This window comes from Eschscholzia californica, unplaced genomic scaffold, assembly GCF_041429995.1.
Source record: "Eschscholzia californica isolate CP2 unplaced genomic scaffold, dmEscCali1.0.p SCAF_1, whole genome shotgun sequence".
Classification (NCBI taxonomy): domain Eukaryota; kingdom Viridiplantae; phylum Streptophyta; class Magnoliopsida; order Ranunculales; family Papaveraceae; genus Eschscholzia; species Eschscholzia californica.
In genome coordinates this window covers 18,835,307-19,104,184 of record NW_028238198.1, presented here as the reverse complement: position 1 = coordinate 19,104,184, position 268,878 = coordinate 18,835,307, and the positions used below count along the sequence as shown (strand labels likewise).

At 37.7% G+C, this 268,878-nt stretch overlaps 10 protein-coding genes, 2 long non-coding RNA genes, 1 other non-coding gene and 5 pseudogenes across 18 annotated transcripts; 8 read left to right on the top strand and 10 right to left on the bottom strand.

Annotated features, from left to right (window-relative positions):
* Positions 1–15,843: 15,843 nt before the first annotated feature.
* LOC147564876 (uncharacterized) lies at positions 15,844–16,395 on the bottom strand. Its single transcript, XM_086641507.1, has one exon. It carries the CDS (start codon positions 16,393–16,395, stop codon positions 15,844–15,846), a length of 552 nt encoding a protein of 183 aa, XP_086497633.1.
* A 7,510-nt stretch (positions 16,396–23,905) lies between these two features.
* LOC147564875 (wall-associated receptor kinase 2-like) lies at positions 23,906–29,507 on the top strand. Its single transcript, XM_086650674.1, has 3 exons — positions 23,906–24,922; positions 25,014–25,205; positions 28,016–29,507. Exons 1-3 carry the CDS (start codon positions 24,061–24,063, stop codon positions 29,269–29,271), a joined length of 2,310 nt encoding a protein of 769 aa, XP_086506800.1. The 5' UTR covers positions 23,906–24,060; the 3' UTR covers positions 29,272–29,507.
* A 20,115-nt stretch (positions 29,508–49,622) lies between these two features.
* LOC147564872 (uncharacterized) lies at positions 49,623–59,450 on the top strand. The gene is made up of 3 exons (XR_015228335.1): positions 49,623–49,787; positions 51,509–51,564; positions 59,381–59,450. It is a non-coding gene; the product is annotated as an uncharacterized LOC147564872 (long non-coding RNA).
* Positions 53,495–54,925, top strand: LOC147564874 (uncharacterized). Its single transcript, XM_086650680.1, has 2 exons — positions 53,495–54,554; positions 54,640–54,925. The coding sequence occupies exons 1-2, from the start codon at positions 53,500–53,502 to the stop codon at positions 54,902–54,904; spliced, it is 1,320 nt and encodes a 439-aa protein (XP_086506806.1). The 5' UTR covers positions 53,495–53,499; the 3' UTR covers positions 54,905–54,925.
* On the top strand, positions 55,111–58,893 carry LOC147564873 (uncharacterized). The gene is made up of 6 exons (XM_086651447.1): positions 55,111–55,381; positions 55,434–55,636; positions 55,717–55,806; positions 55,923–56,033; positions 58,317–58,360; positions 58,599–58,893. The coding sequence occupies exons 1-6, from the start codon at positions 55,111–55,113 to the stop codon at positions 58,891–58,893; spliced, it is 1,014 nt and encodes a 337-aa protein (XP_086507573.1).
* Positions 59,451–60,609: 1,159 nt separating the features above from the next.
* On the bottom strand, positions 60,610–65,115 carry LOC147564870 (uncharacterized). The gene is made up of 4 exons (XR_015228336.1): positions 64,560–65,115; positions 62,194–64,217; positions 60,875–61,234; positions 60,610–60,793 (listed from the first exon to the last, which is right to left on the bottom strand). It is a non-coding gene; the product is annotated as an uncharacterized LOC147564870 (long non-coding RNA).
* On the top strand, positions 62,488–62,577 carry LOC147564871 (small nucleolar RNA Z101). The gene has a single exon (XR_015231647.1). It is a non-coding gene; the product is annotated as a small nucleolar RNA Z101 (small nucleolar RNA).
* A 556-nt stretch (positions 65,116–65,671) lies between the features above and the next one.
* On the bottom strand, positions 65,672–66,783 carry LOC147564869 (uncharacterized; annotated as a pseudogene).
* Positions 66,784–76,070: 9,287 nt separating this feature from the next.
* On the bottom strand, positions 76,071–78,631 carry LOC147564868 (uncharacterized; annotated as a pseudogene).
* A 33,409-nt stretch (positions 78,632–112,040) lies between these two features.
* LOC147564864 (wall-associated receptor kinase 2-like) lies at positions 112,041–197,871 on the top strand. 2 transcript variants are annotated; one of them, XM_086650706.1, is made up of 5 exons: positions 112,041–112,086; positions 189,215–190,087; positions 190,179–190,385; positions 190,738–191,261; positions 196,906–197,871. In XM_086650706.1, the coding sequence occupies exons 2-4, from the start codon at positions 189,265–189,267 to the stop codon at positions 191,253–191,255; spliced, it is 1,548 nt and encodes a 515-aa protein (XP_086506832.1). In that variant the 5' UTR covers positions 112,041–112,086; positions 189,215–189,264; the 3' UTR covers positions 191,256–191,261; positions 196,906–197,871. The 2 variants fall into 2 exon arrangements, with proteins under 2 accessions (XP_086506832.1, XP_086506838.1); XM_086650712.1 differs by lacking the exon at positions 190,179–190,385.
* Positions 117,684–118,064, bottom strand: LOC147564867 (uncharacterized). The gene has a single exon (XM_086641299.1). It carries the CDS (start codon positions 118,062–118,064, stop codon positions 117,684–117,686), a length of 381 nt encoding a protein of 126 aa, XP_086497425.1.
* LOC147564859 (uncharacterized) lies at positions 139,593–241,452 on the bottom strand. 2 transcript variants are annotated; one of them, XM_086650695.1, is made up of 3 exons: positions 241,418–241,452; positions 154,689–155,021; positions 139,593–141,705 (listed from the first exon to the last, which is right to left on the bottom strand). In XM_086650695.1, exons 2-3 carry the CDS (start codon positions 154,982–154,984, stop codon positions 140,601–140,603), a joined length of 1,401 nt encoding a protein of 466 aa, XP_086506821.1. In that variant the 5' UTR covers positions 154,985–155,021; positions 241,418–241,452; the 3' UTR covers positions 139,593–140,600. The 2 variants fall into 2 exon arrangements, with proteins under 2 accessions (XP_086506821.1, XP_086506815.1); XM_086650689.1 differs by lacking the exon at positions 241,418–241,452 and having other exon boundaries at positions 154,689–155,268.
* On the bottom strand, positions 166,182–175,198 carry LOC147564866 (O-fucosyltransferase 39-like; annotated as a pseudogene). The gene is made up of 9 exons (XR_015225418.1): positions 175,088–175,198; positions 174,905–174,986; positions 174,712–174,780; positions 174,195–174,283; positions 168,773–168,968; positions 168,075–168,318; positions 167,434–167,669; positions 166,924–167,121; positions 166,182–166,391 (listed from the first exon to the last, which is right to left on the bottom strand). The product of XR_015225418.1 is annotated as an O-fucosyltransferase 39-like (transcript).
* Positions 179,299–217,266, bottom strand: LOC147564862 (uncharacterized). Of its 3 annotated transcripts, none has more exons than XR_015228334.1 (5): positions 217,053–217,266; positions 215,604–215,775; positions 215,239–215,355; positions 214,891–215,160; positions 179,299–179,351 (listed from the first exon to the last, which is right to left on the bottom strand). XR_015228334.1 is itself a non-coding variant. In XM_086650763.1 (5 exons), exons 1-5 carry the CDS (start codon positions 217,163–217,165, stop codon positions 179,487–179,489), a joined length of 555 nt encoding a protein of 184 aa, XP_086506889.1. In that variant the 5' UTR covers positions 217,166–217,203; the 3' UTR covers positions 179,299–179,486. The 3 variants fall into 3 exon arrangements, 2 of the variants coding, with proteins under 2 accessions (XP_086506889.1, XP_086506901.1); XM_086650763.1 differs by having other exon boundaries at positions 179,299–179,533; positions 215,055–215,160; positions 217,053–217,203; XM_086650775.1 differs by having other exon boundaries at positions 179,299–179,533; positions 215,055–215,160; positions 215,604–216,675; positions 217,053–217,163.
* LOC147564865 (uncharacterized) lies at positions 194,296–195,167 on the bottom strand. The gene has a single exon (XM_086650747.1). It carries the CDS (start codon positions 195,150–195,152, stop codon positions 194,316–194,318), a length of 837 nt encoding a protein of 278 aa, XP_086506873.1. The 5' UTR covers positions 195,153–195,167; the 3' UTR covers positions 194,296–194,315.
* Positions 200,881–203,686, top strand: LOC147564863 (uncharacterized). The gene is made up of 2 exons (XM_086650731.1): positions 200,881–203,141; positions 203,444–203,686. Exons 1-2 carry the CDS (start codon positions 202,058–202,060, stop codon positions 203,476–203,478), a joined length of 1,119 nt encoding a protein of 372 aa, XP_086506857.1. The 5' UTR covers positions 200,881–202,057; the 3' UTR covers positions 203,479–203,686.
* Positions 224,175–226,920, top strand: LOC147564861 (wall-associated receptor kinase 2 pseudogene; annotated as a pseudogene).
* On the bottom strand, positions 229,951–230,789 carry LOC147564860 (O-fucosyltransferase 39 pseudogene; annotated as a pseudogene).
* Positions 241,453–268,878: the final 27,426 nt, after the last annotated feature.

Here is a 268,878-nt window from a genome sequence, read left to right as displayed (position 1 = left end):
ATTTCTACTTCATCTTCAACAAGGTTTGATTCTTCCTTAACTTCATTTTTATACCAACATTCATTACTATAATGCCCGAGCTTGTGACAATTATAGCATTCAATATCCCTTTTGTCTCTACCTTGGCTATTATAAGGTCTAGTAAAGTTTCCTCTACCTCTTCCTCTCGGTTCATTTGTTCTTCCTCTATTAAAAAATTTTCTTCCTCTTTGGTTTCCAAAGCCTCTTCTACCATTATCATAACCTCTACCATAACTCTCATAGCCTCTTTCTTTTTGGGGTGTATATTGTTTTTCTTCTAAAGTGTTGCTTGAAGTACTTGATCAACCGAACAATTTGAAGAGGTTGCGACATTTCTATTCGCCCTTTGTTCATGGATTTGCAATGTTCCCATCAATTCATCTACCGTCATGGATTCCAAATCTTTTGATTCTTCAACAACAATAACCACATTATCAAATTTAGGCGTCAAAGACCGTAAAATCTTCTCCATCACCCGAACATCATCACATTTTTCACCACACCTTTTCATTTCGTTAACATTAGACAATACTCTTGAAACATAATCGGAGACAAGTTCTCCTTCATTCATACTCAATCTTTCAAATTCACCACGCAAAAGTTGGAGACGAACCTTTACCACTTTATCAACTCCTCTAAATGAATTCTTGAGAATATTCCAAGCCTCTTTCGATGATTTTGCTTCAGACACTTTTTCAAATGTAGGACCATCAATTCCTTGATAGATAAGAAATAAGGCTTTTTTATCCATCTTTCTTGAGTTTTTAAGAACACACTTTTGTACATCATTCATAAAACTCTCTTCTTCTTGAGTTGGTTCTACATAACCATTTTGAACAATATCCCACAAATCTTGAGATCCCAATAATACACTCATTTGAATACACCAATGTTCATAGTTCTCTTTAGTTAACCTAGGTATTTGAGGTTGTATCATATTTGACATTTTCTTAAAAGATCCCCAAAAATTTCACAAACCCTAGATCTCAAAAATGTTGAAAAAGCTTGAATTGATAAACTAATATGACTCTGATACCAATTTGTTGGAGATTAGAGGTATAGATACTTCAATACACTCAAATAAACTCAAAAGATTCACATCAACACATATAATAAAGCTTCTTTAGATCTACACAAACTCATAAAACAAGAGACACAAAGTTTTGTCACAATATTAAACTAGATATTGAAGTTAGTTCTTACCTTAAACACAATATTCATACTAGATCTATGTCTTCTTCTTCAAATTTCTTGTATACTATTCTCCTTTTACTTTCTCTCTCTAGATTGTTCTTGAACTTGACTAAGAAAAGAACTCTCTACACCCTTTTAATTAATTTCATGAGGCTTTTACTTTTTTACCCCTTCTAGTTTGGTAAACCATTTACTCAAACCCACACTTTTATATTGGGCCCAAACCCAAATTTGGTTTAAAAGCCCCCCTTTCAACAATTTTAGGGTTTAGTGGTTTAACACTATTGTTATGTGGAGTGAAATTGTTTATGGAAAAACTGGAATTGTTTGGTCCTAGTATTGTTGGGTGAATGGGCAGTTGATTAGGGTGATGTGTTTTGTGGGTAGGACCAATGTAGGATGGACGGTTGGTGTGTCCTAATGGATTAAATTCAGTTTGGCTAGGGTGGAGGAAAAAGTTTCCTTGATTTTCTGAAATAAGAGGAGACGGTGGTGGTGTAAAAATTTTATGATTTGAAACAAGGATGTCTTCTCTTCAAATGGCATATGCATCAAATAATTCGTCCGAACATGGTTTCTTCACATCACGAATAGAAGTTAGGTTTGATGAAGAAAATTTACTTCTTTCTCCTTCCTCGGTCATTAAGAGAATTTTGTTCATCTTGTCAAGAACTTCTTCTTCAATGTCATTGATCACGGAGATAGAATTAACTTCGGAGTACTGCCTTCTCGATTCAATCTTTGTTTATAGATAAGATAAATATTCATCCAAAGGAAGAAAAATATACCTGAAGACAAGTTTCAATTTTCTGCTATAGAAAGAGTGAACCCGTCCTGATACAAGTCACCCAAAGTAATATGTTAACGGATGCTTTTTTCACTAGCTCTTCGGAGATCAGGTAAGTTAGGTCTACTACTGCTTGACTGGAGTTAGCGAAGCCGTAAAAGGTGGCAGTAGGGGAACCTGCTGCTGGAACAAATCCTGCTTTTAAAAATTCAGAACTAAAATGAGGCGACTACTCTTTTACTATGGTTTCAGAGTCATCCCTCAACAGACTGACCCAGTCGGCCCTCAACTCGAGATATTCCCAACTGGCGACACGTTGGTCGATGAATTTTTTCCCTTCGTCAATGAGTCTCCATTGCATTGCATTGAATTGTTCATAAATATTTTTGGACATATGTTGTTCCACGACAAAAACCTCATCTTCGACATGTATTTCTTGATTGATGAACCAATCCTCCATCTGTTGAATCCAAAAATCTATATGATATTGACCGTCGAATAGAGGGATTTTGGAAACGGTATTGATTTTTCCTTGATCGTTTCGATCAACATAAAATTGAGTTGTATCTCGAATAGGATCCCAACATAAACGTGGAAAAATTTTCCAACATTCAAGAGGAGATGTATCCATAGATATTTTTGTTTTTGTGAGAAAAAAAATTCCAGAATTTTGATGGCTCTGAATACCACTTGATGTAGACGCAGCGGAATTAAAAGAAAACAATAAAATAGAACGAAGAACGAATAAAGAACTGTAAATAACTGAATAAAACTATAAACTTGAATAACTTTAATGGGGGTTTTCTCTTCAATATGAATCTATAAAGACAGACTGGACATCCTTTTATAGGATATTAGACTTTCCTAGATAGACTCAAACTGGACTTTCCTAAATAATAGAAATACTAAAATAATGAAACTTCTTAAACCTAGATTCATTATGAATCCTTCTAAACTAGGACTCTCCTAAACTTCTAGAATGGCCGACTAGGCCATGGGCGCGCGGATACGCGGGCCCGACCCGGATGCTCCTGCATCAGCCTGCGTGAGAATATTTTATAGATTTACCCATTGTTTTTCACTTTTATCGTTATTGTTTTTCTCTAATTAGAAGAAACTGCATATTCACATGATTTATCTTTTTCCCTTTTCAAGTCTATGTAACCCGTTATTTTGGTCCATCAACATTAACGTCGTGGGACACGATTGTCCCCACTTTCACTTTATCCTGAAAGTGAGAGAGATGATGTGAATTTTGGTTCGGCATGAAACTTTTTTTTTTTTTGTTGAGAAAGAAAGAAAAAGCGAAACTACAACAGGACCTCCTCCAGCGAAGTTGACGACGACCATGTGGATCGTACCATCTTCCTTCTACCCCATTTTGCGAGCTTATCTGCCTCTTTGTTGTTGTCCCTCGAGATGTGCCGGAAGGCTATGTAGTCGAAATTCTTCTTGAGTTTGCCAATTTCATCGAGGTGTTTCTCCGACTGCCAGTGAATCGTAGCTTTTTTGCTGTTAATTATGTTGATGAGGTTTTGGTTGTCACTTTGTATGAGTATCCTTTTAACTTGAATTTGATCCGTCCATTGTAATGCTTTGAGTATGGCTAGGCATTTACATTCCTCCGAATTCTGTCCTCGTATATGGTCCGCCAGTGCTATCACGAAGTTGGAGTGTTCATCAGTCAAGACGCAACCATAACCTGCCGGTTCCTGAGCCGTTGTGAAAGATGCATCTACTGTGACTGTCATATAAGGGCCTTCCGATGCTGTTTCCGTCTGTTCTGTGTCCTTGTACGTTGTGAGTGAATGAGGCTTCATCGTTGCTATTGTGTTCTTTATCACTGTTACAGTCTGTAATGGGGTTTGATCCTTTCCTGCAAAAATCTTTTCACATCTTGCCTTCCAGATAAAGTAGATAATTTTCGCAAATAATATTATTTGTCCTTCATCTAAGTCTTTCCATTGAATGATCCATTCACCTAAGTGGTCAATCTTATCGGAATGTATATGAAATTGAAGCCATATTTGTCTAGCATAATCACATTTCAGGAGTATGTGAGCAATCGTTTCTACATCATTACAGTAGGTACATTTAGTGATATTGCCTATATATTTCCCAATTCTATCTCTTACCGGTAGACTGTTTGTGCAGCATTTCCATAAGAATAATTTAATTCGGGGAATAGTTTTAAGATCCCAAATGAAGTTCCATTTTATCAGTTCCATTTCCTGGTTGTTTTGATTTTTTTGTCGTATAAAGTGGTACATAGATCGTATAGAGAAATTACCTGTTTTTGTCAGTGTCCATCTCATCTTGTCCTCGTGTGATTCCTGTAAGTTAATACTGAGAATAGCATTACATATAGTAGGTTCAAATATTTGCGTAATAGTTCTTTTGTTCCACTGGTTGTTAGTGATCAGTTGTGATACCCACTCCAACTTGCTATTTTGGTGATTCGCTATAGGCGGGGCATAGTTTGGAATCCAGAAGTCATTCCAAATGTTAACCTTAGTACCTTTATGGACCTCCCAGAAGATCAGCTTTGACACCTGATCATAATGTTTGAACATAGATTTCCACAACCAGGAGTGGGTTTGATTGGCTGCTCTTGGTTTAGGCTGTTTTGGAAAGTACTTACTCTTCAGAAGCCTAGCCCACGGGGTCTCTGGATTTTTCAGTGCCCGCCACACTAATTTGCTGAGGAAGGCTTGGTTATCAATAGTAGGAAGGCGGAAGCCCAGTCCACCTTCTTTTTTAGGCTTGCAGATTTGAGACCACTTGATAGTATGAATGGATTTAGCTTTTCCCCACCAGAAAGACCTTTGCAGGGTCTCGATGCGGTTGCTTATACCCTTTGGAATGGCAAAGCATTGCATTTGGTATCGGGGAACGGCCGCCGCTATGGTGGAGACCACAACCGCACGGCCTGCTTGGGAGAGGAGGTTGGTGTGCCACTTCGAAAGTTTACTCTGTATTTGAGAAATCAGGGAGGAGAAGATTTGTTTTTTATTGGCTCCGATGAATAGGTGAGTACCTAAATACTTATCCAAGTTGGAGGCTTGGTGTACTTTTAGATTGCGAATGATCATGCGTTTGAATTTTGGATGGGTGTTTTTTGAGAAAAAGATGGTAGACTTGGAGTAGTTGATAACCTGGCCCGAGTTCTTTCCAAAGATCTCAAGGATGTTCATCAAGGTGTTGATGTTGTCGAGAGAGTTCCTCCCAAAAATGATGCAGTCGTCCGCGAACAATAAATGTTTAATGGAAAGAGTGGAGTTTGGGATAGGGAAACCGCAGAATTCAGGGAGATTGCTAGAGCTCTCAAGGAGTCTGCTCAAACCTTCCATGGCCAGGGTGAAGAGGAAAGGTGATAGGGGATCCCCTTGTCTAATGCCTCTAGAGACATTGAACGAAGGACCCGGCCGGCCATTGATAAGGACCGCCATCGAGGAGGTAGCAATACACGAATGAATCATATTAATCCATTTCTCCGCGAAACCCAGCCTAGCCATGACCAGCTCTAGATATGACCATTCTACACGATCAAAGGCTTTTGACATGTCTAGTTTGAGCCCAAAATAGCTTTTGGCTCCTCGCGTCTTTTTAAAAGAGTGTGCCAGTTCCTGGCTGATGATGATGTTATCTGTGATTTGTCTTCCCGGGACATACGCCGCTTGAAAAGGAGATATCAGGGAAGGCAGAATGCTTTTGAGTCGGTTGGCTAGGACTTTGGCAATTATTTTGTAGGTGGTGTTCAGCAGGCTGATTGGTCTGTAATCCGAGGTGTGTTGCGGTGTTTTAGTCTTGGGGATCAGACAGATGTGAGTATGATTGGCCCTCTCCGGGAGGAAATTGTACTGAAAGAAATTCTTGACTACTTCTTCTATATCCCTGCCTACCGTGGCCCAATTGGCTTGATAGAAGTACGGGGGATAACCGTCGGGTCCCGGAGCTGCATGCGGTTTCAGAGAGAAGACTGCGTTTTTTATTTCCTCTTTGTTTGGCGTCGCAGTTATTGTCGTATTTTGAGCTTCGGTGATTTGGGTGGAGAAAAGGTTTAGGAAGGTGATCTCCGCCTCATGACCATTAGTGGTAGATATTTGCTTAAGATTAGTTTGAAAGATACTCGCTATTTCGCTATGTTCATTGGTCCAAGAGTTGTCTTCCTTTTTGATTGCCATGATTTGGTTTTTCCGTCCCCTGTGAATCGCTTTCGAATGAAAATACTTCGTATTTCTGTCTCCTAGTTGAATGTTATCGATTCTCGACTTTTCACGCCACAGGCTTTCTTGTTGATTATACGCCTCTTCCAGCTCTTTGTTGATTCTGTGAACGGAATCTTTGTCTCTGAGCCTCTGAAGTTGATTCGTCAGACTTTTGATCTTGCTATCTAGATGTCCAAACACTTCTTTGTTCCACCTCGAAAGATGTCCCGCCAGCCGATTTAGCGACATATGGATTTGAGCGGGATTGAAGGTCCATTTTTCCTGAATGAACTGGCTGCACTCTGGATGAGACATCCATGTGCGAATAAATTTGAACGGTTTGGGGCCCAGCTTAGGCCTGGGGTTCGTTGTCAGCAGAATGGGGTTGTGATCAGATCCAACCCCTGGGAGATGAATGAGATTAGTATCGGGGAATTCAATTAACCAGTTGTCATTTGTGAGCGCTCGATCCAGCCGCTCTTGGATCAAGTTGCCATTGAATTGCCTGTTCGACCAGGTGTAAGGATAACCACTAAATCCCACATCCCGAACCCCTAAATTATTTATCAAGCTATTAATACCTCGAACATGGGTCGGAACGTTCCGGCTACCTCCTATTTTCTCATCCGGATGAAGGATTGTGTTTAGGTCCCCTATTATTACCCAAGGAAGGCTATTATTTGGTGCTAAGCGAACTAACGTCTGCCAAGGGTCCATACGGTTATGTTTGTAGGGACTCCCGTAGAAACAAGATAGAATAAATTTAGAGTTATCAGGCGTGAAAGAGGCTCGAGCCTGAATAATGTTCCTATCCGCGTACATTATTTCCATATTGATTTCTTTGGTCCAGAATAAACCCAATCCCCCCGCTTTATTATTGGGCTCCACCGTGTAACTGGTATAGTCCATGCCCAAATTCAGTAGCTTGTTTATGTTGGTGTTCATGCATTTGATTTCTGAGAGAAAAATAACTTCCGGTTCGGCATGAAACTTGGGGAGATAAAAATCTAAACTTCCTTTTTTTTTTTTTTGAGAATTTAAACTTCCTTTTCATGTGGCGTATGTAAATTGTAACCACAATACCTTAAAGCTCTACGGATGAAAATAATGTTCTAGATTCTCACAAGTGAAACCTTCTAAATTAACTGTAAAGTTCTCAATGGTATTTTGTAGTGTTTAATTTGCTCGAACACATTTCGAATTTGAGCACTCAAGAATGTTGAAGATTTTAAAGGACAAAGACAACGACACGAAGAAAGTATATTTGTAGTGGGACCAGTATATATTAGTGAGAACCAACTTATATATCATAGTTCCTCGTAGATAAGGTCTCGTGGCCCAAACTACATAAACTTGTTGTATTATATTTATCGTTATTGTTTTTCTTAATTTATTTGTTTTCCGTCATGACAATAGCACAAAATTAGGATATTTAAGAGCTTATACAGTATTTTGAAAAGATTCTATGACCCCATTATACGTCAAGTAGGTCAAGCAAAAAAAAAAACAAGTCAAGCAAAAAAAAGAGTTAATTCCTATTTGGTCTCCTCCTTTGTGACCAGTTCCTTCTTGGCCCCCTATTTCTTGTAAATTCAATTTTGGCTCCGTTTTTTGAGATAAATTCCTTAACTACCCTTCCTATATATTATATGTTTTAAAAAAAACCCTCCACCTTACCTCAATCTCTCTCCGCCTCACCTTTCTCTCTCCCCACCTCTCTCTCTCTCTCTATCTTCTCCGACCGGCGACCTGGAAAGATAAGGCGAATGGTAAGGGAAGCTAAGGATTGTTGTTGGGGAACTATTATGGTTGGGGAGCTGCCATGATTAGTAAAGGGAGATGTAAGTTTTGAGTTATTATTTTAAAGACCTTCTAAGATTCACAATTTAAGGGACTCAAGTGTAATATATGGAAATATACCAGAATTAAAGAAAAAAAAAAACGATGCCTTTTTCTTTCACTCGATCTCTCTTCAAATCGTCTCTCCCAATCTCTGTCCGACTTCTCTTTAATCTTTTCCGGTCATCAACTACAAAATTCCAGCTAAATCTACCCAAGTATTTTCTTTAATGAAGAAGACATCAATCAAAATCTTGTGAGGTTTTCTTCCCCTTTTAATTTCTAGGGTTTTTCTAAGTTCTATATCTAGGGTTTTAGTGAGTTTTACATCTAGGGTTTTGCTGAGAATTTGTCATAAGATGATATTAGTTGCTTATTTGTTTTCCCCCTTTTGTTATAATTAAGATTGTTGTGTTAGCTTTAAAACTATATCTAGGATTTTGGGGGAAATTTATCACAACTTCTATCAGGCAATTTATGTATAATTTGTAGGTTCTTTGATTATCTTCACCTTCATCACTTGTTATTGCAAATGTCCTATGATTTGGCTCTGGTACTTGCGCGTTTGGTAAGCTAAATCTTTTATCAACTACTGTAAACAAATCTAGAGTACTATAACATGTTATGCACTTAGAATTTTTATGTTTGTTTTTGCAGAACAAGCGAATTGGTAAACTTTTAGATAACATGAAAGCTTGTGGTGTCGGAGACACAAACAAAACGATAAGTCCGAAACCGAAGAAGAAAATGCAAGACACCCTCGAAAGCATATATCAAAATCCCGCTGAAAAGGAAAATCAAGTCTCAGACGAAGAAGATGAGGGTGATTCAATCGATGGTGGCGATTCAAGCGATGGGGATGAAGATTATGAGTAAAATCGGCAATAGTATAATTTGATGAATCTTTTTGTGACTATTTTGTAAAGAGAATTGATATGTTATATCTATAATGTAATCATACTATTCACCAAATTTTAGAAATGGAAAGAAACTTTAGTATTGTACCTTGTTTTTTCATTTTTTGAGGTTTTGTCATTGCTATGACGAAATCATGAATATGTGGTTTCCTAGGTTATTTTCACCTTTTTTTTGTCTAATTTCCCTCAACTGGTGGGAAATTTGTTAAAGAAAATATTATGAATCTGTGGTTCCCTAGGGAAAACTTACTGTTTTCACCTTTGTTTGCCTAATTTCCCTTAGCTGGGGGGAAATGTTTCAACAATTTCCCCAGAGAAATATCTGAACGAACCGAACGGTTTTGCCTCTTTTTGGACAAATTTTTAAAGTTGAAGGAAGAAAGAAAAATAAAATTTAACCGAAAATATTTGTTTTGGGAATTTCTTAAATCTTGAGATAGATCTTCATCTAACATAACACTTTTTATTGAGTTGGTGGTTGTTGGTTCAATTGAAAAATATGTTCTTCCTCCATTAAAGAAACAACATCATAAATATCGTGAGACATAATAAACGTTAGTATCCAATAGAGAAGAGAGTGAGAATCAATAAACTAGTTGCTTATCAGTAATGGTTATTGTGTAACTTTATTGTGGAGAAGAAAGAGAGGTATTGTTATTGAGATATTTAAGGTTTAAAGAAGAATAGAAAAGAGAAATTACTATCAAAATTTTTAATATTTTAAATTATATAATTATTTTTTCTAATCCATCTATATTTCATTATTTGATTTCAGATCCAAAAAAATAGTTCCAAATACCAAATTGGTATTGGGAGCTGTAGTACAAAAAAATGATTTTGTACTACAGCTCCCCTTACCAATCGCCAAAGATAAAAAAAAAAATATCACTCTCTGTCTCTCTGAAAATTACATTCTAACGAGGATCTAACCTAACCTAGCCATAGGCAAAAATTTCACCTAATACAAGAGAGAGAAAGTAGAAAACTGGTCATTCAAAATCAGCAGAGAAAATCCTCATTTGATCTAATAGATCTTGATCAAATTGAAAAAGATCAACAAGTAAGAAACCCTAATAGAAGTTGTATAAATGAAATTGAAACAGTTTTGAATGGAAATCCTCTATTTTAGAACTAAAAGAAACACTAGAACTTACTCCGATCCTCTCCCATTATTACTTACTATTTTCCTTCTCCAATGAAAACCCTATATTTGAGACTTTGATGGATTTTTTATCTTTTCATTTTTTAACAGAGAGCAAGAGGTAGAGAGAGAGAGAGAGAGATGAGGGTATCTGAGGGTTTACAAGGACCAGGAGTAGAAATTGACAGTAGTGTTGGTATCTTTTCATCAGATTCTCATCTAATGTCACCCAGATCAGGAACACCTGTCAAACTTCTTGGTAGAGAAGATGCAAGCGTGTAAGAGACGTTTATTTTACTTTATTAGGATTTCCGTTTTTGATTCTCCATTACTTGATCTTTGATGCATGTTCATTTCTCTGTGATACCGAGTTCATTACTTATAGTTTTACTGTATAATCTGTATTAGATCAAACTCTTACGAGTTCATTCTTTTAGGGTTTTCCACTGAATTTTGCTTTGTATTAAAATCAAAAGAGAATTAATTTGTTCTGACAAAAATGAGTCGAGTGGTCTGGCTTCTTCTATTTATACAAGTTTGATTACAAAGAAGATAAGTGCAGATCTAAGTTGTTACAAAGAGAAAAGATAAATACAAACAAATAACTTTAACTATTCAAATATCTAATCTGTTTTACATAGAAGACTTGGTCCATCTTTGACTCATTCTTCACATATATGTCCTCACTTGATGGAAATTGAATTGTTGTACACCTCAGCTATGCTGTTGATTTCATGCTCACGTATGCATGAGTTTCTTCAGTTAATACCCCCCCTTAAGGTGGAGCAGGAGGAGAGACTTGACACACGCCCAACTTGCTAAGTAGACGTTGAAATTGTTCGGACCCAAGAGGTTTCGTAAAAATGTCAGCCACTTGGTCGGCTGATCGAATATAAGTTGGAGAAATTAGTCGAGATGCAATTTTCTCCCGTACAAAATGACAATCTAGCTGTTGCTGCTAGTGCTCTTGAATTGCCATATTTCTTAAAGTAGTTAGGTGTGTAACCAATGATCTTGAAACACTTTTCAGTCCAATGACCGTGGATCTTACAATTATCACAAAAGGGACGAGATCTTTTGGTTCCCGATTGTGATTGACGGAATCCTTGATTATTTGATCGAGGATGACGATACTCACGACGATTCATATGGAGGGTAGCGGCTTCAATGTGAACACCTGTGGTCATAGTATTACTTTGTTGTTGTTCTTCTTGTTTAACAAGGTTGTGCATCCTCGTAAGTGGAGGTAACGGATCCATCAATAAAATTTGACTCCGGATAGTAGAATACTTATAATGAAGTCCCTGTAAAAATTCCATTGCTCTTATTTGTTGAGCAAACTCAAGTGTAACTTTTCTCGCACCACATATGCAAGCTTGGGACACATTAATTGAATCTAGTTCATCCCATAGAGTTTTCAACTTTGTGAAATAAAGAGATACACTATCACCTTCTTGCTTCGAATGACTAATAGCTTGGCGTAGTTGGTAAATTTTTGGGGAATTAGATTGAGCAAATCACTCTTTTAAATCCATCCAAATGGTATGCGAAGAATCTGCATACATAATGCTACTTCGTATTTCAAAAGAAACTGAATTCATAATCCAACTACTAACGAGCGTATCACAACGTTTCCAAGTGTGAAGAGTAGCCGGATTGATGGGCTTGGGAATGTTGCCAGTGACAAAACCAATTTGTGTTTGGCAGTGAGAGCCATTGTCATACCCCTTTCCCATGGACCGTAATTATCACCGGTCAAGGCTACGCTAAAAAAAATCATTGACGGACTGTCAGATGGATGTATTGCATAAGGATCGTCAGATCAAGCCATGACATTAAGCTGACTAGAAGTCTCAGTTGCAGAAGCAGTGTTTGAATCACTTGCCATTAAAAAAAATGAATTGTAAATAAGAGAGAAGAAAATATGAAGATCGAGTTATCAAAAACAAACTTATAACCTTGTTGCTCTAGATACCATATTAAAATCAAAAGAGAATTAATTTGTTCTGTGAAACTCAACCAATGAGTCGAGTGGTCTGGCTTCTTCTATTTATACAAGTTTGATTACAAAGAAGATAAGTGCAGATCTAAGTTGTTACAAAGAGAAAAGATAAATACAAACAAATAACTTTAACTATTCAAATATCTAATCTGTTTTACATAGAAGACTTGGTCCATCTTTGACTCATTCTTCACATGTATGTCCTCACTTGATGGAAATTGAATTGTTGTACACCTCAGCTATGCTGTTGATTTCATGCTCACGTATGCATGAGTTTCTTCAGTTAATACCCCCCCTCAAGGTGGAGCAGGAGGAGAGACTTGACACACGCCCAACTTGCTAAGTAGACGTTGAAATTGTTCGGACCCAAGAGGTTTCGTAAAAATGTCAGCCACTTGGTCGGCTGATCGAATATAAGTTGGAGAAATTAGTCGAGATGCAATTTTCTCCCGTACAAAATGACAATCTAACTCGATATGTTTTGTACGCTCATGAAAAACAGGATATTCTGCAATGTGAATAGCAGCCATGTTGTCACAATATACCATGAATGGTTGACTAATTGGAATATGAAGATCAATGAATAAATATTGAAGCCATTGCAGTTCAACAGTTAGGTGAGCGAGGGCCCTATATTCAGCCTCAACAGACGAACGAGATACAGTAGGTTGTTTCTTAGACTTCCAGGATAGAGGACCTTGTCTTAACATAGTAAAGTATCCAGTAGTCGACCGATGAGTAATAGGAGAACTAGCCCAATCAGAGTCGGTAAAACCAGAGAGGGAGAGAGAGCTAGTGGAAGAAAGAAAGATACCGTGACCTATGGTACCTTTGAGATATCGAAGAACGCGGGTAGCTGCGTCCATGTGAGAGGTACGCGAGTTTTGTATAAACTGACGTAAGTAATTGATAGAAAATGCAAGATCCGGTCGAGTCACTGTAACATATAATAAACGGCCAATGAGATGTCGGTATCGTTGTGGATCCTTGAGATGATCACCATCTGTTGGAAGAAGCTTCAGATGTTGATCCATTGGAAATGAACATGGCTTTGCTCCTGTGAGGCCAGAATCTTTTAATATATCCAATGTATACTTTCGTTGGCAGAGAAATATTCTTTTGTGAGAGCGTGAGACTTCAATACCAAGAAAATATTGAAGTTTCCTAAATTTTTAATAGAAAAACGGTTTTCTAGACGAGATTTGAGATGATCAATTGCGGAAATATCATTCCTAGTAATAATAATACCATCCACATATACAAGTATGTAGATGAATGTGTTATCCTTCTGGTATGCAAAAAGAGAATGATCAGAACGAGATTGTCGAAATCCCTCAACTTCTAGTCCCGAAGAGAATTTCGCAAGCCATTGACGAGAAGCCTGTTTTAGTCCGTATAGAGATTTATTTAATCGACATACGACATTCTTATTTTTAGTTTTATTAAAACCAGGAGGTATAGTCATATAGACTTCTTCATCTAAATCACCTTGAAGAAACGCATTATTTACATCAAGTTGATGAAGCGACCAACCACGAATAGCGGCGAGAGAAAGTAACACATGAACTGTAACCATCTTCGCAATCGAGGCGAATGTGTTATGATAGTCAATTCCTTCAATCTGGTTGTAGCCTTTCGCTACCAAACGAGCTTTATGACGTTCGACTGAACCATCAGAACAATATTTTATTTTGTATACCCACTTACAACCAATGGGTGTTTTTCCATGGGGTAATTGGGTTAATGACCACGTATTATTATGTTCAAGGGCTGATATCTCCTTTTCCATAGCCTCCCGCAATTCTCGAAATTTAATAGCCTGTGTGAAAGATGATGGTTCACCGATTGAAATAATCTTCGTTAAGAAGGATTTATGAGATGATGAAAATTTATCCATAGAAAGATAATTAATGAGGGGATATTTAGATGTTGAATTGTCGTCACTTGGACCAACAGAACATGAACATATGTAATCTCGTAAATAAGTTGGTTGTCGCTTATCTCTCACGGGACGAGTTAGAATATTAGTACCTGTGGTAGTTGGTGAGTTTGAATCATGTGGTGTATCAATGAATTGTTCTGATGCTTCAGAAGAAGTTGCCATTGGATGATGGTCAGGTGGGAGATTGAATTTGGTAAGTAATCATCCAAGTTAGCAAAATTGAATGTGGACAAAGGTGAAGAAGAATTATATATAGAATCTAGGACATCATATGAGTTATACAGAAAGCGGTCCTCGAAAAACTTGACATCTCGTGAATGATAAACTTGAGTAGATTCCAAGTCAAAAATAGAGTATCCCTTTTTACCAAACTGTTAACCTACGAAAATTCCCGGTTTGGCACGGGGATCAAATTTATTTGATATTTTTGTGTTACGTCCAAAACACAGACAACCAAAGACTTTAAGAGATGAGTAATCTGGTGATTTTTCTAGCAACATCTCATGTTGAGATTTGTTAGATAAGATTGGTGTTGGCATTTCATTTATTAAGTATGTGGCAGTTAATATACATTCACCCCAAAACTTAATTGGTAGATTCGCTTGGAAGCGCAATGCTCGTGCCACATTTAGAAGATGACGGTGTTTACGTTCTACAACTCCCTTTTGTTGAGGAGTAGAGACGCAACTTGTCTGATGAATAATACCATTGGAGGCAAACCAAGATTGGAGATTTTTTGATAAGAATTCACTTCCGTTATCAGAACGGAAAACTTGAATTGGAGATAATATAGTTGATTTAGATTTATAAGAAATTGTTTTGATAGATTTCTGGTATTGATTCTTCACAAAATTAAAGAAATAGTCTAAGTACTTCATGGTATCTAATTTTGCTTGCATGAGAAAAACCCATGTACATCGTGTGTAGTCATCCACGATTGTAAGAAAATAACGTGCATTGGTGAGAGAGGGAACTGTGAACGGCCCCCATATATCGACATGCAATAATTGCAAGGAAAAAGAAGAACTAGAATCACTTTTATTCAAAGGAAGTTTGCTTTGTTTTGCCAGTGGACAGACAATACAATCTTGACTACTGGAAGAAATATAACTAAATTGCTTTTCTAATAAATTCAAACGATCTAGACTAGGGTGTCCGAGGCGCCAGTGCCAAACATCAAAGGACTTATTCATGCTAAGAAGTACGGGAGACCTGCGAAGATAATATAGACCATCTATCTGTTCAGCCTGACCAATCAAAACCTTTGTCGATAGGTCCTGAAAAATGCAATTAAGAGGTGAGAATAATGATGTGCAATTTAATAATTTGCATAATTGACTTACGGAAAGTAAATTGAATTTGAAATCGGAATATGATATACCCGATCAATAAATAAAGTGTTAGAGAATACAACTTTACCGATGTGTTTAACTAAAAAATTAAATCCATCTGGAATTTGAACATAAGTTGATGGAGGAGCTAATCATATGAAGTAAAACAATCAAGGGAAAAACATACATGATTCGATGCACCGCTATCAACTATCCAAGATGAAGTGTGGGTTAAAAAAATCTTACCAGCTAGATTAGCGGATGCATGAGATGTTGTTGCATCATTGTCCTTCTTTATGAGAGACAAAATGTTAGTGTACTCTTCCAGGGTGAGAATAGGAGCAGCTACTTGAGAATCAGAGTGAAAGTTGGAAGGAGAGGCATTAGGAGTGCCCACTTGTTGCTCGATTGGGGCCGAGTAATTAGCTGTTGCTGCTAGTGCTCTTGAATTGCCATATTTCTTAAAGTAGTTTAGGTGTGTAACCAATGATCTTGAAACACTTTTCAGTCCAATGACCGTGGATCTTACAATTATCACAAAAGGGACGAGATCTTTTGGTTCCTGATTGTGATTGACGGAATCCTTGATTATTTGATTGAGGATGACGATACTCACGACGATTCATATGGAGGGTAGCGGCTTCAATGTGAACACCTGAGGTCATAGTAATACTTTGTTGTTGTTCTTCTTGTTTAACAAGGTTGTGCATCCTCGTGAGTGGAGGTAACGGATCCATCAATAAAATTTGACTCCGGATAGTAGAATACTTATAATGAAGTCCCTGTAAAAATTCCATTGCTCTTATTTGTTGAGCAAACTCAAGTGTAACTTTTCCTGCACCACATATGCAAGCTTGGGACACATTAATTGAATCCAGTTCACCCCATAGAGTTTTCAACTTTGTGAAATAAAGAGATACACTATCACCTTCTTGCTTCGAATGACTAATAGCTTGGCGTAGTTGGTAAATTTTTTGGGAATTAGATTGAGCAAATCGCTCTTTTAAATCCATCCAAATGGTATGCGAAGAATCTGTTGGAATCGGAGCCGATTTTGGCCCGACCCGACTCGTCAAACTCAGAAACAGAACGTGCCATTGCGTTCGTCTCGTCGAGCTCTTCAACTTAGAGCCAAGAATCACCAAATCCGATTCCGGATGAATGAGAAATTCAAGTTTGTAGTTTGGATGAAAAATCAGTTAAATTAGGGTCTGAAACGTCAAACGGGACGAAGTTAGATGGGGGCTATCTGGGCAAAGCGCGCACGTCCTGATCTGGACGGGTGGCGTTCCCTCCGCGAGATTTGAAGAAATCTGACGGTAGGGCGATGATGGTCTCGGGACAGAGTTGGGATGAAGCCAGGCGCGTTGGATCAACGAGATCCAACGGCGCGCGCCTACCCCGCTTCGGTACGGATTCGGCATTTCATCCGATCCCTCATCTAACGGTCACTACTATAATCTGTTGGGTACATTTCGGGACAACTCCATCTCAATCTAACGGATGGCGTTCTGTCCGCGACTTTGAGTCAGATCCAACGCCCCAAGATTGAACCGACTCCAATTTCAGTTATTATCCCAGTTTAGTCCACCCTTTCGAATGGATACATCTTTTAACCCAACAGATACTATGCACCCATTCAACTCCTATATAAACAACCCAAAATCATTCCAATTCTCATCAATTCAATTCATTCTCTTCTTCTCTTCCCTTCTAACAATTAGAAGTTCTGGTTTGCCTAGAATATCTAATTAGGAAGTATTTCTAGAAGTTCTGGTTAGACTAGAATATCTAGAAAAAGGAAGAAAGAAGTTTCGAGTGAAATTTGAATTTCCGAAGCATCTAGAAGATCATCTGCATTAGTCAAAGAGCTCATAATACTTACAAAGGTTCGTCCGCTTTCAGAATAAAGAAGTACCATCTTAAAACTCTGAAAGGAAAGTCGTTGTATCCCGAAGGCATACACCCTAACGTTTGGTACTGTTACGGGGGTGTAAAATGTCTTAAGGAAAGAGAATTTATTCTTGCCTCGACTACATTAACACCTATCTCGGTTAGCCCGAAAGAAGGAATATTGATAAATCATTATTCTTTAATAGTTTATCTCTCTATAAGTTAGAGAAAGGAAACTCTGTCTAAATCAAGCCAAGACAGAGAGAAATCGACTTCTCGATTGATAACCAGAGAAACAACAATCTTAAGACATTTTACATAACGATTATTTCTCTGGTTATAAGATCTTGATCTGGGTTATTTTCTGTGTGTTTCAGAAAAAAAATGGCAAGAACAAGAACAACCCTACGGGTTCTTCAGCCTAACACCACATACGTGGAAAACCCAGAGATGTTCAAGGGAACTGACTTCGCTCTGAAGCGGAAGCGTCCATCTCAAAACAGAGGCAAGTCGAGGAAAAGGCAAAGGCTTGTCGAATGCTACAAATGTAGAAAGTGAGGCCACCTAGCCAAAGATTGTCGCTCCACATATGACAGTCAAAGGGAAAAAGCCGGAGGCCCAATTTTATGTTTTGCTTTGTCAAAAAGACAAATCAACTTTTTGTCCTTTTAGGCCCCAAATATAGTTTGGAAATAGTTTTGAAGGACAATTCTAAAAGCACTCCTATTTCTAATGCCGAAATTGCCCTTAGAATCTTAGCTTGCGAAGCTTTGCAAACTAGTTTGCACTGCTTTGCAATCTGGTTTACAAAGCTTTGCAAACTGGTTTGCAGAGCTTTGCATTCCCGTTTGCAGATCTTTGTATTCCCGTTTGCATTACTTTGCAATGCCTTGCAATGACTTTGCAACACTTTGCAAACACTTTGCAATCTGGTTTGCAGAGCTTTGCAAATTGGTTTGCACTACTTTGTAATTTGGTTTGTCTTGCAAAGCTTTGCAATCTGGTTTGCAAACTGGTTTGCAATAAGGTCTGTTTCGTCTTTTTCCTACATTAGATAATTTACAAAAATGCCACAGGGCGCTGAAGCCTATAAAAAGTTGATAAATCCTTTTTAAACAAGACTCAAATTTTTTAGAGAGTTTTGGCCAAATTTCTCCTTTTGTTATTAGTAGTTTATTTTTTATATTAGAAATGGGGTTAATTATTTTAATGATGTAAGATTTAATGATGTTGATGATATGTAACTTATTCTTTTTTTTTTCTTTATATTAGAAACATACATGTTAATTTTTTTTTTTAATAAAATTACCCGACCCCGTCTGGCCCGAGACCGAAGGAGCCCGCTCGGGCAGGCGAGCTCGGGCGGGGGACGAGGTCGGGTAATTGGTTGAATTTGTCCGGCCCGATCCGCCCGACAACTAATAGCGAGTTAAGTAATGTAGTGCCCGATCCGCCTGAGTCCGACTCTATTATGCCTGAGCCCGACCGAACCCGCTCGATTCCCACCCCTAGTCTTGACTCCATCAAACGTCAAGCAAGTCAGACAAAAAAAAGTCAAGTTAAAAAACAAGTTAAACGAAAGGACAAGATATGTGAAAAGAAATTTGGGTTATTTTCCAAATAGCCCCCAACTTTATGACCAGCTTCTTGCCTAGTCTCCTACTTTATCGAAAATACTCAGATGGTCCTTTTTTTCGGTTACCGTTATAAGTTCGTTAACTAGTCATCAACTCTCTCTCTTCCATATCATCACCTCTCTCTGCCACCTCATCCTCTCGCCACCTCGTCGTCTTCACCGGCGAAGGTCGCCCACCGGCCAATCAATCCCCCAAAGTTGTTGGATGTTTTATCAATATGGGTCAATATCTAATTCAATTTGCAATCCGAAAGATAGTTTTCAAAATTCTGACTCGTAGCATTAATTAGTGTTTGTCTTAGTCTTATAAAGATTGTTATCGATGTAACTCGGTATCTATTTTTTTATTTTAGAGAGAGTGAGAACCAGAGGTGACTGAGTGTGAGGATTTTAATAAATTTACACAGTAATTTTGTTTTTTCACTTGTAATGAAGTTCATAGAATCATTGTCCCTTGTAGAAAAGGTGTGGTCAATCAAACTACCTAAATTTGTTGTATTATATTTATTTATTTACCTTCATTGTTACTTTCTTTAATTTATTTGTTGTTCGTCGTACCATGAACAGTTGAAATTGATCAAAGAAATTGTTTTATTCCTTAATGGATTACAAAAGAAATATAAGACTCTATTTATAGAGTTACAATACTACTAGTTTCTAACTTTACTAGTTTCTAATATTTTACTAGTTTCTTAATTGTTTATACTAATATATTTACTAGTTCCTAATTCTTACTAGTTTCTAATATTTGATATTTCCTAATATCTATTATATGGGATATCTTAATATATAGAAAGATATTTCAACACTCCCCCTCAAGTTGGTGCATAGATATCGCACATGCCCAACTTGTCTACCATTTTCGAAAATATTCGACTTGAAACTGCTTTGGTAAGAACATCAACCGACTGATCTTCAGATCGGACCTTTGGTAACTCTACAATGTTGTCTTCTAACTTTTCTTTAATAAAACATCGATCCACCTCAACATGCTTTGTGCGGTCGTGCTGGACTGGATTGTGAGCAATATCACATGCTGCTTTATTGTCACAATATAATTGAATTGGTCTTTCAGAAGGATATCCTAAATCATCCAACAGGAGTCTTAACCATAACGCTTCACATATGCCATCAGCCATTCCTCTAAATTCAGACTCTGCACTTGAACGTGCAACAACATTATGTTTTTTTTACTTCTCCATGTAACAAGATTTCCACCAACAAAGGTAAAATATCCTGTAGTTGATCGCCTACCATTTACTTCACCGGCCCAATCTGCATCAGTATATACATCAATAGTTCGACAACTCGAATTTTTAGTAAACAAAATACCTTTTCCAGGAGCCGCCTTCAAATATCTCAAAATGCGTAAAACAGCATTCATGTGTTTTTCACCGGGATTGTCTTAAATTGACTAACAATACTTAACGCATATGCAAGATCTGGTCTCGTGTGCGCCAAGTACATCAACCTTCCAACCAGTCGTTGATATCTTCCTTTATCAACCGGTATCTGATTAGGCTCCACTGACAACTTTAATCCTTCTTCGACAGGTGTATCAATCGGCTCACACGCTGACATACCCACCTCATGTAACAAATCTAAAGTATACTTTCTTTGGGATAAGAAAATTCCATTACTAGATCGAGATACTTCAATTCCAAGAAAGTATTTCAATGGACCAAGGTCTTTCATCTCAAACTCTTTAGATAAGTAATTCTGTAAAGCCTTTCGTTCTTCAGGATCATCCCCAGTAACCACCATGTCATCAACATATACAATAAGTGCTGTGAGTTTTCCTTTCTGCCTTTTTGTAAATAAGGTATGGTCAGAATTGCTTTGGTGATAACCGAATTCCTTCATAGCCTTTGTAAACCTTCCAAACCACGCTTTTGGTGATTGTTTTAATCCATACAATGACTTTTTCAATCTACATACCTTCTGGCTATGTATTTGTGGTATCTTGCATCCCGGTGGAAGGTCCATATAGACTTCTTCTAATAGTTCCCCATGCAAAAAAGCATTCTTTACATCAAATTGTTGTAGTGGCCAATCTAAATTTGCTGCTAATGATAACAAGACGCGAACAGTGTTGATTTTTGCAACTGGAGCGAATGTCTCTGTGTAATCGGCTCCATAAGTTTGAGTGTAGCCTTTTGCCACTAGTCTCGCTTTGTAATGTTCAATTGTACCATCTGCTTTATACTTCACTGAATAAATCCACCGACATCCCACTGGATTTTTATCTTCTGGACGATCAACTAGCTCCCAAGTGTCATTCTTTTGTAAGGATTTCATCTCCTCATTCATAGCTGCTTTCCCTTTTGAATTAGATAAGGCTTTCTGTACATTGTTAGGAATATATACAGTAGATAATTGATTTACAAACGACTTATTTGATTCTGACAACCGATGATCTGACACATACTGACTCATAGGATATTTGACTCTACTAGACAGCTCAGGTTCATATGTCGGTTTAGGAATACCTCTGGTTTGACGCGACGGTAATATTTTCGTAGGTGGTTCGGAAGGTGCTTCAGGAACATCGTCGACAACTGATTGGTTTGGTGTATTACTAACCCTTGGTTCAACGGCTTCAGTTGGAGGTGAATCCACAATTTTTTCAACGATTTCATTAACACTTTCTTCCATTACCGATTTAGGTGTTGGTAATTCTGGAATTTCAATTTCAGCTCTACTTATTTCTTCAGGAATCAAATTTACTTCAATATTAGATCCAATTTTGTTCTCTTCTACATGATTATCCGTTTCTTCATAATCAAGAGTCAGAACTTCCTGCTTAGTTTTCTCCCCCTGAAGTTCAGACTCAGGTGAAAAATACTTAGAATCTTCATGAAAGATAACATCCGATGTAACAAACATTCGTTTAGTTGGAGGATGATAACATCTGTACCCTTTCTGATTTGCACCGTACCCTACAAATACACATCTTAATGCCCTTGGAGTTAATTTTGTACGTTGGTTCTCATGAAGACGAACAAATGCTACACACCCAAAGACACGGGGAGGTAAATTTGAAACTGTCGGAGAAGTTGTAGCATCCGATAGAGTTTGAAAAGTAGTCTTAAAATCAATAGTACTAGATGGTACTCTATTAATTAAATAGGTTGCAGCAAGAAGTGCTTCTCCCCAATAAGATAATGGCATATGTGCTTCGATCAACATAGCCCTGATAACTTCTAGCAAGTGACGATTCTTTCTTTCAGCGACCCCATTTTGTTGAGGGGTATTTGGCAAGTAGTTTGGTGAACAATACCATGAGAAACCAAATAAGTTTGAAGTTCATGATCCATATACTCTCCTCCGTTGTCACTACGAAGTATCTGAACATTTGCGTTGTACTGAGTACTAAACAGTTTATGAACCTTCTGAAACAATAACTTTACCTCACTTTTAGATTTCATCAAACACACCCAAGTCATCCTAGTACAATCATCAATAAAGGTAACAAACCACCGAGCCCCACCCAAAGTAGGAACCTTAAATGGACCCCAGACATCGGAATGTAAGATCATAAAAGGAGTTGGACTTTTATTTAAATTTAACGGAAACGATGCACGATGACTTTTTACAAGTGCACAAACATCACATTGAAAACTTGAAACATCGCATTTAATAAATAGCGATGGAAATAACTTCTTAAGGTAACCAAAGGAGGCGTGCCCCAGACGGCGATGCCATAACCATATTTCATCTTTATTTTTTATTTCAGAATTGTTCACTACTAATGCCTGACGCAATTTATTAGAGCTTTCAGATACTAAATCCAAGTAATACAACTTTCCTCGCCTAACACCATAACCAATTGTTTGCCTTGTCCGGATGTCCTTAAAGACACAAAATTCAGGCCAAAAGATGACAACACAAAATAGAGTGGTGGTTATTTGAGACACTGATAATAAATTATGATCTAAAGATGGGACAACCAAAACAGAGTCTAAGTTCAATGTGTTCGTTAGAGTTATAGGTCCTTCCCCTACAATAGGGGCTGAGGTGTCATTGGCAGTAGAGACATATTTATGTGAAGATTTGTTTATGGTTGAGACCTGTCTAGAATCAAAAGTCATATGATCTGTAGCACCAGAATCAATTATCCAAGTACTATTCGAAAATTGTGTAGACATATTTAAAGTCTTGCCTACATTACCTGTAGTGGCTATCGTCGATGAAGCTTGCTTAACAGTTGGATCTACAAGGGTCTTCTTAGAGTTTTTCTTTCGATTATGATCCCACCATTCTGGATAGCCTAATAGTTCATAACAATGACTTTTGGTATGACCAATTTTGTTGCAGTGTGTACACTTATAAGTAATTTTGTCAGATTGACCAACAACTTTAGCAAAATTTGAATTTGCCTTATTGAGAGTCATTATTGCGGAAGCATCAGTTGCCCTTCACTTTAGTTAAACCGGAAAAACAAGATGAAGATGAAAGGCTCTTCTCTTTCAATCAATATAAATTCCCAAACACAAATTTAAGACTTTTGGCTCTGGTACCAAGTTGAAATTGATCAAAGAAATTGTTTTATTCCTTGGTGGATTACAAAAGAAATATAAGACTCTATTTATAGAGTTACAATACTACTAGTTTCTAACTTTACTAGTTTCTAATATTTTACTAGTTTCTTAATAATTTATACTAATATATTTACTAGTTCCTAATTCTTACTAGTTTCTAATATTTGATATTTCCTAATATCTATTATATGGGATATCTTAATATATAGAAAGATATTTCAACATGAACACAAAATTAAGATATTTAAGAGCTTATAGAGTGAGTGATTTGAAAAGACTCAACAACACCCCCTTTTAAACGTCAAGTAGGTCAACTAAAAAAACAAGTCAAGTAAAAGAATAAGTCAAGCGAAAAGACAAAAAATGTGGGACTGAAATTTATTCTAATCAATACGCATCATAAAGTTGTGGACATAAATATAGTAAGCGGGTCAATAAAGAATTTTCAAAATTAACAAAGAAATAAATCTAAAAAGAATCTCAAGAAGAATTGTCTTCAAACTAGAATCCTCTTTCTCTCTCTATAAATATATAGGTTAAGGATTCTGACAGTAGGAGCATAAACAAAATTGAGTCCATTAAGTATAGTTGCAGTAGAGCACTCATCAATGTTGCTTCTACCCATCTTAATATTACTACTAGTAGTACCAACGACAAAGGTGGCGACCATGATGATCTCAAAGCCTGGGTGCATAGAAGAATGCGGCGGTATTAGCATTCCCTACCCATTTGGCATCGGCAAAGGTTGTTACCACTATGAACCTCAGTCCCCTGATAGGGAGGACTACCAACCGTTCGGGTTAATCTGCAATGTCTCTTTCAATCCCCCAAGGCTGTTGTACGGTAATATAACAGTCACAAACGTATCAATGGACGGGCAATTAACAATACAACTACTCGCGGGCAATGGTTGTGCCAGTTTGGTTGGATCATCCTCAGCTGAACTTGTCAAATTTACATTCTCAGATACTAAAAACGAGTTTTTTGGTATCGGTTGCAACACCACGAACATTGTCCAACTTGAGGGAAGATTAGGAGGTATATTTGAAACAAAATGTCTGTCTACTTGTAAGAGTACAATTGATGCACCGAATAGAAATTGCTCGGGCAACGGTTGTTGCAGCATCCCCATTCCGAATGGCATCCACAGTTATAGTGTCACCTTCGAAAAACTTGCTGATACGAATTTGAGTATATGTAATACGGCATTTATAGCCGAAAAAAGTTGGTTTGAATTTGAAAAACCATATCTAAAAGGATTTGATAAAGACGTTTATCCGCTTGTTCCTGCAATAATGGATTGGACCATTGGGGAAGAGACGTGTGATAAAGCTATAAAAAAATTAACTAGCTATGCGTGTGGGCCGAATACCGTTTGCTACGAGCCAGGAGGTGCTCCTGGTTATCATTGCAAGTGCAATAGTGGGTTTGAAGGTAATCCGTACCTTAGTACTCCTGGTAGTTGTCAAGGTAATCGTGGTATTCATCTCTGCTATCAACTTAATTTTGAGAATAATTTTGATTATGAGGAGATCCTAATTATCACAATTTTTCGCCTCAGATATTGATGAATGCAAAGATAATTGTAAAGGAGAATTGAAAATCTGTTCAAACACAGTGGGTAACTACACATGTTCGTGCCAAGTTGGTTATGTCCAGGAGAACGTGTTAAACAAAGATACATTTAATTGCTCCCGCCCAGCCATTACAAAAAAAACGGGGTCTCCAACTCCAACTACTCCAATAATTATAGGTAAGTGATTTTGTAATATTAAAAAGGAGAATTTGGCCAAAACTCCCTAAGAAATTATGATTTTGGTTAAAAAGGATTCATCAAAGTTTTTTAGACTTCACCTCCCTGATGGCAATTATGTAATTTTCAATTTCAGTAAAAAGACCAACCTAACCCTAGTCTAAGAAAATACCTTGCAAACGCCTTGCACTGCCTTGCAAAGCCTTGCAAAGCCTTGCAAAGACCTTGCAGAGCCTTGCAAACACTTTGCATGGTTTTTGCAAACACCTTGGATAGCCTTGCAAACAAATTGTAGAGCCTTGCGAACACCTTGCAGAGCCTTGCAAAAACTTTGCAGAGCCTTGCGAACACCTTGCATGACTTCTGCAAATACCTTGCACAACCTTGCAAACACCTTGCAGAGCCTTGCAAAGCCTTGCAAACACCTTCCGGAGCCTTGCAAACATCTTGCAGAGCCTTGCAAACACCTTGCAATGTCATGCAAATAGTTTGCAAATTAGTTGTTGAATTGATTTAACATGAAATTTGTTACAAATTATTATATTTTGTCTAATAGAATGTTGTATCGAAAAACTAGCTGAAACCCCTACAAATTCATAATAGTCATTTTATAAGCTCTAGCACCATGATTTTACTTTTCTTCGAAAAACTTCCAAAGCTTTCATGAAATTCTCAATTTGAACATAAATACCAATCATAATTGTCCAAGAAAAAAATATTTCTCACATGCATTTCATCTAACAACTTTATAGCTATTTCAACCAACCTACGTCTTGTATAACCAACTAACGTTGCATTCCAAGCAACAACATCTCTTTCAAGCATTTTATCAAACACATTGCTTGCATCAACTATACTTTCACAACTTTCATATAAATCCAACAAATAAGTTTGAACATAAACATCAAAACTAACAAATTGTCATCCATCATTCATAACTCAATGAAAATAAAGCAATGAAGAAGTTGGATTATACCTTGAAACACTATCAAATTCTCCTTCCATTGAAAGTATATAAAACTTTATCTCTCTAGAATTTAGAACCAAAAACTAAATCAAACCCCTTAAAAGCCTCTTCAAACAACAAACAAATAGATTTAATCACCAAAACCTAAAAACATCAACCTATCTTATAGCCAAAATCGATTCAAACCCCAAAAATTTTAGACAATCCAACTCGGTTCGTTCACGAGAAAAACTCAAGTTCCTGATTTATTAGTTAGATTATTACTAGGTATTTCTAATTGAATGAAGAGTACTTTTGACTCTTAAAAAATTGGTGCCTTTAAAAATGTCCTTCAAGCCTATTTTTATAACTTACTTGGGGCCTAGCTAGTTAAAAAGATGGGTTGTCTTCGAAACAAAAATATACAAGAAATTGGGCCTCCGGCCCAATTTAGTTTTGGCCAAAACTCCCTAAGAAATTATGACTTTAGTTAAAAAGGATTCATCAAAGTTTTTTAGGCTTCACCTCCCTGATGGCAATTATGTAATTTTCAATTTCAGTAAAAAGACCAACCTAACCCTAGTCTAAGAAAATACCTTGCAAACACCTTGCAAACACTTTGCACTGCCTTGCAAAGCCTTGCAAACACCTTTCAGAGCCTTGCAAATACCTTGCATGATTTTTGCAAACACCTTAGATAGCCTTGCATACAAATTGCAGAGCCTTACGAACACCTTGCAGAGCCTTGCAAAAACTTTGCAGAGCCTTGCGAACACCTTGCATAACTTTTGGAAATACCTTGCACAACCTTGCGAACACCTTGCAGAGCCTTGCAAAGCTTTACACATACCTTGCAGAGCCTTGCAAACACCTTGCAATGCCATGCAAATGGTTTGCAAATTAGTTTTTGAATTGATTTAACATGAAATTTGTTACAAATTATTAAATATTGTCTAATAAAATGTTGTATCGAAAAACTAGCTAAAACCCCTACAAATTCATAATAGTCATTTTATAAGCTCTAGCACCATCATTTTACATTTCTTTGAAAAACTTCCAAAGCTTTCATGAAATTCTCAATTTGAACATAAATACCAATCATGATTATTCAAGAAAAAATATTTCTCACAGGCATTTCATCTAACAACTTTATTGCTATTTCAATCAACCTAAGTCTTGTATAACCAACTAACGTTGCATTCCAAGCAACAACATCTCTTTCAAGTATTTTATCAAACACATTGCTTGCATCAACTATACTTTCACAACTTCCATATAAACCCAACAAATAAGTTTGAACATGAACATCAAAACAAAAAAAATTGTCATCCATCATTCATAACTCAATGAAAATAAAGCAATGAAGAAGTTGGATTACACCTTGAAACACTATCAAATTCTCCTTCCATTGAAAGTATATAAAACTTTCTCTCTCTAGAATTTATAATCAAAAACTAAATCAAACCCCTTAAAAGCCTCTTCAAAAGCAAATAGATTAAATCACCAAAACCTAAAAACATCAACCTATCTTATAGCCAAGTCGATTCAAACCCCAGAAATTCTAATCGGCATCGACAATCCAACTCGGTCCGTTCATGAGAAAAACTCAAGAAGTACTCTGAAGTAGGAGGAAGTTTCCTACTTCCAAAAACACTTTATCGTTTGTGTTATTGGTGCCTCTACACCTCTTAGATTGTGGTAAATATATTTGACCACTTAGGTTACTATAGACTCCAAATAAACCAACATAAAAAAACAACACTATATGTCGTTGTTAAGATAAACATGAATTACTCCTAAAAATTGTGGTTTGGTTGTTGAATTCAAATGTTGATTGATAAACATGAATTACCATTCTATGCAGGTAGTTGTGTAGGCTTGATAGTCTTACTTGTGCTCTTTTGGTCATATTTGTGGTATATGAGGATAAAATTACTCAAGGTTAGAGAGAAATTTTTTATGCAAAATGGAGGTTTGATGTTGCAACAACTCCTTCATGAACGAGAAGAAGTATTCGAAGATAATAGGGGTGGCACAAATGGTAGAAGTAGCAAGTCAATTGCGAAAATATTTACAACCGAAGAACTAAACAAAGCAACCAACAATTACGACGAGACTCAAATTCTTGGTCAAGGAGGATATGGTACTGTTTATAAAGGAGTCTTGTCTAACAGAGAAGTCGTCGCTATTAAGAAATCAAAAGTGATTGACAGGACTCAAATTGACCAATTTATAAATGAAGTGGTTGTTTTATCACAAATCAATCATAGAAATGTGGTTCGTCTTTTGGGTTGTTGTCTAGAATCTGAAGTTCCCTTACTAGTTTATGAGTTTATTACGAATGGAACTCTTTTTGAACATTTACACGACAATAATGAGAAAAAAGTACCAAATCTTTTATGGAATGACCGCTTGAGGATAGCGGCAGAGGTGGCAGGATCGCTTGCATACTTACATTCGGATGCTTCCGTACCTATAATTCATAGGGACATTAAGTCAAGTAACATACTCTTAGACGATGATTATAAAGCAAAAGTATCGGATTTCGGAGCTTCAAGACTAGTCCCTTTCGATCAAACACTATTGAATACGGCAGTTCAAGGAACTTTTGGATACATGGACCCAGAATACTTTCTTACAGGACAATTAACAGAGAAAAGTGATGTTTACAGTTTCGGAGTTCTACTTGCAGAACTACTCACAGGGGAAATGGCAGTTTCTTTTGCTAGACACCAAGATCACCGCAACTTAGCTAATTATTTCCTCTCTTCGATGAGAGAAAATCGGTTATTTCATATCCTTGACCTTAAGTTTGCGAGTAATGAAAATGATGAGCAACGATACCAAGTGGAACAAGTTGCAGAACTAACAAAGAGATGTTTAAGAATAAAAGGAGAAAGTAGACCTAAAATGAAAGAAGCATTTATGGTATTGGATGGACTGATGAAAAGGTCTTTCAATCATAAGTGGGTTTTCGACGAGTTTGTAGGAAATGATGATGAAGAACAGAAGATTTACTTGTTAGAAGAAGGAAGATCTGAATTATCTTACGTTGGTAGTACTAGTAATACCATTAGCGACAATAAAGCAATGGTTCCTTTAGAAATTGGGGGCCGTTAGTGTTTCGTTTTAATGTATAACTAATTTGTCATTCTTACATTGGTGTGACACTATAGTAATGGTGAAGAAGAAGAAGGCGTTTCTTCTTTTCTTACATAATTTTGTGTTTTTGTTTTAATTTTAAAATTATTAATATTTGTTTTTGTTAAAATTTTTTTTTTTATCTTTTTTGAGTCCTTATAATTGTTTACCCTAATTAAATAAAAGCCAAATAAATCAATTATGTTTGAAGGCTCCATAGTTTTCGTTTATATAAGATTTTTCTTTGTCATATATTACAACCCTCTCAAACTTAAACAAATCTTTCTTTTTTCTTTGTGGAATTTTCATATTCTAGTTTACTTTTGAGACATGTGAGGTATCCATATAGTAAGGAATCAATCTCTTATTTCAGGAATTCTTTCATATTCATCAAAGAAGAAGCATCTGTAAACTCAAAGAAATCAATTTCGTAATTAGATTTTTTTGTTTCTGTAAAAACATGGAGAGAAGTTATGAATCTCCCTCAAAAAAATTGAAGTTTCAGAGAAATAGATGGCTTATTCAACTTGGGTCCCTATCATCTTGATGGAGTTCTCTGATCTTGACGGGGTTCCATCTCTCTCAATGTGAATGGGATTTAGTCCACATTGGCAGGCCAAGTTAGCCATGGGGTCCGAGACGATCGACCAACTTTTTTTTTTTGAGACGGTCGACCAACTTGGGCCAAACAAAATTTCTCAAAGAGATAATCCAGATGGCTTTAAATTATAATTTCAGGCTTATGACCAAAAAATCTACCCCTAATAACATATTTAATCCACTCTAAACTTCAAATGGTTTTAAAAACCAAAATATTAAAACAAATGGATATCTAGTCCATTTGTATCCATCTCGAGAGAAAACCCAAATCTCTAGGATGCTTATAATTTCATAATACCTAATCTAACCTTATATATATATATATATATATATATATATCCATTTTTATCTCTCTCTTTCTCTCTCCAATCACGATCTTAATAACCGAAACCATTATGTTCATTTCTAATCAAAATCGGAAAGCAGAATTTTTTCTCTTCCTAAAACCGAAACCTATATTCATTCTCTTTTTTGAAGACGCTTCAGATCTCGTTCCAATCCAATAAACTAGATGAAAACTCCATTGTTTATTTTCGATTTCCATAAAAAAGAATCAGGTTCGTACCTTTGTTAAGATCTACAGTTGCTTATGAGGTTAAAGTAACAAATTTAATATTTTTTTTCTAATGTTTTTAATCATCATTTTTAAAGATATTTATGATTTTCCTTATAATCGATTTCATCTCTGTATCATCTTCTCAAATATTCATCATTATTTCATGATTTTCTCTCTTTAAGATCTTCATAAACGAATTATGATGTTAATGTTAAATCTTTGTTTACTAATTAATTATCTTCGATTATGTTATATTTGTATCCATGTATTATTTTATTTTTCATTAGATATAGATTACAGATCTTGATGTTTAGAACATTTCTTTATATCTGATCCGGTAACGATACCATTTCTGATCCAGAGAAGATTTTCTACGTTTTTTTGTAACAGAATGTAAACGATGTGTAATTTATACGAAATTATGTGTACTTTATTTAACATGACACATAACAGTAGGTAAACAGTGTGTAATATTCAAAAATTATATGTAATTTATTGCACTTTACATATATTTTCTTTTACATAACAACAACCTTGTTATTCAAACTAAAGTTCTGTTGTCTCCAACACATGATGAATTTTATAAAACATTATACATAATTTATTGTATTATACATGTCGTTTCTGGTAAATTATATGTTTTGTTGACTAATGTATATGTTTTTATTTTGTAGTTTTGCTGTTACTAGTGGAATTTCCTACATAAGCATCCAACTTAAGTAAGACTGCGAAACTAAAATCTGATGGTTGGGATAAAATATTTACTGAAATTGGTCAGTTGTTTCGATTTCCATCAGAGAAGATTTGGTTCGTTTGTCAAGAATGATTTAAAGCGTGTGACTGTTGTTTGTTGAATGACTCAGATAGTTGAGAAGATACTGCACTGTACCTGTGTAAAAAAAAAAGTTCTGGCATAAATAATGTGAAATATTGGATAAATTACATTGTATACATGACAAATGATGGTTTCCTCGTAATAAACAACACATAATTTACGAACTTGTTTCATAATTTGTATTTGCTGTATGGTTATGTATGAGTAAAAATGAAAACAAATACTGCTGTAATGTTCGTAAATTGTACATAATTTATGAACATGTTTCATAATTTGTAAGCGATGTTTGGTTATTTTTAAGTAAAAACGAAAACTAAATGAAAGAAATATATGTTATGTATATTAACCCCAAATCACGCTAAATTGATCCAAGAAAAATATACTCTTTCCAAATCTGAAAAATAAGCGAGAGAAAGTAATATATACGTTTTGTATATTAATCCCAAAAAATATATTCTTTCCAAATCTGAAAGTTAAGTGTGAGAAAATAGATTTGAATCGAAAAAGAATTACATAGTAAGAGAGAGAAAATTGATTTGGTTTCCAAATCTGTAATGAAGAGAGATAAAATTGATTTGGAAATATCCATTTGGGGAAATTTTTTATTCGGTTTCAAAATAGATGATAGATGAGAGAGAAAATCTTGCTTAAATTATATATCATTTTTCTTTTTTTAAACCCTAAATCACGGTACAATATGCCGATTGAATTTCGGTCTGACCCCACTTCAAAAAATCCCGCGAAATTTATTTAGGGACATAGAAGGTATTTTGTCTAATATACGAAGAGTTTTTAGTCGCAAGAGCAAAAAGACTAAAAACCCATTTTTTGAGAAGATTTAGCCGTAAACTCTTTTTAAACATTATTTTGGTCTACATATCCATGGACAATTATTATTTTATATGGTGGCTTTTTAATTTTTTTTCGTTTAATTGCTTCTTCAACTTGCCTTTAAATATCCGTCAATATCTTCTTTCTCATGCTCATCCAAAACACATAGTTGATGACCAAACACAAAACCAAGTCAATTGAACTTACAGGCTTAGCTTTATAATATTATTGGCTACTATGTGGCGTAGCTGTGCCCGGTGTGAAATTTTATCTGGGGTTCTTCTTATGATGATGTAAGAACTAAAAAAAATACATGTGATATAATAGATAGGTCTAAGGTGTTGTTTGTTATTTTTTCTTCGTCTGAATCTGAATTGGCTGAACTGAATTGGCTGAATCAGTTTACAAGTTAGAACATTTGTTTTTTATCTGAATTTGGTGGGTCTGAATTTTAATTATGACATTTACACCCTTTTTACATATAACTAAGGTACCAAAATAACTCTAAAAATCATAACCCTAAGTCCCTGACTCTAACTATCTTTGCTCCTGTCTGCCGCCTCCCCTCCATTTTCTTAACACCCAAACCCTAGCTATCTCTTTCTTCCTTCTTCCCCTCTCTATTGCCTCTTCCATCTTCCAGTACTTGAGTTTCAATAGTGGAACTTATGGTGGAGTAGATAGAGAAAGTGGGATTATCAAACTTTACTATGGTAGATCTGGTTCAGAAGGTCATACGATTTTCAAGCTTGTTGCGTATTCCTTGTAATCCTCTTAGAGTAAGTAATGGAAGCTATGGTGTAGTAGAGAGAGAGAGAGAGGAATTATCCAGTTTTACAATAGAGGTGTTGGTTCTGAAGATCTCTTTCAACCTTCAATCATGTCTAATTTCTAAATCTCTTCATATGTTTTAAATTTTATTTTGTGGTGGTGGTCGGTGGTGGTGTTATGGTGGTCGGCGGTTGGAGGTCGACGGTGGTGTTATGGTGGTCGGTGAGATGAAGATGGAGATTGGAAAGTATTTCTTTACTTTTAGGCCAGCGCTTTGGGGAAAGCTAAATATTTTCCGGGGTGTGAAATTTTAAAGAGAATAACTAGAATTTCAGAAATTTTCTGGGGAAATAAATTTTAAAGGGAAATAAAAAAAAACCCTCCACCTCACCTCACTCTCTCTCCACCTCACCTCTCTCTCCACCTCACCTCTCTCTCTTCTGCGACAGGTCGCCGGCCGAAAAATTTTCCGGTCGGCGACCATGAAAAAAAAAAAAATTCACGCTCTTTCTAGAAACTCCGGTGAAGGGGTTTCCCTTCGCCAGAGTTCCGGTCTGTTCTTCAACAGACCAGATCGGTCTGATCTGGTCTGTTCTTCAGCAGACCAGATCCGGTCTGTTCTTCAACAGACCGAAACTCCGGCGAAGGGAAACCCCTCCGCCAGAGTTTCTAAAGAGAGAGAGTGAATTTTTTTTTTCATGGTCGCCGACCGGAAAATTTTCCGGCCGGCGACCTGTCGGAAAAGAGAGAGAGAGTGGTGGGGAGAGAGTGGTGGGGAGAGAGAAGATGAGGTGGAGAGAGAGAAGTGAGGTGGAGAGAGAGAGAGCTGAGGTGGAGAGTTTTTTATTTTTATTTCCCTCTAACAACTTACAAAATAAAATTGTCAAACAAAATTGACCAAGCCTTCACACCCCGAAAACTATATTGCTTTCCCCATAGCGCTGGCCTACTTTTATGGGGGTGTATTTGTCTTTTGAGTACTTTTCAGCTGGTGGGCTTATATTTCAGCCTTGTTTTAAAGTCTGAAAAAGTGGATCTTTTTTCAGTCAATTCAGACTTCTAACTTTTTCAGATAAAGTTTCAAATTTTGCAAAATAAAAAAACAAACATCTGAAATCTGAATTGGATCTGAAAAATTAAAAAAATAAACAACAGCTAAGTAATTTGTCTAAAGGATTTTTTTTTATAAAATATCATGAAATACATATGTTTGTGTAAAAATAAAAATACTAATACCTCAATACTTGCGTAACTTCAAAAATATTTAAACTATATTGAATGTAATTATATAACAAGTCTAACAAGATAAACTAATTTTTTTTGTTGCAAGACTCACTATTAAAAGCTGCAAATTTATAAATTATAGTAAATATGCACATGTAACATCCCAAGTGCTAAAAGTTAGTTGAGGGACTATTTAATATTTTGGTCAAGTCAAAACAGGAGTTAAATCAACAAATAGTCCAAACTGGGGGGTATTTTGCAATCAGAACAAAACTAGGGACTAAAACTGAATTTAGGCTATTTTAGGGAAATATGAATTACCATTCTATGCCGCTAGTTTTGTAGCCTTGATAGTCTTACTTGTGAGCAGCTTTTGGTCATATGTGTGGTATATGAAGATAAAATTTCTAAGGCTAGAGAGAAAATTTTTATGCAAAATGGAGGTTTGATGTTGCAACAACTCCTTCGTGAACGAGAAGAAGAAATCGAAGATAATAGGAGTGACACAAATGGTAGAAGTAGTAAGTCAATTGCAAACATATTTTCTACCGAAGAACTAAACAAAGCCACCAACATTTACGACGAGACTCAAATTCTTGGTCAAGGAGGATATGGTACCGTTTATAAAGGAGTCTTGTCTAACAGAGAAGTCGTTGCTATTAAGAAATGAAAAGTGATTGATAGGACTCAAATTGACTAATTTATAAACGAAGTGGTTGTTTTATCATAAATGCACCAAAGCATGGTCATAATTCTGCCTTCCTAAGAATCTTAGAGGACAAGGGAGTCACTTGCCAGAACTAGAGAACACTGCTCTGCTGCCTAAGCTGGCTTGGAGACTTAAAACTGAACCGAACGCGCTCTGGGCTAAATTCCTTAAAGCCAAATACTTTCCACACTCTGATAAACCAAGCCCAGCGAAATCGCACCACTCATGTGTAGGGTTTTATGTGTATCTAGTACACTAACCAGTGTTGATAGCGGAATCTCAAACATCTAATGTTTAACACTAAGTTATGTCCAGGATCTATACATGAACTATTAAGAAATAGAATCGAAAAACTAACCTTTATCACAGTTTTTCCCTCGAACCTTTCCAATCGCGTGAGAAGATCCAGACCTCCAATTTTCGCTCCTCTACTTGAGACACCGAGTAGTATAACTTGATCTACCTTCCTTAATATCTACTAGAACTTTAATGGATGGTTGAGAAGAACCTTTCTTCTTGACTAGAAAGATAGAATGGAAACTTTTTCTCTTTTATCTTTTCTCTCCTTTATGTGTGAGAGAATTGATTATGTCAGAGAAAATTCCACACCTTTTCTGAACTCTAATGAGCCTTTTTATATGCATTATCTTAGTAGAGTCCTACTCAAATAAGGAATCCGAGTCTCTTTCGGAAAAGATAAGCACAAGTTAGTGGTTTAACTAACTTGGACTTTTTTATAAGGAAAACCCTAACTAGGGTTTCCCCATGGTATGGTCGCCCAGAGCAGCCCTTAATGGGCTTGCTCTGTCCGGCCCATCCCTCTTAATAGGCCGGCCAGGGATCTCCCCTTAAGGGAATCCCTGGTTGCCCCTAAAAAGTGGATTTTTACATTTTTCAGACTTCTGTTTCAAACCCGATTCGTTCTATCTTTTGAGCATCTTTAGACTGGATCATATCCATCTATATCTCAGCTCCCACTAGTCAAATTTCTCCGATCAAGTTACCTCTCTTATGTGTAACCCGTTGTAGGATCCGGTCTATTTTAGCTGCGAATTACCGAAGTGATTCGACGATCATAAGCGGCTTCTAGTAAAGCATTACGACCCCTAATTGGATCGGACTAGATGATCTTCATGATTAGTTCATCGTTATCCTAGCTGAGAAATTTTGTTACCTTGGTCGAAGGACACTCCTTCAGAAGGACATCTCCTTCAGACTGAACGGATATATCCTTCAGTCTCTCACATGTCCTTAGAACAAGTGTAATGCTTGATTCCCATGTCTCGTTGTATCTCATCTGATACGTCATACCATTCAGATTTTCTTGATCTGGAGAACAACTGACCTAGCGAATGATTTTTTTAGTCCATTCGAGTGTAACCACACATTTTCAGTTGCTTCTCCTCAAGTGGCCCGAAGATATCAGTCCTAACTTTGTTAGGAGGACATAATCCAGTCTTGTACTCCCACTTAACTGTATGTTTATCATGTCATTCCCGGTAACTCCGCTTTTATACCCTCCTTTTACGGCGCGACGTTTGGCGGTACCAAAGTTTGACAATCCTTACATAAGATGAGTGCAACACTCATGTTTTAAGGAATCTTCTCAATCTTGCCTAAGAGAGTTCATGACGTATTTCATTACTCATTGGACAATTTTCTTTGTTGGGTTTGTCCAGTGTATATTCCTGAAGGAGTTGAAGGAGATGTCCTTCGACCAAGGTGACAATGCGAACAATTTTTCGGATAGGGCAATTGATGTGGAAGATCATCAAGTCCGATTGATTTAGGGATCGTAGAGTTGTAGCTAGAGACCAACTACGATCGTCGAATTACGAAGTAATTCGCGGCTAACTTCGATCGGATCCTACAACGGGTTACACATAAGAGTGACAAATTGATCTAGGATATGACTAGTGGGAGTGAGATATAATCATGGGAGTGTCCCATAAACATATCTCATAGGCCTAAAAAGGAATTAGGCAAAGATAGTACAAAAAGGCCAAAAACAGGGTTTTTGGGCCTAGGCCGATTCGGGCACTTTTAGGGCTCGGATTGGGCTGATTTTTGGAGGGACGTTTCCTTATGTTATGAACATTAAATCTGCCAATTTTGGCTGGGTTTGGACGTCATCTCCTTAGGGAATTGAGAAAATACCAATAGTTGCTATTTTCGACTATTTCCCTAAATCTTATTCTAAAGGGTGTTTTAGGAAACCTAAAAGGAGGTGGATTCTTATTAGGGTTCTATATAAACACTCTTAGGGCAGAGAATAAGGTGTGGAATTTCTCTCTAAGCTTTCTTACTCTACCACATCAAGTAGAGAGGAGAAAGTGAGCTAATTCCCATTACTATCAATCTAGTCAAAGAAGAAGGTGTTCTTCTTTCCAACCACCATTGGTGTGCTAGCTATACAACAAGGTGGGAGATCAAATTGATTGCTCGTGTCCCAAGTAGAGGAGCTACACTTGAAGCTCTTGGTCTTCTTCAATCAATTCAACTAGTTCGAGGGAAAAGCGATTAAGGTAATCTACTATCTCCATTAGATTAATTACTAGTTTTGCATGTGATCTTGGGGATACTAGTGTAGACATTAGATGTCTTATTTCCGCTATAAACACTAGTATAAGGGTATAAATCCCTACAGTGGTATCAGAGCCTCTTGCAATGAACTAGTTTTTGCTAAGAATCGAACTAGTTCATATTGGATATGATTAATAGTTTGATAAATTGAATTTATAAAAGTATTTTAAAAGTGTTTTAAAATTATTTAAACTCACAATTTGATATTATTGAATGGGACTCAATGAATTTCAAATTGAGAATCAAATTGATGATTAAAAGTCTTTTAAAAGTCTCAATTTGATTGAATTTCAAACTAATCCATGCTTGATTAAATTGATAGTTATGTTTACAGAGATTTTAAACATAAAATTTGATTAATTTTGAATTGGATTCAAAGATTTTTCAAAATTGATTTCAAAATTGTTCTTTGAAAAATTTCAAAAACCTAGACTTTGATCCAAAATTGGTTTGATTAAGAGTTGTTTTTAAGTTTTGGAAACTTTTGAAAAACAAAAATTTGGAATTTTAGAAGTGCTCTAAAAGAAGTGTTTTGAGTTTTAGGAAACTCTCAAAACAAAAAATTTGGAAATTTTTAAAAAGTTTCTACAAGTTTTGTAAAATTTTAGAAGTGTTCTAAAAGATTTCAAAATTTAGAAAGAGTTTTAAAATTGGAAGTTACCAAATAAGATTTGCACAACAAAAAAAAAAAAAAAAAAATTTTGGAAACTAGGGTTTTGGAAACCCTAGTGTCCGGCCAGGAAGCTTCCTGGCCGGACAGAAGCTGCTGGTCGCGTCCACTGGACGCGTCCAGAGCAGCTGCTGAGACACGTCTAGGAGACGCGTCCAGCAGCTGCAACCAGATTGCCACTGGTCGCGTCTAGGACGCGTCTTGGAGACGCGTCCAGGTCGAGTCTACGACTCGACCACCAGCTGTAATGGAAGCATCTGGACGCGTCTTGGAGACGCGTCCAGAGCAGCTCGGAAGCGTCTAGGACGGGACCAGAAGCTGCACTGGTAGCTTCCTGGACGCGTCTGAGACGCGCCCGGAGCTCTCGACCAGACGCGTCTTAGAGACGCGTCCAGAGCAGCTCGGAAGCGTCTAGGACGGGACCAGAAGCTGCACTGGTAGCTTCCTGGACGCGTCTGAGACGCGCCCAGAGCTCTCGACCAGACGCGTCTTAGAGACGCGTCTGGGAGGTTCTGGGTGTCTCGGACTAGTCCGAGACACCTAATGCTGGTCCGGTCCAGCACCAGACACGTCTAGGACGCGTCTGGTACATGGACTAGCGTCCTGGCTCCGGCCAGGACGAGACCAGGCCTTGATAGGCCTCGGCCAGGACATGCCGGCCCTATGGGTCGTGCTATGTCCGGACCTTGTCCGAGCCCTTTTGTGGGCTTGGGCCGGGACTTGTCTAGGACTTGTCCCGGGCTTTTTTCGAGGCTTTTCGGACCACAAAAAGGGACCATCATTCGAGTGGGAGTTTTTGCCAAAATTTCTTCCGATTCCAACCAAATAATTCCAAAATCAATCCGGGCCATCCAAGGGCCCAAAAAGGATTTCTCTTTAAATTGATTTATGAAATCATTAAGAATCGAACCAATATTTTTTCCGAAATTGACCCGGGCTTTCTCGAGCCCAAAATGAAGTTTTTCTTAAAAGTTGATTTTAGAAATCATAAAAGATAAAATCTGAACGCACCATTAGTTGAATTCTTCGAATTTAGACTTAAGGTCCGTAATGTGACGTATGATGTCAACAAAAGTATCTCCCAAGATAATCATGCATATATAATTCTTAGCCTTGATATATTATATGATTGCATGTGATGAGAATGCGGGAAACTAGTATGGCCATAGATTTATTTCTTTATTCTTGTTTTAAGCACGGATGGGTGCATGCTTTGTAATTAATTTTAATTTCAAGTTTATACGATCTGCGAATCGTTAGAGTCTTGTAATTAGAGTTTAAGGGTCTATAAGTCCATTGAAGAAACTCGAGGATGAAATTCAAAGTCGAGTGGGAGAAATCAATGGAGGTTCAAAGATGGCGATCTAAGACGAACCAAAAGGCGAAACAAGAAGAAAACCAAAGGAGATTAGATCTTCTAGGTTAGGGGCCAAACTAGGATCCATATCTGCTTGATTTACTTTCTCGCGCGCATTTACTTACTTTTTACGCTTTATGTCGTGGGTGTTAGTTAGGCTAAATAGTTCACTATAACAAACGCCAGACTAGCGTAAAAGTCCCCAAAACGTAATCTTGAGTAATCGCCTATCCAGATTAAGACACTCGTTGCGCCCTTGTTCGAGGAAGGTGGGTCGGCCTTCGCAGAGTACCTCCTCTACCTTGGGACAATGCGGGTAGGTCTATAGAAGAGGCCTACACGTCTAAATGGTTCTACTCAACGAGATCAGCAAGAGAGTCTTGGATACTCGAGGCAAAGGGATAGATTAATCATTCATTAATGAAATCTATCAACCAAGAGTCATAAGGTATGATCAGTGAAGTAGTTCACTCACCCGGAACGATGGAGTCAAAGGGTAGGGCCTTCGTCCGCTTTACTCCGAAGAACTGGGGTCTTGGAATCACTTATTCAATCGGGGACGATTTTTATTGAATAATGTGGGAAAAGTAAGTTTTTCAAAAACGATAACGAGTTTTAAAACTTTGCCATTTCTTTTATGTAGTTCAAAGATGACAAAAGATATTTTCAACTTCCGCTCACTTCTCGACAAGGAGAAGCTGAATGAGCACAACTTCCTTGACTGGGAAAAGAACCTGGGAATAGTTCTCAGGATGGAAGGAAAGCAACATGTACTAGAAACTCCAATTCCTGTATTGGATGATAATTCGACTAAAGAAGAGATAGATGAAGAAAGGAGTGTGCGGAAAAAGGCAGAGCCTGTAACTTGCTTAATGCTAGCAACCATGGAACCGACTCTGCAAGAGCAGTTCATAGACATGGATGCTTACTCCATGATCCGACAACTTCGGGAAATGTTCCTGAAACAGTCGAGATTGGAGAGGTTTGAAACCTCTAAAGCAATTATGGACATGCGCCTTGAAAAGGGAAAACCAGTTGGGCCTCATGTTCGTCAAATGATCAGGCTCATGGGCAAGCTGGCTAAACTAGGTTTCCCTTATAGCCAACAGACGGCTACCGACACTATCCTTCACTCCCTCCATTATGGTTTTAATCAGTTTAAGATGAACTACAACATGAATGAATGGGATAAAACGTTGGAGGAACTTCATTCTATGCTTCTAACAGCCGAAAAGGACGTCGCTATAGTGGAGACTAAGAAGGACGTTCTTATGGTACAAAAGGACAAAGGGTTCAAGAAAGGTGGAAAACAGAAGAAGAAAACCGCGTCAAAAGGTAAGAGCAAACGAGTTGCCAAACCTAAAGACAAAGGTCCTCCTCCTGACACCAAATGTTTCTACTGTGATGACAAGGGCCACTGGAAAAGAAACTGCCCTAAGTTCTTGGAGGACAGGAAGAATGGAACAGTGGCTTCCAATTCAGGTATAAACAGTTAACTTATCAAATACTGTAAAATTCCCAAACCTTGGTATATGATACCTAAAATTTCCCTATCATTGTGAATGTACAGGCGCAGCTGGGAACTGAGTATTTGGCTAAGGAAGACAAGATCCAAGAGGGAGCAGAAGCCTCGACTGCTAAGGATGCTGAAAGGGATCGAAGTCTACTTTAGGCACTATTCTAGATTAATCGTTTTTCTAGTTTTTCAACATCATCTCTGTACTAAGTATTATGGAGAATCAATAAAGAACTTTATTTCTAGATTGAGATGTTAATAAGTGCTAAATTTAACAAACTATACCAAAAGATTCTAAACTTGGTCAAAAACCTATAAGATAGGTTCATCCCAATCGGAAAGGGATGAGGACAACAAGTCCACTATAACCAAAACATGAATCAAACTGACAAGTAAGAAAGCCTTGAGTTGGAAACAGAGATTGATCTTCAAACGTACTTCTAACCTATCCATATTTGGAGTGTCCAAAAGGATTAAGATGAAGAACACGAATCAAACTCTATCCTCCAAATCCATTAGTCTAGACACAGCTTCTCACAAAACTACCAAAATTCCGTCTAAAGCTAAATTTGTAAAAGCGTTACAAAACTGGCTAATATCTGACGCAATTTCTTTTTGAAAGAAATTTGGGCTTCTTCCATAACCAATCAAGAGAACAAAGTGTTTGTTGCTCATGATAATATTCTTCTAATAATTAGCGCACCTATTAGTCTGGGAGAAAAACACTAATTATTACAAGAATAAGTGGGAGAAAAGTACAAGTCGATTTAATTCGATCATGAGAAAAATCATGGAGGGTCATGAAGAACAATCATGAAACTTGTACAAGACGATTAAATTCGACCAAGAGCAACAAACTGCGACTCCTTGGAAAAGGAAAGGTTAAAGATATGATCTTGTAAACCCACCGCACAAAAGCGAATGTCATTCGCAGGAGAACTCTCAAAGCGAGTGAAAGTGTCTCTAAAGGTATATCTCAAAGTAGTTGAGATAAACTCCAAGTTGTTGTTCAAAAGCCCTGAAAGGTCAAAATAAAATCTCAAAGACACAGAAAATAAAGGTTATTTCTGAAGAGATAAAAGACCTGCGCAGAAACGGAAACTGACTCTAGATTTTGGCTAGAAGCCAAAATCATCGTGGAATCCATATCTCGTCAAGACATGAAGCTTGATAATTTAAGTCAATAGAAGACCTAAATTGGTTTTCCAAAATAGAAAACTGAGAAGGATGGAAACATTCATGTTTCCCGAAACGAGACAAGAAGAATAAAGATCCTTCCAATCAAGTTATGTCCACAAGCATGCTTCAGAAATCTATCGACGGATTAAAAGCACGCAAGAGTTAGAATCTTTGATTCAAAAGGCAATCAAAGAAGTTTGATTCCTGAGGAATGAAGAAAATCTTGAATCACGAAATTTCAAGAAGGTAAGTGGGAGTAAACAAACCTTCTGGGTCCGTATGCAGAGTACATACAAAAGATTGAGTACGACATAAGGTGTTGTATAACAGTAACGAACTGACTCAATAAAGAACCACACACAAAAGGATAAAATGCCATTTTGGGCATCTGAAGATCTATAAGCATAGATCAAAAGGATGATAGGATTAGAGAGACTCAGTACGCTGAGATGCTTGAGATCCGAAACAGAAAATCTAAGACCCGGAAAGTCTAAAAGAATTTCGACCCAAAAACTCATGACAGAGGGCGTTGCAAAACTCGGAGTCTGAAAAGACACCGATGAGCTAGCACGCATGAGAGAGACATTTATGTTCGAAAACATAAAGTCAATCATGTTGGACATGATTAGCATTTAAACATCCGAATTCGGATTGGAAAACCGAAACACTACTTAGTACATCCTAGAAGGCTAAAGGATGAAGTAGTACAAAAATTGAACATGTCATCGTAGCAAACTTTCAGACATGGAAGGAAAGTAGGCTAAAAGTGTTTAAGCCGGAAACTGTTGCAAATACTACACAAAGAATTAAAGGCCTTAACTCTAGTAAAAATTACTAGATATTATCAAAGTTGAAGATAGCAATCTTCAAATTAATTGATAATAAGCAAAGTTTAAAACCGACTACCACGGTAGTCAAACTGAACTGTCACCTAAGACATAATATGAGATTCATACACAGTCTAAGGCATGAGGTATAATTTTAAACCTCGACAAGTAAAACTGAGTGGGTAAAAAGAGTTTTACGGAAGAGGCTCAGATTTACAACTCTCGTTATCAGAAATAATAGAGTTATTTCACCAGTCGTCTAAATTTGGTTTAGTATTTAAACGACAATCCATCGATAATAAAACGTTCTGAATAGGTTTGCCAGATACGTGATCTGATGAATGAAACCCTATTAAGTGAACTTGGAATATTTATTATCAAAAACCCTGGTCCAGGTCATTGCATGGACAACAATGACTCACGAAGACTAGCACGGGAGTCGATGGGATAGCGCAGTTTCATGGGCTATAGGAATAGTATATTCTATTCGACTACGTGGGTGTGTAAAAGGTTTATACACTGGATAACCCTCAAATGAGAAGTACATCACTCGTGATGAACGTCAATACTTCTCATAAAGACAATTGGAGAGATTCTTCAAAACATGAGTGCTCCACTCATCTTATGAAAGGAATGTCCGACTTTGGTTCCGTCAAACGCCGCGCCGTAAAAGGAGGTTATAAAGACGGATACTGGGAAGGACAAGATAGACATGAAGTTAAGTGGGAGCGCAAGAATGGATTGTGTCATCCTAAATCACATTAGGTACAAAGTGTCTCAAGGCCACTTGATGAGTAGCAACTGAAAATGTGTGGCCGCGCTCAAACGGATTAAAAGTTAATCGTTTGTCTTTTACAGTTGTACTCGAATATCAAGAAAGTCTGAATGACGTGACATATCAGATGGGATACTAAATTGACACGGGAATCGAGGCATTGCACTTGTTCTAAGTCCAAGTGGGAGTCTGAAGGAGTTGAAGGAGATGTCCTTCGACCAAGGTGACAATGCGAACAATTTGTCGGATAGGACAATTGATGTGGAAGATCATCAAGTCCGATTGATTTAGGGATCGTGGAGTTGTAGTTAGAGACCAACTACGATCGTCGAATTACGAAGTAATTCGCGGCTAACTTCGATCGGATCCTACAACGGATTACACATAAGAGTGACAAATTGATCTAGGATATGACTAGTGGGAGTGAGATATAATCATGGGAGTGTCCCATAAACATATCTCATAGGCCTAAAAAGGAATTAGGCAAAGATAGTACAAAAAGGCCAAAAACAGGGTTTTTGGGCCTAGGCCGATTCGGGCACTTTTAGGGCTCGGATTGGGCTGATTTTTGGAGATACGTTTCCTTATGTTATGAACATTAAATCTGCTAATTTTGGCTGGGTTTGGACGTTATCTCCTTAGGGAATTGAGAAAATACCAATAGTTGCTATTTTCGACTATTTCCCTAAATCTTATTCTAAAGGGTGTTTTAGGAAACCTAAAAGGAGGTGGATTCTTATTAGGGTTCTATATAAACACTCTTAGGGAAGAGAATAAGGTGTGGAATTTCTCTCTAAGCTTTCTTACTCTACCACATCAAGTAGAGAGGAGAAAGTGAGCTAATTCCCATTACTATCAATCTAGTCAAAGAAGAAGGTGTTCTTCTTTCCAACCACCATTGGTGTGCTAGCTATACAACAAGGTGGGAGATCAAATTGATTGCTCGTGTCCCAAGTAGAGGAGCTACACTTGAAGCTCTTGGTCTTCTTCAATCAATTCAACTAGTTCGAGGGAAAAGCGATTAAGGTAATCTACTATCTCCATTAGATTAATTACTAGTTTTGCATGTGATCCTGGGGATACTAGTGTAGACATTAGATGTCTTATTTCCGCTATAAACACTAGTATAAGGGTATAAATCCCTACAATTCCCAATCATACACCCATGTAATTGACTAGAACTCCCAGTTCTCATAGCCCATGAAACTGCGCTATCGATCAATCTCACATGCTAGTCTTTTTGAGTCGTTGTTGTCCATTTCAACGACTTGGACTAGGAACTTTTTATGACAAGTCTATTCTAAATTCACTTAGTAGGGTTTCATTCATCAGATCACGTATCTGACAAGCCTTACTTAGAATATCTCATCATTTTGGACTGTTGTTTTAAATACTAAACCTTTATTTAAACAACGAAATAATTAATTTATTTCATATATTGAATGTAGGTAATTAATTACATAAACTCTTCTATTAATTTAATTGCACACTAAAGCCATTCTCCGATGCGCTTTATACCAATGCCCCTCATATGACTCTCATGTTTAAGCTGAGGTAGTGGTTTAGCTAAAGGATCTACTACGTTTTGATCCGTGTGAACTTTGCAAATGACCACATCTTTTTGCTCTGTGATCTCCTTTATCACGTGGTACTTCCTTTGGATGTGTTTGGATTTTTGGTGTGATCTTGGTTCCTTAGCTTGGGCGATAGCTCTATTGTTGTCACAATATAGAGTTATTCCGTTTTGAACGCTATGAACAACACCAAGTTCCATGATGAACTTCTTTATCCAAACTTCTTCCTTGGCTGCTTCTGAAGCGGCTAAGTATTTTGCTTCTGTGGTAGAGTCTGCTACAGTGCTCTGTTTTGAGCTCTTCCAGCTCACTACTCCTCCGTTTAGACAATCAACATAACCGGATTGTGATCGGTAATCATCTTTGTCTGTCTTGCATCCACATGGCCTTCCACGATTAGTTCTTCCTTTCCGCCATACACCAAGAAATGATCCTTTGTTCTTCTCAAGTACTTCAGGACATTCTTGGCTGCGATCCTGTGTGCTTTACCTAGATTAGATTGGTAACGACTACACATGCTCAAGGCATATGAGACGTCCGGGCGAGTGCAGATCATGGCGTACATGATAGATCCTATAGCCGAGGCATAAGGTACCTTATTCATGTGTGCTTGCTCATCTAAGTTTTGAGGACTTTGAGTCTTGCTAAGCACTGTACCATGTATCATGGGTAGAAAGCCTCTCTTAGAGTCTTTCATTTGGAATCTTCCAAGAATCTTATCTATATAAGTTTCTGTAGGGATTTATACCCTTCTACTAGTGTTTATAGCGGAAATATGACATCTAATGTCTACACTAGTATTCCCAGGATCACATGCAAAACTAGTAATTAGTCTAATGGAGATAGTAGATTACCTTAATCGCTTTTCCCTCGAACTAGTTGAATTGATTGAAGAAGACCAAGAGCTTCAAGTGTAGCTCCTATACTTGGGACACGAGCAATCAATTTGATCTCCCACCTTGTTGTATAGCTAGCACACCAATGGTGGTTGGATAATAAGAAGACCTTCTTCTTGCTTGACTAGAAGATAGCTTGGGAATTAGCTCACTTTCTCCTCTCTACTTGATGTGGTAGAGTAAGAAAGCTTAGAGAGAAATTCCACACCTTATTCTCTGCCCTAAGAGTGTTTATATAGAACCCTAATAAGAATCCACCTCCTTTTAGGTTTCCTAAAACACCCTTTAGAATAAGATTTAGGGAAATAGTCGAAAATAGCAACTATTGGTATTTTCTCAATTCCCTAAGGAGGAGGTGCCCAAACACCACGAAAATTGGCAGATATAATGTTTATTATATCAGCAACTAACCCTCCAAAATTCAGCCCAATCCGAGTCCTAGAAGTACCCGAACCGGTCTAGGCCCAAAAACCCTGTTTTTGGCCTTTTTGTACTATCTTTGCCTAATTCCTTTTTAGGCCTATGAGATATGTTTATGGGACACTCCCATGATTATATCTCACTCCCACTAGTCATATCCTAGATCAATTTGTCACTCTTATGTGTAACCCGTTGTAGGATCCGATCGAAGTTAGCCGCGAATTACTTCGTAATTCGACGATCGTAGTTGGTCTCTAGCTACAACTCTACGATCCCTAAATCAATCGGACTTGATGATCTTCCACATCAATTGTCCTATCTGACAATTTGTTCGCATTGTCACCTTGGTCGAAGGACATCTCCTTCAACTCCTTCAGTTTCTTGATTGAGTCCAATCATCCTTCTCGATCTATCTCTATAGATCTTGATGGCCAATATATATTCTGCATTTCCAAGGTCTTTCATTGAGAAACACTTTCTTAGTCATTCCTTTACGGATTCTAGCATAAGAATGTTGTTTCCAATGAGCAGTATGTCATCTACATACAGGACCAAGAAAACTAGGTCGCTCCCACTAACCTTCTTGTATACACAAGATTCTTCTTCGTTCTTAAGAAAACCAAACTCTTTGATTCTCACGTCGAACCGAAGATTCCAGCTCTTACTTACCTGCTTCAGTCCATAAATGGATCTTTGAAGCTTGCAAGCCTTTGCAGCATTTTTTAATGTCTTCAAAACCTTCAGGTTGTGTCATGTACACATCCTCTTCCAAATTTCCATTGAGGAAGGCGGTTTTGACATCCATTTGCCAAATCTCATAATCATAATGAGCGGCAATTGCTAGAATAATCCTTATGGATTTAAGCATCGCGACAGGGGAAAAGGTTTCATCATAGTCTATACAATGAACTTTTTTGTAACCTTTTGCCACAAGTCTAGCTTTGAAAACGCTGACGTTTCCATCTTTTTCTGTTTTCAGTTTGAAAATCCATTTGCATCCTATGGGTGTTACTCCATCGGGCAAATCCACCAAGTCCCAAACTTGATTCTCAGGCATGGATTCCATTTTGGATTTCATGGCTCCTAGCCACTTTTTGGAGTCCGGGCTCGTCATAGCTTCTTTGTAGGTGCTAAGTTCATTATCTTCAATTAATAACAAGTCTGTTCTTTGAGATAATTCAATTAGCCTTTGTGACCTACCCGGGGTTTGAACAACGGGTGAGATGATGGGCCTAGAAAGTTTCCTAAATAGGTCACCACCCGCAAGTATACGGGCGTCAAGTGATAATTCCGGTAACACTGGGTCGATCCGCAGGGACTAAGTGAAACCCGTTCTAGAACTTGAAAGTAACACGGTTTTGGAAATAGGTTTTAAAGATTAAAACAATAAAACATTAAAATGATAAAAGAGATGAACTCAAATGGGGAGAGGACCTAGGGTTTCGAATCCAGTCTAAACATACATAAGGATCGACTTAAATCTTGTAACATTTTATCGCTCCACATGATCGATTTTCTAACAACTTTAACTATTACCTATCAACTAACAAGTATCCACCATTAAAGAATCTAACCTAAACATGGTGGATCAAGCTTCAAGAAGCAAAAGTAATGAAAGATGGTACCCGTCTGAATCGACTATTACCTAAGAAGTATTGGCCATTAAAGAGACTATTCTAAATATGGCGAATCAACTCGGAAATGTAATAGACGAAGGAATCACGAGTATTGTCGAACATCAATGCATATCAGATGCTTAACAAACTAATGAGATCATAAATCAACATCTCATGCAAAATTGTAACTTCATCAAAACCCTAGACTACAAAAATTAGTTACTCATGCTTATCAAAGATGTCATAAATATTTTCATGAAATAAAAATCAAATAAGAGGCAAAGCAAATCACCAAATCTGAAGCTTTTTTATGTTGTTTGATGAAGAAGATGAGTTGAAGAAATGGATTCTTTCTCTGTGTCTGCCTCTCTCTCTTCAAAGAGAATAAGAATTTATTTCCAACAGAGAAAAAAAAGGAAAAGAAACTACAGGATTCAACAGAAACAAATAACATTCGATCAACTCTCTGAAATTGTACTAACAAAGAACACCTTTCTCTTCAACTCTCTCTCACAAAGAAATGAATAAGATGAGAACTCTCTGAAATTTCAATAACAGCAAAAGAGAAGAAGACAATCTCCTCTCATCTCTCTACAATCTTTGCTAACAAAACAGTAAGAAAAAAGAAGAATAAAAACTTCTCTCTCTCACTACAATCCTCTCCGTCTCTCTGATTTAAGCTCTCTCTTTCTCCCCCTCTCTCTCTCTATAGATTGTATCATGAAGCTCAAGAGGAGATGAAGAAGAACAGAGAGAGAATGTCAGTTCAAATTGAGCTTAACCCCCCCAAAAGATGAGATAATTCTATGAACTCATGCCTCCTTTGCTTATATAGAAAGAAGAAGAAGAATTAATACTGTCTTCTCTCTAAATGGAGCAATAGAGATAAAAATCTCTTTCTGTCTCTCTGTAAAAGATCAAAGACAACTCATCCTTTCTCTAGAATCGGTTTTCAAGAGAAGATAAGAAATTTCTTGATCTTCAATCTTTTGTAAAATCTCTTAACAAGTCCCCAACTATCTCTTCTTCTCTCACTACAAAATGACGTGTTATTTGTGACGGACCATTTCCGACGGATAATGGAAAGTGGTCGGTAATAGACCTAATTTTCTGACGGCGGAGTTAAATTCCGTCGGAAGTAGAGATTGTTCCGACGAACAGTGCTGCCTCCGTCGAAAATGGTTATTATTTGTGACGATTTATTACCGACAAATCGACGTAAATGCGGAAGCTGCTAATTGAAAATTATATTTTTTTTCGGCGGCTCCCGTGCCCTCGGAAAAAGCCCTTATTATGACGGTGGAAATGTTTTCTCCGTCGGAATAGGACATGATTTATGGCGCTAAAATATTCCGCGAAAATATTTTCCGAGAAAACTATTTTCGTCGACTGTGGTCGTCGAAAATAGTTGCCCTAAAACCGCTCCCACAGAAAAACCGTTCGAACTCCACAGCTCCCTCGCCATCTCTCTCAGTTTTCCATCTCTCTGAGTTCTCCATCTCTCTCGGTTCTCCATCTCTCTCAGTTCTCCATCTCTCTAGATCTTCATCTCTCAGGTAAACGATTACTCTATCTTTCTCTCACTTGTTCTATTAGGTTTTAGGGCTCTAGAAATTTGTGTTTATATTTTTAGGGTTTTGGTTTCTTGTTAGTTGTGTAGAAAATGAGTGTTCGAGTTCGAGCTTAAACTTGCTAATTTCTCACCGAGATTGAAGAAGAAATCAAGTGAAACTCACAGGTGTGCTCAATCTTCTTCTTCAACCGAACCCTCACTTTTCAATCTCCTAGTACTTCTCAATTCTAACCACAGTACCCAAACTTGTTCTCTTTCCATTCTCTTAGTTTTCGAGTTTGTTGTTTAAATGGTTTGATGGGTATTTCAATTCTGTTACTTTGAAATACGTAACAGAGAGAATAGAAGCTTCATTCATTCTCTCTGTGTTACTTTTTGGATATAATTTTATCTTCTAAAGTTGATTTTATCTTTTTAGTTGGTAATGTGCTACATTATGACATCCAATTTAGGATTAGGGCTTTTGATTAAAATAAATGTGCTACGTTATGACATTCAATTTAGGGTTAGGGTTTTCGAGTTTGTTGTTTAAATGGTTTAATGGGTCTTCTTTGTCTCCAACTGCTCTAGGATTAACCCTAAAAAGGTAGCTTAAAAGGTGAGGTCCTTCTACAGACTTATATGTGACAACCATCATTGTCTACCGCCAATTTAACAATTTTTTCCTTTAAACCTTGAGACTTGGAAGACTAGCACCGACTCTTCATGAGGATTTAAAGAGGTCGATAAATATGTTTTTGCCATCTGTATTGTGTGCATTGAGCTTCTTGGTCTGGTTGTATTACATGATCAGCTTATTCGATGCGGGGAATTGGTAAAGTTCAATCTGAACATGAAATCATACTTCTTGTCTGTTCTCGTTCTCATTTTCCTTTGTGTTACTTGTGTTATTGTAGTCTGTTCATGTTAAAGACATAAACGCACACGATTGTTGAAATGTGACTCACGTCCAAGCCCTGAGAATTGAGGCGTAAGGGTTCGATTCCCTTCCTATCAAGGTTGCTGGTACATACATTGCAGTTAGGCATTACCATATTCTATTTCTATTTAGAAAAGAAAAGACCTTCAATAGCTATTTACATTCTGTAGGGAAGTCTTGTAAACCAAGTAAAGGGATATACTGCTTTTTACTTTTTAGTGGTTAAATTTCTGAAGCTATTTTTATATGTTTAAGAATTCTAGGTCTTGCTCTTCTTAATGGTATAAATATGTCATACCAATTCGTTTTGTATGAATGAGAACCAATTACAACAACCGATGTTTTGTTCTATTTAACTAACGATTGTGGCACTTTTAAAAAATGGACATGTAAGTCATTTGAGCTAATTGAACATATATAGCTAAGGGCCTCCGAAACGAGGGTTGGCAATTGAAGACGAGTAGAGGTGTTACTTGTTGGTAAGTACTCGTCTCTCTCAGAAAAGCTAACTATCCCCAAACTTCTTGAGTTTGTGGATCTACATTTCATATTCGATAAAGTCCAACACCGAATAGGTATTTCCCAATTAGAACCGATAAGATCTCAAAGACACAGTAGGTGATATTGGGCAGGTACACAATGTGTATCCTATGCTCAATTCTAATAAGTACTTTATTACATCACTACTCAAAAGACCCTCTTATTTTGTCATCTGCTTCATGATCTTGCGTTCATATAAATCATGCTATTATTGGTCTCAAATTGTCATTTTTTCTACTATTTAGAAAGGAGGTAGGCAGAAGCAGCTCGGATCAGGAAGACGTATCCCGATCTAATTTCAGTAAGTTCTTCTACTTATTCAACCTCTGACTTTTTGTTTCTATTAGTCTTTTAGTTTGATCATTTCTGTTGTTATCTTTCTATCTTCTATTCTCTTGGATCTTAACAATACCAACTGCATAAGCTGATCCACTTTCAAAAGCAAAACCAGCATTAGCAAATATAGATATAAGGACATGTTCTTCATATTAAATGGTCCTGGATTAAGAGAAATTTCCAAAACAGAATTTTAGCCATGAAATTTCCAATGGGAAGGATTTTAGCCATGAAATTTCCAATGAATAGATAGATGATGACGAACATATTTCTTAAACTTCAAAGTATATGCACCTATGGGCAGTCTCTGGGTTTAGGACAACTTTGTGAAGTGAATAGATAGATGATGATGAACATTCCAAATCCACATAGCTAAGCTTTTTGAAGTGAAGCGTTCTGCTCTCACTTTATTAGGAGAGACACTTCAACAATTTTTTTCTTTTCTTAATCCTTTAAGTTGTATGTTAGATGGAACTGCATATACCTAAAGATTAATTTTTTTCTTTTCTTAGTTCTTTAAGTTGTACTATTTATAATTTGTTGGTTTCTATGTTTTATTTGAACATGTGATTTTAGAATGTTTATGTTATATCTATCATCTTAAAGATATTCAACCCTCTTTAATTTGATTTTAGTTTTCATTCTTTGAATCTTTGAAGTATTTTGCGTAGAACATGGACAAGTCTTGGATGAGAGCTAATAGCATTACAAAAGAGTACGAAGATGGTGTAAATGCATTCTTAGATTTTGCATTCGCTCACGGGTTTGTCACCGAAGAAAATAAGATAAAATGTCCATGTGCCAAATGCTTAAATACTAAGTATTATGATAGAGACACAATTGAAGGACATTTGGTATGGGATGGGATGATGAGAAGTTATGTAACTTGGTATTTTCATGGGGAACCTAGACCGACAAGTACTCATATGAATGCACCAATGGAAGCTACAAATGAACAAGCCTCCTCCGACGAGGTAGAAAATGACGAAGATTTAGAGGGTATGGTGCGAGACATATGTGGAGTTCATGGCGTCGGAGTAGATATAGATGGTTCAACCGAAGGAGTACAAAATGATGGTTCTTTTGAGTCGAATAAGTTCTATAGATTGTTAGAACAATGGAAGAAAGAGTTATATCCTGGTTGTGATAAGATGACTATGCTATCTTTTTTATCAAACTCTGGAATTATAAGTGCATTGGTGGATGGAGCGATAACTCTTTCAAATTACTACTTCAATTACTGAGAGATGCTTTACCAGATGGGTGTACCTTACCGGAAAACTTTACCCAATGCAAGAAGTTGCTTTCAGATTTGGGATTGAACTATGTAAAGATCGATGCATGCCCAAACGACTGTATGTTGTATTACAAAGAAACATCTCAGCTTCTAAATTGTACTCGTTGTGGCATGGCTCGCTACAAGATGAGGAAAAAAAGACACCTGCAAACTTCGTTACTTCCCCTTGAAACCAAGATTACAACGACTATTCATGTCATCAAAGAGTGCAACTGACATGAGATGGCATGATGAGGAACGTATAAAGACGGAGTATTAAGGCATCCCGCAAATTCTGAAGCTTGGAAAGATTTTGATGCTAGGAATCCGACATTTGCTGCGGATTCAAGAAATGTGAGATTGGGTTTGGCAAGTGATGGGTTTAATCCTTTTCGAACAATGAGTATTTTTCATAGCACGTGGCCAGTTGTACTTTTGCCATATAATTTACCACCATGGTTGTGCATGAAACAACCTAACATTATATTGTCTTTGTTAATACCTGGACCTCGCAGTCCAGGAAATGACACTGACGTATATTTGAGACCGTTGATTGATGAACTCAAAGAATTATGGGAAGAAGGGATACATACTTACGATTCTTCTAGGAATGAAACATTTAAAATGCATGCATCTTTATTGTGGACCATTAGTGATTATCCCGGACTTGCTATGTTATCTGGTTGGAGCACTAAAGGTAAAATGGCATGTTCAACTTGCTATGAGCAAACAAGTCATTTATACTTGCCTAATTGGCGGAAGACATGTTATATGAATCATAGACGCTTCTTGCCTATGGATCATAGATTTCGCAAAATGAGGAAGGAATTTGATGGTGAAGTTGATAAGAGAGCACCTCCTAACCCTCTTTTGGGTACTGATATCTTGGAAAAGTTAAGAGACTTACCATATGTGTTTGGTAAGAAATTTGAGGAGAGTTTGAGAGGGGATACTAGTCACAAAAGAAGAAGGGTTACAAAGGACACAGAAGATATGCCCGATAACTGGAAAAAGTTGAGTATTTTTTATGAATTACCATATTGGAAACATAACATTCTTAAGCACAATTTAGATGTTATGCATATCGAGAAAAATATTTGTGATAATATTTTGGGTACTATTATGGACATTGAAGGAAAAACAAAGGACAATCTGAAGGCAAGATTAGACCTTGTTAGAATGGGAATTAGATATGAGTTGCACCCTATACAAAAGGAAAATGGAAAATTTTACATTCCAGCGGCATGTTATACTATGGACAAGTCTCGTAAAGCGTTGTTTTGTAATGTTTTGAAAAATCTCAAGTGTCCAGATGGTTATTCTTCGGATATTGCTCGTTGTGTCAATGTGAAACAACAAAAGATACTTGGGTTGAAGAGTCACGATTGCCATGTAATAATGCAACAATTGTTACCTTTGCTGATTCGAAAATCGTTATCGAAGAAAGTTTGCTCTACTTTAATCGAATTCAGCATGTTCTTTCGTAATTTGTGTTCAAAAGTGGGTCGAGTTGAGGATTATCAACGACTCGAAGATAAAATTTCCTTGATTCTGTGCAATTTGGAGATGATATTTCCACCAACTTTTTTTGACATAATGATCCACTTGTCTATCCATTTGGCATCAGAAGCACGTATAGGTGGTCCAGTCAATTATAGATGGATGTATCCAATCGAAAGGTATATAACATGTTATTTCGTTCATTAATTATTAATCTTCTTATTTTTGTTTACTTCTCTAATGATTATTCACTTGTGTGAATAGATACTTGTGTACTTTAAAGAAATACGTTCGCAACAGAGCCCAACCGGAAGGATCAATTGCCGAAGGATATATTGCCGATGAGTGTGTCTCATTTGTGACAAGATATATGGAGAATGTTGAAACGCGGTCGAATAAACCAGCAAGATACAAAGACAACACTTCGATTCGTGGCGGGGTCAAATTTATATTAGATCAAGCGGAGATTAATCGGGTGCATTATTATATCTCGTCAAATGACAACGATGTCTCTTACTATATTGAGTAAGAAATATTTTTAGAAATGATATATAACTTTCATGTTAATTTTCAAAAGTTGTTGAAAATAACAAATCGTTTCAATTTGCAGCCATCACAAAGCAATGTTACTACATTAGTCAAATCATCTCTTTGCTTTCAATCTTACTACATTAGTCGTATCTGTTTAATCATTCCTCTGACGACAATTGAAATTTTGTTTGCAGTTTATAAGAAATGGTTGATGAACAACATCAAAAAAAGAGAGGAAGGGGAAATGGAAAGAATGGGTGGTTGAAAAAATTGAAGTCAAACGAGAAAACAGTAATTGAACTCAATGCAAAGAACTTACCAATAGGACAAAATGCTTTAGAATTGGTGCACTATATTTCCTTGCTCGCGAAAGACAGAAATAGGTTCTCACTCGCGAAAGAGTGGGACGAGTTAGGAGAACAGATCGATGATGCCGTAGAAACGATAAAGGTAAATGTGTCATTTAATTACATGTGTTTTTCTTTCTTTGTCTTCTTACATCTAATAATCTTTCTTTTTTATTTAAGTTTTGTTTGAATTTCCTAGTAATTGCGATAACTTTTTAAGAAAGAGATTAAATTCACGATGGAAAGATCACAAAAATTATTTGAAAACTAAATACTACAAGAACGAAGAAGACAAAAACCGATGTCGCGAGTTTGTACCTGAAGGAGTTGTTCCAACTCAGTGGTTATCTTTGATTGAGCTTTGGGGAACTGATGATTCAAAGGTACAAACATTTTATTTTCTTACACATTTAGGTAAAAGTTTGATGTGTTCTCTAAAGTATTATTATTTTTTTTAATATAGGTAGTTTCCGAAAGAAATGCCAGAAATAGAGCTGCCTTGAAGTGTCTTCATACTACGGGTTCTAAATCCTTTTCACGAGTCATATCAGAGGTAAAGCTTCATCTTTCACTTAACACAAGTTTGTTAAAATGCTTTGGCAAACTTACATTATTGTTATGTTGTAACGTTATTACTTGTGAAGTATTGTCGCTTTTTAATTTTTGTAGGTCGAAATAGAAGAAGGCATCACAATCGAGAGGGGAGCAAAAATTTTTAAAGTCACTCGAACTCCTAAAGGTGCTAAAGAGATTTTAAATGAGGATTCTGCGGAAAAAGTAGTAAGTTTCTTTTCATATTAACATTTGATATGTTTAATATCTTATTATGTATATGAAATACGTGGACGGTAATAAACTTTGTATTGCTTGGCAGAGACAAATGGATGAATTAGAGGCAAGTAAAATTCCACAGAGTACTTGATGGACCTAGAAGGTTACCCTAAATAGGTCATCACCCGCAAGTGCACGGGCGTCAAGTAATAATTCCGGTAAGACCGGTTATTTCCTCAGAGACTAAGTGAAACCTATTCTAAGACTTGGAAGTAACTTGGTTTTTCTTTGAAAATTGTTTTGGTGATGATAAAATCAAATAATGAAACAAAAATAAATAACGATGAACTCAAATGGGGGAGGAGTCTAGGGGGTTTCGGAATCTACCACATAAAATCATCTTTAGAACAAATAGTTAACTAGTAAATTCTCCCTTTTTTATAACTCGGAATTTCAGATAATGAACTATCTTAATCCCGGAAGATGTTTTCGTTTAAACCCAATAATCTATAACAATGTAATTGTTTATTTCAAAAAACAAATCTCTAAACTATTGTTTATCAATCAATAAGCATATATCATCAAAGAATCTAATCTAAGCATGATATATCAAATTTAAAAGTATAAACAATGAAAAGAAAATCAATTCTACAAATTAAAACAATTTCAACTTTGAATCACAATCAAGAGAATTAACAAACTAAAAATATGTCTCTAAAGGTTCAAGTATGTGTTTCATCCTAAAACCCTAGATGGAGAGTCTTAGCTAATCATGATCGAGATTTAAATAAATATGAAGAATAAAAGAGAATGGAAGAAAACTAAACTTTTTCTCGCTGGAAATTGTTTTTCCTGTCTGGCAGCCAAACGCACCCTAAGGAGCAGTTTTCCTTTTGTTTTTACTGTTTTCCAGACAAACAGACCCTTAGAGAAAACGATTTTCTCATCTTCTCGGAAACAATTTCTCTGTAGGAAAATTATTTTCCCACAGATTTTCTCATCTTCCTCACTGTTTTTCTTTTCTCTCTCTAATGTTTCTCTCTCTGTTATCAATTCAATTCCAACTCAAAATATCAACCAATTGAAAGAAGAGTTGTTATATAATATAAAAAACTTCAAAATACAAACAATCTCTCTCTCTGTACATATTTCTCTCTCACTTTTCTCTCTGTTTCTCCATTTCTCTCACAAAAACAAAATAAAACAGAGGAAGAAGAAGATGATAATGGTCACTGTTTCTAACTCTCTCTATCCTTTTTCTCTCTCGGATTTCTGTTTAAGCTGTCTCCTTCTCTCTATTCTTCTCCTCTCTCTCTAAAATAATTCCTTGAAGTTCATGAGAAGAAGATGGACTCAAAGAACAATGGAGTACTCTGTTTTGTCTGCCCAATCGAGATGCCTCTTTAGTTTTGTGATATCTATATATATAGAGAAGAGGGCAGCAGAATCTAAACGCAGTCCTATTTTCTCTCAAATCATCACTGAAGATCCTTTTCAACCGAGAATATCTTTCAAAGATAGTCTCTCTCGGATTTATTTCTTTCTTAAGTCCAACCGAATGAATTTGTTCTTCTGTTTTGAAGAGAAATAAATTTCTCTATAGATATATTATTTTCACATCTTTCCTTCTTGATCAAATCTCTTTGGTTGCTCTCTGTTTCTATCTTTCCTAATCGAAAGTCTCGGCTCATCTTCTTTCCCTCTCTACAAAATTTCTTCCTTCTTTAACAGTACAGAGAGAGAGAAAATCGATATAGAATGGAGATAAGATCTCCCCAAATTTCTTCTCCAACTCCTTCGAATCTAAGTCTTCACAACTCAGCTCTATATCTCACTCAATCTCTCGGTCTTATCTTTGTCTTGAATTCCCTCTCTATGATATTTTTGTTTCCATTTCTCTCTCTCTAAATTTCTCTAACCAGTAAAGAGAGAGAGACGAGATGGAAGGGAAAGTTATTCCCACAAATTTTGGAACCAGTCAACGTTGCTGGGGTTACAAAGAAGAATGATTTGGTGTGTTGCAGAGCACAGGGACGGGATACGATGTACTTGAGATTGACGCCACGTGGACCGGGACAACTTCATCCGTTAGATCTCATATGATACGCGATATTATTTTGGTCACGGGTGCATCAGATCATACACTTCAAGAGATTTCGCAGTACCACCGAGCATACCCGAACATAGCCCTAAGCTCATCTGACCCTATAGATTCGCTTCCCTCTTGTGCGCCACGTGTCGCTTGGAGATCTATATTGACTTGATTTTGACTTAAACTTTGACCGATTCTAGTTTGTTCATCCGGACTCCAATTCGACTTCTGCTTTCGCCATTGGGTTTGTCTTGGACTCCAAATTTCATTCGAGCACCAAGGTTGACCAAAGTTATCATAACCAATAAATGACCAAAATGCCCTTAGCATGCCTTTCTCTCGATTCTTGGCAGTTTTTCACATCGAACTCCGTAAAATACACCTGGGAAAGAGAAACACATAATTTATCAGAATAACTGCCCGAAATGGACTAACTAACCCGAGTTAAGAGATTCAGATGGGACATTTTCATGTCTTATCAGTACTCTAGAAGATTTTGACGACTCGCCAAGCCCGAATGACGTATTTGGCACCGTAATGGGGCGTGAGAAAGGTGGCCGTATTCGGTGTCTTCCAATGGTAAAACCAAAAGACATATGGGGTCGACAGTCATCTTTGGGCGTCATTAAGGATTTAACGGAGAAAAACAAAACAATAACGGCAGAAGTTGAGGCTATGAAAGTGAAGATGGATGCATTTGAGGCTTTGAAAGAAGAGATGGAGTTATTTATGAGATTCATGCAGTCACACACTGCAAGTTCATCGTCGCTAGTATAATTAACTTATATTTTTATTACGTTAATTACTATTACACCCAACCAATTTGCAAAAGTATCTCCTTTTATGATATAAAATAACACCAAAACACACCCAAAAGAAACGGTTCCACTCGAATCACTTCTTTGACAAGATAGCGGAAACTTAGTACAAAACAGTTCATACCATTAAACTATACATATTCGATCCTAGTTGAAAGCGATCGGCCTTTCGATCCTATTTGAAAGTGATTCTATCTATTTGTGTCCGTTAAAAGTATGAGAACCTCTTCATCACTTAAAGATGAATCTGCTGCATACTGCAAAGCAGTTTTACCATCTATATCTACTTAGTTTGCCTTGGTCGAATTTCAGAGTCTCATGTTTAGTTCAGGTTTAGTAAAGATACTTATATAAGGATTTAGTTTGCCTTGGTCGAATTTCACATAATTGCTAGTTTCAAATCATAACACACTTACTAACTTCATTTTGTATGTATGTTAATGCAGTTACCATGATATCTCGAGTCGTTTGTGGTGTTGAATGGAATATCAATTGGATTTTTGAATCTCAGCCTCGATTTTGACTCGGTTGGTTTTATCGTTTACATTACTTAGCGACTTTGTTATTTTACGGTATATATGCTTGTATGAAACCAATAGTTTTATTGGTTTTCGACTTCATTACTTTTTATGTATATGACTTCGTTAATGAAATATCCAATACTTTTAATTTGTTATTCTTGTGAATGTTTGGTTTATGTTATTTTTTTCAGCAGGTTTATGTAATTGATAATGCTGCTGCTGCAGCAGCGGAAAAAACCAAAATTAAATTTAAAAAAAAATTGAGTATTTTCGTCGGAAAGGAGCCGTCGGGAATAGTTTGCCACTATTTTCCGGCGGATTATCAAAAACAAACCATCGGGAATAAGCCGAGGCAGGTTGACATTTACGAGAATGTTTTCCGACGCCTTTCTTTAAGTTATTCGTCGGAAAAGAATCTATTTTCGACGACGGCCGTCGTCGGAAATACTATTTCCGTCGCCCCCATTTCCGACCACTTTGCGACGGTCTTGTCTCGTCGGAAGAAGTCTTTTCCGACAGCTTTTCCTTTATTTTCGACGGACCCTTTCCGTCATAAATGGTCTTCGTTTTTGTAGTGACTGTTATTTCCATAATCTTCCAAAGAAAACATTCCTTCTCTTCTGTATCAAAATATCTCCAAGATTCTCCACTTCAATCTTCAGTCTCAAATCTCTTCTAACAATATATCACCATTATCATTGTAAAGATCTCATAGCTCAACCGAATATCTTTCTTTCCTTCCAACTCTGTTCCATCTTTGATTTCATCTAAAAAATTCTCACCCCAATCTTTTTCTCTCTCTACTGTTATGAATTCTTCTTCTAATTTCTCTCTCTCTAGATAAGTGAATATCTCTTCATCTTTATATAACTTTTCTTTCTTTCAAAAGGTCTCTAGTAATCTTTTCTTTCATGGGTGTAGAGAGAAGATACTGTAGTATATAGTATCCATATCTATTATACAAAACAGATCCTTGTGACTAGGACATAATTAATTACATTAATATGACTTGGCAATTTGACTGGAATAAAATATATACACATGGACATGACACATTGATCCTACCCTCTAATCTAACGTGGATCCACCCATTGATGTAACGATTGTAATCTAACGACCCACCCACATACTGCCCCTCTCTCTTTCTCTCTTCCAAAACAGAAACGCCAAAACACCTCATCTCTCTTCCTACACCCTCAATGTCTGATGTCTCTTTGATTGAATCTCCAAATTAGTTCAACCCTTTCTGTCCGATGGTGTTCCTGACTGTTCCTTCGTGAACCTTGCTTCATTATTCATTCCCTCTTTTATATTAATGGTCTCATTTATGTCTGAAGGCTGAAGACTGTGGTGAAGCTTTCAACTACAAGTTCCTAAGTAAATTCCTCATTTACTCTTCTTCATCTATTAGTCTCCTACGAAACATCTTTCTACTCCATAGATGTTGCACGGGAGAAAGAAAAATCTGTCGAAATCGTCATGAGCGATTCAAAAAATCTGCATTTTAATCTTTAAGAGGATCTCAGTGAACTGGAATCAACAAAGAAGATAACAGTAAAAAACTCATAAGATGATTTAAGTTTTTATTTTCCGATTTTCCATTTTAATATTATTTTCCTATTTGCATTTTGCCCATTTAATTAGATCAGAGTTTCACTAGATATTTTTAGAGATGATCTTGTAAATTGGAAATTGTTGCCAATGTGTTTGATAAAATACCTCAACTAGAACGTGGGAAAGAAGAAGACGTTTGAAGGGAATAAAATTAAGAGTTAATTCCTATATGGCCCCCTACTTTGTGACCAGCTTCCTTTATGGCCCCCTTTTTTTCGTAAATTCAAATATGACCCCTTATTTTCAGGTAAATGTCATTACTACCCTTTCTAATTCTAAATTTAAAACATTAAAACAAAATTATTTCCACCTCACCCCTCCCTCCCTCCATCTCATCTCACCCTACACCTCACCCTACACCTCACCCTACACCTCACCCTTCTCTCTCTCTCTCCAATTCACCTCTCTCTCTCCAACTCACCTCTCTCTCTCTCCAACTCACCCCTTTCTTCTCCGGTGAGGTGGCCGACCGGAATATTTTCCGGCCGGCCACCTTCAAAATTTTTTAAAAAAAAAAAAATTCTCTCTCCTCTCTCTCTCTCTCATTTTTTTTTTAATCTCTCACCTCTCTCTCTCTCTAAAACTCCGGCGAAGGGGGTTTCCCTTCGCCGGAGGATCTGTTCGTGAACAGAGAACAACTCTCTGTTCACGAACAGATCTGTTCGTGAACAGATCCTTCGGCGAAGGGAAAGCCCTTCGCCGGAGTTTTAGAGAGAGAGAGAGGTGAGAGATTAAAAAAAAAAAAATTAGAGAGAGAGAGGAGAGCGAATTTTTTTTTTTTTTTAAATTTTGAAGGTGGCCGGCCGGAAAATATTCCGGCCGGCCACCTCACCGGAGAAGAAAGGGGTGAGTTGGAGAGAGAGAGAGGTGAGTTGGAGAGAGAGAGGTGAATTGGAGAGAGAGAGAGAAGGGTGAGGTGTAGGGTGAGATGGGGTGGAGGGAGAGAGGGGTGAGGTGGAAATAATTTTGTTTTAATGTTTTAAATTTAGAATTAGGAAGGGTAGTAATGACATTTACCTGAAAATAGGGGGTCATATTTGAATTTACGAAAAAAAGGAGGCCATAAAGGAAGCTGGTCACAAAGTAGGGGGCCATATAGGAATTAACTCTAAAATTAATGGTACCGTAGTTATTTATACTTAATTAACAACTTGCTTATTTTGTTTTGTGGTTCATCCAATATTTTGTTCTACTTCCAAAAATCTATATGTTTTTTGATACGAACTTTTAATTGAAGAGATTTTCGTACAAACTTTTTTTTTTCCAGAGTTACCTCCCTGTAGTAACAACTTGATACAATCCATTTGTTTTCATAGAGATTTTAAAACAAGTAATTATAGAGGTGATCTTTCATCTAATCCCGAAGTACGCTTTCGCCCTGTGATCTGCTATATGTTTAAGATGTTGATTGTATGATTTTAGGGCAGATGAGGAAATCTAACTTCTTAATGGGTAATTTGCGGCTGATATTTCATTTATGCTAACACATTGGCGATATGATTCCTCTTTTTCATCTTCACTTTTCTTTGTTCTTTTTCTGTTTTTGCATGTGGATTTGAGTTGGAATAGAGAATGAAAACATGATTTGATCGCCGAAAATATGCCTACTTTGTATTACCTCTACTTGGTCTTTCTCTATATCCCACTCTCTTTTTCTGGTCATCCTTTGCTCCTATTTTCCATGAAGATAATTCATATTAGGGATATAGTGAGAATGTGAGACTGGGAGGTGACTGAGGTCAACCATTGAAACTTGACCAACATGGTCAGTCATATGTTGTATTACACGTCCAATCCTCGGACTATTAGCTTGCATCATTTTGTGCTTAATATATTCATCTATGTTCTCTCTTCATTCCCTGAAATTTCATTTTGTTAGGGTTGAATATCAGCCAAGACACAATAGTGGCGCATCTTCATTTAAGCAGCTGATTGCAAGGCTAACACCTCGTGTGCAATCTGTCTACTATCGAGATGGGATAGGGAACATCTTGTCATCGCACTTACGTACTAATAACCAAAAGGTTCTTATAACATCATTTTACTTGAAACCCTTACTGACCATTCACACACATGTATTTTTTTTCTTAGTTCCGCTCAATCTTAGAATTATGAAACTCAATACCTAATGCATTTACTGTGCAACAGCTGTTGGATATATGCCCCTTAGAATCTTAACTGATAAAAGTATCTTCAATTTTGTTCTCTCCCACTAGGGTTAGTTCATCTATCACCTGACTAGGTGTGCTTTTACAATGTCTGAGATTCTTATTGGTTCATGTTATTTATGTCTTGAAAAGATGAGCTTGTATGCACTCATTGTGGATTGGCATATAATTCCCTAAACTTCACAAATAGATGGCTTGAGGATTTCTTTTATTGAGAAAAAGTTACTTCCGTGTTCAGCATCTATAAATTTTGTCGTTTATAAAATAGGTTATAGTTGATCAATTCGTTAAATTTAATTTGAACAGAGCGACGTTATAAGTGTACAAGCAACGCACTTTGAAGCAATGTCGACATCAGGTGCACACCCTTTCCCTCAATATGTATGTAACTATATAAGTATATGCAAACTGTTTGATCCATTTCCTACTGTACATTTTATGCAAGTATAATATTGACAAATCTTAAAAAATACATTATTGTAATCATGAATCTCCAGAGATGGTTTCAACTTGTTATGTATCAGATTATACCTACTCTAAATATCTGGTCGTGTATAGTCTGATCTTGAAATTGAGCCACATTATCTTTGTTCGATGGATGGAAGGCCACATTTGTGATTGGCTATAGGCTACCATTGCAAGACTTCCTATTTGAATCATCTGATGGGGGGGTTACCTAAAATTTACTTTTGGATGTCCTCTTGCTGATATAGTGGTAGAACTGAAGGTATTGCAAATCTAATAACTTATCTGTTGAGTTTGGTGTCACATTCATAACTAAATCTTATACGTTACCTTTTATTTATGCTCTTATGATACACATGGATCGAAAGCTGCAATGTGTTACCATTATTTATTTACATAATATTGTACTTTGCTATGGTTCAGGTGGTGTTGCCGGGGGGATCAAAAGACTCATCAAACCGTAAAATGATTGATTATTGAAGCAATACTAATTATATGGGTATTTATTTATTATTCTTTGTGATGCAGGCGCATAACATGTGGGCCCACGTCCACGCGTGCATCCTATTCGGCCATAATAGTAGTCCTAGTTAGTATAGGATTAGGAAGTTACTTTAAATTGGTATTTCTTTATTTTAAAGTTTCTATGTTTTAAGTATTTTATTATTTAGGAATCCTAGTTTGAGTCTATCTAGGAAAGTCTTATATCCTATAAAAGGAGGTCTAGTCTATTTTATTATTCACCTTGAGAAGAAAATCAATTGAAGTTATTAATATTTTAAGTTTAGTTTATCGTTTTCTTTAATTGTTCTTAGTTATTTCATTGTTCTTTAATTACTCCGCTGCGTCTACATCACTTTGCTAGGGTTTCGAGTGGAATACAACACATTGAGAACTAATATGTTCAGCATGATGAATATATTTCTTCTATTTCAGTAGTTTATAGTGGAAGGTGCAACTATCAATTTAGGTTTTTAACTTCCACTGAAATTTGACCAATGAGAGGGGCTAGATTCTATATCTATGTTGATTTCAATTGTGTAGTTGGATTGATCAATGAGAGGGGCTAGATTCTACATCTATGTTAGTGCAATTATGTTGATATTTTTGGTTATCTTGCTTTGATCCAGATCCATATTCTCACAAGTTCTCTCAACAACAAAAAAAAAAAAAAAATTTCTCACAAGTTATATTTGGATAATCGGTTCGCGGTGGAAAAGTTATGTGGTTCTTTTGGTTGTGTAAAGATATTCCGTGTGGTTTTTGTTTTGATTTCATGGATCTCATAATTTTCCAGTGTTTTTGGATTTTTGTATTAAACTTGGGTTTGGTTCAATTCTGTGTCACTTTCTTTGTTTCGTACTAATCATTTATCTTCTTTTTTAATCAACTGAATAAATTGATTTCATATTCTTTTAGGCGTGCTATTTTCGTGAAGCATATTTGAAGCGTAATTAAGCAAGGGTAAAAAAACATATATATATATATATATATATATATATATATATATATATATATATATGGAGTCATTGTAACAGTAGAAACCAACCTTGAGCAGTAAGTCACAAGTTACAAGATTGTCTCATAGGAAGGATAAAGGATAAAGTCATTTTCAAAAGAAACAAAAATAACTGAAGTTGTATCTCGCCCTGATGTTAGAGCAAGTCCAGCCGGCTGAGGCCATAATTTTGAAATTATGGCCTCAGCCACCCGCTCCAAGCCCAGCCGCTTGGAGCGGAGGCTGGGGCTCTTCCTTCAGTCGCCCCTAACATTAGGGGCGACTGAAGGGGGTCCCCATGTGACCGTTGGGGACCCCAACGGTCACATTGGGGACAGATCTCCTTTTTTTTTTTTAAAAAAAAAATAAACTAAAAACATTAAATAATTAAAATAAAATTAAAAAAAAGCTAAAAAATAACAAAAATCAAAACAACTTTTAATAATGAAATTATATTAATACAAACCGACTTTTGCATTAATAATCCGACGATCCAAAACACAAAACTAATAATCCGACGATAGAAAACACATTACTAATAATCCAACGACCAAAAGTTATTCATTGTCATCGTTTGATCTCGTATTCCATAAGTGTTCGATAAGATCTGCCTTCAACCGAGAATGAATATCTTGGCTTCTAATTCGACCTACACGTTGAAGCACTTCGTCCGATAAGTCTTCTCCACGCTCTATCGGACCCATTTCACATCCCTCAATATTGGTTGTAGCATTTGGACCTTCGTCTTCAACAATCATGTTATGCATTATGATACATGCCTTCATAATGTCACTCATGGTCTTTACGTCCCACTAACGTGACGGTCCCCGAATAATTCCCCAACGAGCTTGCAGTACACCAAAAGCTCGTTCAACGTCTTTTCGAACCGACTCTTGTCTTTTGGCATAATATGCTTCTTTTGGACCATGTGGATTAGCAATAGTTTTAACTAAAGTACCCCATGGAGGGTATATCCCATCAGCAAGATAATAACCCATATTATATTGTGTGCCATTAACTACATAATTAACTGGGGGACTCTCATTGCTTAACAGTTGATTAAAAATCGGTGAATGTTCAAGAACATTAATGTCATTGCAGGATCCGGCCATCCCAAAAAATGCATGCCATATATGGAGGTCTGACGATGCAACTGCTTCTAGGATGATAGTTGGGGCTTTGACATGGCCAGTGTAGGATCCGTGCCATGAGGCGGGACATTTACTCCATTCCCAATGCATACAATCAATACTCCCTAGCATTCCAGGAAATCCTTGCGATTCACCAAGTGCTAGGAGTCTAGATATATCTAACTCATTCGGATCTCTCAAGTATCTAGGGCCGAACATGTGGATGACTCCGATTAGAAATTCTCTTAAAGATTCAATGACAGTAGACTTACCAATCCGACAATATTCGTCTTGTGAGTCGGCCGCACATCCATATGCTAGCATCCTCATTACAGCTGTTATTTTTTGATGAGGTGAGCATCCCTTTTGCCCAAATGCATCAACTCTTTCAGTAAATCTGGGGTTGTACCCCCCAACAGCATTGAGAATACGCAAAAATAAAGCACGATTCATCCTGTAGCGTTTGCAAAATAATGTGTCATCATAAGTTCGAGTTTCATTGAAATAGTCTCTCATGATGTTTTCATAACCGAGTTGTCTATTAAGATCTATAGTTTGGCGACCAATAATAAAACCAACATGACGAGAACGTTTTCATGTAGTGTTATTTTCCATTTCTTCTAACATTCTACGATCATCGTCATCTCTTTGTCGAGCCCATTCATCTTCTTCAAACATCAACATTAATAAAGTAAAATTGGAATTCATGGGATTCAAAGGATTTATGGGACTCATAATATTCATAGGATCCATGGTAGAGAAAGAAGAAGATGAAGTTTGATGAGAAAGAAGAAGATGAAGTTTGTAGAGAAAGAAGAAGATGAAGTTTGATGAGTTTGTAGAGAAAGGGAGATGTATTTATAGAGAAATATGAGATATTTAATATGGTGGTTGGATAGTTAATAATATTTAATATGGTAGAAAAGAGGGAAATTCAAATTTCAAATTCAAATTTTCGGCCTCAAGAGAGGCTGGGGCTGGAGCTGAATTTTAGAGGCTGAGCTGAGGCCAATAATTTTAGGTGAAAAAGTGGTTTTTTCGTCCTAAGACAGGCTGGGATTGGACTTGCTCTCAGTATTCTCCTCACGCATGTTTTTAGCATTCCTATATCTCTTGCTCTAATGGTTGACAACTTCGTGGGTTCAAGGCACTAAAACATCCTCTAGATGTTACTCCAATAATTTCCTTCTCATGGCTTGAAACATTATCCCCTATGCAATAACGTTATTAGGTTAAGTAAATGTAGTGAAATGTGGATTTACATACTTAGACCCTTATTTATGTTCAAGGCATTCTTTTTGTTGAAAAAGGCATTTTTTGTGTACTCTATAAGATGGTGAAGAGAGATGTCTACCAGCAAATTGCTGTTATATATCTTGGTTTGGTTACCGTCAATATCGAATTTGTTAGTAGATGCCTTCCAATCGTTTTGTTAATATTTTCTCATTAGCTCCTCTGTTATGTTTCTAATTTTTTTTTATTTGAATTGTTAGCGGGTTGAAGGGACCCTACCTTAAACAAAAAACTAAATAACAAAATAAACAAATGCTCTAAACGAAATAGAACAAAAACCGGACTATGACTGTCTAACTCTAATTACACCTCTTTTATCATCGTTCACAATCTTCTTAAGTTCCTCTGGTAGTTCAGCCCGTAACATTTCTAAATACCCTCCAGTTGGCCGCATCTGTGATAGGAAGTCTGCAAGTTGATTAATCTCTCTAAATACATGTTTGATCGAACATTCTTCAAACTGTCCCCATAAAGTTCGAATCTCTTTAACTAACCGTGTAGTCTGCAATGGAGGTGGTTTCACGCTATTGGTCAAGATAGAAACAGTCAGTGCCGAGTCAGTCGCCAACTGGACTCGTTTCCGGCCATATTCATGGGCTAGCTAGAGACCTAATCGGATTCCTTGAAGTTCATGAGTTAGCACCGATATCCGGTTCGTCGTAAAGGCAGCAACAACAACTATTACGTCACCTTGGGCATCTCTGGTGATAGCTCCAAACCCAGCAAAGGAAGAATCATAAGCTCAATCAGTGTTAATAATAACTTCATTGGCTTCTTGTCCCTGTCATTTACATGCTTTGGATCTCTTTTGAGACAATGGAATTACTAGGTTAAACCGATCTAATATTTGTGTAGCATCACTCGTTGCGACTGATTTGCGTTTCCAGGCCATGGCCTTCATTTGCACATTTCTGATCACCTCTCTCAATACCACAGTTGTTGGTCTGTTCTCGCCTCTGAAAACTCGATTATTTCGTTCCTACCAAATGTGAGACATAAGCTGTGAAGGTTAGACTCCCCAACCGACCAAGGATCGAGTTTCCTCGAAATTCAAATGTTATGTTTCTAATGTATCAGCTCTCACCTTTTCTTTAAACACAACTACTATGAGAACAAATGGATATTAATAGACGGTGTACGGTGTTGATAGGCTTTCAGGTGCCCTAAAATCTTTTCCATTAAAAGTTAGAGTGAACCACAAAACAAAATAAGCAAGTTTTAAATTAAAAGTAAAGCGTACAACTAAAGCTAGAGTGACGCAAAAGCCCATCTGCTAGAGAATCAGGGTAAATATTTCCCTTTAATGTTCTTGCTTCTAAAGGGGATGAAGTTGGTGTAACGTGTTTTAGTGACGTTGCATAACAATTCTATAGTCAGGTTGAATCTGGCAAGATATGTTTAATTTTTAATGGAAGCTTAAAACCAGCCTCGAAGAACTTCAATCATCTTTCCAATTATCACGAGATCTATCTCCAACCCACTTCAACAGTTGAGCATTGCCTGGAGGATGATGATACCACTATACCAAATCAACAATTTCGTTTCCGACCCATAGCTAAACCCTGAACTTGAAAGCATGGACATAACTCTTTAGTGGATGTACTTGGTGTGACTTTAAGTATAACGATCACAAAACTATGCTGAAGAAGGACGACAGAAACGCTAAAAAGAAGTTAAAAGATATGTATATAGTTGCAGTGTGTGGGTGACAGTATGGGAAAAGTACTCCGCATTGTGTGTTGTTCTAGCTATCAAAGCTTGAAGAATTACTAAGTTCAACGGGAAATAAGTATGAACCATTCCCTCTAGCAAAATTATTGTCGAAATGTTTTTGATATTTCTTTCTTCATTTTATAATTTCTTATTTTCGTATCCCTTTGATTTATAAAAAAGACGCAATGTAGTTGGATAAAACTATATCTGTACTAATGTGTGTCTTTGAGTTACATTATTTTGCTGGTCAAACATCAATCTCTTTAATAATTCTATTCTTTTTTGACTAATTGAATCGGATGTTCACGCCCAATGACGGGGATGGCTGAAAATTAAATTGCACAAAAAACTGGTAGTAAATTTCAGCATTGCAACATTTTTATATGGCGAGTGAAAACTTTGACAAGTGTAATTTATAACAAAAGTACCTGTAGTGTTGCGTAAAAGGCATTCCCCCGCCCGTAGGGCGGGGGTTATGGCTAGTATATATATATGTAATATATAATGGCAATATGTGGAGTCAGGAGTTGAGAGACAAAAAAACGGAAAGAAGCTACCTACCAAATGTTCTGCCTCTTTTGTTGGAAATAAGAGTTGATATGGTGATTCTCAAAGTAGCCAAATAATGTGCCAAAATAACTCATATACACGGGATCAAACAAGAGTGAGTTTCAGCCGTTAGATTCCCTTGGACCCACTGTGATATATTGCGCTTTGTTGCGTGGAATTAAGAACTCCTGAAATCCCTCACGTACAACACTGTGCAACCGAAAAAAGCCCACACTCCATCCGATGCATGTCACGTGTCATCATCTAGCTGATTATTGCCAACATCTTTGACCTTCTCTATCTTTCTCATCCGGAGTCCGATTTGGCTACCATTTTCGCCTATGGACTCATCATGGACTCCACTTATCATCCGAGTACTAAAATTTCCAGAATACCCTAACCTCCAAATGGCCAAATGCCCTCAAGTGTGTCTTTATCCAGATATTATCCGTTTTTCGCGTTCAATTCTGTAAAAAGACTCATGGAGAAAAGAAATACACAATTCATCAGAGTAACTGCTCGATTGGACTTACTAACCCGAGTTAAGAGATTCAGATGAGACATTTTCATGTCTCATCAAACATCCCCAAACTTAGATTTTGCTAGTCCTCGAGCAAAGCAGAGAAATACCAGTAAACCCATTTCACCACTTTCGTAGGGAATCACGATTGCACTTAGCCCGTGCAACAAACCGTTAAACCTCTAGGTTGCCCTAAAGGACGAGTTTTGTCTCGTGAGGGTTTGCAGTGAATATACCCACAAAATTCAAAAATTTCAAAAATCCAGAAGTGTCTAAATACGATATGGACTAAAAATGTTAAGCCGATAGAAATTTTCGAAAGCTAATAGAAACAAAATCCAAGTCAACAAGACCATACAAATGCTAAAAATCTCTTCACTAGTAATCAAGACCCGAAGTGCACATGACTAGCCAATATGAATGTCATTTCGGTTCCGAAAAGACAAGACTTTGATTACCCTCTCAATACATTTCGCTTCGACTACTGCCTTACGGTCATACACTCAAAAATTAAAGTCACTCAGAAATGGCTCACTCAATGTGCGAGTATGAATATGAAAGAAAACTCAACACATTACAAAAGATGGACTAAATTTTTCGTAAAATTTTTTCATTTTTCTATATCTATTATTGTTTTTTTCTCTGTTTTTTTTTCAGTAACTGGTACTATACTCATAATACAAATACTACTTTCTTGAGATTATTCTTTCCTTGGTAATATTCTGTTCCTTTTGCTTCATGTCGTATTCTCAGGGTTCTAAATGATGGATGAAATTTTCTATCTTCCTCTAGTTGACACTTTTTTCAAGTTTCCCAGACCACAAGAGTAAAGTTCGCTTCCTGATGACATCCCTAGTGGTTGGAGAATTTGAACTCAAGAGATCAAATGAGTTCTTCTTTCGAAATTGCGAGGTTGAGTAGCTCTTCACTCTACTCGGAGTTAGCTCAGAAGAGATCACTCAAAACAACAAGAAAGGCTCAGAATCTCACATAGGTTAAATCTCCCTAATGATCGATAAAGCTCTCTCAGAAAAGTCAACTCTTCACCTATCTAACACTCACATGGCTAGTGCACAGACAACCTCAAGACTCGAAATTCGTGAAACAACCTTTAGTAAAAGCACAGTACAACCAACTAGACTCTATGACCATTAACAAACAAAAACAACTAGACTCACTTTTTCAGTCCAAAAATATAGAAGTTTTGAAAAATTTTAAACCCTTTTGAATTTTTGAAATAAGGACTTAGCAAAAATTTCAATCCCCTATCCCCAAACTTAAACCGAACATTGTCCTCAATGTTCTGAAGACTATGCAAAAAATAATAGGGTGAAGGGAAAGATATTACCTGATTCCAATGTCCTAACCGTGGGTTGCCTCCCAGAAAGCGCTAATTTTAACGTCTTCAGCCAGACAAAACAGATGACTCGAAAAATAGAAAGAATTCTACCTACTGGATTACAGATGTGTAACTAACTATAAACCAATAATCGATACATTTGTGGGTCCACCCAAAACACAAAGTTTTCAGTGAACGATAGTCTCACACTTTAACAATTTGGTGATAGTGTAAGTGAGACTATCAAGAAATAAGGGCAATCCCCAAACTTAGACAATAATAAGGTCGTTAAGTTTTGTACTGCACCAGCGAGTGTACAGACCTGATAGAAAGGGTCTTCATATGGATGGTAGACAGAGGGAACGAGTGTTTCAAAATCTACACATGATTTCGAGGGACAAAATACAAAGCAATCTAGAGGACTATCAATGACACCCGGATTTAAACTAGGGTTCTCTAAAACAGGTACTTCGGGTTCCTTCAATACAGAAACCCTACTATCAGACTCATAGTCCCTAGAAGTTGGGTTAGGAGTCATTCTATAATTTCTTTTATCATGTTATCATCGGTGTCCCTAAAGAATTCTAAATCTTTGCCTAAGTCAGGCGAGTCAATGCTCTCATTTAACAAATTGGTCAACCATGATTCATCATCCTCAGTTGAGTCAAACGACTTCAAATCATCTTCAACTCTAGTGAACTCTTCATTATGGTCTGAATGGATTTCAAGTTCGGTACAATGAGAGGATATCTCAATATCGGGCTCCATCGTTTCTGAGATTTTAGTCTCAATAACGATGTTGTCGGGATAACTGTACTCCTCTAAACTTGTATCCTCGTCATCATCGTACACAGGGTACTGTGAACCGTATTCTACATTCTCATGGTGATCTTCTTCTAGAATACTAGTTGTTATTTCTTGTAGAGTTCTACAGATATTTTCAGTCTTTTCTTCTAAAGTCTGACAAAAATCGAAAGTACTCTTTTGAAGATCACTAACAGTTTGGGCCAATGAAGGTGATGCTAAAGATGGAGAGTCAATAGTTTCAACGTTATCCCATTGATGTTGACACACATTTAAAGCATAAGAATCTTCATTAATCCTCCTTAACATACTCCTAGTTTCGGCCAACGAAGATGATGCTAAAGATGGAAAGTCAACAATTTCACCGTTATCCCATTGATGTTGAGATACGCGTGGCGTATAAGACTCTCCATTACTCCTAGCTAGCATACTCATAGTTTCGTGCAATAAAGAGGAAGAGTTAACAGTTTTACCGTTATCCCATTGAAGTTGAGATACGTGTGAAGCATAAAACTCTTCGTTATAATGCATGTAAGAGTCATTAGTTTCAATGTTATCCCATTGAGGTTGGAACACATTTGGAGCATAAGACTCTCTACTATAATGCATGTAAGATGATCTGTCAGGATATCTATAATATGGTTCATAACCTTCTTAAGGTTGATAATAATCCCTACGACCATCATTATGCACATTGTCTCTAGGATGACTAATACTATTCTGACCATTTGCTAAGTACCACACATTTTATGTTTTTCAAGGATTTTTTTTTTTTTTGAAGCTCAAAATAAACAATACAAACAATGCAATACCACAATACCAACACTAGTATTCTCAACAATCGACTTTTCTATTTTTCGCACTTTGCTTTCACATTCTTCTTTCTTTACTTTTCATGCCTTCATTCTCGGGAATCATATGATGAATGGATGGTGGAGTATCCGTCTTCCTAAAGTTGACACTATTATCGGGTTTTATGGACTACAAGAGTAAGGTTTATTCGCTATCCTGATGTCACTCCTAGTGGCTATGGAAGTTGAGCACACGAGATCAAATGAGCTCTTTTTACAAATTTGCGAGGTTGAGTAGCTCTTCACTCTACTCGGAATCAGCGCAGAAGAGTACACTCAAAGGTAATAGAAAGGCTCAGAAATCTCACAAGGGTTAAGTCTCCACTAATGATTAATCTAGTTCTCTCAGAACCGTCTACCCTTCACTTCCATAATACTCACATGGCTAGCACACAGACGACCTCAAGACTCGAAATTCATGAAAAAACCTTTAACAACCGGATAGTACGATCAACTCGACTCTATAACTATTAACAAGCCAAAAACAACCATTAGAATCACATTTCCGGTCAAAATTGAAAAATTTTGAACCCTCTCGAATTTTCGAAATGAAGGACTTAGCAAAAAGTTCTTCCCTATCCCCAAACTTAAACCGAACATTGTCCTCAATGTTCTGAAGACCATGCCAAAATAAAAAGATGAGAGGAAAGATATTACCATACGCTACCGTCCTATATCAGAACCATGGGTTGCCTCCCAAGAAGCGCTAAGTTTAAAGTCTTCAGCCAGACTAAGCTGATCATCGGGAATCACTTCTGATAGACTGGATTTTCAATAAAAACATCCACGATTTTGGGCGATATTTCTAAAAATGGTTTTAAACGTTGACCATTGACTTTAAAACAAACACCATTTTTATCCTCAATATCGACCGCACCATGAGGATAGAGAAAGAAAGGTGGAGAGAGAGAGAAAGAAAAGTGGTGAGAGAAAGAAAAGTGGAGAGAGAGAGAGAAAAAAAAAGTGGAGAGAGAGAGAAAAAAAGTGGAGAGAGAGAGAAAGAAAAGTGGAGAGAGAAAGAAAAGTGGAGAGGGAGAGAAAGAAAGGTGGAGAGAGAGAGGTGAGGTGGAGAGAGATGTGAGGTAGAGATAGAGGTGAGGTGGAAATGAGGTGGAATGTATTTAATTTCATTTTGAAAAATTATGAATAGGAAGGACAATTAGGACATTTACTTGAAAATAGGGGGCCATATTTGAATTTACGAAAAAAAGGGGGCCATAAAGGAATCTGGTCACAAAGTAGGGGGCCATATAGGAATTAACTCATTTTATTACTTTCATTGATGATTACAGCAAAAAAATTAGGGTTTATTTTTTGAAGCAGAAGTCAGAGGCATTTGAAGTATTCAAGGAATTCAAAATCTTTGTTGGGAAGCAAAGTGGATATTTTTTTAAGGTACTCAAAAGGGTTTTTTAGACAATGACCCCCATTTATTTAGCAATATTAGGGGGACACCCCTAAAATGATTTCCGTTTAGGCGTTAACCCCCAAAGTCCCTTTTCCGTTGAAACAACCGTGAAGTAGTCGTCGTGCGAACCGCACGCTCGCCCACTGACCAAAATACCCTTATCCTAATCCGACGGTCAGAAATAGCGTTTTCGATGGAGGGTCCAGATCTATTCCATGTTTGATATAGCTGTTGGAACATCATTCCAGCTTTACCCCTATCCATCTCGAACGGTCATAACCCTCTTTCTATATAAACCCGAACCCAAACCATTCACCTTCACCTTGCCAAATCTCTGTATATCTTGGGAAGCAAAGTTTAGTCGAAGTACTCTTGCTGAAAACAATGGGAGGAGGGACAAAATCAGGTTCTGCTAGTGAGGTATTCATATTCTGTTCGATTTCAATTGGGGGGCCTTCACTAATTACTTTATTAACAGTGGGGTGTTTTACCAAACTCTAGTTGCTACATGTTTTTGTAGGAAACACAATGCCAGGTATGCCTTTTGAAGGGTCATGAGGCGTTAGATTGTCCCTTCATGTATTCATCATGCACAAATGGAAGTTGCGATGGTATTCGTAAAGTAATGGTGTCGAATACGTCAAAAAACCCAGGAAGAAAATATTTGAGGTGTCAATACCTCAAATGTGATAGTTTTCAGTGGCTCGACGATGCGATCAAAGGAGGTGCAACAAAGCCTATTAGGCAACATAGAATTCAAGGATGTTATGGATGCGGTGAGGTGGGTCATTGGAAGAAAGATTGTCCCATGGGTATGCCAGTTAAAGACAAGGATAATAGCTCGTCTAGCTCGTCTCAAACTCAAATTGTAATCACAACTACTCTCGAAGAGTTTTGTAACAAATTTAACAAGAAATTCCAAATGTGAAGTAATGTTATGGTTATAAGACATAACTGTCTTTTGCTTTATGTTCCTGCCATGAGACACAAATTTATCAAGAAATTCAAAATCAAACCTATGCAAATGAAACACTCATGTAATAAAACCAAAATATCATTTCAGAGCCAATCCAAATTGAAACAGTATCCAATGTATTCTGTTTACAAACCATGAAAGCACAAGAACAATCTGAAATCAACCATGTTTTGAAGGTAACTATATATACCCATACCAAAATACTATACCATATACCAAAATACTATACCATATACCAAAATAACATATACCATATACCCTGTAACTCAAAATAGATGTTCAACTACTTAAACTTCATATAGATGTTTAAGAAACACAAAAGAGATGGCAATAAACCTTACTTCTTCTTCCTTGGAATCATCTTGGATGGCCTAAACACCTGAGCACTTGGTCTAGTTGGTTTCCTCCCAAAGTAGGTTAGAGGACCTTCCCTCTGTACTGCAGATTGTGAAGTTGATGGCTGAGAGGAAGAAGCTACTTGAGAAACAGGAAGTTGTGAAGCTCCAAGTGGTTGAGAAACTCCAAGTGTTTGTGAAGTAGGTTGCTGTCTTGTTGTGGTTGTAGGTCTTTGTGGTACTGCTTTTGGACCTTTGCATGTCCTGCTATTGTGACCTAACCCTTTGCACTTATTGCACCTTTTCTGAGTTTTAGGATTTGGAGGTCCCTCATCTATGTCTCTTCTCCTTTGTTTCTTTGGTCTACCAGCAGGCCTTAGTAACAATGGTGGGAGTACCTCATATGCAGACTATTGAATAGTTTTAGTAAGTATTCAAATATGAAAGACAATTCAAAACAATTATAACTAATGAATAAAAGAGACACTTACTTCTCCCCAATCCTTCATTTGCCTCATGGGTGTGATAAATCCATCATATGCTTCTAAATATGTTTTCACTCTATGAAAAGGAGAGCAAAATCTGTCATAGCAAAGTACAATACATTAAAACCTTACCAAAACAGAATAGATATAAAACAAGTACACAAGTACACAAGTAATGAATGGAATAGACACTTACTCTGCCCATGCAATCCTAGTCTGCAAGATAATAGGGACAGCATGTTGGCAAGGGATGCCAGTAAGATCCCATACACAACAAGTACAAGTGAGAGAAGTTAAATTGACTGTCCATCTATTAGGAGTGTTAACCTCATAGACATTAAAAAGATGATCACTTGAACCTTGGATTCTAAACCTGTTTATGTTCTTCTTGAAGTTATCTATCACTCTCTGTGCTCTTGGAACAATTCCATTTGGATCCCATTTCCTAGCTATCTTCCTTCTTTCATATAAAAGAGACATCATCATCAAATGGAATTTATCTACCATTGATGACAGGGGTAAATCTCTAAGATCTCCTATCCAACTATTCAAACTCTCTGAGAAGTTGTTTGTGATATGTTCACATTTAGTTCTTTCATCAAAGAATGCCCTGACCCATGAACTAACATCTAGCCTATGCAGCCACTGGTATGCTCTTTCATCATCTTTCTTCAGTTCATCAGCCCATTTTTTATAATCTTCTTTCTTGTATGCTTTGGCTGCTGACCATGACAAGTTCTTAAGGTGATCACCAGCAAATGACTTCTTAAAGTTCTTGTACAAGTGTCTGAAACAAAATCTGTGTGGACTATTTGGAAAGATTTGACTAACAACTTCAATCAAACCCTTCTGCCTATCAGAGATGATTGTGAGAAGGTTTGGGTGTTTCTTTACATGGTCACTGATTTATCTAAGAAATTCATACCAATTCTCAAAGTTTTCTGAGCTGCAAATAAAGATTCCTAAAGGGTATAAACCATTGTTCCCATCTAGAGCAGTGGCAGCTAAGCAAACACCACCATACTTACCCTTTAAGAAGCATCCATCTAAGCCAATTACAGGTCTACAACCCTTCACAAAACCATCTAAGAATGGTTTGAATGAAATACATAAGTTTTTAAACCTATGGTCAGAATCATACCTTGCACATGTTGCCATACTTCCTGGGTTTGAAGTCAACAGATTCATACACATTGCTGGTGCCATTTTATAACCATCTTCATAGTTCCCATAAATCTTCTCAAGAGCAATAGCTCTTGCTCTCCAAGCTGTCCAATAACTAATATTGACAGTGAACTTTTGCCAAACAGCATCTATGATGTTCTTGGGGTTGAAGTTGTTTCTTTTCTGTGCTCTGATAATCTCCTCCAACTCTTCAGCCACAAAAGAACAATGAGCCATCCTGTTATGCAAAACAGAATTATGCTCACATGTATGTGTGTTAACTATCTGCTTCAAGACAATTGAGAAATTATCTTTTGGACTCTTTCTTGCATAGAAAAACCATGGACAACCATCACCTGCATTAACACACTTAACTCTCAACCTGTAGTCTTCATTCTTAACAAACTTGTACTCAAATCTATTGAGCACAGCAAACCTCCTTAAAAACTTCCTAGCTTCATGCACATTATCCCACTTCATACCTTCAGAAATCACATCATTTGCCAACTCAACCCTGTTATGCTCTAAGGACTCTTCATTTGTATACAAGTTCTCTGATTCATTAACAAATTCTCTAAACTCTACAGATGGTGGTATAGGATGATCAGTTGGATCTACATCAGAATCTGACCCATGAGTCTCATTATCTTTAGTTGGATCATAATCATCATCACTTTCTGAGTTGTAACTATAATAATCCTCTTCAACAGGAAGGTCATCTATGCCAACAGGCAATCCATCAGTTTCAGGTTGTTGAGATTCAACTGGGACTTCATTATGAATTGCATTGAAATCATAATGCACCACATTAGGTTCAATTGGAACATCATTTGAGGTGGGATCAATCCCATCTAGATTGGGCATGTCATCTAACTCTTCATCACCCAACTCCTCAGACTCTGCTTCTATCTCATAACCTTTTGCTTTCCTTTCTTACTTTGCCTGGACTTGCTGCTGCTGCCTATTACTTCTTCAACTTCACCATCTTCATATAACTTCTTCCTAACAGTAGGACTCCTTAGGAGACATGGGGTCCTCCTGTTGACTGTGACTATTCCTTGCCCTATAGGTGTATTATGGCTCTGTTCAGTCACTATCTCCTTAGTAGGTGTACCCTTATGAATATTTCTGATCTTATTCAATGTAGGGTTGTGATCTAAGAACAAATTAGCCCTTCCCCAAGAATCAAGATCTCCTTCTGCCCACCATTTTAACAAATCAGCCTCTTTATGAATTGTTATCATTTTGCCCTTCTTCAAGTACAAGAACACCATATTGTGTCCTACCAAATCCATGTCCCTAGACCCCATACCTTTAATCAAATCCAGCATGTTTAGCTCATCCCCATCAATACCTTCAAAAATAGCAATCTTCCCACACAAATAGTCCTCATATCTCCATTTTCCCTTCTTTTGGGAAGTTCTCCAATTTCCATCATAGTTAACAACAAGAGTTTTACTACCAAGTTCTGCCCTAGGCCTGAAAGATAGAAGGAAGGCAACCACATGTAAGAAACTTAATTATAACATGTAAGAAACATTAACCTAACAAGAATGTGGCATTATAAAGTTAACACAACAGCAGGAACAATATCACATGGCATTGTAATGTTAAAAAAACAGAACAACATCACTAACAGGCATAACATTTGATAATCACTATATTATTCACAAAATTGAGTTAATAACTTAATCATAACATGTAAGAAACATTAACCTAACAAGAATGTGGCATTATAAAGTTAACACAACAGCATGAACAATATCACATGGCATTGTAATGTTAAAAAAACAGAACAACATCACTAACAGGCATAACATTTGATAATCACTATATTATTCACAAAATTGAGTTAATAACTTAATCATAACATGTAAGAAACATTAACCTAACAAGAATATGGCATTATAAGGCTAACACAACAGTAGGAACAATAGAACAGGCCATTGTAATATTAAAACAACAGAGCAACATCACTATCAGGCATAACATTTGATAATCACTATATTATTCACAAAATTGAGTTAATAACTTAATCATAACATGTAAGAAACATTAACCTAACAAGAATATGGCATTATAAGGCTAACACAACAGTAGGAACAATAGAACATGCCATTGTAATGTTAATACAACAGAGCAACATCACTATCAGGCATAACATTTGATAATCACTATCTTATACATTGCACAAGATCACAAACCATAAATCCTATCATAACAACATCACTAACACGAACCTAAATCCCAGACTAAAAGTTAAAGACATAAGTATGAACAAAACCCTAAATTCCAGACTACAAGTATCAAATATCGAGTGTATATGAAGTAAATGACTCAAATGACAAGTAAACAGATGATAAAGCTTGGTTTAGAGCTACTTACAAACCACGAAGAGAAGCCATTACTCGCTGAACAATTTAGGGCGTTCAAGACAACCCACTAATGCTAATCGAAGGTTTTGAAGCTTAACCGACAACCTTAGAGAGAGAAACAGAGATGAACATCAATTTAAACCTTGCTGCTCAAAACCCACCTTCGATTTTGCCCTAATCCAAGCTCGAACAGTTGGAAAGATTTCTAGGGTTTCGTTGGTTTTGTTAGATAGAAATCGAGAAAGAAAAGCAAGGCATTAACTCCCGCGTTTTCTCATTTGCTGAGGAGTGGGATGGGACGGTTTAAAACATGGAATAGATCTGGACCCTCCATCGAAAACGCTATTTCTGACCGTCGGATTAGGATAAGGGTATTTTGGTCAGTGGGCGAGCGTGCGGTTCGCACGACGACTACTTCACGGCTGTTTCAACGGAAAAGGGACTTTGGGGGTTAACGCCTAAACGGAAATCATTTTAGGGGTGTCCCCCTAATATTGCTAAATAAATGGGGGTCATTGTCTAAAAAACCCTACTCAAAACAGATAGAGGTGGTGAATATACCTCTAACCAATTTTCTGATTTTTGTAAGGAACAGGGAGTTAAACATCAGCTTACTGTAAGTTACTTACCTCAACAAAATGGAATTTCAGAAAGGAAAAATAGGGCAATTTTTGAGATGGCAAGGAGTATGATTAAAGGTAAAACTTACCCAAATTTTTTTGGGCAGAAGCTGTTGCTAGTTCTGTTTATGTTTTGAACAATTCTCCTACCAAAAGTGTTTTGCCTAAAACACCTGAAGAGGCATGTAGTGGTTTTAAACCAAATGTGGAAGCGTTAAGAGTATTTGGGTGTATTTCATATGCCCATGTAACAGATCAGAGAAGAAAGAAATTTGTTCGTGCCAAGGGCGTTTTAAAGGGCTGGTTTCCTCTAACCGACCTCCCAGTTAGGGGAATATGTGGTGGACCATCAAGGACTCGACTGTTTGCTACCTTAAGTCGGGTTGACCCAATGGACTTCAGGTCTGATTATTTACAGATTCGCCACTGAAACACTTAATGTAATTTTTTACCCTTTTTTAATTAAAAAGATGCAAATCTTGACTCTTCAGACGTTAGTCAACGTCTTGACATTTTATGCATCATCACTAGCGTCCTGGCCTAGGGTCAAGACGCGTCTGACATATGCCTAGAAGCGGCTGGCCTCGGCCAAACCGAGCATAGGCTCGTCCCAAGTTGTTGGCCTAGGGCCGAACCATGTTTGAACCGGACCTATGCAAACCCTAAGCCTCGATTGGTCCGGACCATCTTGTTGGATCTTGACTTTAGGGTCTTGGGCCTGGACCAAGAATATTCCCGGACCATTCCGAGTGTGAATAAGGTCCATGGGCCGAGATTTTACGGGCCTTGACCTGAGTGGGAGGATGACGTGATTCCATATTTCGTTCTCCCAACATTGGAAGAATTCAGAATGTTTTCCCTACAGATCTATCTGACGGTTTACCACCACTAAAAGATATTCCATATCAAATAAATCAATTTTCCAGTGAGACTTTACCGAATATAGTTCATTATAGGGTGAGCATAGAGGAACACGTGGAGTATGAAGAGGGTGAGTATGTTTGGGTCGTTTTAACCAAAGATAGATTCCAAGTGGGCGAATATAACATGTTATCAACAATAAAACTCAGACCACTAGAGATACTTGAAAAAATTAATCTAAATGTTTATCGTCTGAAATTGTTAAGTCATGTTCACTCCTCGGATGTTTTCAATGTGAAGGACTTATTACCATATTCTGGAGATGATTCGGACGAAGACGATTCAAATTCGAAGTCGAATTATGTCCAACCCGGGGAGGATGATGCAGCTGACAAAATAACATTAGATTTTATGTCAAGTGGGACCGTGACAAGTCTGGGATTGGATGACTTACATGAAGATTTTCTATTTTTAGTAGTTTCCGAATTATATATTTTCTTAGTTTGAGTAGTTTCAGAATATTAGTTGTTTTAAGGAAGATTTCCTAGTTTTTAACAGTTTCCCAATTTTGATAATTTTCCTAGTTTTTACCAGTTTTCTAGATTTTAGTTATTTTAAAGTTTTAGTAATTTTAAGTTTCTATTATTTTAGGGTTTCAAGCCTATAAATAGGTCTTTTATTTTCATTGTTAAGAAAGCTATCTCTATTAAATAAGTAAATTGAAACCATTAGGTTCTATCTAATAATGTCAACCGTGTGCATTCGAAATGGGCTATTAGGTTCTACCTCTAATTACAACATTGGATGCTCTTATTGGAATATCATTTGTTTTGATTTTTGTTAATATTTGGTTAAATTTTTAGCTTAACGTTCAATTTTTTTTTTTTTTTTTTTTATAAACAATTAATTGTAGCAATTTTGACTAAAAGATAAAATTGGACCCAAAATTATTTAGAGGACAAATTCGGTTATGTTTGATTTTTTTGCTTTTAGTGTTGGTTTAGAAATTTAAAATATCTAATTAATTAGTTTCAATTATTTTTGTCCAGTAAACTTTTTGAGTAAAACGGAGTTGTGTATAACATGGAACAAAAACTCGATTATACTTGATTTTTACTTTTGGTGTTGCTTAGCAATTTAGGACATTATTTTTGCCCTATAGTGGTCTTTAGTAAAACCATAGTCGCATATAGACTATAGTAGCATTCTTAGATATTGAGCTACTCAGTAGATATGTTAAATCTGCCAATAGTTTCTAAAGTTTTGGCTTGCAAAGTTTACTTATTTTTGTCCTAGCTTATAAAGACTTGGTTTTTTGTTGCAAAGCTTATAAAGAGTTGTTACCAATGCAAAAGAGTTTCTAAGTTTTTTTTTATTTTGGAGAGAGAGAGAGGGAGAGTAAGAGCCGCTAAGATTTACTAAGCTACATAGTAATCTTGTTCTTCATTTATAGTGAAAATGATTGCATCATTGTTTTTCGTAAAGAAGGTTTCATCAATCAAACTACGTAAATATCTCTTATTGTATTATTTATTTATTTTCGTTATTACTTTTCTCAACTTATTTGTTCTTCATCATAAGTATGACCTAAAACTTGGGATATTTAAGAGCTTATATATAGTGATTGATTTGAACTTCTAGCTGTCTTGACTCCATAAAACGTCAAGCAAGTCAAGCAAAAATATACAAGTCAAGCAAAAGGACGAGATATGTGATAAGATATTTCTATTTTAATCCCCCAAAGTTGTCGAATCAGCTATGAATATAGGTCAATATCTAATTCAATTTGCAATCCAAAAGATAGTTTTCAAAATTTTGGCTCGCAGCGTTAATTAATGCTTGTCCTAGTCTTATAAAGAATTGTTACCAATGTAAATGGGTATCAAGTTTTCGATTTGAGAGAGAGTCAGAATCGACTGAGTGCGAGGATTTTACTAAATTTATCCAATAATCTTGTTTTTTCATTTGTAATGAAGATCATGGCATCATTGTTGGTTGTAAATAATGTCTCGTCAACTAAACTACGTAAATCTCTTTTTTTTTTACAGTTACTACGTAAATCTCTTGTATCACATTTACTTACTTTCATTATTACTTTTCTTAACTTATTTCTTCTTCGCCAGAAATATGACCAAAAAAAATTGGGATATTTAAGAGCTTAGATATAGCGACTGATTTGAACTTCACACTGTCTTGACTCTATTAAAAACTAAGCAAGTCGGGCAAACAAGAACAAATGAAGCAAAAAAAAAACAAGTTAAGCGAAAGGACAAGATATAAGAGAAGAAATCTCTATTCTAATCTCCCAAAGTTGTTCAATCAACTATGAATATGGGTCAACATCTAATTCAATTTGCAATTTGGTTGTACCTTAATTTTCTTTTTATTATTAAATTTTATGTTATTTTCTTTTATTTTTCTTCATTTCATCTTTCCTGGTCTAGATTTCGTATTTTTTTCTTTCTGTTCGTCTTTCTCAAGTTCGCTCTGTTCTTTTAGTTGTTGTAGTGAAGGGAAGAGTCTCTTTTCTCCGAACTTTTTTTCTTCGTACACGAAAACTTAATATTGTATCATATTTTGTTTAATTTACTTGGTAAGACGAAAGAGTTTATGTCCTCTTTTGTGTTTTATTCTGAAATAGTTATTATATAAAATCGCTTCTCAAATCTTAGGCATGATTATTAGTAAAAAAATAATTATCGTAAAAATTAAACGTATGAATCAACTGTAATTGAATACAAAAATGTTATTTTTCTTTTGCAAGCACTAATAATGCTTTCCGACTACAAGGACTACAAATTTAATACACATAAATATCTTTATCTTTTGCAAGTAGTGAAATCCTTTTCTCTCAACTCTTCCTCTTTTTTTCCCTTTTTCGTCTTTCCTCTTTTTTCATCTTTTTTTTTTTTTTTCATTACCTCTTCAACTATTTCCATATGCTTCTCCTCAACTTTTTTTAGCGAAGTTGATGCCTTCAATTTTTGTGTTTTTGTCACAAATCTAACTTCGAAATTTTTCTTCGCTTCACAAATTTTGGGTATATAAAGGTAGATAATAGAAAATAAAACAATAAAAGAATTAATGAATCAATTACAATAAAAAAAATGTCATCATCTTTTGGAAGTAGTAATGTCTTAAAACTCCATACACGAAACCTTACGTAAGTCAGTCCTGCCTAAAATAAAATCCTGACTTCGCTCTTGTGACCACCAGGGCCGTGAGGTGCCCGGTGCGGGCAAAGCGCCCGCACTGGGCCCCCACTGACGTGGGCCCAATATCATGGTTTCCATGTTTAAAAGTCAGTAAAAAAAGGCACTTTTACGCTAAAACAGTTAGAAACTTAGAGTAATCTCGTAGGTACACTAATCGTACATATGTTAGACACTTCTGTATTTCTATCAGATTAATAATAAAAGGCATTCATCTAAACTTTCCCTTCGACCCCGGTCGGCACTCTACGTCGTATATAAATATTCACTTTCAACGTGCAGTTTATGTTACTTATCTTCCAGCTCACTTTTTGTTGATTATATTGGCTTTTGGCGGTATAATAGATTTAACTCTTATTCCAAGTTCTGTAACATGTTTACCTCCACCCCTTTACGCGATTGAATTGCGGTCTTTTGTCGGATTAGCAGGGTATTTATACTTGGGGTATGACGGCGATCTCATTTACCAGGTGTCTGAACTGCTTCTACATTGTAGAACTCGATCGGATATGGTCTCCGTATATGGAGAATACTGGCGGGATACCCCGGAATCATCCTTTGATTCCATCTTGCAGACACCCTCGTCTCTTCCGGAGATTTTGGGTGTATGTTTAATCCATCTCAAGTGTTACAAGAAGTTAGATATGAGGTTCGTCTTAATAGCTACCAGAAGGACTCTTAAGATTAATTATGGTACATTTCTCATGAAGAGCTGCAAGCCTTGCAAGCGACACAATGAAGACTGGTCTGCAAACCGACGTAATACTATGCACTTCTTCAGTTGTGATATTTTGTTGTACTTCTTTAATTTTGGTATTTATGTTTTTCGTCTTAAATTATTGTAATAGACTCTTTATATAAATGTATCCCTTTCAACAAAAAAAAAAAGAGTAATCTCATGTGGGCCCCCGGTTTACAACTACGTATGGCAGCTCCTTTCCATTGTTTTCTCTCTGCTTTGCACGTAGGATAAGGCAATTAGATTAAGGGTGCTTCTAAAGGCACCCGGCCGAAAGGCTATTAGCATCCATCTCTTTTAGCACCAGACTCAACCGCTCTTTTCTCTATTAGCACCGTCCAACTATGTAGGCACCATTCAAGTGGACTTAACCCTAACCCCTCCATCCATCTCACAAAAATCTCTCTTCCTCCATTTAGACTTTCTCTGACGTGATTTAATTAGCCAGCAAAAGCTTCTTCCTCATCTTCTTCTCCAAGCTGAGGCAAAACCCTAAGTCGTCCAAAAAGCAACAACGACAATGGTGTCGGATCTCTCACCAACGGTGGCAATACCGAAACAACCTTGAGATACGTCAATAGCCGGAGAATTCGTCTGAGCTGTTGAAGGAGGTGTGGTTTGAGGCTGAACGATAGAATTAGATGTTTCGGGTGTTTGAACATTTTTAAGTTTTTGGGAATGTTGGGTGTGACGCTCAAAGAAGTGTTGGATACCAAACTTGGATGGTTGGGATTGTTGTTGGTTCTGATTCGATTTCTTTGTTGAAGATGACCTTGATTTTTTCATGGGTGCCATTGGAAAATTAGACGTCTCAGAGTTTGTGGTCTAGGGCTCTCAAGCTATTACTTGCATTTTAGTGTGAGAGAGAGAAGGTATTCGGATGTGAAAACCATGACATACTTTTGACTTCATTTTCGTGAAGAGTGGGAAGATACAACCTGCTTGCAACATGTAGTCGAGGCAAATCTGTTTGGATTTGGGAACTACAACCTGGGAATGAGTTTGACTATGTTTCAGTTTTGCAAGGACACTCACACGATGTGAAGATGGTTCAATGGCATCAACATATGGATATTTTATTTTCTTGCAGCTATGATAACACCATTAAGGTATGTTGGAAGGTCCACTCCACTCGGCCAAACCGAGTGGACTTGGTCCAAATAGGATTCCTACTACAACTAGGATTCCTTAGATATTAGGATTATAGTTTAGATTAGTATAAATTAGTTTAGATTAGTTTTGATAATTTAAAACTCTATCATGTAAAACCTATATATACTCATACCAAGACATATTGTAATACAAGTTGTAGTGTTAATAAACAAGGTATTTACCTATCTCTCTCTCTCTCTCTCACACGATCAACAGCTCACCAATCTTCATCTCTCGGTTTCACCCGAGATCATCATCAATCATCCTCGGTTATAACCGAGAGCTCCATCCTTCTCTCTCGGTTATACCCGAGTATCCATATCATCACTCTCGGCTTCACCCGAGAGTTGTCACCTATCCTCTCGGTTATAGCCGAGACCAACATCCTTTCTCCCTCTCTCTCGGTTATCAACCGAGACGATCATCTTCTTCACCTCCACTCGGTTATACTCGAGTGTGTTCATCATTCAAAGGTTTAACCTTTTCACATGGTATAAGAGCCTTCAAATTTTTTTTCTCTTGAATCATGACTACTCCCGAAACTTCGGAAACTTCTCAAATTCACACTAATCTCAATAGTGGGTCGTTTGATGTTCACCATTCGGATTCTCCTACTACTATTCTTATTACACCACTTCTAACCGGTGATAATTACTCCTCATGGTCTCGAGGAATGTCAAAAGCTTTAAGTGCAAAAGGCAAACTAGGTTTCGTAGACGGAAGCATCGATAAACCCACCGATCCTAATGAATTAGAACAATGGGGACGATGCAACGATCTCGTTTCTAGTTGGCTTATTAATTCGGTAGACCCACCTCTTCGATCATCTATCTTATATGATGAGACGGCATCCGATATCTGGAAGAATCTCTTTGATCGATTCCATCAAACCAATGCTCCTAAAATCTTTCAATTAAAGAGAGCTATTTCTTGTCTCAAACAAGAGAATTTAGACGTTTCTACGTATTTTACACATCTCAAGGCTCTTCAAGATGAACTCAATTCCTTGCTAATCACCGAGCCTTGTATATGTGGACATGGTCGCTCTTTGGTTGAAAGAACCAACCAAGATAGAGCTATGGAATTTCTTCAAGGTCTTAATGACCGGTTCTCATCAATTCGGAGTCAAATCTTGTTAATTGAAACCTTCCCTTCAATTCTTCGAATACATTCACTTATCAAGCAAGAAGAGGTTCAACAAAATCTCGTTACTCCCATGAATGTTGACTCCAATACTGCTGCCCTTGCCGTTGGTTCCAACGATTACTCACATAACCGATTCAACGGTTCCGATAGACAACGTACTAAACGTCCTTGACCCTTTTGCGAAAATTGCAAAATTCATGGACACGATGTTTCCTCATGCTACAAATTACATGGGTATCCACCCAATTATGGTCAACGTGGTAGGAACCGAACACGACAAGATGCCGTGACTGCCTCGGTTATGGACAGCAATGGTTCGGCCATGAACCATAACGGTTCGGGGGTGCCTGCAGCGTCATCTTTCACTAATGAGCAATATCAAGGTATTTTAGCATTATTGGACCGAAATAGGCAATCCACCGAACACTCTAACGGCACCAACAAGGATCCCCTCATCAATCTCACAGGTAAGTACTCTTCTTCTTTTCATCCTTCATGGGTTATTGATTCGGGAGCCGCTAAACATATTTGTTCAAATCTTTCAAGATTTTCTTCTTATTCCCTTGCACCACCGGATTTATATGTCCGATTACCGGACGACTCCCGAGTCAAGGTTGATCATATTGGTACCATCTATTTTACGAATAGATTTTATTTACAGGATGTTCTTCACATCCCTTCTTTTCAATTTAATCTCATATCTATATCTCAGATTTCTAAATCACTTCGTTGTACCGTCCTATTTGACCGTGATTTGTGTCTTTTTCAGGACCGAACAACAAGGACGGAGATTGGGCATGGTAGTCTTCATGACGACCTTTACTTCCTTCGCACGGAGCGTCCCATCCTTTCAGTTTCAAATTTAGTTCGAGATAATTCTAGTCATGAGTCTTTTGTTTTATGGCATTGCCGTCTTGGCCACCCATCTTTTTCACGTTTTCAATATTTTAATTCTAGACTTCCATGTATGAAATTTAATTTTTTATCAAATAAAGTACCGTGCGAATTATGTCCTCTTTCAAAACAAAGTCGCTTACCTTTTCCAAATTGTACTACTACTTCTTCAAGTATTTTTGACATAGTACATATGGATTTATGGGGTGCCTTTCCGGTTCCCTCCACCTCCGGGTGTCGTTATTTTTTAACCCTTGTTGACAATTTTTCCCGTTGTACTTGGATATTTCTCATGAGTTCCAAATCGGACTCAAATACGTTAATTATGAATTTCTCTAATTACGTTCACACACAATTCAATTGCAACATTAAAACAATTCGATCGGATAACGGATCCGAATTTATGAATAATTCTCTACAACGTTGGTTCCTTGAAAAAGGAATTTCCCACCAACGTAGTTGTACCTATACACCTCAACAAAACGGAGTTGTTGAGCGCAAACACCGTCACATTCTTGAAGTGGCACGATCTTTACGTCTTCAAGCTCATCTCCCTCTTTCCTTTTGGGGAGAATGCGTTCTAACCGCCGTCTATCTCATTAACAAGTTACCTACACCTATCCTTGATGGAAAATCACCTCATGAAGTCCTCATGGGTTCTCCTCCGAATCTTTCACACTTACGCGTATTCGGATGTCTTTGTTATGCCCGAATCCCTTTGGTCAAAACTAAGATGGATGCTCGCTCCTCCGCCGGCATCTTCCTTGGTTATCCAAATGGACAAAAGGGTTATCGAATTTATGATATCTCCACACGACGTATATATATTTCGCGTGATGTGACTTTCATTGAAAACCGATTCCCGATGTCATCTACACCGACGGTAAAACCCTCTATCTCACGTCCGCCACCCTTCATCTCCATCGACGACGACGACACATTTGTCTTTCCGGCAAACGACAACATTAAATCCATCTCACCGCCGGACAGCAGCAGATTCACTGATGAATCTGTTGTTCCTGTTCCCGCGGGTCTGGATCCAGCGACAGGGGTGCCTTCAGACACCCCTGATGGACCGTCTTCCCCATCAGGGGTGCCTTCAGCAGACCGTGATGGACACCCCGGTTCTGGTGTGCCTCCAGAACCGTCTGTCCCACCACCGAGCAATGACTCCTCGTTGCCGAATCCTTCACCCGACGACCGGAGCTCTGACTCTGTCGTCGCCGATTCCGGCCGACCGGTTCGGTCTCGCCGCCCACCTAGTCATCTAGATGACTATGTGTGTTCCAATACAAACACTATAAAATATCCTCTTGAAAAATATTTTTCCATAAATTCGTTTTCCAATTCTCATCAGTAATTTCTCTCTTCGGTTTTATCAACTACCGAACCAACCTCTTTCACTCAAGCAATGAAGTCTCCTCATTGGAAAGAGGCCATGGCCAAGGAAATCTCAGCCTTGGAAGAAAACAAAACCTGGACAATCACTGGTTTACCACCCGGCAAAAAGCCCATCGGTTGCAAATGGGTGTATAAAATTAAATTCAAATCCGATGGATCTATAGAGCGAAATAAAGCCCGCCTAGTAGCCAAAGGCTACACCCAAATCGAGGGGTTGGACTATAATGACACTTTTGCTCCAATTGCTAAATTAGTAACCGTTCGTGTCCTTCTTTCTCTTGCCGCCATTAAAGGGTGGAGTCTCCATCAATTGGATGTAAATAACGCCTTCCTTCAAGGCGACCTTAATGAAGAAGTTTACATGAAATTACCCCCCGGTTTTTCATCTCAGGGGGAGTCTAAAGTATGTCGTCTTCATAAATCTCTTTATGGTCTCAAACAGGCCTCTCGACAATGGTTTTCAAAATTTTCCTCCGTTCTCATCGAACGTGGCTTTTCTCAGTCTAAAAGTGACTATTCTCTTTTCACCTTTCGATCTCACTCCACTCAAATCTATGTCCTTGTCTACGTAGACGATATAATTATCACGGGAAATAATGATCATGCTATCTCCCAGTTAAAAATATTTCTAAATAAAGCCTTTTCACTAAAAGATCTGGACCGTCTACAGTACTTCCTTGGTATCGAAGTATCTCGCTCATCACAAGGCATTTTTCTATGTCAAAGGAAATATGCTCTTGATATTTTGAAAGATTCTGGACTCACCGTTGCACGTCCTTCTGAGTTTCCCATGGAACAAAAACTCCGTCTCAGTCCCACCGACGGTACTCCTTTACCAGATCCGTCAGTTTACCGTCGTCTCATCGGCAGATTACTTTACTTAACGGTTACACGGCCGGACATCACCTTCGCCGTAAACAACCTCAGTCAATTCATGCAAACACCTAGCCAAGTACACTTAGACGCAGCTCATCGCATACTACGATACTTGAAGGGTACTGTTGATAAATGAGTCTTCTTATCCGCAGACAGCTCTCTCCATATTACAGGATACTGTGATTCAGATTGGGCTGGCTGCCCTTCAACCCGTAGATCCACTACTGGATACTTCATAATGTTAGGATCCAGCCCTCTCTCCTGGAAATCAAAGAAGCAACCCACAGTTGCCAAATCTTCGGCAGAAGCAGAATATCGAGCTTTAGCCATCCTCACATGCGAATTACAATGGCTCAAGTATTTACTACTTGATTTTGGAATCGACCACTCTGACCCGATGACAGTTTACTGTGACAATCGGGCCGCTCTCCACATTGCTGATAATACCGTCTTCCACGAACGTACAAAACACATTGAGATAGATTGCCACATCGTTCGTGAAAAGATTAAAGACAACGTCATTGCCACACGCTTCACCAGTACAGAAAATCAGTTAGCGGATATCTTCACAAAGCCACTTGGGGCAGAACCGTTCAAGAACATAATTGGCAAGTTAGGCGTTACTTCCATTCCCGCTCTAACTTGAGGGGGAGTGTTGGAAGGTCCACTCCACTTGGCCAAACCGAGTGGACTTGGTCCAAATAGGAATCCTACTACAACTAGGATTCCTTAGATATTAGGATTATAGTTTAGATTAGTATAGATTAGTTTTGATAATTTAAAACTCTATCATGTAAAACCTATATATACTCATACCAAGACATATTGTAATACAAGTTGTAGTGTTAATAAACAAGGTATTTACCTATCTCTCTCTCTCTCTCACACGATCAACAGCTCACCAATCTTCATCTCTCGGTTTCACCCGAGATCATCATCAATCATCCTCGGTTATAACCGAGAGCTCCATCCTTCTCTCTCGGTTATACCCGAGTATCCATATCATCACTCTCGGCTTCACCCGAGAGTTGTCACCTATCCTCTCGGTTATAGCCGAGACCAACATCCTTTCTCCCTCTCTCTCGGTTATCAACCGAGACGATCATCTTCTTCACCTCCACTCGGTTATACTCGAGTGTGTTCATCATTCAAAGGTTTAACCTTTTCACAAGGTACAAGAAGTTCAAAAGCATTTCATTTGGTTCCTTTTCAGATGAAAAACTCAATTAAAATGGTTGGCCTTTAGGTTTTATTATTTGAATGGTGAGAACGTCTTCTTAATGTAATTGAAGAAAATAAATTTTGTTTTGAAGAAAAATGAGTTGGGATTCATTTCATTTTGAAGAAAAATGAGGTGGGATTCATTTTGTTTTGGAAGAAGAAGATGCAAGAAGCAAATGAATTTGGGTCAATGACTTTTGACCCGAGTCAATAAAATTTCCGGATGCTAACAGCCTTTTGCCCCGGTGCCTTTAGAAGACCCTTAGATTAAACTCACGTGAACTATTTTTCTCTCTATACTTTTCTTTGGTTATTAAATTTCTCTCTCCATTTTCTTTTGGCACTATATATTCTCTCTAGTTTCTTTTTGAGGGGTTGGGCAAAAGGTCCGTTTCTTTCTCCAAAACAAGAAGCAGGCCCACTGCCCATAAAGAATGAGGGGCAGGTCCACTAGTCACATCATTGGGGGAAATTACAACAATAACCAAATTTGTATTCCTATTTACATAGATTGCCACCCGAAATTACAGAAATGCCATTAATAAATCCCGTGTTTTCAGTTTCTCCCTCTACACTATGTTCTCCACTTTCTCTCTCTACATTAATGCCGTCCTCTCCATCTCTCTCTCTCTCTCTCAAATCTAAACTAATTTTTTTCTCTTTCTACAAATATTTTTTCTTCCTGTTCAAATACTTTATATCTTTGTGATTTTTTTTCTTTTGTTTTAAGTATAGTTTTTTCTTAAAATCTAAAAGTTCTCTTCTTTTTTGGAAATATGTAATAGATATTACTTCTAAATTTTTTTCTAGTTTAGTAACAATTACGTTTTGATAACAGACTGTATAAAGAGAAATTTTTCTCATTCTTGGTAGTTTTTCATTAGTTTGTTTTCATATATTTTTGGTAGTTTCCCATTGATTTGATTCTATCTCTATATATTTTTTTAAATATATTTTCTTTCTCCAATCTTAACTTCTTTCTTTCTCTCAAATATTTTCTCCTTATATGATGGAGAGCTTATAGGACATTCCTTCCAAAACGTAAGTTACTTTCAAAGCAAATTTTTGGGACATTTTTCTTTGTACTGTACATTTTTTTATTTACTGGACACTTTTGTACTAGGAATTGTCTTTTGTACCGGGAATTTTCTTGTTTAGTACTAATATGGTTATGTACTAGACACTTTGTATTGAGATTTTTCTTGTGTACCCGGAATTTTTTTCTGTACTAGGCATTTGGTTATGTAGGAGAAAGTTTTGTTCTAGGAATATTTTTGTGCTCCAGGAATTGTTTTATGTACCACTCATTTAGTTATGTATTAGACACTTTTTGTACGAGGAATTTTCTTGTGTACCGGAAATTATTTTATGTACTGGGCATAGTATAACTTTTTATGTACTCTGCCTTCTTAACATGAATCAGGAATTTTTAAATGTACATGACATTTGTGAATGTACTGGACAGTTCGAATGTACGGGTCATTTGGTTATGTACTAGACATTAGAAAAATATTCGAAGGAAACTTTAAGATGTTAGGTACCGGGAATTTTCTTGTGTACCAGATATTTTCTTGTGCACCGGAAATTTCTAGTAAAAAAATAAAATAGTCAAAGCAAATCAAATTAAGGATACCCCCATATGTAGTGTTTTCTTGTGCACCGGGAAACTGTAAGTATAGTTTTTTCTTAAAATCTTAAAGTTCTTTTCTTTTTTGGAAATATGTAATAGATATTACTTCTAAATTTTTTTCTGGTTTAGCAACAATTACGTTTTGATAACAAACTGTACAAAGAGAAATTTTTCTCATTCTTGGTAGTTTTTCATTAGTTTGTTTCCATATATTTTTTGGTAGTTTCCCATTTATTTGATTCTATCTCTATATTTTTTCTAAATATATTTTCTCTCTCCAATCTTAACTTCTTTCCTTCTCTCAAACATTTTCTCCTTATATGATAGAGAGTTTATAGGACATTCCTTCCAAAACGTAAATTACTTTCAAAGAAAATTTATGAGACATTTTTCTTTGTACTGTACATTAAATTTATTTTTATGTACTGGCATAGTATAACTTTTTATGTACTTTGCCTTCTTAACATGAACCAGGAATTTTTAAATGTACAAGACATTTGTGAATGTACGGGACATGTTCGAATGTACGGGACATTTTCGAATGTATGGGACATTTGGTTATGTACTAGACACTAGAAAAATATTCGAAGGAAACTTTAAGATATTAGGTACCGGGAATTTTTCTTGTGTATCGGAAATTTTCTTATGTATCGGAAATTTTCTTGTGCACCGGGAATTTCTTGTAAAAAACTAAAATAGTCAAAGAAAATCAAATTAAGGATGACCCCATATGTAGCCGGAACTGAGGAATGTACACTACTTTAGATCCAGATTTGTTGCTTTAGATCTCGTCAAATCTGCATATAATTTCCCATGTAGACCAAACTAACAGATCTTGGATCTGATTTAAAAATACATGATTTTTTGAATCTAGAAAAATCACAGGACAAATATGTGAAGTAAAAAACAAAAAAATAGTAAAAGCAGATTAAGTTAAGGATAACTCAAGATCTGATTTCTTCACCATGAATCTCTGTTGAAGAAAAAGATTTATTCCCTATTAAATTTCACTGAATCTGATTTTTCCAAAAAAATCATGGTTAGTATTTTTTAATATCTCCTCACCATTAAACTTTCACCAAACCTATCCAAGAAATCAAACTATTCCAAAAACAATAACTTTAGGTATTTTAAACCATGTCCTTGTAAACAGAGAGCCAACATTTGGTATTTTAAACCCTAAATCCGAATTTGTTGCTTCAAGATATCTGCAAATTTGAATTTAAGGTTTCTATCAAGAGAAAAAAGAGTGTAGAAATGTTTTAGAGAGAGAAAGAATATAGAACTGTAGAAATTTCTAGTATAATGAATCTCATGTGGTGATTGTTGAGAATGAAAAATATAGAGAGAGAAAAAAATGTTGCAGAGTTGAAAAAGGTGAAAGTTTTTAGAGAGAGAAAGGCAAATGGGAATGAGGATATCCGTGAAAGTCAGGTACGAAGGGCAGAGAGGGTATTTAAAAAATCTGGCACATTTTTTATTGCACTTTTTTAATTCGGGCCCACCAGTCGATGACTGATTGGACCTCATCCTTATTTAATATCCACCCTTGTTCTTAACCACAATAGGGAGGTCCTTTTTGGACCTTTGACTCAAAAAGGCTTTCTTTTTTACACTTTTTTTACTGATCATATTTTATTTTATGTTTTTGTTGAACTAGATCATAGTTTATTCTCTATCTATCTTTTTATTGTTACACATTACAACACTGCTTTTTCTTCTCTCTTTTATTTATTACAAATTATTTATTTCCCTGAAGACTAAATTTCTTATCAAATCGACTAGTCCGTTAGAGTTCGTTGGTCAATTTTTTCTTTATAAATTGTGAGTGCAACAATTTTTCATTAATTTTGCAGCATTGAAAGTAGGTTCTTAGACAAGATTGATTACGAACCGTTAATTGATAATTTCGCTTCAAAGAATACAAAGAGAAAAAAGTTCAAGTAAATATTTCGCTTTGGATGCCTTTTAAATACATTTTGAGTTGATAAATAAACAATCAATTATCTTTTTATAGTCAAATTATTTTTGAACGTGTTTATTATTTTGTGTAATTTGTTTATATTTTGATTATGGAGAGGCCCCAAACTAAATTTTGGCACCGGACCCTCAAATTCTCAGGCACGGAACCACGACTCCTGTTAAACGTCAAGTAAAAAATAAGACAAGTCAAGCGAAAAAAGTAAGTCAAGCGAGATGACAAGAAATGTCGAAAAGAAATTTCTTCGAATCAATAGCCTCCGTAAAGTTGCGGACGTAAATATACTAAAGAAGGAATGGATGAAAGGCCCAAAGTTAAGCCCAAAATAAGGGCCCAATCCAAAGTTGGGAAAAAATGTAAAAGAGGTCCTCTGTGTCAGATCTGAATTTGGAGAAATCAAATACCCTTACTTTTTTAACAAAATTACGATTCGTGCCACTAAAAAATTACGAATCATGCCACTCAATATTTACGATTCTTGCCACTCAAATTGCCCGGGAAACGTGAAAAAATCTGAAAAATTCGGCCCGATGTGACAGTTGCAGGTGGAGGCGTCCCATATCCATCACTCTCTCTCTCCCACGCCTTTACTCCAGCAAAACGTTCACTCTTCTTCAATTAACTTCACTCAGAAACAGTTCCTCTCTCAAAAACCACCAGCCATTAAAGAACCAGAAGCCATAAAATCCCTCTAAAATCAGCCCTCTTTCACCAGATTTCAGTTCATAAACAGAAGCCAAGAAGGAACGGTTTTCTCTCTCTCGTCTCAGACCTCTTTCACCCGATTTAAGTTCAGCCCTCTTTCACCTGATTTCATTTCAAAGGTAGGTTTTTTCTCTCTCTCTCCGTCTCTCTCACTCTATATCATGAACATACGTTTTTGTTATTTTCTCTGGTAATTTTTCATTCAAAAAGCCCTAATGTTCTAATTTTTTTTTCTCTCTCTCTATCTATCTCTATATTATGAACAACTAAGAGATTTCGTTACAGTGTGATATTACTTTTTTTGGAAAGATGGTAAAGCCTACTTCATCAAAACAATCAAGTAAGAAAGTATCCATTGATGAACTTCGGTCTAGCAGATCGAAGACAGTTATTGAAGAACAAGTAAGTAGAAGAATGAGCCCTAGAAAAAAGGTATGTAACTGAAAACTTTAACTATTTTCTGTTTCATAAACTTATTCCGAGTACATAATAATGTTTCCTGTAGATTGATCTGTTTCATAAAGTTGTGTACTGGTACAACCAAATAGTTCTAGTAAACCAGTTGATTTCTTTTACACAGTTGAAAGTAACATATCCAAAATTGACCTGTTTCATGGACCCAGTTGAAAGTAACATATCCAAAATTGACAAGCAGGCAGAAGGAGTTGCTTGCAGAGTCTCCCTTCAACAACTTGGTGAACGCGTTTATAAATGACAAGATTGGCCTAGACAGCACAAGTCGACCAAACAAGGCGATTTTTGAACTCCTCTGCTTGTATTCCTCTTCCACAGAAACCTTCAACCTAGCTGGCAAAATGTTAAAGCTGAAGCCTCAGGATGTTTCTTTGATTCTTGGCATGCCATTGAGAGGGGAGGTAACAGAGGTTTTCCCAACCACCAAAGTACTCAAGAAACCACAAGTAGATTTTTGTGAAAAGTACTTCGGAGAGGTGCCTCCAAAAGTGACATGCATTAAAATAGCTAATGCACTGAGAAAGGCGGTTGGGGAAGAGGATGAGATGGATGCCATCAGGTTGATAATCATGTTCATTGCTGCGAATGTTTTATTTCCTTCAACTACAGGGTACTCGATTCCAGCACAGATTCTGCTCTACCTGGAATCAATGGAAACAATTCACAGTTATAATTGGCCAGTGGTGGTGCACCAATACATGATAAACCACATGAATAAGCACCCGAACGACCCAATTAGAGCTTCAGGCTGCCTACTACTCCTGCCTGTGAGTATGTTTAAGTTTATTTCAATTATATATTATAATTGAAGTGCCTTATTGAATTTACAAATGTGTTTGTCTTATTTAAAGCTATGGTTCTGTGAGCATACTCTATGCTATGAAAGAGAGGAGAGGTATAAAGATGAAATCCCAAGGATTGTAAGGTGGTCTCTGTTGAAAATAACTGAAACGTTTGACAAGAAACTAGCCAGTCTGACATCTGAACAGGTATAAAATAACATTTACGTACCAGTAAACTTGTGGGTTTAATGTAAACTAACTTATGTACTGGAAACTTATTGGTTTACTGGAAACTTTTTGGTTTACTGGGAACTTATTGGTTTACTGATATGGTTATTACTGAAATGTTTTTCATTTTCTTTCAGGTAAGTGAAGGTTTTGTTTTCCCCCTCAATGAAGAAGAAACCAAGTTGGTGCAAACAATAGAGACCAAGTCCAACGTAAGTGACTTCATTCTTGAGATTGACCAACTTAAGCTAAGAAATGACCAGCTAAAGAAAGAGAATGAAAAGCTTAGGAAAGAAAATGAAGAACTTCAGGCAGAACCGGCAGAAGCTATTGAAGAGAGGGACGATGCATTCAAAGGATATTCAAATCTACTGGCAGAGGGAATGATTCCAGTAGCCACTTATGTTCGATCAGCGGAAGGCATTTTAGTGCCTGTAATGGAAATGAATACAGAGAAAGCACCAGACAACAACAGGAGGCTCAGGAGAAAGAGAAAAAAGAGGAGAAAGTAAAGGAAAAGGGTAAAGAGAGTAAGGAAGTTTCAGGAAAAGAAGTTGCAGCAAAAGGTAAAGAAGTTGAAGGAAAGGAAGATAAGGGAAAAGGTAAAGAAGTTGCATGAAAGGAAGTAAAGAAATTGTAGGAAAGGAAGATAAGAAAAAGGTAAAGTGAGTAATGAGGAAAATTCCGAAAGTGGAGAAGAAGATACGGATGATGAAGAAGGTGAGGAAGAAGAGGCTGAAGAAGATGATGCTGAAGAAGATGATGGTGAAGAAGATGATGATGAGAACAGTAAGGAAGATGATTCAGAAGGCAGTAAAGAAGAAAAAGAAGAAGATGAAGCGAGTGAGGAAGAACAGGATGAAGATGAGGAGACTGTTAGGAAAAATAACCTAATTAACTTGTTCAGGAATATGAAGATAAACGATGCGAAAGTAAAAGTAGAGACACCAAGATTATTTAACGTGGCAAAAAACCCCTCCAAACTAGAAGGTAAAAAACCACGGGACCTAGTCCAAAAATCTTCCACTATAATTAAATAATGGGTTACACAACTCTTCACCAAACCTATGGTGGATAAACTGAACAAATAAACAAAGAAATAAAATCTCTTACTCCTTAGGATTTGAACAAATCCTAGATTACTAAAGGTTGAAGAAGATAACCACAAACTAAATTGCTTCACAAGATTAATAATCTTCTTTTCTTCAAACCAATATTCTGCTCTTTCAATCTCTCTTGAAAGAACCACTTCAGAAATCTCTCTTTCTCTGGCTTCTCTTTGTTCTGGAAGTTGTTGTCATCTCTCATATCTCTCTCTAACCTGAGAAGATATATCTGAGAGGATTCTCTTCTAACTCTCCCAACTGAGAGCTCCCAACTGGGAGGATACTCTCTAACCTGAAAGTATGAATAATTTCTTCCCTTTCATTCCCTATTTATAATGATAAATAAGGAGGTATTCTACTAGAAATAGGATTCCTTTTTAGGCTAGAAATAGAAACTTCTATTTCTCCCTAAATAAGGAATAAGGGAAATCCTATTCTAACTAGGAATCCTTTTTATATAAGGAGGGACCCCAACAAACTCCCCCTCCCGACTTATGAAAAGGACCCACCATTCCAAAGACAACAATACTACTATTTAGCTCATGCTTCCCGTTGAACAATCTTTTTGCCATCATATCTGAAGTATTGTCTTCTATATGGATTTTCTTGATATCCAACACTTTTTTCTTCAATACGTCTTGAGTCTGCTAATCAATCACATTCTAACTGCATTCAACTCTTATTCACGAATTCGCTTGAATCATGTGTAAAGTGCACTACTGTTTCTCTTCCATATTTCTGAACGATAAATCTAACCTTAGCTCTGATACCACTTGATCCTTCATGAATGATTCAAACTTTTTGTACCACTGTCTTGGTGCTTGTTTCAGCCCATATAAACTCTTCTCTAACTTACAAACCAAGTGTTCCTTACCTTTAACTTCAAACCCTGTTGGTTGTTCCATATACACATCTTCCTCCAAGTCACCATGAAGGAAAGCGGTCTTGACATCTAGTTGTTCAATTTCTAGGTTCATACTTGCAGCCAATCCCAATACTAACCGTATAGAGGACATCTTCACCACTGGAGAGAAAATCTCATCAAAATCAATACCCTTTGTCTGCCCAAATCCTTTCACCACTAGGCGTGCCTTATACCGTGGTTGTGAATTTCTTTCTTCGATCTTGATTTTGAAAACCCACTTATTTTTAAGAATTTTCCTATTCTTAGGTTTTTCAACCAACTTAAAAGTGTTGTTCTTATGCAATGATTCAATCTCATCTTGCATAGCTTTCAACCACTCCTTCTTGTGTTCATCATCTATGGCTTCTTCATAACACTGTGGTTCTCCACTATCTGTAACCATCACATACTCGTGTGGAGGATACTTGGTAGATGGTGCTCTATCTCTAGTCGATCTTCTCAATTCAGCTGGTGGTTCATGTTGAACTTCCATTCCTTGCTCAACATCATCACCCATAGGAACATCTTCATGAGCTTCATCTTCATGATTTTGTTCTTCACCTGCATTATCATGCATAACCTTAAAAGAGATATGTGGATCTAGATCAATGAGATCATTACTATGATTCTCATGCTTCTCAACTTTCCCGAAGTCCTCAATAGTTTGGTTTTCAAGAAAGACCACATCTCTACTTCTAATAATCTTCTTATCCACTGGATCCCATAACCTGTATTCGAATTTCTCATCTGCATACCCTAAAAAGATGCATTGCTTGGCTTTATCATCAAGCTTTGCTCTTTGATCTTTAGGTATATGCACAAAAGCCCTGCAACCAAACACCCTTAAGTGTTCATAACTGACTTCTTTCCCAGCCCACACTCTCTCAGCTACATCTCCATCTAATGGTGCTGAAGGTGATAAATTAATCAGATAACATGCAGTACGCATTGCTTCACCCCAGAAACTTTTAGGCAGCTTTGCTTCTGAGAGCATACATCTGATCCTCTCCACAATAGTGCGGTTCATGCGTTCTGCTACACCATTTTGTTGTGGAGTTTTGGGAACTGTCTGTTCATGTCGAATACCATGGGTTTTGCAATACTCTTCAAACGACCTGATGTATTCTCCTCCATTGTCAGTGCGAATGCACTTCAATGATTTTCCTGTCTCCCGTTCTACCATGTTGTGGAAATTCTTGAAAACTGCAAGTACCTGATCTTTGGTCTTTATGGCATATGCCCAAACTTTCCTGGAAGCATCATCTATAAAAGTAACAAAATACAAAGCACTACCAAGTGTTTTGACCTTTAAAGGTCCACAAACGTAAGAATAAACAAGCTCAAAAACACTGGATTTTCTTTCAGATGCATTCCTTTGAAAAGAAACTCTATGTTGCTTTCCTACTAAACAATGAGAACAAGTGTTTAAATTTATACCTTTTACGTTCGGTAAGTCTTGTCGTTTAGCAAGGATTTGAAGTCCTTTCTCGCTCATGTGCCCGAGTCTTCTATGCCAAAGATCAGTGGAAGAATCTTTTTCAACTGCATTCAATTCTCCTTTACACAGTTTTACTTGAGTTCTGTATAAAGTACAACACTTCTTCCCTCTTGCTATCACCATTGACCCTTTTGTGAGCTTCCACTTTCCATCACCAAAGTGACTGTGGTACCCTTCATCATCTAATACTTCGGTAGAGATTAGGTTATATCGAAGATCTGGTATATGCCTCACATTCTTAAGAATCAATGTACTCCCTATGCTCGTCTCGATTTTCACTTCTCCAATTCCTACGATTTTTGAGAAACCTAAGTTTCCCATCCTGACTTTGCCAAGTTCACCAGTTCTGTAAGATCTAAAGAAATCCTTACATGGAGTAGAATGATACGAAGCACCTGAGTCAACCAACCATGTTGTTTCTAGTTCTGACTCAGTCATACTTAAGCAAGTCTCTCCACAACCTGAGAGTAAGATAATGTCATTACCTGAGGCAACTGCCGCAACATTATCTTGTTTTTCATCATCCTTTTTATTTTCCTTCTTTGGTTTCCTGCAATCACTCTTGTAATGACCCATTTTTCCACAACCAAAACATCTAACTTCTTTCTTTGGTTTTGATCTCCCCATTGACTTATCACGGTTATGAGGTTTTCTACTTTTACCTCTCCCCCGTCTTTCTGTAACAAGTGCCTCTGAATGAGACTCGTCTGACGATGATTTCCTTCTTGTTTCTTCATTCAACAAACTACCTGTCACGTGATTCATACGCATTATGCCATCAGGAGCAGAATTGCTAAGAGACACCACCAATGTCTCCCAACTATCTGGTAAAGAATTTAGAAGAAGTAAGGCCTGCAACTCATCATCCAAAACTAACTTCATTGCAGAAAGCTGGTTTACTAGACTTTTCATCTCATTCAAGTGTTGAGCAATTGAGGTTCCTTCTTTATATTGTAATTTTCCTAGCTTTCTGAACAAGTAAGCCTTTTTGGCAGCTGTCTTCTGATCATACAATTCTTCTAATTTCCTCCATAGACTATAAGCGGAAGTCTCCGTCGATACATGATGAAAAACACTGGGTTCTACCCATTGTCGAATAAATCCAACAACTTTACGATCTAATACCTTCCAGTCTTCTTCATCTATCTTCATCGGTTTTGTACCGTGATTTTCAATGGGTGCAGCTAGGTCTTTGCAGTATAACAAATCTTCCATTTTTGCTTTCCACATCAAGTAGTTTTCTCCATCTAAACTAATCATGCGATTAGTATTCACTTCCATATTTCTGAACGATAAATCTAACCTTAGCTCTGATACCACTTGTTAGGAAAAATAACCTAATTAACTTGTTCAGGAATATGAAGATAAACGATGCGAAAGTAAAAGTAGAGACACCAAGATTATTTAACGTGGCAAAAAACCCCTCCAAACTAGAAGGTAAAAAACCACGGGACCTAGTCCAAAAATCTTCCACTGTAATTAAATAATGGGTTACACAACTCTTCACCAAACCTATGGTGGATAAACTGAACAAAGAAACAAAGAAATAAAATCTCTTACTCCTTAGGATTTGAACAAATCCTAGATTACTAAAGGTTGAAGAAGATAACCACAAACTAAATTGCTTCACAAGATTAATAATCTTCTTTTCTTCAAACCAATATTCTGCTCTTTCAATCTCTCTTGAAAGAACCACTTCAGAAATCTCTCTTTCTCTGGCTTCTCTTTGTTCTGGAAGTTGTTGTCATCTCTCATATCTCTCTCTAACCTGAGAAGATATATCTGAGAGGATTCTCTTCTAACTCTCCCAACTGAGAGCTCCCAACTGGGAGGATACTCTCTAACCTGAAAGTATGAATAATTTCTTCCCTTTCATTCCCTATTTATAATGATAAATAAGGAGGTATTCTACTAGAAATAGGATTCCTTTTTAGGCTAGAAATAGAAACTTCTATTTCTCCCTAAATAAGGAATAAGGGAAATCCTATTCTAACTAGGAATCCTTTTTATATAAGGAGGGACCCCAACAGAGACAAATGATGAAAAAAAGGAAAAAAGCAAGGGTGCAAGAAAGCTGCGAAAAAAGGCAAACTCTAATTTCAGATTAAGAATTTATTTTGGTTTAATCTAATATTGTTCTCTACATTTAGTATTCAGTTAGTTTGAAGTGTTTTTATTCTTATTCCAAAAATAGTAAACATCTGGCAGGTTTTAAGTATTGAAATTCTAATTACGCTCATTAGATCCTCTATAGGAAACTTTTTGATTCACAGTAAATTATTCTATGTCTCGGAAATGACTTAGTGTTGTTTACACTGAACTTATATCAGACAATAGCGAGGAAAGCGATGAAAGCAAGGAAAGAGATGCTGAGAGTAAACAAGGCAAACAATTATCTTAACCCACAAATTTGTACGTAACTTTACTAAATGGTCCTCAAAATCAAGTTTAAAATTCTTCTTTTATATCCATTTATAACTGAAATAAGTAAAGAGGAGTCTGATGAAGAGGAGATCCAAATAAATTTGTCAAGTGAGGAGGGGGGCTGGGTTGAAGATACAATGGAAAAGGAGTTGCCAAAAGAAAGAGGTAACGTTCTGATATTAAGTTGTCCCCACCATTAAGTTTTGTTCGGAATTTAGAAATTTAATACTCCACATGTAATTTATTTACAGATTATAATGTAAAGAGGATGGTGGATCCAAACAATGATTATCCTAGTTTTGACCTCAACATGGAACTCCAGACTCAACTAATTGAGTGGACTCCACCAAAGAAGTCTCCCGTGCAGATTGAAGAAGATGAAGAGTGTACACCCAAGGCCCAAAATTTCGACTCTATCGCTGAAATGGTAAGACAACCAGTGGAAGAAGTGTCCGCAAACATGAGACAGTTTCAATCACCCCATGTAAGCCCTCCCAAAAGAGTAGCATCCAGAAAAGGGAAAGGGTCTTCGCCAGTACCAACATCACTTGTGAAGAGGGTTAAGAATAATCCAAGGGTGAGGAGGAAAACGGAAAAAGGAACAAGTGAAGTCCCGGTTATTGATTTGGAGATGATTAAACTGAAGAAAGAACCCCGTGTGAAATTGAGTAACTGGAGAATAGGGGGGATATGGCCATATGTGAAAGACAATGAAAAACCATTGATGGAAGAGTTCATGAAAAGTGGATGGACAAGATATTATCTATTCCTTCATAATTTTTTGAGTTAATTCCTATATGGCCCCCTACTTTGTGACCAGCTTCCTTTATGGCCCCCTTTTTTTCGTAAATTCAAATATGGCCCCCTATTTTCATGGAAATGTCCTAACTACCCTTCCTTTAAATCTTTTTTCAAAATAAAATAAAAAAAACAAACATAATTCCACCTCACTTCCCTCTCCACCACTTATCTCTCTCCGCCTCACCTCTCTTCCCAACTCATCTTTCTCTCTCTCCAACTCACCTTTTTCTCTCTCCACCTCACCTCTCTCTCTCTCTCCACCTCACTCTATCTTCTCCGATGAAGGTCGCCGGCCGGAAATTTTCCGGCCGGCGGCCTTCAACCTAAAAAAAAAAAAAAAAAAATTTTTTTTTTTACTCTCATCTCTCTCTCTCTCTAAAAACTCCGGCGAAGGGGGTTCCCTTCGCCGGAGTTTTTAGAGAGAGATGAGAGTAAAAAAAATTTTTTTACTCTTCCTCACTATCACTGTCCTCTTCCTCCCAATCATCCTCTCTTTTAGAACCTCGATTAGATTCTTCTTCTTCTACTTCCTCCACCATATTCTCAGGAACCCTAGAATAATTTGATACAGGAGGTGCAGAAGGAGAAGAAGATAACCCAGGAATTACTGGATTTTCATCTAATTCAACCTCTTCCATCTTAACCTCACCAGTAAAGTTGTCACCTTTTTCCATAAAAACCCCATCTCGATCATCAATTTGCTCCTCAACTTTGATATCAGGACTTCCACAAGGTTCTGATTTCACCCTAGTTATCTCTTCCACCTCCATCTTAGGCGAAACCCTAATTTCAGCTTCTTCCTCAACCTTGTTTCCATCATTATTTCGATTCTCAGCCGACAGATCGATGCTTAACCCAGAGAGTGTTGATTGCCCAAGACCAGAACTTAGGGTTTCAGAAGGAAAAGAGGAGGATTTGGGATTGGAAGGACCGGATAAGATATCACCAGCCTCTATTTGGGGGTTATTGAGATCGGATTGAGATGGAAGTTTTGATGGTGTGGGTAGAGAAATTGATGACGGTGGTGGTTGTGAAGATACAGTAGAAGTAGGGTTAAATTGAAGTAGGGTTAAAATTTTTATTTATTTTTTTAGGTTGAAGGTCGCCGGCCGGAAAATTTTCCGGCCGGCGACCTTCATCGGAGAAGATAGAGTGAGGTGGAGAGAGAGAGAGAGGTGAGGTGGAGAGAGAAAAAGGTGAGTTGGAGAGAGAGAAAGATGATTTGGGAAGAGAGGTGAGGTGGAGAGAGATAAGTGGTGGAGAGGGAAGTGAGGTGGAATTATGTTTGTTTTTTTGGTTTTATTTTAAAAAAAGATTTAAAGGAAGGGTAGTTAGGACATTTTCATGAAAATAGGGGGCCATATTTGAATTTACGAAAAAAAGGGGGCCATAAAGGAAGCTGGTCACAAAGTAGGGGGCCATATAGGAATTAACTCTAATTTTTTTGGTTCATAATTTTTTTTCAGACAGAAAATTAGTGTGTGTCTGGTACACAGGAAGGTTCCGGGTAAACTGGTTTGTGGTTAGTAAACAAGCCAGTTTCTAGTTAATTATTCTGAGTGACTAATGAATTCTACTTTGTCTTGTACAGCCTCGATGTCTGGAACAAGGAACAGCATCACTGTCTAACAGCAAAAGATTTAGACGAGCTGATGATGAATAGAGGCTGTGACTCTCAAATAATTGATTGGTTTGCAGACAACTTAATGTTGGAAGATTCGAACATCGACCGTGAAGTGTTGTTCCTATCATCGTTGCTATTTGTAAGTTTCTTAGCCATTACTATAATAAATTTGAAGAGGATTTTGTGAATTCACTAGTAAACTAAAAATGACACAATGCAGACAATGATAAGGCAGAAGCGCAGTGAAAGAACAATCAAAGCTAATTTAGATGATCGGATTAAGAAGCACTTCATCAAAGATCATACAGCAATGTTGTGCGTTCCACTTAATTCAGCATCCAGTGATGACTCTTTGGAGGGCCATCACTGGACTTTGTTGGTGTATGATTTTGAGGAGAACGAATGGACGCACTTCAACTCCTTACTTCGTGACATCGACCTGGGAAACAGATGTAACTACAATGCAAAAGAATTAGCAGAAATCCTGGCAGCAAAGATGATAAAGATGAAGTGCGGAAGGAAAAAAATTGCCTCAAAAATCCCATTCATTAAAGATGTTGAATGCCCCCAACAAGGGGACAGGTGAGCCCAGATTTTGGACCATTACAGTACTATGTTATTCCGTACATGAAACTAAATGTGTGTTCCTCAAATTTTAAAAACAAACAATCCTGATTGCGGTCTCTACGTAATGATAAAGATGGAAGAAATATTTCTCGAAAGCATCAAGCATAATTACCCGCCAAAGTGCTCGCAAAAGGAACAATATGAAGACAGAGCAAGGAGAAAGAGGGCAGAAGTAACCTAGCAAATTTTGGAGGAGTCAAAGGACGGATGGAGGAGGAGTATTGCAGAAGAAAACTAAAAGTTTAAATATCTAAAAGTTTATGTGTTGTTTTGTTAAGTTTACTTAGGAACGGATTATATGGTGAAATATTAATGGTTTGTCACTTAGAACATTGACATATTTTGGATCATTGTTTTGTTAAGTTCATTAATCGAAGTTCAAAAGTGTCTAACTACAACATGTTCTCGGAAACAATTCAATGTCCAATACATTACTAAATTTACTTTAAACATAAATTGGAAACTCAAAACATAGAGACAGTAAATTTACAAGCTTCACTTTAGTACACAAATAATGTTCAATGTCCAACACATTAGCAGATTCATTGGAAACAAAGATAGAATCCTGCAAAACACAGGCATAGGTTGCAATGTTTACAAAAACACAGACATAGGTTGTAGAAGGAAACATAGAAACATAGAGACAGTACATTTACAAAATTTCAGGAAACAGTTCAATGTCCAACACATTACTAAAATTACTGGAAACAAGATAGAATCCTAAAAAACATAGGTTGGTGGAACTAAATAACTAACTTATATGACCACATTATTTACGCAAGAAAGGGAGAGCAAAATGTTAACAAAAACACAGGCATAGATTGGAAACTCAAAACATAGAGACAGTACATTTACAAGCTTCACTTTAGTACATTTACCAGATTCACTAGAAACAATGAAGGAAACATAGAGACAGTACATTTACAAAATTCCAGGAAACAGTTCAATGTCCAACATATTACTAAATTTACTGGAAACAAGATAGCATCCTGAAAACATAGGTTGGTGGCACTAAATAACTAACTTATGTGCCACATAAGTTACACAAAAAAAGAACAACAGAATGTTAACAAAAACACAGACTCTCTTCATAATCTGAAAAACTTCAACACTGTAGAAGTTATTCAAAATTGTAGAATGCCCGGTGCACACTCTTCCCCTGCTCAAATGAAGAACATTTACAACCACTAAATAGGTTGGTTGCACGAAGCACTGTTGTGATAACATAGTTGTTTACATCGACCACATACCCTCTGTCTTTTTCGAAAGTTCTCGGAACTTTCAATCCTAACCGTTCGCGGCCTCCCGGGACGCTTCTTGGTTAAGGGAGGAAGTATCATGTTGGCTTTATCGAAAGACTTTGGTGCATCAAAAGTAGGGACAGGGTTGATGGAAAGACTGTAGGTCTTACAATAAGCGCCCGTTGTGACATCAGGATCAAAAAACTTTGAGGAATCACCTCCATGCACTTTAATACACAAGATAGCATGTTCACATGGAATACCTTGAACTTGCCACTTACGACATGAGCAAGTCAGATTAGCAAGATCAACGGAGTGGCTGGGGTTCGACATAACTTCATATTTGAATTCAGAAGACTGAAGACATTTCCAACTGCAGGCAACATTAAATCTGGACTTCATTGTCTCATTGACTTTTGGGCATAGGAATGAGTTCCAGGAGGCCGATTCAATCCTTCGATCATTCATCATGTTCATTATTTTTACCCGCAACATATCGAGCATGAGTGCATGACCGAAATGGGAAGAACTCTCTCGTCCTTTACCCAAGAATTGAAAGACTCCGATAGAGAAGAACAAATCAAACCATACCTATTACTTGGAAAATATACATCGGCCCAGTTTTTAGGATTGACAGAGTACAAAAATGACTCCACTCCATTGCCGCCCATGACAACAAGTTCAATAGTGTACTTTTGAAAGTCCGGAACAGTTAGCGCCCGAGCCGCTTTAAATATTAGTGACTGGAAGTAGTCAGAAATCTTGGCACCATTTTTGACACGTAAATTCATATTGTTGCGTAAATGCCATACACAATATGAATGGTGGGCCTCTGGGAATATGTTGGAAACTGCATTTATAATACCATGGTGCCGATCAGACATAAACGTCAACTCTGGACTACTAGCGACAACTCGTCCCAAATTGCAAAAAAACCAAGTCTATTTTGGATCGTTCTCTACATCAACAACAGCGTAGGCAACAACAAACAATCCTGCAATGAATCAGTAATGAATCAGCGTAGGCAACAAACATTTATTTTATTTTCTTACCAGAAAGTTTTCAAAAAACTGGGTAGTGGTCAGAAAATGAGGTACTTTTTAGAAAACTATACTAGGACGTACGTACCATCGTTTTCATTCTTTGCTACCGCTGCAAGTATGCATCCATTGTATTTGGTTTTGGCAAAGGTATCATCAACAAATATTAACGGTCGGCAGTGCTTGTAGCCTTCGATACTCGCTCCAAGAGCAATAAAAAATCTAACAAAACGATGAGAAACTGGATCGACTTGAAGATCAATATGACTATTTGGGTTAAATCGAGATAGTGCATCCACATACCACTGGAGCTTCGCATATGAATCCTCTTCTTCACCATATGTTAAAGAAATAGCAGCATTCCGAGCTTTATATGAATAGTAGTAGCTAAGAGCTATACCATAATCCTTTTTAAATGATGTTATAATGTCTTTCGTACTCTTTGTAGGATTCTCTCGGAAGTCATCAGCTATTAACTGGCTGACAGCTTCTGTAGACAGCCTAGGCTTACGAGAAGACAATACAAAATCATCACACGTATGGACAGGGTTGAAAGCTTTAAGAACAAACATGAAACGGGACTTCAGAGGAGCAACAGCATGAATGGTCCAACCACAGCTGGGGGTTTTGCATATACAAGTTATCCGGGATAGATCATTCTTAAGGAATTTATAATTGTATCCATGTTTTATGGAATATCGACTAAGAGCTTGTCGAAACGCAGGAGCACCCCCGGGAAATTCCTGCCCAATGGATGTAAAAACTTCTGGTCAACTATCTGATCATAGAGGTTCACTCCTAACGAGCGCAGTAGATGCCTCAGCATGAGTTGTTGAAGAGGGAGATATAAAATCTTGTGGGAAACTGTTAGAAACATAACAATTGTCAATTGCCAGAAAATCTAGTTGACATAAAATCTTTCTGGTTTCCAGAAACCTGTTAGTGCACCGGAAACCAATAAGTTTATTGTAAACAAGACTACGAACATATATGAATAGGGTAATTCTTATTTTACAAGAAACTGAGTTTATTGTAAACAACCATTAGGTGTCCAGTGAAAAGTGGATAAGTTTTAATCTAATGGGAAATAATATGAATAGAAACTATCAAGTTTACTAGAAACCAGGTAGTTTACCCGAAAAAGACTAGTTTTACGGGAAACATCGACTTTACGAAAACAAACACAGTTTACGCACGTATATGGTTAGAGAACTATCTAGTTGACAGATTATCATCTTGTTTACCAGAAACCAGTTGGTTTACTGAAAATCAAAGAGTTAACTGTAAATAAGACAATTTACGCACTTATCTAAATAGGGTAATTACTACTTTATAGGAAACCAGATTGTACAATGGAAATCAATGAGTTTACTATGAATTATTTTGAAATATGAGGAGTATTAAAGTAGACTACCGCTGTAGTTCCTGTTGAGCATATCTAGCGTGTGCTACAGCTACAGGAGGAGGGGTAGAACAGAAAAAGTCGCGCTCCACCCTGAGTAGTTCAAGTAAACATTGATTCAAGTTATCATAGTAAAAGCAAAAGAGAAGTATTAAAGAAAGTAACATAAACATCCATTCACCAGAGAGGACCGGTTGATCCAACGTTCAAAAGCATTTGCCGAAAGGAAAACAGAAAAGAAAATGAGAATACGAATCTTGTTATCAACAAGGATTCAGTAATAATATAACAATATCAATTTACTTCCGTACGTGAATGAACCTGTGTTTGACAGGTTGGTCATTTCTTCAAGGCCATCCGTTATGTAACGCCAACAAATAAACCTGGAATATAAGAAAGTTTGAAAAAAATCAGAAACATTCAGGGTGAAACCTTCAGGTTAAATATTCAGGAAAAATATGAGGAATTGGAATGAAGGTAATGGTTTAGGAGAGCATTAATGTTTAGTTAAGAAAGTCAGAAATATTCAGGTGAAATATTTAGGATAGCATTGAAGACAAAGAAGATAATGGTCTCATGGTTTCGGGTAAGCATTGAAGACAAAGGAATAACAAATCAGAAAGTTTCACTTGAAAGAAGAAAACAAAGTCAGAGGAAGATAAGAGGTTGGGAAGATAATGACCGATGTAGTTAACTTCCCAAAATCTCTGTATAAATAAGCTTCTCAGATGAAATCTTTCTAACTTATGGGCGGGCTTTCAAACTTTAGCTGAAAATTTGAACTTTGAATGAAATAGAGAGAGATGAAACTGTTTTGAGAAGGATTTAGAGAGAGAAAGAAGCAGAAAATAAAGAGATTTGGAGATATTTAGGTGTGATTGCCAGGGATTTAGAGAGATTTTTGGAGCAATTAACGTCAAATCTCCATCCCTCATTAAATGGTATTAATTGCTCCCTCTCCATCACGCTGACAAAGGCGTCAGGAAGTAAGAGTGTTTTCAATGGAAGGGTAAAAGAGGGATTTTTAAAAATCTGTCACAGAAAAGTGTGAGCTGTCACAGAAACGTGAGCTGTCATAAGGTTTGGACTGGAAATGCATATTTGGCTGAGGAGGGACAAAACGCCAATTTCCCCCCAAAAATTTGGACCAAATGCTCATTTTTTGTATACTAAACGGGTCAAGCGGAGAAAAACGAATTTTGAAAATTAACATAAAAAAAATCTGAAAAGGATCTCAAGAAGAATTGTCTTCTAATGAGAATCCTCTCTTTCTCTCTCTATAAATATATAGATTAAGGATTCTGACAATAGGAGCATAAACAAGATTGAGTCCCATTAAGTATGGTTGCAGCAGAGCACTCGTCAATGTTGCTTTTACCCTTCTTAATATTACTACTAGTAGTACCAATGACACGACCTTGATGATCTCAAAGCCTGCGTTCAAAGAAGAATGCGGGGGTATTAGCATTCCCTACCCATTTGGCATCGGCAAAGGTTGTTACCATTATGAACTTCAGTTGGAGTACCAACCGTTTATGATAAACTGCAGTCCTTCTTACGATCCCCCAAGGCTGTTGAAGGGTAATATAAACGTCTTAAACGTATCATTGGACGGGGAATTAAGAGTAAAACTATTCATGGGCACCGATTGTAACGGTTCTGATGGAAACAGCTGGGCCAGACTTGTCAAATTCACATTCTCGGATACTAAAAACGAGTTTTTTGGTATCGGTTGCAACAACTTAAACCCTATTTGGGGGGAAGATCAGAAAGTAATGTTGCCACAGGATGCATGTCTGTTTGTGAGAGTATAGATGATGTAGTGAATGATACTTGCTCGGGCATCGGTTGTTGCAAGACCTTCACTCCGGAAGGAATCAACAGATATAATATCAGCATTAGAAAACTTACAAGTATTGGTGTGAATGTGAGTATATGTAATACGGCAGTTATAGCTGAAAAAAATTGGTTTACTTTTACAACATCATATCTAAAGGGATTTGATAATCAGTATGCTCCTGCAATATTGAGGTGGACTATTGGGTACCAGACATGTGAGTATGCTAAAAAAAACATTAAGCTATGCATGTGGGACGAATACCCAATGCTACGACCAAAGAGGTGCTCTTGGTTATCGTTGCGAGTGCAAGAACGGATATGAAGGTGATCCGTACCTCAGGAATACTCCAGGTAGTTGTCAAGGTAATCACCGTATCAACTTAATTTTGAGAATAACTTTCATTATGAGGAGATGGTAATTATCACAAATTTTCTACTCAGATATGGATGAATGTAAAGATAATTGCAAAGGAGAATCGGAAATATGCATAACCAAAGAGGGTGGCTACACATGTTCCTGCTGTAACACCCCAAATCCAGATTTCCACGTCGGCCGCCATAAAAACCTAAACTTAAAGCACTTCTCCGCAGAACAGTAAACATATACGATATACTCATGAAGGAACAAATAGTATCAAACATGAAGCTCCAAAAAGTAACAATAAATCAACTAATGAAACTTTACCAAGTTTCTCAAAACTCACAGGATGTCTCTAAATCATACAAGATCAAACAAAAATAACACCAAGTGTTTAGGAGATATAACTCCAAATAACTACCTAAAGAAAGAAAGAAAACCACTAAAGAAACTTCTCCAAGGCTAACTATGACTCAAGCAGGTGGCACTTTCCGATTTCCTTGTCTTGAAAAATAAAAGGTTGGGTCAGACCCCAACAAGTAGATTTCAAAACCTCTAAAGCCTCAATAGACAATTTCAAGAGCTACCAAAACAAATAGACAACCCCATATCATGTAAAAATGTCCAAGTATAGTATCCGAGTTGTGACCATAAGAATGTGTACCACATATGTAACAAACAACAAAAAGCGACATGCCGAGTTGGTGTCCACCTTATGTAAGAGTATGGTCCACAAGATCATCCATTGTGTTAGCGCCGACCCCATACGCTCCATATCTATATCACATCCGGTAGAGAGGGTCGAACCAACCACAAAACTCTTACAACCCTTCACCAACTCCATCACATCACACATACATAATACAACACCATTTGTAATAAACAACCAAAAGCAATATGACAAGTTGGTATCCACGTTGTATGAGAGACTGGTCCACAAGGTCATCCATTGTGTTAGCGCCGACCCCATACGCTCCATACCCATATCACATCTGGCAGAGAGGGTCGAACCAACCACAAAACTCTCACAACTCTCCACCAACTCCATCACATCATACCACAACATACATAAATCAAAATCATATTCGTTAGCATACATAAATCAAAATCATATTCGTTAGCATATTACGACATACGATTTCATATTTTATAATGTTTTCAAGTAATGAATCAATGATGATAATAGCCTAAAATTCTCATATCATGTTGAGTTCTAGCACATGTTCATGTATCTGTATAAAGAGTATTGTCCAATAGTGAGAGGCATCTAATTATAAGACTTATATACTAAAATCATGGTAAATAAAGAGGTTTAGCCTTAAATATCATTGTAATACATGAATCTAGCATGAAAATGTAAATGAAGATTGTATGGTTCATCAAGTAGGTCATTATAGCAAATATCCTCAAAATCTAACACATAGATGAGATTCAAAGTGACCTAAAAATAAGTTTGTAGGAATATAAATCTACTACTTCTAGTATATATATTTGTGTCAAGAACCCTAATCTATGTTCAAGTAATACTAAAATCTAGGGTTTGTAGTTTCATTTAATTTGTCTAGGTTTATCTATAAAAATGTCTATTCAAGCCCTAGAGAGATAGAAATCTACCTTAGATCCAAAGCAAACCAAGCTCCACACCAAGAACAACAAAGAAAAATCACCAAGCTTGATCCTTTCTTCCTTAGACCTTCTCTTGCCCTAGTTTATCTTACAAGAACCAAACTCCTTCTCTCTAACACTAATGGCTACAAAAGAAGTAAATGAAGAGATGAAGAAAGTGGAAACTTCCAAAGTGGCTGTAGGGGTTAAAATGGTTTAACGGAGTTGTAATGGAAGGGAAGGGTACCACCTTCCCACTTTATCACTCTAGGAAAGCCAAAACTCCCTATTCCTCACTAACTCACGGCTGGAAAAGAATGGTGGGGATAAGATGAGGGCAATAGGGTTTTTGGGGGTAAAAAAATGTGGGTTACAAGGGTTGATTCTATAGGCAACCCAAAAATTAATAGGGACACTACAATCTCCCATCCTAAAAGAAAATTTCGTCCTCGAAATTGAACGTACCTGAAGAGAGAATAAGGTGAGGATAACGAAGTTTCATATCATCCTTGCGCTCCCAAGTAACTTCTTTATCATTGTGATGATTCCACTGAACTTTGACCATGGGAATAGTCTTTCGGCGAAGTACATGCTCTCTACGATCCACGATGCGAACTGGTTCCTCCTCATATGATGCGTTTGGTTGGAGCTCTAAATCATGGTAGTCAACCAGCGAATGTTGATCCTCATCGCTCATATGCTTCTGAAGAATAGATACATGAAATACGTTGTGCACCCCTGTCAAACTTGCAGGCAAGTCAAGACGATAAGCTACTTTGCCCACCTTTGCCACTATCCTGAAAGGTCCAATGTATCTAGGAGCCAACTTTCCTTTCTTACCGAACCGTAAAACACCTTTCATAGGTGACACCTTCAACAAAACCTCCTCTCCGACAATAAAATCCAAATCCCTACGTCGCTTGTCAGCATAACTCTTCTGACGGCTTTGAGCTGCTCGGAGCCTACTCCGAATTAACACAATCTTTTCAGAAGTGTCCCGAACCACCTCTGGTCCTTCTAGTTTAGCATCTCCTGCCTCTGTCCAACATAATGGTGATCGACAAGGTCTCCCATATAATGCCAATGCTAGATTGGTAACTATTATTATATGCGAACTCTACCAAAGGCAAGTGATCTTGCCAACTACCACCAATATCTAGTATCCAGCACCGTAACATATCCTCGAGTACTTTGTTGACTCTCTCTGTCTGCCCATCGGTCTGAGGGTGAAAGGTTGTACTAAAGTGTAATAATGTTCCCATAGAAGCTTGGAAACTCTTCCAGAACCGAGAAGTAAAGGATGAATCTCTATCTGACACAATAGACACTGGAATTCCATGCAGCCTGACAATCTCCTTAATGTAAAATTGTGTCAGTCGATCTTCACTATTTGTCGTCTTCACTGGTAAGAAGTGAGCTGACTTAGTCAGCCTATCAACTATCACCCAAATTGCGTCAAAGCCTCGACTCGAACGCGGTAAACTTGTGATGAAGTCCATCGATATGTTCTCCCATTTCCACTCTGGAATAGGCAATGGTTCTAGAAGTCCCAACGGTTGTCGATTTTCTGCTTTCACCATCTGACACACCTCACACTTCCTTACATGTTCAGCAACATCTTTCTTCATTCCGGACCACCAATATTGCCTCTTCAAGTCTTTGTACATCTTGTTACCACCAGGATGAACAGTGTACTTACTCCGATGTGCCTCGTTTAATATATCCCGTCTCAAGACCGGATCTGTCGGTACAAATAACCTCCCTAGGAATCTCAATCCTCCGTCTTGTCCTGTACTGAACTCAGTTTCAGTTCCTTCCATTAACGAAACCTGTTTCTGGCACCACGCATCGTTAACTTGTGCATCCACAATACGGTTCAGCAAGGATGGCCTAACAACCATACTACCCAGAAATAACGAGTCAACTCCTGACCCAACCATGTCAATGTCATATGTTGCCACATCCTCCAACATCTTCCACTGATTCATCATCAATGCGGCTATGATACCCCTCGGTTGTCGACTTAATGCATCAGCTACTACATTAGCCTTACCCGGGTGGTATTGCAATGTGACGTCATAATCTTTCATTAGCTCTAACCACCGACGTTGGCACATATTCAATTCCTTCTGGGAAAATAGATACTTGAGGCTCTTATAGTCGGTAAAGAGATCACATTTTTCACCGTATAAATAATGTCTCCAAATCTTCAAAGCAAACACTATAGCTGCCAACTCTAAGTCATGAGCTGGATAATTCCGCTCATGTGGTCTCAACTGCCTCGAAGCATAGGAAACCACCTTATCACTCTGCATAAGAACACAACCCAAACCCTGAATGGAAGCATCAGTATAAATCACTAACCGAGCACCACTCTCAGGAATGGTCAAAACTGGGGCAGTAGTTAACCTCGTCTTCAGTTCTTGGAATGCATGGTCACACTCTTTAGACCATCGAAATGGAAGTTCCTTCTTAGTTAGGTTTGTCAAAGACCCTGCAATACTCGAGAACCCCTTGATAAACCGTCTATAATATCCAGCCAAACCCAGAAAACTACGAACCTCCGTCGCAGATGTGGGTTGCTTCCAATTAAGTACTGCCTCGACCTTAGAAGGGTCGACTGATACTCCAATGCTAGATATAACATGACCCAAGAACTTCACTTCTTCTTGCCAAAATTCACACTTCTCAAACTTAGCATACAATTGATGTTCCATCAATCTCTTTAGTACCTGTCGTAAGTGATCCTAGTGATCTTCCTTAGTTTTGGAGTAGATAAGGATATCATCGATAAATACGATGACAAACTTATCCAAGAAATCCTGAAACACCCGGTTCATCAAATCCATGAAAACTGTTGGGGCATTAGTCAAACCGAAAGGCATAACCAAAAACTCATAAGAACCATATCGTGTCACAAATGCAATCTTAGGAATGTCTTCCTCTCTAACCCGTAACTAGTGATACCCTGAACTCTAGTCAATCTTCGAAAACCACTTGGATCCTTTCAGTTGATCGAATAAGTCATCGATCCTCGGTAAAGGGTACTTATTCCTCACAGTAACCTTATTCAACTCCCTATAATCAATACACAACCTCATCGACCCGTCTTTCTTTTTAACAAAAAGAACAAGCGCACCCCACGGGGAGCTACTCTGGCGTATGAAACCCCAAGTCAAGTAACTGTTGAATCTGGTCCTTGAGCTCACGTAGTTCAACTAGAGCCATTCGGTAATGAGTTCTAGCTATCGGTGCAGTACCCGGTTCCAACGCTATGCAGAAGTCAACTTCTCTGCGTGGTGGCAACCCTGATATATCGTTGAACACCCCATGGTACTCACATACCACATCAATCATCTCTAGCGTCTTACCCATCACCGAATGCTCTATCAGTTCCACGTTACCCCAGTGCATCTCCCTCATCTGTCTCGTAAGTCCAGACACAACCAACACCTTTTCACTCGGAAGAGAAAATGTGACCGTCTTGGCAAAACAGTCCACAAGTGCATGATATGAAGCAAGCCAATCCATGCCTAGGATGACATCATAGTAAACTAACTGAAGTACAAAAAGGTCCGAAGCAAACTCTCGTTCACCTAATGATGGGCCTAGAAAGTTTCCTAAATAGGTCTCCACCTGCAAGTATACGGGCGTCAAGTAATGACCTGGTAAGACCGGGATCGATCCACGAAGATAGGAAGGTGATCCAGATACCGAAAGAGTCTGGCCCACCGGTCTAGGTGTCACTGACTAACTGAGACTAGAAACAGAAGAAAAAGATAATTGGGTTTTTGATTGGTTTATAAGAAATAAAGAAAACAAATACAAATACTAAACTAAAGGTGAGAGAGGTTTAGGAGGATAGTCGAGCAAGAATAGAGTGAGGAGGATACTTCGATCCACAAGATCGATAATGACAATAATTAAATATCTAGAGCATGAAAGTTTAGCTAACTTCACCCACATTGACAATTCTAAGCATAATGTGTAAAACTAAGCATAGTCGATCAAAGGTCACTAAGCATCGACTATCAAACTAATGACACACTATCAAATAAGTTGACAATGAATAAATATGACACTAATAAGTATAGTACATCAAACTAAGTATAACCGATCAAAAGTTACTAAGCATCGAATATCAAACTAAGCACGTATTATCAAACTATATGTCAATAGAAGATAAAGATCAAGGCTTCTAATTTATAACATTAGACAAAGTTAATCAAACTAACATTTAATAAACAAAGAGTTATTTATCACATATCGAATCATGTTTCACGAGTACCCGAATAAAGAATTAGCTAGACATGGTGAAACAATTAATACACAGAAAGCAGATAAAGAAAAACACGAGTTAAGGTAGAAATCTCCCTTTTCCGATGAGGCGCGAAGTTAGGATCGTCGGATAATATAAGTCTTTAAGGGCTGCCGATCTCCCCGTAACAGAATGCAAGAGTCCCCTTAACAGTGTACAATCGGTATCCTCTCAGCAGAACCAGAGTTCCCCTTAGTAGTCAGCCTTCTTCTTCCTCAAATCATAAAACCACCATGAAAAGCTCACTTAAGCTTTCTCTCTCTAGAAATTGGCAACCAAATAACAAGCAAATAGCAAGGGAATCAAATAGATATCAAGGCAAGATCATTCTCATCAACAACTCTAACTTTTCCGGCCATAAAAATGGAGATTCCGGCTAAGAACAAGTGTAAAAATCTGGCCATATGTCTGCCCGAGCTTCTGTGCCGTTCTTCTTGTAACCCCGAGCAGATCCAATGGATCCCCGAGACACTGCAAGTGCGCCCGAGCTGCTGTTAAAGAAAAACCCGAGCTTCTGTGCCGTTCTTCTTGTAACCCCGAGCAGATCCAATGGATCCCCGAGACACTGCAAGTGCGCCCGAGCTGCTGTTAAAGAAAAACCCGAGTTGCTGTTTTGCTCGTTTTGAAATCCCGAGTTGTAGCAAGATCCGAGCTGCTGTCGAATGGAGATTTTCGAAATATCGGGCAGCCCGAGCTGCTGTTGTTGTTGCTGACTTCCTTCTCTCAAGCTGCGGCCGACTCTTTCAAAACCCGAGTTACAATGAAGAACGAGCTGTGCTTGCTCCCACCGTGAAGACCCGAGCTCTTCCAGTTCCCAGTAGCAACCTTGCCGGCCAAGCTTTGGCCGGCCTTAAGAGTTAGCCGGCCTAACTTGGCCGGCTCCTTCCTCCCTTCTCTCTCTAGATCGAGCTCCCCTTCAAGCTCCCAAACCGTAGCTCTTGATTGTAGAAGATGAAGTCCCCCTAAGTCTGACTTCTCCTTTGTTTTTAATCAAAACCCAATAAGACTAAACCCCTTGACTTAGTGTACCCCTTAAGACCATCTTGACTAGTTTAAAGGGTTGCCTACAAATCTCTTCTTTGTTATTCTTCTTTCTAACTCTTGAGCTTTGGGACTTCTGGGCTTTGCTTCTTATAACAAACCAAGGGGTGCCTTTAACTTTTGCCTTTACTTCTTCTAATTTGCAAAAATGACAAAAATGACCCTCCGCTTCGTTCTTCCATAACTTCTCCGTCCGAACTCCGACTCGACTTCCGTTTTCGCCGTCGGAATCACCATTGACTCCAATTTTCATCTAACCTCTGAGTTTCACAAAACTATCAAAATATCTCTGGTGCTCTTTCCCTCCGGTCTCTTCCACATGAGATGAAACTGTGATAAATGCTTCGTTTTATTACGAATTAAGATCACACTCCAAGTAAGGTACCTACCAAGAAAACACACATAAATAATTAGAAATAAAACCGGAAACGAACTAACTCATCGAAGTTAAGCGATCCCGAAAAAAGAGAGTCGTCCCCCAATTACCATGGAAGGACCTGAACCTCATTCTTTTCGGTACCCTAGCATGCAGCTATTTCATCTGGTTTTGGAAAATTATTTAGTCTCTCGAAAGTAGAAGTAATATTTTTTCTTGTGAAAACATCATTCACCCGCAATCTCAGTCGATTCGGAACTCGCCTGTTACGTCCTCAACTGGGACAGGCTTTTTAAAACGTTACTTATATTATCACACAGAAGTGGCACAACAAAGAGTCATAACAAACGTGCAGAGGGATCCCAATCACCAAACCAGTCGGGCGGTCTGAGGTGTACAGCCTCTGTGCCCCGAGGGTAAGAACAAACAGGCTTACAGTCCAATCGAGCGGTCAAGGATAGCAAGTCCCTGAGCCCGGAGAGTCCAACCTAAACGAGAATCCTGGCCAGAGAGTGGAGCACTACAACTGCCAAGACCCTCATGACTCGTCTCAGTCCACTTCACCAATCACACACAGCATACGATATCTCTATGTTTTTCAAAACATTGATTATCACAACCCATTTCAAAACTATCAGAATGGAAATCATTTGCAAGTAAAATCGTCAAAAAAACTCATTGATAATCACAATAAAAATATAACTTCATCGCAAAACCACTTTCTGAAATAGTCATAATCAACATTATAAACCTCATGGAAATCAGTCGTACAAATCACGCATTATGATCAACTATTCATCTACGTGTAGTGATGCATGCATATCTCCTACTCCTAGCATGAATCTAGATGATAATATACAAGAAACCAAGAGATCTCCCCTACCTAATGATGCCAAGCTCCGCCCTGAGGTGCGACGTCTCGAGCAGTATCACGCTCCTCGCGAGTCGGCTCTCCCTCTGACAAGGAAGAACAACAACAACTTAGATTCTTCTACAAGAATCTAGAGAACATAAGATAATTACCACGAAAAGAAAACAAGAAAACGTAAACAAACGTGTCCGAGTTCGACTCATCTTGCACTATCTCGACTTCGGGTGACGGACTACCAACCATTTCCAAGCGAATAACCTCAAAATGAACAAAATAAACGCAGCAGTGCGTCAATCTTTCCCGAATGCGCACTATTCACTCTAACAGCCATAACTCCCTCATCCGAACTCGAAAAATATTACCACCATACCATTCTGGAATCGTATCGAAATGAGCTACAAGTCTGTAGAAGACCATAAAAGCTTCTGAACTACCAATACTGTGCTACAGGCCCAACAGTACACTATTACGGGTATATAGTCTATACAACTCGCTAATTCCGAACTCATTTGACCTCTAGGTTCCACCATTGCAATTTCCTCACTTATGAACCTCACAAGACATGGGATTTTCAGACATGCAACCCTTAAAGTCAGAAATTCTCCAATTGTCAAACCCTTTTAACCTTAAAATTCATATAACTCAACTTTAGTTCAAGAATTATAAACTTACCTTGATTTGATGGTTAATATCTTTGATTCTCCTCTGATTTCCTCTTTAAATTCCAAGTTCCTACACATTCCAACAAAAATTCTCCATTAAAGCTAACTCCAAAGAACTCCTAAAATTCTAGAGAGAGAACGAAATTATTTAACCACAAATCACTCAAAACCTAGTTGGGTTTTTCTCAATTAAGCTTGCCACTTCAATCTACCCAATTCCTTCTTATCTCCTCATCTTTCTCTCTGAAATCTCAACCCCAAAAATGAAAAGGGTTTCTACCCTTAGGGCAAAGCTAATGTGGGGCTCGGGCTCCCAATTTTGGGAGCCCCTGAATTTTGGGAGCTCCGGGGCTTTGTCTCAATTCCAACGTCAGGCTCCCAACAGAGGCTCCCAACAGAGGCTCCCAAATCCAAATAATGTACGTGCGCGAAGTACGTGTGCGAAATTTTGATTTTAGATTTCGACTATAAATTATTAGATTTCGACTATAAATTAAAATGTGATGTTGTCCGAGATAGATAATTTCAAAAAGATAAACGCACAAAAAAAAAGAGAAAAAATAAGATTCAAAACTAGCTCAAAACATTTAAGAAGATTAAAAAAAAACAATTGAAAAAAAAAATTAAAAAAAAAAATTTAAGTGGGGCGGATCCCCTAAAACTATTTGTTACCGTTGGGAAACCCCAATGGTAACATTTTGGGGCTGGGACCCCCCAGCCCGGGCTCCCAGCCCCGGGGCTCCCGGGTTGGGCGCCATAGTATGGGGGCTGGGCTCCCAAAATTTGAATTTTGGGAGCCCAAATGTCCCATCAGAATCTCTTAACCCGAATTTTGGGAGCCCGAATGTCCCATCTGAATCTCTTAACTCGGGTTAGTTAGTCTATTTCGAGGAGTTACTCTGATAAATTGAGTGTTTCTCTTACTCAGGTGTCTTTTACGGAGTTCGGCGTGAAAAATAGCTAAAATCGGGAGAAAGACACAATTGGGGGCATTCTGGTCATTTCGATATTATGATAGTATTACGAGTTGGCCAATGTTGATACTCGGATGAAACTAGAGTTCAAGTCGAACTCGTGGGCGAAAACGGAAGTCGAAACGGAGTCCGGATGAGCAAAATAGAGCATGTCAAAGTTGGGGTCAAACAAAGTCGATTGACCAAGTAGTTCAAAGACATGTGGCAATCAACCTTTGGAGGGATATAAATTCTCGGTATTGTGGTTGGTGCAATGGTTATTTTCGGGACCCACTATAGGCTTTGATTTCATGTGACGCAAAACAAGATATTACCATGTCCCTGTACGTGAATTAACAACATCCAACGGCCACCATAATTCAGCAACATGTGGCTTCTTTTGAACGTGCGCTACACCATTTTTCAGCTACCTGCGATGCACCATAGTAGCTTCCATTGGCAGCCAATGACCAATTCAATTTCCTCATACACGGTTTAAATCCAATCTGTTGGGATTTGGGTTTAAATTCAATATCCTTTTATTATTTCCATTTACTTCTTATTCTTTCCACTTTTTCCTCCCTTATCTCTATTCTCTAATTAACAACAACATATTTCCTTCCTCTTTAAACAGTACTGAGACAAGGTGAATATTTCAAACCATGGAAATATTTTAGAGGGAGATTGTAGAAGAAAACAGGAAATAAAAGGAGGAAAAGATAGGAAGGGATATTTGAATCCCATATTTTTGGGAAGTCTTTTTATCTCTCTTCTCTCGTATCTATTTACAGTAAAGAGAAGATTGGATTTTTGAATAGCAACCTCCCTTGATTGCCAACAATGAAATACCAAGATAGGATTCGGTTGCTAGCTGGATATTAAATTCGTGAAATTGAAATCACGGAGAGAACAGAGTGAGCCTTAGGAATTATTCAAAGAAGAAAAGAAGAAGATATATCAGAGATTAAGAGGGATGAAGATTTTGTTCAAAGAAGGAAGTAAACATTAATGGAGAGATTAATTTCAGAGGATCAGTGATTGCTATGGAATTCTTTTTCTTTTTCTGTTATTCTTGAAGATCTGATGCAACTAAAGAAGAAAGTAATGGTGTTAGAATATTATTTCTAGAGAGAGAGATTTTTTTAGTGATTGAATACAAAAAATTTATCATAAATATATTCTATTGATTGATTCTACATAGATTGAAAAATGAAAGATGGGATTGTTAAGTTTGTGGCCATCCAACTCAAAACCAATTGGCTATGAGTGGAGAGGACCTATACTTTATATTCTTGGTTGCTAGTTACCCATTCTCTCATGTGGAACTATTCTCACACGCCCCCTCACGTGTGGCGTTCTTTGAGCCTAACACGTGTGTTTTTTTTTCTTTACGGGTGACGTGGAACACGTGTGCCTTTTAAGCCTATCACGTGTGGGCCTAGCTCTGATACCATGTTAAGTTTGTGGTCATCCAACTCAAAACCAATTGGCTATGAGTGGAGATGACCTATACTTTATATTCTTGGTTGCTAGTTACCCATTCTCTCATGTGGGACTATTCTCACACTCAAGAAATATTTCAGAGGGAGTTTTTGGTACCTAATTGGCTGGACTTTTGACAGAGAAATTGATGGGGACAGAAGTGATTGGATTTTCTATAAAGAGAGAAGTAGAGATAACAAATCATCTCATCTTTGGGGAGCTGAACTTGGAGTGATTTAAGAGTTCTTCTTCTTCTCTGGGCATTTAAAGAAATATTAGAGAGAGAGAGAGAAGGAAAAGAACAGAGATAAATAAAGAGAATACTGTAAAAGAGAGAGAGAGGAAGCAATTCTGTTGTCTTTTTATTTCTTCTTTTATAAAGAGGAGAGAACTGTAGAGAGAATCTCTGTTTTTTTTCTATTATAGAGAGAAGTGTAGAGAGTGAGCAATTGAGAAGAGAAGAAACAATTTGTCCTTCATCATATTTTCTTCTTCCCTCTTTTCTGTATTGTTAAAAAAATTTCATTCAGTTGGACTTCCTCTTCGTTTCTGAGATAGAAGAAACAGAAACAAAGAGAGAGAGAGAGAGAGTTGTTGAAAAGTTTGTTAACCCATCTCCTTCATCAATGGTCATCATCTTCTTTATCAAGGAATCTCTTATTTGGTCATCTCTCTTTCAATTATGGTTCTCTTAATTTTACTAATGAAACTATTTATGAAATCTCTAATGAGCATGAGTAGTTAAATCTCCATCTAGGGTATAGATGAAACCTTCATCCTGTTTAGTAGGTATAACTTTTTGATCATAATATCATTGTTTAAACTCTTATCGTGATCGTAGTGATTTTCTTTCATTGTTTATGCTTCTAGGCTTGATCTACCATCATTAGATTAGGTTCTTTTATGGTTGATGCTTGATAAGTTGATAGACAATAGTTAGTATTCATAATGTGGTGTGAGTTCGATCTTGTCGATGACATTGTTTTCATTGTTTATGCTTACGATTTGATCCATCATTATTAGATTAAATTCTTTTATGGTGGATACTTATTAGTTGTAACTCAATAGTTGACCCGTCATCGTTCGAGAGAATCCCGTTATGTAATGTCAGTGATGAATAAGTTGTTATTTGACCATGATTAAATGGATTTGAAACCCAAGTTGTTATTTGACCATGATTAGGTGGATTCGAAACCCTAGACTTTTCCCCCATTTGAGTTCATTTTTATTTATTTTTGTTTCAGTATTTGATTTTATCATCACCAAAATAATTTTCAAAGAAAAAAATCTTATTACTTCCTAGTTTTAGAATAGATTTCACTTAGTCTCTGAGGAACGAACCGGTCTTACCGGACTTTATTATAACTTGACACCCGTGCACTTGCGGGTGTAGACCTATTTAGGAAACTTTCTAGGGCCATCAAGCCCCCATACACTGGATTTGCCCTTACTGTTCCACGGTTTGAGAAGAGGTGTGTTGAGATGGTGCCTGCTAGACAGCATTCTCCATCTTACTCTATACCACCCTTAGTCCTTTTTCTTTTTTTTTTCTCTTATTTCTTTATTCCTTTCTAATTTGGATCATTACACTACCACTTGTCCGATTATCAAAGGACGCTTTCTTTTAATAGGACGCCATCGAGAGCAACAATCTAATTGTGTTTCAATGATTTGTGGAAAAACCCCGTTATTCTTCGCTTGAAGAATCTATGTATTAAAGGTCTTTAGACTTGGAATAAAAGATCATTTTAGAACTTTTCTGGAATCCATATTCGTATGGAATCCTTTTATTCACTATAGCTTTCTAGGTCAGATTTGATCCTTACTTGATTCAGGTTTAGTCTCCAAGACTTCCTTAAATCTAATATTTAGTATATTCCAGTCACATTAATCACTTTCTTATGTCTAACATAAGTTTTTAGTGAGTAATTGACTCTTGAGATCTTGTCAAGTACATTTGTTTGAATCATGATTAACTATCGTTGAGGGATACGAGATCACTCAACTTTTAGCTTCATCCATGTTCTTTCAAATTTGTTTGACTAGATTGGAATAACTAAATTGGATTCTTTGATATAATTCTTTAAAAGTTGAGTAGGCATCTTTGAAGAACATCATAAAATACTGAATATTTTATTTATCTCCATAATCTCATTACAGAGTCAATGTTCGAAAAAGAAAAAGGAAAACTAAAACTAATTTAGAGTTATCCTTATGGAGTCCAAGATCCTTCTCTAGCTTTATGCAGCAACTATTGCTCCTTTTAGCTTTTGACAGGTTCATCTCCTTACTCATTAAATACTCAGCTTCCACTTGTTCCTGTCATTCATAATGAAAAGAACAATTTCAGGTATCCAATACCTTTTGTGGAATTGTATTTAATTGAATCAACTTTTAATACATTTTACCTTATTTGGAGTTTCCATCTCCGTTTCAGCTCTTCTTGGTAGCGTGCACAATCTCTTAACCATATATGAGATCTGCTACCACAGAATATACAGCTGTTGTTAGGAAGGATTGTCCTAGGTCTTCGGACTCTCCCGCCCCTTCTTGTTCTTGGGCGTCTCCTTCTCCTAACTTCTTCCGTTCCCGAGTTGGTACCTTCTTGAACAATAAGAACTTCTTCTGTATTTTCAGGTACAATGAATCTGCTTTCAGCCACTTCCAGAATGGCGAGCAATCTTTCCAGTGACACTAATCCAAATTTTCTTTCAAAATCGTTCCTTACTTTCTCAAATCCATCATGTAAGGTGATGCACCCAAAAAGGTTACACACCCAAGCGGAGGTATCAAGTAGTAACCGGTAAAACCGGAGTCGATCCAAGGATAGGTTGGTAGTTTGGATAACGAAGGGTCTTATCCCTCGGTTTTAGTATTATTAGCTAACTTAGACAAAACGGAAAGAAAAACAAAGATAACGGGCGGTTTTAAGATTGATTGAGGAACAAATGAAATAAAGAAAACAAATAAAACTACTAAACGATCAAAGTAAAACGGGCGAGAGAGATTCGAGAGAAGAGTCGGAGGAACAAGAGTCGGGAGACGGTAAGAGTTGATTCGGGTGAAAGTTAATTGAGACGGATACTTCGATCCACAAGATCGAAAATGAAAAAATACTATGTATCTATTCACATGAAAGTGTAATTAACTTCACCCACATTGACAATCCTAAGCATCATGTGTCTAACTAAGCATAACCGATCAAACGTCACTAAGCATCGACTATCAAACTTACACACACCATCTAATGAATTGAGAATGAACAAGTATGACACTAATAAGCATAATACGTCAAACTAAGTATAATCGATCAAACGTCACTAAGCATCGATTATCAAACTAAGTACGCATTATCAAAGTTCGTGTCCATAGACGATTACGATCAAGGCTTCTAGTTTATAAAACTAGACGAAGACAATTAAACTCACATGTAACAAATAATAAGCCAATCATCACATTCAAATCATGCTTCAAGAGTATCCGAATACGAGAGTTCATGTATCGAAGTCCGGGAATTTATAATGATAATCTACAACTATGTATTGTCCGATTTAATGTGTCAAATACAATCGATGTTCGACTCCTAAGGTGGTGTCTATAAGGACTACGTATATCCGGAGGTCATACGTAGTCAAACAAACGTCCTAAATCGGTTAATCCCGAGTCGTCGAAAGTATCACACATGAAATACGATTAAAACGATAATCGAATCAAATGAACATCAATTCATAATCGAAACATGAAATCATATTAAACATAATCACGAATTCATCACATTTCATCTCATATAATCGACACACTTGATTTAGCTAAACATGGTGAATAAGTAATAAATGAAAAGAAGATGATGAGAAATCCCCCTTTTTCGATGTGGTTCGAGGCTAGGTTCGTCGAGAAAAATGAGTCTCTAAGTGTAGTCGATCTCCCCGTAGCAATTTTCTGGATTTCCCTTTAATAGTGAACTTTGGGTGTCCCCGAATAAAAATCAGATTTCCCCATAGCACCCATCATCATCTTCTCCATCTCAAGAACATCCACCATTAAAGCTTCATCAAGCTTTCTCTCTCTAGAGATTTTTCCACCAAAATCAAATCAAACTACATGGGAAGATAGATCAAGACATGGGGAGTAAAAGCCCTAAGGTTTTGAATCAAGAAAGTTGCCGGAACACCACGAAAATCCGATCAAAGAAAGTTAGGTTTCCGGCCAAAATCAAGATTTCCGGCCAAAGGAAGCTTAGATCCGGCCATAACACCTTGGTCCGAGCCATCCCTAGTAGTCCGAGTTGCAGCCGCGACCTTGGACAAGCTTCCCGTGAAGAACCGAGCACATCCGAGCATGGAAGCTTCCACCCGAGTTGCTTTCAAGCAGGAGCAGCTGCTGGTCGCTGCTGTCACATGCTGCTGCCGGTCCGAGAAAGCTGCACGACGCGTCCGTGCTGTCCCGTGTGCTAGCAGCTGCAGCTCCCGCGTCCCGAGCATCCTTCCCGAGCAGCCCGAGCTGCTGCTCGGCCGGCCAAAGCTAGGCCGGCCTAGTGTGCTGGCCGGCCTATGCTTTGGCCGGATCCTCCTTCTTCTCCTCTTTTGTCTTTCTCTTTCAAAGCTCTCTTTCTAGCTCTCAAGAACACCAAACCCTAGCCTCTTGCCTCTCTCCTTTCTTCTCTCTCCTCTTGGTTGTTCAATGATAGAATGAGGAAGAAGATGAATAGTGTATTTGACTCAAACCCTAGACTTAGTCAACCTTGACTTTGACTCAAACTTGGGTCCATTGAGTGCCTCCAAAATCTCTTCCTTCTTTCATCTTCTTTGGGCTTGGGTTTTATTCCTTCATATCTAGGCTCTTGGGTTTTAGACTTAGGCTTTAATCTACACTTGCAAATCAAGGGGGGTGCTGTAACATCCCACGATTTGAAGTTAGATGAGGGACCATTCTGGATTCAGACTAAGTGAAATCAGGGACTAAACATGCAATCGGGTAAGAATCAGGGGTCATTTCGCAATCCGTACTAAATCAGGGACTAAAAATGAAATTCGGCTGTTTAATGGGAAAAACATCAGAACCGGGTTTTCTTTCATCTTACAACCGAGTTCAAGAGTGGTGTTGGGTTTTTGGAGTAGGAAAAATTGGTCAAAGAGAAGATTGGGGTAGAATTTCAAGGGGGAAATGCTTAAATTGTTGATTCAAGGATGGAAGATGGGATTTGAGCTAGGTTTTATGGAAGCTTTGGTAAGAATTCTTACTTTCTCTCTCTAGGTGATAATTGTGAGATGAATTAACTAGTTTTAATGGATGTTTATTGTTGCATGTGTAGAGATAAAGAAGTGATGAAAGAAATCAAAGGGACAACATCAAAGAGAAGGTAAATGATGTTAATTTCACCCAAATTGATTTAATTGATCATGTTCTAAAGTCTAGGGTTTATGAGTATGAAATTTAGGGATTTTTCATAGTCAATGGAATTTTAAGGTTAATATGGAAGGGAATTAGTTAATTATGAGATTTAAATGATGTTGGAGAGGTTAATGGTGTTTGATTATCGATCAAACGACTGTGTGAGGGACTGTTACGAGCAGTCCACTGTTTTAGTATTTCTGGCCTCGTAGATTGTTCGGACGGATTTTTCGGAAACACGAGACTCGTAGATAAGGATGTTATCTTTCCGAAATGGTGTGGTACATGTTATTTCGAGTTTGGATGAGAAAGATATGACCGTTAGAACACGCAGCGTACGATCAGTGAAACTGATGCACTGTTGCGTACAGTTTGTGGTTTTCGGAGATGTTTGAGGGGGAATTAAGAGAAACCACCTGAGAACAAAACATTGTAGATGAAATAAAATTTCCGAAGACGAAAGAATGGACTGAAACCGATCAGCGATGAGAGATTTATGACTGTTATAGCGCGCAACGCGCTGTTAGGAAATTCAGATTTGCTGCTGTTTGTATTTTGCTATTTCGAGGACCGTACACTTTAAGGTTGACCGAGATACTAAGTAATGAAATGTTAGATATTGAATTAGCTTTCCATGTATATATGGTATGACCGAAACCGATCAGAGTTAAAATGGGAATGAAGCTAAGACGTGATAGAGTCACTCGGGTTCTTCCGACGTTAGTGCGAGTCAAGTCTTATTTGTATTTCTTTTTCTTATGGTTCTTTCGGGGTTATTTGTGTTATGTTAGGATTCTTCTCGAAGAATCTAAGGTTTATCTTTGTCTAAGGTGTCAGAAGGAAAGCCGAAATGAGTTGAGGCCGAGATGCTCGAAGCAAAGCGGATGAGGACGGAGTCCTGAATCGCTAGGTAGGGTTGATCTCTTGATTTCTTTTATATTATTGTCTAGATTCATGCTAGAAGTAGGAGATATGCATGCATCACTATCTGTAGACGGTAGGCGAACATATATGCATGATTTAAACCCTTGATTTCAATGATGGTTGTATGTTGGTTTTATTACTGATTATTGATGGTGTTAATGATTTAGACTCTGATTTCGATGAGATTTGTATCGTGAACGTTACTTTATTGATACGATGGTTTTATATATGCAAACATGTCTTACGAATGAGTTCTAGAGAAATGGTTTTTGAAACGGATTGTAGAATCGATGTTTTGAAAACATATTGGTTTCGTATGTTGTGTGTGATTGGTGAAGTGGACTGAAACGAGTCATGAGGGTCTTGGCAGTTGTAGTGCTCCACTCTCTGGCCAGGATTCTCGTTTAGGTTGGACTCTCGGGGCTCAGGGATTTGCTACCCTTGACCGCTCGATTGGACTGTAAGCCTGTTTGTTCTTACCCTCGGGGCTCAGAGGCTGTACACCTCTGACCGCCCGACTGATTTGGTGATTGGGATCCCTCTGCACGTTATGATATGACTCTTGGTTGTGCCACTTCTGTGTGTGATAAGATAAGTAATGTTTTAAAAAGTCTATCTCAGTCGAGGGCGTAATGGGTGAATCTGCTGAGATTGTGGGTGAAGGATGTTTTCACAAGAAAAGATTATTATTTCGGCGGTTGACACAATAAATGCTTTTCCAAAACCAGAAGAAATAGTTGCATGCTAGGGTACCGATGAGAATATGCTTTTCGTCCCAACACGAATATTGAAGGGACGACCTGACTATTCGACTTCGGTGAAGCTAAAACGTATCTAGTTAAGCTAGGTGTATATATTTATCACGAGGTTAGCTTTTCAATGACTGTGGAGTCGCCTAGTGGGAGAGGGGCTTACCTACCTAGGGGTAAGCCACTTTCTCGAGAGAATTTGAGTACCTTGGTTAGTGCCGGAAATGGGACGGTACTAGCCAAAGTACTATAGAATTCTCTGGGTAACTCTCTGTTAATTGAGAGGCATACCAAGGGTGGGCAGTTAAGTCTGCTATTGTATGCTAGTATTAGGATTGATATATATTTATATGTGTGCATGTTTTACTCGAGAAAAGACTTATCGTAGTTTTGTTTTGGGACTCCTCTACCAGTTTAACTCGTGTCGGTGAGTTACTGACCCCCTACCAGTTCTTAGTGTGCAGGTTCTTAGTTAGAATCATCTGCAGTGGCTGGGTTAGCAGATGGATTGCAGTGGTTGTGGCGGGGTGCCACTTTGGGTGTTATCTCTTTTCACTTTGGTTTTCTTTAGCTTCAAGTTATATTTTATTTCACGAAGAACCATATAACATATATATGTATCACATAAGTTGTATAAGGATGTATGGATTTATGCAGGATGAGTTAAGTGAGTTCTGGTGGTTCGGTTTTGAACCAGAGTCTGTTAGTTTAATTTTAGTTTCATTTTAGCTTTCGTTGTGTTTGTGTATGCGAATGTATGGTTTGCATGACAGGTTCTACAGGTGCGACCGGTTCGATTTACAGAGGAGATGCTGCCGAATTTTCGGTTCGTCTGTGAATTGCCGGGGCGTGCTCGTGCCTAGTTATGGGGCACGGGGCGTCACAAGTGGTATCAGAGCATGAGTTCTGGTGACCGATAAGCCGTGGGGAGTGTAGAGCATAGATTGCTCTGAGTTTTAGGGAAAGATAAAAATGATCAAGATTAGGTGTCTAAATGCTTCAAGATTAAAAACAATCAAGAGTAAAAGATGTTATATAGTATTTGATTTGTTTTTTATTTCTTGTGATTTTTGTTTCTTGCTTCGTTTTACTCGCAAAAGGAAGAACCGATTGATGGGTGATAATCGTAAGTTAATTCCTTCAGTGTGGTTTAATGTGGGGTTGGAGTCTTAGAGATGACTACGATTCGTCAAGAAGACAGACTTGCTTTGAGTTGGATGATAGTTACCAATGATGAAGGAAAGTTGAGTATCGAGGGAATTAAGATTAGTGAAGAAAAGACAACCTGGTCATAAGAGTTGGGAGGAAGATCAAGATGATGCTAGTGTCCACAGAGTTTCGTACCCACAACTAGTAAGACTGGGAAGGCAGTCAGGGTTGATTAGAAGCTTTAGTGGTCTTTGGGTGTGAACATCGCATCTAGGTCGTGGAAGGACCAGATATAGACAAGTTGGAGACAACAAAGGAAAATTGGTACATGGTATTATACAAGTTGACAGAGTTCGCTACAAGTGTAGAGAAAACAAAGAAGTAAAAAGAAAGTTCGGAATAGAGAGACATAGTGGTTATGGAAGGATCGATTAGTGGCTTATGGGCGAGATGCATTTCAGAAGTAGGAGGAAACAAAGGTGGTTTAGAAAAGTTATCTTTCAAAGGAGGTCAAAAGGAAAGGAAGAAAACAAAGAGTTCATAAGTTGAGAGCGAGAAGTGTGGTGACTAGACGTTCATATAAGAACCAGGCGACGTAAACGAATGGTTAAAAGTTTTAACAGGGGTAAAGGTACATATGAGTTCAGTCGGAACAAGGATAGAGAAATCATTAAAGTAATCCTAGAAGAAGGGGACTAAGAGATTTTCAGCAAGTTAAGGAAAACCAAGGTAACAACGGGTGTTGACAATCTGGACAAAGATGGTGAATATCTAGAGAGACAACATCACAGACGCATGGGTGCGGTTAACTTGGTTAGTAGTGATGGAGTTGTGGAAAACTCTTGGGAGCCTAAGTCACTCGAGCTGGTGATTCTCATATGAAGGCATTGCCAGGAGTAGCTAACCTAGGCGAATTGATAATATGGGAAATGCCCTCGAGTAGCAAATAAGCTACAGATTGAACCACATAAAAAGTTTAATGACCAAATGACTTGTTGAAGGATCATACAACCTGGAAGATGATATAATAAAAGGACTTACAAGATAAGTAGTTGAAAGAGCTCAGAGATTCGGGTAAATTTTAAACTATAAGGATGACAAGAGATAAGATGTTGTGAGATTATATGTCCAAGCAGTAGAGGCTACTCAAGGAAGTTATCAGACCATGTAAATTGGTTGGGACAACAAAAGAACATGCTAGAGAATCTTATCGGATCTTCAGTTATTCGATGGTACAGTATCGAGAGAAAAAGATATTTGACGACGAGTTGGGTTGGGAATAACTCGACAAATACGAGACGAGATCAGAGATGATTATTTTGGAGAAGCGAGTAAGTATTGTGATGTTGATTTTGAGTGCAACAAAGTCAGGAATTGGTATGTTGAGGGTTCATCTAGCCTAGTAATTCTCCATGAGGAGCACCCGTAGTATTTGGGAAGAAAAAAGTTGAAGTACTTATGTTCGCAAAAAGAGTGGAGTATGAAACAAAGAAGGCGGTTGGAATTCTTGAGGGACTGTGACATTGGCTTGCTTCATCACACAAGCAAGGTAAATGTGGTAGCGGATGCCTTGGGTCGAAAGAAATAAGAAGTTGTCATACAGGATACAACCAAGTTATTCTCTATGCCAAGTATGGGTGGTGAGTGTAATTTTGACTATCAAGAGATTGAAACCTCAGAGAAGATGAATCAAATACCGGTACAATATTCTCATATCACACCTTGATTCATTGAGCAGTGGTTAGCCAGTACATTTCTGATCATCAGTACTCACAGATTTAAAAGGCAAGCAAGGATAGTGAGAACCTGGACTGGCAGATACAAACATATGGCAGTTTAGATTAAAGGAAGACTATGGGTACCGAGTGACAGGAAAATTGGTAAAGAAGTTTGAGACAGCTGAAGAGACTTGACATACAGTACATCCAAGGACTACAAAGATGTACAAGGATTTGTAACGAAGTTTTTGGTGGCCAGGAACGAATACAACTAGTCCGGAGTAGACAAAGGTGTGATGCTAACAAATGACGGCGACTGTTAGAATTTGATGTAAATGGCATGTTTATTTAAAGGTGTTGCTAATGAAAGGAGTAAAGAGATTTGGACTTCAGGGCAAACTAGCGCAGGATTCGTTTGTCCTTTTGCGATCCTTGAGGGAGTTGGTGTGGTAGCTTATCGAGTATAGTTGCGACCAAAGTTACTGAAAGCTAAGAATATATTTCATGTCTCAGAACTGAGGAAGTATCAACTATCCCACCTCATGGGTTAGTTGGTACGAGTTAGATATTAATGAAGATGCGTTATATGAGGTCAACCAAATTATAATTTAACACAAACTGCTAAAGGTGCCAAGGAACAAGGAAATCCCGTTGGTGATAGTTCTATGGAGGCACAACAACATCACAGAACCACTATGGGATAGGAAGCGGAAATGTGAGAACTTCCAATACTCTTAGTAGATTATGATGCACGAGGAATGGAAGGGTGGTGAAAGATATGGTGTTTAAAGATCTGAGGTCTTAAGATGGTAAAGGAGAATTGTGTATGTTATTTGAATAAGTTGACAAGCACGACAACAAGAGACGCTCTTGGAAGATCGGTAGATATAGTCAGAAGTTGACGATTCGAGTGTAGAGTGATAAAGAAGACTTGTGACATGATTTAGTTAAAGAATGAGCCGATTCAAGAGATTCATTGCGAGAAAGTCCGAGTTAATCCAAATTTCGAGGACGAAATTTCTTTTAAGGGGGGAAGATTGTAACATCCCACGATTTGAAGTTAGATGAGGGACCATTCTGGATTCAGACTAAGTGAAATCAGGGACTAAACATGCAATCGGGTAAGAATCAGGGGTCATTTCGCAATCCGTACTAAATCAGGGACTAAAAATGAAATTCGGCTGTTTAATGGGAAAAACATCAGAACCGGGTTTTCTTTCATCTTACAACCGAGTTCAAGAGTGGTGTTGGGTTTTTGGAGTAGGAAAAATTGGTCAAAGAGAAGATTGGGGTAGAATTTCAAGGGGGAAATGCTTAAATTGTTGATTCAAGGATGGAAGATGGGATTTGAGCTAGGTTTTATGGAAGCTTTGGTAAGAATTCTTACTTTCTCTCTCTAGGTGATAATTGTGAGATGAATTAACTAGTTTTAATGGATGTTTATTGTTGCATGTGTAGAGATAAAGAAGTGATGAAAGAAATCAAAGGGACAACATCAAAGAGAAGGTAAATGATGTTAATTTCACCCAAATTGATTTAATTGATCATGTTCTAAAATCTAGGGTTTATGAGTATGAAATTTAGGGATTTTTCATAGTCAATGGAATTTTAAGGTTAATATGGAAGGGAATTAGTTAATTATGAGATTTAAATGATGTTGGAGAGGTTAATGGTGTTTGATTATCGATCAAACGACTGTGTGAGGGACTGTTACGAGCAGTCCACTGTTTTAGTATTTCTGGCCTCGTAGATTGTTCGGACGGATTTTTCGGAAACACGAGACTCGTAGATAAGGATGTTATCTTTCCGAAATGGTGTGGTACATGTTATTTCGAGTTTGGATGAGAAAGATATGACCGTTAGAACACGCAGCGTACGATCAGTGAAACTGATGCACTGTTGCGTACAGTTTGTGGTTTTCGGAGATGTTTGAGGGGGAATTAAGAGAAACCACCTGAGAACAAAACATTGTAGATGAAATAAAATTTCCGAAGACGAAAGAATGGACTGAAACCGATCAGCGATGAGAGATTTATGACTGTTATAGCGCGCAACGCGCTGTTAGGAAATTCAGATTTGCTGCTGTTTGTATTTTGCTATTTCGAGGACCGTACACTTTAAGGTTGACCGAGATACTAAGTAATGAAATGTTAGATATTGAATTAGCTTTCCATGTATATATGGTATGACCGAAACCGATCAGAGTTAAAATGGGAATGAAGCTAAGACGTGATAGAGTCACTCGGGTTCTTCCGACGTTAGTGCGAGTCAAGTCTTATTTGTATTTCTTTTTCTTATGGTTCTTTCGGGGTTATTTGTGTTATGTTAGGATTCTTCTCGAAGAATCTAAGGTTTATCTTTGTCTAAGGTGTCAGAAGGAAAGCCGAAATGAGTTGAGGCCGAGATGCTCGAAGCAAAGCGGATGAGGACGGAGTCCTGAATCGCTAGGTAGGGTTGATCTCTTGATTTCTTTTATATTATTGTCTAGATTCATGCTAGAAGTAGGAGATATGCATGCATCACTATCTGTAGACGGTAGGCGAACATATATGCATGATTTAAACCCTTGATTTCAATGATGGTTGTATGTTGGTTTTATTACTGATTATTGATGGTGTTAATGATTTAGACTCTGATTTCGATGAGATTTGTATCGTGAACGTTACTTTATTGATACGATGGTTTTATATATGCAAACATGTCTTACGAATGAGTTCTAGAGAAATGGTTTTTGAAACGGATTGTAGAATCGATGTTTTGAAAACATATTGGTTTCGTATGTTGTGTGTGATTGGTGAAGTGGACTGAAACGAGTCATGAGGGTCTTGGCAGTTGTAGTGCTCCACTCTCTGGCCAGGATTCTCGTTTAGGTTGGACTCTCGGGGCTCAGGGATTTGCTACCCTTGACCGCTCGATTGGACTGTAAGCCTGTTTGTTCTTACCCTCGGGGCTCAGAGGCTGTACACCTCTGACCGCCCGACTGATTTGGTGATTGGGATCCCTCTGCACGTTATGATATGACTCTTGGTTGTGCCACTTCTGTGTGTGATAAGATAAGTAATGTTTTAAAAAGTCTATCTCAGTCGAGGGCGTAATGGGTGAATCTGCTGAGATTGTGGGTGAAGGATGTTTTCACAAGAAAAGATTATTATTTCGGCGGTTGACACAATAAATGCTTTTCCAAAACCAGAAGAAATAGTTGCATGCTAGGGTACCGATGAGAATATGCTTTTCGTCCCAACACGAATATTGAAGGGACGACCTGACTATTCGACTTCGGTGAAGCTAAAACGTATCTAGTTAAGCTAGGTGTATATATTTATCACGAGGTTAGCTTTTCAATGACTGTGGAGTCGCCTAGTGGGAGAGGGGCTTACCTACCTAGGGGTAAGCCACTTTCTCGAGAGAATTTGAGTACCTTGGTTAGTGCCGGAAATGGGACGGTACTAGCCAAAGTACTATAGAATTCTCTGGGTAACTCTCTGTTAATTGAGAGGCATACCAAGGGTGGGCAGTTAAGTCTGCTATTGTATGCTAGTATTAGGATTGATATATATTTATATGTGTGCATGTTTTACTCGAGAAAAGACTTATCGTAGTTTTGTTTTGGGACTCCTCTACCAGTTTAACTCGTGTCGGTGAGTTACTGACCCCCTACCAGTTCTTAGTGTGCAGGTTCTTAGTTAGAATCATCTGCAGTGGCTGGGTTAGCAGATGGATTGCAGTGGTTGTGGCGGGGTGCCACTTTGGGTGTTATCTCTTTTCACTTTGGTTTTCTTTAGCTTCAAGTTATATTTTATTTCACGAAGAACCATATAACATATATATGTATCACATAAGTTGTATAAGGATGTATGGATTTATGCAGGATGAGTTAAGTGAGTTCTGGTGGTTCGGTTTTGAACCAGAGTCTGTTAGTTTAATTTTAGTTTCATTTTAGCTTCCGTTGTGTTTGTGTATGCGAATGTATGGTTTGCATGACAGGTTCTACAGGTGCGACCGGTTCGATTTACAGAGGAGATGCTGCCGAATTTTCGGTTCGTCTGTGAATTGCCGGGGCGTGCTCGTGCTAGTTATGGGGCACGGGGCGTCACAGGTGCCTTCATAGAATCTTTGTTTTAAGACCGAACCTCGACTTCTTTCTTTCACAACTTCCCCGTCCGAACTCGGAATGGACTTCCGTTTTCACCGTTGGACTCGTCTTTGACTCTTCTTGTCATTTGATTTGGTTGAAGTCTTTTTCTTTCGTTTTCGACACATGAAATGATAGTGACAATTCGTTTCCTTTATTCCGATTTACATGTTTAACTCCAAAATAGGTACCTAGCATGAAAAACACATAAAATATTATTGTTAGCACTTGAAAAGGGACTAATTAGTCTAAGTTAGGCTCTCCAAATGTGACATTTTCGTGTCACATCAAGATCCCCAAACTTAAACATTGCTAGTCCTCGAGCAAATAAAACAAAATAAAAGCCTAACTCACTTTCGGAGGCATCCCGGTTGCATTTAGCGTATGCAACAAGCCGTTAAACCCCTAGGTTGCCCCTAGTGGACGAGTGTGGTCTCGTGAGGGTTTCCATTGATGATGCCCACAAACATCGAGTTTCAAATGCATAAGGGTCCAACAACCACATCATAGATAAGCATGATTCATATAATGAAAGGTTTAAGCATGTCAAAACATAATGAATCAAGTAAACAAGTTCATGTGAAAGCTAAAGACCTCTTCACTAATGATCTTACCCTAAAGTGTAAGTGTCAACCCATGATAAGCAACATCTATGTTCCGAAGTCACAATGCCTTGATCCCTAGTTTAGTACATTTCGCCTCGACTTCGGCCTCACGGACATACACTCCAAATATGAAATCACTCAAGAATGGTTCGCTCGTATGTGTGAGTGTGATCACTAACATGGACTCAACACATAAAAAGGGGTGAGGACAACATTTTGGAACGAATGATCTTCGAAAAAGAATTAACCACTAAATAGAGTGGGGAAGCTCACTCGCCCTTCTCACCCATTCTACCCTCTAAGAATGCCTTCCAAAGGTTAGCGGATACTAAAGATGGATGACGATGGAGGATTCCCGAGAATGTCGAACTCTTCATGATAGAACCTCTTAAGCATTTCCACATTCGTTTCTTTCTTCGAATACTTATTCATGAACATACACACAAACACACATATATACAATCACGTCACTCACACAAAAGAGCTAACACGCTCAAACATAACATAAACAACTTTATTCATCATTCATTTTTTTTCTTTTTGTCTTTCTTTCTTTTTTTTCACTTTTTCACTTTTTTTTTTTCTTTTTTTTTTCATAACACAATATCACATAAAACAAACATAACTCACACAATACTATATTCTTGCAATCAACTTTTTCCATTTCATACTTGCTTTGACATTCTTCTTTCTTTCTTTCTTTTCATGTCTTCATTCTCGGGATATAAGATGATGATGGTAATGGAGTATCCGCCTCCCTCTAGTTGACACTCTTATTGGGTTTCATGGACTACAAGGGCAAGGTTAATTCGCTATCCTAATGTCACTCCTAATGGCTAAGAAAGTTGAGCACACGAGATCAAATGAGCTCTTTTAATAGTTACGAGGTTGAGTAGCTCTTCATTCTACTCGGAGTTAGCGCGGAAGAGTACACTCGAAGGACAATTTAGGCTTTGAGCTCTCACATGGGTTAAGTCTCCACTAATGACTACTCTAGGTTTCTTAGAGATGTTTCTTCTTCACTAAGATGTTACTCCCATAGTATAACACAAACACTCAAAGACTCGACTTTCATGCAATGACCATTAGCAATCACAAAACCCATCAACTCGACCCATATGCATCAACATTCTTAAAACTATCACTATAATCACATGCAAATCTACTCAAAATGTTTAAAAAATTTCAAATTTTGGCTAATTTGAACCCTTTTGTCTTTGAAACCCATGGTCATGCATTGGTTATGGTCATATCCCGCATCCCCAAACTTAAAACTAACATTGTCCTCAATGTTCTAAGCATACACTCACCAAAAGATAAAGAGGCACATCAATTTAAAGAGAAGAGTGGAAAGATATTACCATAACCGAAGGAGATAAAAGATGATACTACCAAGACTCATGTATAACGAGGTTCCAAGTTGATGCCAAGCTCACGCCATCCCCAAACTTGGAACAAACCACGCCTTAGAAGTAAAACATACAAGAAATTCTCCTAAAATATCCAAAAATATAATGAGAATGAAGCCCATAAAAAGCAAGACCATATAAAATGACCACTCACGCGGGATCACTCGATTGCATTTCGCTATGCAATTAGCCTTTGATTCTCTTGTTTTCACACAAGAGCACGAGTTATGTCTCGCGGAGGGTTTCCAGAGATGCTACCCACAAACATCAAGACCCATCTTAATCGGCTAACGATCATATAGCAAAAGACGGAAGATTTGGGGGTCAACCCAAAGAAAACTATATACACATGCTAAAAGTCTCACAATAATATCGAAGCATATAAGTGCAAGTGAGACGAAAACCGAAAAGAGGCCATCCCCAAACTTAGTGGATGCACGGTCCACTAAGTTAGCATGAATGCTAGGGGCGACGACTAAGAAGTCGTCAAAAGGGTCGACATATAAGTGAAGTGGGGGGAGGTCAGCCGAAGGCAAGAAGTCAAACTCAAGCTTAGTGGATAAAACATCCACTAAGTCCCTAGACATGCTAGGGAAGACGTCTGAAGTGTCCCAAAAGGGGTCAACAACCGAGTCTGAGATCAGGTGGAAGGTCGAACTAGATTCTAAGGATAAGGCAATAGGCTCGGGGACCAAGTCAAGGTCCATAAGTTCCTTAGGTAAGTAATCCAACAAGCTATCCGCTATCTCTTCAACTACTATGTTATCGACATACTCAAAGGCATCGGGAGCCTCAAAGTTAGGCATAACACCTTGCATTCTACATAACTCATCCAAGTAATCACAAGTGCTAAAAATTGGAAAGTTCAACATCGTGTGATCCCCAAACTTGCTCATAGAGCTATCATCCTGAACATTCAAATCTAATGTAGTCGGATTATGGTGAGATGACAATGGTCGAGGGATTGAGCAATAAGGTTCATCGGTCAGTTCATGCTCTAAGGGTCTATCAAGAGCTTCTTCGACATTTAACTTAAGACTAGAGTTAGGTGTATTACCCTCACCATCATTCATAGTCTCTTCCTGAGTTTGGGGTGCGCAAACCCCTTCCTCGTCGACGATAGGCTGTGACTCAAGTCTATCAACAATTTTGAGAAGTCGTTCCGTGATCTCTTTTATATCTCGATTGAATCTAGTTTGGTACTCTAAAATTGCTTGGAGAGTGTCTTCAGACATCTCCTCGTAATAAGGCACATGAGTATAACTAGACGAAGACTCTCGCGGAACACGGATCATGGGACAATACTCGGTCAAATGGTCTAAGCTCGCACAAATAGCACAAACCGGGTTAATGGTCTCCATGGTCCTTTCTTCACTATCTTCATGTAGATACCTAGACTCGACTCTTTGAGTGGAATCATCGAGTCGGGAATTGTCATCACTAAATGAACCGTTCATATATGCTTGTCGATAGTCACGAAGACTTCGACGTGGTCGATCAATACTAATGGAACTACGGTTATCATCAAATGACAAATCCATACATGAAGGTGTGGTCATCCCAAATTCTTGTCGATAGTCTCGAAGACTCTTACAAGGTTGATTACCCTCATGCTCATAATCCCTAGAACCATGTTCATGACGAGTCTGACCGACTCCATACATCCGTCGATATTCACCCATGGTCATCCTAGGTCGGTCAGACTCAACTCGCCTATTCCTATCACTAGTCGGACCATTCCTATGTAAGTTTGAGTAGTCCTGATGACTTGTAGATGGTCGACTAGTGTTGGAAAGGGTTCGCATAAGGTCATTCTCATCAAATGACCAACTTGCCATGATCTCACAATGTTCAAGGATACTACCACACAATCGCAAAAATGAGAACAAACACTTATAGAACTAAACAATCACAGACAAGTAAAAAGGATGAGATAGAATGCGATACTATCGAGTGCTCCTCTCGTTTCGTTCGTCTTTCTTCTTAAGCTTCTCGAATCCTTCCTTTTCCTTCGTCTTTATGTCACTTTTGGCTCTTTTCTCGAAATCGGTACCTAAAAAAAAATGAAATTAAGAAAGTACAAAATAAAATAAAGACGTCTGAGAAGCAAATAACACTAAACTAATGAACAAAACAACTAACGTTATCCAAACTACTAAACCTATCCCCGGCAGCGGCGCCAAAAACTTGATGCACCCAAAAAGGTTACACACCCAAGCGGAGGTATCAAGTAGTAACCGGTAAAACCGGAGTCGATCCAAGGATAGGTTGGTAGTTTGGATAACGAAGGGTCTTATCCCTCGGTTTTAGTATTATTAGCTAACTTAGACAAAACGGAAAGAAAAACAAAGATAACGGGGGGTTTTAAGATTATTTGAGGAACAAATGAAATAAAGAAAACAAATAAAACTACTAAACGATCAAAGTAAAACGGGCGAGAGAGATTCGAGAGAAGAGTCGGAGGAACAAGAGTCGGGAGACGGTAAGAGTTGATTCAGGTGAAAGTTAATTGAGACGGATACTTCGATCCACAAGATCGACAGTGACAAAATACTATGTATCTATTCACATGAAAGTGTAATTAACTTCACCCACATTGACAATGCTAAGCATCATGTGTCTAACTAAGCATAACCGATCAAACGTCACTAAGCATCGACTATCAAACTTACACACACCATCTAATGAATTGAGAATGAACAAGTATGACACTAATAAGCATAATACGTCAAACTAAGTATAATCGATCAAACGTCACTAAGCATCGATTATCAAACTAAGTACGCATTATCAAAGTTCGTGTCCATAGACGATTACGATCAAGGCTTCTAGTTTATAAAACTAGACGAAGACAATTAAACTCACATGTAACAAATAATAAGCCAATCATCACATTCAAATCATGCTTCAAGAGTATCCGAATACGAGAGTTCATGTATCGAAGTCCGGGAATCTATAATGATAATCTACAACTATGTATTGTCCGATTTAATGTGTCAAATACAATCGATGTTCGACTCCTAAGGTGGTGTCTATAAGGACTACGTATATCCGGAGGTCATACGTAGTCAAACAAACGTCCTAAATCGGTTAATCCCGAGTCGTCGAAAGTATCACACATGAAATACGATTAAAACGATAATCGAATCAAATGAACATCAATTCATAATCGAAACATGAAATCATATTAAACATAATCACGAATTCATCACATTTCATCTCATATAATCGACACACTTGATTTAGCTAAACATGGTGAATAAGTAATAAATGAAAAGAAGATGATGAGAAATCCCCCTTTTTCGATGTGGTTCGAGGCTAGGTTCGTCGAGAAAAATGAGTCTCTAAGTGTAGTCGATCTCCCCGTAGCAATTTTCTGGATTTCCCTTTAATAGTGAACTTTGGGTGTCCCCGAATAAAAATCAGATTTCCCCATAGCACCCATCATCATCTTCTCCATCTCAAGAACATCCACCATTAAAGCTTCATCAAGCTTTCTCTCTCTAGAGATTTTTCCACCAAAATCAAATCAAACTACATGGGAAGATAGATCAAGACATGGGGAGTAAAAGCCCTAAGGTTTTGAATCAAGAAAGTTGCCGGAACACCACGAAAATCCGATCAAAGAAAGTTAGGTTTCCGACCAAAATCAAGATTTCCGGCCAAAGGAAGCTTAGATCCGGCCATAACACCTTGGTCCGAGCCATCCCTAGTAGTCCGAGTTGCAGCCGCGACCTTGGACAAGCTTCCCGTGAAGAACCGAGCACATCCGAGCATGGAAGCTTCCACCCGAGTTGCTTTCAAGCAGGAGCAGCTGCTGGTCGCTGCTGTCACATGCTGCTGCCGGTCCGAGAAAGCTGCACGACGCGTCCGTGCTGTCCCGTGTGCTAGCAGCTGCAGCTCCCGCGTCCCGAGCATCCTTCCCGAGCAGCCCGAGCTGCTGCTCGGCCGGCCAAAGCTAGGCCGGCCTAGTGTGCTGGCCGGCCTATGCTTTGGCCGGATCCTCCTTCTTCTCCTCTTTTGTCTTTCTCTTTCAAAGCTCTCTTTCTAGCTCTCAAGAACACCAAACCCTAGCCTCTTGCCTCTCTCCTTTCTTCTCTCTCCTCTTGGTTGTTCAATGATAGAATGAGGAAGAAGATGAATAGTGTATTTGACTCAAACCCTAGACTTAGTCAACCTTGACTTTGACTCAAACTTGGGTCCATTGAGTGCCTCCAAAATCTCTTCCTTCTTTAATCTTCTTTGGGCTTGGGTTTTATTCCTTCATATCTAGGCTCTTGGGTTTTAGACTTAGGCTTTAATCTACACTTGGAAATCAAGGGGGGTGCCTTCATAGAATCTTTGTTTTAAGACCGAACCTCGACTTCTTTCTTTCACAACTTCCCCGTCCGAACTCGGAATGGACTTCCGTTTTCACCGTTGGACTCGTCTTTGACTCTTCTTGTCATTTGATTTGGTTGAAGTCTTTTTCTTTCGTTTTCGACACATGAAATGATAGTGACAATTCGTTTCCTTTATTCCGATTTACATGTTTAACTCCAAAATAGGTACCTAGCATGAAAAACACATAAAATATTATTGTTAGCACTTGAAAAGGGACTAATTAGTCTAAGTTAGGCTCTCCAAATTAGACATTTTCGTGTCACATCAAGATCCCCAAACTTGGAACAAACCACGCCTTAGAAGTAAAACATACAAGAAATTCTCCTAAAATATCCAAAAATATAATGAGAATGAAGACCATAAAAAGCAAGACCATATAAAATGACCACTCACGCGGGATCACTCGATTGCATTTCGCTATGCAATTAGCCTTTGATTCTCTTGTTTTCACACAAGAGCACGAGTTATGTCTCGCGGAGGGTTTCCAGAGATGCTACCCACAAACATCAAGACCCATCTTAATCGGCTAACGATCATATAGCAAAAGACGGAAGATTTGGGGGTCAACCCAAAGAAAACTATATACACATGCTAAAAGTCTCACAATAATATCGAAGCATATAAGTGCAAGTGAGACGAAAACCGAAAAGAGGCCATCCCCAAACTTAGTGGATGCACGGTCCACTAAGTTAGCATGAATGCTAGGGGCGACGACTAAGAAGTCGTCAAAAGGGTCGACATATAAGTGAAGTGGGGGGAGGTCAGCCGAAGGCAAGAAGTCAAACTCAAGCTTAGTGGATAAAACATCCACTAAGTCCCTAGACATGCTAGGGAAGACGTCTGAAGTGTCCCAAAAGGGGTCAACAACCGAGTCTGAGATCAGGTGGAAGGTCGAACTAGATTCTAAGGATAAGGCAATAGGCTCGGGGACCAAGTCAAGGTCCATAAGTTCCTTAGGTAAGTAATCCAACAAGCTATCCGCTATCTCTTCAACTACTATGTTATCGACATCCTCAAAGGCATCGGGAGCCTCAAAGTTAGGCATAACACCTTGCATTCTACATAACTCATCCAAGTAATCACAAGTGCTAAAAATTGGAAAGTTCAACATCGTGTGATCCCCAAACTTGCTCATAGAGCTATCATCCTGAACATTCAAATCTAATGTAGTCGGATTATGGTGAGATGACAATGGTCGAGGGATTGAGCAATAAGGTTCATCGGTCAGTTCATGCTCTAAGGGTCTATCAAGAGCTTCTTCGACATTTAACTTAAGACTAGAGTTAGGTGTATTACCCTCACCATCATTCATAGTCTCTTCCTGAGTTTGGGGTGCGCAAACCCCTTCCTCGTCGACGATAGGCTGTGACTCAAGTCTATCAACAATTTTGAGAAGTCGTTCCGTGATCTCTTTTATATCTCGATTGAATCTAGTTTGGTACTCTAAAATTGCTTGGAGAGTGTCTTCAGACATCTCCTCGTAATAAGGCACATGAGTATAACTAGACGAAGACTCTCGCGGAACACGGATCATGGGACAATACTCGGTCAAATGGTCTAAGCTCGCACAAATAGCACAAACCGGGTTAATGGTCTCCATGGTCCTTTCTTCACTATCTTCATGTAGATACCTAGACTCGACTCTTTGAGTGGAATCATCGAGTCGGGAATTGTCATCACTAAATGAACCGTTCATATATGCTTGTCGATAGTCACGAAGACTTCGACGTGGTCGATCAATACTAATGGAACTACGGTTATCATCAAATGACAAATCCATACATGAAGGTGTGGTCATCCCAAATTCTTGTCGATAGTCTCGAAGACTCTTACGAGGTTGATTACCCTCATGCTCATAATCCCTAGAACCATGTTCATGACGAGTCTGACCGACTCCATACATCCGTCGATATTCACCCATGGTCATCCTAGGTCGGTCAGACTCAACTCGCCTATTCCTATCACTAGTCGGACCATTCCTATGTAAGTTTGAGTAGTCCTGATGACTTGTAGATGGTCGACATAATTCCATACATCCCTCGGACACCATGATTAAACTACATGTAAGAAACGCGAAGTGATTTAAACTTGTTATCCTGACATAATTCCTGTATGCCTATATTATTCTACATTGGTTGCCCCCTAAGAATAATATAATTCCAAGATCCCATTCCTCTGGAATTAAGCGTACTAAGGCACTGCCCTTAATCCATCGTCCTGGGTGAGTAACTCCTTACTGATCATACTCCTATGGTTCTAGGTTGACAAATTTCACACTTGTGTGTCAAATTGTCCTTTTGCCTCGAAATCCAAAACCTTTTTGTTGACTCGTTGAGAATAACCATTTAGACATGTATATCTCTGCTATAGATCTACCCGTATTGTCCCGAGGTAAAAGATGGCACTCTGAGAAGGTCAACCCACCATCGATGAACAAGGGACAACAGGTGTCTTAATCTGGGTAGGCATTTACTCAAAATTCTTTTTGGGACTTTTTACGTAATTTATCAAGTTGTGTTACTGTGAACTCTGGCATAACCAATTATGATTTATTACGTAATGTTTATGTGGGTTTCGTAAAGATTTCTTACATCTTTTAGTATTACCCCTAAAAGATCTCATCTTTTAGGTTATTTCTTGTTCTCATGCAGTTCGTACGGATTCTTATCCTTGAACCACCATTGAGTACTTCCACTCGAATCATGATCTCATCATTCGATTCGTTAATAGCTACTTAAGACCCTATACTCAAAGTATTATTCGGCAGTTCACTTGGGCTTAGGAACAAGAAACGTTTACTTAACTAAAGGTATACTAAGCTACGCAATCACATAAAATATACATATATCCAGAAATATGACAATCATATAAGACAAAGTATGTATCCTAGATTCGTTTCTAGGTTCGCTATGTCTCGTATAGCTAATTGTGGGAAATTGTGACATTCCTATGTCTAACGTGAGTTCTAAGTCTATTTTCGTAAAATACGGACTTATAACATGTTATGTTTCTTCCTTAATGATTTCCAAAATCGATTCTATGAAAAACTCTGTTTGGGTCATCCGATGCCCGGGCCAATTTCGGAAAAATAAGTTTGAAATTCGGAGAAAAAGTTTGAAGAACTCCCACTCGGGTCAAGATCCAAAATCTTCGAGTCAAACTCAAAAATGGACCCAAGTCAACTTTGGTAAAACCCTGGACAGACCCTGGTCAAATCCTTGGTCAAAGTCCTGGTCAAACCCTAGTCAAACTCGATCAAGGGACCTTTGACCAATCAAGGATGAACCAAGGTCGGTCAAAGTCAAGGTCCGGACCCGGCTCGGCTCGTTCCGAGCCGTGCCGTGTCCCTCTGGTGGACGCGTCCTTTGGTCACAGACGCGTCTGTCCGAATTCGTAGCATCTCCGATCGCATCCGAGATGCTAAGGATACGTCGGATACGTCGGACGCGTCCTTGGGACGCGTCTGGAGTCGGCCAAGAAAATCGCATCTCAGACTAATCCGAGACGCGTCCGAAGATATCGCAGGTCGCGTCTGGAAGACGCGACCTTTCTGAGATATACTCGGATATCCCAGTCCGTGCCGGACTGGGATGCGTACTGGCGCACGCGACATTTGATACGAGTTCTGGGCTACATTACCTATCGGGTTTCAGTCGGCCAACCAACTTGGGCCAAACGACATTTCTCAAAGAAACCAGTTGGCTTTAAAATTTAAGGTGACCGATATATGGACAATCAAATATCTTGTATGGACACATTTTAGAAGAATAAATAAAAAAATAGAAATCTTATATGGACAACAAATGTACAAGGGACACTAATCTAATATGTTTCGTTGATGATTGCATTATTTTTTGTCAAAATACTCTGGAGAACGTTTTCAATCTGATCAAATTCTCAAGGAATTTAGCGAAACTTCTGGCCAAATGATCAATAACGCTAAATCCAACATCTTCTTCTCCAAAAATTCACATCCCAAATTCAAAAGAATGATCATCCATAACCTCAAAGTTCATCAATCTTCGTCTGGTGACAAATACTTAGGTACTAATTTGTTCATTGGTAGGAACAAAAAACAAGCCTTTAATTCTCTTCTCACTCAGATTCAGAACAAACTCTCCAAGTGGCAATCTAATCTTCTTTCCCAAGCTGGTCGCTCGATAATGATTTCTACTATAACAGCAACCGTTCTTAGATACCAAATGCAATGTTTTGCCTTTCCAAAAGGCATCAGTAACAACATCGAGTCTTTAGAAAGGACTTTCTGGTGGGGAAAAACCAAGACATTCCATACCATCAACTTGTCATCCACTTGTCGTCCTCGCAAATTAGGAGGACTGGGATTCCGGCTTCCTCATCTTGATAATCAAGCCTTCCTTAGCAAACTGAATTGGCGTCTCAATAAAAACCCAAATTCAATTTGGGTTCAATTGTTCAAAGCTAAATACTTTCCGAAAGAGGTCAAACCTACAACCCCTAAACCCAATCAATCCTGGCCATAGAAAGCTATTAGTAAACAATATAATCAGGTGCCCAGTTTAGTCTTTTGGGATGTCAACAGAGGTACTCGCATCAACATCTGACACGATTTTTGGATCCCAAACCCACCCCCCCAATCCCTAACCTTAGTAACACAAACCTTATCTGGGTGGCCCAACTCATAACAAATAACACTTAGAATATAAATTTGATACACAATATTTTAATAGTGATATTTGTAATGCGATTTTAAGTAATAACCTGCAGAACGACAAGAAGGACACAGCGCAATGGACCCTTACAAAATCAGGTAATTTCACAATCAGCTCCATGTACAAATATCTGAGAACCAGTAATAATGGACCAATGAACGACACTCCTGAATGGTCTTTATATGGAATTTAAAAACTGATGCACCCGAAAAGGTTGCACACCCAAGCGGAGGTATCAAGTAGTAACCGGTAAAACCGGAGTCGATCCAAAGATAAGTTGGTAGTTTCGATAACGAAGGGTCTTATCCCCCGGTCTATGTATCAAATGCTAACTTAGACTAAATAGGAAAGGAAATAAAGATAAATGGGGGTTTTAGATTGAATAAGTAATAAGAGAAGAAATAAACTAATTAAATGATAAAAGTAAACGGGCGAGAGAGGTTCGAGAGAAGAGTCGGAGGAACAAGAGTCGGGAGACGGTAAGACTCGATTCGGGCAACAAATAAGTGAGAGAGGTGTCGAAGTCCGGGAATCCATAATGATAAACCTACGACTATATATAGTCCGATTTAATGTGTCGAAGTATAATCGATATTCGACTCCTAAAGTAGATGTCTCTAAGTACTACGTATACCCGGAGATCATACTTAGTCAAACAAACGTCTAAATCGGTTAATCCCGAGTCATCGAAAGTGTCGTCTATCAAATGAACATCAATTCATAATCAAAACATCAATTCATATCAAACATTATCACAAATTCATCACATTTCATCTCATATAATCGACACACTTGATTTAGCTAACATGGTGAATAAGTAATAAATGAAAAGAAGATGATGAGAAATCCCCCTTTTTCGATGTGGCTCGAGGCTAGGTTCGTCGAAAAGAATGAGTCTCTAAGTGTAGTCGATCTCCCCGTAGCAATTTTCTGGATTTCCCTTTAAGAGTGCACTTTGGGTGTCCCCGAGCAAAAATCAGATCTCCCCATAGCGACCACCATCATCTTCTCCATTTAGAACACAACCTCCATTAAAGCTTCATCAAGCTTTCTCTCTCTAAAGATTTTTTACCCAAAGTCAAAATCAAACACATAGGAAGCAAGCTCATGATGCGGGAAACAAAAGCCCTATGGTTTTCGGCCAAGAAGGTGGCCGGAAAACCTAGGAATCTGGCAAGAAAGAAATCTAGGGTTCGGCCAAACCCTAGATCCGACCAAACTTAGCAAATCCGAGCATCCCGCGTGAAGTCCGAGCTGTCTAGAGGTGCAGCCGAGCTGCTGTTCGTGCTGTGGAGAAGTTGGTGGTCGTTGATGCTCTGTGCCGTGAAGAATAAGCTGCTGTCCCGTGAAGAACAACCATCCCAGGTCGCGTCCCGTGAAGAAGCCTGCAGCTGCGTGCGATCCGAGCAAGAGCAGCAGCTTGAAGCTTGCTGGAGCTGCTGCTGCCGCGAGTTCCATGGCCGTGCGAGCTGGTTTGAGTGCTGGCCGCGACTTCCATGCCCGTGCTCTATGGTTCCGGCCAAGTTGGCCGGCACCCCTCCTTCTTCTCTCTTTCAACCCTCTCTCAAACTTTCAAACTTTCAAACTTCCAAACTCAAGAACCCTAGAACACCTTTAGCCCCTTTCTCTCTCTTGTCTCTTGCCCAAGCTAAAAGATGATGAATAGTCCCCTTGGCCCTCTCTTTTTACTCAAACCCTAGACTTAGTCAAGACTTGACTTTAACTCAAACTTGAGTCCATAAAGAGGGTGCCTCCAAAATCTTCTTTCATCTTCTTTGGGCTTGGGTCTTGTTCCTTCATATCTAGGCTCTTGGGTTTTAGACTTGGGCTTTAATCTTCACTTCGAAATCAAGGGGGGTGCCTTCATAGAATCTTTGTTTTAAGACCGAACCTCGACTTCTTTCTTCCACAACTTCCCCATCCGAACTCGGAATTGACTTCCGTTTTCATCGTTAGACTCGTCTTTGACTCCTCTTGTCATATGATTTGCTTGAAATCTTTTTCTCTCGTTTTCGGCACATGAAATGATAGTGACAATTCGTTTCCTTTATTCCGATTTACATGTTTAACTCCAAAATAGGTACCTAACATGAAAAACACATAAAATATTATTGATAACACTTGAAAAGGGACTAATTAGTCTAAGTTAGGCTCTCCAAATGTGACATTTTCGTGTCACATCAAGATCCCCAAACTTAAACTTTGCTAGTCCTCGAGCAAATAAAACAAAATAAAAGCCTAACTCACTTTCGGAGGCATCCCGGTTGCATTTAGCGTATGCAACAAGCCTTTAAACCTCTAGGTTACCCCTAGAGGACGAGTTTTGTCTCGTGAGGGTTTCCATAGATGACACCCACAAACATCGTGGTTTCAAATACACAAGGGTCCAAAATCCAAATCATAGATAAACATGGTTCATATAGTAAAGGCTTTAAGCATGTCAATGCATAATGAATCAAGTACATGAGCTCTTGTAAAAGCTAAAGGCCCCTTCACTAATGATCTTACCCTAAAGTGCTAGTGTCATACCATAATGAGCAACATCTATGTTCCGAAGTCACAAAACTTTGATTCCTAAGTTAGTACATTTCGCCTCGACTTCGGCCTCACGGACATACACCCCAAATATGAAATCGCTCAAGAATGGTTTGCTCGTATGTGTGAGTGTGATCACTAACATGGACTCAACACATAAAAAGGGGTGAGGACAACATTTTGGAACGAATGATCTTCGAAAAAGAATTAACCACTAAATAGAGTGGGGAAGCTCACTCGCCCTTCTCACCCATTCTACCCTCTAAGAATGCCTTCCAAAGGTTAACGGATACTAGAGATGGATGACGGTGGAGGATTCCCGAGAATGTCGACTACTTCATTATAGAACTTCTCAAGCACTTCCACATTTGTTTCTTGCTTCGAATACTTATTCATGAACATGAACACAAACACATATATACAATCACATTACTCACACAAAAGAGCTAACATGCTCTAACATAACATAACAACTTTATTTCATTCTTTTTTTCTTTATTTTTTTTCATTTTGTCTTTCTTTCTTTCTTTTTTCACTTTTTCACTTTTTTTTTCTTTTCTTTTTTTCATAACACACATCACATAAAACAAACATAACTCACACAATACTATATTCTTGCAATCAACTTTTTCCATTTCATACTTGCTTGACATTCTTCTTTCTTTCTTCTCATGTCTTCATTCTCGGGATATAAGATGATGATGGTAATGGAGTATCCGCCTCCCTCTAGTTGACACACTTATTGGGTTTCATAGACTACAAGGGCAAGGTTAATTCGCTATCCTAATGTTACTCCTAGTGGCTAAGAAAGTTGAGCACACGAGATCAGATGAGCTCTTTTAATAGTTACGAGGTTGAGTAGCTCTTCATTCTACTCGGAGTTAGCGCGGAAGAGTACACTCGAAGGACAATTTAGGCTTTGAGCTCTCACATAGGTTAAGTCTCCACTAATGACTACTCTAGGTCTCTTAGAGATGTTTCTTCTTCACTAAGATGTTACTCCCATAGCATAACACAAACACTCAAAGACTCGACTTTCATGCAAAGGTCACTAGCAATCACAAAACTCATCAACTCGACACATATGCATCAACATTCTTAAAACCATCACTACAATCACATGCTAATCTACTCAAAATGTTCAAAATTTTCAAATTTTGGCTAATTTGAACCCTTTTGTCTTTGAAACTCATGGTCATGCATTGGTTATGGTCATATCCCGCATCCCCAAACTTAAAACTAACATTGTCCTCAATGTTCTAAGCATACACTCCCCCAAAGTTAAAGAGGCATATCAATTTAAAGAGAAAAGTGGAGAGATATTACCATAACCGAAGGAGATAAAGGATGATACTACCAAGGCTCATGTATAAAGAGGTTCCAAGTTAATGTTAAGCTCGCGCCATCCCCAAACTTGGAACAAACCACGCCTTAGAAGTAAAACATATAAGAAATGCTCCTAAAATATCTAAAAATATAATGAGAATGAAGCACATAAAAAGCAAGATCATATAAAATGACCACTCACGCGGGATCACTCGATTGCATTTAGCTATGCAATTAGCCTTTGATTCTCTTGTTTTCACACAAGAGCACGAGCTATGTCTCGCGGAGGGTTTCCAGAGATGCTACCCACAAACATCAAGACCCATCTTAATCGGCTAACGATCATATAGCAAAAGACGGAAGATTTGGGGGTCAACCCAAAGAAAGCTATATACAAATGCTAAAAGTCTCACAATAATATCGAACCATATAAGTGTACGTGAGACTAAAAGCGAAAAGAGACCATCCACAAACTTAGTGGATGCACGGTCCACTAAGTACGCATAAATGCTAGGGGCGACGACTAAAAAATCGTCAAAAGGGTCGACATATAAGGGAAGTGGGAGGAGGTCAATCCGAGGCAAATAATCAAACTCAAGCTTAGTGGATAAAACATCCACTAAGTCCCTAGACATGCTAGGAAAGACATCCGAAGTGTCCCATAAGGGGTCAACAACCGAGTCTGAGATCACGTGGAAGGTCGAACTAGACTCTAAGGGTAAGGCAATAGGCTTGGGGACCAAGTCAAGGTCCATAAGTTCCTTAGGTAAGTAATCCAACAAGCTATCTGCTATCTCTTTAACTACTATGTTATCGACATCCTTAAAGGCATCGGGAGCCTCAAAGTTAGGCATAACACCTTGCATTCTACATAATTCATCCAAGTAATCACAAGTGCTAAAAATTGGAAAGTTCAACATCGTGTGATCCCCAAACTTGCTCATAGAGCTATCATCCTGAACATCAAAATCTAGTGTAGGTCGATCATGGTGAGATAACAATGGTCGAGAGACTGAGCAACAAGGGTCATCGGTCAATTCCATCTCAAAAGGTCTATCAGGAGCTTCTTCGACATTTAACTTAAGACTAGAGTTAGGTGTATTACCCTCACCATCATTCATAGTCTCCTCTTGAGTTTGGGGTGCGCAAACCCCTTCCTCGTCGATGATAGGCTCCGACTCAATTCTATCAACAATATTGAGAATCCATTCCGTGATCTCTTTGATTTCTCGATTGAATCTAGTTTGGTACTCTAAAATTGCTTGGAGAGTATCTTCTGACATCTCCTCGTAATAAGGCACATGAGTATAACTAGACGACGACTCTCGCGGAACACGGATCATGGGACAATACTCGGTCAGATGATCTAAGCTTGCACAAATAGCACAAACCGGGCTAATGGTCTCCATGGTCCTTTCTTCACTACCTTCATGTAGATACCTAGACTCGACTCTTTGAGTGGAATCATCGAGTCGGGAATTGTCATCACTAAATGAACCGTTCATATATGTTTGTCGATAGTCGCGAAGACTTCGACGTGGTCGATCAATATTAATAGAACTACGATCCTCATCAAATGACAAATTCATACATGAAGGTGTGGTCCTCCCAAATTCTTGTCGATAGTCTCGAAGACTCTTACGGGGTTGATTACCCTCATGCTCATAATCCCTAAAACCATGTTCATGACGAGTCTGACCGACTCCATACATCCGTCGATATTCACCCATGGTCATCCTAGGTCGGTCAGGCTCAACTCGCCTATTCCTATCACTAGTTGGACCATTCCTATATAAGTTTGAGTAGTCTTGACGACTTGTAGATGGTCGACTAGTGTTGGAAAGGGTTCGCATAAGGTCATTCTCATCAAATGACCAACTTGCCATGATCGCACAATGTTCAAAGATGCTAACACACAATCACAAAATGGAGACTAACACTAATAGAACTAAACAATCACGCACAAGTAAAAAGGAAGAGTTAAAATGCGATACTAGCAAATGCTCCTCTCGTTTCGTTTGTTTTTCCTCTTTAGCTTCTTGATTCCTTCCTCGTACTTCGCCTTTATGTCACTTTTGGCTCTTTTCCTATAAAACGGTACCTAAAAAAAGAAATGAAATTAAGAAAGTACAAAATAAAATAAAGACGTCTAAGAAGCAAATAACACTAAACTAATGAACAAAACAACAAACTATATCCAAACTACTAAACCTATCCCCGGCAGCGGCGCCAAAAACTTGATGCACCCGAAAAGGTTGCACACCCAAGCGGAGGTATCAAGTAGTAACCGGTAAAATCGGAGTCGATCCAAAGATAAGTTGGTAGTTTTGATAACGAAGGGTCTTATCCCCCGGTCTATGTATCAAATGCTAACTTAGACTAAATAGGAAAGGAAATAAAGATAAATGGGGGTTTTAGATTGAATAAGTAATAAGAGAAGAAATAAACTAATTAAATGATAAAAGTAAACGGGCGAGAGAGGTTCGAGAGAAGAGTCGGAGGAACAAGAGTCGGGAGACGGTAAGACTCGATTCGGGCAACAAATAAGTGAGAGAGGTGTCGAAGTCCGGGAATCCATAATGATAAACCTACGACTATATATAGTCCGATTTAATGTGTCGAAGTATAATCGATATTCGACTCCTAAAGTAGATGTCTCTAAGTACTACGTATACCCGGAGATCATACTTAGTCAAACAAACGTCTAAATCGGTTAATCCCGAGTCATCGAAAGTGTCGTCTATCAAATGAACATCAATTCATAATCAAAACATCAATTCATATCAAACATTATCACAAATTCATCACATTTCATCTCATATAATCGACACACTTGATTTAGCTAACATGGTGAATAAGTAATAAATGAAAAGAAGATGATGAGAAATCCCCCTTTTTCGATGTGGCTCGAGGCTAGGTTCGTCGAAAAGAATGAGTCTCTAAGTGTAGTCGATCTCCCCGTAGCAATTTTCTGGATTTCCCTTTAAGAGTGCACTTTGGGTGTCCCCGAGCAAAAATCAGATCTCCCCATAGCGACCACCATCATCTTCTCCATTTAGAACACAACCTCCATTAAAGCTTCATCAAGCTTTCTCTCTCTAAAGATTTTTTACCCAAAGTCAAAATCAAACACATAGGAAGCAAGCTCATGATGCGGGAAACAAAAGCCCTATGGTTTCCGGCCAAGAAGGTGGCCGGAAAACCTAGGAATCCGGCAAGAAAGAAATCTAGGGTTCGGCCAAACCCTAGATCCGACCAAACTTAGCAAATCCGAGCATCCCGCGTGAAGTCCGAGCTGTCTAGAGGTGCAGCCGAGCTGCTGTTCGTGCTGTGGAGAAGTTGGTGGTCGTTGATGCTCTGTGCCGTGAAGAATAAGCTGCTGTCCCGTGAAGAACAACCATCCCTGGTCGCGTCCCGTGAAGAAGCCTGCAGCTGCGTGCGATCCGAGCAAGAGCAGCAGCTTGAAGCTTGCTGGAGCTGCTGCTGCCGCGAGTTCCATGGCCGTGCGAGCTGGTTTGAGTGCTGGCCGCGACTTCCATGCCCGTGCTCTATGGTGCCGGCCAAGTTGGCCGGCACCCCTCCTTCTTCTCTCTTTCAACCCTCTCTCAAACTTTCAAACTTTCAAACTTCCAAACTCAAGAACCCTAGAACACCTTTAGCCCCTTTCTCTCTCTTGTCTCTTGCCCAAGCTAGAAGATGATGAATAGTCCCCTTGACCCTCTCTTTTTACTCAAACCCTAGACTTAGTCAAGACTTGACTTTGACTCAAACTTGAGTCCATAAAGAGGGTGCCTCCAAAATCTTCTTTCATCTTCTTTGGGCTTGGGTCTTGTTCCTTCATATCTAGGCTCTTGGGTTTTGGACTTGGGCTTTAATCTTCACTTCGAAATCAAGGGGGGTGCCTTCATAGAATCTTTGTTTTAAGACCGAACCTCGACTTCTTTCTTCCACAACTTCCCCATCCGAACTCGGAATTGACTTCCGTTTTCATCGTTAGACTCGTCTTTGACTCCTCTTGTCATATGATTTGCTTGAAATCTTTTTCTCTCATTTTCGGCACATGAAATGATAGTGACAATTTGTTTCCTTTATTCCGATTTACATGTTTAACTCCAAAATAGGTACCTAACATGAAAAACACATAAAATATTATTGATAACACTTGAAAAGGGACTAATTAGTCTAAGTCAGGCTCTCCAAATGTGACATTTTCGTGTCACATCAAAAACCATACTCCGCAAAAAGCTTTTCTTATGGAAATGTTGTACGAACAGTCTACCAGTAAGGGACAAAATCGGCAGATATATCGGTAACACTTATACATGTATCAACTGTGACGATAAGGAAACATTAAACCATCCTTTGATACACTGCACTTACGCTAAAGCTATTTGGTTTCACTTCCAAGTTAGAACAGAACATTTAACCACGACAAGGCAATGGATACAACAATGGAAGAATTAGACGAGGAAATAACAACTTTGTATGCTAAAATTTTATGGTTCATTTGGAAAGCCAGGTGCGAAAATTATTTCACCACTCAGAAACAATCGCCAATACAAATGATTAACAGAATCAACATGACGTCAGCCACACCACTCAAAGTCGAATCCATAATTTCAAATATAAGCAGGAGAAAATCAAAGCAACAACAATGGGGACCTCCATCGACACCATTTCTCAAGATCAATGTGGACGCCTCTTTCAGGACACTCAAGGAACCGGCAGGGATAAGATGCGTTATACATGACGAAGAGGCACAATTCATAATAGCAGTAGCAGACACAGTAAGAGGGCGGAATGCAGAGGAATGTGAATGCATAGGTATACACTATGGCATCTTATGGGCCATGATCAAACTCCATATACCGCATCTACATATCAAAAGCGACAATCAAAACATCATAAAACACATCACCAATCAAATTGAAGCGATACATTGGCAGTCCAGACAGATAATATCAAAGATTCTGAAACTCAAACATCATTTCAAAGCCATCAACTTCACATTTGCTCCTAGAGAGTGCAACTCAAAAGAAGACGCTCTAGCTAAATGAGGACGGAAAAACCTTCAGGGAAAGATCTGGAATGTAACCCCACCATTTATTTCTGCATTTAATTAAGGAGTGCCTCCCTGTATGAATATTGTAGTGTGTAGCTTCCTTTATATATCTCATAAAAAAAAGTAGCAGAACTAACAAAGAAATGCTAAAGATTAAAGACCTAAAATAATGAAAGAGCGTTTACGGTGTTGGACAGACTAATGAAAAGGTCTTTCAATCATAAGTGGGTTTTCGACAAGTTTGTAGGAAATGATGACGAAGAAGAGAAGAATTACTTGTTAGAAGAAGGAAGATCTGAACTATCTTAAGTTAGTAGAACTAGTAATACAATTGTCGACAATAAAGCAATGGTTCCTTTGGAAATTGGGAGCCGTTAGTGTTTCGTTGCAATGTATAAATAGCGTGTCGTTCTTGCGTTACTGTGTCTTTATAGTAATGGTGAAGAAGGTGTTTTTTTTTATAGATTTAGTATGTTAATTTTAATTTTTATATTATATTTTGTTATAATTTGAGTCCTTACAATTGATTACCCCAATTAAATAAAAGCCAAATAAGTTAATTATCAATATGTTATAAATATTAGATTTATGTTGGATGACCACCACCAATTGTAACTCCCACCACCATAGGTTTTCCACCATTACTTTGTATTCAAGCTCCATTATTGTGTGCCTATTGGATGTGTAACTCATCAAGCTAAATGCCTATATAAAGAGGTTACTTGCTAATGAAGAACATGGATCAAACCAATGTATCATAGCACTCAATATACCAATGTACCAAAGTAGAGAAATTCTCTACAAACATAAGAATACAATCTATTTCATCTTGTCTCTATCTCTTAGTCTATATTTCCATTGTCTTTCTTCTTCCCTCCTTTATATCAGCATGAATTGCTCTATCATCAATGATCAAATGGAAGAAGAAATTTTCCACTTATTGATCAAGATACAAACAAATCAAACATGGGTAAGTTTGGTCAATTGTAATTGGTAAATCAAAAGGTATTTGCACATTTCTTTGTTGAATTTTTAAGCTTATTATTCTTATTTATCTCTAACCATTGATTTTGTGATTGTTGAGGCATAGTGAATCATATCAAAAGGATATTAGAGTTACATAGCTGATAATGGAAAATGGTTGGTATTTCAAACTAATATGAATGTAGTGCAATCTATTCTATGGTAAGGTCAAGGTAAGTTATGCTTCAAAAAAAATGGTATGAGTCTCATAACTAATGTTTATTTTTGTATGAATAGATCATAAGTGCATATTTTGATTTGTTAAAAAAGATTTCTCCAAAGACGAAACTTAACCACCAGAATTTGATTAAGATCAAATTGAAGCATATATTGTACATGAGATAATCAAACCTGAAGTTTGGTGTGTCTGAAACAAGTCTTCAAATCTCAAAATTTCTACAAGAGTTTGAAGTATAAAATTTCTACGAGGTGATAAAAATCAAATCTCTAAAGGGTGAAATTATATACCACTATAAGTTGGTTAATTATCACAAAAAAAAAAGATAAACCCTTGCAAAACAAAATTTGTTTGCTCATTCCTGAAGAATGGGAAATATTGATGTTTTAGTATTAAAAATATCCATTGATTCTTAAGAGATTACAACTAAATTTGTGGTAAAAAAATACTACAGAAATTCAGAATATCTATTCACGTGGTGATAATATCTTCTTTCAGGTGATTAATTCTAAATTCTTGAAAAAATAGAATTTGTTCAATATCCGCTTTCATATTACACCTGAAGTTGTAATAACCAAAGAGAAAGAGATGATGGATTTAATAAATAAAATAAAATCAAATCACATGAAGATGATATATCTCCCATGTAATTAATCTCACCCGAAGTTGTGATATTATAACAAATTGCTCACACCTGAAGCTGTGATCAGATAGTAATTTTTGTCTAACGAAAAATTTGATATGAAAATAAAAATCAAATTTGCCTAAAGCAATTGATTTTTCCTTCGTCTTTGTCACATCCTTGAAGTATGTGCTCATAAATAAGACGGAAATCTATCGACATTAGGGGGAGGAAGTCTTATATTAAATGTCGTCAAATACTTGATATTGATCGAGACCCCTCATTTGGAATCAATATACGGAGATTTTTACCTCCAAATTTTAATATTTTCCAAAGCTTAATATTCTCATACACGGATGGATAAAGGTCATGGAAAATGATCAAAGCTAGTCAAAGTGGCATATACTCCTGGAGGAACCTGAAGAGGCTATAAAATTAGAAATGAATGTGATTTATATTCCTAATAAAATCTCCTGAAGAGGATATGTGTAAAAAGAGACACCGACCTTTTACAAAGGCACATATATGAGATCACTGAACTATGTATGCTGTGAAAAATTGAAAAATCAAATAAATCATTTCAGACGATGTATTTCTGAATATAGTAGCTACTATGAGCATATTGATCCAGAATTACTCTAAGTAATATTGGTCAACTTTTGACGAGATACTTCATTACTTGTGGATTTTCTTACAAAATAATTAAGTCTTCAGACATGAAGTCGAAGCACCAATTAAGAGTTACCTCGAAGGTAATAAAGTTGACATGCGTAAGAAATGTCCTTTAGTCTATAAAGGATTTAACGTCCACTTATAAAATTTCAATATGAATTACAAATCTCCGAATTATATTATGAAGTATTTATAAATCCTATTGTGACTCCTGAAGAGTTTATCAAAGTTTGACAGTAGAGTATTGAAAAAGATTATTCGAGTAAAGAAAATCTTGAAAATGAACATATTCTGAAATACTAAACGGTTATAAGCTTCAATGTAACTCATATTGTCTTAACTTATCATATGTCATGAAAATTCAGGTCTTGAAGTACCTAATATAGTACAGACAATACATTCTGTGTGTTGTAATGTGGTTTTAGAAAACAACCATCATTCATATATAAAATGTCAATCGCGTTGTACTCTTTTTCCTTCATCAAGGTTTTGTCCCATCGGGTTTTCCTTGTCAAGGTTTTAACGAGGCAACTATGCGTATTGAAAATCGTTATAATTTGTTTAAAAGTTGTAGTTTTTTTTCCTTCGTTCAGGTTGTGTCCCGTTGGATTTTCCTGACAAGGTTTTGGTGAGACAACTATATTTTAAAACAATAGTCATCGAATGATGAATTTAACACCTCTTATGCGTGTCAAGTGGATTGTACAACGAAATGTGATAAGTACATCAATTTCAAAAGATGTTATAGTTATCTTACTGATATACATGATATACAAATACGAATCACTAAATAGTGACTTCCATTGATATCCCGGTAGGATTTAACAAGCTTCAATTTAAAGTATACATGAACTTTGAGATATTATATAAATGCAACTTGAAATGTCAAATGTTACTCATTATATTTTGTCTATATATACCAAAAGGAAGCTGACGATAAAAAGTTGAACAATGCCCTCAACCTTCGTGAGGGGGAGCAAGTTATTGAAAACACTGCATATTATATTTTCACATTGTACTCTTTTTCCTTCGTTAAGATTTTTTTCCCACAGGGTTTTTCTTAACAAGGTTTTAATGAGGCAGATTATGTACATAAAAGATGTACATGAATAAAGAATTTGTACTCTTTTTCCTTCACTATGGTTTTGTCCCATTGGGTTTTCCTAGTAAGGTTTTAATGAGACAATTTCTGATGTGGTGGACATCCAGGGGGAGTGTTATAAATATTAGATTTATGGTGGATGACCACCACCAATTGTAACTCCCACCACCATAGGTTTTCCACCATTACTTTGTATTCAAACTCCATTATTGTGTGCCTATTGAATGTGTAACTCATCAAGCTAAATGCCTATATAAAGAGGTTACTTGCTAATGAAGAACATGGATCAAACCAATGTATCATAGCACTCAATATACCAATGTACCTAAGTAGAGAAATTCTCTACAAACATAAGAATACAATCTAGTTCATCTTGTCTCTATCTCTTAGTCTATATTTCCATTGTCTTTCTTCTTCCCTCTTTTATTTTTCACAACACAATAATCTTTTTCCATATAAGATTTGGATTTTTGAGTGAGAGGCCCAAACAATGGAGGGTAAATAAGCATTATCCCCGGCCCAAAAAAAAATGAGAACCCAGTCTAAATTGTCAGGACAACTCACACTTTTCTGGTTTTTATTTTATTTATCCCTCTTTTACCCTTTCACGGGAAATTTCCGTGTTTTCTGACAATCTGACGGATGACAGCGAAGCAATTAATTCTCCGTACATGACGTAATGTCAGAGAAACATTCAGATTTTTTGAAAATTCAAAAATGGCGCCATTTTTTGACGAAATTTCAGGCAATTTATTTGGATCTCATCCATTATATTTTGTTTCAACTCCTTCTTTCTTCTTATTTATACATCCAAAAATCTTCTTCATCATTCTTATTTTGTTTCACATTTTATCTTCTTCATCTCTTTCAATCTCTAAGAACATAAATTTTCTGTTCTTTCTTTCTCTAAAAGTTTTATGTTCTTATTTTTTGGATTTTCATCATTCTTATTTTGTTTTACATTTTATCTTCTTCATCTCTTTCAATCTCTAAAAACATCAAAGTTTTCTGTCTTTCTCTCTCTAAAAGTTTTATGTTCTTACTTTTCTTCTTCATCATTCTTATTTGTTTCACATTTTATCTTCTTCATCTCTAAAAACATCAAAGTACATAACCAAATGGCCAGTGCACAGAACCATTCTTGGTATAACAGAAAATTCTCAGTTCAAAAGTGTCCAGTACTGAACCAAATGGCCAGTACACGGAACAATTCCCGGTACACAAGAAAATTCCCAGTGCAAAAATGTCTAGTACATAGCCAAATGGCGAGTACACAGAACAATTCCCGGTAGACAAGAAAATTCCCACTACAAAAATGTCTAGTACATAATCAAATGGCTTTTACACAGAACAATTCCCTGTACACAAGAAAATTCCCAGAATAGAAATGTCTAGTACATAACCAAATGGCCAGCACACAGGACAGTTCCCGGTACACAAGAAAATGCCCAGTACAAAAATGTGTAGTACATATCCAAAAAATGGCCTGTACACTAAATAATTCTCGGTACACAAGAAAATTTCTTTGTACAAATTCAAGAAAAACTACCAAAAATGAAGAAATTTGTTGAGATTGGAAAGAGATAAGAAATAAATCTGGAAAAAAGAACGAAATATGTTGAGATTGGAGAGAGAAATTTAAAAAGATTGGAGAGAGAAATATCTGTGGGAGAAAATAAAAAAGAAATAAGAAATAAATCTGGAAAAAAGAATGAAAACGGCAAGTTGGTAAATTTTGTAATGGCAATTCTGTAAATTCGTGGACAGTACAAGGTTTAATGTCAGGTGCGTCAGACTATTTTTCAAAAAATTTCGCATTTCCCGGAAATTTTTTGGTGCCAATTTTGTAAATTTATGGAAAGTACACAGTATGATGGGAGGCGTGTCAGATTATTTCTCAGAAATTTTCGAGTTTCCCGGGAATTTTTCGATGACCGTTTCGTAAATTTCGAAAAGAAGAAGGGTGTTTCGGAAATTCCACCCCCCTCCTGACCATTGGACCTGCCCCTTATTCTTTTCCTGCAGTGGACCTGCTTGTTGTTTTGGGTCAAGGATTGGGCCTTTTGCCCAACCCCTCTTAAGATTTTTGTTTGTCATATATTAGCCATCTTAAACTTAAACTGATCTTTTTCTTTTTTGATGGAATTTTTATATCCATATAATGAGAAATCAATCTCTTATTTCAGAAATTCTCCCATAATCCAAAGAACAAGCATCTGCAAACAATAAACTCAGAGAAATCAATCTCCTAATTAAATCTGAAGAGAAATCAATCTCCTAATTAAATCTAAAGAGAAATCAATTCTCCCATAATCCAAAGAAGTATCTGTAAAACCCTCAAGAGAAGTTATGAATCTCTCTCTTAAAACATGATCAATGAGTTTAAGAGACCAAACCACATTTCTTAATTAATTTTTTTATTTCTAACGGGGGATGTGTTTTAAGTCCAAAATCGCATGATCAATGAGTCTAGAGACCAAAGATAATCTGAAATAGAAAATAAATCCACTCAAAGTAAATTACATGTCTATCCTCTCATTCTCTTTTACTACCTAACTTATCCTAAGTTAAAAAAAATAACCTAAAATAAAATATACCATAATATTTAGAGATTCATTAAATGATTTCCTCAAAAACAAACTTTCCTTCCGGAAAAATAGTTGCCTTTACCGTTTAGCAGAATACTTTCTTTTATATTTCTATTAGAATTGGGCAAAAGCAAACCGAAGAGAGAGAGGGAGCATCGTCACTTTCTAATATATGAACTAGGTTTTGATTTCATTCATCATCGACGCCCAAATTAAACCGAGTGAAAAAGGTGAAAGCATCGAGTGGGAGAGAGAGAGAATCGATTGATGGTTTCATTCATCATCTACAGTAGTGAAGAGTAAGAAAAAACAAACGTTAAAATAAAATGTTAAAAATGTTGTTAGACTCGATAAGATTCTACCAGCATAGAATTTTATTAGAATCAACCTATTGTAACAAATTCATATCAGATGGTAATAGAATCAAGAAAATGCTAGTAAAATACTGAAAATGTAACAAAAACAATTTCACACAATATATTTTAATTACTAAAAAGTATTTGTTAACCTATTGTATCAAATTCATAAGATGCTAGCAAAATATTCTTGCTTTTTAAACTACTGTATTCAAATTTATTCAACCGATGCTAATAGAATGTAAAAATTGCTATTAGAATCAATAAGATGCTAGCTATATAGTATTTGCTTTTTAAACTACTTTATCAAATTCATTCATCAGATGCTAGTAGAATGTAAAATATGCTAGTAGAATCAGTAAGATGCTAGCAAAATAGTTTGCTTTTTAACCTCACAAAAGAATTTGTAGATGTTTAATTGGATCCAGGTAGAGATAAAAAGTAAATCACAAATTCATACTTTCTTGAAGTTCAAAGAACATAGAGTTACAGAGAGAGAAAATCGTTTTTGGGAGAGAGCATCTCGTTTTAGGTAAATATTCATTGAATTGGTAGGTTAATTTAGACAAATATCAGTTTTGGAAATAATATATATTCTTGAATTCAAAGAACATATAGTTACAGAAAGAGAAACTCGGGAGAGAGAAACTAGTTTTAGGTAAATAACCATTGATTTGGTAAGTTACTTTAGAAAAATACTCCAATAAGTTTTGGAAATAAAAATTAACATTAAATATCCACCATAAATATTCTTTCATAAAATTTATGGAAAGAATAATTGTATTAACTCAACCATTATAAACCTTTGGTTTACCAATGGTTAAAAAATATTTATGAAAGGGCAAAATTGAGAGATTGATGCATGGGGCCCACCAAATAGTGAATTTTTGGACTTATTTTACATTTTCGGTTTATTTTGATTTTATTTTATTTATTGATTTATGAGTGGATATATGACTAATTACCCCCCTATTTTTGGACCTTAAACTCAAAAATCCTTATTTTTAATTGCTTCTTCTACTTCTCTCTAAATATCCATGTCAACCTTTCTCTCTAATTTTACCTGTTCTTCCTCGGGCTCATTCAAAAGTCAAAACACATATTTGATGATTAATAAAGATGACAAAAAACAAAACCAGGTCAACTGAACTTATAGGCTTAGCTTTATAAAATCATTGGCAACTCCAATTGATTTATTTAGTATACACCTCTCTCTGTCTCACATATATATGGTATAGATATCCTTGCTTATTGATGACTTCCCAAGATGTGACAAAAAATTATAGTTAATTCACAAACAAAAGTGGAAGATAACCTTCTTCTGTACTTGCTAACCAAGGCACATGCAATCAGGAGCAGGATATGTATAGATGGATTGTTTCTTCTTCCTCAACCTGATTTGCCCTTGCCTATTTCTATGCCCATCTTGTACTGCCTGCTGAAACTCAGACCATTCCATACTCTTATTCAAGAACAGCTGCCCTAACAATCCCATGCTTGGCCTAATAGTTTTCAAGTTCTCGTACGTCCCATGTCCCACCTGATATCATCACCCAAAAATTTAATCAAGAACAATATTTAAATGTTCAAGTATACTTTGACTTTTCAGATATTGAGTGGTATGTGATTTTCATTGTTCTTAGCTGGTCGCAGAAGAGAGATTTGATCCCCCACTCAGATGACGATAGCGCGTAAGCTTCATTGTCAAGAAGGAAATTATATCTAAATGATGTCTCGATCAAAAGGATGAGTGAACTATCCCACCTCGCCTGGTAGAAGCAACTTGAGACTGGGCTACATGTGCCAACTCGAGCTTTATAAGCATGAGGTTTCTTGGTGCGCTCGTCTGACAAAAACAAAACCTTTCAGTCTGTACCATTGGAAATGAGACTAGGTGGCAAAAGTGGGGACAGCACCGATAATTGTTGTCGTTTGGATTGTTATAAAGGAGGTATGACTTATGAGTGTCTGAGTGTGAGGTTTTCGCAGTTATGATGACCAAACATTAGAATCCTCCGAAAACTTTTTTGTAGACAAATGAATTCGATATTTGACGAAAGATCAGGGTTGACCAACGCATTGTGCATATTTCCAGGTGATGCAGAAATGAAGATGTCACTCTTCATGCTCACATAGTAATCAACCGCATCTAGTAAAGAAGCCTTGCCTTCAGTTTTAGCCCGTGCTGCTTTTGAAGCAAGGCTTTTCTTGTCCTCCATTAATGGAAATAACTTTCGCAAGGTTGAGATCCTTGCTTCACCACCGTAGACCTAGAAGATGAACCAACCTAGGTTAAGTAATCTGAAAGATGAACCACATGGGTATCTTAAAATTAAATATGGAACAAAGCTATTATTATCTGCCTCTTCCTGTGTGGCATTTTTTGAGCCTAACATGTATCGGTTTTTGTTGGGTGACGTGGGTGAACGTCTAATTGTTGGGCCTAGCTTTGATACCATATTAAGTTTATAGGCGTCCAACTCAAAACCAATTGAGCAGAGAGGCCTATTATACTCTTGATCAAGATATGCCCTCGTCTATATGGGATTATTCTCAGAATTATGCTAGGGTACAAAATAAACCTTGTGGGAAGCAAGATATAGGCGAGAGGAGTTGTCGAAGCCCAGAGCTGCAAGCAGTAATCCAATTTCTTCCGGGGTTGACGGGCATCGGCCCTGATTTCTCAATTCCTCATCAGTAAACTGAGAGTTTAATACTCTTCCTTGCCAAATCACTTGCCGATACTTTGCCAAGGACAATTTTTCAGCTTTACCCCCACCAAAGTCACATGCTGAATGCCTGAATGAGCAGCCATATCCTGTACATCAACCAAGATTAAACAAAAATATAATGATTCACAAATCCAACCTTGACACAGATTATTCAAGTGGCCCACGGAAATGCCTTTTCAGCACACAAATTAGGTAGTGTTTATTTTCTTGATACATCTGAATCTGATTATTATTTACGTCTATTTTACATATTCTACAGAAGTTAATGCATAAGTTTATCATTTTTACAAAATCAGATCTTAAAACAAGTCATGTTTCAAATTCATATAGTTCAAAGCTGAAAATTTGTGCTTCTGAGGTGGAGATTTGTTGAAGATCTGACTCAAACAGATGGATAAAATTATACAAACGCTACCTTAAAATGATAATCCAAAAGCAAATATTCAGTATTTGATACACTCCACAACAAGATGAAAGGTGGCAATTTATACCTTATCAAACCGAAGATGAAGCACGGCAAACTTCCTAGGTCCCTGTCTGTATGTCTCGGGTGAAGCGCCCCTTCTTTCAGACGGATACCGCAGACGACCAACAAGAGCGTCTCCCAGTGTGTTGATGTGAGGAACAAAAGTCAATGCTTGAAAGTTGACTTTACATCGTAGACGTTGAATGTCCATAGGCATCTCATCAAATGCCAATCGGTGGGAGAAAGGAGCACTAGCAGCAACTCCATAACTGCAAAAAATTCCACGTATCCAGCAATTTAAGTTCGAAAAACTTTTGCAACTAGAAATTCACACTAGTAATCAAGAAGTGATTCTTCATATGTCATTAACACATCTACTGATTTTCCAAAAATATAAAACCATTGCACTGGTCCAGATGTCAGACACGATGAGTAAAAAAAGACTAAAATAAGGAACATCATTATACACAAAAGATGTAAACATAAAGTGACAATCTGGTATATTGAGATTTCTAAGACGACTCTAGTCAAGTAGGATTAACAAACAAGATATTATATCTCACAACACTATACCCACTAGAGTGATAACAAGAATCCATCAAGAATATCTATCAGACACGAGTATTCGACATGGCAAAAGAGACTACTGAAAGGTCAAAGGAGTATACATGTTGCATAAATTGTGATGATTCCAGACAGAGAAAAACTTATCCTCGTACTAACCTCTGTAACACAGGCAAAACTTTATTCAAGTACCAATTAGCTGAAGCCTGAACAGGTGCAGTTTTTATTCTAGTATCTCGGATTGCTACGGAATAATATTCTCTCGTGCTCCAAGAGTATTCTTGTGGAAGCTCCTTAACTATAGAAATTTCATCTTTTAGGGAAATGGTCCACATCAACTATATCCGTGAAGGAGCTGAAAAGCCGAAAAGTATGAGATCCCAATATTTTAGTCAACATGCCAATAGCACGTAAGTGAGATACAATAGTATTAAGGGCACCCACATGAGATACCCAGCTGCCCAAACCGAGAAGCCCACAAGGAGAACCGAACAGCCCTATCTCACTCACTCAACTCGGTCAACCCTAGTATCTCTACTTGATAAGTTTTGTTATGATTTTATGTAAACCAAATGTATCCCTACTTACCCTAATTGTAAACCTATATATACTTGTTAGATATGAATACAAAGTACAGAGAAAATCTAACTCTAATCTTCTTCTTCTTCTTCATTCATTTTGATTGTTACTTAGTTTATTTTGATTATCACTTAAAGGCTTATTGCCTTTCACATGGTATAAGAGCCTGGTATTTCAATTTTTTTTTTTTTCAACTATGTCTTCTACTACCGATACCACCACTCAATCCGCTGTCCAAAACAATCAAGTATTCGATGTTCATCATTCGGATTCACCCACGACTGTTTTGATCACACCACCTCTCACCGGAGATAACTATGCCTCCTGGTCTCGTGGTATGACTAAAGCGCTTCGAGCCAAGGATAAACTTGGTTTCGTCGATGGAACCATTGTCAAATCAACTTCTCCTGCAGAATTACATTCGTGGGAACGATGCAACGATCTCGTTGCAAGTTGGATTGTCAACTCAGTGGCTCCAGATATTCAATCATCCATCCTTTATGACGAGTCTGCAGCCGAGACTTGGAAAAACCTTTATGAGCGTTTTTTTCAGACTAACGCTCCTAAAGTTTTTCAACTCAAAAGAGCAATCTCGTCCTTGAAACAAGAAGGACTCGACGTGTCTACCTATTTTACTCAATTGAAGTCTCTTCAAGACGAACTTCAATCCCTCACAACCGTCGAACCATGCATTTGTACACATGGTAAGTCCCTTCTTGATCGGCTAAACCAAGATCGCGCCATGGAGTTCCTTCAAGGACTCCATGATCGATTTTCTGCGATTCGGAGTCAAATTCTCCTAATGGATCCGTTCCTGTCTACATTACGTATACACTCTCTTGTCAAACAAGAGGAAGTTCAACAGAATATTGTGAACGTGAACTCCGTTAACAGTGAGGCAGCAACTCTTGCCGTTAGTAATGGTCCCCGATCGGATTCTTCACGTCCAAAGAGATCACGTCCTTATTGTGATTACTGTCATCAACTTGGACATGTTAAAGCTACATGTTACCAACTCAATGGGTATCCTTCTCGGTCCACACCAAATTCTCGTCCTCGAGGGCGCCCAAATAACCGAGAAGCTCACCAAACTAATCCATTTGCTGCTGCCTCCATAGTTCCTGACTTGGAACAGATTCAAACTCATCAGGGAGCGCCCCTAGCAACATCTCTCACCAAAGAACAGTACCAGGGCCTCATCTCACTACTGGACCAGTCCCGACCTGCTGCAGGCACCCCCCAAACAGCAGCTCCATCAACCGAACCGATCAACTTAACAGGTACGTCTTTTACTAATTATTCTTGGGTAGTCGACTCCGGGGCAGCGAAACATATTTGTTCATCTCTATCTCGTTTTGATTCTTATATTAAAGCCCCTACCGACTACTTTGTACGCCTTCCGGATGGGACTCGTATTCAAGTTCTTCATGTTGGATCAATTTCTTTTTCCAATTCTTTTATTCTTCACAATGTATTACGTGTACCGGATTTCAAAATCAACTTAATATCGGTTTCTCAAATTACTACTTCTTTAAATTGTGAAGTAACGTTTAATTCTACCTCGTGTGTCTTTCAGGACCTCTCGACGGAAACAACGATTGGACTTGGTGATCGATCGGATGGACTCTATTTCCTTCGCACGGACCCTAGGATTTGCTCGCTTTCTTGTTTTTCTAGTTTAGGAAGTAACGTTTCTTTCAATGTTTGGCATTGGCGATTGGGTCATCCATCGCTTTCTAGATTTAAATATTTAATTTCTACTATTCCTTGTATGAAATTTGTTTCAGTTATTAATAAACCGTGCGATGTTTGTCCTATGTCTAAATTTAAACGATTACCATTTCCAACTAGTACTTCTATCTCCTCTCGTCCTTTTCAACTTCTCCACGCCGATCTATGGGGACCCTTTTCCGTTCTTTCCAATTCCGGATGTCGATATTTTTTGACGATAGTTGACGACTATTCAAGGTGTACATGGTTGTTTTTACTTCCTAATAAATCGGATACAACTAAATACATCACAAACTTCACTAAATATGTTTCCACTCAATTCAACACAACCATCTCTACTTTCAAATCCGGAAACGGTTCTATTTTGATTCCAAAAATTCAAACATTCCGTTCCGATAACGGTACGGAATTTATGAATCACGAATTGCAAAAATGGTTTCAAACAAACGGTATTCATCACCAAACTAGTTGCGCCTACACTCCTCAACAAAATGGAGTTGTAGAACGCAAACATAGACATATTTTGGAAGTAGCACGGTCCCTTCGATTAAAAGCCCATCTCCCTCTCTCTTTTTGGGAAGAATGTGTTCTCACGGCCGTCTACCTTATAAACAAATTACCGACTCCGGTATTACAAGGGAAATCCCCACATGAAAAATTATTAGGATGTCCTCCTACTTTTACCAACCTTAGAGTGTTCGGTTGTTTATGTTATTTTCGTCATACCACCGTTAAAACTAAATTGGACTCACGAGCTTCACCCGGAATTTTCGTGGGATACCCTCATGGTCAAAAGGGCTTTCGTGTATACGACCTCACCACTCGAAAAATTATCACATCTCGAGACGTCTTATTCCATGAAGACCGATTTCCGATGTCCACAATCCCGCCTACTCAAAGGCGTCAGTTCTTGTCAATAGTGGACAATGGAACCTTTGCCTTTCCACAAAGTTCCCAACCTAACGTCTCTTCCTGGACTAACCCGAACTCCCTAACTTCGGCCAGGAACATTTTAGATCAGTCCGCTACAGGCACCTCCTGGACTAACCCGAACTCCCTGACTTCGGCCAGGAACACTTTAGATCAGTCCGCTACAGGCACCCCTGTGTCTTTGGACGAACCGGTTCCATTCAGTGGGCCGGAACGTTCTGTTCTCACTCCAGTCGAGGAGTGCCCTGAAAGTCCAACAGACTTGGACACCCTTCCTGATCCGACAGTACCCACTGCCCGACCATCACGCTCTAGGCGACCACCAGCCCACCTTTCCGATTACGTATGTCACTCCTCTCCTTTTATGGACCCGTCACCCAATGTCCCTTATCCTCTCACTAATTTCATGTCTTTCGATGCTTTCTCTACTTCACATCAAGTCTTCCTTACATCCGTTCTTTCAAATAAAGAACCTTCTTCTTTTTCCCAAGCCATGCAATCCCCTCAATGGAGAGAGGCAATGTCTAAAGAAATATCGGATTTGGAATCTAACAACACTTGGTCCATTGTTGACCTACCTTCTGGTAAGCGACCCATTGGATGCAAATGGGTTTACAAAATTAAGTTTCGGTCTGACGGGTCAATCGAGCGATATAAAGCTCGACTAGTTGCCAAAGGATATACCCAAATTGAAGGTCTTGATTATCACGACACCTTTGCTCCCGTCGCTAAATTAGTCACAGTTCGAATTCTTCTCTCTATTGCCGCAATTCAAGGTTGGACCCTTCACCAACTTGATGTCAATAATGCGTTCCTTCAAGGAGACCTCGATGAAGAGGTTTTTATAAAACTTCCACCTGGTTTTTCAAAACAGGGGGAGTCTAAGGTCTGCCGCCTAAACAAATCTCTTTATGGTCTCAAACAGGCCTCCAGACAATGGTTCTCAAAATTCTCGTCCGTCCTTCTCAAGAAAGGTTTCACACAATCTCTTTCTGATTATTCTCTCTTTTCCTTCCATTCTTCTTCCACTTCTCTTTACGTCCTAGTCTATGTCGACGATATCATTATTACCGGTAACAACGATTCCGCCATTTCCGACCTAAAATCTTTTCTCGACAATACCTTTTCCCTCAAAGATCTCAGTCGACTTCAATATTTCCTGGGTATTGAAGTTTCTAGATCTTCGAAAGGCATATTTTTGTGCCAACGAAAATACACCTTAGATATTCTTTCTGATTCTGGGCTAACCGCTTCTCGACCATCTTCCTTCCCGATGGAGCAGAAACTCCGCCTTAGCCCCACAGATGGAGAACCTATCCCTGATCCATCCACATATCGACGACTGATTGGACGCTTACTTTATTTAACTGTCACTCGTCCCGATATTTACTTTGCAGTAAATAATCTGAGCCAATTTTTACAAAATCCCACAAATATTCACTTAGAAGCTGCCCATAGAATCCTTCGATATCTCAAAGGGTCACTCAATCATGGAATTTTTCTTTCTGCAACTAGTTCCTTACATATCTCGGGTTTCTGTGACTCTGATTGGGCTGGTTGCCCCACTACTCGACGATCCACAACTGGATACTTTACCATGCTTGGTTCAAGTCCATTATCATGGAAATCTAAGAAACAACCCACGGTTGCTAAGTCATCTGCCGAAACCGAGTACAGAGCTCTGGCCAATCTTACCTGTGAACTTCAATGGATCAAATCACTTCTTCGTGATCTAGGTATAAATCATTCTTCCCCAATGTCTGTTTATTGTGATAATCGTGCAGCACTTCATATTGCTGACAACCCAGTTTTTCACGAACGAACAAATCACATTGAAATCGACTGCCATTTTGTTCGTGAAAAGATTAAAGACAATACCATAGCTCTCCGCTTCACACCAACAGCTGACCAACTAGCAGATATCTTTACAAAGCCGCTTGGTGGTGATGCCTTCAAGAAGACGATTGGCAAGTTGGGCATCATTTCTATTTCAGCTCCAACTTGAGGGGGAGTATTAAGGGCACCCACATGAGATACCCAGCTGCCCAAACCGAGAAGCTCACAAGGAGAACCGAACAGCCCTATCTCACTCACTCAACTCGGTCAACCCTAGTATCTCTACTTGATAAGTTTTGTTATGATTTTATGTAAACCAAATGTATCCCTACTTACCCTAATTGTAAACCTATATATACTTGTTAGATATGAATACAAAGTACAGAGAAAATCTAACTCTAATCTTCTTCTTCTTCTTCATTCATTTTGATTGTTACTTAGTTTATTTTGATTATCACTTAAAGGCTTATTGCCTTTCACAAATAGCTTAAGAAAAAGGAAATACCTTGAATCTTGCCATACAGGATTTACTTCAAGATATGGGATCACAAGTGTTGCATTTAAAATTTTAGCAACAGCAACTGCATCACAAATCTAAAAAAACGATGTTTATTAGTAGGTACATAAGGTTTTTCAAACAACTGTAAGTCATTAACTAAAGACAAGTAAGAAGCTGAGCAGTTGGGAGTAAGACCAACTCGGGATTAGACGTCGATCCACAACCTGCCTATCCAGCCAAGTAACACGGCCGGGTTCCAGTCTAGTTTTCATGGACTATTGTATACATGCACCTCCGTATATTGTGTTGTGTGTACAAAGGTAGAAACTCTCTTCTACTAATTCAAATTAAACAGCAACAATACATAGATTCTTACATAACAACTAACTCGGCGTTTGGCATGGCACTAACTCAGGCTATCCCCATCCGGACCCTATCCACGACTTGCCCACGCGGACGGTCCAGTCCAAACTACCTAGACTAGAAGCAATTTGAGGTGCAAATTCAAAATCATAATGCTTACCCCCATTCTCTGCTGGTTCAACCCTCCATCAAGGAATACCTGGATGTATCCCTCGGATTTCCGGCAAGACTACAACATAAAGAATCAGAGATCAATATTGTTGCCAACACTTAAATCTGATTGATAATACAACAATTTTCTGCCTCAATTTGATATCATAAATTACAATAACAGCGTATTCTGTATGACTTACCAGGAGTACTTGGAGTTCCAATACATGGTTTATGTCCTTGATGAGTCAACGGAGACCAGAGATCAGAAAATTGTCCAAGTTTCTGAGACCAAAAAAATATCTAAGCCAAATAGTTTTTGTTAAAGAAAAAGTTCTTGGTAAGAATATTTCTTGAGAAAAGTAAAGCCTTGTCAAATCTCTTACGGTTTGGCGTTGTAAAGCCCCCTTCAGTAAATGCAAGTGTCTGGGTTTAGGAGTGTTCCTATCCTGAAAGATGAAATTTTCTTGATTAAGGTAACTACCAAGCACAAACATAGTTCATGATTCTTTATTCTTAACTATCGAGTATCTAAAAACGATAATTAGATAACTACCATCTTTTGCATTTCAATATCACCATTTACGCATTCTTTAGCCTAACTATTAATATTTCGCAAAAAGAAAATCCATGATCATGTTTAATTGTATTAGAAGTCATGGATTCTGATAACTGAGATGCGTCTTAGAAGGAAGATTTTTTGCACTATCTTGCTCTATACCCCTTAACTTCCAACTGTGATCAATGCTAAAACTTACCACTTTCAACATAATTACCTTCTAAATGAGTAGCACTTAGCCAAAATCTCCTAATTAAACAACTAGATTTTCTTTGGATCAGCTCATATCTTCCGATGGCGAAACACCTTATAACCTTGCAAGGTTATATATGTTTAAGAATATAATGTGAAGGTCATTTGATTGCTCATATGCAAAGTAGGTAACAATTTCGTGAAATGCAAAGTAGATAACAAATTTTGTTATTTCACTATGTTTGGACTAAACGACCATTTTAAAATGCCAGTGGATTTTCTTGTTGCCATTCAATTTGTATTTTTGGATTAACCTGTTGAAAGTATCACCATCAAACTCTCCTTCATTTTCTAGAAGGTTCTTTCTAGAGAATTCTTTCTCTAGAATTATCTTTAACTATAAAAATATCTAGTATCTAGATTATTCTCTTTTAGTGTATTCTAGAAAACTACTTCTAGAATAATGGTTCTACAACTTTCTAGAGAAGCTTTCTAGAAAGTATCTTACATACTCTAGAAATATCATAGGACTAGTATAAATACCTATGTAACCCTTCTCATTTGGTCATCACAAGATCAAGCAACTTGAGAGGTTGTGTATAAGTGAGAGTATATAAAGAGTGAGTGTGGGTGTAGTTAAAAAGAGTGTTTGAGTTGTGAGTCATAAGTATATAAAGCAAAGTGTTTGTAATTATCTTTGAGAAATAAAAGTATACACTTCAAAGATAAAGTTCTCATCCCAAAGACATTATTTTTTCAACATAACCTGCCATCAACCTAATATTACCAAACACTGCTAGACAATACAACAATTTTCTGCCTCCATCAACCTAATTCTCCCATCAACAATCTGCCTAAGTTTTGTTGTTGCCATTTAATATGTAGGCACTTCTAGTTGGCAATGCGCACCTTGAGTGGTTTTTATTTTGATAATAATAATTTGCTAATGGGAGATTTTATAGGCCCCCTCATATTTGTTAAAAGGGTGCCCCTCAATGATAATTTACCAAGTGAAATGGTTCATGGAGAGGCTTTTTAACAAAATTGGGGAGGCCCTATAAAACTTCCCATAAATTTGGATAGTCAGGGCTTGATTTCAGCTGGGTAAAGTAGGCCTCAACCTCGGATGGGTGCCTCCGGCGTCTGTATAGTCAAGTCATCCTGTGCGTCATCATGTTGCTTCGAGAATTTCCCTAAGGCACTCTAGATGATCTTAGCCATCAAGTTTTTTTTTTCTTGTTACAACATCTTAGCCATAAAGTTTGTGCCATTTAAAGTTTCTGTTAAAGGTTGCTTATGAGAAAGGAAGAAAAAAAATATTATGTATATAGTATTTTCGAAGATAAACACACAAGTTTACAGGAATTAATCTCAATCACAATCATTGAGAAAGAGGTAGAGAACTTTGTCCTTGGACTTTAACTCTATGAGTCTATGTCCCTCCCCACTTAGAGGGAAAAATGTAGTTTAAACAAACAACAACAAAAACAAAAATAAATGATCGAATGGGTATCTTCTCCTTCACTATAAATCTATCTAAATTAGTAAATCCAAAGTATGTCAAATTAATTTTACTTTTCAATATGCTCCATGAACTATATTGTTTTTCAGGTACTTAATTTTCCATGAAAGATTAGGAAATGCAATCTCCATTCTTAAGGTCCAGTTAAGGTCCAGCCCGATAAAGGCCACTATACCTATATATCTACTACTATCTCCTAGAAAACCTCTGAACTTATATTATGGATGTATGTTATGGATGTATGTGAGGGTAAAAGTATGATGCAGGCGCATAGGCGTGTGGGCCCACGTCCACGCGTGCCCACACCCAATTAAGTCATAATAGTAGTTTATTTAGTAGAAAAGAAGTTACTATAATTTGATATTTCTTTATTTTAAAGTTTCTATGTTTGAGTAGTTTATTATTTTAGGAATCCTAGTTTGAGTCTATCTAGGAAGGTTTATTATCTTATAAAAGGGGATCTAGTCTATGTTATTATTCACCTTGAAGAGAAAAACAATTGAGTTATTAAGAATTTAAGTTTAGTTTATCGTTTCTTACAGTTTTCTTTAATTGTTCCTAGTTTATTTTATTGTTCTTTAATTATTCCGCTGCGTCTACATCAAGTGGTATTCAGAGCCATTTTTTAACCAATCACAATGGTTAATTCTACCTTTCCTACTCCAACAATCAAAGAGAAGACACCAACTTTTGCCTCCGAATGGGACAACATCAACAAGAAGTTATCCTCGGTTACAAAATTGGAAGAAGCTTTCGAAAAGTACAAGAAGGAAACTATGGAAAAATTCGAAAATCACAAGAAGGAAACTATGGAAAAATTCGATCAAGTCAATGATTCGATCATGAAGCTATCTAAACAACTCGAAGGCATATGTAAGTCTCCCTCTTTTACCACTACTCCTTCTTCTACTACTTCCACTCAAGCATCATTATCACTTCCAACCATAACACCAACTTCAAATTCCCTACTTGGACAACCTAACACAACTCCGATTCACATCAACCCTACATCACCACTATCACCGGTTTTCCCACTAACATACATAAACCCTTCAACCTCCATGGTCGATACTGTTGAAAGAAATTTTCTTCATAAAATAAATACTAGTTTTTCAATGAGGGATGAAGAGAAATTCGTAGAGACAAATAAAGAAGAACAGGTCCAATTAAATAACACAAGCTCCGGCAATTTATTTGATCCGTATATAATTTCGAGAGAAGAATTAGTTGTTCTTCCACATCAAATTGTGTCGTCATTGGTGTTACCTCCTCATTATCATGAACTTATTACAACTTTTAGGTTGTCTTCATGGAACCAATTGGAATATACCGATCACGTCTTCGATACAATGTCCCTTGATGGGGTTTCACCTACTCGATTCTTTCCATTCAAGGAAGAAATTAATAGGACACCGGTTCTTGCTTCACAAAATACTTCTACTACAAAATTGAATTTTTGTGATATACTGGCTAAGGTGGTTCCAAACGTGACAATTTGTGATGAAGTTTTGGTTTATAAGCTTCACGAAGATGAACGTGGGAAAATATCTAAAGTTTTGGTCCATTTTTGTCTTCTTCGAATTTTCAGGAACTTTCGTGAAAACTGGGAATTAAGGATCGGTATGGCGAAATTCATCGTATGCGGTTGCATCAAATTGTTTTCTTCATCGAAAAGGTTCGGGACGAACCTTCTGGGGAACAGGGTGCTGATAGGCGCATAGGCGTGTGGGCCCACGTCCACGCGTGCCCACACCCAATTAAGTCATAATAGTAGTTTATTTAGTAGAAAAGAAGTTACTATAATTTGATATTTCTTTATTTTAAAGTTTCTATGTTTGAGTAGTTTATTATTTTAGGAATCCTAGTTTGAGTCTATCTAGGAAGGTTTATTATCTTATAAAAGGGGATCTAGTCTATGTTATTATACACCTTGAAGAGAAAATCAATTGAAGTTAATAAGAATTTAAGTTTAGTTTATCGTTTTCTTTAATTGTTCTTAGTTTATTTTATTATTCCGCTGCGTCTACATCAAGACGATTAAACTAAACTTAAATTCTTAATAACTCAATTGTTTTTCTCTTCAAGGTGAATAATAACATAGACTAGATCCCCTTTTATAAGATAATAAACCTTCCTAGATAGACTCAAACTAGGATTCCTAAAATAATAAACTACTCAAACATAGAAACTTTAAAATAAAGAAATATCAAATTATAGTAACTTCTTTTCTACTAAATAAACTACTATTATGACTTAATTGGGTGTGGGCACGCGTGGACGTGGGCCCACACGCCTATGCGCCTGCATCAAAGTAGAAGATCATCACTAAATAATCTGACGGTTTATGATCTGTTATAACAGTTATTGCATCATTAATCTCAATCACAGTCATTGATTAAACTGTTCAAAAATATTGATGTTGTAGATTAGCAATATATTGAGGACATCAATTCCAGATAAGGGTATAATATTTGTATATTTAAAAATCCAAGAGAAAAACCTTGTTCTAGTTTTACAACAAAGGAGGAGGAAAATCATTTTGATTTGCTTCTGGTACTGCTAGATGAATCTCAATTCTGAGTGAAGCAAGTCAGTCCCTGTCTCAAAGCTCCAAGGCTTACCCCATCACCCACCAAAATGGTTGTTACTCCCATTTTTGATACCTGTAAAATACTGACAACTTAAGGAAACTTGAAAAAATAGTCAAACAAAGCAGGATTGAGTAAACAGTCATCTTTACCGAGTCAACATTTCGATCTTCATCGTCAAAGAAAAGCATAGAGTTGAAAGGAACCCCTGTTTTCTTAAGGATTCTTTGGGAATGCTCCGTTTTATGGGTCCAACTTGAAAAAATTTCCTGCACCATCAACAGAAAAACCGAAAAGTGAGCAGAGAACAAAACAAGAAAAACGAGAAAACTGAACATCAAGATGAACGAGGAAACAGAATGAAAATATAAACTGAAAAATAAGTCGCATAGATGATGTAGATCAGTTTTCCGTCTCCCAAATATCCCAGGCTGAAAATGGTTTCATGATGAGAAATATGACTATACTAAGCTTATCACCCACAAATTGACGCGTCTTATTCTTTATTTCTATAATATCATTACTAAAACTTTCATCGGAGAAAATAAAATTGTTGGAAACGGAGCCGATTTCGGATCGGTTCAAATCGTCAAACTCAGAAATGAAGGAAGTCATTGCGTTCGTCTCGTCGAGCTCTTAAGTTTAGAGTCAAGAATGACTCAAATCCGATTCCGGATGAATGAGATATTCAAGTCTGAAATTTGGACGGAAAGTGGTCAAGTTAGGGACCAAAAGGCAATACGGAAAAGTTTGTCTGGGGCCATTCGCGCAAAAGGAACACGTCCAGATCTGACAGTTGGCGTTCTCTCCGTGCTAAAGGCCACATCCAATGGATGGTGTTAGGTCCGTGTCGGGCACGGAGTGGGATAACCCGAAACTCCATCCAACGACTGATCTCCTTAGATTTCAGGCTAGTTTCAGGATACAACCATCAATCTAATGGAGGGCGTTTCCTCCACGCTTTTGAGCGTGATCCAACTGTCCAAATTCCAGCCGACATGATCTGTTGCTAAAGAAATGACCAGTCACTTTACTTTCTCAAACAGATGCGTCCCTTAACCAACAGAAACGTCCCAAATGCATGTGTCTATTCGAAAGTTATTTATAGGACCCAAATGAACTCCAAATTTAATTCCGTTTTTTCCCGAGTATCCAGCATTGTTAGAAGATCATATTAGACCGTGTAATAGAAAGATTTAGCAAAGTCTTGAAGGAGTTTCGTAAGCAAGAAGTTTGACCCATTTGCATTAAGTCAGAGGTTAGTATACTTTCAAGTTCGACTGCTTTCTGATTCGAAGTACTATTGAATCGGAAGGTAATTGTTGTATCCTGGGAGACAAACGCCGGTAACAGTTTGGTACTATACAGGGCGTCAATTGTCTTAAGGAAAGAGGAATATCTCGTCTCGATTAATAATCTTATCCTCCGGTTTTTTCTTTTTCTTTTTAGTCTATCTGATTTCTTAATCAAAGACATTCTGATTTTTTCAAATCAGAAGTGTGTTGATTGAAAGTCAAAAAATCAGTAAACACAGAAGGAATACAATTCCTCTTTCCGATCTTATATCGATAATGAGATTCGACTACGAATCATCTGTTCTGGATAACAAACATTATCGGTTAGAAATACGAAAGATATTAAGTTTTTCTATTCCTTAGTTTTTCTCCATTAATTTGGAAAGAAAGTGTTTTTGATTGATTTACAAATTAAATCAAAGTAGTAACCAGTTTCGGTTATAGACTCGCTGAGTCAACTCGTTGAATCAGTACACCGAAACCAACAATCTTAAGACAATTAAAATTACATCGATATTCAGAACTTATTTTCTGTGTGAGACAGAAATAGAGATGGCAACAACTGGTGAAGCCACAATGAAAAATGTTGGTCTTGCCCATGCCGAAAAAAAGAGAAGTTTAAGGGCATCGATTTTAAGCGATGGGCACAGAAGATGATGTTTTACCTAACCACTCTAGGATTAGCAAAATATCTGACTGAAGACCAACCGGTCCTTCGAGAAGATTAAGATATCCAACATACTTCGGTCGTAGAGGCCAGGAAACATAGTAATTTTTCATGAAAGAATTACATTCTGAATTCGTTGGATGGTGGGCTTTATAATGTGTATTATGTTATTGATAGTGGAAAAGAATTATGGGACACACTACACAATAAATATAAAGCCGAAACTGCAGGAGTGAAGAAATTTGTCATTGGAAGGTTTTTGGACTTTAAAATGGTTGACTCTAAACCAGTCATCGCCCAAGTTCAAGAATTCCAAGTAATTCTTCAAGAACTAAAGGCCGAATCGTTGGTAACAAATGAAGCCTTTCAAGTCCGAGCAATAATTGAAAAATTGCCTCCGGGTTGAAAAGACTTCAAGAATTACATTCGTAGTAAAAATAAAGATATGAGCCTTGAAGAACTCATCCTCAAGCTTCGAATAGAAGAGGATAGTCGTACTGCAGAGAATAAGACAGAGAAGTCTTCGAATGCTCCAAAAGTAAATGTCATCGAAGGGGGACCAAAACCAAAGCGGAAACGCTCAGGCCGTGAAGTGGGCTTTCTCAGGAAAGCCGACAAAGAAGAGTTTCGACGAGAACTGCTTCAACTGTGGCAAGAAGGGCCATCTTGCCAAAGATTGTCGTTTTAAAAATTACAAGATCAAGAAGAGAAAGAAAGCTAAGTATCAAGCTTCTCTTGTTGAAGATGAAAATGTCTAGAACCTGTGTTCAATGGTTACTGGAATCGAAGATGTGGCTGAAAAATTTCAGAATATGAACTTATGTGCGGTTATTTATGAAGTTAACCTAGTTGGAAATCCGAAAGAAGAAGGCGAGACACTGTTTATGGGAAACGCCGCAACAAATCAAGTTCAGGGAAAAGGGAAAGTGATCCTGAAATTCACTTCAGGAAGAAGTAACCCTAAATGACGTCCTGAATGCACTAGACATTCGAAAGAATCTCGTGTCTGGATCTCTCCTTAGCAAGATTGGATTCAAACTTGTATTTGTTTCCGATAATTTTGTTTTATCCAAAAATGGGATGTATGTGGGAAAAGGGTACTGATGTGGGGGTTTTTTAAATTGAATGTTGCAACTATAACTCCAAATATTATTAATAAAGAAAAAGCATTAGCTAACGTTGTTGATTCTGGTAATATTTGGCATGAGAGACTAGGTCATGTTCATTATAACTCTTTGAGAAAGTTAATGCACATGGACTTAATCCCACAGTTTGATGTTAATTCTTCGTAAAAATGTCAAACCTGTGTAGAGTCTAAATTGACAAAGACTCCTTTTCATTCTGTGGAAAGAAATACATAACCATTAGAGTTAATTCACAATGACATGTGATTTAAAAATGGTTCAGACTGGAGGAGGTAAAAAGTATTTTATCACCTTCATAGACGAGTAAAAGATACTGTCACGTTTACTTGCTAAGAAGTAAAGATAAAGCAGTAGAGAAATTTAAAATCTATAAGAATGAAGTTGAAAATCAACTTAATCGAAAAATTAAGATTTTGAGAAGCGATAGAGGCGGAGAGTATGAATACCCTTTCGCTGAAATTTGTGCCAAAAGTGGCATTATTCATCAGACTACTGCTCCTTATACACCTCAACAAAATGGTGTAGCAGAGCGAAAGAATCGAACTCTGAAAGAGATGATGAAGGCTTTATAACTCAGTTCTGGATTACCACAGAACTTGTGGCGGGAGGCATTATTGTCGGCCAACTACTTATTGAATAAGTTACCTTAAAGAAAACAGGTAAGATCCCTTATGAGGTGTGGAACAGCAGAAAACCATCCTTTAAATTCATTAAAGTGTGGCGGTGTCTAGCCAAGGTCCTGGTGCCTTTACCAAAACGGGTCAAAATAGGACCAAGGACAATAGACTGTATTTTCGTTGGATATGCAGAAAACAGTAGTGCATATAGGTTTCTGGTTCACAAGTCTGATATAGAACATATACATATAAATACAATCTTAGAATGACAAGATGTCGAATACTTTGAATATATATTTTCATGTAAATCTAGATCAGAGGAAAAATCTCTAAAAAAAAGTCAGAAACGAAAAAAATACAGAAATCTCTGAAAGAGATAAAAATCTAGTAGAGGACAAGTCGGAATAGCCTCGAAAAGTAAAAGGGCAAGGGTAGAAAAGACCTTTGGTCCCGATTTTCTAACTTATTTGTTAGAAAATGAGCCTCAGACATACAGATTAGCTATGTCAACTCAAGAAGCTCTTGTCTGGAAAGAGGCAGTGAACAGTGAGACTGAGTCCATCATGAATAACCACACATGGGAAATAGTAGATCTTCCAATAGGTTGCAAACCATTAGGTTGCAAATGCATCTTCAAAAGGAAATTGAAGACATATATATCAATCGACAAGTACAAAACCAGACTTGTGGCTCAAGGATTCAGACAGAGAGAAGGTCTAATTATTCCGACACTTACTCTCCTGTTACTCGAATCACGTCAATAAGATTGCTAATTGCGATAGCATCTATCCACAATATAGAAATACATCAGATAGATGTGACAACCTTCTTAAATGGACAATTGGAAGAAGAAATCTATATGACTCAACTAGAAGGGTTTGTGGCGCCCGACCAAGAGAAGAAAGTTTGTAAGTTAGTAAAGTCGCTTTATGGTTTATAGCAGGCTCCTAAACAGTGGCACTTCAAATTTGATCAAGCAATGTTATCAAATGGGTTCAAAATAAATGAGTGTGACAAGTGCGTTAAGTTTACTGCTAAAGGATGTGTAATCCTATGTTTGTACGTAGATGCCATGCTTATTATGGGAGATAACATATATGTCATAAAAACAACTAAGCAAATGTTGTCGAAGAATTTCAACATGAAAGACTTAGATAGGGCTGAAGTCATTCTCGGAATAAAAATATCTAGAAGCTCTTCTGGGATAAAATTATCTCAGACTCCCTACGCTGAGAAAATTCTAGAAAAATTCAACAAGAAATATATGAGTTTAGCTCGGACGCCGATAGATCCGACTGCGCATTTGATGAAAAATCGTGATCAAGTACTCACAGATTATCGGAAGTCTAGTGTACTTGATGAATTGTACACGTCCAAACATAACCTATTCTGTTAGCAAATTGAGTAGGTTTACTAGCAATCCAAGTAAAGAACATTGGACGGTTATAGTAAGGATATTTAAGCATTTGAGACAGACTAAAGAGTATGGGCTATTATATACCAAATAACCAGAAGTATTAGAGGGATATGCGGATGCCAACTGGATCTCAGATACTGATGATACTAAGTCAACCAGTGGATATATATTCACACTAGGTGGGGCTGACATATCATGGAAATCCTCAAAGCAAACATGCATAGCTCGATTGACAATGGATTCAGAATTCATTGCTCTGGATAAAGCAGGAGAATAGGCATAGTGGTTGCGACACCTCCTGGAGGATATTCCTATATGGACTAAGCCGGTGCCTGCAATAAAAATACACCGTGATAATAAGGCAGCTATTGCAAGAGCACATAGTAAAATGTATAACGGTAAGTCACGACATATTCGTCCACGACATAACACCGTAAAGCAATTACTCTCAGAAGGAGTCATAACAGTAGATTATGTCAAATCTAAGGATAACCTAGCGGATCCATATACAAAACGGTTACCTAGAAAGTTAAAACTTGCTTCATCAAGGGGAATGGAACTTTTGCTTAAAGTAAATGAGTAAAGTCATAATGGAAACCCAACCTATGTGACTGGAGATCCCAAGATGTAGGTTCAACGGGAAAACTGAAGTTATATACTGACTCGATCAGAACACTGAAAGAGATTTATCTCTTATCCATTCCTAGGATGAAATCAGTGTTGTCTGCAATGAGAGGTTAAGCGTTAAGCTTTTAATAAATCCGAAAACTTAGAACTTGATTCTAACATGAGGTATAGCAGGATATCTTATTACGGATAACCTATATCTGTGCGAACAGATGCCGGTTCTATGAGAAGGTCGTAATGGTCGACTTCTCTAGAGCACACATGAAAACCAGGTTGTTCAGGGCCGAAATGAACACAATCGAGAACTTTTGAAAGTAAGGAACTAACTGTATGATAGTTACTCGTTGGTTTACAACTCATGGGACCCAGTTCAAGACATAGTTCACTAAGGTCTTTGTAAACCCGATGGCTATTCACTACGGAGGATTCAAAGTCGCAAGTTATCTATCCTGATGCAGCGAAATTCCGCCTCTAGTCTCTGTCAGTGTCAGTCTGTCAGTCTAGTAAGTCTACATGATAGAAAATTCATTCACGTGGGGGATTGTTGGGATTGGAGTCAATTTCGGATCGGTTCAAATCGTCAAACTCAGAAATGAAGGACGCCATTGCGTTCGTCTCGTCGAGCTCTTAAGTTTAGAGTCAAGAATGACTCAAATCCAATTCCGGATGAATGAGATTCAAGTCTGAAGTTTGGACAGAAAGTGGTTAAGTTAGGGACCAAAAGACAATACGGAAAAGTTTGTCTGGGCCATTCGCGCAAAGAGAACACGTTCAGATCTAACGGTTGATGTTCTCTCCGCGCTAAAGGCCAGATCCAATGGATGGCGTTAGGTCTATGTCGGGCACGGAGTGGGATAACCCGAAACTCCATCCAATGGTTGATCTCCTTAGATTTCGGTATACGACCATCAATCTAATGGAGGGCGTTTCCTCCACGCTTTTGAGCGTGATCCAACGGTCCAAATTCCATCCGACATGATATGATTCTAAAGAAGTGACCCGTCATTTTACTTTCTCAACATATGCGTCCCTAACCAACGGAAATGTCCTAAATGCATGTGTCTATTCGAAAGCTTTTTATAGGACCCAAATGAACTCCAAATTTAATTCCATTTTTTCTAGAGTATCCAGCTTTGTAGAAGATCATATTAGAGTGTCTAAGAGAAAGATTTAGGAGAGTTTTCAATGAGTTTCATAAGCAAGAAGTTTGGTCCATTCGCATTAAGTCAGAGGTTAGTAAACTTTCAAGTTCGACTGCCTTCTGATTCGAAGTACCATTGAATCGAAAGGTAATCGTTGTATCCTGGGAGACAAACGCCTGTAACTGTTTGGTACTATACAGGGCGTCAATTGTCCTAAGGAAAGAGGAATAACTCGCCTCGATTAAAAATCTTCTTCTTCCTATCCTCTAATTTTTTCTTTTTCTTTTTAGTCTATCTGATTTCTTAATCAAAGACATTCTTATTTTTTCAAATCAGATGTGCGTTGATTTAAAGTAATAAATCAGTAAACACCGAAGGAATACAATTCCTCTTTCCAATCTCAAATCGATAGTGAGATTCGACTATGAATCATCTGTTCTGGTTATTGTAATAACGTTTATTCTAATTAATGAATTGCTAGTTTAACAAAAAAAAAATTTGTGAAAGAAAATTCAAGCGAGAGTAAAGGTTGGGCTACATTTTCTTTTAGACCTATTAACAAATTTATTTTTCGAATTTAAAAATTCAAGGCTCTCGAAATTTCTCAAACTCCCACAATAGGACAAAGCCTATTCCGTGGGAGCCCCCATTGTGTGTGCTCTTGCCATCCTAGTTGAAGGAAAGGCCGATTAACACATGTTTCTCATTAGATATTGAGATACTCAGTAGATATTTTGAACCTACTCTAAATATGGGTTGACATCTAATCCAAGTTGCAACCCGGGAGATATTTCTAAAATTTTTGGCTAGCGAGTTGCGACGTTTACTTATGTGTGTCCTAGATTATAAAGGGTTGTTATCAATGCAAATGATTTTCTAATTTTTATTTTGGAGAGAGAGAGAGAGAGAGAGAGAAAGAGAGAGTTAGAGGTGGCTGAGTGTGGAGATTTTAGTAAGTTACACAGTAATCTTGTTCTCCATTTATAGTGAAAATTATTGCATCATTGTTGTTCGTAAAGAAGGTCTCACCAACCAAACTACGTAAATCTCTTTTATTAAACTATTTAGTTACTTTCGCTATGACTTTTCTAAACTGATTTGTTCTTCGTCGTAAATATGACCAAAAAGTTGAGATATTTAAGAGCTTATACATAGTGATTGATTTGAACTTTACAGTTGTCTTGACTCCATTAAACGTCAAGCAAGTCAAGCAAAAAAAAAAGTCAAGCAAAAAAACAAGTTAAGTGAAAAGACAAGAGTAAAAAGAAATTTCTATTTTAATGTCCTAAAGTTGTTGAATCTTCTATGAATACGGCTCAATATCTAATCCAATTTGCAATCCGAAAGATAGTTTAAATATTTAAGCTCGGAGCATTAATTGATGTTTGTCCTAGTCTTATAAAGAATTGTTATCATTATAACTCCGGTATCTAGTTTTTGATTTTAAAGAGAGATAATTAGAGCTGATTAAGTGTGAGGATTTTAATAAATTTACACAGTGATATTGTTTTTTCATTTGTAATGAAAATCATAGCATCATTGTACCTTGTAGAGAGAAGGTCTCGACAACCAAACTACGTGAATTTTTATTGTATATGGTAAAAGTAGAAGGTCATCACTAAACTCTCCCTGTTTATTCTGTTATAATAGTTATTAAAACATTAATTTCAATCACAATTATTGATTCAACTGTTCATGTTGGGAAAAACGGGCACTTAGGCGCAGCGGAAACAAGAGTTTTTCCCTTTGTGTTAGTTACGAGGATAATATAGAAGAATATGTGGGAGCAATAAACAAAGAACTGAAAGTAAATAAGACAACGATTTTTAACGTGGAAAACCTCCTCAACGTGAGAAGTAAAAACCACGGGACTCGTAGTCCAACCAAATCAACTATGATAGCAAAGTAGTTACAGACTACGTCCAACCGAGACTCAGACCCTTCCCAAAAGAATCAATCTCAAACACGAAGAAACACAGAGAAACCCTCACAAGAAAGAACAAAACAGCCCAGAAATCTGCAGTCCAAAACGACCCTAATTCACTAGGATTCCGGCGACCAATCAACGATCCCTCCGTACAAATACTAGATGAATATGTCAAGAACAGTTCTGCCAAATTTCAGCTTAATCGGAGAAGAACTCACCGTCGGATTTTCCGAACAACGAAGACTGCGCGTGCTGAAAAAGTTCTGCCCCGCTCTTCTCGGCAACCTCCTTCTCTCCCTTCTTCTCTTGTGCGTTTCTAATTGTGTTCTCCCCTTTGGTGCTTCACACACACATCTAAATTAGGTTAAGGTAGTATTTATAGACTCCCCCTTAATCCTAATTCCACCGTCATAAGTAACCGACCCAAAGAAACTCGACTCGGGTCCGGGTTTGGTTTCCTAATCCAAACCCAACTAGGTTTCCCCACTAGGAGGAAAACCCAACAGTTCAAAAATGTTGATGTTGTAAAAAGAACAAGTCAAACAAAAAAAAAGTCAAGCCAAAGGACAAGAAATGTCGAAAAGAAATTTCTTCTAATCAATATGGTCCGTAAAGTTGTGGACGAAAATGTAGTAAGCGGGTCAAGCCGAGAAAAGCGAATTTTCAGAATTAACAAAAGAAAAATCTAAAAGAATCACAAGAAGAATGGTCTTCTAACGAGAATCCGCTCTCTCTCTCTATATAAATATATAGGTTAAGGATTCTTGAGAACAGGAGCATAACAAAAATGAGTCCAGTAAATATGGTTGCTGTAGAGCACTCATCAACGTTGCTTCTACCCATCTTAATATTACTACTAGTACTGATGATGATCACCACCACAGAGCCTGGGTGCATAAAAGAATGCAACAATATTAGCATTCCCTACCCATTTGGCATGGGCGAAGATTGTTATCATCATGAACCTAATTATGGTTTCCAACCGTTTAACTTAAGTTGCAATTACTCTTACTTTCCCCCAAGGCTGTTGTCTGGTAATATAGAGGTCACAAACATATCAGTGGACGGGGACTTAAGAGTAAAACTACCCATAGGCACTACTTGTAATCGTCGTGTTGGAGAGACCTGGGCCAGAATTGTCAAATTCACATTCTCCGATACTAAAAACGAGTTCTATGGTATCGGTTGCAACAATACTGCCAAATATACAGTTGAGGGAGGAAGTTTAGTAGGTAATAGTGTCACAGGATGTGTGCCTACTTGTAAGAATATAGATGATATAGTGGATGATGGAACTTGCTCGGGCATTGGTTGTTGCAAGACCTCCATTCCGAAAGGCATCCAGAGATATGATGTCACCATTATTCAAGGCGATGGAAGTAAGGATAAGAATTCGGGTATACGTAATACGGCATTTATAGTTGAAAAAAATTGGTTCCATTTTACAAAATCATATATGAAGGGATTTAATGAAGACGGTGATACGTATGCTCCTGTCATATTGAGTTGGACTATTGGGAACGAGACATGCGATCAAGTTATAAAAAACTTATCTAGCTATGCGTGTGGGACGAATACCTTTTGCGATGAGCTAGACGATCTAGGAGGTGCTCCTAGTTATCGCTGCAAGTGCACGAGCGGATATGAAGGTAATCCATACCTTATGAGTTCTCCAGATAGTTGTCAAGGTAATCGTCATATTCATCTCTAATATCAACTTAATTTTGAGAATAATTACGATTATGAGGAGATTGTAATTATCACAATTTTTCTCCTCAGATATTAATGAATGCAAATATATATGTAAAGAAGAATGGAAAATCTGCTCAAACACAGTGGGTAACTACACATGTTCCTGCCGAGATGGTTATCTCAAGGAGAACGTGTTAAACCAATTTACATTTAATTGCTCTCTCCCACCGACGCCTCCAATTCCAACTAGTTTTACAAACAAAACGAGGTCTCCAACTACTCCAATAATTATAGGTAAGTGATTGTGTAATATGGAGTATATTAGAAAGAAAGTCGTTTTATGACACAAAACAAAAGAATTATCCCTCTTTATAGGGTTTCACTGAAGAAGTACTCTGAAGTTGGAGGAAGTTTCCTACTTCCAAAAACACTTTGTATCATTTGTGTTATTGGTGCCTCTACGCTTCTTTGACTGTGGTAAATATATTTTGACCACTTCGGTTACTATAGACTCCAAATAAACCAAAATAAAAAACAACCCTAGATATCGTTCTGTTAAGATAAACATGAATTAGTCCCAAAAAGTTGTGGTTTGGTTGTTGAATGCAAATGTTGATTGATAAACATGAATTACCATTCGATGCAGGTAGTTGTGTAGCCTTGATAGTCTTACTTGTGTGCAGCTTTTGGTCATATTTGTGGTATATGAAGATAAAATTACTCAAGGTTAGAGAGAAATTTTTTATGCAAAATGGAGGTTTGATGTTGCAACAACTCCTTCATGAACGAGAAGAAGTATTCGAAGATAATAGGAGTGGCACAAATGGTAGAAGTAGTAAGTCAATTGCGAAAATATTTTCTACTGAAGAACTAAACAAAGCCACCAACAATTACGACGAGACTCAAATTCTTGGTCAAGGAGGATATGGTACCGTTTATAAAGGAGTCTTGTCTAACAGAGAAGTTGTGGCTATTAAGAAATCAAAAGTGATTGACAGAACTCAAATTGACCAATTTATAAACGAAGTGGTTGTTTTATCACAAATCAACCATAGAAATGTGGTTCGTCTATTGGGTTGTTGTCTAGAATCTGAAGTTCCCTTACTAGTTTATGAGTTTATTACAAATGGAACTCTGTTTGAACATCTACACGACAATAATTAGAAAAAAGTGTTAGTAAATATATTTAACCTTACATGCTTAAACTAATCATGTTATAAGATGATTATGATGAAATCAAATAACATGAACAAGCATACTTACATAAACTCCAAAAGATTCATAGAGATGAAATAATCACGGAAGCGTACCTTGATCCATAGCTAAAAGATGGTTGGGTAGGGTTGATCTTCCACTTGGTTCTTCTTCTCCTTAGAATCTCTCTTGTGATGAAGGGATTTCACACTTAACCAAAATGTTGAGATTCGGGAAGAAGCCCAAATGGGGACCATAACCCCTATTTATAGACTTTTATTTCTAATTTGGCCCCTCATCAAATTAGAAATCACTTAATGGTCTCTACACGTTTATTCCATGACACTTTGATACCTACTAGTCAAGTCAATCCATATTAGACCACTTTACGACTTGATAATTTACTGAGATAGCCATACACATGTCTATACATATGTGAGCCCACATATATTGGAATTTCTTCCAACAATCTCCCACTTGGGCCACATATGCTATCTAGAAATGTGTACATCCTTATGAGCTCAAAATGTGCTATCAAATATTAGGTATCCCAAACAATCTGGTCCATCAGTTGTGCTAGTATGGGATTAAAGGGACTTTCGTAACATTCAATCGTCACTAAATTCATCAGTAGTCACACATACCAACATAACCAAATGACATAGATCAATCATGGACGCGTAGCATGGAAATTACATGCAATGTGATCTTACCATGTCTATTTCCAACTGGTCCTACCGAAACTTTATTGAGATCGACCTTAACATAATATCACAGAGTGTAAAATAACTGAATACCTTATTTCTGCAGAAAATATCCAAAACATAGAGCAATGTCTAAATAACACCAAACCATATGTGTACAAACTCCCACTAAACCTTATTACCATATAGTGATATAACACCAATGAGAACAATGTTCTCATTAAACACCTTCGGTGTTAATCCCTCAGTTAGCGGATCCGCAATAATGGAGTTTGTCTTAATATGCTCTATAAGAAACCCACTCTATGTTCTTTTATTCACAACCGAGACTTTATATTTTAGTTCTCATTGTTCTTAATATGAAACAGATGCAAAATAATTGTCACAATATGACTTCAACGGTATTTTAATACCCTTAGAATGACATTTTTAGTGACAAAATACTGCAATCCTAATCCAAAATTGGATGTCTTAAAATTGCTACAAGTTCTATTACATGATCCAAAAGAAGCTATGAGTGTTTAATTAACACTCTTCCTAACATAGCTCTTTCAGTAAATAGACGAATGTAGCCTTATACTGATTTTGTAATTATTTGCATCCACTATAGTCGGAATCAAATGCTTTATGATCTCCCAGAGGATCCGACTTCTTGTATGTGAGCATATAATCTTTATTTCTCTGTTAGTATCTGAAAACCCTTTTGGCTGCTTTCCAGTGATCCTTTCCAGGATCACTTACATATTTGCCTAACATAACGACAATGAATGCTATATCTGAATGTGTACAAACTTGAGCATACATCAGAGTCCCAACTGCTGAAGCATAAGGAATCTGTTGCATTTCTTTAATTTCCAAATTAGTTTGAGGGCACTGGTTTAGACTAAATTTGTCGGGTCTCCTGGTTTCGACATATAAAACCAAGAATACCAAGTTACTCCCACTGAACTTGTGATACACACAATCCTCAACAATATTTGTCTCAAAACCAAATGAGACTACAACTTGTTGAAATTTGTAATACCACTGACGGGGAGCCTGTTTGAGCCCATAGATGGATTTCTTTAATTTGCAAACCATATATATTGTTTCATCAATGTCTCCATTGAGAAACGCCGTTTTGACATCCATTTGATGTAGCTCAAGATCAAAATGTGCAACAAGTGTCATAATTATCCTAAAAGAGTCTTTCAAAGAAACCGGAGAGAAAGTCTTTTTATAATCTACGCCTTCCTTTTGAGTGAAGCCTTTAGCCACAAGACGAGCCTTATATCTTTCCACATTACCTTTCGAATCCCTTTTGGTTTTAAAAATCCATTTGCAACCAATGGGTTTCTTACCTTCAGGTAATGGGACAAGATCCCAAACTTGATTGTCTTGCATTGATTTGTATTCTTCATTCATGGCGTCGATCCATTTTTCAGAGTTAGAGTCCTGCATGGCTTGACGAAAGTTGATTGGATCATCTTCTGTCAATCCACCAGTGTCCTCATGTTCTTGGAGATATACTACGTAATCATCCGAAATAGCACTTCTCCTCTCTCTGTTGGATCTCCTTAATGGCACTTCCTCTTGAGGTTGTTGAGTTTGTCCTTCAGGAACAACTTCCTGAATTGGAGTGGGGAGTTGTTCAACATTGTCTTTTAAGGGTTCCAAATCTCCTTCTTCGACAATCGTACGCAGGAAAATTGGTACATTGTCAGAAGTAGTAGTAGGAATCATAACTGATTCCTCCTCAAAGACAATGTCTCTAACCTTATTTCTCCCCCCAAACTCAACATCCTCAAAAAATACTGCAGTTCCCGTCTCAAAAATAGACTTTCTTGTGGGATCATAAAATTTGTAGCCCCCAGATCGCTCCGAGTATCAAATAAAGTAGCTGCTTATTGTTTTTGGAGTCCAACTTCTTTTCATTCGGCCTATAAAGCCTTGCCTCAGACGAACATCCCCAAATATGTAAATGCTTTAGACTTGGCTTTCGCCCAGTCCAAAGTTCATAAGGTGTTTTAGCAACTGCTTTAGATGGTACTCTATTAAGGATGTAAGCTGTTGTCTTTAAGGATGTATAGCTTATCATAAGCACTTAGGGAACCAGTACCACACTTATTTGAATTTAAAAAAAGACTAAACTGATTGTTTCCAAATGAACAATGATAACCAAATTTGTCCAAAAACAGAAACTGAAACCAAATTCCGTCTGAATGACGGTACAACAAAAGTGTCTTTCAAATCCAAATAAAATCCAGTTCCTAATAACATCCTGAAATGACCTATTGCCTCGACCTCTAACGCCTGCCCGTCTCCCACATAGATGTATCTTTCACCATCAATTGGCTTTCGGTAGCTCAGACAACCCCTTCTTGGCACGCCAAGTGGCATACTCGGTACATTCTTTCTTCATATGCCCAGGTTTTCCACAAAGGAAACAACCGTTTTGTTCCTTAGGTTTCTTTTGCTCTGGACCCTTAGCAGCTTCATTATCCTTATTCCTTTTCTTGCCCTTCCCTTTTGAGGTACTGGCCAAATGAGCACTTTCAGATTTCTCATGCTTCACTCTTTCCTCTTCTTGCGCACAATTTGAAATGAGCTCATTAAGAGTCCACTTCTCCTTCTGGCAGTTGTAACTGACCTTAAATTGACCAAATTGTGCAGGAAGAGAGTTCATTACCAAATGCACGAGTAAGTCCTCAGACAGCTCGGGCTTCAGTGCCTTAAGTTTGGAAGCTATATGAGACATCTTCATGATGTACTCCCTTATGTTTCCCTTGCCTTTATACCTCATAGAAGTCAGGTTCGCCAAAAGCGTTCCTGTTTCTGCCTTATCGTTCTTTTCATACCTTTTTTCGATTTCGGCAAGGAAATCAATGGCCTTAGTTACCTCAGCAGAGATTGCGCCTCGAAAAGCTTCTGGAATGCCGCGCTTAATGATCATGAGACTCATGCGATTGGAGCGATCCCACCTCTCATAGTGTCTCCTTTCATCAGGAGAACTATCATCCGTAAGAGGGGCAGGTTGCTCCACCCTAAGTGCAAGATCCAGATCCATGCAGCCCAGAACGATCAGAACGCTCTCTTTCCAGTCCTTAAAGTTGTTCCCATTGAGAATGGGAATGTTGTTAGCATTCATTGGTATATTTGCAGCAACTACACAAAGAATAGACATAATAAATTTACATGTTCACATCATAACTAAAGTGAGATTTAAAATTTAAACAATAATTAGATACAAAGCAGAATACCGAGCACAACATTAGCATCAAGTCTTTGGACAGTAATACTAATTTGTAAGTGGTATCTCTGTTGCAGTAATCAAACATAGACGATAAATCCTGTCAAACAATAAGTCTATCTTTGGACCGACTCATTATTCACATGGACACCTTACAATCATCTCACATTTATCACCGCATGTGTATATGTAGTTCGGCCAAATATTAAACTACCTTTGGGTCGACTTAATACCCGCATGAATTTACATACACACGACCTACTCCAACATTGTCATTGAACTAATCTACATAAAAGAGGTCACTTTGGCGACATTTTACTTCAATTAGTTCTATCGAATGTCAGATATTGTTTTAGGGATGTATCAGTTATTAGTTGTTTAAATTTTACAAAATAAATGTTCAAAAACAACTTTTAATTTGGTCTGTAATTGACCCAGTCAGATCGGTCTGACTCAGACCGGTCTAACACACTGACATGACACCTGACTCGGCCCGAGTCAGATCTGTCTGACTCGATCCGGGTCAGATCTGAGTCAGATCTGTCTGACTCGGGCCGAGTCAGACCTGAGTCAGATCTGTCTGACTCGGGCCGAGTCAGACCTGAGTCAGATCTGTCTGACTCGGTCCGAGTCAGACCTGAGTCAGATCTGTCTGACTCGGTCCGAGTCAGATCTGTCTGACTCAGTCCGTTGGACTGCCCACGTTCCATATTGGAACGTGGGCACTACTTACCCCACTTTAATGTGGGTAACGCCCCACATTAAAGTGGGGCAGTAACTCCTCCCACTTTAAAGTGGGGGTGTCGTTTAATTCCCCACTTTAAAGTGGGGAATTAAACCACCCTGTTTGTTTTTTTTTTTTTTATTACAAATAAAAAAAAAAAAAAAAAACACAGGAACTTAATTCATTGAAAAAAAAAAAAAACTTAACACCAAATTTTCATAAATAATTTGTTTGAATCAATAGGTTTCCACAAAACTTTGATAACTTAAGTTTATACTTAATTCAAAAACTAATTTTACCTAAGATCAATATGACTTAATTTATATCAAAACTTTGATTCTTAAACATTGAAATGAAACCAAATCACATGATATAAATATTTATATGTCTAGATAACCTATCTACAAACTATCCGAACTTAATTTTCATGGAAGATCATGATAACCTTAATTTTTTATACATAACAAAACCTTGATATATGTACATAAGATAAATCAAATACCATAAACTCCTAAATCTCTCAATGAACCTTAAAAGTGGAGTGGCTCTAGATACCAATTGTTAGTAATATATTTAACCTTACATGCTTAAACTAATCATGTTATAAGATGATTATGATGAAATCAAATAACATGAACAAGCATACTCCACTTGGTTCTTCTTCTCCTTAGAATCTCTCTTGTGATGAAGGGATTTCACACTTAACCAAAATGTTGAGATTCGGGAAGAAGCCCAAATGGGGACCATAACCCCTATTTATAGACTTTTATTTCTAATTTGGCCCCTCATCAAATTAGAAATCACTTAATGGTCTCTACACGTTTATTCCATGACACTTTGATACCTACTAGTCAAGTCAATCCATATTAGATCACTTTACGACTTGATAATTTACTGAGATAGCCGTACACATGTCTATACATATGTGAGCCCACATATATTGGAATTTCTTCCAACAAAAAGTACCAAATCTTTTATGGAATGACCGCTTAAGGGTAGCGGCAGAGGTGGCAGGAGCACTTGCATGCTTACATTCGGATGCTTCCGTACCTATAATTCATAGAGACATTAAGTCAAGTAATATACTCTTAGACGATGATTATAAAGCTAAAGTATCAGATTTCGGAGCATCAAGATTAGTCCCTTTCGATCAAACATTATTGAATACGGCAGTTCAAGGAACTTTTGGGTACATGGACCCAGAATACTTTCTTACGGGACAACTAACAGAGAAAAGTGATGTTTATAGTTTCGGAATTCTACTTGCAGAACTACTCACTGGGGAAAAGGCAGTTTCTCTTGCTAGACATCACGATCACCGTAGCTTAGCTAATTATTTCCTGTCTTCGATGAGAGAAAGTCGGTTGTTTCATATCGCCGATCATAAGTTTGCGAGTAATGAAAATGATGAGCAACGATATCAAGTGGAACAAGTTGCAGAACTAACAAAGAGATGCTTAAGTATAAAAGGAGAAAGTAGACCTAAAATGAAAGAAGCATTTATTGTGTTGGATGGACTGATGAAAAGGTCTTTCAATCATAAGAGGGCTTTCGACGAGCTCGTAGGAAATGATGATGAAGAAGAGAAGATTTACTTGTTAGAAGAAGGAAGATCCGAATTATCTTACGTTGGTAGTACTAGTAATACAGTTGGTGACGCTGAAGCAATGGTTTCTTTAGAAATTGGCGGCCGTTATTATTTCATTGTAATGTATTACTAGCGTGGCATTCTTACCTTATCCCCCTTAATCTTAAACTGATCTTTTCTTTTTGGTTGAATTTTCAAATTCTAGTTTGCTTTCCATATCTGTGAGTGGTCCATCTCATGAGAAATCAATCTTATATTTTAGAAATTCTTCCATATTCATTCAAGAAGAGAGGTATCTGTAAACTCAGAGGAATCAATTTCTTAACTAGATCTTTTTAGATTTTTCTTTTGTTTCTCTAAAAACCGGAAGAGAACTTCTTAATCTCTCTAAAAAAAATGAAGTTTCTGTAAAATAGATGGCTTATTCAACTTGGGTCCCACTCATCTTGATCGAGTTATGTTTTTTTTTGTTGAACTAGCTTTCATAGATTATATAACAACGTTATTACAATATTTATTAACTAAAATACAAGGCACATTCTTCCACTCTTTACTCGCGTTTTTCTTCCTTGCCCATTTAGCTAAACTGTCTGCGCTGGAATTGAGTTCTCTTTTCGTATACTTGAATTTCACCACTTCGAATTCTTTTCTACTTTCTCGAATTCTCCGGATGTGGATTAAAGAATGGCAGTGTAACGTGTGATGTTTATTGTGAAGATGTTTGATGAGATTGATATTGTCGCTTTCTACAATTATATTCTTGAGTTGATTAGCTTTCGCCCATTCGAGGCCGAATAAGATTGCCATCGCCTCTCCTTCTTCACTGTTTCTGGCTCTAGTGGATTTTACTTTCGCTTTTATGAATTTCGATTCTGATTTGTGAATAATCAAGCTAATTCCCACATTGGATGTTATATTAGTAAAAGATGCATCAACATTCACCTTAATAAAATTCTGGGGCGGGGGTTGCCATTTCTCACTAGAAGTATGTTTGATTTTCTCCTGTTTCATATTGATTTTTGGGAAGTTTTCGATCATTCTGATTATTTTATTCAGGTCATTGATTTCATATTGAAAACAGTGGTCACACCTCACTTTCCATAAAATCCATAAAATGGTCGAAAAGTGAATATTATCTCTGGTGTAGCAAAGATGAATATGATTTTCCCAAGAGAAGATCCAGTCAGATATGGACGTAATATTTTCAGATATGATATTGTAGTTAAACCAGATGTTTTTAGCCAAAGCGCAGTGTAAAAGAGCATGTTCAATGGATTCTATACTAGTGCAGTTGGGACAAGTAGTATTATTGTCGATGTATTTTCCGATTCTTTCCCTAACAGGGATAGCTTTGGTGCAGATTTTCCAGATGAACATTTTGATGCGCGGAACGGTCGGGAGAGACCAGATGAAATTCCAGTTCTGGTTGTTAGGGTTGTGAGTATTGTTATTATTGCTGAGGTGCTGATACATGGAAGCAACCGTGAATTTACCCGATTTGGTAAGTTTCCATTTGAGCTGGTCCTTACCTTTGCTGTTCACCGGGATAGTTTTGATAAGATTCTGAGTATTAACGTCGAAGTTGGCTCTGAGCACTTCATTATTCCAGTTGTTGTTCGAGATAAGTTGAGCTACTTTGGTAAGATCGGATTGATTGTTGTTCTAAATAGTTCCATTGATTTCAGGGATCCAATTGTCAGTCCAGATGTTAATGTCATTACCCGATTGCACTTCCCAAGTTGATAGATCATCAAGAAGGCTATAGTGCTTTCTGATTGTGATCTTGAAGGAGTTCCATCTCTCCACGGGAATGGGATTTGGTCCTAGTTGGCAGGCCACGTTAGCTATCGGGTCTAATTCAACCGGCCAACTCGGGTCAAACAACATTTCCCAAAAAGATAGCTTTAATTTATTGTTTTATATAGTGGCTAAAAGTTATTTTATTTTTATTTTTTCATTTAATTGCTTCTTCTACTTCTCTCTTAGTATCCAAGTCAACCTTTCTCTCTAATTTTACCTCTTCTTCCTCATCCTCACCCAAACGACATATTTGATGATAAATAAAGATGAACAACTGTGTTGAAAGGTGACTTATAAACCAAATTTGGGTTTGGGTCCAATATAAAATGTGGGCTTGAGTAAATGGGTTTATCAAACTACAAGGAGTAAATAAGTAAAATTGCCTCATGAAATTAATTAAAAGGGTGTAGAGTCATTTGTTTGACTAGTTCAAGAACAATCTAGAGAGAGAAAGTAAAAAAGAGATTAGTATAGAAGTAAATTGAAGAAGAAATGGATCTAGTATGAATATTGTGTATGAGGTAAGAACTAACTTCAAATCTAGTTAAATATTGTGACAAAACTTTGTGTATTATGGTTATGAGATTGTGTAGATCTAAAGAAACTTTATTATATGAGAGTATGTTGATGTGAATCTTTTGAGTTTATTGAAGTATCTATACATCTAATCTCCAACAAACTAAACTTATTGGCTTAGCTTTATAAAATCATTGGACACTGCAGAACTCCAATTGGTTTATCTAGTATACACCTCTCTCTGTCTCACATATGTAGGTATAGATCTCCTTTTTTATTGATGACTTCCCAAGATGTCACAAAAAATATAGTTAATTCACAAACAAAAGTGGAAGATAACCTTCTTGTGTACTTTACTAACCATGGCACATGCAATCAGGAGCAGGATATGTATAGATGGATTGTTTCTTCTTCCTCAACCTGATTTGCCCTTGCCTATTTCTGTGCCCATCTTGTACTGCCTGCTGAAACTCAGACCATTCCATGCTCTTATTCAAGAACAGCTGCCCTAACAATCCCATGCTTGGCCTAACAGTTTTCAAGTTCTCGTACGTGTGATGTCCCACTTGATATGATCGCCTAAAAATTTAATCAAGAACTATATTCAAATACCCAAGTATAGTTTGACTTGTCAGATGTTGAGTCGTATGTGATTTTCATGGTTCTTAGCTGGTCGCAGAAGAGAGATTTGATCCCCACTCAGATGACGATAGCGCTTAAGCTTCACTATCAAGAAGGAAATATATCTAAATGATGTCTCAATCAGAAAGGATGAGTGAACTATCCAACCTCGCCTGGGAGAAGCGACTTGAGACTGGGCTATACCCTTTAGTCTGTACAATTGGGCAGGAGACTAAGTGGCAAAAGTTGGGCAACACCGATAATTGTTGACGTTGGGGTCGTTATAGAGGAGGTATGACTTATCACTTATGAGTGCAGAGAGTATGAGGTTTTCACAGTTTAAGTTATGATGACAAAATATTTGATATTTGATGAAAGATCAGGGTTTACCAACGCATTGTGCATATTTCCAGGTGATGCAGAAATGAAGATGTCACTCTTCATGCTCACATAGTAATCAACCGCATCTAGTAAAGAAGCCTTGCCTTCAGTTTTAGCCTGTTCTGCCTTCGAAGCAAGGCTTTTCTTGTCCTCCATTAATGGAAATAACTTTCGCAAAGTTGAGATCCTTGCTACACTATCGTAGACCTAGAAGATGAACCAACCTGGGTTAAGTTATCTGAAACATGAACCACATGGGTGGCTTAAAATTCAATATGGAACAAAGCTATTAATCTATTATTATCTGCCCCTTCCTTGTGGCATTTTTTGAGCCTAACATGTATCGGTTTTTGTTGGGTGACGTAGGGGAACGTCTGATCATTGGGCCTAGCTCTGATATCATATTAAGTTTATAGGCGTCCAACCCAAAACCAATTGAGCGGAAAGGCCCATTATATTCTTGATCAAGAGATGCCCTCGTCTATATGGGATTATTCTCGGAATTATGCTAGGGAACAAAATAAACCTTGTGGGAAGGAAGATATAGACGAGTGGAGTTGTCCAAGCCTAAAACTGCAAGCAGTAATCCAAATTCTTCTGGCGTTATCGGGCACCACCCCTGATTCTCAATTCCTGGTTAGTGAACTGAGAGTTTAATACTCTACTGTTGGAAGGTCCACTCCACTCGGCCAAACCGAGTGGACTTGGTCCAAATAGGAATCCTACTATAACTAGGATTCCTTAGATATTAGGATTAGTTTAGATTAGTTTTGTTATTTTCAAACTCTATCATGTAAACCTATATAAAGAGATCCATACACAATGTAATATACAAGTTGTAGTGTTAATAAAACCAAGGTATTTACCTATCTCTCTCTCTCTCTCACACGATCAACAAGCTTACCAATCTTCATCACTCGGTCTCACCCGAGTTCATCAACTATCACCCTCGGTTATAACCGAGAGCACCATTCTTCTCTCTCAATTATACCCGAGTACACTCATCATCACTCTCGGCTTCAACCGAGAGTTGTCATATACCTTCTCGGTTATACCCGAGACTAGTTCCTTCTCTTCCTCTCTCTCGGTTATCAACCGAGACAATCGTCTTCTTCGTCTCCACTCGATCATACTCGAGTGTGTCCATCACTCAAAGGTTTAACCTTTTCACATGGTATAAGAGCCTTCAATTTTTTTTTCTCTTGAATCATGACTACTCCCGAAACTTCGGAAACTTCTCAAATTCACACTAATCTCAATAGTGGGCCGTTTGATGTTCACCATTCGGATTCCCCTACTACTATTCTTATTACACCGCTTCTAACGGGTGATAATTACTCCTCATGGTCTCGAGGTATGTCAAAAGCTTTACGAGCAAAAGGCAAACTAGGTTTCGTAGATGGAAGCATCGATAAACCCACCGATCCTAATGAATTAGAACAATGGGGACGATGTAACGATCTCGTTTCTAGTTGGCTTATTAATTCGGTAGATCCACCTCTTCGATCATCTATACTATATGATGAGACGGCATCCGATATATGGAAGAATCTTTTTGATCGATTCCATCAAACCAATGCTCCTAAAATCTTTCAATTAAAGAGAGCTATTTCTTGTCTCAAACAAGGGAATAACGTTTCTACGTATTTTACACACCTCAAGGCTCTTCAAGATGAACTCAATTCCTTGCTAATCACCGAGCCTTGTATATGTGGACATGGTCGCTCTTTGGTTGAAAGAACCAACCAAGATAGAGCTATGGAATTTCTTCAAGGTCTTAATGACCGGTTCTCATCAATTAGGAGTCAAATCTTATTAATTGAACCCTTCCCTTCAATTCTTCGAATACATTCACTTATCAAGCAAGAAGAGGTTCAACAAAATCTCGTTACTCCTATGAATGATGACTCCAATAGTGCTGCCCTTGCCGTTGGTTCCAACGATTACTCAAATAACCGATTCAACGGTTCCGATAGACAACATACTAAACGTCCTCGACCTTTTTGCGAAAATTGCAAAATTCATGGACATGATGTTTCCTCATGCTACAAATTACATGGGTATCCACCCAACTATGGTCAACGTGGAAGGAACCGAACACGACAAGATGCCGTGACTGCCTCGGTCATAGACAACAATGGTTCGGCCATGAACCATAACGGTTCGGGGGTGCCTGCAGCGTCATCTTTTACTAATGAGCAATATCAAGGTATTTTAGCATTATTGGACCGAAATAAGCAACCAACCGACACCTCTACCGGCACCAACAAAGATCCCTTCATCAATCTCACAGGTAAGTACTCTTCTTCTTCTCATCCTCCATGGGTTATTGATTCGGGAGCGGCTAAACATATTTGTTCCAATCTTTCAAGATTCTCTTCTTATTCCCTTGCACCACCGGATTTATACGTCCGATTACCGGACGACTCCCGAGTCAAGGTTGATCATATTAGTACCATCTATTTTACGAATAGATTTTATTTAAAGGATGTTCTTCACATCCCTTCTTTTCAATTCAATCTCATATCTATATCTCAGATTTCTAAATCACTTCGTTGTACCGTCCTATTTGACCGTGATTTGTGTCTTTTTCAGGACCGAAAAACGAAGACGGAGATTGGGCATGGTAGTCTTCATGACGACCTTTACTTCCTTCGCACGGAGCGTCCCATCCTTTCAGTTTCAAATCTAGTTCGAGATAATTCTAGTCATGAGTCTTTTGTTTTATGGCATTGCCGTCTTGGCCACCCATCTTTTTCACGTTTTCAATATTTTAATTCTAGACTTCCATGTATGAATTTTAATTTTTATCAAATAAAGTACCGTGCGAATTGTGTCCTCTTTCAAAACAAAGTCGCTTACCTTTTCCAAATAGTACTACTACTTCTTCACGTATTTTTGACATAGTACATATGGATTTATGGGGTCCCTTTCCGGTTCCCTCCACCTCCGGGTGTCGTTATTTTTTAACCCTTGTTGATGATTTTTCACGTTGTACTTGGATATTTCTCATAAGTTCCAAATCGGACTCAAATACGTTAATTATGAATTTCTCTAATTACGTAAACACACAATTCAATTGCAACATTAAGACAATTCGTTCGGATAACGGATCCGAATTTATGAATAATTCTTTACAACGTTGGTTTCTTGACAAAGGAATTTCCCACCAACGTAGTTGTACCTATACACCTCAACAAAACGAAGTTGTTGAGCGGAAACACCGTCACATTCTTGAACTGGCACGTTCTTTACGTCTTCAAGCTCATCTCCCTCTTTCCTTTTGGGGAGAATGCGTTCTAACCGTCGTCTATCTCATTAACAAGTTACCTACACCTATCCTTGATGGAAAATCACCTCATGAAGTCCTCATGGGTTCTCCTCCAAATCTTTCACACTTACGTGTATTCGGATGTCTTTGTTATGCCCGAATCCCTTTGGTCAAAACCAAGATGGACGCTCGTTCCTCCGCCGGCATATTCCTTGGTTATCCAAATGGACAAAAGGGTTATCGAATTTATGATATCTCCACACGACGTATATATATTTCGCGTGATGTAACCTTTTTTGAAAATCGTTTCCCGATGACATCCGAACCTACGCTCAATCCCTCTAGCTCGCGTCCGACACCCTTCATCTCCATTGATGACGACGACACGTTCGTCTTTCCTGCAAACGATAAAACTCATTCCATCTCACCGCCGGACAGCAGCAGATTCACTGACGAATCTGCTGTTGCTGTTCCCGCGAGCTTGAATCTAGGACCGGGGGTGCCTTCAGACACCCCCGGTGACCCGCCTACAGGCCCTGTTCGCACAGGACCGTCTTCCCCATCAGGGGTGCCTTCAGCAGACCGTGATGGGGATCCCGATTCTGGTGTGCCTCCAGAACAGTCTGCCCCACCAACGAGCAATGACTCCGCATTGCCGAACCCCTCTTCCGACGACCGGAGCTCCGACTCTGTCGTTGCCGATTCCGGCCGACCAGTTCGGTCTCGCCGCCCACCTAGTCACCTTGATGACTATGTATGTTCCAATACAAACACTATAAAATTTCCTCTTGAGAACTATTTTTCCATAAACTCGTTTTCAAATTCTCATCAACAATTTCTCTCTTCGGTATTATCAACTACCGAACCAACCTCTTTCACTCAAGCAATGAAGTCCCCTCATTGGAAAGAGGCCATGGCCAAGGAAATCTCAGCCTTGGAAGAAAATAAAACCTGGACAATCACTGGTTTACCACTTGGCAAAAAGCCCATCGGTTGCAAATGGGTGTATAAAATTAAATTCAAATCCGATGGATCCATAGAACGATATAAAGCCCGCTTGGTAGCAAAAGGCTACACCCAAATCGAAGGGTTAGATTATAATGACACTTTTGCTCCGGTTGCTAAATTAGTAACCGTTCGTGTTCTTCTTTCGCTTGCCGCCATTAAAGGTTGGAATTTCCATCAATTGGATGTCAATAACGCCTTTCTTCAAGGCGATCTTGATGAAGAAGTTTACATGTAATTACCCCCCGGTTTTTCATCTCAGGGGGAGTCTAAAGTATGTCGTCTCCATAAATCTCTTTATGGTCTCAAACAGGCCTCCCGACAATGGTTTTCAAAATTTTCCTCCGTTCTCATCGAACATGGCTTTTCTCAGTCTAAAAGTGACTATTCTCTTTTCACCTTTAGATCTCACTCCACTCAAATTTATGTCCTTGTCTATGTCGACGATATAATCATCACGGGAAATAATGATCATGCTATCTCCCAGTTAAAAATATTTCTAAATAAAGCTTTTTCACTAAAAGATCTGGGCCGTCTACAGTACTTCCTTGGTATCAAAGTATCTCGCTCATCACAAGGCATTTTTCTATGTCAAAGGAAATATGCTCTTGATATTTTGAAAGATTCTGGACTCACTGCTGCACGTCCTTCTGAGTTTCCTATGGAACAAAAACTCCGTCTCAGTCCCACCGACGGTACACCTTTACCAGATCCGTCAGTTTACCGTCGTCTCATAGGAAGATTACTTTACCTAATGGTTACACGGCCAGACATCACCTTCGCTGTAAACAACCTCAGTCAATTCATGCAAACACCTAGCCAAGTACACTTAGACGCAGCTCACCGCGTTCTACGATACTTGAAGGGTACTCTTGATAAAGGAGTTTTCTTATCCGCAGATAGCTCTCTCCATATTACAGGATACTGTGATTCAGATTAGGCTGGCTGCCCTTCCACCCGTAGATCCACTACTGGATACTTCACAATGTTGGGATCCAGCCCTCTCTCCTGGAAATCAAAAAAGCAACCCACAGTTGCCAAATCTTCGGCAGAAGCAGAATATCGAGCTTTAGCCATCCTCACATGCGAATTACAATGGCTCAAGTATTTACTACTTGATTTTGGAATCGACCACTCTGACCCGATGACAGTTTACTGTGACAATCGGGCCGCTCTTCACATTGCTGATAATCCCGTCTTCCACGAACGTACAAAACACATTGAGATAGATTGCCACATCGTTCGTGAAAAGATTAAAGACAACGTCATTGCCACACGCTTCACCAGTACAGAAAATCAGTTAGCGGATATCTTCACAAAGCCACTTGGGGCAGAACCGTTCAAGAACATAATTGGCAAGTTAGGCGTTACTTCCATTCCCGCTCTAACTTGAGGGGGAGTGTTGGAAGGTCCACTCCACTCGGCCAAACCGAGTGGACTTGGTCCAAATAGGAATCCTACTATAACTAGGATTCCTTAGATATTAGGATTAGTTTAGATTAGTTTTGTTATTTTCAAACTCTATCATGTAAACTTATATAAAGAGATCCATACAATGTAATATACAAGTTGTAGTGTTAATAAAACCAAGGTATTTACCTATCTCTCTCTCTCTCTCTCTCTCTCACGATCAACAAGCTTACCAATCTTCATCACTCGGTCTCACCCGAGTTCATCAACTATCACCCTCGGTTATAACCGAGAGCACCATTCTTCTCTCTCGGTTATACCCGAGTACACTCATCATCACTCTCGGCTTCAACCGAGAGTTGTCATATACCTTCTCGGTTATACCCGAGACTAGTTCCTTCTCTTCCTCTCTCTCGGTTATCAACCGAGACAATCGTCTTCTTCGTCTCCACTCCATCATACTCGAGTGTGTCCATCACTCAAAGGTTTAACCTTTTCACATCTACCTTACCAATTACTTGCCGATACTTTGCCAAGGACAATTTTTCAGCTTTACCCCCACCAAAGTCACATGCTGAATGGGCAACCATATCCTGTACATCAACCATGATTAAACAAGAGAATATAATGATTCACAAATCCAAACTTGACACAGATTATTCAAGTGGCCCGGGGGAAATGCCTTTTTAGAACAAAACTTAGGCAGTGCTCATTTTCTTGATACATATGCATCTGAATATCTGATTATTATTTACGTCAACACATATTCTACATAAGTTGAACCATAATTTTAGCCAGGTTTGGCTAGCGGTCGAGAGAAATGTGATAAGAATAACAATCACTTAATTCATAGCATTTCTAAAATTTTACTTCTAAATGGTAGATATTGATTTTACCTGTAGACGATGTTATTTATGTTTCTATGGACAAAACTTTATTTTTCTAGAAATGTGATTCCTGATGAATTCTTATACATGTATTACACATCACTTCATAACGTGATTTATGAATTTAGGTAGGATAACTTTGAGGATTTCGAATAAAATATACAGGTTGAAAAGAAGTAGGATGGGTGGTAGATATTGTGGTTAAGCTCTTAGAGTAGATATTAGGGGTGAGTATCGGTCGGTTTTTTTCAGTTTTGGCTCGAGCCGAAGCCGAACCAATAAGTGAAGGTTTGACTAAATCGTCGGCCGAAGTCGAACCGATCATTCGGCTGACCGACGTGGTTCGATTCGGTTTGGTTCGGCTCGGTTGAGTTCGATTGATCGGTTTAGTCGAACACAATGTAGAGAAAATTGTAAACTAATGTTATTCATTTCATTGCATATGTCGAAAATAAAAATTAAGAACCCATCATACTTTTCCGCCATTACATATGTCGAGAATGAAAATTAAAAATTCATCGTGCTTTTCCACCATTACAAAAAAAAAGTTGAAGTGTAAATACAAAATTTATAATTTTAAGTTACTAACTAAGAATGGGTTGTGGTAAATAGCAAATCAGTGAAGACTTACCTTTAAAACCTTTCAATTAAGTTGAATAGGTGGTTGATGAAGGCGACAACAACAACTGGGAAGGAGGATGGATAACAGTATGGAAGACTTAGATTAGGGTTTTTTTTTAATTTTTTTTTCCTTTTTACTTTAACACTTTCTAACTGTACAAAATTTTTATTTCATTTTTACTTAGAGTTCGGTCGGTTCGGTTTGGGCGGTTTCTAGAAACTCAAGTCGAGGCCAAACCAGACCGATTTTGGGTTGTTCGGTTTTTCGGCCGAACCGAGTCGAACGGTAATCGGTTCGGCCTAAAAATCGAACGGTGCGGTTCGACTTGGTTTGGTTCGGCCAATTGGTTCGGTTTTTGCTCACCCCTAGTAGATATACAATTTGGCTATTTTTATTTCCATATAACCATGGCTTAAAAGGGAATAACACAACCATCTTATGTCTGTCTTTATTCCCTACATTATGATTTTATTGTGAGATATCTAAGCTTTGTTGGAGTTGGACATTATAATGATGTGATATGTTATATTACTAGGTATAACCCGTGCCCTAAGGGCACGGGCAGTTGTGTGGCGAATATGTACTATTCTGATTGTTTAACCGATATTTTTCTTCAGTGTTGAGCCATGCACTATAAACAATGTCTCTTCATCTTAACATTTGTTTCTCAGCGTGAAAAAATTACATCACAAAGAAAATAAAGAGAAGACTTTTCTAGTTCTTTCACTAATATGGAATTAAATTGGGTTAGAAATAGTGCGTCCATCGATTTCACCAAAAGTTCTCAACCGTATTCATGTTGTTTGTGCACAAACGCAACTACAAACTTGTTTAAAATCTTCAGAAAAAAAATGTCATGAAGAACGAGGGTTAAAAAAGTTGAAAACAAATTATTTGTTGTAAATTGGTCGTACCAAATTTTTTGAAATTTCAAAACTTGCAGAAAGAACAATGTCATAACAAAATTTGCAGAATATTTAACAACTAAAATAAACAACAAAAACAACAATGAAATTCCTGGTCTTTAAATTCGTAGATCATTTAGTTACGTTAGTGTCAATAGTAACTTGGTTTATACACAACTCTTCTCCTATATATGAGCTTTTCTTCTCCTGCTTTTCACCATAAACACCTTTCATCGAACACTTCTCGGTTTGGCGAGGTTTGAAACTTTCTGCCAAGCACTTTTGTATTTCATTTTGTTTTGAGTTCTGCTCAAGAGTGGGCGAAACCTTTCAACATGTATTTGTTATATTCTTCATGTGTTTTCTCCTGTGAACATTGGATGAGAATTACCTGTAAGTATATTGAACAAAGACCACATAAACAACAAATTCTACTGGATAAGTTTCATGTCTTCAAGAAGGTTTGAATTTTTTATTAATATTTCACATTTTTCTAAAGGGACTTGTATGTGTATTCAAATTGTAATGATTAATTTCACTCATTTGCTAATAGTATTTCAGATCTAATGAAAAATGGTCATTACACACTTAACATTAAAGCTTCAGTTGTATAAAGTTTTCCTTTCGTTTTTTATTAATTTATGGTGGAGAGCTTTTGCCATATGTTAGTTAACATATGATAAGGTGATCAATCAAATTGATTCAGAAGAAAATCCTGAACTCCTAACTTGTCAGTGTCATAGCATACTCCCTGGTGCTCCACTATTTTACTATCACCAGCAAATTCGTCTGTTTGAATCTCTTCAGAACTAATGTATGTTGATATCAACATTTCCTTAACCGAATAGGAGTCCATTAGTTCAACAAGAAAAGAATAGGAGTCCATTAGTCAATACATTTGGTTGGTTTTTATAATTTTCGTAGAAACCTTAGTTCATATCAGGTAAGGGTAAAGTACATACCTCTTTGTTCGGCTGATTTTGCTTTCGGTTTCTACCTTAAGATTATTTGGCAAATCGTGTGCCTTTGAAATCGAGGATTGTGTGGTGTATAAAGTTCAAGCTTTTGACCTGGTCATCTTTGAGAATGCTTAAGAAGTTATAGATAGCTACTACTTTTTTCGACAAATGCATTGCAAATATATTTTCTTCAACATTGACCTTGACAGAAACATTTAACTTGTTTGAGCATTTACCTTCAATGGTGATAGTTCTTGGACACGATTGGTGAAAAACGAAGAACTGAGCGTGTGATATTGACGATTAGAAGGAAAAAGTGTCGCGTTGTAAAGCATCTTCATCATAGTCACCCTACAGAAGACGGTGTTTAGCTGAAGCCATCGCCAACAGTCGAGCATAATCAAGTCTAAAGAAGTTGAAGATATCATCCAACCTCCACTGATTGACCAAAACCTGCTTATAAGAAGATCCAACTTACACTAACCAGGTTGGTATTCGACGACATAGATGAACAAAATATTCTCCTTACGGTTCAACTCATAAATATTATCAAGAGACAATGCCTACGCTCTGGCAGTATTAAACAATATTATCTTTCTATGTTGATGCATGTTCTTTCTTCCTTTTCAGCATATAGAAGGTCCTTAAGTATGCACCTGTTGCAACATAACATAAAATTAGTCATAACATACATTTCAAACAAAGATGAAAGAAACCTGCATAAACATTATAAAGAATAAATAACCAAACCTGCATATAAATGATGGTATACTTTCATCTTTGCAACAATCAACCATATATGAATATATCAAAATTGAATATGAAAAAATCCACCACGACAAATTACTCACTAAAATCATAACTAATTTATAAAAATTGAATATGAACAACCCACCATGACAAATTACTAATAGAAAGAAAGCAAAATTGAAAAAGAAAATCAGAACCTGACGTTTTTTATTAATAACTTGAGACAATTTGGTCGATGTAAACCATGAAGCGTATGAGTTTTATATAGAGGTAGAGTAATTAGTATCTCCATCTCACAGAGTTTGAATAAGAAGACCAACGAAAATCGTAACTTGCCTCTCTTTGGTCGGAGTGATAGGAATAGCTTCATTCGACTTTGGACCTAAAATTCTTAAAAATCATTTCAACTGAAATGTATAATAAAGTTGAAAAGGTGGGACTACCAATAATTTCTGCAGTATGAGGTTGACTTGGACGAAACAAGGTTTGAATTGGCAGCAAATGAGGTACCTTTATTTATTCTTCTTGTTCTTCTTCTTTCGTTGTTCTTCTCTACATATGATCGGTCGAATTGAGATCATTGGAATGAAATTCAAATTGATTACAAACTGGTTGATAGTGTAAATGTAATAATGGAGTACAGGATTTGATGTTGATACCTAATTTTCTTTTAGCTTTGGATTTGGCGAAAGACTCCAGTCCTTCTTCTCGGGTTACAAACATAAATTGCTTATTCTTCTACCCCATCTTCTTCTTTTGTGAGCTCTTCCTGTAACTGTTTATTAAAAGAGAGAAGAAAACAGAAAGTCATCTTATAAGGTCAAATTTAATCCAAGTGAGTTATCAAAACAAACCCTAAATCCTACTTAGTAGTCATCTTATCCTGCCACTATTCCAGCACCTATGAAAGCAGAATTGAGAGGAAAAATCTCGAAACTTCAGGCATTGTAGGCTATGATAACGTTAGAAACGATTCCTAATTCCAGGAAAAAATTATCATAGGCGAAAGCTGCACGCTGCAGAGTAGGGAAAACAAAATGGAAGCCATTAGAGGCTTTCCAAATGCATATTTCGCGAAACTTTTGCCCACCTTAAACGCTTGTGAGAGGTCTTAGCCTCTTAGGCATATAATAGATGTGAATATTAAGTTGAGTAAAATTAATAACTAACATGTCTCAAACAATAGAAAATATCAGACATCAGGGTCATACTGAAATACTAACCTTAGAATGGCAGCTCGTTTCTCCTCTAACAATCGACATAATTCCACCTTCAACCAAACCACCTAGATAAAAGTTGTTTCTCCATTAAAAGTAAGAGAAGTAAAACATCCAAGTAGCTTGTCAACTGATTACGCAAGAGAAGTAAAACATCCATGTAGCTTGTCAACTGATTACGCACCATGCGGGCATGCAACATGAAACGTGCATTTAATGAATATGTACTCAAGAAGAATGTCTCAAAATAACAATTACTTATAATGCCGGCTGCATAAAAGATCGCATGCAAAAAAGATGTCGTTTTCACCAAGCATCAAAGATAATAAATAAGTACTAACAGTAGGAAGGATAAACTTTAAATGATATGGCAAAATAAGAGAACTTCACTATATTCTTTAGGCCAAATAATAACCCAAAGTTCAAGTTACCAAGAAACAGCCTAAATTGACCTTTCGTGAATATTTCCTTGATCAACTTCTCGAGTACACAAGTTCCTCGAAGAGCACTCTATCCCTGCTTGTGTAAGCCATGAACCTAGAGTCCTCGTTATGCTCTTGCATGCTAGTTCAAGGGAAACCGTATGATTGTTTGCGGTTTAAAAAGACTGCAAACGTCACGGCGTCACGAAAATTATGTGGGCGCCATATGCACCTAAAGTAGCCAACAGCAGATGTAGCTTCAGCAAGACCTCTGAGGTGTGAAAAGTATTCGCAAATATTCACATCGTACAAGTTAAGCCCTATAGACGCATCAGAAGGCTATTTTTCATATACAGAAACTAAAATATGTGAATATTATAGGAAATAGATTTACCTGTTCTTGAAGATCTGGAACAGAATCTGCAGCCAAATCCCTGTTGAACCACTAAGAAAATCCTCCACATTATTAGATCCAGATCCCAAACCACCATTTGTTTGTGTATCACCTAATCCTTCTGTTGTACCACCATTTCATAGTTCATTCACATGAACATGAAACACGTGAATTCAGAAAAATTTGTATTATGGACAAAAAAGATCAAATCCTTTTACTTTTGATTTGCCTTCGGTGGAACAGCGTTCATAAACCCAAGCATTCGCATTTTACAAAATCAACTTTAGGTACATAAGGGTTCATAAACCCTAGCTTCCACAAAATTGAACTGCTCCTAATCCTAGCCTGCTCTCTCTCACTGTCACTCTCTTATCCTATACACACTCTCTCTAACCGGAATCAGTGGAGGTTGAGTGAGACCGAAAAGATGGAGTAATGAAAAATGATTTAATCAATACTAATAATTCAAAGTCAATAACCTAAATGCAAAACAATCAAATTTGAAGCTTTAAAAAGAATAGAAAAGAAGAGGGAAGAAATACCTACATGTTAGATAACAAATCCCAAATACGAAAGTTCCATAAACATCTGATGAATCTCTCATTGAAGAAACCGATGTAGAGATAGAGAGAAAAATCGAAGAGAATTTGTAATGCTGATGGAATGGAAGAGTCACTCCTCTTCCAGTGGAGACACAACCGACGGTATAATGAGAGAAGGTGGAGGGTTGTCTTCTTCTCAACGTTTTTGGATCAGAAAGTGAGAGAGGGAGAGAATGAGAATGAAATCTCATTAAGAGGTTTAGGCGTTGCAGACAGATTGATGGGAAAAACTTAAACTGAAAGAGAGAATGAGAATGAAATCTCATTAAGGGGTCTGGGCGTTTGAGAGAGAGAGAGTGAAGGGGTTTGGGCGTTGCAGGTACTTGGTGGAGAGAGAGAGAGTTATTTTAATCTGAACGTTGAACCAGCCCGGGGAATTTCGACGGTCTAGATTCAGAGTCTAATTTACTTTCTTGCTTGTAGTGGGTGAATAAATTTGGGAGGGTAACGGATCAAAGGGTGTGGATTGCATCAAAAACGCAACGGACGACTGGATTTGTGTTTCGGCTTGTCCCAGTCAGCACAAAACATTGTGTTTTGTTATATAGATATGAATTCTCTCGTCATTTGTAAACTTTTTGACTAAACTCTGTTATGGTCCCAAATTTGTTCTTTCACAATCTTTGGACTAAACAATCATTTTAAAATGTCAGCGGATTTAATTATTGCCATTTAATTTGTTATTTTTTTGGACTAACCTCCCATCAACCTAAGATTACCAAACACTGTGAGTATATTACGGAAGATAATTATGCATTTTTGAGAAGGAAACTAAAAATCCTGTTATTTTTTGTTGAAAAACTAAAATTTTGTTGACTTTCATCGTGGGAATTCATTTTCTCAAAGGGTGGGTGAACTAAAGATGGGAGAATCTATAGGCATTCTAGTTGGCTATACGCACCTTGAGTGGTTTCTATTTCGATAATAATTTGCTAATTTGGACAGTCAGGGCTTAACCTCAGCTGGCTGAAGTAGGTGTCTACCTCGCAGATGGGTGCCTCCGGCATCCCTGTATTCAAGTGGTCGTGTGCGCCTTATCATGTTGCTTCAAGAATTTCCCTAAGGCACTCTGGATGATCTTACCCATAAAGTTGTTGCCTATTAAAGTTCCTGTTAAAGGTTGCTTATGAGTCTATGTCCCTCCCCACTTAGAGAAGGAAAGAAAAAATGTAGTATAAGCAAACAACAACAACATCTTCAACAAAAAAAAAAAAAAAGCAATCAACAACAAAAACCAAATAAATGATTGAATGGGTACCTTCTCCTTCACTACGATTCTAGCTAAATCCAAGTATGTGAAACTAATTTTACCTTTCCAATATGCTCCATGAGCTATACTATTTTCTCCGGTACTTAATTATCCATGAAAGATTAGGAAATGCAACCTCCATCCTTAAAGGCCGTATAAGGTCCAACCCTATAAACACCAGTAAACCTATGTATCTACTACTATCTCCTAAAAAATCTCTGAACTTAAATAATGGATGTATGTTAAGTAGAAGGAAAATGGTAAAAGTAGGAGATCATCACTAAACAATTTGACGGTTTATTCTGTTATAACAGTTATCACAACATTAATCTCAATCATAATCATTGACTCAATTGTTAAAAAATATCGATGTTGTAGATTAGCAACATATTGAGTACATCAATTGCACATAAGGGTATATATATATATATATATATATAAATCCAAGAGACAATCTTGTTCTAGTTTGCACCAAAAAGAGGAGGAAATATCATTTTGATTTGCTTCTGCTACTGCTAGATGAACCTGAATTCTGAGTGAAGCAAGTCAGTCCCTGTCTCAAAGCTCCAAGGTTTACCCCATCACCCACCAAAATGCTTGTTACTCCCATTTTTGATACCTATAAATTATCAACAACTTCAAGAAAACTTGAAAAAATAGTCGAACAAAGCAGGATTGAGTAAACAGTGATCTTTACCGAGTCAATATTTCGATCTTCATCGTCAAAGAAAAGCATAGAGTTGAAAGGAACCCCAGTTTTCTTATGGATTCTTTGGAAATGCTCCGTCTTATGGGTCCAACTTGAAAAAATTTCCTGCACCATCAACAGAATAACTGAAAAGTGAGCAGGGAACAGAACAAGAAAAGCTTCTCCCAAGTTATAACTTCCTAGAAGTAGAAGTGTTTGTCTTTATATATCTAGCAGGCAAACACTCTATTCTCTGACAGTCCAGACTCAACTTAACACGAACCTGGTGAAAGACAAGCAAAATATGACGCTTATGCGAGTGTGTGGGAATTTATAGATAAAAACAAGAAGAGAAAAAAAAGAGATCTATTAACCTGTGCAACAAACATGGACTGAATATCCAATTTTCCGAGGAATGTCTTTGCTATATCAGGAGTTGGTGATCTGGAAGCAATAGCCATATTGATGCCCTTGTCCTTGAGTGCATATAATATGCATGTGGCATGAGGATAAAGCTTCGGCATTTCTCGTTTTGATCGACATTCACTGGTAGATATGCATTCATTTAATTAGCACACAAGGAATCTGACCAAAGTCGGGATTGTTTTAGACACCCACTAAATAGAAATGTTTTTTTCCCTTAGAATCGCCCTAAGAGTTTGACTCAGAAGTTGATGTGTGCATGTCCTGGCATATTTTTCCCATTAGTTGTTGAAAATCTCAATGATTAAAAAAATCAAAGTTATAAATTGCGCAATCAATTTAGTGAGTTGACACCATCTGTGGCGTGTGGGAAATGGAATGCAATTACCAGGATACCAGGAATCACATTTCAAAATGGTATTCAGTGCACAAAAATGCACCAGGAATCACGTTCGCCACGCGGATTGATAATCCCCTAAAGGGGGAACCTCAGACCTAGGAGGTGGGTGGGGTGCAATTCGTTTCTCTTGGAATTGTCAATCAAATAATGTATGGAGAAAATTAATCTCTAGCAATCTTATTTCTGACCACACCAAACACTAAAGTAAGCGAATACCACGAATCACATTATAGAATTGCTACTCCTGGGAATCACATTCCTTTTCCACACACCAAGCACGACCAAAATGATTACAACATTACAAAGACAAACTGTACTACTTTAAAATATCAGCCATAAGCACATAACTGCCTCCCAATCAGTAGTAAAATCCCCATCAAATATAGATAATGGAAGAGTCTAATTCTTCCTTTCAGCCCACGAATAAAGAAGATGAAGAACAAATAGTTTAATCTCGTCAGAATCTATACTCTTATCTCCTTCGGAATAGCTCTATTTCAACTCTTCTACACAGCCCATAGAAAGCCGAACTTAATCATACCAAGTTTCGAACAAGTAAAGCGCTTCATGATCACTACTTCACTTCTTAATCAACAAACCCAACTTGCATATTTTCCAGTAATCTATATATCAGAAAGATATATGTGAGAGTAGTACCACATGGGAGAAAGACAATCTAGCAACCAAAAATATAATGTCTAGGTCTTCTCCAATCATTGCCAATTGGTTTAAGTACCACAAACTTAACAATAGAAATCCAAATTTAATCCCATATATCTCAAAAGGTCCAAATAATGAGATATTGAGCTAGCTTTTATACAAAAAGTTGTAATATTTCTATTTCTTTGATTCGATCCCTAGCATTCCTAGATAATCAACCCAACTAATCCTGATTAAGAAAAACATCAACTTTTTGGGATAATGAAATGAAACCCTAACAAGTAGTAAAATATAAACATAAAATCCATTAATTTAAAGAGAAAGAGAGAATAGCACTTACCAATAGAAGGGCCAAAGAGTATAATCAAGATCAAAGACGACCAATCGAGGGAGAGTTTGGAAGAGACCTATTATCTTCAACGCCTCCTCTTTCACCTTCTCATGCTCTCCCATTGTCTCTCTCTAATCCGTTTCTTCTTCTTCTTCTTCTTCTCTCTTGGGCCTATAAATTTGGGAAAATTCCACAATGATCCTCTACTTTCTTACTATTCCCTAATGATCCTCTAATCTTTCGTGCTTATGTACCTTTTAGGCCCTCCTTGTCCATTCCCTAAATTTTTGTAAATACAAAAATACAAGATTAGACTAGCACACTATACAATCGTACAGTCAACACTGGTTGCCCAAGTAGTTGATCGTGTTCACATAAACTCTCAAATGTTTCAGGTCTTAATTTCATTTGTCGTAGGAGGTGGAATCCATGGTTATTGAATTTGCTCTTACCTACCTAGTTGAAGGAAAGACTGATTAACGCATGTCTCTCATTAGATATTGAGCTACTTAGTAGATATGTTGAATATGCTCGAGATATAGATCAATATCTAATTCAACTTGCAACCCAAGAAATTGTTTTCAATTTTTGGCTTGCAACGTTTACTTATGTTCATCCTAACTTATGAAGGGTTGTTATCAATGCAAATGACTTTCTAATTTTTTGATTTTGGAGAAAGAAAATAACCGGTAGCTGAAAGAGAAGGTTTTCGTAAGTTACACAGTAATCATATTCTTTATTTATAGTGAAAATCATCGCATCATTACTTATTGTAAAGAAAGTCTCATTAACCGAACTATGTAAATATCTTGTATTATAATTATTTATTTACTTTTATTATTACTTTCTTATGTGAATTGTTGTTTGTCATAACATGACAAAAAAATTGGGATATTTAAAAGCTTGTCAGTGACTGATTTGAACTTCACACTGTCTTAAAGTTCACACTATTTTGACTTCACTAAACGTTAACTAAGTCAAACAAAAAAGAACAAGTCAAGCAAAATACAAGTTAAGTAAAAGGCCGAGATATGTGAGCAGAAATTTCTATTTTAATCCTCCAAAGTTGTTGAACTGATACGAATAACTTAATTCAATTTGCAATCCGAAAGATAATTTTCAAATTTTTTTCCCCAACGTTAATTAGTGTTTGTCCCAGTCTGATAAAGGATTGTTATCAATTTAAATGAGTATCTAGTTTTCGATTATAGAGAAAAACAGCTAGAGGTGACACAGTGAGAAGATTTTAGTAGATTTACACATTGTTTTTCATTTGTAACGAAGATCATGGCATCATTGTTCCTCGTAAACAAGGTCTCGTCAATCAAACTATGCAAGTCTATTGAATTATATTTATTTACTTTCATTATTATTTTCTTAATTTATTTGTTTTCCGTCATAACATGACCATAAAATTAGGATATTTAAGATCTTATATAGTAATTTGAAAAGACTCCATGACCCCATTATACCGCAAGTAGGTCAAGAAAAAAGAAACAAGTCAAGCAAAAAAACCAATTCAAGCGAAAAGACAAGAAATGTCAAAGAAAATCTCGAATATTGAGTTTCTTCTTGAGACATCTCACATTAAATAATACCACATCGTCGTTTACGTTTTGGTGTTATAGACCGGGCACGTTGAGTGGACGCAGGAGAGCCAAGACCATCATCTTCATCCAAATTGATTGGCTCCACATCTGCACTTTCACCTAAACCAAAAATTAAGTAAATATGAAAATTTTAGGAAAAAAGACACAACTTTTATAAGTTAATGTTGACATCAACCACTAACCACGTGTTTCGGTCGAAATATCATCAGCTTCAATTTGTCGACTGCCAGTGGCCTGTTCTGTTCCAACAATCGTTCCTAGTTTTTCTTGATATGGAAAAGTCCTAGTGCGCAAGTCTTTTGCATTTGGGTTCTCCTACAAAACAAAAGTCAATAATATCATTACAACTTATTATTAACAAATTTTATATATGAAAAATAACAAGTTGAGTACATCTTACCGCTACATAAGCATTCCATGAATCATCATCAGCCTCAATGTGAAAAGTCACGGTATTAAACGCAAAACCGCTAGAATTGATTGCAGCTCTCGCGATAAAGTAATGCTTTCTGAATGTTTTCATTCGAGCTTTGGTGTTTTCAATAGTAATGGTAACTCCAACTTTCTTGAATATCTCATCTATCACTTGTTGATTTCCATTTTTTTCCGACCAATATACTCTCGTAAAGAGTATTCACTAAAATGTCGTCCATTAGATTGCTCCAAACTACAGTGGGTCTCTTAGTCTTTTTGGTTGAGTCCATGTTATCAGATGAGAAGCCATCTTCATTGAAAAAATACTCACAATGTCATCAATTTTGATTAGACAGATTCAAGCTAATTGCAGTTTAATACTAAAAACTAAACAAATCAAATATTCTATTTTAATTTAGAAATAGTAAAAGAAATATCTCTAAAAGAAAATCATAATCTTTAACATGCTAGAAAGTACGAAACACATAAATATCAGTTTGAATAATCGGCCCACATGTCTTCTGCAATCGAATCCCTATTAGTTGTCCACAATTGTGATGGAACAATGTTAATTTCTGCGTCTTGTACATCCTGATCTTCATCTTCTTCACCACCATTGTCTTCTTCTTCTTCTTCATCACTACTTATATCATCTGGATCTCCTTCTCGTGAGAAATTATGCAACGCACAACATGCTATTACTATTTTAACTTGTGTGTCGATGTCGTGGAATGGAGAATTTCGCAAATATGCAAATCTTTTCTTCAACAACCCTATAGTTCTTTCTACAACATTGCGCAATGATGAATGATAATAATTAAATAACTCTTTGGGTGTTTGGGGACGATGACCAGCTTGATCCTTAAGATGATATCTAGTACCACGGTATGGTGTGAGGAATCCAGGTACCAGGGGAAATCCCGCATCAGCAAGATAATATTTGCCTACAAGGACGTGGTTCATTATAATTATTATTAGTAAGGTAAAACTTAAGTAGTATCTTTTAGTCAATATGCAACTAAATCAAACTATCTACCTATTGGAACAGTTAGTTTTCGTCCAGAACGACTGACTGCACATCTTAACAGACGACCATCATGAGCAGACCCTTCCCATCCGGCAAGTACATAATGAAATTTCATATCAAATCCACACGCTACAAGAACATTTTGAGAAATGAAACCCTTCCTATTTCGATATCTAGGTTGGTCCTTGATAGAAACATTTGCTCTGATATGTGTACCATCAATTGCACCAACAGCATCCTATATGATATCACATAGTGTCAATTAAAACTAATTAGATGAATAAAATTTAACTAGATCAGTTAATTTCATAATCTAAACTAACCTTAAAGTTATCATGCCAAGATTTTCGACGACTTCCGTCTGCAGGAGAGTTTGCTACTGTTGCTGGTTTTACAATATCTTTGTAGAGTCTAAGTACGGATGTTAAAACTAAGTGGAAATACCTACTCACAGTTTCTCCAGATCGAATGAATTGAATTGCGGTTACGTTGGTCATGACCAACAATATTCAAAAAGATAGCTACTTGTTCTTCTACCTTTACATGGCGTTTGTCAACTAACCCATAACCACGCAACCGAGCACACAGGCAGGGCCGTGTGGTGGGGGGTGCGGGCCGTGCGCCCGCACAGGGCCCCCCACCACAAGGGGCCTACTGTTCTTAAAAGGTTGGAGGGTCTTATTTTTTGTTTAATTAATGCTATTGATAAGCTCGTGATTTTTAGACAAAAAAGTTGGAATAGCTTAGTGGTTGAGTTGGAGGAATTTCACATGGTTGGCCTGGGGTTCGAACCCCATAGTGGCCATTTTTTTCTCTTTTTCTCTTAGATTAAGAGCCTACTTTCCATAGTGTTACATGTAACATATCTATCTCTTAGATTAAGAGCCTACTTTTCATAACATATCTACTTCACTTAATCTTATTGGTTTAATTTACCTATAATTTTGATAGTTATGTGATTTAGTGTAGTATTTGCATAGTATAAAATGTCCTAAGGCCTCCTAGAATCACGTCTCTTCACTCTCTGCAAATCTCATCTCTTTCACGCAAATTTCTATTTTGCAATATTTTTTATATCTCGCCTATAGACCAATCCTCATTCATTGAGTTTGGATTTATTAATAATTTAATAAAATAATTTACAGATAAATTATTCTAAATTTATGTTATTGCATCGACTGTAATGGTTTTTTACCTCACATCTATCTAAAGGGTCTCAATTAAGTTTGGCACTGGGCCCCTAAATTGTCAGGCACGGCCCTGCACACAGGCGCTGAAACGGACCTCGTTTCATTCGCAGTTGTTCATGACAATAGCGGTCACTCTCTAAATACATCCTCTTTAAGACACTTGTTCTCTCTTGGTCTCTATTAATATGAGGCATTCTATTGAGATTTGCATTTCTTCTACGACGGTGACTCCAGTATGCATATATGATGATAATCATCATCATACACGCAACCCTTAACTTCATCTTTCGCGTAAGCATTTTACACCGTCAACCGAACTAAATCAAATAGTTATAAAAATTAAGAAATGAAGTACATAATGAAATAAAGATATATGAAAATGAAAAAAAACCATTTTTTATTAATACAAGTACTTATTTGTCAATTTATGTGATTAAATTTGCAGTTCGATCATAACAAGGTTAGTGTATATATTATTGATGAATAAAATCTAGCTAGGATTCAATGGGTTGGCCTTTTGTTGGAGAGACACTTAAACTCTATACTCAAAACCCTAATACCTTCTTCTCCAAAAGATTGAAAAGGCAGACTTTTTTTTTCCTTTTCAAACAGTAACATTTGAACTCTGGTCTCTCTTGGCATATATAAATAAATAATTGTTACTTATAATATCTTGTTGCTGTATTTGTTATAGATATGGAGAAATATTTAAGACATATATGTTGGGTTGTCCTTGTGTTTTGATATCAAATCCAGAAGCAATGAAGCTTGTTTTGTGACTCAATCTAGTTTGTTTAAACCAACATACCCACCTAGAAAAGAGAAACTCATAGGACCTTCCTGCTGTTTTTTTTTCAACCATTGACATTATCATTTAAGATTAAGAAAAATATTTCAATCTTTCTTTGCTCCAAATTCAATTAAAGGATCCACTTCCGATATGGAAAATATTGTTCTCGGATTAGTACACTTACTATTTGTACACTTTCGATGTCTCTGTATTTGGAAGATACGTAGATGAAGTACCATCAGAAACCATCAAACATTTGTACCTATCATTGGATAATGGCTACAATTCTATGCCTTTCAATAGTGATCCAGTATTCTTTTTTTCTTTGTCTCTATATATATATATATATATATATATATATATATCATGTCAACTGAAGCCAAAAAGTCTTTTTATCTATGTTTTTAATGCTATCAATTGCAAATCTTTTTTGGGTAGAAATATTTACTCTTGTTGACACTTCATCAAACAGTTTGTCTTCAGTAATATAAAATGTTAAACTATAAAACTAAAGCAAAATAGATGTGATCCTAACTTATAAAGTCATGATAAATAACCAATATTTTTACATCATTTATCATAAGTTAAAGAAAATTCAATAGCAGCAACAATTTTATGACTTCATATTTTTCTCTCAAGCATTATAAATATGAAAAAACAACCAAAACAATGGAATACAAAGAATGGGAGAAACACAACCAAATCAATGAAATAAAAAGAATGGAAAAATTAATCTAGAAGACAACAAGTAGAGGACTTACTACAAGATGAGATTGTTCTCAAATTTTTTGCTGAAAAAGCTTTATGCAAACCTCGACTGAAGAAGAGCTTTTGTAGATATCGGCTAAAGAAGAGTTATAAAAATCTCTGATTTTGTTTATAAAGAGATGAAGTGGGTCAAAGTTGTTGAGATAAAAATGGAATGTGGGAAAGAGGGACGTGAGAAACAGATTCTTAGGGGGGGAGAGGGTCATGACTTTCCCTTATTTTGTGGAAAATTTGGAAACTTTTGGTCACGTGAGTGAAAATTTAAGATTCCCTAAACGTCTTAACAAACAGTTGAAAATCTAATTTTTGAGAGAAACTGTTTCTATTTTATCTGGGAAACCTTTAATCAAACACACCCTAATGAGAATTCTCTCTCTATATATATAGGTTAAGGAATCTCAAGAAGGTCCGGCCCGATAAACGCCACTATACCTATGTTACTATGTATCTACTACTATCTCCTAGAAAATCTCTGAACTTCAATTATGGATGTATGTGAAGTGGAAGGAAAATGGTTAAAGTAGAATATCATTACTAGACAATCTGACTGTTTATTCTGTTCTAACAGTTATCACGTCATTAATCTCAATGACACTTATTGGTTCAATTATTCAAAAATATTGATGTTGTAGATTAGTAGAAAAAACAAGTCAAGCGAAAGGACAATAAATGTCGAAAAGAAATTTCTTCTAATCAATACCCTCCATAAAATTGTGGACGCAGATATAGTAAGCGGGTCAAGCCGAGAAAAGCGAATTTTCAAAACAACTGGTCGATATTTCCGATTGAATGTTCTTGTTAATGGATGCTTCATAGGAATAAATTGCTATTCCGTTCCTACACAGAGAAAGAGTTATTCCGAGTCACAACACAAAAGCCATCTATTTTTGACTATCTTTCTTTGATTCCAGAAAAAGATCTATATTCTATTATATCTACATCAGATCGTGGTTTCATGTACCAAATATTTCCATATCGATGCATCCGAGATTTTTGTCTCGACAATGTGATGGAGAACGGATGCGAGAAAGAGACTTTCATTTCCAGTCTACTATTATTTAATATTGTATTTCATTTAGGGACTTTCATTTAGGGACAGGGACAAAAAATTTTCTCTCTCTAGATCACAGCCCGACACGTCATCCCGCCGGGTTTCGGCCGGGTTTCGTGCCGGGTTGAGGATCATTTTCCTTTTCAAAATTAACAAAAAAAAAAATCTAAAAAGAATCTCTAGAAGAATTGTCTTCTAATGAGAATCCCCTCTTTCTCTCTATAAATATAGGTTAAGGATTCTGACAATAAGAGCATAAACAAAATTGAGTCCCACTTAGTATGGTTGCAGCAGAGCACTCATCAATGTTGCTTCTACCCATCTTAATATCACTACTAGTAGAACCAATGACAATGGCGGCCATGATGATCAGCAGCACCACAAAGCCTGGGTGCAGAGGAGAATGCGGCGGTATTAGCATTCCCTACCCATTTGGCATCGGGAAAGGTTGTTACCATTATGAACCTCACTTCGAGGATGAACAACCGTTTGAGATAAATTGCAGTTACTCTTTCAACCCCCCAAGGCCGTTGAAGGGTAATGTAAACGTCACAAACATATCACTGGAAGGGGAATTAAGATTACAAGTATTAGTGAGCACCCATTGTAATGGGTCGGGTGGAATCTCGGCTAGATTTGTCAAATTCACATTGTCACATACTAGAAACGAGTTTTTTGGTATGGGTTGCAACAACATTGCCCTACTTGAATTTGAGGGAAATAATATGGCCACAGGATGTGTGTCTACCTGTGGGGGTATAAATGATGTAGTGAGTGATACTTGTGAGGGCATCGGTTGTTGCAAAACCTCCATTCCGGAAGGAATGAACAGATATAATGTCACCTTTGCAACTGTTGTAGGTGTTAATGCTTCGGGTACATGTAATACAGCATTTATAGCTGAAAAAAGTTGGTTTAATTTTACAAAATCATATCTAAAGGGATTTGATAAAGACCTTGCTCCTGTAATAATGGATTGGACTATTGGGAACGAGACATGCGATCAAGCTAAAAAAAACTTATCTAGCTATGCGTGTGGGCTGAATACCAATTGCTACGAGCCAAGAGGTGCTCGCGGTTATCGTTGCAAGTGCATTAGTGGATATGAAGGTAATCCGTACCTTATGAGTTCTCCAGGTAGTTGTCAAGGTAACCGTTGTTTTCATCTCTGCTATCAACTTAATTTTGAGAATAATTTTGATTATGAGGAGATTGTAATTATCACAAATTTTCTCTGTCAGATATTAATGAATGCGAAGATAGTTGTAAAGGAGAATTTCAAATCTGCTCAAATATAGAGGGTAGCTACACATGTTCCTGCCGGCATGGTTATCGTCCTGACTACTCCAACACAAATTACACTGACAAATTTAATTGCTATAGCCCAAGGAGCATTCCACTAATAGCTACAGGTAAGTGATTTTTTAATTACTATGAAAAAGGAACTCCTTTTATGACACACAAAAAAAAGAGATATTCCTCTTGATAGGGTTTTACTAAAGAAGTGGGAGGAAGTTTCCTACTTCCAAAAAGTCTTTATATCATCTGTGTTAAGGGTGCCTCTACACCTCTCTGACTGTGGTAAATATATCTTGACCACTGCCGTTACTATAGACTCCAAACAAACCGAAATGAAAAACAACCCAAGATATCGTTCGGTTAAGATTAATTTTGGCATGATAAAAGGCATAAAGGTAAACTAAAAATTAGTCCCAAAAGTTATGGTTTGGTTGCTAAATGCAAATCTTAATTGATAAACATGAATTACAATTCTTTGCAGCTAGCTTTGTGGGCTTGGGAGTCTTACTTGTGATCTTCTCTTGGTATATGAAGATAAAAATCCTCAAGATTAGAAAGAAACGTTTTACGCAAAATGGAGGTTTGAAGTTGCAACAACTCCTTCATGAACGAGAAGAAGCATTGGGAGATAATAGGAGTGGCACAAATGGTAGAGGTAGTAAGTCAATTGCAAAAATATTTACAACGGAAGAACTAAACAAAGCCACCAACAATTACAACGAGACCCAAATTCTTGGTCAAGGAGGATATGGTACCGTTTATAAAGGAGTCTTGTCTAACAGAGAAATTGTCGCTGTTAAGAAATCAAAAGTGATCGACAGGACTCAAATTGACCAATTTATAAACGAAATGGTTGTTTTATCACAAATCAACCATAGAAATGTGGTTCGTCTTCTGGGTTGTTGTCTAGAGTCTGAAGTTCCCTTACTAGTTTACGAGTTTATTACAAATGGAACTCTTTTTGAACATTTGCATGACAATAATGAGAAAAAAATACCAAATCTTTTATGGAAAGACCGCTTAAAGATAGCGGCAGAGGTGGCAGGATCACTTGCATATTTACATTCCGATGCTTCCATACCTATAATTCATAGGGACATTAAGTCAAGTAACATACTCTTAGATGATGATTATAAAGCTAAAGTATCAGATTTTGGAGCATCAAGATTAGTCCCTTTCGATCAAACACTATTAAATACGGCAGTTCAAGGAACTTTTGGATACATGGACCCAGAATACTTTCTTACGGGACAACTAACGGAGAAAAGTGATGTTTACAGTTTCGGAGTTCTACTTGCAGAGCTACTCACGGGGGAAAAGGCAGTTTCTCTTGCTAGACACCAAGATCACCGCAACTTAGCTAATTATTTCCTCTCTTCAATGAGAGAAAATCGATTGTTTCATATCCTGGACGATAAGTTTGCGAGTAATGAAAATGATGAGCAACGATATCAAGTGGAACAAGTTGCAGAACTAACAAAGAGATGTTTAAGAATAAAAGGAGGAAGGAGACCTAAAATGAAAGAAGCATTTATGGTGTTGGATGGACTTATGAAAAGATCTTTCAATCATAAGTGGGTTTTCGATGAGTTTGTAGGAATTGATGATGACGAAGAGAAAATTTACTTGGTAGAAGAAGGAATATCTGAATTACCTTACGTTGGTAGTACTAGTAATACAATTGGGGACAATAAAGCAATGGTTCCTTTACGGATTGGGGGCCGTTAGTGTTTGTTATAATGTATAACTAGCGTGTCGCAGTGTCATTCTTCCGTTAATGTAATGGTGAAGAAGGTGTTCTTTTTTCTTTTCTTTTTCTTTTCTGTTGTCTTTTTCCGGTAATTATTTTATCTTTTTAATTTGGGTCCTTACAAATTACAATTGTGTACCCCAATCAAATATAGGCTAAATAAGACAATTATGTTAAGGCTTGACAACTTTTGTCCAAATAAGATTTTTGTTCGTCACATATTAGCCACCTTAAACTGTTTTATAGGGTTAAAAAGCATCCCCATGAACCCATGGACTTGGTAAGTAGTCATTGAGCTTGTTTGGTTAAAGGTCATCATGCGATGGTTTAAAAAAAATCACTTTAAGGGTGTATATCACCCACATTAGCAATCTACATATCTCAACACTAAACTTCTCCAAAACTCAAATCCCTAAACATTCTTCTTCCATCTTCTTTCACCAGCATTGTCATCCATCACCGACAACCATTAGTAACAAGCTAAGCTCACTGAAATTGCACAACATTCCCACATTATTTTTGCACTCACCTCTAAAACCACGAAGTTATTTCATTGTTGCAAACCATCATGGGTGAAGCAACTTCAAAAAAAATTGGGGAAATAGCAAAAGATTCCAAAAAATCAATTCTAAACCGTCCCCCATAAAGTATATGAACATTTTCTAACACTTTTTTATATGTATATGATCTAGTTGTCGGTTGTATGAATTTTTTTTTTTTGTGCGTTCGAGACGGAGCTCAATTCGGTTTGGTTATACCAAATAATGTGTACATGGGACGGTGAGACCAGATCGAATAGAATTTCTCTTAGTAAAAAATCTAATCGATGAGAAAACACCGTAGTGGATTCGTTACCTACGGCAGGCTCGAGTCATAAATGTTGAGTAATTCAGTCTGAGCCCACCGGAAATGGGTCTAGTAGCTACTGGCGCTACTGGACCAATTTTCGGTGGCATCGGTTCGAATTACGCACCATTTCCATTTACGGCCCGAGCCCACCGTATTTGTCACAAATAGCTTTTCAGTCTGGTGCAAAATCTTCTTCCTTGTGTTGCTAACAAGTAGATTCATCTATTCAAACAATATAGTTTAGAAAAATCGAAAAAAACTGAACCTAGGGTTATGAGGAAGATGAAAGAGGGAGAGATGAATATGAAAAAAGGAGAGAAATAGAGAGAGAAGCAGAGAGAGAACGAGAGAAAACCCAAGAGAGAATGAGGGAGAGACGAAGATAAAATTGGCGGTAGTTAGAGAGGTGATAGATTTTATAGAGAGATAGAGAAGATAAACGGAAGAAGAAGATGAAACAGGGATAGGACTTTTGATCGGTCAAGGAAGTTTTTGTTGGTATGAATAATTTTGACCTAACGGCGATAACTTTAGGGGGGAGCTTTTAAAGGAGTCCTTTTAACAAAAATGGGAGGCCTATAAAATCACCCATTTCTTTTTTGGTTGAACTTTAAGATTCTAGTTTGCTTTCAAGATATGTGAGTGATCCATCTCATGAGAAATCATTTCAGAAATTCTTCCATTTTCATCAAAGAAGAAGCATCTGTGAACTCAAAGAAATCAATCTCTTAATTAGATCCTTTCTGTTTCCGTAAATTTTTGAAGATAAGTTATGAATCTCTCTCCAAAGATTTTAAGTTTATGTGAAGTATATGGCTTATTCAACTTGGGTCTCTCCTCTTAATGGAGTTCTCTGATCTTGACAGAGTTCCATCTCTCTCCAGCTTGGGCCAAACAACATATCTCAAAGAGATGGTCCAGTTGGCTTTAAATTATTGTTTTATATGGTGGCTAAAAGTTATTTACATTTTTTTCATTTGGATGGCTTTTCTCTAAATATCCAAGTCAACCTTTCTCTCTAATTTTACCTCTTCTTCCTCATGCTCACCCAAAACACATTTGATGACAAATAAAGATGACCAAAAACAAAACCAAGTCCTTTAAAAAAAAAACCAAGTCAACTGAACTTGCAGACGTAGCTTTATAAAATCATTGGCTACTATAGAACTCCAATTGGTTTATTTAGTATACACCTCTCTTTCTCTCTCTCTGTCTCTCATAAATATATATATCGAGATTATCGAGTGCGGAACCAGGATTTCAAGTTAGCCGGGGCGAACTCTTTACTTAAAGTAATTCGAATTTTTTAACAAAAGTTTTTCTATAGATTATCGAGTGCAAACTATGCAAAATATGGTCCAGCAAGAGTTAACCTAAGAAACCAAAAATAGAGAAAAAATAATTGAACCAAGTAAAAACTATGCATACAACATATCAATAAAGAAGACAGAAATAAATTTCTCATTGATCATTGTCAATCTTTGAACCTAATTTCAGTATTCAACAACTTAGAGTTAAGGTTTGTAATTTACAGTGAAGATAAACTCAGTACTCAAATGAAACTAAACTATTTAGGAACAGAGAGAAACTAAAATAAACCCTAACCCTAATTTCATTTCTTGATTTTAAAACTTACATTTGTCTGATTTCAACACAACTCTTTCAATCAAAATATAAATAGATTCACAAACTTATTTCAAGTTTTACAATAAACCCTAGAGAGAGAAAGTTGAAAACTAAAACTTAAAATCTTCAAATTGAAAATTTAGATAAAATATATTATAGATTGAAGAGTATAAGTTAAGTAGATCAAACCTTCAAATTTTGGAGATAAGCCTTTAAGAAATAAGAATCAAATACAAGAAAACAATCTCCCACGGACTCAGGGTGAAGACGCCCAACTTTCCCCCTCTAAAACTCGAAATTAAAAAAAGAAAAAGATCAAGACCTTTGAAATACCAAATTACCCCTACATTAGTCAAAAAATTACAAAACTCAGCCTGGGCCATCGCCCAGGCTGGTCTTCATTACGGTCCGCCTATATATATATAGAGAGAGAGAGAGAGAGATATCCTTGCTTATTGACGACTTCCCAAGATGTGACAAAAAATATAGTTAATTCACAAAGAAAAGTGGAAGATAACCTTCTTGTGTACTTACTAACCATGGCACATGCAATCAGGAGCAGGATACGTATAGATGGATTGTTTCTTCTTCCTCAACCTGATTTGCCCTTGCCTATTTCTATGCCCATCTTGTACTGCCTGCTGAAACTCAGACCATTCCATGCTCTTATTCAAGAACAGCTGCCCTAACAATCCCATGCTTGGCCTAATAGTTTTCAAGTTCTCGTACGTACGATGTCCCACCTGATATCATCGCCCAAAAATTTAATCAAGAACAACATTCAAATATCCAAGTATAATTTGACTTGTCAGATGTTGAGTCTTATGTGATTTTCACGGTTCTTAGCTGGTCGCAGAAGAGAGATTTGATCCCCACTCAGGTGACTACAGCGCATAAGCTTCATTGTCAAGAAGGAAATATATCTAAATGATGTCTCAATCAGAAAGGATGAGTGAACTATCCAACCTCGCCTGGGAGAAGCGACTTGAGACTGGGCTATACCCTTTAGTCTGTACCATTGGGCATGAGACTAGGTGGCAAAAGTGGGGACAACACCGATAATTGTTGACATTTGGGTCGTTATAGAGGTATGACTTATCACTCATGAGTGCAGAGAGTATGAGGTTTTCACAGTTATTAAGTTATGATGACAAAATATTAGAATCCTACGAAAACTTTTCTGTCGACAAATGAATTTGATATTTGATGAGAGATGAGGGTTTACCAACGCATTGTGCATATTTCCAGGTGATGCAGAAATGAAGATGTTACTCTTCATGCTCACATAGTAATCAAGTGCAGATAGTAAAGAAGCCTTGCCTTCAGTTTTAGCCCGTTCTGCCTTTGAAGCAAGGCTTTTCTTGTCCTCCATTAATGGAAATAACTTTTGCAAGGTTGAGATCCTTGCTTCACCACCGTAGACCTAGAAGATGAACCAACCTAGGTTAAGTAATCTGAAAGATGAACCACATGGGTATCTTATATTCAATATGGAACAAAGCTATTATTATCCGCCCCTTTCCGTGTGGCATTTTTTGAGACTAACATGTACCGTTTTTTGTTGGTTGGTGTGGGGGAACGTCTGATCATTGGGCCAAGCTCTGATACCGTATTAATTTTATTGGTGTCCAACTCAAAACCAATTGAGCGGAGAAGCCTATTATATTCTTGATCAAGATATGTCCTCGTCTATATGGGATTATTCTCAGAATTATGCTAGGGTACTGATGCACCCGAAAAGGTTGCACACCCAAGCGGAGGTATCAAGTAGTAACCGGTAAAATCGGAGTCGATCCAAGGATAGGAAGGTGATTCGGATAACGAAAGAGTCTCGTTCGCCGGTCTAGGTATCACTAGCTAACTTAGACTAAAAAGGAAAAGAAAAAAAGATAAATGGTAGGTTTTTATGATCGAATAAGTAATAGAGAATAAAACAAGTAAAACTAAACTAAATTATCAAAGTAAACGGGCGAGAGAGATTCGAGAGAAGAGTTCGGAGGAACAAGAGTCAAGGCGGGTAAGAGTATCCGAATACGAGAGTTAATGTATCTGATGGGCCTAGAAAGGTTCCTAAATAGGTCACCACCCGCAAGTATACGGGCGTCAAGTGATAATTCCGGTAAGACCGGTTCGTTCCTCAGAGACTAAGTGAAACCTATATTCTAAGACTTGGAAGTAAGACGGTTTTTGTTTTTGAAAATTTATTTTGACGATAAAATATTTAAATAAAATAACGGAAATGAAAATGAACTCAAATGGGAGGAGAAGTCTAAGAGTTTCGGAATCTACCACATAAAATCATCTTTAGAACAAATAGTTAACTAGTCAATTCTCCCTTTTTATAACTCGGAATTTCAGATAATGAACTACCTTAATTCCGGAAGATATTTTCGTTTAAAACCAATAATTTATAACAATGTAATTGTTTATTTCGAAAAATAAATCTCTAAACTATTGTTTATCAATCAATAAGCATATATCATCAAAGAATCTAACCTAAGCATGATATATCAAATTTAAAAGTATAAGCAATGAAAAGAAAATCAATTCTACAACATAAAACAATTTCAACTTTGAATCACAATCAAGAGAATTAACAAAATAAAAATGTCTCTATAGGTTCAAGTATGAGTTTCATCCTAAAACCCTAGAAAAAGAATGTTAACTAATCATGATCAAGATTAAAACTAAATAGGAGAGAAAAAAAGGAGAAGAACTAAACTTTTTCTCGCTGGAAATTGTTCTTCTGCAACCAAACGCGCCTTAAGAAATTCGATTTTCTCGTCTTCTCGGAAACAATTTCCCTGTGGGAAAATTATGCTCCCACAGATTTTCTCATATTCCTCACTGTTTTTTCTCTCAACTTTCTGTAGTTTCTCTCTCTTTCTCTTTCTCTTCTCACTCTTTCTGTTTTTCTTTCTCACTCTAACAAACAGAGATAAAAAAAAATGAAGAAGAAAGATAAAATGATGATGGTATCTCTGTTTTTCTCACTTAGCCGAGCTCTATATCAATGGTGCTCTCTCTCTTATATTTCTGGTTTGGTTGAGCTTAAGAGAGGATATGATCCCCCATACTGAGATGATCTTAACTCTGTTCTTTCTCTGATTTATACAAACAGAGGAGCCTGGTTCCAGCCATATCTTCTTTCCTTCTCTGTAATCTCAAGAAATATATGTTCAAGATCACTTCTCTTAAAATATTCTGCTTCAAATCAATCCATGATTATCTCTCTTTTCATCTCTAACAAATACTTGTTGTATAACAGTAAGTATGAGAGGATGGTTCTCTCTCTCTAATATCTCAAATCTTCATTCAAATATATCCAGCCGATCACAGATCCCACCATCATCTCTAACCGAATCTTGCTTGATTTCAATCTCTGTAGTATCTCTAAATCTTTCCACCATTAACTCATTGATCGAATCTCTTTTTGTTACCTTCTTTCTCAATGCAAGAGAAATCTTCATTATTCTCCCACAAATTTCTCTTTCCTTTCCAGCCTTCAATCTCAATTTTCTACTTCCAAAAATCTTCTTTCAATCTCCATATAGTTTTATCTTCCCTTTCTCTATACTGTTTTGTATGAGATTTCCCAATCAAATATCTCACAATCTCTCTTCATTTTGATCCAACCGAGTATCTATTATATAAAACAGAAGGGAAAACGATGACTGGGACAAACATCCTTATTTAATTATGCATATTGTCTAGAAGCCCTTCTCAAAATTTAAGATATAGTCCTTCGTAGAAATATAGTTACCTAATTAAAAAAATATAGTTACCTATTTAAAAAACAATAATCCTTTCCTTCTTAAAAATAAAATAACTAATTTAAGTAAATCTATTATATAAAACAGAAGGGAAAACGATGACTGGGACAAACATCCTTTTTTAGTAAAGGATATTGTCTAGAAGCCCTTCAAAATTTAAAATATAGTCCTTCGTAGAAATAAAGTTACCTATTTAAAAAACAATAATCGTTTCCTTCTATCGAGACTCAATAACTAATTTAAGAAATAAAGTAACAAAATAAATTTCGAGGGTTAAAAAAAGAAATTGAAATCTCTCTCTCTCCCAATAGAATAATAACTAATTTAAGAGAAAAGAACAAAAAAGTAATACAAAAAAATAATAACTAATAAAAATCTCTCTCTCTCAATAAAATATAACAATAAATTTCGTAACATTTGATTGATACAAGTGTTCGTGCCGTAGGGCACGGGATATACACTAGTATAAATAAGAGAGGGATTTCCTCTTTCGATTTCTTTTTAGTAAGAAAAATCATGTCTTCATCCCTCACACTTCTTTCCTTCCTGTAAAAGAGATACTTTCCTTTTGGTTTCCATGAGATGATTCTCTCTAAATCTTCTACCACATTCTTTCTCCCCCCTCTTTTATTTCTGTTTTTAATCTCTATGATATATTCATGAAAATAGAAATAAAGGAAAGAGATTTTGAAATTAAGAGAATGAGAAGTGATTGCCTTCTTTCACGTGAGTACTGTTGGGATGGTAAGATTTGGCTACAACCCATGTGCATCAAGTTTAGATAAGATTCCCATCTTTACACTCGGTCCACGCGCACGTTGCATGTGTCCTTCAGATTTGCGCAGGTCCACTGAAGATCGTACTTGAGATGCACCAGATCCTATTTCAACGAGAATTCCAAAGCGCCATCCTTCTTATCCCGAATTCATCCCACGCGCACATCACAACCGTCCATCTCCAACATGTGGCATTCTTTGATTCTGGTCAACTAAGCCATTATAAAAAATATGACTCGAGCTAATTCCCTTTATCGAACTCCGATTTCACCTCCGTTTTCACTCACGGGCTCGTCTTGGACTCTACTTTTTACCCAATCATCAATATTGGCCAAATTACCCGACTGAATAAATGACCAAAATACCCCTAACACGTCTTTCTCTTGATTTTATATGTTTTACGCACTGAACTCCGTAAAAGACACCTGGGAAAGAGAAACACACAATTCATCAGAGTAACTGCTCGAATTGGACTAACTAGCCCAAGTTAAAAGATTCAGATGGGATATTTTCATGTCTCATCAGTATCGAAGTCTGAGAATCAATAATGATAAATCTCAACTATGTATGGTCCGATTTAATGTGTCGAGGTACAATCAATATTCGACTCCTAAGGTGATGTCTATAAGTACTACGTATATCCGGAGATCATACTTAGTCAAACAAACGTCATAATCGGTTAATCCCGAGTCAACAAAAGTGTTGTCTAGTCGCCTAACTATGTGAAATGCATGACAAGACACATGAAATTATGACTTAGAACACGATCGATATCGAATACTTCATTTCGTCTATTAACTATGCGAAGTGCTTGACAAGACACATGAAAATACGATCGAAACGATAATCGAAATAAATGAACATCAATTTATAATCAAAACATCAAAACATATTAAACATAATCACGAATTCATCACATTTCATCTCATATAATCGACACACTAAAGTTAGCTAAACATGGTGAATGAATAAGAAATGGAAAGAAAATGATGAGAAAATCCCCCATTTTCGATGTGGTTCGAGGCTAAGATCGTCGGAAAATATGAGTTTTTAGTTGCAACCGATCTCCCCTTAGCAATTTTCTGGGTTCCCCGTAGTGACCATCATCATCATCTCCATCTCAAGAACATCCACAATTAAAGCTAACCCTAGATTTCCCCCTTTAGAAATTTCTTGACCAAAATCAAATCAAACCATATGGGAAGCAAGATCATGACATGGTGAGTAAAAGCCCTAAGTTTTCGGACCAAGAAGGTTGCCGGAAAAGTAAGAAAATTTGGCCAAGTTCCCGGTCAAAAACCATAAAATTCGGCCAAAATAGCTCTTCCCGGCCAAGATACCCACTGTCCCGAGCATCCCGCGTCCCGAGCTGGAGAGAAGCTTCCCGTGCACAGCGGCTGCTGCTGGAGCTTGTTGTCCCGTGTAGTGCCTCTGCCGACTGAGCAATACTCGAGATGCATCTGGAGTGCTGCTGTTGTTGCTCCCGTGCTGATCCTTGCTCGTTCCGGCCGGGAGGAAGCTACAGCCCAAGCAGCAGCTGCTGCTCCCAAGACACCCGAGCTGCTGCTGTTCCGGCCAAGCTTAGGTCGGCCTAGCTAGGTCGGACCTCCTCTTCTCTCTTTCCCTCTCTTCAAGGTGCAACGCTTAAGAACAAACTCTAGAACCCTAGAACTCCTTTAGCCCCCTTCTTTTTCTCTCTCTTCCTTTTTTTTGCTTGGTTGATCAATGATGAAGATGATGAATAGTAGCCTAAACTACTAAAATCCTTGAGTCCCTTGACTTACTCAATTCATTTAGACTTTGTTGACTCTAATCCATAAAGAGAGGGTGGTAATATAGTTCCTCCTTGTCATTCTTCTTTGGGCTTGTGTGGGCTTTGGGCTTGGTTTAGAAACCAAAAGGTGCCTCCATCCTTGTCTCTACATCTTCAAATTATCACAAAGGACTAAAATACCCTCGGACTTCTTTCTTTCATGACTTCCCTATCCGAACTCGGAATTGACTTCCGTTTTCACCGTCGGACTCGTCATTACCTCCACTTGTAATTTGATTTGCTTGAAGTCATCTTCTCTCGTTTTGGGCACATGAAATGATTGTGATAATTCGCTCTTTTTATTCTGAATTTCATGTTTAACTCCAAACTTAAACTTAGCTAGTCCTCGAACAAATAAAACAAAATAAAAACCTAACTCACTTTCGGAGGCATCCCGGTTGCATTTAGCGTATGCAACAAGCCTTTAAACCCCTAGGTTACCACTAGAGGACGAGTGTTGTCTCGTGAGGGTTTCCATAGATGACACCCACAAACATCGTGGATTCAAATACACAAGGGTCCAACATCCAAATCATAGATAAGCATGGTTCGTATAGTAAAGGATTTAAGCATGTCAACACATAATGAATCAAGTAAATAAGTTCATATAAAAGCTAAGGACCTCTTCACTAATGATCTTACCCTAAAATGCAAGTGTCATACCATAACGAGCAACATCTATGTTCCGAAGTCACAACGCCTTGATTCCTAGTTTAGTACATTTCGCCTCGACTTCGGCCTCACGGACATACACTCCAAATATGAAGATGGTAATGGAGTATCCGCCTCCCTCTAGTTGACACTCTTATTGGGTTTCATGGACTACAAGGGCAAGGTTAATTCGCTATCCTAATGTCACTCCTAGTGGCTAAGAAAGTTGAGCACACGAGCTTAAATGAGCTCTTTTAATAGTTACGAGGTTGAGTAGCTCTTCATTCTACTCGGAGTTAGCGCGGAAGAGTACACTCGAAGGACATTTTAGGCTTTGAGCTCTCACATGGGTTAAGTCTCCACTAATGACTACTCTAGGTCTCTTAGAAATGTTTTTTTCTTCACTAAGATGCTACTCACATGGCACAACACAAACACTAAAACACTCGATTTTCATGCAAAGGTCACTAGCAATCACAAAACTCATCAACTCGACACATATGAATCAACATTCTGAAAACTATCACTATAATCACATGTAAATCTACTCAAAATGTTCAAAAATTTTCAAATTTTGGCTAATTTGAACCCTTTTGTCTTTGAAACCCATGGTCATGCATTGGTTATGGTCATATCCCGCATCCCCAAACTTAAAAATAACATTGTCCTCAATGTTCTAAGCATACACTCACCAAATGATAAAGAGGCACATCAATTTAAAGAGAAGAGTGGAGAAATATTACCATAACCGAAGGAGATAAAAGATGATACTACCAAGGCTCATGTACAAAGAGGTTCCAAGTTGATGCCAAGCTCACGCCATCCCCAAACTTGGAACAAACCATGCCTTAGAAGTAAAACATATAAGAAATGCTCCTAAAATATCCAAAACATAATGAGAATGAAGCACATAAACGACATGACCATATAGAACTCTACCACTAACGCAGGTATACACGATTGCATCGAGCTATGCAATTAGCCTTTGATTCTCTTGTTTTCACACAAGAGCACGACTTATGTCTCACGGAGGGTTTCCAGAGATGATACCCACAAACATCAAAGGCCACCTTAATCGGCTTAACGGTCATAAAGCAAAAGACGAAAGATTTGGAGGTCAACCCAAAGAAAGCTATATACAAATGCTAAAAGTCTCACAATAACATTAGACCAAAGCAGTGCACGTGAGACTAAAAGCGAAAAGAAGCCATCCCCAAACTTAGTGGATGCACGGTCCACTAAGTGCTCATAGATGCTAGGGGCGACGACTAAACAGTCGTCAAAAGGATCGGCATACAAATGAAGGTCTAAGAGGTTAGTCCGAGGAAAATAATCAAACTCAAGCTTAGTGGATAAAACATCCACTAAGTCCCTAGACATGCTAGGAAAGACATCCGATGTGTCCCAGAAGGGGTCAACAACCAAGTCTGAGATCATGTGGAATGTCGAACTAAACTCTAAGGGTAAGGCAATATGCTCGGGGGCCAAGTCAAGGTCTGTGGTTTCCTTAGGTAAATAATCCAACAGGTTATCTGATGAGACATGAAAATGTCCCATCTGAATCTCTTAACTCGGGTTAGTTAGTCCAGTTCGAGCGGTTACTCTGATGATTTGTTTGATTTTCTTCCTCAGGTCTCATTTACGGAGTTCGATGCGAAAACATCGTGATAAAGACATACTTGAGGGGCATTTTGGTCATTTTAATGACAAGGGTATTCTGGTCAATATTAGTGCTCATGTGAAAGTAGATTCCAATACGAATCCATCGGCGAAAGCGGAAGTGGAATCGGAGTCCGGATCCGAAAGATAATCCAAGTCAAAGTTTAGGTAAGAAAAAAAAAATCAATTGACCATCTTCTATACGACACGTGGCACCGATTGAGTCGGAGGACGTGTACGCTGAGTGAGATGTTCGGTATACAGTTGGGTATACTCGGTGTCTGTTCGGCATTTTGCTAGATGTTGTCTCCACGTTACATGGTGCAAGTTAATAAAGTAGGCCGAAATATCTAAAGGCTGAAATCTTTTCAGTGACACGTGGCTTCATCTGGAATCCCATGGTAACCTCTTACACGATCCCATGCTACACCTTATGATCCTCTTAATAGCTAATAAATCAAAACAGGAAGTTCCCATTTATCTTTTATCACCCGTGATCTTTTAACGGGTCCCATCTTTTAATATCTCGTCACCATTAATAGAGGGAATGAGACAGATTGATTGAAATCTTTTGGGAAGGAAATATTCAATATTCCATTAGAGAGAGAAAGAGTTTGGAAGTTTTCTTTCAAACAACATATGAGAGAAAAAGAGAACCTATCTCTTTGGAAGATTTATGCAGGAAAGGAAAGCAAAGAAGGTAATTAAATTCTTTCAAGATTAATGAAAGGAAATCTAGGGAGATTGAGAGAAGTCAGAGAAGGAAAGAGATATGGCTGGGGAATTTCGAGAGAGAGAGGCGTTTTTGGATCAGATTTTACAGAGAAGATAGAGATTGAAGACTGAAAATATTCTTGTGAATGGAATTAGAGAAATTAAAAGTTGGGAGCTCGGTTCGATGATTGGAAAGTATTTTGCAGATTGAGGAAGAGATAAAGAGATAAATACTCTTACCTTCTAGAGAGAGAGATAATATCAGAGAAAGTGAAAGCTAGAGATAGATGGGATTCGACTGACATTGGAGATTTCTGCTTCTTATCTCTTTTTCTCGGTTATATTTAGAGAGAATATTATTTTCTCTTAAAAAGGAAAAGAAGATCAATTACAGAGGAGGACTAAGGTTTTGGAATTCCGTTTTTGCTATATAAGAAACAAGCAACAGGAGCTGAGAAATCATCTCGGTTTGGGGTCAAAAAAAAAGTCACCATCTCGACTGGAGAGTTTTCCTCTGGTAGCTCAACCAAAACCGACTATATTAGAGAGAGAGAGAGTGATGTAAAGAGCTCTCGGCTGGGGATGAAGAAATGGAGTTAGAGAGAGAGACAACCGAGAGTACCATCCATTGATCATCATCATCATCTATTTTTCTTCTTCTTCTTCTTCTTCTTCTTCTGTTTGTAATCCTTTTTAGTGAGAGAAAAGATTATCAAGATAGAAAGAGAGATTGTAAAGAGAGAGTTAGATAGAAAGAGTTGAGAGAGAAAGAGAGTTACTGTAGAGAGAGAGAAAAACAGAACCAAGAGATTCAGTTTTAATAAATCACTATCTTCATCTTGTTTTGATTCTTTTCTTTTTGTTTTCTGTTTACTTTGTGAGAGAGAGATAGAATACTCAAAGAGAAAGAGAGAAAACAGCAAGTTAGAGAGAGAAAGATAGTTGGAGAAGATGAGAAAATAGGAGAGAAAATAATTTTCTCTTAGGGAAAATATTTCTGGGAAGACGAGAAAATCGTTTTCCTAGAGGGTGCGTTTGGCGGAATCTCGGAAAATCAGAAGGAAATCACTTCCCTAAGGCTCTGTTTGGCTACAAAATCAGTAAGAAATCCAACTTTTCTACTTTTCTTTCCTTTTTCCATATATCTAAGCTTCCATCCTTTATCATGAAGAACTAATTTTCTATCTAGGGTTTAGATGAAGTCGTAATAATCATTTTCTCGACAATTTATTAAAGTTTTTACCATTTTAACGATAAAATCTTCCGGGTTTTTAGACCGTTCATGAACTAAAAACCTGAGTTATATAAAGAACTATCTAATCAGACCAAAATTAATTTGTCGTTAGAATTGTTAGGAAGACGGATTCAGAAAACCCTAGGCTCTCCCCCATTTGAGTTCCTTGTATCATTTGTAATTATTTTCTTTCCGTAATTTTATTTTAATATTTTATTTATTTTATTTTATTACCAAAACCTCATCAAAACCAAAACCCAAGTTACTTCCAAGTCTTAGAATAGGTTTCACTTAGTCTCTGAGGAACGAACCGGTCTTACCGGAATTTATTACAACTTGACACCCGTGCACTTGCGGGTGTAGACCTATTTAGGAAACTTTTTAGGCCCATCATTATCCATTATCTCGCTAACTTCTATGTCGTCGACGTCCTTAAAGGCATCTGGAGCCTTAAAGTTGGTTACAACACCATTCCTTCCTAATATGGCATCTAAGACTGCCTCCTCACAAGTGTCAAAAATTGGAATGTTCATAATAGTTTCATCCCCAAACTTGCTCATAAAGCCTTCATCCTGAACATCAAGGTCTACTGTAGTCCTATCATGGTGAGATGACGAAGGTTGGGAGAGTGAGCAATAAGGGTCACCGGTCAATTCCATCTCAAAAGGTCTATCAGGAGCTTCTTCGACATTTAGCTTAAGACTAGAGTTAGGTGTATTACCCTCACCATCATTCATAGTCTCTTCTTGAGTTTGGGGTGCACAAACCCCTTCCTCGTCGACGATAGGCTCTGACTCAAGTCTATCAACAATTTTGAGAATTCGTTCTGTGATCTCCGTTATATCTCGATTAAATCTAGTTTGGTACTCTAAAATTGCTTGGAGAGTATCTTCAGACATCTCCTCGTAATAAGGCACATGAGTATAACTAAACGAAGACTCTCGCGGAACACGGATCACGGGATAATACTCGGTCAAATGGTTTAAGCTCGCATAAACGGCACAAACCGGGCTAATGGTCTCCATGGTCCTTTCTTCACTACCTTCATGTAGATACCTAGACTTGACTCTTTGAATGGAATCATCGAGTCGGGAATTGTCATCACTAAATGAACCGTTCATGTATGTTTGTCGATAGTCACGAAGACTTCGACGTGGTCGATCAATATTAATAGAACTACGGTCCTCATCAAATGACAAATTCATACATGAAGGTGTGGTCATCCCAAATTCTTGTCGATAGTCTCGAGGGGTTGATTACCCTCATGCTCATAATCCCTAAAACCATAGTCATGACGAGTCTGACCGACTCCATACATCCGTCGATATTCACCCATGGTCATCCTAGGTCGGTCAGGCTCAACTCGTCTATTCCTATCACTAGTCGGAACATTCCTATGTAAATTTGAGTAGTCCTGATGACTTGTAGATGGTCGACTAGTGTTGGAAAGGGTTAGCATAAGGTCATTTTAATCAAATGACCAACTTTCCATGATCTCACAATGTTCAAGGATACTAACACACAATCACAAAATGGGAACTAACACTTATAAACTAAACAATCACACAAGTAAACAGGATGAGATAGAATGCGATACTATCAAGTGCTCCTCTCGTTTCGTTGGCCTTTCTTCTTAAGCTTCGATTCCTTCCTTTTCCTTCGCCTTTATGTCACTTTTGGCTCTTTTATTGAAACGGTACCTAGAAAGATAAAAAGATAAGAAACTACAAAAAATAAAATAATGAAAAAAAACGTTTAAGTAAGCAAACAACACTAAACTAATGAACAAAACAACAAACGCTATCCTAACTACTAAACCTATCCCCGGCAGCGGCGCCAAAATCTTGATGCAACCGAAAAGGTTGCACACCCAAGCGGAGGTATCAAGTAGTAACCGGTAAAACTGGAGTCGATCCAAGGATAGGAAGGTGATTCGGATAACGAAGGAGTCTCGTTCGCCGGTCTAGGTATCACTAGCTAACTTAGACTAAAAAGGAAAAGAATAAAGATAAATGGGGAGTTTTTTTTATCGAATAAGTAATAGAGAATAAAACAAGTAAAACTAACCTAAATGATCAAAGTAAACGGGCGAGAGATATTCGAGCGAAAAGTTCGGAGGAACAAGAGTCGAGACGGGTTAGAGTAGATTCGGGAAAAAGTTGATTGAGACGGATACTTCGATCCACAAGATCGATAAGACAAATACTAAGTATCTATTCGCATGAAAATGTAATTAACTTAACCCACATTGACAATCCTAAGCATCATGTGTTTAACTAAGCATAATCGATCAAACGTCACTAAGCATCGACTATCAAACTTACACACACAATCTAATGAATTGAAAATGAACAAGTATGACACTAATAAGTATAATACGTCAAACTATGTATAATCGATCCAAGGTTAGTAAGTATCGATTATCAAACTAAGTACGCATTGTCAAATTTTGTGTCAATAGACGATTAAGATCAAGGTTTCTAGTTTATAGAACTAGACGAAGCCAATTAAACTCGCATGTAAACAAATAATAAGTCATTCATTCAAATCATGCTTTAAGAGTATCTGAATACGAGAGTTAATGTATCGAAGTCCGGGAATCTTTAATGATAAATCTACAACTATGTATGGTCCGATTTAATGTGTCGAGGAACAATCAATATTCGACTCCTAAGGTGATGTCTATAAGTACTACGTATATCCGGAGATCATACTTAGTCAAACAAACGTTATAATCGGTTAATCCCGAGTCAACGAAAGTGTTGTCTAGTCGCCTAATTATGTGAAGTGCATGACAAGACACATGAAATTATGACTTAGACCACGATCGATATCGAATACTTCGTTTCGTCTATTAACTATGCAAAGTGCTTGACAAGACACATGAAAATACGATCGAAACGATAATCGAAATAAATGAACATCAATTTATAATCAAAACATCAAATCATACTAAACATAATCACGAATTCATCACATTTCATCTCATATAATCGACACACTAAAGTTAGCTAAACATGGTGAATGAATTAGAAATGATGAGAAAATCCCCCCTTTTTCGATGTGGTTCGAGGCTAAGATCGACGGAAAATATGAGTTTTTAGTTGCAGCCGATCTCCCCTAAGCAATTTTCTGGGTTCCCCATAGTGACCATCATCATCTTCTCTATCTCAAGAACATCCACCATTAAAGCTAACCCTACATTTCCCCTATTAGAAATTTCTTGAGCAAAATCAAATCAAACCATATGGGAAGCAAGATCATGACATGGGGAGTAAAAGCCCTATGTTTTCGAACCAAGAAAGTTGCCGGAAAAGTAAGAAAATTCAGCCAAGTTTCCGGCCAAAAACCATGAAATCCGGCCAAAATAGCTCTTCCCGGCCAAGATACCCACTGTCCCGAGCATGTCGCGTCTTTCTCTTAGCCGTCCCGTGCTGCCATCCCGAGTCCCGAGCTGGAGAGAAGCTTCCCGTGCACAGCGGCTGCTGCCGGAGCTTGATGTCCCGTGTAGTGCCTCTGCCGTCTGAGCAATACTCGAGATGCATCCCGAGTGCTGCTGCTGTTGCTCCCGTACTGATCCTTGCTCGTTCCGGCCGGGAGGAAGCTACAGCCCGAGCAGTAGCTGCTGCTCCCAAGACACCCGAGCTGCTGCGGTTCCGGCCAAGCTTAGGTCGGCCTAGCTACGCCGGACCTCCCCTTCTCTCTTTCCCTCTCTTCAAGGTGCAACACTTAAGAACAAACTCTAGAACCCTAGAACTCCCTTAGCCCCCTTCTTTTTCTCTCTTCCCTTTTTTTTGCTTGGTTGATCAATGATGAAGATGATGAATAGTAGCCTAAACTACTAAAATCCTTGAGTCCCTTGACTTAGTCAATTCATTTAGACTTTGTTGACTTTAATCCATAAAGAGTGGGTGCTAATATAATTCCTCCTTGTCATTCTTCTTTGGGCTTGTGTGGGCTTTGGGATTGGTTTAGAAACCAAGAAGTGCCTCCATCCTTGTCTCTACATCTTCAAATTGTCACAAAGGACTAAAATACCCTCGGACTTCTTTCTTTCATGACTTCCCCATCCGAACTCGGAATTGACTTCCGTTTTCACCGTCGGACTCGTCATTGCCTCCATTTGTAATTTGATTTGCCTGAAGTCATCTTCTCTCGTTTTGGGCACATGAAATGATACTGATAATTCGCTCCTTTTATTCTGAATTTCATGTTTAACTCCAAATATGATACCTAATAAGAAAAACACATAAAATAATATTGATAACACTCGAAAAGGACAAATTAGTCTAAGTTAGACTCTCCAAATGTGACATTTTCGTGTCACATCAAAATAAACCTTGTGGGAAGCAAGAAATAGGCGAGTGGAGTTGTCGAATCCTAGAGTTGCAAGCAGTAATCCAATTTCTTCGGGGGTTAACGGGCACCGGCCCTGATTTCTCAATTCCTCATCAGTAAACTAAGAGTTTAATACTCTTCCTTGCCAAATCATTTGTCGATACTTTGCCAAGGACAATTTTTCAGCTTTACCCCCACCTAAGTCACATGGTGAATGGGTAGTCATATCCTGTACATCAACCAAGATTAAACAAGAGAATATAATGATTGACAAATCCAACCTTGACACAGATTATTCAAGTGGCCCACGGAAATGCCTTTTCAGAACACAAATTAGGTAGTGTTTATTTTCCTAATACATCTGAATCTGATTATTATTTACGTCTATTTTACATATTCTATAGAAGTTGATGCATAAGTTTAGCATTTTTACAAAATCAGATCTTAAAACAAGTCATGTTTCAAATTCAGGTAGTTAAAAGTTGAAAATTTGTGCTTCTGAGGTGGAGATTTGTTCAAGATCTGACTCAAATAGATGGATAAAATTATACGAACGCTACCTTAAAATGAATATCCAAAAGCAAATATGCAGTATTTGATACACTCCACAACAAGATTAAAGGTGGCAATTTATACCTTATCAAATCGAAGATGAAGCACGGCAAACTTCCTAGGTCCCTGTCTGTATGTCTCAGGTGAAGTGCCCCTTCTTTCAGACGGATACCGCAGACGACCAACAAGAGCGTCTCCCAGTGTGTTGATGTGAGGAACAAAAGTCAATGCTTGAAAGTTGACTTTACATCGTAGACGTTGAATGTCCATAGGCATCTCATCAAATGCCAATCGGTGGGAGAAAGGAGCAATAGCAGCAACTCCATAACTGCAAAAAATTCCACATATCCAGCCATTTAAGTTCGAAAAACTTTTACAACTAGAAATTCACATTAGTAGTCAAGAAATGATTCTTCATATGTCATTAACACATCTACTGATTTTCCAAAAATATAAAACCATTGCACTGGTCAAGTAGGATTAACAAACAAGATGTTATATCTCACAACACTATATCCACTAGAGTGATAACAAGAATCTATCAGACACGAGTATTCGACATAGCAAAAGTGACAACTGAGAGGAGTACACATGTTGCATAAATTGTGATGATTTCAGGTAGAGAAAAACTCATCCTCATACTAACCTAAAAAAGAAATTTTTTTTTCTCTTTCTCCTGTTTTCTCTCTCTTCTTCTTCCTCTCTCTCTCCTGTTTTCTTTCTCTTTCTCTTCTTCTTTCTCTCTCTTCCCCTCTTTTCTTTCTCTCTCTTCCCCTCTCTTCCCCTCTCTTCTCACTCTTTCTCTCTCTATAGACGGCCGACGAAGGGGAACCCTTCGCCGGCCGTCGGGTCTGGAGAAAAACCAGAGCTTTGAAGGTTTGGAAAAACCAAATTTGAAGGTCTGGTTTTTCCAGACCTTCGTCGGTCTGGGTTGTCCCCAGACCTTTGAAGGTCTGGTTTCCCAAACCCGACAGCCGGCGAAGGGTTCCCCTTTACCGATCGTTTATAGAGAGAGAGTGAGAAGATAGGGGAAGAGAGAAATAAAAGAGGGGAATAGAGAGAAAGAAGAAGAGAGAGAAAATAGGAGAGTAAGAAAAAGAAGAAGAGAAATTTTTTTTTAAAGTTTGAAGGTCGCCGACCGGAAAATTTGTCGGCGACGACCTTCGCCGGATAAGATGATGAGGTGGCAGAGAGAGGTTATGAGATGGAGGATTGAGAAATGTTGGCTGGTTAAAGGTGTTATAACGGAAACTCAAAAAGGGGGACATATGAGTATTTTTATTAATTTAGGGGGCTAGGTAGGAAGCTGGTCAAAGTTGGGGGCTATTTAGAAAATAACCCATTTTTTCAATAACAAAAGGAAGGGGCTAAAAGCACGGGTGCCAACAACACTTTGGGCGAGTGCTTTTAGCCGCACCCATCTATTATAATAAAACAACTCAGTCGGCTACATGAAGTAAAAGTTTGATCGACCATTTTTATTGGGAGTTTCACAAAGATCACATCCGACGAATTTCTTTTTGTGTAAATTATATCAAAATAGAAGGGTAGTAGTGTAAATCGACCAAAATCGGTTAGGATATCCCTATAATAACTAGGGTTATTTCCCTAATGACCCCCAACTTTGTGACCAGCTTCCCGCCTGGCCCCCTACTTTACGAGAAATACCCATATGGCCCCCTTCCGTTATAACACCGTTACTCTCTCTCTTTCATTTCTTTTCTCTCTCCTCCAACATGTTTTCTCTCTCTGACACCTCGTTAAAACCAGCCAACTCATCATCTTCTCCGGGAAGGTCGCCGGCCGACCAATTTTCCGGCCGGCGACCTTCAAACCTAAAAAATAATAAATTTTTTTTTATTTCATCTCTCCTCTCTCTCTCTAAAAAAAAAAATATTTTTTTTCACCTCCTCTCTCTCTCTCTAAACTCCGGCGAAGGGGGTTACCCTTCGCCGGAGTTCGGGAAACCTTAAAGGTCTGCCCGAGCAGACCTTTTAGGTCTGCTCGAACAGACCATGAAGGTCTGCTTGAGCAGATCAAGGTCTGCTCGGGCAGACCTTAAAGGTCTGCCGGAACAGACCACGAAGGTCTCTTCCGGCAGACCTTTAAGGTCTCCCGAACTCCGGCGAAGGGTAACCCCCTTCGTCGGAGTTTAGAGAGAGAGGAGGTGAAAAAAAATTCTTTTAAGAGAGAGAGAGGAGAGATGAAATAATTTTTTTTTTTTTTTTTTTAGGTTTTAAGGTCGCCGGCCGGCAAATTGGTCGGCCGGTGACCTTCCCGGAGAAGATGATGAGTTGGCTGGTTTTAACGAGGTGGCAGAGAGAGAAACACATGTTGGAGGAGAGAGAAAAGAAATGGAAGAGAGAGAGTAACGGTGTTATGACGGAAGGGGGTCATATGGGTATTTCTCGTAAAGTAGAGGGCCAGGCGGGAAGCTGGTCACAAAGTTGGGGGCCATTAGGGAAATAACCCTAATAACTACTACCCATGTATTTCTTTCCCTACTCACTATTTTGAGTCACGATTTAAATTTATTTTTGAGTTGGTCAGTATCTCTTCTCTATTTATTTTCCTGTATCTTCTTTATTTTTTTCCAAAATCGATATCATCTTTATTAACCATTTTTCTGGAGAATTCTTTTGAAGAATTTTGATTTAATTGTCATCTCCGGCATTAGCCAAGAGAGGTTTGTCCCGTCCGTAGTCCGTAGGACGCGGTGGAAACCGAATAACAAAAATACAAGATCAGACTAGTAACAATATACAATCATACAGTCAACACTTGTTGCCCAATTAGTTGATTATGTTGACATAAACTCCAAAATCTTCGTGATCTTAGGTTCAATTATCGTAGGAGGTGGAATCCATCGTTATTGAATTTTAGTTAATAAGGTATAAATAATAAGTTTATCGGGCTTTAGGCCTCTTTAATATGTTGTTGGTGCTCATGTCGAAAAATGACATTCCGTTATATCAGTATTAAAAAGGGAGTTGATGCATGACAACCTCCGTTATGTGAGTATATTCGGTTAAGTGAATATAAGACGCTCTTGTTTCCTACTCTGTTCTCCCAATTCTTTGCTCCTACTCCTTGCCCTTTGCTCCAGCTCTTTGCTCCAACTCCTAGTTCCTTGCTCATGTTCGTCAATTCCCAAGGGGGGAAATCTGCAAAGGGTTCGAAAACCGCTCCGACGCTGAAGACAGTCAGGGTGCTCTTTGCGGTAAAAGAATGAATATTGATCGATCATTTCGGGGGCGAGTTATTAGAACTCTTGGTTTCTTGTGATCTTTTAGGGTTCAAAGATCGTGTCCTTTGAAGGACGGTGTGGGGGGCCTTTTATAGGCAATGTTAGGCCGACTGTGATTAGTGGCGGTGGTGCGGTTGTTGCCATCAAACCGTCAGAAGAGTTTCCTCTCCTTAGTATCTAGGGTTTCTCTTAGAGTCTATCTCGGATCTTCAATAAGTGGAAGTTTCTAAGTTCAAGGATACCTCGTAGATATCTTGCCGAAGTGATAAATCTTATGGGAGAATTTTCCTCCCTTAGACACGTGAAGTCCAAACTTGCTTAAACACTTCGAGATACGTAGCCGACTGAGATCTCTTTGGATGTGGATTAAGTTGGTAGGTTCCTTGGTGCACTTCTGCCTCCCCAGTTCTGGGCGTTAGGCATCGACCGAACCTGTGTGGACCTCCCTTACTCCTCTTAAGACCCTAGGACTGATCTATTCATGCCAAGGGCGCTTATGGGGCTGGTTTCCTCGAGGGCTCAGCTGTCCTACTACCATAAGCCAGGTTGACCCAATGGACTTCAGGTCTGATCTTGACTTTTCAGACGTTAGTCAACGTCTGGACATTTTGGGCATCATTAGTTAGGTTTTAGGCCACTTTAATATGTTGTTGGGCTTTAGGCCTCTTTCATTCATAGTTTAATTTCAACGGGGTCGTGCTTATCACATCTTGATGATGTTCAGTGCCATATACTGATTAACGTACATCATAGTCTATATTAATTTTTTTTAAATAATACCATTATATAAGTTCAGGTCGGCCTTCATTTGCGGCGATATGCAGCGACCAATTTGGTTATTTTATAGGCGGGCACACAAAACCATCCCTCAAGTGAATTCATCGATTGCTGAAGCTCAAAGAATCCTACTGGGTATCGAGTTAGCAACATCGTTAAATTGCAAACAAGTAGAAACCGAAACAGACGCAAAAGCAATCCTAGAGTGGATTCCGGAAGACCCGAATCTAATTCCGTAGAAATTCAGAAAGAATATTGCAGATATTCATAGCTTGATGCATGCTTTCGATAGCTTCCAATATAGTTTATTTTTATCGAAATGCAGATCTTGTACCCCATAATTTGGCTCACTATAGTCTTACTGTTAACTTAAATAATGTTTGGAGTAATTCCAACATCCCATGTATTGTAACATCTCAGTTAGATATGGATTCCGTTACATGAAAGTAAAGTTTCTTTGTAAAAAAAAGGACACTGTACAATCATACGGCATTGATCAATTAGTTTGGATGCATTATAAGGATGAAATATATTCATAACTATGAAAGAAAAATACATGGGAGAGTGACGGTTGAGCTATATATTCTTTTAGAGCCATTAATAAGTTTATTAAAAAAATTTTGATGAGAAATTCTATTCATCCCTCCATTTTGGTCCCTCACCTAGCCCTCCGTCGATGTGGCAACATATCACTTGAGGGTGAAGCAATTGGAGAGTGAATGGTGAGAAAATATACCCAATGATATGTCGAAAAATCAACGGAGGGTTGGGGGAGGGACCAAAATGGAGGGATTAATTGAATTTTTGTAAGTTTATTAATTGAATTGAAAAATTCGAGGTTCTCAAAATCTCTCTCACTCAATGTTGAATAGTTGTTGTGTTGTGTTTAATTTCTCGGTCGTCGAAGATCTAGTATAGAAGGTTATTTTCTATACGGTACCATCTTGGGACGAACTTGCGGGTTGCGTGAGTCGTATTCATCTATCCTTCAATAAAGCTTTTTTGTTCGCCCGAGGTCGTAGGCTTTAAGTCGAACCTCGTTAATTCTGTTTGCATATTTAGTTTTGGCGTAGCTTTTCGATTATTTTTCATAATCGGATCAATTTCTAGGATAGGTTTGATAGCTTCCGCGAACTTTTAGTACTAACAAGAACCTACCTTAGTTGAAGGAAAGGTTGATTAACACATGTCTCTCATTAGATATTGAGCAACTTAAAACATATGTTGAATCTCGTCGGGATATAGATCGATATCTAATCTAATTTGCAACCTGAGAAATTGTTTTCAAATTTTGGCTTGCAACGTTTACTTAAGTTTATCCTCGCTTACGAAGGGTTGTTATCAATGCTAATGACTTTGTAATTTTCAATTTTGGAGAGATAAATTGACCGGTAGCTGAATGCGAAGAGTTTCGTAAGTTACACATTAATCTTGTTCTTCATTTATAGTGAATATCATCGCATCGCATCATTGTTTGTCGTAGACAAGTTCTCGCCAACCAAACTACATTATTATTTTTCTTAATTTAGTTATTCTCCGTCATAACATCACCACAAAATTAGGATATTTAAGAGCTTATATAGTAATTTGAAAAGACTCAATGACAAGAAAGAAAAAACGAAGTCAAGCAAAAAACAGGTCAAGTGAAAGGACAAGAAAAGGCGAAAAGAATCTTAAATATTGAGTTTTTTCTGGAGATATCTCAACATTGTGACGCCACATCATTTTGAGATCTAAATTAAGCGTTGCATTGAAAACAATGTTTTACAAGAAAGTCAAAAAATTTTAGGTGGCACTCTGAATTTTCAATTTGGGTAGTGCATTGGAGATGTTCTTAGACCCTACTTATACATTCTCTAACTCTTTTTAAATAGCAAAAATACAAGATTAGACTAGTACAATATACAATCATGTGCCATTAATCAATTACTTTGGATGCATTATAAGGATGAGATATATTCATAATTGTGAAAGAAAATTCAGGCCAGAGTATAGGTTGAGCTACATAGTAAAGGTTGAGCTACATATTCTTTTAGACCTATTAACCAAATTTATTCTTCAAATTTAAAAATTCAGGCTCTCGAAATTTCTCAAACTCCCACAATAGGACAAAGCCTATTCCGTGGGAGCCCCCATTGTGTTTGCTCTTGCCATCCTAGTTGAAGGAAAGGCCGATTAACAAATGTTTCTCATTAGATATTGAGATACTCTTTTTTTTTTTTTTGTTGAACTATTCTTTCATTAATAAGAATAAACGTTATTACAATATTTATCAACTAAAATACAAGGAACATTATGCCACATTTTACTTCTATTTTTCTTTCTCGCCCATTTTGCTAGCTTGTCTGCATTCAAGTTGAGATCTCTTCTGGTGTATTTGAATTGCACTATATCAAATTCTCTTCTGCTTTCTCGAATTCTTTGGATATGAATCAACGATTGCCAGTTGACAGAGTGTCTTTTATCATGGATATTCTTGATGAGATTTAAGTTGTCACTTTCTATGATTATTGACTTGTGATTTTGTTCTTTCGCCCAACGTAGACCTTCTAAGATTGCTATTGCTTCACATTCTTCACTGTTTCTTGCCCTCAATGTTTTCACTTGAGCTGCTATGAATTTTGCATCTGCATCATGTGCAATCAAGCTAATTCCCGAATTTGATAGTACATTAGTGAAAGATGCATCAACATTAATTTTAATGAAAGGTATTGTTGGCGGTTGCCATTTCTCAGGAGATTTTTTTATTGATTTTCGCCGGTTTTTTGTTGGTTTTTGGAAATGCCTTAATCATTCTAATGATGTTATCAAGATCATTTATTTCGTGCTGGAAGCAGTGGTCACATCTAACTTTCCATAAAATCCAAAGGATGCTAGCAAAATGAATATCTTCATTAGTATAATAAGTTTGGTTATTATCTTGCCACGAGAAGATCCATTCCGAAATCGAAATAATATTTTCAGAAATAATATTTTCAGATATAATATTAAAATTAAACCACACGTTTCTAGCTATAGCACAGTGTAATAGTGCATGTTCAATTGTTTCAGTATGCATACAATTTGGGCAAGTGAAGTTATTTCCAATGTATTTTCCTATTCTGTCTCTCACCGGGAGAGCTTTTGTGCAGATTTTCCAGATGAAAATCTTTATTCTAGGAATAGTAGGAAGGTTCCAGATGAAATTCCAGTTCTGCGAGTTAGCTGAGGGGGTGATATTAATAGTGCTAATGTGATGGTACATCGATTTGACTGAAAAGTTACCTGATTTTGTGAGCTTCCATTTGAGTTGATCTTTACCTTCGCTGTTCACCGGGATAGCTTTGATCAAATTTTGCGTCGTGATATCAAAGTTGGCGTTGAGAATCTCATTGTTCCAGTTGTTGTTAGTAATGAGTTGGGCCACTTTGTTCAAACTGGATTGATTGTTGTTTTGCACTGGTTCGTTAATCTCGGGGATCCAATTATCGTCCCAGATGTTGATATCTTCACCAGAGTGCACCTCCCAAGTGGTCAGGTCATCGATGAGATTGTAGTGTTTTCTAATCGTCTTCCAACTCCAAGAGTGATGGGGTTTAGCTGGGCCAGGTTTATCCGAATGGGGAAAATATTTCGCTTTAAGAAATTTAACCCATACAGCTTCTGGCTCAGTTTTAAGCCTCCACGCAAGCTTGGAGAGCAGAGCGGTGTTGTCCAACTCAGGCAAGTGGATACCTAGGCCTCCAAGATTCTTCGGAAGACAGATATATGACCATGCTTTGGTGCATATTGTAGGGATTTACACCCTTCTACTAGTGTTTATAGCGGAAATATGACATCTAATGTCTACACTAGTATTCCCAGGATCACATGCAAAACTAGTAATTAATCTAATGGAGATAGTAGATTACCTTAATCGCTTTTCCCTCGAACTAGTTGAATTGATTGAAGAAGACCAAGAACTTCAAGTGTAGCTCCTCTACTTGGGACACGAGCAATCAATTTGATCTCCCACCTTGTTGTATAGCTAGCACACCAATGGTGGTTGGATAGAAGAACACCTTCTTCTTTGACTAGATTGATAGTAATGGGAATTAGCTCACTTTCTCTTCTCTACTTGATGTGGTAGAGTAAGAAAGCTTAGAGAGAAATTCCACACCTTATTCTCTGCCCTAAGAGTGTTTATATAGAACCCTAATAGAATCCACCTCCTTTTAGGTTTCCTAAAACACCCTTTAGAATAAGATTTAGGGAAATAGTCGAAAATAGCAACTATTGGTATTTTCTCAATTCCCTAAGGAGGAGGTGCCCAAACACCACTAAAATTGGCAGATATAATGTTTATTATATCAGCAACTAACCTTCCAAAATTCAGCCCAATCCGAGTCCTAGAAGTACCCGAACCGGTCTAGGCCCAAAAACCCTGTTTTTGGCCTTTTTGTACTATCTTTGCCTAATTCCTTTTTAGGCCTATGAGATATGTTTATGGGACATTCCCATGATTATATCTCACTCCCACTAGTCATATCCTAGATCAATTTGTCACTCTTATGTGTAACCCGTTGTAGGATCCGATCGAAGTTAGCCGCGAATTACTTCGTAATTCGACGATCGTAGTTGGTCTCTAGCTACAACTCTACGATCCCTAAATCAATCGGACTTGATGATCTTCCACATCAATTGTCCTATCCGACAATTTGTTCGCATTGTCACCTTGGTCGAAGGACATCTCCTTCAACTCCTTCAGACTCCCACTTGGACTTAGAACAAGTGCAATGCCTCGATTCCCGTGTCAATTTAGTATCCCATCTGATACGTCACGTCATTCAGACTTTCTTGATATCCGAGTACAACTGTAAAAGACAAACGATTAACTTTAATCCGTTTGAGCGCGGCCACGCATTTTCAGTTGCTACTCATCAAGTGGCCTTGAGACACTTCGTACCTAATGTGATTAGGGTGACACAATCCATTCTTGCGCTCCCACTTAACTTCATGTCTATCCTGTCCTTCCCAGTATCCGTCTTTATAACCTCCTTTTACGGCGCGGCGTTTAACGGAACCAAAGTCGGGCATTCCTTACATAAGATGAGTGGAGCACTCATGTTTTGAGGAATCTCTCCAATTGTCTTTATGAGAAGTATTGACGTTCATCACGAGTGATGTACTTCTCATTTGAGGGTTATCCAGTGTATAAACCTTTTACACACCCACGTAGTCGAATAGAATATACTATTCATATAGCCCATGAAACTGCGCTATCCCATCGACTCCCGTGCTAGTCTTCGTGAGTCATTGTTGTCCATGCAATGACCTGGACCAGGGATTTTTGATAATAATTATTCCAAGTTCACTTAATAGGGTTTCATTCATCAGATCACGTATCTGACAAACCTATTCGGAACGTTTTATTATCGATGGACTGTCGTTTAAACACTAAACCAAGTTTAGACGACTGGTGAAATAATTCTTATTATTTCTGATAACGAGAGTTGTAAATCTGAGCCTCTTCCGTAAAACTCCTTTTACCCACTCAGTTTTACTTGTCGAGGTTTAAAATTATACCTCATGCCTTAGACTGTGTATGAATCTCATACTATGTCTAAGGTGACAGTTTAGTTTGACAACCGTGGTAGTCGGTTTTAAACTTTGCTTATTATCAATTAATTTGAAGATTACTATCTTCAACCTTGATAATATCTAGTAATCTTTACTAGAGTTAAGGCCTTTAATTCTTTGTGTAGTATTTGCAACAGTTCCCGGCTTAAAACACTTTTAGCCTACTTTCCTTCCATGTCTGGAAGTTTGCTACGATGACATGTTCAACTTTGTACTACTTCATCCTTTAGCCTTCGAGGATGTACTAAGTAGTGTTTCGGTTTTCCAATCCGAATTCGGATGTTTAAATGCTAATCATGTCCAACATGATTGACTTTATGTTTTCGAACATAAATGTCTCTCTCATGCGTGCTAGCTCATCGGTGTCTTTTAGACTCCGAGTTTTGCAACGCCCTCTGTCATGAGTTTTTGGGTCGAAATTCTTTTAGACTTTCCGAGTCTTAGATTTTCTGTTTCGAATCTCAAGCATCTCAGCGTACTGAGTCTCTCTAATCCTATCATCCTTTTGATCTATGCTTATAGATCTTCAGATGCCCAAAATGGCATTTTATCCTTTTGTGTGTGGTCCTTTATTGAGTCAGTTCGTTACTGTTATACAACACCTTATGTCGTACTCAATCTTTTGTATGTACTCTGCATACGGACCCGGAAGGTTTGTTTACTCCCACTTACCTTCTTGAAACTCGTGATTCAAGATTTTCTTCATTCTCTAGGAATCAAATTTCTCTGATTGCCTTTTGAATCGAAGATTCTAACTCTTGCGTGCTTTTAATCCGTCGATAGATTTCTGAAGCATGCTTGTGGACATAACTTGATTGGAAGAATCTTTATTCTTCTTGTCTCGTTTCGGGAAACACGAATGTTTCCATCCTTCTCAGTTTTCTATTTTGGAAAACCAATTTAGGTCTTTTGTTGACTTAAATTATCAAGCTTCATGTCTTGACGAGATATGGATTCCACGATGATTTTGGCTTCTAGCCAAAATCTAGAGTCAGTTTCCGTTTCTGCGCAGGTCTTTTATCTCTTCAGAAATAACCTTTATTTTCTGTGTCTTTGAGATTTGACCTTTTAGGGCTTTTGAACAACAATTTGGAATTTTCTCAACTACTTTGAGATGTTCCTTTAGAGACACTTTCACTTGTTTTGAGAGTTCTCCGGCGAATGACATTCGCTTTTGCGCGGTGGGTTTATAAGATCATATCTTTAACCTTTCCTTTTCCAAGGAGTCGCAGTTTGTTGCTCTTGGTCGAATTTAATCGACTTGTACAAGTTTCATGATTGTTCTTCATGACCCTCCATGATTTTTCTCATGATCGACTTGTACTTTTCTCCCACTTATTCTTTTAATAATTAGTGTTTTCTCCCAGACTACTAGGTGTGCTAATTATTAGAAGAATACTATCATGAGCAACAAACACTTTGTTCTCTTGATTAGTTATGGAAGAAGCCCAAATTTCTTTTAAAGAAATTGCGTCAGATATTAGCTAGTTTTGTAATGCTTTTACAAGCTTAGCTGTTAGACGGAATTTTGGTAGTTTTGTGAGAAGCTATGTCTAGACTAAATGGATTTTGGAGGATAGAGTTTGATTCGTGTTCTTCATCTTAATCCTTTTGGACACTCCAAATATGGATAGGTTAGAAGTACGTTTGAAGATCAATCTCTGTTTTTGACTCAAGGCTTTCTTTCTTGTCAGTTTGATTCATGTTTTGGTTATAGTGGACTTGTTGTCCTCATCCCTTTCGATTGGGATGAACCTATCTTATAGGTTTTTGACCAAGTTTAGAATCTTTTGGTATAGTTTGTTAAACTTAACACTTATTAACATCTCAATTTAGAAATAAAATTCTTTATTGATTCTCCATAATACTTAGTACAGAGATGATGTTAAAAAACTAGAAAAACGATTAATCTAGAATAGTGCCTAAAGTAGACTTCGATCCCTTTCAGCATCCTTAGCAGTCGAGGCTTCTGCTCCCTCTTGGATCTTGTCTTCCTTAGCCAAATACTCAGTCCCCAGCTGCGCCTGTACATTCACAATGAAAGGGCAATTTTAGGTATTACATACCATAATTTGGGAATTTTACAGTATTTGATAAGTTAACTGTTTATACCTGAATTGGAAGCTACTGTTCCATTCTTTTTGTCCTCCAAGAACTTAGGGCAGTTTCTTTTCCAGTGACCCTTGCCATCACAGTAGAAACATTTGGTGTCAGGAGGAGGACCTTTGTCTTTAGGTTTGGCAATTCGTTTGCTTTTACCTTTTGACGCGGTTTTCTTCTTCTGTTTTCCACCTTTCTTAAACCCTTTGTCCTTTTGTACCATAAGAACGTCCTTCTTAGTCTCCACTATAGCGACGTCCTTTTCGGCTGTTAGAAGCATGGAATGAAGTTCCTCCAACGTTTTATCCCATCCATTCATGTTGTAGTTCATCTTAAACTGATTAAAACCACTATGGAGGGAGTGAAGGATAGTGTCGGTAGCCGTTTGTTGGCTATAAGGGAAACCTAGTTTAGCTAGCTTGCCTATGAGCCTGATCATTTGGCGAACATGAGGCCCAACTGGTTTTCCCTTTTCAAGGCGCATGTCCATAATTGCTTTAGAGGTTTCAAACCTCTCCAATCTCGACTGTTTCTGGAACATTTCCCGAAGTTGTCGCATCATGGAGTAAGCATCCATGTCTATGAACTGCTCTTGCAGAGTCGGTTCCATGGTTGCTAGCATTAAGCAAGTTACGGGCTCTGCCTTTTTCCGCACACTCCTTTCTTCATCTATCTCTTCTTTAGTCGAATTATCATCCAATAAAGGAATTGGAGTTTCTAGTACATGTTGCTTTCCTTCCATCCTGAGAACTATTCCTAGGTTCCTTTCCCAGTCAAGGAAGTTGTGCTCATTCAGCTTCTCCTTGTCGAGAAGTGAGCGGAAGTTGAAAATATCTTTTGTCATCTTTGAACTACATAAAAGAAATGGCAAAGTTTTAAAACTCGTTATCGTTTTTGAAAAACATTAGTTTTCCCACATTATTCAATAAAAATCGTCCCCGATTGAATAAGTGATTCCAAGACCCCAGTTCTTCGAAGTAAAGCGGACGAAGGCCCTACCCTTTGACTCCATCGTTCCGGGTGAGTGAACTACTTCACTGATCATACCTTATGACTCTTGGTTGATAGATTTCATTAATGAATGACTAATCTATCCTTTTGCCTCGAGTATCCAAGACTCTCTTGCTGATCTCGTTGAGTAGAACCATTTAGACGTGTAGGCCTCTTCTATAGGCCTACCCGCATTGTCCCAAGGTAGAGGAGGTACTCTGCGAAGGCCGACCCACCTTCCTTGAACAAGGGCGCAACGAGTGTCTTAATCTGGATAGGCGATTACTCAAGATTACTTTTGGGGACTTTTACGCTAGTCTGGCGTTTGTTATAGTGAACTATTTAGCCTAACTAACATCCACGACATAAAGCGTAAATAAGTAAGTAAATGCGCGCGAGAAAGTAAATCAAGCAGACATGGATCCTAGTATGGCCCCTAACCTAGAAGATCTAATCTCCCTTGGTTTTCTTCTTGTTTCGCCTTTTGGTTCGTCTTGGATCGCCATCTTTGAACCTCCATTGATTTCTCCCACTCGACTTTGAATTTCATCCTCGAGTTTCTTCAATGGACTTATAGACCCTTAAACTCTAATTACAAGACTCTAACGATTCGCAGATCGTATAAACTTGAAATTAAAATTAATTACAAAGCATGCACCCATCCATGCTTAAAACAAGAATAAAGAAATAAATCTATGGCCATACTAGTTTCCCGCATTCTCATCACATGCAATCATATAATATATCAAGGCTAAGAACTATATATGCATGATTATCTTGGGAGATACTTTTGTTGACATCACATGTCACATTACGGACCTTAAGTCTAAATTTGAAGAATTCAACTAATGGTGCGTTCCGATTTTATCTTTTATGATTTCTAAAATCAACTTTAAGAAAAACTCCGTTTTTGGCTTGAGAAAGCCCGGGTCAATTTCGGAAAAAATATTGGTTCGATTCTTAATGATTTCATAAATCAATTTAAAGAGAAATCCGTTTTGGGCTCTTGGATGGCCCGGATTGATTTTGGAATTATTTGGTTGGAATCGGAAATTTTTTTTTGCAAAAACTCCCACTCGAATGATGGTTCCTTTTCGTGGTCCGAAAAGCCTCGAAAAAGTCCGGGACAAGTCCTAGACAAGTCCCGGCCTAAGCCCAAAAAGGGCTCGGACAAGGTCCGAACATAGCACGGCCCATAGGGCCGGCATGTCCTGGCCGAGGCCTATCAAGGCCTGGTCTCGTCCTGGCCGGAGCCAGGACGCTAGTCCATGTACCAGACGCGTTCTAGACGTGTCTGGTACTGGACCGGACCAGCACTAGGTGTCTCGGACTAGTCCGAGACACCTAGAACCTCCCAGACGCGTCGCCAAGACGCGTCTGGTCGAGTGCTCTGGACGCGTCCAGGAAGCTCCTTCGCAGCTGCTGGTCGCGTCTTAGACGCGACCTGGACGCGTCTTCAAGACGCGTCCTTAGTAGCTGCTCTGGACGCGTCTTCAAGACGCGTCCAGAAGCTTCTGTCGCAGCTGCTGGTCGCGTCTTCAAGACGCGTCTCAGCAGCTGCTCTGGACGCGTCCAGAGGACGCATCCAGGAGTTTCTGGTCCGGCCAGGAAGCATCCTGGCCGGACACTAGGGTTTTTCAAAACCCTAGTTTCCAAAAAGAAATTTTTTTTTTCTTATGCAACTTTAAGTTGCTATTTTTCAATTTTAAAACTTTTCTTAAATTTTTGAAATTCCTTTTAGAACACTTCTAAAATTTTTCAAAACTTTTAGAAACTTTTTAAATTTTTCCAAATTTGTTTTGAGAGTTTCCCAAACTCAAAACTACTCTTTTTAGAACACTTCTAAAATTCCAAATCTTTGTTTTTTCAAAAGTTTCCAAAATTTAAAAAACAACTCTTAATCAAACCAATTTTGGATCAAAATCTAGGTTTTTGAAATTTTTCAAAGAACAATTTTGAAATCAATTTGAAAAATCTTTGAATCCAATTCATAATTAATCAAATTTTATGTTTAAAACCTTTTTAAATATAACTATCAACATAATCAAGCATGGATTAGTTTGAAATTCAATGAAATTGAGTCTTTTAAAACACTTTTAATCATCAATTTGATTCTCAATTTGAAAATTTATTGAATCCCATCAAATTATGAGTTTAAAATACTTTTAAAAACATCTTTTAAAATACTTTTATAAACTCAATTTTCAAACTATTAAGCATATTAATTAGTTCGATTCCTAGCAAAAACTAGTTAATGGCAAGAGGCTCTGACGCCACTGTAGGGATTTACACCCTTCTACTAGGGTTTATAGCGGAAATATGACATCTAATGTCTACACTAGTATTCCTAGGATCACATGCAAAACTAGTAATTAATCTAATGGAGATAGTAGATTACCTTAATCGCTTTTCCCTCGAACTAGTTGAATTGATTGAAGAAGACCAAGAGCTTCAAGTGTAGCTCCTCTACTTGGGACACGAGCAATCAATTTGATCTCCCACCTTGTTGTATAGCTAGCACACCAATGGTGGTTGGATAGAAGAACACCTTCTTCTTTGACTAGATTGATAGTAATGGGAATTAGCTCACTTTCTCTTCTCTACTTGATGTGGTAGAGTAAGAAAGCTTAGAGAGAAATTCCACACCTTATTCTCTGCCCTAAGAGTGTTTATATAGAACCCTAATAAGAATCCACCTCCTTTTAGGTTTCCTAAAACACCCTTTAGAATAAGATTTAGGGAAATAGTCGAAAATAGCAACTATTGGTATTTTCTTAATTCCCTAAGGAGGAGGTTCCCAAACACCACGAAAATTGGCAGATATAATGTTTATTATATCAGCAACTAACCCTCCAAAATTCAGCCCAATCCGAGTCCTAGAAGTACCCGAACCGGTCTAGGCCCAAAAACCCTGTTTTTGGCCTTTTTGTACTATCTTTGCCTAATTCCTTTTTAGGCCTATGAGATATGTTTATGGGACATTCCCATGATTATATCTCACTCCCACTAGTCATATCCTAGATCAATTTGTCACTCTTATGTGTAACCCGTTGTAGGATCCGATCGAAGTTAGCCGCGAATTACTTCGTAATTCGACGATCGTAGTTGGTCTCTAGCTACAACTCTACGATCCCTAAATCAATCGGACTTGATGATCTTCCACATCAATTGTCCTATCCGACAATTTGTTCGCATTGTCACCTTGGTCGAAGGACATCTCCTTCAACTCCTTCACATATACCTTTCGACTTACCCCACCAAAAAGTCCTTTGAATGGACCTGATGTGTTTGCTAATTCCTTTTGGAATAGCAAAACACTGCATCTGGTATTGGGGTACGGCCGCAGTGACGGCCGAGATGACCACCGTGCGACCAGCTTGAGAGAGAAATGAGTGATTCCATTTATTGAGCTTATTCTTGATTTGATCTAAAATATCATTAAAGACCTTGGTCTTTTGAGCTCCAATAAAAAGTTGAGCACCCAAGTATTTCTCGGAGGTGGAAGCATATTTGACTTTTAGGGTCCTCATGATTAGGCGTTTGAATTTCGGGTGAGAGTTCTTAGAGTAGAAGATATTGGATTTGGTGTAGTTAATCATCTGGCCCGAGGTCTCACAAAATTCTTTAAGGGTGTTCTTGAGATTATGAATGTTATCGATCGTGTTCCGGCCGAATATAATGCAGTCGTCAGCGAAAAGAAGATGAGAAATCTCAAGGTCAGAGTTGTTAGTAGGGAAACCCAAGAATCTATTGTGACTATTAGTCGACATCAACTTACGACTAAGGCCTTCCATGGCCAAAGTAAAGAGGAAAGGGGAGAGCGGATCGCCTTGTCTGATACCTCTAGAGGGGTAGAAAACGTTACCCGGACGACCGTTAACCAGAATTGACATTGATGAAGTAGAAATGCACGTATGTATCATCCTAATCCAGTGTTCGTCATATCCCAATCGCCTCATAATATCAGTGAGAAACTTCCATTCAATTCTGTCAAAAGCCTTTGACATATCTAACTTAAGACCGAAGAATCCCACTGCTCCTTTCATCTTTTTAAAAGAGTGTATGATTTCTTGACCCATAATGATGTTATCGGTTATCTGTCTACCCGGGACATAAGCTGCTTGGAATGGCGCGATGATGGGATTCAAGGTGTGCTTAAGTTTTTCTGCCAACAACTTTGTAATGATTTTATAGGTAGTGTTGAGTAGGCTGATGGGACGGTAGTCCGCTGGGATTTGGGGTATAGGGGTTTTGGGGATGAGACAGATGTGTGTGTGATTGATTTCAAGTGGGAGGTAGGCAGTTTTGAAGAAGTTCTGAACCAGATCGTAGATATCTGTATTAATCGTATCCCAGTTCGACTGGAAGAAGAAAGGAGGGTAGCCGTCAGGACCTGGGGCTGCCTCCTTCTTGAGACTCTGAATGGCTTGATCTATTTCTTCCCTATTTGGGATGGCTAGCAGATCATGATTTTGCTCGTTAGTAATCACAGCGTTGAACAGGTTAAGAGTGTTAGGGTCTTCCTTGGGATTGATAGAAGTACTGATGTCTAGGAGGTGCTCAGTGATGGTGTTTTGGATCTCTTTGATATCATCCTGCCAATCTCCATTTTTATCTTTAATGGCGCTGATCTTATTAGTACGGTTACGTTGAATAGCTTGGGAGTGAAAGTATTTGGTGTTTTTATCTCCCAGAGTGATGAAGTCATTCCTAGACTTTTCCTTCCACAGACTTTCTTGTTGGGCGTAAAGATCTTCAAGCTTAATGTTCAGGTTGATGTAATCATCTTTCGTGGCACAATTTTGAAGTTTCTTGATGATCTGCTTAATATTGTTCTCAATGTTGCCGAATACCTTTTTGTTCCAGGAAGTGAGTTTTTTGCTAAGTTGCTTTAGATCTTGCTGAATATTGTTAGGGTTATTGGTATTTTTTAGGTTAGACCAGTTTTCAGCAATAAAACTGTGACATTCTGGGTGGGTCATCCAAGTTCGAATAAACTTGAAAGGTTTAGGACTAAACTGGTTGAGGTTTTTGTTATCCAGAAGGATAGGCGAATGGTCAGAACCCACTGCATCTAGATGGGTAACTCCTGACGACTGAAATTGTTGCAACCACTGAATGTTTGCTATAGCCCTGTCCAATCTTTCAGCAATAAAACTGTGACATTCTGGGTGGGTCATCCAAGTTCGAATAAACTTGAAAGGTTTAGGACTAAACTGGTTGAGGTTTTTGTTATCCAGAAGGATAGGCGAATGGTCAGAACCCACTGCATCTAGATGGGTAACTCCTGACGACTGAAATTGTTGCAACCACTGAATGTTTGCTATAGCCCTGTCCAATCTTTCTTGAATGAGACGCTCACCAAACTGCTTGTTACTCCACGTATACGGTTTACCTTGATAGCCCAGATCTAGTAAGCTAAGGTTGTTGATAATATCTAAGATCTTAGACATGTGGGAGTTGGAGACAACCGAACCCCCACTTTTCTCAAGGGGGTCAAGAATACAGTTCATATCTCCTATCACTACCCATGGATTGTCATCCTCCGGCTTGAGCTGATTAAGGGTTTTCCAAGGTTTAATTTTATGCTTGTGGTAAGGGGAACCATAGAAGCCAGTGATAATGATGGGAGTGGTCGAGTTGGCAATATTCATCTCCGCATGAATGATATTATTGTCAGAATACTTAATGTTGATGTTCAGGTGATGTTTCCAGTACATAGCTAGACCACCAGCTTTGTTGACCGGGTCAACAAAGTGACTGGCATAATTTTTACTTATGTGGATGTTTTTGTTCATAACGTTGGATTTGTTTTTTGTCTCCGAAAGGAAGACAATATCTGGATGGTTTTTCGTAATAAGGTTGTGAATATACTTTTTAGTGACGAAAGAGGAGGCTCCCCTCACATTCCAGCTTAAGATAGAAGGGCTATCTAAGGTAGGGGTGCTATTATTCATGATGGGTGCAAAGACAGAATAGGTCTGTCTCTCAACAGTGATAACAGGACAAAAGCCCAGAAAGCCTATACACAAAACTATATCCTCGCCGACGAATAAACCGCCAAAGAAAGCAAGAGACAAAACAGACAGATAATAACACAAGTGCAGAAGAGGTTTTGTGAACATGTAATGGGAGATAGAACACTAAACAGGAAGTAATTAGATAACTAATATTAACTAAAACAAAGTCAGGAACTGCTAGGATCTATTAGAAGATGATCATATAACACAGCAGTCAGAAAGATAACAAAACAGCCTACCAACTAATTGGTAAAGATCTTTCAACAAAAAACTAATTGGTAGAGACTAGAATAAATACAACGCTTACCCGATTATCTTATACTAGCCGGAGATAGAATACTGCTAAAAACAAAGGAGATACCTGGCTAAAATATCTAAAAACAGGAACATACATCACTACCAACACCTAAAGATATAACTAGATAACCCATATAACAAGATATAATAGCTTCGATTGAGAGAAAGAAAATACTATAAAGCGACCATTAAATAACCAATAGTCCAGAGAAGAGGATAAATTAAGACTAAAGAAAGAATTAAAGGAAGTTAAGCAAGTTGAACTAATAGAGAGATATTAGGTTATTAGGAAAGGTTGGCTTCTGTGAGTTACACTTAGCCGAAATATTAATTCACCTTACCAAAAAATTACACTTAGACGAAGAAGAGATTAGTGGGTATGCTATGGATTCCTGCTCAAGCCAGTGACAATAGGCGGTAGTAAAGAAATCCAATTTAAACCCATAAGCAGAGCATCACCTGAAAACTACTACCCAAACTACCACCACTGATAATACTAAGACAAAGGCAACTACTACCTTAATATTATGATGGAATCAAAAATTCTCTAAGAACGGAATTGAAAGCTAAGAGTTCACATGCAAGAACCAATTTAAGTGAAAAACAAAGATTAGTAACTTTAGGAAATCTGATACCAAAATTAGGGTTAAAAAGGAACTTCCCTGTTAACTACGATCAGGGACGATGGTAGTATTGATCGTTGATGTTTGCTTTGCTCGTGGTTGAACCCTTCGTTTGCTTGCTACTGCTCAAAGATGTGAACTTGATGATTAAATCCTCTCCCAAATTAGATCGAACCTTTTTTGCTACGAACAAGACCTTAGATGGAGATTCATTAGATTGGGTTTGATGTGAGGATCATGGTGGTTAGGTTAATCTGAGCTATATTGGAAGACTAGATGATGCAGTATTTGTTATCGGATTGTGAGATTTGGATTGGATTGGATGAAATTTTTTAGTGCAATCTAGGGTTAGGTTGAAAGAAGAAAGGGGAAAAAATCTCCTAAAGATGACGTCATCGGGACTCTCTCTCTCTCTTCTAAAAGAACCCGTTTAGGAACACGTCAGATATTGAGATACTCAGTAGATATTTTGAACCTACTCTAAATATGGTGATGGCGGCCATCCTCCTATGGGCCTCACGGCTAGCCCAACTATAGGCCCAACGGCCTAGAAGTTATATTATTATAAGTTTCCTATTTTATTATTTAGGGTTTCTATGTTTAGGAATATTAGCAATCAAGGAAAGTAATATTAGTAGTTATCTTGTTTCCCACTTTGAGTCTAATTAGGAAAGCATATTCTCTATATAAGAGAAGTTTAGTTTATCTTGTAAGACATTGAATTGAGTTATAAAAAATCCCTTCATTGCATCTTCTTTCTTTACAGTTATTTTAGTTTATCTTTAGTTATTTCTTCTCTCTCTTCTTAATTCTAGTAATGGATTCTAAAATTATTTCGCTTCCGCAACAATCTACATCAGCTGGTATCATGAGCCTTCAAAATCCTGAATTTTTTTTTCCAACAAATCATCCCGAGAGGAATAAGGTGTTCAAATCAAGACTTACAATCAATAAGAAGGTATGTGATTTCATCATCGATAATGGTAGTGAAGAAAACATGATTTCTCAACGACTTGTTAATGCCCTTCAACTACCTACAACTGAACACCCAAATCCTTACAAAGTTGGTTGGATTTCTAATCAAAAAGAATTATCGGTAAGAACCCAATGCACATTCCCGTTCTCCATTGGCTCTTATTATCGTGATTCAATTTGTTGTGACGTCGTCGATATGGATAATTGTCATCTTATTTTCGGAAGACCATGGATTTTTGACGTCGACGCCACATATTATTGTCGGGCAAATATATTCGAGTTTTCTTGGTCGAACCGTACCCTTAAACTATTACCGTTAACGGAGAAAACCGATCTCTCGGTTCAAACTCCCAACACGGAACTATCTTCTAATTATACACAACAACCGTCACCTTGTCAATACCAACCTTCACCACCACCTCCAGTATGTTATACACCATCACCTCCATCTTATTACTATCCAACAACAGAGCCACCACCGTATTCACCACCACTACCATCTTTTCTTGACAATTATCTTCAACTACAATCAACTATTTTGAGAGATTTAGGGTTTGATCATTCCAACGATACGTTCACTGAAGTAATACGTCAGCAATCTTCCTCGTTTACTTTAGCCTTCAATCAGGAAGAAGATGTGAGCAATTATTCAATTGATACAACTACTAGGACTGATGATATAAATCGATATGCTAGCATATTAACTAAAGAAGATGAACCCAATGATATTACAGAAAGAGTTGAAGATGATGACAACGAAGTAGTCGAAGTCGAAGTCGAAGAAGAAGAAGTTGAAGGAGTTGATTCCAACTATACAGAAGTAATAAAAGAGGGTGATTCCGTTGATATTAAACAAGAAGTTCACAACAATACTCTTTCACTGTCGGTGAAAGAAAAAGAAATCAATCAGCTTCTGAGTCTTATTATCAATGTTTTCCATAGTAACAAAGAGATCTTGCTTCGTGAACTAATTTGTAACTCTTCTGATGCGTTGGATAAGATCAGATTTGCAAGCTTGACAGATAAAAGCAAGCTGGGTACTCATCCTGAACCCGTCAGCAGAATCGTTCATGATAAAGTAAATAAGACTCTCTCGATCATTGATAGTCGAATCCGAATGACGAAAGTCGATTTGGTGAACAATTTGGAAATAATTGCGAAATCTGGAACGAAGGAATTCAGGGAGGCATTACAAGCAGGAGCAGATGTTAGTTCTTTCACGAATACTTCTCTTCACAACAATTCTTCAATTGAGAAAATTATAGGTACAGGGAAGATGCAGCCTACACCGATTTCTAGTTCAATGACATGCATAGATTTAGAAAATTCTCTTGCTGGCCATGGAAGTACAAAGAGTCCAGAATCTATTGTTGTTTGTGCTCTCAAAAAGTTAGCCGAGAAATACGACCACATGACTTCTAAAGATCACGGAGTTACTAGAGACTTTTGGACAGAGAAATTTGAAGCGCCCGTGTGGGGTGACCATTACATACGAGAAGGCCATAGGCGTAAAGGTAAACACATATTTCTTGGTCAATATGATAATAAGGAAAAGGCAACTCAAGCTTTTGACCATGTAGCTCTCAAATATGGGGGTTTTATTACTTTTAACACTTCTATCTCATGTGATAATGAGAGCAGGGATTCCTATACATCTAGTAAGAAGACATTTGAGGTAAACCTAGATAATGGAACATTGGAGGAATTGAAGAAGAGAGCTGCTACTGATAAGAATGATTTAGTAAAGGTGTTGTTTGAGACAACCCTTTTAACATCTGGGTTTAGTTTGGATGACACAAACACAATTGCTAGAAGAATTCATAGGATATTGAAACATGGGCTGCTTGATGAATGGAAAGCAAATCTGCAAGCGAATCAAGTCACTTTCGCTTCTGATTTTTCTGGTTATAGTCATGGTAGTTTTGTCAAGAAGGGCTTAGAGATTTTAGTGGCTACGAAGGAAAACAACATAGTTGAGTTAGATGAAGAGCATTACTCTTTTGTTCTCGATCTCTTATGTCGTTCGATGAGAATTACTTATGCATATGATCTTGTGAAAGAGATGTAGGGATTTATACCCTTATACTAGTGTTTATAGCGGAAATAAGACATCTAATGTCTACACTAGTATCCCCAGGATCACATGCAAAACTAGTAATTAATCTAATGGAGATAGTAGATTACCTTAATCGCTTTTCCCTCGAACTAGTTGAATTGATTGAAGAAGACCAAGAGCTTCAAGTGTAGCTCCTCTACTTGGGACACGAGCAATCAATTTGATCTCCCACCTTGTTGTATAGCTAGCACACCAATGGTGGTTGGAAAAGAAGAACACTTTCTTCTTTGACTAGATTGATAGTAATGGGAATTAGCTCACTTTCTCCTCTCTACTTGATGTGGTAGAGTAAGAAAGCTTAAAGAGAAATTCCACACATTATTCTCTGCCCTAAGAGTGTTTATATAGAACCCTAATAAGAATCCACCTCCTTTTAGGTTTCCTAAAACACCCTTTAGAATAAGATTTAGGGAAATAGTCGAAAATAGCAACTATTGGTATTTTCTCAATTCCCTAAGGATATGACGTCCAAACCCAGCCAAAATTGGCAGATTTAATGTTCATAACATAAGGAAACGTCCTTCCAAAAATCAGCCCAATCCGAGGCCTAAAAGTGCCCGAATCGGCCTAGGCCCAAAAACCCTGTTTTTGGCCTTTTTGTACTATCTTTGCCTAATTCTTTTTTAGGCCTATGAGATATGTTTATGGGACACTCCCATGATTATATCTCACTCTCACTAGTCATATCCTAGATCAATTTGTCACTCTTATGTGTAACCCATTGTAGGATCCGATCAAAGTTAGCCGCGAATTACTTCGTAATTCGACGATCGTAGTTGGTCTCTAGCTACAACTCTACGATCCCTAAATCAATCGGACTTGATGATCTTCCACATCAATTATCCTATCCGGCAAATTGTTCGCATTGTCACCTTGGTCGAAGGACATCTCCTTCAACTCCTTCAAACTCCCACTTGGACTTAGAACAAGTGCAATGCCTCGATTCCCGTGTCAATTTAGTATCCCATCTGATACGTCACGTCATTCAGACTTTCTTGATATCCGAGTACAACTGTAAAAGACAAACGATTAACTTTTAATCCGTTTGAGCGCGGCCACGCATTTTCAGTTGCTACTCATCAAGTGGCCTTGAGACACTTTGTACCTAATGTGATTAGGGTGACACATTCCATTCTTGCGCTCCCACTTAACTTCATGTCTATCCTGTCCTTCCCAGTATCCGTCTTTATAACCTCCTTTTACGGCGC

Bases quoted from the DNA above. Each gene is read 5' to 3' on its own strand.
- LOC147564867 (XM_086641299.1), bottom strand. From the start codon at position 118,064: ATGGATTGGCTTGCTTCATATCATGCACTTGTGGACTGTTTTGCCAAG.
- LOC147564862 (XM_086650763.1), bottom strand. From the start codon at position 217,165: ATGGGAGAGCATGAGAAGGTGAAAGAGGAGGCGTTGAAGATAATAGGT. The intron at 215,356-215,603 runs GTTAATAGATCT...TTGATGGTGCAG, and splicing joins AGTCCATGTTTGTTGCACAG to GAAATTTTTTCAAGTTGGAC. The intron at 179,534-215,054 runs GTAGCAGAAGCA...AGATTCATCTAG, and splicing joins GAATTCAGGTTCATCTAGCA to CAGTACCAGAAGCAAATCAA.
- LOC147564859 (XM_086650689.1), bottom strand. From the start codon at position 155,134: ATGGCAAGTTGGTCATTTGATGAGAATGACCTTATGCGAACCCTTTCC. The intron at 141,706-154,688 runs GTATCTACATGA...AGTCGAGTCTAG, and splicing joins ACTCAAAGAGTCGAGTCTAG to GTATCTACATGAAGATAGTG.
- LOC147564863 (XM_086650731.1), top strand. From the start codon at position 202,058: ATGACTACTCCCGAAACTTCGGAAACTTCTCAAATTCACACTAATCTC. The intron at 203,142-203,443 runs GTAAGTACTCTT...TGTCTTTTTCAG, and splicing joins TCCCTTCATCAATCTCACAG to GACCGAAAAACGAAGACGGA.
- LOC147564873 (XM_086651447.1), top strand. From the start codon at position 55,111: ATGGTTGATGAACAACATCAAAAAAAGAGAGGAAGGGGAAATGGAAAG. The intron at 56,034-58,316 runs GTAAGTTTCTTT...GACCGATTCTAG, and splicing joins AGGATTCTGCGGAAAAAGTA to TTTGTTCATCCGGACTCCAA. The intron at 58,361-58,598 runs GTTTGTCTTGGA...ATGTCTTATCAG, and splicing joins ACTTCTGCTTTCGCCATTGG to TACTCTAGAAGATTTTGACG.
- LOC147564865 (XM_086650747.1), bottom strand. From the start codon at position 195,152: ATGTCTATTCTTTGTGTAGTTGCTGCAAATATACCAATGAATGCTAAC.
- LOC147564874 (XM_086650680.1), top strand. From the start codon at position 53,500: ATGCATGCATCTTTATTGTGGACCATTAGTGATTATCCCGGACTTGCT. The intron at 54,555-54,639 runs GTATATAACATG...TTGTGTGAATAG, and splicing joins TGGATGTATCCAATCGAAAG to ATACTTGTGTACTTTAAAGA.
- LOC147564876 (XM_086641507.1), bottom strand. From the start codon at position 16,395: ATGGATTTAAAAGAGCGATTTGCTCAATCTAATTCCCAAAAAATTTAC.
- LOC147564875 (XM_086650674.1), top strand. From the start codon at position 24,061: ATGTTGCTTCTACCCATCTTAATATTACTACTAGTAGTACCAACGACA. The intron at 24,923-25,013 runs GTAATCGTGGTA...TTTTCGCCTCAG, and splicing joins TACTCCTGGTAGTTGTCAAG to ATATTGATGAATGCAAAGAT. The intron at 25,206-28,015 runs GTAAGTGATTTT...CATTCTATGCAG, and splicing joins AACTACTCCAATAATTATAG to GTAGTTGTGTAGGCTTGATA.
- LOC147564864 (XM_086650706.1), top strand. From the start codon at position 189,265: ATGATGATCACCACCACAGAGCCTGGGTGCATAAAAGAATGCAACAAT. The intron at 190,088-190,178 runs GTAATCGTCATA...TTTTCTCCTCAG, and splicing joins TTCTCCAGATAGTTGTCAAG to ATATTAATGAATGCAAATAT. The intron at 190,386-190,737 runs GTAAGTGATTGT...CATTCGATGCAG, and splicing joins AACTACTCCAATAATTATAG to GTAGTTGTGTAGCCTTGATA.